The 243,612-nt window shown below is 47.7% G+C and overlaps 2 protein-coding genes across 2 annotated transcripts; both read right to left on the bottom strand.

Moving 5' to 3' along the window:
* Nucleotides 1–9,680: 9,680 nt before the first annotated feature.
* LOC144484387 (erythroferrone-like) lies at nt 9,681–133,924 on the bottom strand. Its single transcript, XM_078202911.1, has 8 exons — nt 133,105–133,924; nt 89,758–89,868; nt 85,276–85,378; nt 79,092–79,294; nt 75,081–75,189; nt 69,342–69,432; nt 62,550–62,628; nt 9,681–10,176 (listed from the first exon to the last, which is right to left on the bottom strand). Exons 1-8 carry the CDS (start codon nt 133,267–133,269, stop codon nt 10,078–10,080), a joined length of 960 nt encoding a protein of 319 aa, XP_078059037.1. The 5' UTR covers nt 133,270–133,924; the 3' UTR covers nt 9,681–10,077.
* Nucleotides 133,925–199,027: 65,103 nt separating this feature from the next.
* On the bottom strand, nt 199,028–223,152 carry LOC144491398 (serotransferrin-B-like). The gene is made up of 10 exons (XM_078209175.1): nt 222,999–223,152; nt 220,691–220,827; nt 215,649–215,745; nt 214,882–214,926; nt 210,343–210,501; nt 207,316–207,469; nt 204,601–204,665; nt 202,246–202,430; nt 201,467–201,662; nt 199,028–199,286 (listed from the first exon to the last, which is right to left on the bottom strand). The coding sequence occupies exons 1-10, from the start codon at nt 223,048–223,050 to the stop codon at nt 199,246–199,248; spliced, it is 1,131 nt and encodes a 376-aa protein (XP_078065301.1). The 5' UTR covers nt 223,051–223,152; the 3' UTR covers nt 199,028–199,245.
* Nucleotides 223,153–243,612: the final 20,460 nt, after the last annotated feature.

Below are 243,612 nucleotides of genomic sequence, written 5' to 3'. Positions count from 1 at the left end.
GCCTGTAAATCCTCACTTTCTGATATCAGATTTTGGAGACAGAAGGAGGTTTTGGCCTTACTACATTTGTCCTCTTAAATGTCAGCCCATCTCCTGGGAAAAACAGCCCTTTAATTGTTAACATTCGGAAAGCGACCTTCCTTTTAGCCAGACCAATAAATGTGTCAAGCTTCTTGATCACCTTATGTTCCTGTCCTACCACTTTCACAGATCTATGGGCATACTCTCCAATATCCCTCAGTTCCTCTAAACATTATTGGGTGGCACGGTGGCACAGTGGTTAGCACTGTTGCCTCACAGTAGGGACCTGGGTTTGATTCCGACCTTGGGTGTCTGTGTGGAGTTTGCACGTTCTCCTCGTGTCAATGTGGGTTTCTTCCGGGTGCTCCAGTTTCCTCCCACAGTCCAAAGATGTGCAGGTTAGATGGATTAGTCATGGGGTAGGGCAGGGTGATGGTCCTGGGTAAGATACTCTGTCAAAGAGTCGGTGCAGACTTGATAGGCCGAATGGCCTCCTTCTGCACTGTAGGAATTGTGTGATCAATATCTTATTCATTGTGTATTACCTCACACTGCTCCAGATTAAATTCCGTTTGCCACTTTTCTACCCATCTGACCTGTCCATTGACATCTTCCTGCAGTCTATAGCTTTCTTGCTCATTATCAACCAGACAGCCATTTTTTACATTATTTTCAAGCTTCTTAAATCATATCCCCTACATTTAGATATATACAATGCACAGCAAGGGGTCCCATACTAAGGCACACTAGAAACAATCATCCAGTCACAAGAATACACATCGATCATTACTCTATGTTTCCTGTCTCTGAGCTAATTTTGGACCCAATGAGCCCCTTGCATCCCATGGACTCCTTTTCTGACCAATCTGCCGAGTGGAATATTGTTAAAAGTCTTGCTGGAGTCGATGTAAATGACATCATATGCCCCACCCTCATCAACCTTTCTTGTAACTGTTTAAAAACTTAAATCACATTCGTCTGACATGAGCTTCCCTTAGAATATCTGTGTTGCCCTTGACCTGTGCCTCTCAAAATTACAATTTGTATTGTCCCTCAGAATATTTTCCAATAATTTGCACATTATTGAGGTTAGGCTGGCTGTCTTATAATAAGAAGTCTCACAACACCAGGTTAAAGTCCAACAGGTTTATTTGGTAGCAAATACCATTAGCTTTCGGAGCGCTGCTCCTTCGTCAGATGGAGTGGAAATGTGCGCTCAAACAGTGCACAGACACAGAAATCAAGTTACAGAATACTGATTAGAATGTGAATCCCTACAGCCAGCCAGGTCTTAAAGGAACAGACAATGTGGATGGAGGGAGCATTTTAAACACAGGTTAAAGAGATGTGTATTGTCTCCAGACAGAACAGCTAGTGAGATTCTGCAAGTCCCGAGGCATGGTACATTGGGGAAACCATGCCGACGCTACGACAACGGATGAATGAACACCGCTCGACAATCACCAGCCAAGACTGTTCTCTCCCTGTGGGGGAGCACTTCAGCAATCACGGGCATTCAGCCGTGGATCTTCAGGTAAGCGTTCTCCAAGGCGGCCTTCACGACACACGACAGCACAGAATCGCTGAGCAGAAACTGATAGCCAAGTTCCGCACACATGAGGACGGCCTAAACCGGGATGTTGGATTTATGTCACATTATCAGTAACCCCCACAGCTTGCCCCCTGGACTTGCAGAATCTCACAAGCTGTTCTGTCTGGAGACAATACACATCTCTTTAACCTGTGTTTAAAATGCTCCCTCCACCCACATTGTCTGTACCTTTAAGACCTGGCTGGCTGTAGGGATTCGCATTCTAATTAGTATTCTGTAACTTGATTTCTGTGTCTGTGCCCTGTTTGAGAGCACATTTCCACTCCATCTGACGAAGGAGCAGCGTTCCGAAAGCCTATGGTATTTGCTACCAAATAAACCTGTTGGACTTTAACCTGGTGTTGTGAGACTTCTTACTGTGCTTACCCCCAGTCCAACGCTGGCATCTCCACATCATGTCTTATAATAACACAGGCTATCACTTCTCACCCATTTTTAATAACTGTACAACATTCTCAGTTCTCCAGTCCTCTGTTCTCTAGCCGTGATTGGAAAATTATGGTCGGATATGTGCCATTTCCTACCTTGCTCTTCTTGGCAGCTCTGGATGCATTTCATCTGGGCCTGAGGGTTTACCCACTTTCAAAGATGCTAAACCCCTTAATATTTCCTCTTTCATTATGTTTGTGCCATCCAATATTTCACACTCCTCCTCCTTAACTACAATGTCATTAAAAACAATATCTTCCATCTCCATACACTGGTTACCTTTTCAGTCTGTAACAGGTTCTATTCTTTAGATATCTCCTTGATCTCTATTTATTTATAAAATATCCTTGATTTTACTCATCAATATTTTTTTACGCCCTTTCTTTTCCTTTCCAATTTCCTTTTTTAAATTCATCCTGCCCTTTCTAAACTCCTCTGGACTTCCTGTGGTATTTAGTTCTCAATAGCTGACACATAGCTTTGTTTCATTGCTTCCTTCAATGCTGTCTGCTCTCTGATATTGGGGAGGGGGGTTCTAGATTTTGTCATGCCGTCTTTCTGAAAACATGCTTGTTTTGACTGATCTGTACCTGCTTGTTGAAAGCCTCCCACTGCTCTGACATGGATCCACTTTCATTCAAGTAGCTGCTTCTGGTCCATTTTTATCAAGTCACGTTGCAGCTTACAGAAATTGGTCTTGCTCCAAATTGAGACTTTTGCTTTTGGTCCATCTTTGTTCTCTTCCATAACTATAAACCGAACTGAATTATGACCAGTAATCCATAACTGCCCCTCTACCGCTGTGCTTGTTACATACTGCTAAACGCATTTTGTGAATTCTCCACCCTGTCTACCTTTTACACAAAATTTATCTCAGTTAATGTTCGGGCAGCTGAGATCCCCTACTATTGGTTTCTGCTTTTCTCAGCAATTGACCTGCATATTTGCTCTTTTATCTCTCCCTGGATGCTGGGGGGCTGGAGCATTCCTCTATCAATATGATTGAACCTTCTTGTTGCTCAGTTCAATTCACATGGGCTTATTTGATGATCATTCTAGTGTATGATCCCTCCTCACGGCTGCAATTGTTTCTTTAATCATTACTGCGACTCCCCCCATTCCTTTTATATTTAGAACATAGAACATAGAACATTACAGCGCAGAACAGGCCCTTCGGCCCACGATGTTGCACCGACCAGTTAAAAAAAAACTGTGACCCTCCAACCTAAACCAATTTCTTTTCGTCCATGAACCTATCTACGGATCTCTTAAACGCCCCCAAACTAGGCGCATTTACTACTGATGCTGGCAGGGCATTCCAATCCCTCACCACCCTCTGGGTAGAGAACCTACCCCTGACATCGGTTCTATAACTACCCCCCCTCAATTTAAAGCCATGCCCCCTCGTGCTGGATTTCTCCATCAGAGGAAAAAGGCTATCACTATCCACCCTATCCAAACCTCTAATCATCTTATATGTTTCAATAAGATCCCCTCTTAGCCGCCGCCTTTCCAGCGAAAACAATCCCAAATCCCTCAGCCTCTCCTCATAGGATCTCCCCTCCATACCAGGCAACATCCTGGTAAACCTCCTCTGCACCCTCTCCAAAGCCTCCACATCCTTCCTGTAATGTGGGGACCAGAACTGCACACAGTACTCCAAGTGCGGCCGCACCAGAGTTGTGTACAGTTGCAACATAACGCTACGACTCCTAAATTCAATCCCCCTACCAATAAACGCCAAGACACCATATGCCTTCTTAACAACCTTATCTACTTGATTCCCAACTTTCAGGGATCTATGCACACATACACCTAGATCCCTCTGCTCCTCCACACTATTCAAAGTCCTCCCGTTAGCCCTATACTCAACACATCTGTTATTCCTACCAAAGTGAATTACCTCACACTTCTCCGCATTAAACTCCATCCGCCACCTCTCGGCCCAACTTTGCAACCTGTCTAAGTCTTCCTGCAAACTACGACACCCTTCCTCACTGTCTACCACACCACCGACTTTGGTGTCATCAGCAAATTTGCTAATCCACCCAACTATACCCTCATCCAGATCATTAATAAATATTACAAACAGCAGTGGCCCCAAAACAGATCCCTGAGGTACACCACTTGTAACCGCACTCCATGATGAATATTTACTATCAACCACCACCCTCTGTTTCCTATCCGCTAGCCAATTCCTGATCCAATTTCCTAGATCACCCCCAATCCCATACATCTGCATTTTCTGCAGAAGCCTACCATGGTGAACCTTATCAAACGCCTTACTAAAATCCATATATACCACGTCCACTGCCTTGCCCCCATCCACCTCCTTGGTCACTTTCTCAAAAAACTCAATAAGGTTAGTAAGGCACGACCTACCTGCCACAAAACCATGCTGACTATCACCTATCAATTCATTACTCTCCAAATAACTATAAATCCTATCCCTTATAATTTTTTCCAACATCTTGCCGACAACAGAAGTGAGACTCACCGGTCTATAATTCCCGGGGAAGTCTCTGTTCCCCTTCTTAAACAATGGGACAACATTCGCTAACCTCCAATCTTCTGGTACTATACCAGAGGCCAACGACGACCTGAAGATCAGAGCCAGAGGCTCTGCAATCACTTCTCTTGCCTCCCAGAGAATCCTTGGATAAATCCCATCCGGACCAGGGGATTTATCTATTTTCAGACCCTCCAGAATATCCTGCACATCCTCCTTATCAACTGTAATACTGTCTATTCTACTCCCTTGCAACCCAGTGTCCTCCTCAGCTATATTCATGTCCCCTTGCGTGAACACCGAAGAGAAATATTGGTTCAATGCTTCACCAATCTCCTCCGGTTCCACACATAACTTCCCTCTGCCATCTATAACTGGCCCTAAACTTGCCCTAACCAACCTTCTGTTCTTGACATACCTATAGAACGCCTTAGGATTCTCTTTAACCCTATCCGCCAAAGTCTTCTCATGTCCCCTTTTAGCCCTTCTAAGCTCGCTCTTCAACTCCCTCTTAGCCAATCTAAAGCTTTCTAGTGCACTACCCGAGTGCTCACGTCTCATCCGAACATAAGCCTCCTTTTTCTTTTTAACCAACAAAGAAACTTTTTTGGTGCACCACGGTTCCCTAGCCCTACCAATTCCTCCTTGCCTGACAGGGACATACCTATCACAGACTCGCAGTAGCTGCTCCTTGAAAAAACTCCACATGTCGGACGTTCCCAGTCCCTGTAATCTCCTAGTCCAACCTATGTTTCCTAATTCTCTCCTAATAGCCTCATAATTACCCTTCCCCCAGCTAAAACCACTGGCCCGAGGTTCATGCCTATCCCTTTCCATCACTAAGGTGAACGTAACCGAATTGTGGTCACTATCACCAAAATGCACACCAACTTCCAAGTCTAGCACCTGGTCTGGCTCATTTCCCAGCACCAGATCCAATATAGCCTCACCTCTAGTTGGCCTGTCTACATACTGAGTCAAAAAACCTTCCTGCACGCTTTGAACAAAAACTGACCCCTCTAACGAGCTAGAGCTATAACAATTCCAGTCAATATTAGTCAAGTTAAAATCCCCCATAACAATTGCCCTATTACTTTCACTCCTAAGCAGGATTGACTCTGCAATCCTTTCCTCAACCTCTCTAGAACTTTTAGGAGGTCTATAAAAGACTCCCAACAGGGTGACCTCTCCTCTCCTATTTCTAATCTCCGCCCATACTACCTCAACAGATAAGTCCTCATCAAACCTCCTCTCTGACACTGTGATACAATCTCTGACCAATAATGCTACCCCTCCCCCTCTTCTACCTCCTTCCCTACTTCGACTAAAACATTTGAACCCCGGGACCTGCAGCATCCATTCCTGCCCCTGCTCTATCCATGTCTCTGAAATAGCCACAACATCAAAGTCCCAGGTACTGATCCACGCTGCAAGTTCACCTTTCTCTCTCTATCCCATCTGAAAACCTTGTCCTGGGAGAGTGGTTTGGATTGTTTAAGTAAAAATACTCGCTACCTTGTTGTGAGTTGCAAGTCGTGATCCAATTTAGGGATTGTGATGGTTTATATATCGAACAACGGGGGAATAAGTTACAGACTGGAATCCACTGGAAGGGTTAAATAATCCACACAACAATTAATTGTATTTATATAGCACATTCAATGCACAGTGGTACAAATGTCACAAAGCACTTTGCAGGAGAGTTAACAGACAATATTACACATGAAGTAACTTACTGGGAGGAAGTTTCAAACTAGAAACTAATCAAGGAATTTTCAATGGATTTTAAAGTAAGTAATTAATATCTTGAAAGAGTTACAGCCTGGAATCTAATTGAGGGTTTGCATAGTTTATTTATAGAATCAGATACATAGAATTGAGTTACAGGACTGAATCTACTCATAGGCTGTGATTTTACCGGCTTGCCCTGCCCATCGATTGGTGTGATCCTGATTTCCCGGCTCTCGCGATCTTACCGGGACTGGATTGCTGGTGCAACCAACCTCTTGTCCATTTCGGTGAGAGGCTGAATATATTACTTAAATATATTTAAATCATCATTTACATCTGTTCAGCGAGCCTGGCGCTCAAAGGTCCGGACTCACTTGCCTTTGAGGTCTCGCTGGGAGAGGTTCTCTCCAGCGAGGAAAGTACCTGCTCTCCATGAACGAGGAACAGTTGTGTTGCCCTTGTCGATTGAACTGGAGGCCATTGAGCAGCATCTTGGCACTGCCAGCCTGGCACCTTGGCACTGCCCACCAGGCAGGGGCTGATGGAGATGGGGCCCATGGGGGGGGGGTGAGTCCTACAGTCGGCCAGTCTGGGGCGGCCCGATTGAGGAGAGGGGGCGGGGTGCCATTACACACTCTGCAGCTGCGATCAGGAGGGAGGGGGGCGTCTGCTGCCACTCTGCAGCTATGAGTGGTGGGGGGTGAGAGGGGACCTGCTGCGCACTCTACTGGAGATCGTGGGTGGGAGGAGGGGGAGCGGGCCCACGCTACATATTGTGATTGGTATGAGGCAGTGGCATAGTGGTATTGTCACTGGACTGGTAATCCAGAGACCCAGGTAATACTCTGGGGGACCTGGGTTCGAAACCCACTGTGGCAGATGGTGAAATTTGAATTTAATAAAAATCTGGAATTAAAAGTCTAATGATGACCATTGTTAATTGTTAGGGGCGGCATGGTAGCACAGTGGTTAGCACTGCTGCTTCACAGCTCCAGGGTCCCAGGTTCGATTCCCGGCTCGGGTCACTGTCTGTGTGGAGTTTGCACATTCTCCTCGTGTCTGCGCGGGTTTCCTCCGGGTGCTCCGGTTTCCTCCCACAGTCCAAAGATGTGCGGGTTAGGTTGATTGGCCAGGTTAAAAAAAAAAATGCCCCTTACGAGTCCTGGGATGCGTAGATTAGAGGGATTAGCGGGTAAATATGTGGGGGTGGGGCCTGGGTGGGATTGTGGTCGGTGCAGACTCGATGGGCCGAATGGCCTCCTTCTGCACTGTAGGGTTTCTATGATTCTATGAGAGGGAGGGAGGGTCCCGCTGCTGTTCTTCCTACAATTGGTGGTGGGGGAGGGGTGGGGAGGTGCGGGGGGGAGAGGACGGAGGGATGGGGGGGTGGTGGAGTGATCGGTCTGGGTGGTGGGGGCTATATTTTCGGGCGGTGTGGGGCTTGCGATTGGCCACGGGCCCCTGTGAGTGTGAGGGTAGGGGAGGCGCTGACCTGAGGCTGGGTGAAGCAGCTCTCTCTCTTTCTCTCTCTCTCTCTCTCTCTCTGTCAGGTCTCTGCTGTTGCTATTGTGCATGTGCAGCCACAGAGGTAATTTTTATCTATCCTATCAATTCTGCTTAACAGATGGAAAACTTAGATAAAATCAGCCCTCAGCTTCTAAATTCCAGGTAACACAACTCTGGTTTGCGTAATCTCTGCTCATAATTTAATATTTAAATCCAGGTATCATTCTAGTAGATTTGTGGGTGTGCCTCCCCCAAGGCTCAATATGGTGTGATGCCCCCAGCTGAACACAGACCTACAGATGTGGTCTATCCAGAGTTTTGTAGAGCTGTAGCATAAATTTTATTCCTTGCATTCTAATCCTATGAAGGCCAGCATTCCAAAAGCCATCCTGATTTTTTTGTACCTCTCCGTGACATTTTAATAATCCATGTACATGAATTCCTAAGTCTCGTTGGACCTTCACTGTTTCCAGCTTCTTTTAGAAATTATTCTGATCTATCATTGTTAGGTCCAGTTGGTGGACTTGCTAGTAATGGAATCCATTAGCCACAACTTTGCCCATTTGCTGAATCTATCGATATCTCTTTGTAATTTTTTGATTCCATATACACTATTTATGATGACACCTATCTATGTTTCATCGGCAAACTTGGTTATGTGGCCCTCTGTCCCATCATCCTCGATATTAGTAAATCAGTTGAGGTCCCAACACAGATGCCTGTGCAATCCCACCAGTTACCTCCTTCCAATTCGAGTATCTGAGAATAATGGACAGCCAGGAATGAGTTACTGGCTGGAATCTGATCGAGGAATTCATATGGTTTACATGTATGTTGATTATTGCTTATCTGGAAGTGGGTTACAGACTATTTGAGAGGTTCAGATGTAATTAGCCCCAGCTGGCTTTCAGGTCCCAGGGCTAAAAGCATTGTTTATTTTTCAGTTTGAAATGTCAGTTGATTAATTATTCTGTGGATCTCCCAGGCCTTTCTTTTCAGAATGATATTTATTAACACTTTATCAACTCTACAGAATAATGCAGCTTAAACGAGGATATGAGAGTCAGCCAATCAGATTACAGCACCACTAGTGCATGCAAGCACCTTGCAATCAGATCAGACAACAGATGATCGCAAAAGCAACATATCACCATGCCAACCAGATCAAAGCTGTTGTCGACCAGCCGACAAGTAGATGTTGACTTTTCCTTCCTCAGTTTGGTTTGGTTCCAGACCTAATACTTTATCTACAGTCCCATTCCTTTGCCCACTGACAACCAACTCCCCCTCTTCCCCCAATAGCTATCTCCAAGATCCATTTAGGATTCCCACTTGCTTATATTTGTCAAACCAAACCCATTTAGAAGCCAAACTTCCGAGGGTCTAAGCTCAGTCAATGAGAATTTGATGCAAAGCCCAATGGGTTCATTTTTTTATAGGATGTGGGTGTTCATTGGCTAGGCCAGCATTTGTTGCCCATCCCTAATTGCCCTTGAGAAGATGGTGGTGAGCCATCTTCTTGAACCACTGCTGTTTACCTGCGACTTAGAATGATTAGTCTGTAGGATATGTGCCTATGATCTATTTCCAATCATCAGAATCCAAATCCTGAGGCCTACTTGGGGAGGAAGCCAACTATAGATCCATTGCTGCCTTGCAGGTTTCTTGCTTTTTTTCCCCCATTCAAGGGTATGAAGGAAAAGACAACAAAAAAGAAACAAAATATTTGTAAATGTGAGGTAAATCACTGTTCAGTTGGCGTGGGATCATTTTAAAAGAAAGCAATGGATGGGGTTGGGGAACTACAGCTTTGCAGTGACAATGGGAGAATGCCTCATCATTCACCTCCCCCCGCTCCCCCACAATTCTTGTGAAATATGCATTGTATACCCAGCTTTGCAAAAATGCAGCTCCTTATTTTAAAGACACAAGCAAATTTTGAGTCCACATCCTGATGTCACTAAGAGATTCGAAAGCCCATTGCTGTTCTGCTCCCGACAGGTCGACACTCACTCAGGGAAAATAATGTCATTAAAATGCATGAAAAGGAAGATTTCTCCAGGACAATCCCAGAGATCCATAACTTCTGGTAAATGTCTTTGTTGTCCTGGAGTGCTCTTTACTATTGGCCCTCGCGACCGCAGGAATAAATTCATGGTTGATGCGGTGTGTGGAGGGGATGGTGTGGCAAGAGGAGTCTGGGAGAGGAGGAGGAGGAGGAGGAGAGGTAAGGGAATCGAGCAGGTCGGATCCGATCCACTGGTCGCTTCTACGTGCCCAGGAAGATTCCTGTGAAATCCGAGCCGCTTTGAATGGTGACAGAGAAACCAGATCTGTTGTCGACAAAGACGGAGATGTACTGCACGGCCTGTGGAGAGAATAGTATTATTAAGACCAGGAACTCCATTCAGTCAGTTTACATTCCCAGCTGAAGAGGACGCGTGTTGCAGATGTATCACCATTCCATATATTACATTTCCAGCAGGCTGAAACTGTAGGAGGTACATCTCAACGCAAGTTGAATGTAATTTAACAACCGCATGCAGACATTTATTAAGCCCTGAATTTTTTTTTTGTTCGTTCATGGGATGTGGGTGTCAGTGGCTTGCCCATCCCTGAGGGTATTATAAGAGGTAATCACATTGCTGTGTGTCTGTGGGATCTGCTATGATCAGCTCTGCTACAGTGTCCAGTGCTGTGCAAGTACAACAGTACCGCACAATGGATATTCACGTATTAAAGGAGGAACCAGTGCATGTCAAAGTTGTAGCCGCAGGTTAAATTCCGGCCTGGGGTGACTGTCTGTGTGGAGTTTGCACTTTCTCCCCACGTCTGTGTGGGTTTCCTCCGGGTGCTCCGGTTTCCTCCCACAGTCCAAAGATGTGCGGGTTGCGTTGATTGGCCGTGCTAAATTGACACTAGTGTCGGGGGATTAGCAGGGTAAATGTGTGGGATTACAGGAGTGGGCCTGGTTGGGATGTGGCCGGTACAGACTCGATAGGCCGAATGACCTCCTTCTGTACTGAATGGATTCTATGATTCTGTGAATTTTAACCGAACCCAGCAGGAATGGGCCGTGTTCATGTTAGAATTGAGCCTTCTGATTTTATCATTCCATCTGATTCTATTCTGGAATTCCAATGAAGAGTAAAACTGGATGTAAAATGGATGCTCGAGCAGTCCCAGTCAGGCGGGACTGCTCGGGCAAACTGTTCCATTAACAATGGCCGATGGAGTTCACTGTCATTCTCCGGGTCTCCATAACTTTGGCAGATGGGCTTCCCCTCAGAGACATAGTCGAGATCCAACATAATCGGTGTTAAGCCAGAGTTCGAGCAACAAAACACTCCTAAATTCAAGTGCAGAAAGTTTAACATTGCATACTAGTTGCAATCCCTTCTTCGTGATTTTGTACAATGCTGTTCAGTCACAGGGCAAGTTATCTTGTGATATCGGAAGACCGTCCTATCTAATAATGATGGAATGTGGGGAGGCACTAGATCACAATCTGATCAAATCACAGGACTAAATACTGTGGTGATTGAAATCTTACTTAAATACATTCTACCCTTTCTGTCATACATCATTACAGATTACTAGCAACAAACAGCGTCAGCACTGACACAAAAGCCCAACCTGGTACAGCATAACTGCAGCCATTGAAGGACAGTGCATCACATAGCATTTCCTGTGACTGCTTGCAGGACTTCTGTTAAGCAAATTGCTGTTGAATAATTACTCCACGACAATGAATCTATCCTCTGGTATTCTTTGTAGGAATATAGATTTCTTTGAAAAAGATACTTATTAGGTAAACAGGAAAGGAGCGGTCACGTTGCTAGGAGTTTACTACAGGCCCCCAAATAGTAATAGAGATGTGGAGGAAGAAATTGCAAAGCAGATTATGGATACGTGTGGGGGTCACAGGGTAGTTGTCATGGGGGACTTTAACTTTCCAAATATTGATTGGAACCTTTGTAGGTCAAATAGTTTGGATGGGGCACTTTTTGTGCAGTGTGTGCAGGAGGGTTTCCTGACACAATATGTGGATAGGCCGACAAGGGGTGAGGCCACATTGGATTTGGTACTGGGAAATGAACCGGGCCAAGTGTTAGATTTGGTTGTGGGAGAGAACTTTGGAGATAGTGACCACAATTCGGTGTCTTTTGTTATTGCAATGGAGAGGGATAGGGCCGGACGGCAGGGCAAGGCTTACAATTGGGGGAGAGGTAATTATGATGCGATTAGGCAAGAATTAGGGGGCATAAGATGGGAACAGAAACTGTCAGGGAAAGGCACTGATGAAAAGTGGAACTTTTTCAAGGAACAAATACTGGGTGTCCTTGATAGCTATGTCCCTGTCAGGCAGGGAGGAAATGGCCGAGTGAGGGAACCGTGGTTCACAAAAGAGGTGGAATGTCTTGTGAAAAGGAAGAGGGAAGCTTATGTCGGGATGAGGGAACAAGGTTCAGATGGCTCGATTGAGGGTTACAAGTTAGCAAGGAATGAGCTGAAAAAGGGGCTGAGGAGAGCTAGGAGGGGACATGAGAAGTCCTTGGCGGGTCGGATCAAGGAAAACCCCAAGGCTTTTTACTCTTATGTGAGGAATAAAAGAATGACCAGGGTGAGGTTAGGGCCGGTCAAGGACAGTAGTGGGAACTTGTGTATGGAATCAGTAGAGATAGGCGAGGTGATGAATGAATACTTTTCTTCAGTGTTCACCAAGGAGAGGGGCCATGTTTTTCAGGAAGAGAAGGTGTTACAGGCTAATAGGCTGGAGGAAATAGATGTTCGGAGGGAGGATGTCTTGGCAGTTTTGAATAAACTGAAGGTCGATAAGTCCCCTGGGCCTGATGAAATGTATCCTAGGATTCTTTGGGAGGCGAGGGATGAGATTGCAGAGCCTTTGGCTTTGATCTTTGGGTCCTCGCTGTCCACGGGGATGGTGCCGGAGGACTGGAGAGTGGCAAATGTTGTTCCTCTGTTTAAGAAAGGGAATAGAAATGACCCTGGTAATTATAGACCGGTTAGTCTGACTTCGGTGGTTGGTAAATTGATGGAAAAGGTCCTTAGGGATGGGATTTACGACCATTTAGAAAGATGCGGATTAATCCGGGATAGTCAGCACGGATTTGTGAAGGGCAAATCGTGCCTCACAAATTTGATAGAATTTTTTGAGGAGGTAACTAGGTGTGTTGATGAAGGTAGGGCGGTTGATGTCATATACATGGATTTTAGTAAGGCGTTTGATAAGGTCCCCCATGGTCGGCTTATGATGAAAGTAAGGAGGTGTGGGATAGAGGGAAAGTTGGCCGATTGGATAGGTAACTGGCTGTCTGATCGAAGACAGAGGGTGGTGGTGGATGGAAAATTTTCGGACTGGAGGCAGGTTGCTAGCGGAGTGCCGCAGGGATCGGTGCTTGGTCCTCTGCTCTTTGTGATTTTTATTAATGACTTAGAGGAGGGGGCTGAAGGGTGGATCAGTAAATTTGCTGATGACACCAAGATTGGTGGAGTAGTGGATGAGGTGGAGGGCTGTTGTAGGCTGCAAAGAGACATAGATAGGATGCAAAGCTGGGCTGAAAAATGGCAAATGGAGTTTAACCCTGATAAATGTGAGGTGATTCATTTTGGTAGGACTAATTTAAATGTGGATTACAGGGTCAAAGGTAGGGTTCTGAAGACTGTGGAGGAACAGAGAGATCTTGGGGTCCATATCCACAGATCTCTAAAGGTTGCCACTCAAGTGGATAGAGCTGTGAAGAAGGCATATAGTGTGTTAGCTTTTATTAACAGGGGGTTGGAGTTTAAGAGCCGTGGGGTTATGCTGCAACTGTACAGGACCTTGGTGAGACCGCATTTGGAATATTGCGTGCAGTTCTGGTCACCTCACTATAAGAAGGATGTGGAAGCGCTGGAAAGAGTGCAGAGGAGATTTACCAGGATGCTGCCTGGTTTGGAGTGTCGGTCTTATGAGGAAAGGTTGAGGGAGCTGGGGCTGTTCTCTCTGGAGCGGAGGAGATTGAGGGGAGACTTAATAGAGGTTTATAAAATGATGAAGGGGATAGATCGAGTGAACGTTCAAAGACTATTTCCTCGGGTGGATGGAGCTATTACAAGGGGGCATAACTATAGGGTTCATGGTGGGAGATATAGGAAGGATATCAGAGGTAGGTTCTTCACGCAGAGAGTGGTTGGGGTGTGGAATGGACTGCCTGCAGTGATAGTGGAGTCAGACACTTTAGGAACATTTAAGCGGTTATTGGATAGGCACATGGAGCACACCAGGATGGTAGGGAGTGGGATAGCTTGATCTTGGTTTCAGATGAAGGTCGGCACAACATCGTGGGCCGAAGGGCCTGTTCTGTGCTGTAATGTTCTATGTTCTAGGTGTCATCTCGCCTCTGAATTAAAAGGTTACGGCTCGAAAGACATGAGCACAAGTTCCAGGCTGACACTCCTGTGCAGTGCCGAGGGAATGCTGCACTGTTGGAGGTGCAGCGCTGTCTTTCAGGTTTGATGTAAAACAGAGACGTTGGGTGTAATTTTACCTTTTTTTGCAGAGTGCAGCAAAAGAAAAGGGCAGCGTTCTCCATCATTTTATTAGTGCAAAAATCGTCACGTGGCGAGTCCCACAATGTTACCGTGGCAAGGTGGACTTTTTGTAAACATCAGTGCGTCATTTTTAAACACTGTCCCAATGCACAAAAATTAAAATGGAACCCCCCCTCCCCATTAAACCTCCTGGCACCGCCCCCAACATTGCCCCTGTCACTGTCATGGAGCACTGCTTGGGCAGTGCCTGGGGGAAATGCCAGAGTACTGCCCGGGTAAGGCCCTCTTCCCTTTGAATGATGCATTCATCTGAGCTCCTCTGGGGATCTGCAGGTATATTCCGCAGGTGAGCAGTCATAATTCATGCTGGCGTGCTATCACCCAACGTGAATGGATTATCTAATGGGGGGGAGGGGATGATCTGGCATGGAGGCCTGAGAGTGAGATTCAAATTTATTATAATGGTGTTCAACATCAGGATTCCCATTGCGTCACTGGCAGGGAACGGGGTAAACACATCGAGACTTCCTGCCGACAAAAAACACAATGTGGCCCTCTCACAATATTTTCCACTCCCGTCACCAACCTGCCCAAAAAGAACGGGAGCAGAAAATTCAGCCCCTTATCTGCAGTCTCAGAAGAATGTAAATACAAAGGTCTGATTCCAAGTGTTTTGGTCAATATTTATCCCTGAAACAACATGACTAAATGGTCATGATCACATTGCTTACAGCGGAAACTTGCTGTGCGCAGATTGGCTGCTACGTTCCCCACATTACGATAGTGGGCGGAACTCCCCCGCTACCACAGCGATCCGCACCCGTCTCTTAGGCACACTCCACACCGCAATCCTCCCACACTCAGTCACTTTGAGTTGGGAGTTTTGCACTGGTAGTGGGGGGGATGGGAGGGGCCTAAACACGCTGGTGAGCCGGGCTTCAGAGCACTCAGGCGCTGTTTCACAAGGGTATCCTGATCATACAGTGCACTGGGGACCTCTTCCCTCCCCCCATGGACATCACTCCCCCCATGAGCGGCATGCTTCCCCACCCCTCCCCGACATGGGTCACCGACATTGGGACATCAGGGCCCTCCTGATGGTTTATAAAGTTTATTTATTTATTAGTCACAAGTAAGGCTTACATTAACACTGCAATGAAGTTACTGTGAAATTCCCCTAGTCGCCACAGTCCAATGCCTATTCGGGCCAATGCACCTAACCAGCATGTCTTTCAAAATGTGAGAGGAAAGCGGAGCACCCGGAGGAAACCCACGCAGACACGGGGAGAACGTGCAAACTCCACACAGACAGTGACCCAAGCTGGGAATCGAACCTGGGTCCCTGGCGCTGTGAAGCAGCAGTGCTAACCACTGTGCTACCATGCCGCCCCAGGTCCCCCTGCCTCACCCCCGACATGCCCTTCCCATCATGACCCCCTGCATGATCCATCCCTGCATGAACTCCCCCTGCATAGTCCCTCCCATCATAGTCCCCCCCAACTTAGCCTCCACTCAGGCCCCACCCCCTTGGCACTGCCCCGGCACACTGGCAGTGCCCAATTGGCACTGCCAGGGTATCTGGTGGCCACTGCCGTGGTGTCCGGTGGGCTACTCCAATATGTAAAAAATCCAACAAGTGACGGTTCACCATTAGATCGAATAATGAGGATGGACTGGAGCAGATAGAAGTAAACATTGGGGAGCATCCAGGCAATAGTGACCATGATGTAATGTGCTTTAACATGATGAGAAAGAAGGACATAAATATGATCAAGACCAAGTTAATATGTTGGAGAAAAGCCCCCTTTCAGAGGCTGAGATTAGACCTTGGAAAAATAAAATGGGCAAAAGTATTGGAAACAATGATGTATTCAAAACAGTGTTCAACCTGCTGTAGAAAATATATATATTTCACTAAAAGGAAAGAACAAATGAAACATTAGTGGGATGCCATGGATGAGCTGAGAAATAAAGGAAGAATTAAGAGCCAGGAAAGAGACATACACTAAGAACGTAGACAGCAGGGGAATGTATGATAAGAGAGAATATCAAGAGATTAGGAAGGAAGTCAAAGAACAATTAGGAAGGCAAAGAGGAACTATGCATTAAATTGTCAAGGAAGACAAAACAAAATAATAAAATATTTCATAGGCACATCAATAAAAAAGGAATACTTTGATGGGAATAGGACCATTAAGGAATAAGCAGGTAACAATAGAGAGATGGCAGAAATGTCAAGTAATTATTTTGCTGTGGTATTTGCAAGGGGTATAGAAGAGGTTGACATGATAAAGAATGAAGAGATAAGTAATGAGATAAATGCATTTAAACTAAAAAGGAGATGTTCTGAATAAACTAACTAAACTCACAGATTAAAGTTATATCATCCAGACCTGGGCAGACCTCCCTCTGTCATTAGATTTAACCTGTTCCTGTTATTTATTTGTGCTATTTCTTTCAATATACGCTTTAAAAACACCCCCCATGATTTACAATGAGGGGAAAATGATAAAAGGATAGTTCAAATCCACACTTGAATAGAATTTAATTGGAATAAGTTGAAGGCTATGTAATGTTGTCGTTGAGGTGGTAACAGCGGATTCATGACCTCAGTTTATTCTCCCATTGAAAGGTCAGGAAAGTCAATGCATCAGTTACTACCATGAAACAAAGCATTGTCCCTCCCTCTAACATTCATATATGGTGTTACATGTGGGCAGATTTTACTTTAATGTCTGCATATGAAAATTTTCTGGGATTCAGTTCAGTTAGGTGGTGGAAAAGTAGGAACAGGGTTAGACCATTCAATCCCTCGAAGGGGGTCCCTTCATATAACTACATCATATTTGATTGGTATTTTAACTCCATCCACTTCTGAGCGTGACCCCTGGATGATAAGGGATAGCAGGATTATTTTGGCTGTATTTTTCTTAGCTTCCCCCAGAAAGCATGGCTGCATAGGTTAGGCACTGGAGGTCTGCTGGGGTTTGCGAATCTGTACCTTTTTTAACTTTGGGTTTGATAGAGAGAAAGTACAGAAAATTCACTTGTGAGTGGTTTTCTTTCTGTTTTTTGGCAATATTTACACTACTAACATGAGGCTTGGGTTTGGCAGCTGACAGAGACATCTAAGGTCCTAGTAGCTGTGTGGCCAATTGATACTTTGCTGAGTGAAAAGATTCTAATTATGTCCATGAGAGCCACCAGGAGAGACTCTTCCTCAATTAGTTTTGGCAGAGTGATCCTTTGGCTTAACAGACTTGTGAGTCAGAAAGTTCAGGGTTTAAACCCTACTTCAGACTGTCCCCTTGAGTCAAAATAAGAATTTGGTGCTGAAGAAACACTTGCGTCTGGTATGGTATGGATGGTAAGAGTTTTAACAACACCAGGTTAAAGTCCAACAGGTTTATTTGGTAGCAAATGCCATTAGCTTTCGGAGAGCTGCTCCTTCATCAGATGGAGTGGATATCTGCTCATAAACAAGGCACACAGAGACACAAAATCAAGTTACAGAATACTGATTAGAATGCGAATCTTTACAGCTAATCAACGCTGAGCAGAAACTGATAGCCAAGTTCCGCACACATGAGGACGGCCTCAACCGGGATCTTGGGTTCATGTCACACTATCGGTAACCCCCACAGCTTGCCTGGACCTGCAGAATCTCACTGGTTGTCCTGTCTGGAGACAATACACATTTCTTTAACCTGTGCCTAATGCTCTCTCCACTCACATTGTCTGTATCTTTAAGACTTGATTAGCTGTAAAGATTCGCATTCTAATCAGTATTCTGTAACTTGAGCTTGTGTCTCTGTGTGCCTTGTTTATGAGCAGATATCCATTCCATCTGATGAAGGAGCAGCGCTCCGAAAGCTAATGGCATTTGCTACCAAATAAACCTGTTGGACTTTAACCTGGTGTTGTTAAAACTCTTACTGTGTTTACCCCAGTCCGATGCCGGCATCTCCACATCAGGGTATGGATGCCCAGCCCATACCTGCTGTAAAGGACTAAACATACTATTAGCTGGTATAATATTGTTATGGGCATAGAAGGACTTTCAAGTTGTGAGTGTAAAAGGACAGTGTCAGGCCTACTATCTCACTCAGTCCCAGAGTGTGAAAGGACAGTATCTGACCCACTGTCCCACCCAGTCCCAGCGTGTTAAAGGACAGTGTCTGACCCACTGTCCCACCCAGTCCCAGAGTGTGAAAGGACAGTGTCTGGCCCACTGTCCCACCCAGTCCCAGAGTGTGAAAGGACAGTATCTGACCCACTGTCCCACCCAGTCCCAGCGTGTTAAAGGACAGTGTCTGACCCAGTCCCAGAGTGTGAAAGGACAATGTCTGACCCACTGCATTTTCCATCCCATGTTATAAGTTATTTCATTCACTTTAACTTGACGAATATAGATTTATATCCGAGTTAGCAACGTATTCACCTTGATTCTTTGTGTATTGTAATGAGTACCTGACCTCTGCTTTAAATTCCCACATTCCAAGTAACTAGTTGAAAATATTTTAAATTAATTAAGAGCTTCTTTCTCGAGTGTCCCGGTCTGGAGATATATGTTCAGTGTAAGGTGATGTACCAGAGTTCCACAATGATACTGCAGCCAATCTCTGCACCAATGTAGATGAATCCATATTCTTTATGTGTCAAGGTACAGGGCCATCAGGAGGTCTGGGTACATCAGGAATACAGTCAAACAGCAGTGGAAATGTTTGAGAGAATCAAAGGCCTTGTGTCTTGGGTAGAAATAGCCAGAGTGTGAGGCCAGCTAGCAACACAGGTGGTAACCACAGCAAAACACAAATAATGCAAACAGTGTTTTCTTTGCTTTTTAAAAATTGCCTCAGAAAGAGGATTAAGTCTTCAGCATGACATCGAGCACAGCTGTCAGACGCTGGCTGCAAAGATAAGAAATGAAACAAAGGATCTTCACAGTTCCACTGATGGGATAATTACACCATCTTAAACTATGAGCTGACCATTTTACTATTTAGACAGGTGCACGTGCCTGTAAATGTGTGTCTATATGGGTGTTTACTTGTGTCTGCACAGGTATGCGTATGTGTACATGCTGCATATCAATGTATCACATACAGCACCAAAAAAATCTCTATGGCAAAACTGGTCGATGCTGGCATTTATTCTTCACACTAACCCTCTTCCACCTTACTTCATTTCACCCTTACTTCATTTTTTTCTCCGTTTTGCATTCATCCAGCTTCTCCTGAAATGCATCGATGCTATTCTCCTCCATTAATAAATACCACATCCTAACCACTTCTGAGTAAAGATATTTCTCAGGAAGTCCCCCACAAGTGGAAATATGTCTACATCTGTGCGATTAAACCCTTTCTTAATTTTAAAGACTTCTATTAAGTCACCTCCAGCCTTCTCTTTTCTAGAGAAAAATGTCCCAGCCTGTTCAACTTTTCCAAATCATTTTAACCTCTGATATCATCCTTGTAAATCATACTGGCGCCTCTCTAGTGCCACAATATCTTTTCCATGTTATGGAGCCTGAAATTGAGCAGAGTACTGAGTGTGGTCGAATCAATGTTGTATGCAAATTTAACCAAACTTCTCTGCCTTTTACTTCTATAGAAATGAACCCTGTTTGCATTTTTATGGCCTTGATAATCTGTGCTGCTCATTTTCATGATTTGTGAATCTATACCATCGATTTCTGTCCTCCGCTAAACGACTTAGACATTTATTTTCCAAATAATATGTGGCCTCCTTGTGCCTCCAACCAAAATGTACCACTTCACACATACTTATATTCATCTTTCATTTACACACATCTTTCTATCATATTAGAACAAAGAACAATGAACAGCACAGCACAGGAACAGACCCTTCAGCCCGCCAAGCCTGTGCTGATCATGATGTCTGCCTAAACTAAAACTGCCTGCACTTACGGAGTCCGTATCCTTTCATTCCCATCCTATTCATGCATTCATCTCGTTGCCCCTTAAATGCCGCTATCGTACCTGCTCCCACCACCTCCCTGGGCAGTGTGTTCCGGACATTCACCACCCTCTGTGTAAAAAACTTGCCTTGCACATCTGCTCTAAACTTTCCCCCATGCACTTTTAATCTATGTTCCCTAGCACTTAACTTTTCTACCCTAGGAAAGAGCATCTGACTCTCCACTCTGTCCATGCCACTCATAATCTTGTAAATCTCTATCAGGTCACCCCTCAACCTCTATCGTTCCAGTGAGAACAAACTGAGATTATCCAACCTCTCCTCATAGTTAATACCCTCCAAACAAGGCAACATCATGGTAAACCTCTTCTGTACCCTCTCCAAAGCATTCACATCCTTCTGATAGTGTGGTGACCAGAATTGTACACAATATTCTAAATGAGACTGAACTATTATCGCAGTCCTCTCCATATTAACCATGCTCACCAATTTGTGTGAAATATTGATGTTGCACGTCCTATTCCCAGGGTCATTTATGTAAGTGGTTTATGTAACCCCAACCCTTTGTTCTCGCTTTGCGTGTACACTTGTACATGTATGATGTTGTGAATGTCTCCGTTTTTGCACATGTGTATGAATGTGGTGCATGCATGTGGGCACATCGATCTGGACATACATTTTTGTATATGTATATGCAGCTTTGGATTTTTCTGTGAATGAATACATAGACAGGTGTCCAGGGCACAGGTACAGGAGTACAGGAGGAGAGTTGAGGTAAATCAGGATGCAGTGTATTCTAATGCTTGTACAGTGGAAGACGAAGGAAAAAAATGAGATGCAGATTTCTGTCGTTCAAAGAGGATTGAGTTAGAGTCAGAGGTCGCATTGAGGCATGGGTTCAGCAGTAAGGATACAGGTTGGAGGAAGACGATGGGAATGTGGAATTTTGATAGAACACGAGGAAAAGTCAGGGGAGCACTAAAATAGCAGCACTAAAATAGGGAAGATAAGAGAGGTTCAGATTGAAAGAGAGAAGGTTGGAGGTGAGTGTGTGATGACAAGTAGATGATTTAAGGAATGGAGATTGGTGTGAGGTAGCAATCATAATGAGGAGGGGATCAGAGTGAGGAGGGGATCAGAGTGAGGAGGGGATCAGAGTGAGGAGGGGATCAGAGTGAGGAGGGGATCAGAGTGAGGAGGGGATCAGAGTGAGGAGGGGATCAGAGTGAGGGGGAGATCACAGTGAGGAGGGGATCAAAGTGAGGAGGGGATCAGAGTGAGGAGGGGATCAGAGTGATGAGGGGTTCAGATTGAGGAGGGGATCAGAGTGTGGAGGGGATCAGAGTGAGGAGGGGATCAGAAGTGAGGGGATCAGAGTGAGGAGGGGATCAGAGTGAGGAGGGGATCAGAGTGAGGAGGGGATCAGAGTGAGGAGGGGATCAGAGTGAGGAGGGGATCAGAAGTGAGGGGATCAGAGTGAGGAGGGGATCAGAGTGAGGAGGGGATCAGAAGTGAGGGGATCAGAGTGAGGAGGGGATCAGAGTGAGGAGGGGATCAGAAGTGAGGGGATCAGAGTGAGGAGGGGATCAGAGTGAGGAGGAGATCACAGTGAGGAGGGGATCAGAGTGAGGAGGGGATCAGAGTGAGGAGGGGATCAGATTGAGGAGGGGATCAGATTGAGGAGGGGATCAGAGTGAGGGGGGGATCAGAGTGAGGAGGGGATCAGAGTGAGGAGGGGATCAGAGTGAGGAGGGGATCAGATTGAGGAGGGGAACAGAGTGAGGGGGGGATCAGAGTGAGGAGGGGATCAGATTGAGGAGGAGATCACAGTGAGGAGGGGATCAGAGTGAGGAGGGGATCAGAGTGAGGAGGGGATCAGAGTGAGGAGGGGATCAGATGAGGAGGGGATCAGATTGAGGAGGGGATCAGATTGAGGAGGGGATCAGAGTGAGGGGGGGATCAGAGTGAGGAGGGGATCAGAGTGAGGAGGGGATCAGAGTGAGGAGGGGATCAGAGTGAGGGGATCAGAGTGAGGAGGGGATCAGATTGAGGAGGGGAACAGAGTGAGGGGGGGATCAGAGTGAGGAGGGGATCAGATTGAGGAGGGGATCAGAGTGAGGAGGGGATCAGAGTGAGGAGGGGATCAGAGTGAGGTGGGGATCAGAGTGAGGACGGGATCAGAGTGAGGGGGGGATCAGATTGAGGAGCGGATTAGAGAGAGGTGGGGATCAGAGTGAGGAGGGGATCAGAGTGAGGGGGGGATCAGATTGAGGAACGGATTAGAGAGAGGTGGGGATCAGAGTGAGGAGGGGATCAGAGTGAGGAGGGGATCAGAGTGAGGAGGGGATCAGAGTGAGGTGGGGATCAGAGTGAGGAGGGGATCAGAGTGAGGAGGAGATCACAGTGAGGAGGGGATCAGAGTGAGGAGGGGATCAGAGTGAGGAGGAGATCACAGTGAGGAGGGGATCAGAGTGAGGAGGGGATCAGAGTGAGGAGGGGATCAGAGTGAGGAGGGGATCAGAGTGAGGAGGGGATCAGAGTGAGGAGGGGATCAGAGTGAGGAGGGGATCAGAGTGAGGAGGGGATCAGAGTGAGGAGGAGATCACAGTGAGGAGGGGATCAGAGTGAGGAGGGGATCAGAGTGAGGAGGGGTTCAGAGTGAGGAGGGGATCAGAGTGAGGAGGGGTTCAGATTGAGGAGGGGATCAGATTGAGGAGGGGATCGGAGTGAGGGAGGATCAGAGTGAGGAGCGGATCTGAGTGAGGAGGGGATCAGAAGTGAGGAGGGGATCAGAGTGAGGAGGAGATCAGAGTGAGGAGGGGATCAGAGTGAGGAGGGGATCAGAGTGAGGAGGGGATCAGAGTGAGGAGGGGATCAGAGTGAGGAGGGGATCAGAGTGAGGAGGGGATCAGAGTGAGGAGGAGATCAGAGTGAGGAGGGGATCAGAGTGAGGAGGGGATCAGAGTGAGGAGGGGATCAGAGTGAGGAGGGGATCAGAGTGAGGAGGGGATCAGAGTGAGGAGGAGATCAGAGTGAGGAGGAGATCACAGTGAGGAGGGGATCAGAGTGAGGAGGGGATCAGAGTGAGGAGTGGATCAGAGTGAGGAGGGGATCAGAGTGAGGAGGGGATCAGAGTGAGGAGGAGATCACAGTGAGGAGGGGATCAGAGTGAGGAGATCGGAGTGAGGAGGGGATCAGAGTGAGGAGGGGATCAGAGTGAGGAGGGGATCAGAGTGAGGAGGGGATCAGAGTGAGGAGGAGATCAGAGTGAGGAGGGGATCAGAGTGAGGAGGGGATCAGAGTGAGGAGGGGATCAGAGTGAGGGGGGATCAGAGTGAGTCGGGGATCAGAGTGAGGAGGGGATCAGAGTGAGGAGGGGATCAGAGTGAGGAGGGGATCAGAGTGAGGAGGAGATCAGAGTGAGGAGGAGATCAGAGTGAGGAGGGGATCAGAGTGAGGAGGGGATCAGAGTGAGGAGGGGATCAGAGTGAGGAGTAGATCAGAGTGAGGAGGGGATCAGAGTGAGGAGGGGATCAGATTGAGGAGAGGATCAGAGTGAGGAGGGGATCAGAGTGAGGAGGGGATCAGAGTGACGAGGGGATCAGAGTGAGGAGGGGATCAGAGTGAGGAGGGGATCACAGTGAGGAGGAGATCAGAGTGAGGAGGGGATCAGAGTGAGGAGGGGATCAGAGTGAGGAGGGGATCAGAGTGAGGAGGGGATCAGAGTGACGAGGGGATCAGAGTGAGGAGGGGATCAGAGTGAGGAGGGGATCAGAGTGAGGAGGGGATCAGATTGAGGAGGAGATCAGAGTGAGGAGGGAATCAGAGTGAGGTGGGGATCAGAGTGAGGAGGGGATCAGAGTGAGGAGGGGATCAGATTGAGGAGGGGATCAGAGTGAGGAGGGGATCAGAGTGAGGAGGGGATCAGATTGAGGAGGGGATCAGAGTGAGGAGGGGATTAGAGTGAGGAGGGGATCAGAGTGAGGAGGGATTCAGAGTGAGGAGGGGATCAGAGTGAGGAGGGGATCAGTGTGAGGAGGGGATCAGAGTGAGGAGGGGATTAGAGTGAGGAGGGGATCAGAGTGAGGAGGGGATCGGAGTGAGGAGGGGATCAGAGTGAGGAGGGGATCAGAGTGACGAGGGGATCAGAGTGAGGAGGGGATCAGAGTGAGGAGGGGATCAGAATGAGGAGGGGATCAGAGTGAGGAGGGGATTAAAGTGAGGAGGGGATCAGAGTGAGGAGGGGATCAGAGTGAGGAGGGGATCAGAGTGAGGAGGGGATTAGAGTGAGGAGGGGATCAGAGTGAGGAGGGGATTAGAGTGAGGAGGGGATCAGAGTGACGAGGGGATCAGAGTGAGGAGGGGATCAGAGTGAGGAGGGTATCAGAGTGAGGAGGGGATCAGAGTGAGGAGGGGATCAGAGTGAGGAGGGGATTAGAGTGAGGAGGGGATCAGAGTGAGGAGGGGATCAGAGTGAGGAGGGGATCAGAGTGAGGGGGGTATCAGAGTGAGGAGGGGATCAGATTGAGGAGGGGATCAGAGTGAGGAGGGGATCAGAGTGAGGAGGGGATCAGAGTGAGGAGGGGATCTGAGTGAGGAGGAGATCAGAGTGAGGGGGGGATTAGAGTGAGGAGGGGATCAGAGTGAGGAGGGGATCAGATTGAGGAGGCGATCAGAGTGAGGAGGGGATCAGAGTGAGGAGATCAGAGTGAGGAGGGGATCAGAGTGAGGAGGGGATCATAGTGAGGAGGGGATCAGAGTGAGGAGGGGATCAGAGTGAGGAGGGGATCAGAGTGAGGAGGGGATCAGAGTGATGAGGAGATCAGCGTGAGGAGGAGATCACAGTGAGGAGGGGATCAGAGTGAGGAGAAGATCAGAGTGAGGAGGGGATCAGAGTGAGGAGGGGATCAGAGTGAGGGGGGATCAGAGTGAGGAGGGGATCAGAGTGTGGAGGGGATCAGAGTGAGGAGGGGATCAGAGTGATGAGGGGATCAGAGTGAGGAGGGGATCAGAGTGAGGAGGAGATCAGATTGAGGAGGGGATCAGAGTGAGGAGGGGATCAGAGTGAGGAGCGGATCAGTGTGAGGAGGGGATCAGAGTGAGGAGGGGATCAGAGTGAGGAGGAGATCAGATTGAGGAGGGTATCAGAATGAGGAGGGGATCAGAGTGAGGAGGGGATCAGAGTGAGGAGGGGATCAGAGTGAGGAGGACATCAGAGTGATGAGGAGATCAGCGTGAGGAGGGGATCAGAGTGAGGAGGGGATCAGAGTGAGGGGGGATCAGAGTGAGGAGGGGATCAGAGTGAGGAGGGGATCAGAGTGATGAGATCAGATTGAGGAGGGGATCAGCGTGAGGAGGGGATCAGAGTGAGGAGGGGATCAGAGTGAGGAGGGGATCAGAGTGAGGAGGAGATCAGATTGAGGAGGGGATCAGGGTGAGGAGGGGATCTGAGTGAGGAGGGGATCAGAGTGAGGAGGGGATCAGCGTGAGGAGGGGATCAGAGTGAGGAGGGAATCAGAGTGAGTAGGGGATCAGAGTGAGGGGGGGATCAGGGTGAGGAGGAGATCAGATTGAGGAGGGGATCAGAGTGAGGAGGAGATCAGATTGAGGAGGGGATCAGGGTGAGGAGGAGATCAGATTGAGGAGGGGATCAGGGTGAGGAGGGGATCAGAGTGAGGAGGGGATCAGAGTGAGGAGGGGATCAGCGTGAGGAGGGGATCAGAGTGAGGAGGGAATCAGAGTGAGGAGGGGATCAGAGTGAGGAGGAGATCAGATTGAGGAGGGGATCAGGGTGAGGAGGGGATCAGAGTGAGGAGGGGATCAGAGTGAGGAGGGGATCAGCGTGAGGAGGTGATCAGAGTGAGGAGGGAATCAGAGTGAGGAGGGGATCAGAGTGAGGAGGACATCAGAGTGATGAGGAGATCAGCGTGAGGAGGGGATCAGAGTGAGGAGGGGATCAGAGTGAGGGGGGATCAGAGTGAGGAGGGGATCAGAGTGAGGAGGGGATCAGAGTGATGAGGAGATCAGATTGAGGGGGGGATCAGAGTGAGGAGGAGATCATATTGAGGAGGGGATCAGAATGAGGAGGGGATCAGAGTGATGAGGAGATCAGCGTGAGGAGGGGATCAGAGTGAGGAGGAGATCAGAGTGAGGGGGGGATCAGAGTGAGGGGGGATCAGAGTGAGGAGGGGATCAGAGTGAGGAGGAGATCAGAGTGAGGGGGGGATCAGAGTGAGGAGGAGATCAGAGTGAGGGGGGATCAGAGTGAGGGGGGATCAGAGTGAGGAGGGGATCAGAGTGAGGAGGAGATCAGAGTGAGGGGGGGATCAGAGTGAGGGGGGATCAGAGTGAGGAGGGGATCAGAGTGAGGAGGGGATCAGAGTGAGGAGGGGATCAGAGTGAGGAGGAGATCAGAGTGAGGGGGGGATCAGAGTGAGGAGGGGATCAGAGTTAGGAGTGGTACAGAGTGAGGAGGGGATCAGAGTGAGGAGGGGATCAGAGTGGGGAGGGAATCAGAGTGAAGAGGGGATCAGAGTGAGGAGATCAGAGTGAGGAGGGGTTCAGAGTGAGGAGGGGATCAGAGTGAGGAGGAGATCAGAGTGAGGAGGGGATCAGAGTGAGGAGGAGATCAGAGTGAGGAGGGGATCAGAGTGAGGAGGGGATCAGAGTGAGGAGGAGATCAGAGTGAAGAGGGGATCAGAGTGAGGAGATCAGAGTGAGGAGGAGATCAGAGTGAGGGGGGGATCAGAGTGAGGGGGGATCAGAGTGAGGAGGGGATCAGAGTGAGGAGGAGATCAGAGTGAGGGGGGGATCAGAGTGAGGAGGAGATCAGAGTGAGGGGGGATCAGAGTGAGGGGGGATCAGAGTGAGGAGGGGATCAGAGTGAGGAGGGGATCAGAGTGAGGAGGGGATTAGAGTGAGAATCCGATCAGAGTGGGGAGGGGATCAGAGTGAGGAGGGGATCAGAGTGAGGAGGGGATCAGAGTGAGGAGGGGATCAAAGTGAGGAGGGGATCAGAGTGAGGAGGGGATCAGAGTGAGGAGAGGATCAGAGTGAGGAGGGGATTAGAGTGAGAATCCGATCAGAGTGGGGAGGGGATTAGAGTGAGGAGGGGATCAGAGTGAGGAGGGGATCAGAGTGAGGAGAGGATCAGAGTGAGGAGGGGATTAGAGTGAGAATCCGATCAGAGTGGGGAGGGGATCAGAGTGAGGAGGGGATCAGAGTGAGGAGGGGATCAGAGTGAGGAGGGGATCAAAGTGAGGAGGGGATCAGAGTGAGGAGGGGATCAGAGTGAGGAGGGGATCAGAGTGAGGAGGGGATCAGGGTGAGGAGGGGATCAGGGTGAGGAGGGGATCAGAGTGAGGAGGGGATCAGAGTGAGGAGGGGATCAGAGTGAGGAGGGGATCAGAGTGAGGAGGGGATCAGAGTGAGGAGAGGATCAGAGTGAGGAGGGGATTAGAGTGAGAATCCGATCAGAGTGGGGAGGGGATCAGAGTGAGGAGGGGATCAGAGTGAGGAGGGGATCAGAGTGAGGAGAGGATCAGAGTGAGGAGGGGATTAGAGTGAGAATCCGATCAGAGTGGGGAGGGGATCAGAGTGAGGAGGGGATCAGAGTGAGGAGGGGATCAGAGTGAGGAGGGGATCAGAGTGAGGAGGGGATCAAAGTGAGGAGGGGATCAGAGTGAGGAGGGGATCAGAGTGAGGAGGGGATCAGAGTGAGGAGGGGATCAGAGTGAGGAGGGGATCAGAGTGAGGAGGGGATCAGAGAGAGGAGGGAATCAGAGTGAGGAGGGGATCAGAGTGAGGAGGGGATTAGAGTGAGGAGGGGATCAAAGTGAGGAGAGGATCAGAGTGAGGAGGGGATCAGAGTGAGGAGGGGATCAGAGTGAGGAGGGGATCAGAGTGAGGAGGGGATCAGAGTGAGGAGGGGATTAGAGTGAGGAGGGGATCAGAGTGAGGAGGGGATTAGAGTGAGGAGGGGATCAGAGTGACGAGGGGATCAGAGTGAGGAGGGGATCAGAGTGAGGAGGGTATCAGAGTGAGGAGGGGATCAGAGTGAGGAGGGGATTAGAGTGAGGAGGGGATCAGAGTGAGGAGGGGATCAGAGTGAGGAGGGGATCAGAGTGAGGGGGGGATCAGAGTGAGGAGGGGATCAGATTGAGGAGGGGATCAGAGTGAGGAGGGGATCAGAGTGAGGAGGGGATCAGAGTGAGGAGGGGATCAGAGTGAGGAGGGGATCAGAGTGAGGAGGGGATCAGAGTGAGGAGGGGATCAGAGTGAGGAGGGGATCAGAGTGAGGAGGGGATCAGAGTGAGGAGGGGATTAGAGTGAGGAGGGGATCAGAGTGAGGAGGGGATCAGATTGAGGAGGCGATCAGAGTGAGGAGGGGATCAGAGTGAGGAGGAGATCAGAGTGAGGATGGGATCAGAGTGAGGAGGGGATCAGAGTGCGGAGGGGATCAGAGTGAGGAGGGGATCAGAGTGAGGAGGGGATCAGAGTGATGAGGAGATCAGCGTGAGGAGGGGATCAGAGTGAGGAGGGGATCAGAGTGAGGAGGGGATCAGAGTGAGGAGGGGATCAGAGTGATGAGGAGATCAGCGTGAGGAGGGGATCAGAGTGAGGAGGGGATCAGAGTGAGGAGGGGATCAGAGTGAGGAGGAGATCACAGTGAGGACGGGATCAGAGTGAGGAGGAGATCAGAGTGAGGAGGGGATCAGAGTGAGGAGGGGATCAGAGTGAGGGGGGATCAGAGTGAGGAGGGGATCAGAGTGAGGAGTGGGATCAGAGTGAGGGGGGGATCAGAGTGATGAGGGGATCAGAGTGAGGAGGGGATCAGAGTGAGGAGGAGATCAGATTGAGGAGGGGATCAGAGTGAGGAGGGGATCAGAGTGAGGAGGGGATCAGTGTGAGGAGGGGATCAGAGTGAGGAGGGGATCAGAGTGAGGAGGAGATCAGATTGAGGAGGGGATCAGAATGAGGAGGGGATCAGAGTGAGGAGGGGATCAGAGTGAGGAGGGGATCAGAGTGAGGAGGACATCAGAGTGATGAGGAGATCAGCGTGAGGAGGGGATCAGAGTGAGGAGGGGATCAGAGTGAGGGGGGATCAGAGTGAGGAGGGGATTAGAGTGAGGAGGGGATCAGAGTGATGAGGAGATCAGATTGAGGAGGGGATCAGAATGAGGAGGGGATCAGAGTGAGGAGGGGATCAGAGTGAGGAGGGGATCAGAGTGAGGAGGGGATCAGCGTGAGGAGGGGATCAGAGTGAGGAGGGGATCAGAGTGAGGAGGGGATCAGAGTGAGGAGGAGATCAGATTGAGGAGGGGATCAGAGTGAGGAGGGGACCAGAGTGAGGAGGGGATCAGAGTGAGGAGGGGATCAGCGTGAGGAGGGGATCAGAGTGAGGAGGGGATCAGAGTGAGGAGGACATCAGAGTGATGAGGAGATCAGCGTGAGGAGGGGATCAGAGTGAGGAGGGGATCAGAGTGAGGGGGGATCAGAGTGAGGAGGGGATCAGAGTGAGGAGGGGATCAGAGTGATGAGGAGATCAGATTGAGGGGGGGATCAGAGTGAGGAGGAGATCAGATTGAGGAGGGGATCAGAATGAGGAGGGGATCAGAGTGATGAGGAGATCAGCGTGAGGAGGGGATCAGAGTGAGGAGGAGATCAGAGTGAGGGGGGGATCAGAGTGAGGGGGGTCAGAGTGAGGAGGGGATCAGAGTGAGGAGGAGCTCAGAGTGAGGGGGGGATCAGAGTGAGGAGGAGATCAGAGTGAGGGGGGATCAGAGTGAGGGGGGATCAGAGTGAGGAGGGGATCAGAGTGAGGAGGAGATCAGAGTGAGGGGGAATCAGAGTGAGGAGGGGATCAGAGTGAGGATGGGATCAGAGTGAGGAGGGGATCAGAGTGAGGAGGGGATCAGAGTGAGGAGGGGATCAGAGTGAGGAGGAGATCAGAGTGAGGGGGGGATCAGAGTGAGGAGGGGATCAGAGTTAGGAGTGGATCAGAGTGAGGAGGGGATCAGAGTGAGGAGGGGATCAGAGTGGGGAGGGAATCAGAGTGAAGAGGGGATCAGAGTGAGGAGATCAGAGTGAGGAGGGGTTCAGAGTGAGGAGGGGATCAGAGTGAGGAGGAGATCAGAGTGAGGAGGGGATCAGAGTGAGGAGGAGATCAGAGTGAGGAGGGGATCAGAGTGAGGAGGGGATCAGAGTGAGGAGGAGATCAGAGTGAAGAGGGGATCAGAGTGAGGAGATCAGAGTGAGGAGGAGATCAGAGTGAGGGGGGGATCAGAGTGAGGGGGGATCAGAGTGAGGAGGGGATCAGAGTGAGGAGGAGATCAGAGTGAGGGGGGGATCAGAGTGAGGAGGAGATCAGAGTGAGGGGGGATCAGAGTGAGGGGGGATCAGAGTGAGGAGGGGATCAGAGTGAGGAGGGGATCAGAGTGAGGAGGGGATTAGAGTGAGAATCCGATCAGAGTGGGGAGGGGATCAGAGTGAGGAGGGGATCAGAGTGAGGAGGGGATCAGAGTGAGGTGGGGATCAAAGTGAGGAGGGGATCAGAGTGAGGAGGGGATCAGAGTGAGGAGAGGATCAGAGTGAGGAGGGGATTAGAGTGAGAATCCGATCAGAGTGGGGAGGGGATCAGAGTGAGTAGGGGATCAGAGTGAGGAGGGGATCAGAGTGAGGAGAGGATCAGAGTGAGGAGGGGATTAGAGTGAGAATCCGATCAGAGTGGGGAGGGGATCAGAGTGAGGAGGGGATCAGAGTGAGGAGGGGATCAGATTGAGGAGGGGATCAAAGTGAGGAGGGGATCAGAGTGAGGAGGGGATCAGAATGAGGAGGGGATCAGAGTGAGGAGGGGATCAGAGTGAGGAGGGGATCAGAGTGAGGAGGGGATCAGAGTGAGGAGGGGATCAGAGTGAGGAGGGGATCAGAGTGAGGAGGGGATCAGAGTGAGGAGGGGATCAGAGTGAGGAGGGGATTAGAGTGAGGAGGGGATTAGAGTGAGGAGGGGATCAGAGTGAGGAGGGGATCAGAGTGAGGAGGGGATCAGAGTGAGGAGGGGATCAGAGTGAGGAGGGGATTAGAGTGAGAATCCGATCAGAGTGGGGAGGGGATCAGAGTGAGGAGGGGATCAGAGTGAGGAGGGGATCAGAGTGAGGTGGGGATCAAAGTGAGGAGGGGATCAGAGTGAGGAGGGGATCAGAGTGAGGAGAGGATCAGAGTGAGGAGGGGATTAGAGTGAGAATCCGATCAGAGTGGGGAGGGGATCAGAGTGAGTAGGGGATCAGAGTGAGGAGGGGATCAGAGTGAGGAGAGGATCAGAGTGAGGAGGGGATTAGAGTGAGAATCCGATCAGAGTGGGGAGGGGATCAGAGTGAGGAGGGGATCAGAGTGAGGAGGGGATCAGATTGAGGAGGGGATCAAAGTGAGGAGGGGATCAGAGTGAGGAGGGGATCAGAATGAGGAGGGGATCAGAGTGAGGAGGGGATCAGAGTGAGGAGGGGATCAGAGTGAGGAGGGGATCAGAGTGAGGAGGGGATCAGAGTGAGGAGGGGATCAGAGTGAGGAGGGGATCAGAGTGAGGAGGGGATCAGAGTGAGGAGGGGATTAGAGTGAGGAGGGGATTAGAGTGAGGAGGGGATCAGAGTGAGGAGGGGATCAGAGTGAGGAGGGGATCAGAGTGAGGAGGGGATCAGAGTGAGGAGGGGATTAGAGTGAGGAGGGGATCAGAGTGAGGAGGGGATTAGAGTGAGGAGGGGATCAGAGTGACGAGGGGATCAGAGTGAGGAGGGGATCAGAGTGAGGAGGGTATCAGAGTGAGGAGGGGATCAGAGTGAGGAGGGGATCAGAGTGAGGAGGGGATTAGAGTGAGGAGGGGATCAGAGTGAGGAGGGGATCAGAGTGAGGAGGGGATCAGAGTGAGGGGGGGATCAGAGTGAGGAGGGGATCAGATTGAGGAGGGGATCAGAGTGAGGAGGGGATCAGAGTGAGGAGGGGATCAGAGTGAGGAGGGGATCAGAGTGAGGAGGGGATCAGAGTGAGGAGGGGATCAGAGTGAGGAGGGGATCAGAGTGAGGAGGGGATCAGAGTGATGAGGGGATCAGAGTGAGGAGGGGATCAGAGTGAGGAGGGGATTAGAGTGAGGAGGGGATCAGAGTGAGGAGGGGATCAAATTGAGGAGGCGATCAGAGTGAGGAGGGGATCAGAGTGAGGGGGAGATCAGAGTGAGGAGGGGATCAGAGTGAGTAGGGGATCAGAGTGAGGAGGGGATCAGAGTGAGGAGGGGATCAGAGTGAGGAGGGGATCAGAGTGAGGAGGGGATCAGAGTGATGAGGAGATCAGCGTGAGGAGGGGATCAGAGTGAGGAGGGGATCAGAGTGAGGAGGGGATCAGAGTGAGGAGGAGATCACAGTGAGGAGGGGATCAGAGTGAGGAGGAGATCAGAGTGAGGAGGGGATCAGAGTGAGGAGGGGATCAGAGTGAGGGGGGATCAGAGTGAGGAGGGGATCAGAGTGAGGAGGGGATCAGAGTGAGGGGGGGATCAAAGTGATGAGGGGATCAGAGTGAGGAGGGGATCAGAGTGAGGAGGAGATCAGATTGAGGAGGGGATCAGAGTGAGGAGGGGATCAGAGTGAGGAGGGGATCAGAGTGAGGAGGGGATCAGAGTGAGGAGGGGATCAGAGTGAGGAGGAGATCAGATTGAGGAGGGGATCAGAATGAGGAGGGGATCAGAGTGAGGAGGGGATCAGAGTGAGGAGGAGATCAGCGTGAGGAGGGGATCAGAGTGATGAGGAGATCAGCGTGAGGAGGGGATCAGAGTGAGGAGGGGATCAGAGTGAGGAGGACATCAGAGTGATGAGGAGATCAGCGTGAGGAGGGGATCAGAGTGAGGAGGGGATCAGAGTGAGGAGGGGATCAGAGTGAGGAGGGGATCAGAGTGATGCGGAGATCAGCGTGAGGAGGGGATCAGAGTGAGGAGGAGATCAGATTGAGGAGGGGATCAGAGTGATGAGGAGATCAGCGTGAGGAGGGGATCAGAGTGAGGAGGAGATCAGAGTGAGGGGGGGATCAGAGTGAGGGGGGATCAGAGTGAGGAGGGGATCAGAGTGAGGAGGGGATCAGAGTGAGGAGGAGATCAGAGTGAGGGGGGGATCAGAGTGAGGGGGGATCAGAGTGAGGAGGGGATCAGAGTGAGGAGGAGATCAGAGTGAGGGGGGGATCAGAGTGAGGAGGAGATCAGAGTGAGGGGGCATCAGAGTGAGGAGGGATCAGAGTGAGGAGGGGATCAGAGTGAGGAGGAGATCAGAGTGAGGGGGGGATCAGAGTGAGGGGGAATCAGAGTGAGGAGGGGATCAGAGTGAGGAGGGGATCAGAGTGAGGAGGGGATCAGAGTGAGGAGGGGATCAGAGTGAGGAGGGGATCAGAGTGAGGAGGAGATCAGAGTGAGGGGGGGATCAGAGTGAGGAGGGGATCAGAGTTAGGAGTGGATCAGAGTGAGGAGGGGATCAGAGTGAGGAGGGGATCAGAGTGGGGAGGGAATCAGAGTGAAGAGGGGATCAGAGTGAGGAGATCAGAGTGAGGAGGGGTTCAGAGTGAGGAGGGGATCAGAGTGAGGAGGAGATCAGCGTGAGGAGGGGATCAGAGTGAGGAGGAGATCAGAGTGAGGAGGGGATCAGAGTGAGGAGGGGATCAGAGTGAGGAGGAGATCAGATTGAGGAGGGGATCAGAGTGAGGAGGGGATCTGAGTGAGGAGGGGATCAGAGTGAAGAGGGGATCAGAGTGAGGAGTTCAGAGTGAGGAGGAGATCAGAGTGAGGGGGGGATCAGAGTGAGGGGGGGATCTGAGTGAGGAGGGGATCAGAGTGAGGAGGAGATCAGAGTGAGGGGGGGATCAGAGTGAGGAGGAGATCAGAGTGAGGGGGGATCAGAGTGAGGGGGGATCAGAGTGAGGAGGGGATCAGAGTGAGGAGGAGATCAGAGTGAGGGGGGGATCAGAGTGAGGGGGGATCAGAGTGAGGAGGGGATCAGAGTGAGGAGGGGATCAGTGTGAGGAGGGGATCAGAGTGAGGAGGGGATCAGAGTGAGGAGGGGATCAGAGTGAGGAGGAGATCAGAGTGAGGGGGGGATCAGAGTGAGGAGGGGATCAGAGTTAGGAGTGGATCAGAGTGAGGAGGGGATCAGAGTGAGGAGGGATTCAGAGTGAAGAGGGGATCAGAGTGAGGAGGGGATCAGAGTGAGGAGGGGATCAGAGTGAGGAGGGGATGAGAGTGAGGAGGGGATCGGAGTGAGGAGGGGATCAGAGTGAGGAGGGGATCAGAGTGAGGAGGGGATCAGAGTGAGGAGGGAATCAGAGTGATGAGGAGATCAGCGTGAGGAGGGAATCAGAGTGACGAGGGGATCAGAGTGAGGAGATCGGAGTGAGGAGGAGATCAGAGTGAGGAGGGGATCAGAGTGAGGAGGAGATCAGGGTGAGGAGGGGATCAGAGTGAGGAGGGGATCAGAGTGAGGAGTGGATCAGAGTGAGGAGGGGATCAGAGTGAGGAGGGGATCAGAGTGAGGAGGGAATCGGAGTGAGGAGGGGATCAGAGTGAGGAGGGGATCAGAGTGAGGAGGGAGTCAGAGTGAGGAGGGGATCAGAGTGAGGAGGGGATCAGAGTGAGGAGGAGATCAGAGTGAGGAGGGGATCAGAGTGAGGAGGAGATCAGAGTGAGGAGGGGATCAGAGTGAGGAGGAGATCAGGGTGGGGAGGGCATCAGAGTGAGGAGGGGATCAGAGTGAGGAGGGGATCAGAGTGAGGAGGGGATCAGAGTGAGGAGGGGATCAGAGTGAGGAGGGGATCAGAGTGAGGGGGGATCAGAGTGAGGAGGGAATCAGAGTGAGGAGGGGATCAGAGTGAGGAGGGGATCAGAGTGAGGAGGGGATCAGAGTGAGGAGGGGATCAGAGTGAGGAGGGGATCAGAGTGAGGAGGGGATCAGAGTGACGAGGCGATCAGGGTGAGGATGGGATCAGAGTGAGGAGGGGATCATAGTGAGGAGGGGATCAGAATGAGGAGGGGATCTGGGTGAGGAGGGGATCAGAGTGAGAATGGGATCAGAGTGAAGAGGGTATCAGAGTGAGGAGGGGATCAGAGTGAGGAGGGGATCAGAGTGAGGAGGGGATCAGAGTGAGGAGGGGATCAGAGTGAGAATGGGATCAGAGTGAGAGGGGATCAGAGTGAGCAGGGGATCAGAGTGAGGAGGGGATCAAGGTGAGGAGGGGATCAGAGTGAGGAGGGGATCAAGGTGAGGAGGGGATCAGAGTGAGGAGGGGATCAGAGTGAGGAGGGGATCAGAGTGAAGAGGGGATTAGAGTGAGGAGGAGATCACAGTGAGGAGGGGATCAGAGTGAGGAGGGGATTAGAGTGAGGAGGGGATCAGAGTGAGGAGGGGATCAGAGTGAGGAGGAGATCAGAGTGAGGAGGAGATCAGAGTGAGGAGGGGATCAGAGTGAAGAGGGGATTAGAGTGAGGAGGGGCTCAGAGTGAGGAGGGGATCAGAGTGAAGAGGGGATCAGAGTGAGGAGGGGATCAGAGTGAGGAGGAGATCAGAGTGAGGAGGGGATCAGAGTGAGGAGGGGATCAGAGTGAGGGAGGATCAGAGTGAGGAGGGGATCAGAGTGAGGAGGGGATCAGAGTGAGGAGGGGATCAGAGTGAAGAGGGGATCAGAGTGAGGAGGGGATCAGAGTGAGGAGGGGATCAGAGTGAGGAGGGGATCAGAGTGAGGAGGGGATCAGAGTGAGGAGGGGATCAGAGTGAGGAGGGGATCAGAGTGAGGAGGGGATCAGAGTGAGGGGGGGATCAGAGTGAGGGGGGGATCAGAGTGAGGAGGGGATCAGAGTGAGGGGGGATCAGAGTGAGGAGGAAATCACAGTGATGAGGGGATCAGAGTGAGGAGGGGATCAGAGTGAGGGGGGGATCAGAGTGAGGGGGGGATCAGAGTGAGGAGGGGATCAGAGTGAGGAGGGGATCAGAGTGAGGAGGGGATCAGAGTGAGGAGGGGATCAGAGTGAGGAGGGGATCAGAGTGAGGAGGGGATCAGAGTGAGGAGGGGATCAGAGTGACGAGCCGATCAGGGTGAGGATGGGATCAGAATGAGGAGGGGATCATAGTGAGGAGGGGATCAGAATGAGGAGGGGATCTGGGTGAGGAGGGGATCAGAGTGAGAATGGGATCAGAGTGAAGAGGGTATCAGAGTGAGGAGGGGATCAGAGTGAGGAGGGGATCAGAGTGAGGAGGGGATCAGAGTGAGGAGGGGATCAGAGTGAGAATGGGATCAGAGTGAGAGGGGAACAGAGTGAGCAGGGGATCAGAGTGTGGAGGGGATCAGAGTGAGGAGGGGATCAGAGTGAGGAGGGGATCAAGGTGAGGAGGGGATCAGAGTGAGGAGGGGATGAGAGTGAGGAGGGGATCAGAGTGAAGAGGGGATTAGAGTGAGGAGGAGATCACAGTGAGGAGGGGATCAGAGTGAGGAGGGGATTAGAGTGAGGAGGGGATCAGAGTGAGGAGGGGATCAGAGTGAGGAGGAGATCAGAGTGAGGAGGAGATCAGAGTGAGGAGGGGATCAGAGTGAAGAGGGGATTAGAGTGAGGAGGGGATCAGAGTGAGGAGGGGATCAGAGTGAAGAGGGGATCAGAGTGAGGAGGGGATCAGAGTGAGGAGGAGATCAGAGTGAGGAGGGGATCAGAGTGAGGAGGGGATCAGAGTGAGGGGGGATCAGAGTGAGGAGGGGATCAGAGTAAGGAGGGGATCAGAGTGAGGAGGGGATCAGAGTGAAGAGGGGATCAGAGTGAGGAGGGGATCAGAGTGAGGAGGGGATCAGAGTGAGGAGGGGATCAGAGTGAGGAGGGGATCAGAGTGAGGAGTAGATCAGAGTGAGGAGGGGATCAGAGTGAGGGGGGGATCAGAGTGAGGGGGGGATCAGAGTGAGGAGGGGATCAGAGTGAGGGGGGATCAGAGTGAGGAGGAAATCACAGTGATGAGGGGATCAGAGTGAGGAGGGGATCAGAGTGAGGGGGGATCAGAGTGAGGGGGGGATCAGAGTGAGGAGGGGATCAGAGTGAGGAGGGGATCAGAGTGAGGAGGGGATCAGAGTGAGGAGGGGATCAGAGTGAGGAGGGGATCAGAGTGAGGAGGAGATCACAGTGAGGAGGGGATCAGAGTGAGGAGGGGATCAGAGTGAGGAGGGGATCAGAGTGAGGGGGGGATCAGAGTGAGGGGGGGATCAGAGTGAGGAGGGGATCAGAGTGAGGAGGGGATCAGAGTGAGCAGGGGATCAGAGTGAGGAGGGGATCAGAGTGAGGAGGGGATCAGAGTGAGGGGGGGATCAGAGTGAGGAGGGGATCAGAGTGAGGAGGGGATCAGAGTGAGCAGGGGATCAGAGTGAGGAGAGGATCAGAGTGAGGAGGGGATCAGTGTGAGGAGGGGATCAGATTGAGGAGGGGATCAGAGTGAGGAGAGGATCAGAGTGAGGAGGGGATCAGAGTGAGGAGGGGATCAGAGTGAGGAGGGGATCAGAGTGAGGAGGAGGTCACAGTGAGGAGGGGATCAGAGTGAGGAGGGGATCTGAGTGAGGAGGAGGTCACAGTGAGGAGGGGATCAGAGTGAGGAGGGGATCAGAGTGAGGAGGGGATCAGAGTGAGGAGGAGGTCACAGTGAGGAGGGGATCAGAGTGAGGAGGGGATCTGAGTGAGGGGGGGATCAGAGTGAGGGGGGATCAGAGTGAGGAGGGGATCAGAGTGAGGAGGGGATCAGAGTGAGGAGGGGATCAGAGTGAGGAGGGGATCAGAGTGAGGAGGGGATCAGAGTGAGGAGGGGATCAGAGTGACGAGGCGATCAGGGTGAGGATGGGATCAGAGTGAGGAGGGGATCATAGTGAGGAGGGGATCAGAATGAGGAGGGGATCTGGGTGAGGAGGGGATCAGAGTGAGAATGGGATCAGAGTGAAGAGGGTATCAGAGTGAGGAGGGGATCAGAGTGAGGAGGGGATCAGAGTGAGGAGGGGATCAGAGTGAGGAGGGGATCAGAGTGAGAATGGGATCAGAGTGAGAGGGGATCAGAGTGAGCAGGGGATCAGAGTGTGGAGGGGATCAGAGTGAGGAGGGGATCAGAGTGAGGAGGGGATCAAGGTGAGGAGGGGATCAGAGTGAGGAGGGGATCAGAGTGAGGAGGGGATCAGAGTGAAGAGGGGATTAGAGTGAGGAGGAGATCACAGTGAGGAGGGGATCAGAGTGAGGAGGGGATTAGAGTGAGGAGGGGATCAGAGTGAGGAGGGGATCAGAGTGAGGAGGAGATCAGAGTGAGGAGGAGATCAGAGTGAGGAGGGGATCAGAGTGAAGAGGGGATTAGAGTGAGGAGGGGCTCAGAGTGAGGAGGGGATCAGAGTGAAGAGGGGATCAGAGTGAGGAGGGGATCAGAGTGAGGAGGAGATCAGAGTGAGGAGGGGATCAGAGTGAGGAGGGGATCAGAGTGAGGGAGGATCAGAGTGAGGAGGGGATCAGAGTGAGGAGGGGATCAGAGTGAGGAGGGGATCAGAGTGAAGAGGGGATCAGAGTGAGGAGGGGATCAGAGTGAGGAGGGGATCAGAGTGAGCAGGGGATCAGAGTGAGGAGGGGATCAGAGTGAGGAGGGGATCAGAGTGAGGAGGGGATCAGAGTGAGGGGGGGATCAGAGTGAGGGGGGGATCAGAGTGAGGAGGGGATCAGAGTGAGGGGGGATCAGAGTGAGGAGGAAATCACAGTGATGAGGGGATCAGAGTGAGGAGGGGATCAGAGTGAGGGGGGGATCAGAGTGAGGGGGGGATCAGAGTGAGGAGGGGATCAGAGTGAGGAGGGGATCAGAGTGAGGAGGGGATCAGAGTGAGGAGGGGATCAGAGTGAGGAGGGGATCAGAGTGAGGAGGGGATCAGAGTGAGGAGGGGATCAGAGTGACGAGGCGATCAGGGTGAGGATGGGATCAGAATGAGGAGGGGATCATAGTGAGGAGGGGATCAGAATGAGGAGGGGATCTGGGTGAGGAGGGGATCAGAGTGAGAATGGGATCAGAGTGAAGAGGGTATCAGAGTGAGGAGGGGATCAGAGTGAGGAGGGGATCAGAGTGAGGAGGGGATCAGAGTGAGGAGGGGATCAGAGTGAGAATGGGATCAGAGTGAGAGGGGAACAGAGTGAGCAGGGGATCAGAGTGTGGAGGGGATCAGAGTGAGGAGGGGATCAGAGTGAGGAGGGGATCAAGGTGAGGAGGGGATCAGAGTGAGGAGGGGATGAGAGTGAGGAGGGGATCAGAGTGAAGAGGGGATTAGAGTGAGGAGGAGATCACAGTGAGGAGGGGATCAGAGTGAGGAGGGGATTAGAGTGAGGAGGGGATCAGAGTGAGGAGGGGATCAGAGTGAGGAGGAGATCAGAGTGAGGAGGAGATCAGAGTGAGGAGGGGATCAGAGTGAAGAGGGGATTAGAGTGAGGAGGGGATCAGAGTGAGGAGGGGATCAGAGTGAAGAGGGGATCAGAGTGAGGAGGGGATCAGAGTGAGGAGGAGATCAGAGTGAGGAGGGGATCAGAGTGAGGAGGGGATCAGAGTGAGGGGGGATCAGAGTGAGGAGGGGATCAGAGTAAGGAGGGGATCAGAGTGAGGAGGGGATCAGAGTGAAGAGGGGATCAGAGTGAGGAGGGGATCAGAGTGAGGAGGGGATCAGAGTGAGGAGGGGATCAGAGTGACGAGGGGATCAGAGTGAGGAGTAGATCAGAGTGAGGAGGGGATCAGAGTGAGGGGGGGATCAGAGTGAGGGGGGGATCAGAGTGAAGAGGGGATCAGAGTGAGGGGGGATCAGAGTGAGGAGGAAATCACAGTGATGAGGGGATCAGAGTGAGGAGGGGATCAGAGTGAGGGGGGATCAGAGTGAGGGGGGGATCAGAGTGAGGAGGGGATCAGAGTGAGGAGGGGATCAGAGTGAGGAGGGGATCAGAGTGAGGAGGGGATCAGAGTGAGGAGGGGATCAGAGTGAGGAGGAGATCACAGTGAGGAGGGGATCAGAGTGAGGAGGGGATCAGAGTGAGGAGGGGATCAGAGTGAGGGGGGGATCAGAGTGAGGGGGGGATCAGAGTGAGGAGGGGATCAGAGTGAGGAGGGGATCAGAGTGAGCAGGGGATCAGAGTGAGGAGGGGATCAGAGTGAGGAGGGGATCAGAGTGAGGGGGGGATCAGAGTGAGGAGGGGATCAGAGTGAGGAGGGGATCAGAGTGAGCAGGGGATCAGAGTGAGGAGAGGATCAGAGTGAGGAGGGGATCAGTGTGAGGAGGGGATCAGATTGAGGAGGAGATCAGAGTGAGGAGAGGATCAGAGTGAGGAGGGGATCAGAGTGAGGAGGGGATCAGAGTGAGGAGGGGATCAGAGTGAGGAGGAGGTCACAGTGAGGAGGGGATCAGAGTGAGGAGGGGATCTGAGTGAGGAGGAGGTCACAGTGAGGAGGGGATCAGAGTGAGGAGGGGATCAGAGTGAGGAGGGGATCAGAGTGAGGAGGAGCTCACAGTGAGGAGGGGATCAGAGTGAGGAGGGGATCTGAGTGAGGAGGAGGTCACAGTGAGGAGGGGATCAAAGTGAGGAGGGGATCAGAGTGAGGAGGGGATCAGAGTGATGAGGGGTTCAGATTGAGGAGGGGATCAGAGTGTGGAGGGGATCAGAGTGAGGAGGGGATCAGAAGTGAGGGGATCAGAGTGAGGAGGGGATCAGAGTGAGGAGGGGATCAGAGTGAGGAGGGGATCAGAGTGAGGAGGGGATCAGAGTGAGGAGGGGATCAGAAGTGAGGGGATCAGAGTGAGGAGGGGATCAGAGTGAGGAGGGGATCAGAAGTGAGGGGATCAGAGTGAGGAGGGGATCAGAGTGAGGAGGGGATCAGAAGTGAGGGGATCAGAGTGAGGAGGGGATCAGAGTGAGGAGGAGATCACAGTGAGGAGGGGATCAGAGTGAGGAGGGGATCAGAGTGAGGAGGGGATCAGAGTGAGGAGGGGATCAGATGAGGAGGGGATCAGATTGAGGAGGGGATCAGATTGAGGAGGGGATCAGAGTGAGGGGGGGATCAGAGTGAGGAGGGGATCAGAGTGAGGAGGGGATCAGAGTGAGGAGGGGATCAGATTGAGGAGGGGAACAGAGTGAGGGGGGGATCAGAGTGAGGAGGGGATCAGATTGAGGAGGAGATCACAGTGAGGAGGGGATCAGAGTGAGGAGGGGATCAGAGTGAGGAGGGGATCAGAGTGAGGAGGGGATCAGATGAGGAGGGGATCAGATTGAGGAGGGGATCAGATTGAGGAGGGGATCAGAGTGAGGGGGGGATCAGAGTGAGGAGGGGATCAGAGTGAGGAGGGGATCAGAGTGAGGAGGGGATCAGAGTGAGGGGATCAGAGTGAGGAGGGGATCAGATTGAGGAGGGGAACAGAGTGAGGGGGGGATCAGAGTGAGGAGGGGATCAGATTGAGGAGGGGATCAGAGTGAGGAGGGGATCAGAGTGAGGAGGGGATCAGAGTGAGGTGGGGATCAGAGTGAGGACGGGATCAGAGTGAGGGGGGGATCAGATTGAGGAGCGGATTAGAGAGAGGTGGGGATCAGAGTGAGGAGGGGATCAGAGTGAGGGGGGGATCAGATTGAGGAACGGATTAGAGAGAGGTGGGGATCAGAGTGAGGAGGGGATCAGAGTGAGGAGGGGATCAGAGTGAGGAGGGGATCAGAGTGAGGTGGGGATCAGAGTGAGGAGGGGATCAGAGTGAGGAGGAGATCACAGTGAGGAGGGGATCAGAGTGAGGAGGGGATCAGAGTGAGGAGGAGATCACAGTGAGGAGGGGATCAGAGTGAGGAGGGGATCAGAGTGAGGAGGGGATCAGAGTGAGGAGGGGATCAGAGTGAGGAGGGGATCAGAGTGAGGAGGGGATCAGAGTGAGGAGGGGATCAGAGTGAGGAGGGGATCAGAGTGAGGAGGAGATCACAGTGAGGAGGGGATCAGAGTGAGGAGGGGATCAGAGTGAGGAGGGGTTCAGAGTGAGGAGGGGATCAGAGTGAGGAGGGGTTCAGATTGAGGAGGGGATCAGATTGAGGAGGGGATCGGAGTGAGGGAGGATCAGAGTGAGGAGCGGATCTGAGTGAGGAGGGGATCAGAAGTGAGGAGGGGATCAGAGTGAGGAGGAGATCAGAGTGAGGAGGGGATCAGAGTGAGGAGGGATCAGAGTGAGGAGGGGATCAGAGTGAGGAGGGGATCAGAGTGAGGAGGGGATCAGAGTGAGGAGGGGATCAGAGTGAGGAGGAGATCAGAGTGAGGAGGGGATCAGAGTGAGGAGGGGATCAGAGTGAGGAGGGGATCAGAGTGAGGAGGGGATCAGAGTGAGGAGGGGATCAGAGTGAGGAGGAGATCACAGTGAGGAGGGGATCAGAGTGAGGAGGGGATCAGAGTGAGGAGTGGATCAGAGTGAGGAGGGGATCAGAGTGAGGAGGGGATCAGAGTGAGGAGGAGATCACAGTGAGGAGGGGATCAGAGTGAGGAGATCGGAGTGAGGAGGGGATCAGAGTGAGGAGGGGATCAGAGTGAGGAGGGGATCAGAGTGAGGAGGGGATCAGAGTGAGGAGGAGATCAGAGTGAGGAGGGGATCAGAGTGAGGAGGGGATCAGAGTGAGGAGGGGATCAGAGTGAGGGGGGATCAGAGTGAGTCGGGGATCAGAGTGAGGAGGGGATCAGAGTGAGGAGGGGATCAGAGTGAGGAGGGGATCAGAGTGAGGAGGAGATCAGAGTGAGGAGGAGATCAGAGTGAGGAGGGGATCAGAGTGAGGAGGGGATCAGAGTGAGGAGGGGATCAGAGTGAGGAGTAGATCAGAGTGAGGAGGGGATCAGAGTGAGGAGGGGATCAGATTGAGGAGAGGATCAGAGTGAGGAGGGGATCAGAGTGAGGAGGGGATCAGAGTGACGAGGGGATCAGAGTGAGGAGGGGATCAGAGTGAGGAGGGGATCACAGTGAGGAGGAGATCAGAGTGAGGAGGGGATCAGAGTGAGGAGGGGATCAGAGTGAGGAGGGGATCAGAGTGAGGAGGGGATCAGAGTGACGAGGGGATCAGAGTGAGGAGGGGATCAGAGTGAGGAGGGGATCAGAGTGAGGAGGGGATCAGATTGAGGAGGAGATCAGAGTGAGGAGGGAATCAGAGTGAGGTGGGGATCAGAGTGAGGAGGGGATCAGAGTGAGGAGGGGATCAGATTGAGGAGGGGATCAGAGTGAGGAGGGGATCAGAGTGAGGAGGGGATCAGATTGAGGAGGGGATCAGAGTGAGGAGGGGATTAGAGTGAGGAGGGGATCAGAGTGAGGAGGGATTCAGAGTGAGGAGGGGATCAGAGTGAGGAGGGGATCAGTGTGAGGAGGGGATCAGAGTGAGGAGGGGATTAGAGTGAGGAGGGGATCAGAGTGAGGAGGGGATCGGAGTGAGGAGGGGATCAGAGTGAGGAGGGGATCAGAGTGAGGAGGGGATCAGAGTGAGGAGGGGATCAGAGTGAGGAGGGGATCAGAGTGAGGAGGGGATCAGAGTGAGGAGGGGATTAAAGTGAGGAGGGGATCAGAGTGAGGAGGGGATCAGAGTGAGGAGGGGATCAGAGTGAGGAGGGGATTAGAGTGAGGAGGGGATCAGAGTGAGGAGGGGATTAGAGTGAGGAGGGGATCAGAGTGACGAGGGGATCAGAGTGAGGAGGGGATCAGAGTGAGGAGGGTATCAGAGTGAGGAGGGGATCAGAGTGAGGAGGGGATCAGAGTGAGGAGGGGATTAGAGTGAGGAGGGGATCAGAGTGAGGAGGGGATCAGAGTGAGGAGGGGATCAGAGTGAGGGGGGTATCAGAGTGAGGAGGGGATCAGATTGAGGAGGGGATCAGAGTGAGGAGGGGATCAGAGTGAGGAGGGGATCAGAGTGAGGAGGGGATCAGAGTGAGGAGGGGATTAGAGTGAGGAGGGGATCAGAGTGAGGAGGGGATCAGATTGAGGAGGCGATCAGAGTGAGGAGGGGATCAGAGTGAGGAGATCAGAGTGAGGAGGGGATCAGAGTGAGGAGGGGATCATAGTGAGGAGGGGATCAGAGTGAGGAGGGGATCAGAGTGAGGAGGGGATCAGAGTGAGGAGGGGATCAGAGTGATGAGGAGATCAGCGTGAGGAGGAGATCAGAGTGAGGAGGGGATCAGAGTGAGGAGGGGATCAGAGTGAGGAGGGGATCAGAGTGAGGAGGGGATCAGAGTGAGGGGGGATCAGAGTGAGGAGGGGATCAGAGTGTGGAGGGGATCAGAGTGAGGAGGGGATCAGAGTGATGAGGGGATCAGAGTGAGGAGGGGATCAGAGTGAGGAGGAGATCAGATTGAGGAGGGGATCAGAGTGAGGAGGGGATCAGAGTGAGGAGCGGATCAGTGTGAGGAGGGGATCAGAGTGAGGAGGGGATCAGAGTGAGGAGGAGATCAGATTGAGGAGGGTATCAGAATGAGGAGGGGATCAGAGTGAGGAGGGGATCAGAGTGAGGAGGGGATCAGAGTGAGGAGGACATCAGAGTGATGAGGAGATCAGCGTGAGGAGGGGATCAGAGTGAGGAGGGGATCAGAGTGAGGGGGGATCAGAGTGAGGAGGGGATCAGAGTGAGGAGGGGATCAGAGTGATGAGATCAGATTGAGGAGGGGATCAGCGTGAGGAGGGGATCAGAGTGAGGAGGGGATCAGAGTGAGGAGGGGATCAGAGTGAGGAGGAGATCAGATTGAGGAGGGGATCAGGGTGAGGAGGGGATCTGAGTGAGGAGGGGATCAGAGTGAGGAGGGGATCAGCGTGAGGAGGGGATCAGAGTGAGGAGGGAATCAGAGTGAGTAGGGGATCAGAGTGAGGGGGGGATCAGGGTGAGGAGGAGATCAGATTGAGGAGGGGATCAGAGTGAGGAGGAGATCAGATTGAGGAGGGGATCAGGGTGAGGAGGAGATCAGATTGAGGAGGGGATCAGGGTGAGGAGGGGATCAGAGTGAGGAGGGGATCAGAGTGAGGAGGGGATCAGCGTGAGGAGGGGATCAGAGTGAGGAGGGAATCAGAGTGAGGAGGGGATCAGAGTGAGGAGGAGATCAGATTGAGGAGGGGATCAGGGTGAGGAGGGGATCAGAGTGAGGAGGGGATCAGAGTGAGGAGGGGATCAGCGTGAGGAGGTGATCAGAGTGAGGAGGGAATCAGAGTGAGGAGGGGATCAGAGTGAGGAGGACATCAGAGTGATGAGGAGATCAGCGTGAGGAGGGGATCAGAGTGAGGAGGGGATCAGAGTGAGGGGGGATCAGAGTGAGGAGGGGATCAGAGTGAGGAGGGGATCAGAGTGATGAGGAGATCAGATTGAGGGGGGGATCAGAGTGAGGAGGAGATCATATTGAGGAGGGGATCAGAATGAGGAGGGGATCAGAGTGATGAGGAGATCAGCGTGAGGAGGGGATCAGAGTGAGGAGGAGATCAGAGTGAGGGGGGGATCAGAGTGAGGGGGGATCAGAGTGAGGAGGGGATCAGAGTGAGGAGGAGATCAGAGTGAGGGGGGGATCAGAGTGAGGAGGAGATCAGAGTGAGGGGGGATCAGAGTGAGGGGGGATCAGAGTGAGGAGGGGATCAGAGTGAGGAGGAGATCAGAGTGAGGGGGGGATCAGAGTGAGGGGGGATCAGAGTGAGGAGGGGATCAGAGTGAGGAGGGGATCAGAGTGAGGAGGGGATCAGAGTGAGGAGGAGATCAGAGTGAGGGGGGGATCAGAGTGAGGAGGGGATCAGAGTTAGGAGTGGTACAGAGTGAGGAGGGGATCAGAGTGAGGAGGGGATCAGAGTGGGGAGGGAATCAGAGTGAAGAGGGGATCAGAGTGAGGAGATCAGAGTGAGGAGGGGTTCAGAGTGAGGAGGGGATCAGAGTGAGGAGGAGATCAGAGTGAGGAGGGGATCAGAGTGAGGAGGAGATCAGAGTGAGGAGGGGATCAGAGTGAGGAGGGGATCAGAGTGAGGAGGAGATCAGAGTGAAGAGGGGATCAGAGTGAGGAGATCAGAGTGAGGAGGAGATCAGAGTGAGGGGGGGATCAGAGTGAGGGGGGATCAGAGTGAGGAGGGGATCAGAGTGAGGAGGAGATCAGAGTGAGGGGGGGATCAGAGTGAGGAGGAGATCAGAGTGAGGGGGGATCAGAGTGAGGGGGGATCAGAGTGAGGAGGGGATCAGAGTGAGGAGGGGATCAGAGTGAGGAGGGGATTAGAGTGAGAATCCGATCAGAGTGGGGAGGGGATCAGAGTGAGGAGGGGATCAGAGTGAGGAGGGGATCAGAGTGAGGAGGGGATCAAAGTGAGGAGGGGATCAGAGTGAGGAGGGGATCAGAGTGAGGAGAGGATCAGAGTGAGGAGGGGATTAGAGTGAGAATCCGATCAGAGTGGGGAGGGGATTAGAGTGAGGAGGGGATCAGAGTGAGGAGGGGATCAGAGTGAGGAGAGGATCAGAGTGAGGAGGGGATTAGAGTGAGAATCCGATCAGAGTGGGGAGGGGATCAGAGTGAGGAGGGGATCAGAGTGAGGAGGGGATCAGAGTGAGGAGGGGATCAAAGTGAGGAGGGGATCAGAGTGAAGAGGGGATCAGAGTGAGGAGGGGATCAGAGTGAGGAGGGGATCAGGGTGAGGAGGGGATCAGGGTGAGGAGGGGATCAGAGTGAGGAGGGGATCAGAGTGAGGAGGGGATCAGAGTGAGGAGGGGATCAGAGTGAGGAGGGGATCAGAGTGAGGAGAGGATCAGAGTGAGGAGGGGATTAGAGTGAGAATCCGATCAGAGTGGGGAGGGGATCAGAGTGAGGAGGGGATCAGAGTGAGGAGGGGATCAGAGTGAGGAGAGGATCAGAGTGAGGAGGGGATTAGAGTGAGAATCCGATCAGAGTGGGGAGGGGATCAGAGTGAGGAGGGGATCAGAGTGAGGAGGGGATCAGAGTGAGGAGGGGATCAGAGTGAGGAGGGGATCAAAGTGAGGAGGGGATCAGAGTGAGGAGGGGATCAGAGTGAGGAGGGGATCAGAGTGAGGAGGGGATCAGAGTGAGGAGGGGATCAGAGTGAGGAGGGGATCAGAGAGAGGAGGGAATCAGAGTGAGGAGGGGATCAGAGTGAGGAGGGGATTAGAGTGAGGAGGGGATCAAAGTGAGGAGAGGATCAGAGTGAGGAGGGGATCAGAGTGAGGAGGGGATCAGAGTGAGGAGGGGATCAGAGTGAGGAGGGGATCAGAGTGAGGAGGGGATTAGAGTGAGGAGGGGATCAGAGTGAGGAGGGGATTAGAGTGAGGAGGGGATCAGAGTGACGAGGGGATCAGAGTGAGGAGGGGATCAGAGTGAGGAGGGTATCAGAGTGAGGAGGGGATCAGAGTGAGGAGGGGATTAGAGTGAGGAGGGGATCAGAGTGAGGAGGGGATCAGAGTGAGGAGGGGATCAGAGTGAGGGGGGGATCAGAGTGAGGAGGGGATCAGATTGAGGAGGGGATCAGAGTGAGGAGGGGATCAGAGTGAGGAGGGGATCAGAGTGAGGAGGGGATCAGAGTGAGGAGGGGATCAGAGTGAGGAGGGGATCAGAGTGAGGAGGGGATCAGAGTGAGGAGGGGATCAGAGTGAGGAGGGGATCAGAGTGAGGAGGGGATTAGAGTGAGGAGGGGATCAGAGTGAGGAGGGGATCAGATTGAGGAGGCGATCAGAGTGAGGAGGGGATCAGAGTGAGGAGGAGATCAGAGTGAGGATGGGATCAGAGTGAGGAGGGGATCAGAGTGCGGAGGGGATCAGAGTGAGGAGGGGATCAGAGTGAGGAGGGGATCAGAGTGATGAGGAGATCAGCGTGAGGAGGGGATCAGAGTGAGGAGGGGATCAGAGTGAGGAGGGGATCAGAGTGAGGAGGGGATCAGAGTGATGAGGAGATCAGCGTGAGGAGGGGATCAGAGTGAGGAGGGGATCAGAGTGAGGAGGGGATCAGAGTGAGGAGGAGATCACAGTGAGGACGGGATCAGAGTGAGGAGGAGATCAGAGTGAGGAGGGGATCAGAGTGAGGAGGGGATCAGAGTGAGGGGGGATCAGAGTGAGGAGGGGATCAGAGTGAGGAGTGGGATCAGAGTGAGGGGGGGATCAGAGTGATGAGGGGATCAGAGTGAGGAGGGGATCAGAGTGAGGAGGAGATCAGATTGAGGAGGGGATCAGAGTGAGGAGGGGATCAGAGTGAGGAGGGGATCAGTGTGAGGAGGGGATCAGAGTGAGGAGGGGATCAGAGTGAGGAGGAGATCAGATTGAGGAGGGGATCAGAATGAGGAGGGGATCAGAGTGAGGAGGGGATCAGAGTGAGGAGGGGATCAGAGTGAGGAGGACATCAGAGTGATGAGGAGATCAGCGTGAGGAGGGGATCAGAGTGAGGAGGGGATCAGAGTGAGGGGGGATCAGAGTGAGGAGGGGATTAGAGTGAGGAGGGGATCAGAGTGATGAGGAGATCAGATTGAGGAGGGGATCAGAATGAGGAGGGGATCAGAGTGAGGAGGGGATCAGAGTGAGGAGGGGATCAGAGTGAGGAGGGGATCAGCGTGAGGAGGGGATCAGAGTGAGGAGGGGATCAGAGTGAGGAGGGGATCAGAGTGAGGAGGAGATCAGATTGAGGAGGGGATCAGAGTGAGGAGGGGACCAGAGTGAGGAGGGGATCAGAGTGAGGAGGGGATCAGCGTGAGGAGGGGATCAGAGTGAGGAGGGGATCAGAGTGAGGAGGACATCAGAGTGATGAGGAGATCAGCGTGAGGAGGGGATCAGAGTGAGGAGGGGATCAGAGTGAGGGGGGATCAGAGTGAGGAGGGGATCAGAGTGAGGAGGGGATCAGAGTGATGAGGAGATCAGATTGAGGGGGGGATCAGAGTGAGGAGGAGATCAGATTGAGGAGGGGATCAGAATGAGGAGGGGATCAGAGTGATGAGGAGATCAGCGTGAGGAGGGGATCAGAGTGAGGAGGAGATCAGAGTGAGGGGGGGATCAGAGTGAGGGGGGTCAGAGTGAGGAGGGGATCAGAGTGAGGAGGAGCTCAGAGTGAGGGGGGGATCAGAGTGAGGAGGAGATCAGAGTGAGGGGGGATCAGAGTGAGGGGGGATCAGAGTGAGGAGGGGATCAGAGTGAGGAGGAGATCAGAGTGAGGGGGAATCAGAGTGAGGAGGGGATCAGAGTGAGGATGGGATCAGAGTGAGGAGGGGATCAGAGTGAGGAGGGGATCAGAGTGAGGAGGGGATCAGAGTGAGGAGGAGATCAGAGTGAGGGGGGGATCAGAGTGAGGAGGGGATCAGAGTTAGGAGTGGATCAGAGTGAGGAGGGGATCAGAGTGAGGAGGGGATCAGAGTGGGGAGGGAATCAGAGTGAAGAGGGGATCAGAGTGAGGAGATCAGAGTGAGGAGGGGTTCAGAGTGAGGAGGGGATCAGAGTGAGGAGGAGATCAGAGTGAGGAGGGGATCAGAGTGAGGAGGAGATCAGAGTGAGGAGGGGATCAGAGTGAGGAGGGGATCAGAGTGAGGAGGAGATCAGAGTGAAGAGGGGATCAGAGTGAGGAGATCAGAGTGAGGAGGAGATCAGAGTGAGGGGGGGATCAGAGTGAGGGGGGATCAGAGTGAGGAGGGGATCAGAGTGAGGAGGAGATCAGAGTGAGGGGGGGATCAGAGTGAGGAGGAGATCAGAGTGAGGGGGGATCAGAGTGAGGGGGGATCAGAGTGAGGAGGGGATCAGAGTGAGGAGGGGATCAGAGTGAGGAGGGGATTAGAGTGAGAATCCGATCAGAGTGGGGAGGGGATCAGAGTGAGGAGGGGATCAGAGTGAGGAGGGGATCAGAGTGAGGTGGGGATCAAAGTGAGGAGGGGATCAGAGTGAGGAGGGGATCAGAGTGAGGAGAGGATCAGAGTGAGGAGGGGATTAGAGTGAGAATCCGATCAGAGTGGGGAGGGGATCAGAGTGAGTAGGGGATCAGAGTGAGGAGGGGATCAGAGTGAGGAGAGGATCAGAGTGAGGAGGGGATTAGAGTGAGAATCCGATCAGAGTGGGGAGGGGATCAGAGTGAGGAGGGGATCAGAGTGAGGAGGGGATCAGATTGAGGAGGGGATCAAAGTGAGGAGGGGATCAGAGTGAGGAGGGGATCAGAATGAGGAGGGGATCAGAGTGAGGAGGGGATCAGAGTGAGGAGGGGATCAGAGTGAGGAGGGGATCAGAGTGAGGAGGGGATCAGAGTGAGGAGGGGATCAGAGTGAGGAGGGGATCAGAGTGAGGAGGGGATCAGAGTGAGGAGGGGATTAGAGTGAGGAGGGGATTAGAGTGAGGAGGGGATCAGAGTGAGGAGGGGATCAGAGTGAGGAGGGGATCAGAGTGAGGAGGGGATCAGAGTGAGGAGGGGATTAGAGTGAGAATCCGATCAGAGTGGGGAGGGGATCAGAGTGAGGAGGGGATCAGAGTGAGGAGGGGATCAGAGTGAGGTGGGGATCAAAGTGAGGAGGGGATCAGAGTGAGGAGGGGATCAGAGTGAGGAGAGGATCAGAGTGAGGAGGGGATTAGAGTGAGAATCCGATCAGAGTGGGGAGGGGATCAGAGTGAGTAGGGGATCAGAGTGAGGAGGGGATCAGAGTGAGGAGAGGATCAGAGTGAGGAGGGGATTAGAGTGAGAATCCGATCAGAGTGGGGAGGGGATCAGAGTGAGGAGGGGATCAGAGTGAGGAGGGGATCAGATTGAGGAGGGGATCAAAGTGAGGAGGGGATCAGAGTGAGGAGGGGATCAGAATGAGGAGGGGATCAGAGTGAGGAGGGGATCAGAGTGAGGAGGGGATCAGAGTGAGGAGGGGATCAGAGTGAGGAGGGGATCAGAGTGAGGAGGGGATCAGAGTGAGGAGGGGATCAGAGTGAGGAGGGGATCAGAGTGAGGAGGGGATTAGAGTGAGGAGGGGATTAGAGTGAGGAGGGGATCAGAGTGAGGAGGGGATCAGAGTGAGGAGGGGATCAGAGTGAGGAGGGGATCAGAGTGAGGAGGGGATTAGAGTGAGGAGGGGATCAGAGTGAGGAGGGGATTAGAGTGAGGAGGGGATCAGAGTGACGAGGGGATCAGAGTGAGGAGGGGATCAGAGTGAGGAGGGTATCAGAGTGAGGAGGGGATCAGAGTGAGGAGGGGATTAGAGTGAGGAGGGGATCAGAGTGAGGAGGGGATCAGAGTGAGGAGGGGATCAGAGTGAGGGGGGGATCAGAGTGAGGAGGGGATCAGATTGAGGAGGGGATCAGAGTGAGGAGGGGATCAGAGTGAGGAGGGGATCAGAGTGAGGAGGGGATCAGAGTGAGGAGGGGATCAGAGTGAGGAGGGGATCAGAGTGAGGAGGGGATCAGAGTGAGGAGGGGATCAGAGTGATGAGGGGATCAGAGTGAGGAGGGGATCAGAGTGAGGAGGGGATTAGAGTGAGGAGGGGATCAGAGTGAGGAGGGGATCAAATTGAGGAGGCGATCAGAGTGAGGAGGGGATCAGAGTGAGGGGGAGATCAGAGTGAGGAGGGGATCAGAGTGAGTAGGGGATCAGAGTGAGGAGGGGATCAGAGTGAGGAGGGGATCAGAGTGAGGAGGGGATCAGAGTGAGGAGGGGATCAGAGTGATGAGGAGATCAGCGTGAGGAGGGGATCAGAGTGAGGAGGGGATCAGAGTGAGGAGGGGATCAGAGTGAGGAGGAGATCACAGTGAGGAGGGGATCAGAGTGAGGAGGAGATCAGAGTGAGGAGGGGATCAGAGTGAGGAGGGGATCAGAGTGAGGGGGGATCAGAGTGAGGAGGGGATCAGAGTGAGGAGGGGATCAGAGTGAGGGGGGGATCAAAGTGATGAGGGGATCAGAGTGAGGAGGGGATCAGAGTGAGGAGGAGATCAGATTGAGGAGGGGATCAGAGTGAGGAGGGGATCAGAGTGAGGAGGGGATCAGAGTGAGGAGGGGATCAGAGTGAGGAGGGGATCAGAGTGAGGAGGAGATCAGATTGAGGAGGGGATCAGAATGAGGAGGGGATCAGAGTGAGGAGGGGATCAGAGTGAGGAGGAGATCAGCGTGAGGAGGGGATCAGAGTGATGAGGAGATCAGCGTGAGGAGGGGATCAGAGTGAGGAGGGGATCAGAGTGAGGAGGACATCAGAGTGATGAGGAGATCAGCGTGAGGAGGGGATCAGAGTGAGGAGGGGATCAGAGTGAGGAGGGGATCAGAGTGAGGAGGGGATCAGAGTGATGCGGAGATCAGCGTGAGGAGGGGATCAGAGTGAGGAGGAGATCAGATTGAGGAGGGGATCAGAGTGATGAGGAGATCAGCGTGAGGAGGGGATCAGAGTGAGGAGGAGATCAGAGTGAGGGGGGGATCAGAGTGAGGGGGGATCAGAGTGAGGAGGGGATCAGAGTGAGGAGGGGATCAGAGTGAGGAGGAGATCAGAGTGAGGGGGGGATCAGAGTGAGGGGGGATCAGAGTGAGGAGGGGATCAGAGTGAGGAGGAGATCAGAGTGAGGGGGGGATCAGAGTGAGGAGGAGATCAGAGTGAGGGGGCATCAGAGTGAGGAGGGATCAGAGTGAGGAGGGGATCAGAGTGAGGAGGAGATCAGAGTGAGGGGGGGATCAGAGTGAGGGGGAATCAGAGTGAGGAGGGGATCAGAGTGAGGAGGGGATCAGAGTGAGGAGGGGATCAGAGTGAGGAGGGGATCAGAGTGAGGAGGGGATCAGAGTGAGGAGGAGATCAGAGTGAGGGGGGGATCAGAGTGAGGAGGGGATCAGAGTTAGGAGTGGATCAGAGTGAGGAGGGGATCAGAGTGAGGAGGGGATCAGAGTGGGGAGGGAATCAGAGTGAAGAGGGGATCAGAGTGAGGAGATCAGAGTGAGGAGGGGTTCAGAGTGAGGAGGGGATCAGAGTGAGGAGGAGATCAGCGTGAGGAGGGGATCAGAGTGAGGAGGAGATCAGAGTGAGGAGGGGATCAGAGTGAGGAGGGGATCAGAGTGAGGAGGAGATCAGATTGAGGAGGGGATCAGAGTGAGGAGGGGATCTGAGTGAGGAGGGGATCAGAGTGAAGAGGGGATCAGAGTGAGGAGTTCAGAGTGAGGAGGAGATCAGAGTGAGGGGGGGATCAGAGTGAGGGGGGGATCTGAGTGAGGAGGGGATCAGAGTGAGGAGGAGATCAGAGTGAGGGGGGGATCAGAGTGAGGAGGAGATCAGAGTGAGGGGGGATCAGAGTGAGGGGGGATCAGAGTGAGGAGGGGATCAGAGTGAGGAGGAGATCAGAGTGAGGGGGGGATCAGAGTGAGGGGGGATCAGAGTGAGGAGGGGATCAGAGTGAGGAGGGGATCAGTGTGAGGAGGGGATCAGAGTGAGGAGGGGATCAGAGTGAGGAGGGGATCAGAGTGAGGAGGAGATCAGAGTGAGGGGGGGATCAGAGTGAGGAGGGGATCAGAGTTAGGAGTGGATCAGAGTGAGGAGGGGATCAGAGTGAGGAGGGATTCAGAGTGAAGAGGGGATCAGAGTGAGGAGGGGATCAGAGTGAGGAGGGGATCAGAGTGAGGAGGGGATGAGAGTGAGGAGGGGATCGGAGTGAGGAGGGGATCAGAGTGAGGAGGGGATCAGAGTGAGGAGGGGATCAGAGTGAGGAGGGAATCAGAGTGATGAGGAGATCAGCGTGAGGAGGGAATCAGAGTGACGAGGGGATCAGAGTGAGGAGATCGGAGTGAGGAGGAGATCAGAGTGAGGAGGGGATCAGAGTGAGGAGGAGATCAGGGTGAGGAGGGGATCAGAGTGAGGAGGGGATCAGAGTGAGGAGTGGATCAGAGTGAGGAGGGGATCAGAGTGAGGAGGGGATCAGAGTGAGGAGGGAATCGGAGTGAGGAGGGGATCAGAGTGAGGAGGGGATCAGAGTGAGGAGGGAGTCAGAGTGAGGAGGGGATCAGAGTGAGGAGGGGATCAGAGTGAGGAGGAGATCAGAGTGAGGAGGGGATCAGAGTGAGGAGGAGATCAGAGTGAGGAGGGGATCAGAGTGAGGAGGAGATCAGGGTGGGGAGGGCATCAGAGTGAGGAGGGGATCAGAGTGAGGAGGGGATCAGAGTGAGGAGGGGATCAGAGTGAGGAGGGGATCAGAGTGAGGAGGGGATCAGAGTGAGGGGGGGATCAGAGTGAGGGGGGATCAGAGTGAGGAGGGAATCAGAGTGAGGAGGGGATCAGAGTGAGGAGGGGATCAGAGTGAGGAGGGGATCAGAGTGAGGAGGGGATCAGAGTGAGGAGGGGATCAGAGTGAGGAGGGGATCAGAGTGACGAGGCGATCAGGGTGAGGATGGGATCAGAGTGAGGAGGGGATCATAGTGAGGAGGGGATCAGAATGAGGAGGGGATCTGGGTGAGGAGGGGATCAGAGTGAGAATGGGATCAGAGTGAAGAGGGTATCAGAGTGAGGAGGGGATCAGAGTGAGGAGGGGATCAGAGTGAGGAGGGGATCAGAGTGAGGAGGGGATCAGAGTGAGAATGGGATCAGAGTGAGAGGGGATCAGAGTGAGCAGGGGATCAGAGTGTGGAGGGGATCAGAGTGAGGAGGGGATCAGAGTGAGGAGGGGATCAAGGTGAGGAGGGGATCAGAGTGAGGAGGGGATCAGAGTGAGGAGGGGATCAGAGTGAAGAGGGGATTAGAGTGAGGAGGAGATCACAGTGAGGAGGGGATCAGAGTGAGGAGGGGATTAGAGTGAGGAGGGGATCAGAGTGAGGAGGGGATCAGAGTGAGGAGGAGATCAGAGTGAGGAGGAGATCAGAGTGAGGAGGGGATCAGAGTGAAGAGGGGATTAGAGTGAGGAGGGGCTCAGAGTGAGGAGGGGATCAGAGTGAAGAGGGGATCAGAGTGAGGAGGGGATCAGAGTGAGGAGGAGATCAGAGTGAGGAGGGGATCAGAGTGAGGAGGGGATCAGAGTGAGGGAGGATCAGAGTGAGGAGGGGATCAGAGTGAGGAGGGGATCAGAGTGAGGAGGGGATCAGAGTGAAGAGGGGATCAGAGTGAGGAGGGGATCAGAGTGAGGAGGGGATCAGAGTGAGGAGGGGATCAGAGTGAGGAGGGGATCAGAGTGAGGAGGGGATCAGAGTGAGGAGGGGATCAGAGTGAGGAGGGGATCAGAGTGAGGGGGGGATCAGAGTGAGGGGGGGATCAGAGTGAGGAGGGGATCAGAGTGAGGGGGGATCAGAGTGAGGAGGAAATCACAGTGATGAGGGGATCAGAGTGAGGAGGGGATCAGAGTGAGGGGGGGATCAGAGTGAGGGGGGGATCAGAGTGAGGAGGGGATCAGAGTGAGGAGGGGATCAGAGTGAGGAGGGGATCAGAGTGAGGAGGGGATCAGAGTGAGGAGGGGATCAGAGTGAGGAGGGGATCAGAGTGAGGAGGGGATCAGAGTGACGAGCCGATCAGGGTGAGGATGGGATCAGAATGAGGAGGGGATCATAGTGAGGAGGGGATCAGAATGAGGAGGGGATCTGGGTGAGGAGGGGATCAGAGTGAGAATGGGATCAGAGTGAAGAGGGTATCAGAGTGAGGAGGGGATCAGAGTGAGGAGGGGATCAGAGTGAGGAGGGGATCAGAGTGAGGAGGGGATCAGAGTGAGAATGGGATCAGAGTGAGAGGGGAACAGAGTGAGGAGGGGATCAAGGTGAGGAGGGGATCAGAGTGAGGAGGGGATGAGAGTGAGGAGGGGATCAGAGTGAAGAGGGGATTAGAGTGAGGAGGAGATCACAGTGAGGAGGGGATCAGAGTGAGGAGGGGATTAGAGTGAGGAGGGGATCAGAGTGAGGAGGGGATCAGAGTGAGGAGGAGATCAGAGTGAGGAGGAGATCAGAGTGAGGAGGGGATCAGAGTGAAGAGGGGATTAGAGTGAGGAGGGGATCAGAGTGAGGAGGGGATCAGAGTGAAGAGGGGATCAGAGTGAGGAGGGGATCAGAGTGAGGAGGAGATCAGAGTGAGGAGGGGATCAGAGTGAGGAGGGGATCAGAGTGAGGGGGGATCAGAGTGAGGAGGGGATCAGAGTAAGGAGGGGATCAGAGTGAGGAGGGGATCAGAGTGAAGAGGGGATCAGAGTGAGGAGGGGATCAGAGTGAGGAGGGGATCAGAGTGAGGAGGGGATCAGAGTGAGGAGGGGATCAGAGTGAGGAGTAGATCAGAGTGAGGAGGGGATCAGAGTGAGGGGGGGATCAGAGTGAGGGGGGGATCAGAGTGAGGAGGGGATCAGAGTGAGGGGGGATCAGAGTGAGGAGGAAATCACAGTGATGAGGGGATCAGAGTGAGGAGGGGATCAGAGTGAGGGGGGATCAGAGTGAGGAGGGGATCAGAGTGAGGAGGGGATCAGAGTGAGGAGGGGATCAGAGTGAGGAGGAGATCACAGTGAGGAGGGGATCAGAGTGAGGAGGGGATCAGAGTGAGGAGGGGATCAGAGTGAGGGGGGGATCAGAGTGAGGGGGGGATCAGAGTGAGGAGGGGATCAGAGTGAGGAGGGGATCAGAGTGAGCAGGGGATCAGAGTGAGGAGGGGATCAGAGTGAGGAGGGGATCAGAGTGAGGGGGGGATCAGAGTGAGGAGGGGATCAGAGTGAGGAGGGGATCAGAGTGAGCAGGGGATCAGAGTGAGGAGAGGATCAGAGTGAGGAGGGGATCAGTGTGAGGAGGGGATCAGATTGAGGAGGGGATCAGAGTGAGGAGAGGATCAGAGTGAGGAGGGGATCAGAGTGAGGAGGGGATCAGAGTGAGGAGGGGATCAGAGTGAGGAGGAGGTCACAGTGAGGAGGGGATCAGAGTGAGGAGGGGATCTGAGTGAGGAGGAGGTCACAGTGAGGAGGGGATCAGAGTGAGGAGGGGATCAGAGTGAGGAGGGGATCAGAGTGAGGAGGAGGTCACAGTGAGGAGGGGATCAGAGTGAGGAGGGGATCTGAGTGAGGGGGGGATCAGAGTGAGGGGGGATCAGAGTGAGGAGGGGATCAGAGTGAGGAGGGGATCAGAGTGAGGAGGGGATCAGAGTGAGGAGGGGATCAGAGTGAGGAGGGGATCAGAGTGAGGAGGGGATCAGAGTGACGAGGCGATCAGGGTGAGGATGGGATCAGAGTGAGGAGGGGATCATAGTGAGGAGGGGATCAGAATGAGGAGGGGATCTGGGTGAGGAGGGGATCAGAGTGAGAATGGGATCAGAGTGAAGAGGGTATCAGAGTGAGGAGGGGATCAGAGTGAGGAGGGGATCAGAGTGAGGAGGGGATCAGAGTGAGGAGGGGATCAGAGTGAGAATGGGATCAGAGTGAGAGGGGATCAGAGTGAGCAGGGGATCAGAGTGTGGAGGGGATCAGAGTGAGGAGGGGATCAGAGTGAGGAGGGGATCAAGGTGAGGAGGGGATCAGAGTGAGGAGGGGATCAGAGTGAGGAGGGGATCAGAGTGAAGAGGGGATTAGAGTGAGGAGGAGATCACAGTGAGGAGGGGATCAGAGTGAGGAGGGGATTAGAGTGAGGAGGGGATCAGAGTGAGGAGGGGATCAGAGTGAGGAGGAGATCAGAGTGAGGAGGAGATCAGAGTGAGGAGGGGATCAGAGTGAAGAGGGGATTAGAGTGAGGAGGGGCTCAGAGTGAGGAGGGGATCAGAGTGAAGAGGGGATCAGAGTGAGGAGGGGATCAGAGTGAGGAGGAGATCAGAGTGAGGAGGGGATCAGAGTGAGGAGGGGATCAGAGTGAGGGAGGATCAGAGTGAGGAGGGGATCAGAGTGAGGAGGGGATCAGAGTGAGGAGGGGATCAGAGTGAAGAGGGGATCAGAGTGAGGAGGGGATCAGAGTGAGGAGGGGATCAGAGTGAGCAGGGGATCAGAGTGAGGAGGGGATCAGAGTGAGGAGGGGATCAGAGTGAGGAGGGGATCAGAGTGAGGGGGGGATCAGAGTGAGGGGGGGATCAGAGTGAGGAGGGGATCAGAGTGAGGGGGGATCAGAGTGAGGAGGAAATCACAGTGATGAGGGGATCAGAGTGAGGAGGGGATCAGAGTGAGGGGGGGATCAGAGTGAGGGGGGGATCAGAGTGAGGAGGGGATCAGAGTGAGGAGGGGATCAGAGTGAGGAGGGGATCAGAGTGAGGAGGGGATCAGAGTGAGGAGGGGATCAGAGTGAGGAGGGGATCAGAGTGAGGAGGGGATCAGAGTGACGAGGCGATCAGGGTGAGGATGGGATCAGAATGAGGAGGGGATCATAGTGAGGAGGGGATCAGAATGAGGAGGGGATCTGGGTGAGGAGGGGATCAGAGTGAGAATGGGATCAGAGTGAAGAGGGTATCAGAGTGAGGAGGGGATCAGAGTGAGGAGGGGATCAGAGTGAGGAGGGGATCAGAGTGAGGAGGGGATCAGAGTGAGAATGGGATCAGAGTGAGAGGGGAACAGAGTGAGCAGGGGATCAGAGTGTGGAGGGGATCAGAGTGAGGAGGGGATCAGAGTGAGGAGGGGATCAAGGTGAGGAGGGGATCAGAGTGAGGAGGGGATGAGAGTGAGGAGGGGATCAGAGTGAAGAGGGGATTAGAGTGAGGAGGAGATCACAGTGAGGAGGGGATCAGAGTGAGGAGGGGATTAGAGTGAGGAGGGGATCAGAGTGAGGAGGGGATCAGAGTGAGGAGGAGATCAGAGTGAGGAGGAGATCAGAGTGAGGAGGGGATCAGAGTGAAGAGGGGATTAGAGTGAGGAGGGGATCAGAGTGAGGAGGGGATCAGAGTGAAGAGGGGATCAGAGTGAGGAGGGGATCAGAGTGAGGAGGAGATCAGAGTGAGGAGGGGATCAGAGTGAGGAGGGGATCAGAGTGAGGGGGGATCAGAGTGAGGAGGGGATCAGAGTAAGGAGGGGATCAGAGTGAGGAGGGGATCAGAGTGAAGAGGGGATCAGAGTGAGGAGGGGATCAGAGTGAGGAGGGGATCAGAGTGAGGAGGGGATCAGAGTGACGAGGGGATCAGAGTGAGGAGTAGATCAGAGTGAGGAGGGGATCAGAGTGAGGGGGGGATCAGAGTGAGGGGGGGATCAGAGTGAAGAGGGGATCAGAGTGAGGGGGGATCAGAGTGAGGAGGAAATCACAGTGATGAGGGGATCAGAGTGAGGAGGGGATCAGAGTGAGGGGGGATCAGAGTGAGGGGGGGATCAGAGTGAGGAGGGGATCAGAGTGAGGAGGGGATCAGAGTGAGGAGGGGATCAGAGTGAGGAGGGGATCAGAGTGAGGAGGGGATCAGAGTGAGGAGGAGATCACAGTGAGGAGGGGATCAGAGTGAGGAGGGGATCAGAGTGAGGAGGGGATCAGAGTGAGGGGGGGATCAGAGTGAGGGGGGGATCAGAGTGAGGAGGGGATCAGAGTGAGGAGGGGATCAGAGTGAGCAGGGGATCAGAGTGAGGAGGGGATCAGAGTGAGGAGGGGATCAGAGTGAGGGGGGGATCAGAGTGAGGAGGGGATCAGAGTGAGGAGGGGATCAGAGTGAGCAGGGGATCAGAGTGAGGAGAGGATCAGAGTGAGGAGGGGATCAGTGTGAGGAGGGGATCAGATTGAGGAGGAGATCAGAGTGAGGAGAGGATCAGAGTGAGGAGGGGATCAGAGTGAGGAGGGGATCAGAGTGAGGAGGGGATCAGAGTGAGGAGGAGATCAGAGTGAGGAGGGGATCTGAGTGAGGAGGAGGTCACAGTGAGGAGGGGATCAGAGTGAGGAGGGGATCAGAGTGAGGAGGGGATCAGAGTGAGGAGGAGCTCACAGTGAGGAGGGGATCAGAGTGAGGAGGGGATCTGAGTGAGGAGGAGGTCACAGTGAGGAGGGGATCAGAGTGAGGAGGGGATCAGAGTGAGGAGGGGATCAGAGTGAGGAGCGGATCAAGGTGAGGATTGGATCAGAATGAGGATGGGATCAGGATGAGGAGGTGATCAGATTGAGAAGGGGATCGGAGTGAGGAGGGGATCAGAGTGAGGCGGGGATCAGAGTGAGGAGGGGATCAGAGTGAGGAGGGGATCAGAGTCAGGCGCGGATCAAATTGAGGAGGGGATCAGAGTGCGGTGGGGGACAGATCAGAGTGCGGAGGGGATCAGGGTGAGGAGCAGATCAGAATGAGGAGAGATCAGAGTGAGGAGATCTTCTGAGGTAGTATGGGCTGAGGCTAGAAACAGGAATGGAGAGGTCACCCTTTTGGGAGTTTTCTATAGGCCTCCGATAAGTTCCAGAGATGTAGAGGAAAGGATCGCAAAGATGATCCTGGATAGGAGCGAAAGTAAGGAGCCTAACAACACCCCGTTAAAGTCCACCAGGTTTATTTGGTTGCCAATGCCACTTGCTTTTGGAGCGCTGCTCCTTCGTCCGGTGAGTGAAACCTTCGTCAGGGTGAAGGAGCGAAAGTAACAGGGCAGTTTTTATGGGGGACTTTAACTTTACAAAAATTGACTGGGAAAGCTATAGTTCGAGTTCTTTAGATGGGTCAGTTTTTGTCCAATGTGTGTGGGAGGGTTTCCTGACACAGTATGTAGATGGGCCAACAAGAGGCAAGGCCACATTTGGATTTGGTACTGGGTAATGAACCAGGCCAGGCGTTAGATTTGGAGGTCGGTGAACACTTTGGTGATAGTGACCACAATTCGGTGGAGTTTTGGACAGTGTGGAAGGATATTGCAGGTTACAGAGAGACATAGATAAGCTGCAGAGCTGGGCTGTGAGGTGGCAAATGGAGTTTAATGCGGAAAAGTGTGAGGTGATTCACTTTGCAAGGAGTAACAGGAATACAGAGTACTGGGCTAATGGTAAGATACTTGGTAGTGTGGGTGAGCAGAGAGATCTTGGTGTCCATGTGCATAGATCCCTGAAAGTGGGCACCCAGGTTGATAGGGTTGTTAAGAAGGCGTACGGTATGTTAGCTTTTATTGGTAGAGGGATTGAGTTTCGGAGCCATGAGATCATGTTGCAGCTGTACAAAACTCTGGTGCGGCCGCACTTGGAGTATTGCGTACAGTTCTGGTCGCCGCATTATAGGAAGGATGTGGAAGCATTGGAAAGGGTGCAGAGGAGATTTACCAGGATGTTGCCTGGTATGGTGGGAAGGTCTTATGAGAAAAGGCTGAGGGACTTGAAGCTGTTTTCGTTAGAGAGAAGAAGGTTAAGAAGTGACTTAATAGAGTATATAAGATGATCAGAGGATTAGATAGGGTGGACAGTGAGAGCCTTTTTCCTCAGATGGTGATGGCTAGCACGAGGGGACATAGCTTTAAATTGAGGGGTGAGAGATATAGGACCGATGTCAGAGGTAGGTTCTTTACTCAGAGAGTAGTAAGGGTGTGGAATGCCCTGCCTGCAGCAGTAGTGGACTCGCCAACATTAAGGGCATTTAAATGGTTATTGGATAAACATATGGATGATATTGGAATAGTGTCGGTTAGATCGGCTTTAGATTGGTTTAACAGGTCGGCGCAACATCGAGGGCCAAAGGGCCTGTACTGCGCTGTAATGTTCTGTGTTCTACGTTCTATGTAGATTAGAGGGAGAAGGAGATCAGAGTGAGGAGGAGATCAGGATGGGTACAAAGTGGGATGGCTGGAATTTGGGATGAGATTGGGATGGGTTGAGATTATGATGGGTGGTAAATGGGGAGATGGTGATATGGAGATTACGTGATTGGAACACTCCTGCTTCTTCTGGCTGCATGTTCCGATAAGATCACTTTGTTTTACTCACCTTTTTGTTGGCAGCCACTTGCAGTTCCTTTAAGGATGTTTGTTTTGTCTGATTCGTGCCTGAGGGAACCATCTGCAGCAGGCAGCATGTTGTACCTCGACACCACCCAATTTTAGGAAAGGGTCTGAAATAAGTGCTTGGTCCCTAACATGCTCACACCTGTTTCATATGGATGTCATGGGGCGGCTACAGGATACCCCATCCCAGAGCAGAAAAAGCACGCACATGTCACACACCAAATTGGACCTTTCAATATTTCTTTGGCACGGATTCAGTTTCCAGGCCATCAACTATCTTAAATATGCTGTTGAAGCACAATCACCATATTGTACCAAAGAGAAGTCCCTCTTATCCTCAGTGAATTATACAGGGACAGGAGCTGCCACTACAAAATACAATCTGTATGTAGCCAATAGGGGTGAATTATACTCTGACTACATGTGACACAAGCAGGGATTATAGTTCGTCTGACATTAAACACGAAGCACTACATTCTTACCTGCAGATAGAGGGCACCACTGACAAACATGGTGAATATATGACTGTTGCTATCCAAGCCAGAAACTGTTTCCAGGGAGCTGTAGGAAAGGCAGAAAGATTGTTCTATGTTATTTGTAATGATTTTGAAAGACTATATGTCACCAATTAGTTCAGCCTGTTGTCCCTTATCCTGTTCGGACTCTCTCAAGTTTTCCCCATGAAAATGCTTGCTTTCCCATGGTGAGTGAAATTGCACAATGAGCAGGGTTGCGTGAGTGGCACAGTACCCACTTCCCTATGGCACTCCAAGCTGGGGCTTGCCTTCTAAACTATAATTTAAAACTGCAATGTAACATACCTCATGGTGACTGGGTGTATTTAACACCAATCCTTGCTGCAAAACACAAATTCCCGAAGGAAGGTTTATCCATTGCAGATCGGCCAATGCTAACTCTTCATTCAGGAGTTACATACCCGAGCCTTTCCCTACAACTTTCATATTCTTCCTTTTCAAATATTTCTGTCAAATTCCATTTTCCCTGCTCCATCTTGGAGTAAAATCTTTCAAACATTCTGTTTCTTTCAGTTTAGAACTCTTAAACCTCTTTGCTTTCTATGTGTAATGGGAGAACATTGTGCACACTGGGATAGACACACAGTATGTACTGTACCTGCATCAGAGCCAACACTAAAATGCACTCAAGCTGCACAATAAGAGACAGGAGTGAAGCACCCCTATTTACCCTCTTTGTACAGTACGCACAATGTTTTATAGTTGCAATTATATGAGCATTATGTAGTAATACTATGTCGCATTTTTGATGGTTTGCAATAAAGTGCCATTATAATATAGTGTAGTGTTTGGTAGTAAAAGAGTGAAGTGTAGCTACAAAGTAATAATGTTTTATGGGTGTAATATATAGTTATTATATAGCAATATGCTTAGAATATAGCACCATTGCATTTTTGTATTCATTATTATTGAGTGGTTTTTACACAGTATCATGGTATGGTTGTAATATTGATTTGCAATGTAGTAATACTGGAAGGTTGTAATGCAGTATTGTATGTCTGTAATACAGGCATATGGTATGAAATTCCCCACTTTATGGGGGCGAATCTCCCAGCCCGCTGCACTGCTCCAGCAATGGGGTGGACTGGGAGATATCAGCGGAGGCCATTTAGTGGACTTCATGCTGGGCGCCATGGCCTTCTCGCATCTCCGGGGCCAGGATATCTGGCGTTATCAGCTCAAATTGGTGCTATGTTTACATTCTGATTTTAATATCATTAGTGGGCCCAGGACTGAAGTCTTCAGGTCAACCCACTGTCCAAGGATGTGCGGGTTAGGTCGATTGGCCATGCTAAAATTGCCCCTTAGTGTCCTGAGATGCGTAGGTTAGAGGGATTAGTGGGTAAATGTGTAGGGATATGGGGGTAGGGCCTGGGTGGGATTGTGGTCGGTGCAGACTCGATGGGCCCAATGGTCTCTTTCTGCACTGTAGGATTTCTATGATTCTATGAATCAGCGTCTCCCCCACCACCAGGAGTAGTTCACACCAGTGGGGTTTACAACAGCTCCCCACTGACAGAGAACAGGTGGCTAGACCCTGCTGGAGTGAAGAGAGGCCATTAAGGCCCCCCTGGGAATTATTGGAGTTAAGTGGAGGGGGTGCCCCTGGGCATTGACAGCCTGGCAGTGCCAACCCGGCCCCCTGGCACTGCCCAAAGGGCAAACTGGCAATGCCCAAGGGGCACCTTGGCATTGCCCACTGGACAGTGGCAAGGGGGTGGGGCCAGAGGGAGCAAGGCCAGATGGGCAGGGCCTCTTGGGGGAAGGACCTATGGGGGAGATCGGTGGGGGTGGGGGGGGGGATTCCGCTGCCACTCTGCAGTCGGGATCAGTGGCAGAGGGAGGGAAGGGGCTGTCGGGGGGTATTCAGGACTGTAGGGGGAGCGGATTGGGGAGATCGGAGCAGCTGGGGGAGTGGGGGTCAGGACTGCTGGGGGAGAGTGGTGGGTCATGGAGATCGGGGCTGGCAGGGGTGGGGGAACATCGGGAGTCATCCGGGAGGCCAGCGATTGGGGGTGTGGGGTTTGCACAGCCAGCAATGCGGGATCGTGGAGCTGGCTAGCGATCGGGGTTGGGGTGGTCAAAGGCGCAGTGATGTGAGGTTGTTGTGTTGGTCAGTGATCGAGTTGGCCAGTGGTCGGGAGGCTGGCAGTGCGGGACTACTGCTCATGCACCAATCTCCATTCTGACAGATCGGTGCATGCGCAATGGCCCGCTCAGCGCTGTGCCATTGGCTTCTCCGGCAGGAATAGGCCCCGTCCACAGATTTCCAGTGTGAATCTCACTGAGGCACTCTGCAGTGCTCAGAGTGTGGAAGATTCATTTTGAAAATCCTGCGGAATAAACCAACAGGACTTACTCCAGTTTTTATGCAAATTCAGCACTTGGAATTTTTTTGGGAAAATCCTGGCCAACATCTTTACCTTGCTCGCCTCATTTAAGACGCACTAAAAATCTCTTTGACGAAACTTTTGTTTTCTCATCCAAACAACTCCTTATGTTGCTTGGTGTCAAGTGTTAAACAATTCCTGCAAACTACTGGACTATGGACAATGAAGAAAGATTGAACAAACTTGGATTGTTTTCATTGGAGTGTCAGAGGATGAGGGGGGACCCGATAGAGGTTTACAGGATTATGACAGGCTTGGATAGAGTGGATAGTCAGAGTCTTTTCCCAGGGTCGAAGGGTCAATTACTCGGGGGCATAGGTTGAAAGTGAGAGGGGGAAAAGTTTAAAAGAGATGTAAGGGGCAGGTTTTTCACACAGTGGGTGGTGAATGCCTGGAACGCACTGCAGGAGGAGGTGGTGAAGGCCGATTCAATAACAATGTTCAAGAGGCATCTGGATAGATACATGAATAGGCAAGGAATAGAGGGATATGGAGCACGTAGAGGCAAGACTATATTAGAGAGGCATCTGTGTCGGCACAGATTTGGTAGGCTAAAGGGCCTGTTCCTGTGCTGTATTATTCTTTGTTCTTTGCACTTAGGATGGGATTTTCTGGCCTATCCCACTGGCGGGATCTTCCGGTCCTGCTGAAGACGACCACTCCCCATTACCCCACCCCCCCCACCAGAGGCAGGTTCCTTGGAGGTGGGACAGTGAGTTACACAAAAGACCATAGAAATAGGCAGGACCGGAAGATGCCATCGGTGGCCAATGGCAAGCCACCTCTATCGCTGGATAACACACAACTGGAGGGCTGGAAAATCGGGCCTGTGAGGGTAATTTTACCAGATTAAATGGGCTATATAAACTCCAGTTATTGTTGCCGCATTCCCACGAATGATCCCTGGAATGAAGAACTTGTCGTATGAGGAGCGGTTGAGAATTCTGGGTCTGTACTCGTTGGAGTTTAGAAGGTTGAGGGGGGATCTTATTGAAACTTACAGGATTCTGCGAGGCCTGGATAGAGTGGACATGGAGAGGATGTTTCCACTAGTGGGAGAGACTAGAACCAGGGGACATAACATCAGGCTAAAGGGATGATCCTTTGAAACAGAGATGAGGAGGAATTTCTTCAGCCAGAGAGTGGTGAATCTGTGGAACTCTTTGCTGCAGAAGGCTGTGGAGGCCAGGTCACTGAGTGTCTTTAGGACAGAGATAGATAGGTTCTTGATTAAATAGGGGATCAGGGGTTATGGGGAAAAGGCAGGAGAATGAGGATGAGAAAAATATCAGCCATGATTGAATAGTGGAGCAGACTTGATGGGCCGAGCGGCCTAATTCTGCTCCTATGTCTTATGGTCTTATTTGGGCGATGGCCCCGAACTCAAAACTCAGATGGTGTGAGTTCAAGTGTCAGCATAGAAAGTTGCAACAGTGCCCGACAGTGAAACATAGAAATATATAGAAACTAGAAGCAGGAGTAGGCCATTCGGCCCTTTGAGCCTGCTCTGCCATTCATTTTGATCATGGCTGATCATCAAATTCAATATCCGGATCCCCCTTTCCCCCCATATCTCTTGATCCCCGTAGCCCTAAGAACTATAGAAACATAGTGAGACGCAAGCAGTCCAAGATGGGATTGACTTGTCACCCACAACCTGGGTGTCAGGGGTGTGCTGTATATATAAAGAAATATGCTTTGCTTAACACAAGACAAGAGTCTGTTTCACGACTCATTCTTTCCCTTCTAGTTGCTGCTTGTCTGGACAGAACAACATCAGTGATGTGCATCAGGGATAAGAGCAGCAAAAGACTGGAAGGCCAATCACTGCCAGTGAAAGAGAGTCTGTTTTTACACTCAGACAGGAATGAGCTTTGTTTGAATTTTTGTTGCAGACAGTGAAAGGGTTGAGAGGAAGATACAGAGATTATAATCTGTCCACAGTAACTGCAGATCCTGTAAATAGATCTCATTCAGATCATTTATGCACAAACACAGGGAATGTGGGCTGCTCTTCCTGCCCAGGTTCAGGGAAGCTGTCATACAGAACAGAATAGAACTATTTCTGTAAATATTGTCAGGGTAAGGAGAGTCAGGATAATGAAACTCTTTCTATTTCAGGTTGCCCACTGTAAGCATTAATGACTCCCAAATCAGGTACAAAACAGATTAAAAACAGGGCAAGTATACACCTTACTGCCCCTACAAACACTGCCATTTCAATTGCAGTATCAATTGGATTCAAAATAATGTGCAAGACAGGTTGAATATGGAGTTAAGCTATAGTATTATAGCAAACAATCTCAGCTACATCTCGGATACTGAATATGGGGAAAGGGCGGTGTAGTTGTGATGCTACTGGACGAGTAATCCAGAGGCCCAGGCTGGTCTAGCCCATTATGATTCTAAACTCACAGCAATATCTCTGAAACGTTGTCGTGAACCACTGAGTTCAAGGGCATGGGCAACAAATGCTGGCCCTGTTGCAACACCCATACTCCATGAAAAGCATAAAAACCAAAGTCCCATCAAATGTTCCCAGGGTAGGTACTCTGTGAGTAAGATACAAACTATAATTCTCACCACAGTGCCAACCTAGTTGAATTTTTCAGGGACATCACGAATACGGTAGATAAAGAAGTGTCTGCAGATAATATTTATATGAATTTTCAGAAGGCACTCAGTAAGATTCCACACAAGAGACTGTGAGCATAAATGAAAGCACATGGAATTGAAAACAACGACTAAGCTCAAATTTAAGTCTGCGCAAGTGAATTTTGAACGGGTTAAAATTGGGTCCAACATTTCGATACAGGTAGGAAATCGGTTTGAAGGTAAGAGGCAGAGTAGAGTCCAACTGGCAGTGGTGTCTGCTAGGAACATGTACCAGATCTTTAGCTTTTCACTACATGTATCACTAAGTTAGGTGAAGAAATAGAAAGCCATATATCTCAATTTGCTCATGACTCTGTTTAGTGGCACATTCTGATGGAGCAGAACGTTGCAAAGAGACACCGACAGATTAAGAGAGTGGATAAACTGTGACAAATAGGGGGCGGCAGGCTGGCACAGTGGTTAGCACTGCTGTCTCACAGCGCCAGGTGCCCAAGTCATCCTGGCTTGGGTGACCGTCTGTGTGGAGTTTGCACATTCTCCCTATGTCTGCATGGGTTTCCTCTGGGTGCTCCAGTTTTCTCCCACAGTGCAAAGATGTGTAGGTTAGGTTGATTTGGCCATGCTAAATTGCCCCTTAGTGTCAGGAGGTAAGTAGGGTAAATAAGTGGGGTCATGGGCAAAGGGCCTGAGTGGGATTGTGATCGGTGCAGCCTTGATGGGCCGAAGGCCTCCTTCTGCACTGTAGGGATTCTATGACTCTATGGGGAAGTGTGAGATAATCCACTTTGGACCCAAGAAAGTTGAATATTTTCTTAATAGATAGATATTAATGGCTAAAAGTTATGAATTGTTGGGAGGTGCATAGACAAGAACCATTAAAATTAGAGAATAGGTACAAACAATAAAGAAAACTAATGGAATGTGGATCTTCATCTCAGGAAGCTAGAATTAAAAGGAAGAGAAGTTATGCTACAGTGTTTGGAGCAATGGTTAGACTGCATCAGGAGTATTGCATTGAATTCTGGGCACCATATTGCAGAGAGGGTGGAGCACAGATTTACCAGAATGATACTGGGTTAAAAAGATTAAATTGTGAGCTCAGGTTGTATTGACTAGGCTTATAGACGGTTGATTATCGAAGATTAAGGGTGATTTAATTGAGTGATTAAAATGATTAAAGGATTTGATTGGGTAGGTAGTAAAAACAATTTTGTTTGATGGGACAATCCAGAACAAGGGGTAATAAGGGGCAGCGTTAAACTGTTCAAGGATGGCCAGAAAGCACTTCTTCACATAAAAGAATAGTGAACAGCTGGACTTCTTGCACAATATGCTACTGAGTCTAGATCGATTCAATACCTCAAAACTTGAGATTGATAGATTCCAGATCAACTTTACCCCCAACTATTAAGTCCAAAACTGAAAAGTGGACAGCATCAGAACGGAACACAAGCTAAGATTTTATAGGAACAGAAAAGAAGAATAAGGCTAACAGGACCATCCATTTTTCCTGGGATCTACCCATTTACCCCTCTCCCCATATCCCTCAATTCCTGTCCCTGCCCCTGACAATGCGAACCTTTCCTAATCAGACTTGTTAATTCACCTCACAGTTTTGCTGGTAAATTCAAAATTCAGAATCTGAGATCTAGATCTGGTTGGACTTGCTTATTGTTCTGCTACAGGATTGTGTTTAATGGTTCCATGGCAACAGTGGATTATCATCACTTACGCATTGTGCTGACAGAGAGATTCAATGCAGATGAGGATTCGGATGTTATCGTGAGGTCTGCTGTGCCTTCTTCTCTGGTGCTCTCTGTGTTCTGAAGAAAAGAGGAAACACATTGCTATCAAGGAAAGCATGAAGATTTTCAACTCTGATCAAGGATTTCCAGTACAGTGCCACCCACAGCAGCAATGTCGGATCTGTACGGGAATGAAGTGACCCTTGTAACCTCTTGCACTGCTGATGGAGCAGTACCATGGTGATACTCCAAACACCCAGGGTAACTCCCTCCTGACTATATACCACTGTGCTACCACCTCTGGTGGGACAGGACAAACCCAAGGATGTTGGTGATGGTGTTTTGGACATTGTAAGGTACAATTCCATCAGTATGACTATGCTTGACTAGTCTGTGCGACAGCTCTCGCAGTTTTGGCACAAACCTCCAGATGTTGGTAAGGAGGACTTTGTGGGGATGGGTTTGCCAGTGTAATTTCGGGGTTACTAGGCCGATGCGGGTAGTTAGTGTTGTTTCATTCCTTTTAGACTTTGTAGCAGTTTGATACAACTGAGTGTCTCGCACAGTCATTTCAGAGGACAGTTTAAGAGCCAACCACATTGTTGTGGAGCTGGAGTCACATTTGACCTGACCAGGTAAGGATGGCAAATTTTCTTCCCTAAAGGACACCAGATAGGGTTTTATGATAATGATTTTGCGGTCATCATTAGACTGGGGACTAGGTTTCTTTTTAATCCCAAATTTATTAATTGAATTTAAATTCCACCAGCCCCTATGGGATGTCAGAATTAGCCTGAGCCTCTGTAGTCCAGTGACATTAACACTAACAACCACATTCCCTCTCTTAGCTGAGTTGCAAACAACAAATATGAAAATGTTGGTGATAGACTATTTCATTTGAACTGTAGTCTTGTGAAGACTTGGCAGTGTCTAACTGGAAACCCAGCCGCTGTTCTCAGTCAGGTTTTCCCCTTTCCTTTGCCGTTATGTGTAGGGGGAAGTGACGAATATGGATGATGACGGGATATCGAGGCTGCTTCTCCGCTAAAGGCAGTTGTTAAGACCTGCAGGTGATTTCAGGGCTGCTCTAGTTTGCACCATAATCAGGTCAAGATCCCAATTCACTACCTGAAGGAAGCACTCTTACTCACAACTCAAGTTATGATTTGAAAGGATAGTTCTGCTCCCTGGATACACATGGGAGTTTGGAGGAACTGCTACAGCTTGCTTTCCATGAAACCCTCGAAACTCTGCACTGTAATGACAGGCACCATTCACAATGGAGGATTATCCCCTACCATTTCCACACCTCCCGTGTGGTGCAAACACCAAGCATATCTGTCCCTGCCCTCCCCTCTCAGCAATCCAAAGGGACCATTTTCTCTGTGACTCCCTGGTCTATTCCTCAATCACCCCCAACACTCCCTCCCTTTCTTACAGCTCCTTTCTATGCGCACAGGACGTGCGAAACCTGCCCTCTTCCCTCTTCCTTTCTCACCATCTAAGGCCCAAAATGCTCCTTTCAAATGAAGCAGTGATTTAGTTGTACTTCTTACAATTTAGTTTACTGTACTCACTGCTCACAATATTGTCTTCTTTACACTGGGCAGATTAAACATCGGCTGGGTGACTGCTTTTGCTACGTTTCTTCAGTCTGTAAGCATTCCTGTCACTTGTCATTTCAATTCTCCACATTTCTCACACTCTGACCACTCTGTCCTCTGCCTGCTACATTATTCCAAATAAGCTCAAGGCAAGCTTAAGGATCAGCACCTTATCTTTCAACTCGGCACGCTACAGTCTTCTGGACTCAACAACCGGGATTCTCCCAAAAAAAGAACCAAGTGCCCAATGGATGGGAAACTGTGAGATTTTCCTGCCTGTTTTTTGGGCATACTTAGCTGAACGAATCTCTGGCACTCTGTGCCCGAGAGGCCGGCAGCCGAGTGCTGAGTGGGCCACTGCGCATGCGCCAATCTGTCAGTGGAGAGATCAGCGAATGTGCATTGGCCCCTCCATCGCCAGCCTCCTGATTGCTGGCCTCCCGATTTCTTTGGCAGGTCCCCCCTCCCACCCATGATCGCTGGCCTACCTGACCCCCCTCGATCGTCAGTCTATGCAAGCACCCCCCCATGCCCCCCCCGGGCCAGCCCCAATTGCCCGTTGCCAGTGTCCCCCATGGGCAGTGCCGATCTCTGCCCCATGGCCAGCCCCGATCTCCCTCCCCCCCATGGCCTGCCCCGAACTCACCCCCCCCCCCCCCATGGCCAGCCCCAAGCTCCCACCCCCCCCCCCACCCCATGGCCCGCCCCGATCTTGCGCCCCCCCCCCCTAATGGCCCGCCCCGATCTTCCTCCCCCCACCATGGCCAGTCCCAATCTCCCTCCCCTCCCCCCCACCCCATGGCCAGCCCAGATCTCCCCCGCCCCCCCCACCCCGTTCCACCATGGCTAGTCCGAACCCCACTGCAGGGGGACTCCAGCAGCACTCGCGACTGGTATTTGGCCAATCGCAAGTCTCCCAGGCCCTTTTTTTCTGTGCAATCAGCCCAATCGTCTCCCGGCTACTCGAGCAGTGCAGTGGGCTGGGAGAACCCCGGCCAACATCGCATTCAACAATTTTAGATCATCTGCTTCCATCTTCTATGTGTTTTTTTATTGCTGGTTCGATCTTGTCTCAGAACTTTCTTTATCCCTTCATGCTGCTTTCAGACAGGTGCTACACAGCCGTTCACACCTCACCTCAGCACATCTTTTGTTTCGTTCCTATACACATGCTGCTCTCTTCGACCTTTTTACTATTAAACCTTTTTTCATTTAATCTCTCCTGCCCACCACCCTATCACAGATCTCCCCTTTTGTTCTTCCTGCCCCCCCCCCCCCCCCCCCCCCCTTCCTACTGGCTCTATTACATTTCTAACTTTCCTCAGCTCTGTTGAAGGGTCACTGACCTGAAGCTTTAACTCTGTTAATCTCCAAAGATGCTGCCTGACCTGCCGAGTGTTTCCAGCAGTTTCTGATTTGATATCATTTTCCCTTGGTTTTGTCTGACTTTGGCTAGCTGTAGATGATAATCTCGTGGTAAAAATGACTTTGTTAAAACCTTTAATTGCAATTTTTAATGCCTTTTTTTTAATGTCCTCATATTCTAAGGTAAGAAACCTGGAATCTTAACTCTGTTGTGTTCCACAAATGCTGCCTGATCGGGATATCAAGCCTTTTCTGTTTATATATTTTTTTATTTGTTCAAGAGACATGGGCGTCACTGGCTGGCCAGCATTTATTGTCCATCCCTAATTGCCCTTGAGCTGAGTGGCTTGCTAGGCCATTTCAGATGGCATTTTATGAGTCAACCACATTACTATGGGACTGAAGTCGCATGTAGACCAGACCAGGTAAGGATGACAGATTTCCTTCCTTAAAGGGACATTAGTGAACCAGATGGGTTTTTACCATCGATAATTGACAATGGTTTCTCGGTCATCATTAGACTTTTAATTCCAGAGTTCTATTGAATTTAAATTGCACCATCTGCCATGGTGGTAACTCTGGAGAATTTGGGATTGGTCTCCTTAGAACAGAGGAGGTTGGGAGGGATTTAACAGAGGTGTCCAAAATTCAGATGGATTTTCAGAGAGTACGTATGGAGAAACTGGCAGGACTTCTATCCACTCCATCTGACGAAGGAGCAGCGCTCCGAAAGCTAATGGCATTTGCTACCAAATAAACCTGTTGGACTTTAACCTGGTGTTGTTAAAACTCTTACGGACTTCTACTAACCAGAGGAAACAGATTTAGGATAACTGATAAAAGATACAGATTAAAGATGAGGAAAATATTTTTATGCAGTGAGTTGTGATCTGGATTGCCTGAAAGGGCAATGAAATCAGTAATCAAATGCAGAAGGGAATTTGATATATATTTGAAAAGGAAACTTTGTAGGATTGCTATGAGGAAAGTGCAGGGGATTAAAGCTTTTCCTGGGAATGATGGGCCAATGACCTCCTTTGCTTTATGATTCTATGAGAAAAGAAACTGGTTGGTGAATTTTCCATCAATAGTCACATATCTTCCAATAACATATACCTGGACGGTTCAAGATTTTACTAACCATTTTCTAGTGTGACTGAAAATGAGTGGAGAAACTTCCTTTCTTGGGCAACAAAGGTAAAATCTTGCCAGGATGAAGGAATAACTCAAATTTGACACGTACATTAAACAACTGAGAACATATTCTCCAATCAGTTAAAGGTACTCTCTCTGTAAAGCAATGTAGAAATCATAGAATCGCTACAGTGCAGAAAGAGGCCATTCAGCCCATCGAGTCTGCACCGACCACAATCCCACCCAGGCCCTATCCCCATATCCCCACATATTTACCCGCTAATCCCTCTAACCTACGCATCCCAGGACACTAAGGGGCAATTTAGCATGGCCAACTAACCTAACCTGCACATCTTTGGAGTGTGGGAGGAAACCGGAGCACCCAGAGGAAACCCACGCAGACACGAGGAGAATGTGCAATCTCCACACAGACAGTGACCCAAGCCGGGAATCTAACCCAGGTCTCTGGAGCTGTGAAGCAGCAGTGCTAACCACTGTGCTACCGTGCCGCCCCTGTAATGTATATTGTAAAATATACAGTGAGTCACTTTCCTATTAGAATGAGAAGAGATGGCCCCTGTTGGAAGAAGTAAAACATCAAATACATCAAGCATCAAAAAAAGGTTCTGAACTGAGAACTAAAAAAAAATGTTTTCACTCCATTTTGAAAGTTACAAAGCCAATATTCAGAGTGGACCGGGTGGACGCAAATCCATTCCTTTCTTGCTCCAAAAACCAAATTCAAAGTCCAATTGAATCGAATTCATGGTCCCCACAAGAGAGACAAACAAGATCCAAGTTGACAAGATAAGCATTTCACCCCATCTTGGGCTTGATCCGATGCTTGATCTTAGCCAAAAGACCAAAGTTCTGAACTGAGAAATTGTCACAGCATCAGTCAGCAAGTCAAGTCAGACAAAAAACTGAACTGAAAGAATTAGAGAATCAAACACATCATGTCAAGTGTTTATTGCAGCAAACCCACTGCAAACCAAGGAGTGTTGGAGTGTTTAATACCTCAAGCTGTGAGAACAAGTTAGAGACATCAAACATTCACCATTCCAAGAGATGGAGAAAGATACATCATTAAAAACATCAAACCTAGAGAGACAGAGCGAAAGATATCACCACAAACATACCAAGCTCAGGGTGAGTTTCAGCATCAAACATCAAAATGAGGAATTACCACCAGGAAAGCAGTTTCTATTTTTCTGTTTTTCCCTAGCGCACACAGGTTCCTATTGTTTACCCCTATATCATTTTATTGATGCTGTGCCATTGCTTTGTAGGGCGATTTGCCTTTCCATTGGCAATCTCAAACACAAATGTCAATTCTGCACTATGATAAAACACGGGTAAAAAGAAACACCCATTTTATTATGGCAACAAACCAGCTCTATATTTGTTTGAGCAGATGAGAAATTTCAAAGGGAAAATAAACTCTTATCTATCACAGTCTGATAAAAATGGAGACATTTTTGACTGTTCTTATCAGAGCTGTGTAAGGTTTCAATAAATGGCAGCACTAAAGCAGCATTTCTTGAATAAATTCACTCAGTCCTTCCAGACAGACACCCAGCTGTTTCTTTATTCCCACGCAACCAATTGCTTTTCTGATCTTACCGATATGGAGGTTGGCAGAGAACTGGTAGAATCCTGCCACTGGGGCGACATATTGGCCACTGGTCAGATTCAGACCGACTCCTCGCAGGAACACACCATCTTTCTCAGGCTGAAAAGAAACAAACTTATTCAATAACTCAGACTGGGACTCATTTTCAATGCTTCTTCATCAATAATTCCAACCTTGAGGATTAATATCCCAGGTACATTGTCCACATTCCCCTCTAATTACATGCAACTTCAACAAAGGCATTAAACCACTTTGCATCAATGGGTTCACACCACTGTTCATCTGTGGAGTGTTACGCTGATACGTTAAGCTTTTGTTAATATCACTAACAGAAATTGTAGATCTAATATAACTAGGATGCCTTCACTTTGCATTCTTACAGCAATTAGAACAGGACCTTTGTTCCGTCAACCTGGGTTGAATTGAGATGAAGGTCTTGTCCCAGAAGTGGAGGTCAAACAGCGGAAACAGAATGGAGGATCAGGGAGCGAGGTCTACTGCCGTGCTCACCTTCAACTTTATCGTACCAGGACTACAGTTGGCCATCTGCCACGTGTCAATGAGGAAATGGGGACCCTTCACTCTCTTACATACCCCTGATACCATCTGCTGCTAATTCGAGGGTTATGGGCAGGAAATCCTCAAACTTGATGGTGAGAAGAAGAGGACTGAATTATTGCATAGAATTTACAGCTGTCATGCCTAACATGACAACATGTCATATTCTGAACTTCAACTTATTTTTTTATTTACAAAACTGGATATATAGCCTGGAAGAGGGTCACTTGACTTTTTTTGTGGATTAGAACCACTCCCCTGTCACAAGAGTGAACAAAGAGAATAGTCCAGGCTGATGTGAGTCGATGACCTTCCCTGAACCCAATCAAATGAGTGTGAATCTATCTTGAATGGGTCATTCTAAAACAAAGACACTGACTGTCTCAAACCACAAAGCTGTTCACCAACAACACAGGAGGTGAAATCAACATGAACACCACATCTTATATGGAAAAGACTTTGAATTGTGAAAAGTCACATGGGTAGACAGCTATGTTCTCTTGGTCTGTTAAAAGATCAGATAAGAACAACCAGAGAACTACTGAAGCCATCAGATGCACCATAGAAAGCATTCTTTCTGGTTGTATCACAGCTTGGTATGGCTCCTGCTCTGCCCAAGACCGCAAGAAACTACAAAGGATTGTGAATGAAGCCCAGTACATCACTCAAACCAGCCTCCCACCCATTGACACTGTTTACAACTCTCGCTGCCTCAGAAAAGCAGTCGGCATAATTAAGGACTCCACGCACTCCAGTCATTCTCTCTTCCACCTTCTTCCATCGGAAAAAAGATCAAAAGTCTGAGGGCACGTATCAACCGGCTCAAGAACAGCTTCTTCCCTGCTGCTGTCAGACTTTTGAATGGACCTACTTCACATTAAGTTGATCTTTCTCTACACCCTAGCTATGACTATAACACTACATTCTTCACTATCTCCTTTCCTTCTCTATGAATGGTATGCTTTGGCTGTACGGTGCACAAGAAACAATGCTTTTCACTGTATCCTAATACATGTGACAATCATAAATCAAATCAGAGCCATCAGTCCAGCTGGTCTGTGAACCAGACTCAGAAACCAACTGCAAGACATCAAGCAGCCAAAGTATTTAATCTGTTCCAGCTTCAAAGTCCACCTGAGAACCTACCTCTTAGCTATTCGACTACAAGAAACTTCACAACCTGCTGTGACTCCCTTCACTTTTTAAAACCCTCACTTCAATTTCAAGGCATCAAATCCTTTCAAAAGACCCGAGGCCTGCCACATGGGAGACAGGAAATTGCAAATCAGAGACTATAATAACTGTAACCTTTATCTGTATCCAACCAATCTTTATGTGTGTGAGTGTGTGTTTGAGATTGAGTGTTTGTGACAGTGCATTTAATTAGGGTTAAGTGGATGAGAATAAATTACCTTTTTCTTTAAACTCACAAAAGCCAACTGCTGAATTACCTAATTAGGATACCAACTCCAAGGGTAAGAAAGGACACACCTCTTTCCATATAAAACATGCTGATCATGGGCAGTAAGAGATCATGTCCATTCTGTCCGTGACACAGCACAGAAACTAGCCATTCAGCCATGCCTCTATTTATGCTCCAGAGAGCCTCCTTCTGCCCTTCACCTAACTTCATCAATGTCACTTTCTATTCCTTTCTCCTTCATTTACCTAGTTTCCCCTTAAATACATCTACATTAATTCCTTTAACTATTTCATAAGATAGCAAGCTGTCATAGAATCCCTACAGTACAGAAGAAGGCCATTTGGCCCATCAAGTCTGTACCAACCACAATCCCACCCAGACCCTATTCCCATAACCCCACACATTTACCCTGCTAATCCCCCTGACACTAGGGTCAGTTTAGCATAGCCAATCGACCTAACTCACACATCATTGGACTGTGGGAGAAAAGCAGAGCACCCACAGGGAGAATATGCAAACTCGACACAGACAGTGACCCGAGGCCGGAATTGAACCTGGGTCCCTAGCACTGTGAGGCAGCAATGCTAACCACTGTGCCGCTCCACATTCTAAATACTCTCTGAGCAAATACATTTCTCCTTAATTCCCGATTGGATTTATGAGTAACAACTTTATACTTATTGTCCTGAGTTTAATTTTCCCCCACAAGCAGAAATATATTGTTATGTCTAAGCTGTTGCACCCTTCATAATTTTAAAAATGTCTATCAGGTCACCTCTCAGCCTTCTCTTTTCAAGAGAAAGAAGTCTTAGCCTGTTCAGCACTTTCTGACAGTTACGTCCTCTTAGTCTGGTATCAAAATTGAAAAACTTGTTTGCACTTTCTCCAATGTTTCTGTATCCTTTTTATATCGAATCTTATAACGCTTTTCACAACACTTCACAGAACTTGATTACACTCCAACCTACTTTCCTGTTTTTGAATTCTATTCGTTGAGAAATGGACCCAAGGGCATTGTTTGCTTTTTGTGGTTTTGTTCACCTATGTGGCTATTTTAAATAATTAATGAATCTGTAATTTTAGATACTTTTGCATCGTTACCTTATTTAAGCTCTTATTGTCCATGAGGTATGATGTCTCCTTATTCTTCCTATCACAATACTACATTACACTTATCCATGTTGATATTCATTCTACAGGTTGGCTAACATCTTGCGTTTTGTCAATCTTCCCCAGTATTGACTGCAATCCCCAGTTTTGTGCCCTTCTCAAATATTTGGAAATTGCACCCGTAATTCCAGAGTTTGAGTCCTCTTGGGAATAACGAAGGGGTTGATCTCTTTTTCCTCTACCTCAATACCATTGCAGGCCTCAGTCTCAGTAACCTTGGCTATATTTTTCTCTGGAAGTCTTCATCCAATTTAAGCGGCCTCCCAGCTCTTTCGATGTTTGTAGGAGGATCTGCTGCAACTCAGCAAAGGTAACAGGGACCCACGGAACCAGGTTCCAATTGTGAAATGGGTGCCAGACCTCTATGTTTGCTGACCCTGATCCAGAATAATGGGTCTGGATGCTGCTGGGGTGAGGTAAGTGGATGTAACTCCTGCCCCAACACCATAATGTTGGATTAAAGGAATATGGAACCATCCAGTTTTCCCTTCATCAATTCACAGAATGCCTACAGTGCTGATGAGGCTATTTAGCCCATCGAGTCTGCACCGATTCTCTGACAGAGTATCTTACCCAGAGTCTCTCCCCGCCCTATCCCTGTAACCCCACATTTATACCATGGCTAATCCATCTAACCTACTCATCTTGGGACACTAAGGGACAATTTAGCTTGGCCAATCCACTTAACCTACACATCTTTGGACTATTCTATTAATCTTTGAATTATTCTATTAATGCAAGACATTATTTATATTTATGCATATATATATTCTTATTGCTCACTAACATTAGTGTTGGAAAGTACAGTCATGCTAGTCATGTAGGTCATGTACGTTCAAAAGCCACTCACAATATGAAAGTTCTGCAGCTCCCTTATACTCCTTCTGTTCATCACAAGGTCGTCCTTCAGCTTGCAATGGAAGGCTGCCTCCAGCCTATGATATGGACCCATCTCCCTGGGTAATAGTGGGGGAAAGGCAAGACTGCCCTGAATTCCTGTGCATTCCTGGCATTTTTCTTGCAACGTGATCCTATTTCTTTCTTCAACCACTTCTGCAGAAAGAAAGTCAACCAAAAGTTGAATATAGGAGAATCATTTATCTAGTCTGTTCATTCATGTTGGGGGTTTTCCTGTGACATTTAAGTTGAGCTATTATGCACCCTGGTTTGTGGTTTGATTTCCACATTAAACAGTATTTGACTCTCTCTTTGGGTAACTTGTGGTCTGACCTGTATTGGGGAGGTTTCCCTTACTTATGAGTGACTCAGAGCTAACTCTGACAGCTTTCTTCAAGAACACTTTTATTTACACTATAATATAAGACAGGTTTCTAGGTAAGTACTTTTGTCTCTTCTACAGACTGTTTCAACATGCTACTTAATCTCTTGCACATGATTTCTGATCTCACTGTTACTTCATGATACACACCACTATTTCATTATCATAACTATTAACCATCCAGAGGTTCTCCAAGTCACTCACCATCCTGACTTGGAAATAAATTGCCTTTTCTTCACTGTCTCTGGGTCAAAATCCTGGAACTCCCTCCTAACAGCACTGTGGATTTACCTACACCACATGGTCTGCAGCAATTAGGGATGGGTAATAAATGCTGGCCTAGCCAGCGACATCAATATCTCATGAGTGAATTGTTAAAAATTAATGGAACTGCTCCATATATGCACATAGGCCATGGGCATTGAGAGACTAATATTAAAATGTGCTGATGATGCCAAACTGGAGGATGTCAAGTCTTGAGTAAGAGATGACAGAAGTTGACTTGCTTGTGGTGTCGCCAGATACAGTTTAACACAGATAAATGTGAAACAAAGGCAGAAAATGCTGCAAACTCTCAGAAAGTCAGACAGGCAAACTGAAAGGAGAATAGCTGTAGACTGCTGGGAGATATCTATGGACTGGTCAAGTGGGCAGGAAAGTGACAAATGGAATTCAATCTGGAGGTGATGCATTTGGGGAGGTTAATGAAGGCAAAGGAATACATAATAAATGGGAGGATACTGAGGGGTGTAGAGAAAGTGGAGGACCTTGAAGTGACCAAAGTGATTCCTGAAGGAAGCAGGGAAGGTCGATAAGGTGGCTAAGAGAGCACATGAGCCGAGGCCTAGAATGTAAGAGCAGGGAGGTTATGCTGGAATTGTATAAATCATTAGTTAGGCCATAACTTGAGTGATGTGTGGTAGTTCAGGTCACCTCATTACAGAAAGGATGTAATTTCACTCAAGAGGGTATAGAGGAGATTTACGAGGATCTTGCCAGATTGGAAAAATGCAGCTGTGAGAAAAGATTAGAAAGGCTGGGGTTGTTCTCTTTGGAACAGAGGAGGCGAGGTGAGACTTGATGATGTATTGAATTGTGGGGGCCTGGATAGAATGGACGCGAAGGGTCCAGTTACCTTAACCGGGACATCAGTGATGTGGGAGGGGTGGGGGGAGGGATGCATAGAATTAGAGTGATTGGTAGAAGAAAAAATGTTTTCACCCAGAGGGGGTAGGGGTGTAGAACTCACTGCCTGAAAGGGTAGTAAAATCAGGAATCCTCATTTAAAAGGTGCCTGGTTGTGCATTGCAAGTGCCATTACCTACAGGACTACAGAACAAATGCTGTTTTAAAAAAAAAAAATTCATTTATTAGTGTCGCAAATCGGCTCACATTCACACCGCAGTGAAGTTACTCTGAAAATCTCCTAGTCGCCGCACTCCGGCACTTGTTCGGGTTAACTGAGGGAGAATTTAGCATGGCCAATGCAACCAACTAGCACGTCTTTCGGACTGTGGGAGGAAACTAGTGCACCCGGAGGAAACCCCCACAGACACTGGGAGAACATGCAGACTCCGCACAGTGAACCAAGCTGGGAATTGAACCCGAGTCCCTGGTGCTGTGAGACAGCAGTGCTGCCCAGTGGGGTTAGCCTGAATAGTGTGTTTTTTGGCCGTGCAGACACGATGGGCTTAGTCGTCTCTTTTTGTGCTCTAAACTTTCTGCAATTCAATGACTTAGGAGATGCAAATACATTGATCATAGAGTCATAGAGTCATAGAGGTTTACATCATGGAAACAGGCCCTTCAGCCCAACTTGTCCATGCCAGCCCTTTCTTTTTAAAACCCCTAAACTAATCCCAATTGCCCGCATTTGGCCCATATCCCTCTATACGCATCGTACCCATGTAACTATCTAAAGTCTTTTTAAAAGATAAAATTGTACCCGCCTCTACTACTCCTCTGGCAGCTTGTTCCAGACACTCACCAACCTCTGTGTGAAAAAATTGCCCCTCTGGACACTTTTGTATCTCTCCCCTCTCACCTTAAACCTATGCCCTATAGTTTTAGATTCCCCTACCTTTGGGAAAAGATATTAACTATCTACCTTGTCTATGCCCCTCATTATTTTACAGACCTCTATAAGGTCACCCCTCAGCCTCCTACGCTCCAGAGAAAAAAGTCCCAGTCTATTCAGCCTCTCCTTATAACTCAAACCATCAAGTCCCGGTAGCATCCTAGTAAATCTTTTCTGCACTCTTTCTAGTTTAATAATATCCTTTCTATAATAGGGTGACCAGAACTGCACACTGTATTCCAAGTGTGGCCTTACCAATGTCTTGTACAACTTTAACAAGACATCCCAACTCCTGTATTCAATGTTCTGACCAATGAAACCAAGCATGCCGAATGCCTTCTTCGCCACTCTGTCCACCTGTGACTCCACTTTCAAGGAGCTATGAACATGTACCCCTAGATCTCTTTGTTCTGTAACTCTCCCCAATGCCCTACCATTAACTGAGTAAGTCCTGCCCTGGTTCAATCTACCAAAATGCATCACCTCACATTTGTCTAAATTAAACTCCATCTGCCATTCATCAGCCCACTGGCCCAATTGATCAAGATCCCGCTGCAATTGGAGATAACCTTCCTCACTGTCCACTATGCCACCAATCTTGGTATCATCTGCAAACTTACTAACCATGCCCCCTGTATTCCCATCCAAATTATTAATATAAATGACAAATAACAGTGGGCCCAGCACTGATCCCTGAGGCACACCGCTGGTCACAGGCCTCCAGTTTGAAAAACAACTCTCCACAACCACCCTCTGGCTTCTGTCAAGAAGCCAATTTTGTATCCATTTAGATACCTCGCCCTGGATCCCATGAGATTTAACTTTGTGCAACAGCCTACCATGCGGTACCTTGTCAAAGGCCTTGCTAAAGTCCATGTAGACAACATCAACTGCACTGCCCTCATCTACCTTCTTGGTTACCCCTTCAAAAAACTCAATTAAATTTGTGAGACATGATTTTCCATTCACAAAGCCATGCTGACTGTCCCTAATCAGTCCTTGCATCTCCAAATGCCTGTAGATCCTGTCTCTCAAAATACCTTCCAGCAATTTACCCACCACAGATGTGAGGCTCACTGGCCTGTAGTTCCCAGGCTTTTCACTCCAACCCTTTTTAAACAAAGGCACAACATTTGCCACTCTCCAATCTTCAGGCACCTCACCCGTGACTATCGATGATACAAATATCTCGGCTAGGGGACCCACAATTTCCTCCCTAGCCTCCCACAACGTCTTGGGATATACCTCTTCAGGTCCCGCCGATTTAGCTAAGAGTATAAATATGTATTTTTAATTATACAGTGAAAATGCAAATAGGCTTTGGGTTTTATATGCATTGATATTGTTTTAAAACATTAAGAAGGTGCTAATTAATCTTTATAAGACATAGGCCACAGTTGGGGATAATCCTATTTTCATTATCATCAATCTTTAATATAGCTTCATTTATGTTTGATATAATTTCATTCAGTCTCTATTGCAGTCCTATTAATTTTAATCTGTGCTTCAATTTCCCCTGCAGTCCTGCTAACTTTAGCTATCTCTTTCAACCTGCGTGTCACCCTCATATCCTTTAAACATTCTGTCACTCAGGGTCTATTACAGTTTCATTTGCAGTTTCTGTTACAGTCCCATTAATATTAATGCCTCTCCTCAGGGTCTATTGCAGTTTCTTTATTTTAAATATTGTCTCCCTCAGGGTCCATTGAAGTACCATTTATTTTAGATATTGGCCAGAATTCTCCGACTTTGTCCGTGGCTGGGATTCTCCAGTCCCGCTGCTGTGAGTGGAGATTTGGCTGCGTGCCAAATTCTCCGTTCTCGCTGGCAGTGGTGGCGGGTCAAACATTGGAGTATTCTGGCCATTATCATCTCCCTGTGTTTGTTATATTTATATTCATTTATTAACTCTCCCACTGTCTAGTACAAGAGCGACTTCCATTTATATAGCACCTTTGGTGCAGTAAAACATTCCAAGCTGCTTCACAGGAGAGAAATCAAACAAAATTTGTCACTGAGACACCTAAGGAGATGACCAGAAACATGGTCAAAAAGTAGATTCTAAGGAAGGAGAGCTGGAGTCATGGAGAATTCTGGAGTTTAGGGCCTTAGGCAGCAGAAGGCACAGCTACCAATACTGGAGCGATGAAACTTGGGCACCAGAGGCACCAAATGGAGAACCACAGTCATTTTAGAGAGTTGTAGTACAGGAGGAGGTTACAGATGTGTGGAGGATATCAGATTGAGGAAAACAATGAAGAATTTCAAAACATGGATAAGAATTTTTAAAGTGAGGCTTTGCTGGATGGGGAGTCAAAGTAGCTCCATAGTCTAGTGAGTGAATGGGACGGTTAGGATATGGGCAGCAGAGTTTCGGATGAGCCTAAGTTGATAGAATGTTAGAGAGCATTGGAGTTGTTGGGCCCGATTCTCCCATCCCAATGTGCATGTTTTTTGGCAGTCGGGTTGGGAGATGCGCGTTTCGGCCATTTTGCGTTCCCAACGCATGCGCGTCTCCCACAGCTGGAGAGCAGGCGCAGTTGGGACCACGCTGGAAACTGGCAGGAAGACAAGGTAAATGATTTAAATCTATTTTTAATCTATTTTAAATATCATTATCAGGCCTGAATTGAATTCTCCAGGCCCGATAGCATCTCCCACCCCGCTAGGAATATTTCACTCTGGCGGGGTTTAGAATAGCTCCCCACATTCAGGGAACTAGTAGGAGTGAAGGGGGGAAATCAGAGCCCCTCAGGGGGTTGGGCGGCGGGGGGTTGGTCCCCCTGGGCATGGGCACCCTGGCAGTGCCAGCCTGTACCCCGGCACTGCACGAGGGCCAAAGTGCCCATGCCCATGGGGCCTAGGGGGTGATCGGTGGGGGTGGGGGTCCCACTGCCACTTTGCAGATAGGATCAGTTCGGGCTGGAGGGAGGCCAGTGATCGGGGCAAGCTGAGAGGGGAGGGTGGTCTTCCTCCTGGGGGTGCGGTTGCCTCCCATGGGGGGGGGGGGGGGGGTCTGCTTCCTGGAGGTGGTTGGGGGGGGGGTGGTTCTGCGAGTGGGGGGGGATCGTCATGGCTGGGAGGGGGGTGGGGCTGCTGGAGATTGCGGTGATCTGAGGGGGCGGGGCTGGCCCGGGAATGCATGCGTGGGCCACGAAAGGGCTGTGATCAGGCCGTGGGGGATGGGGGCTAGAGGGGCCACACTGCGAGGGTCCCAGGTTGGCCAGCGATCGAGCTGTCCAGCAAACTGCAGTCTGACAGTTCGGGGCCACTGCAGAGGTCCGGAACTGTCAGCCTCTGGCATGGATGGGCCCCGCCCCCCCGAGCTTTTAATGATTTCCCGATTGTGACCCCTGCATTGCACAGAGTGTGGGAGATTCGAGTCTGAACTCCCACTGAAAAAACAATCGTAATTTATACCATTTTCCCGCCAATTCAACACTTAGAATTTTTGGGGGAGAATCGGGCCCGTTGAGTCTGGATGTGACAAAGGCATGGATGAGGGTATTAGGAGGAGGTGGGCTGAGGCAGGGGAAGAGATGGGCAATGTTATGGAGGTGATGATTCTCACTCTTTGCGATGGCGAGGAATTAGAATCAGGAAACAATCCCATTTGTGTTAAATATGAGTATTTATTTCAATTACAATTTGAATTATTAAAGCATCACATGGCTTTACCTTTAAGCATTTCTTTGAACTCTTTCAGTAGCACTTCCTGTGTGACAATAGCCCCGGGGGGTCCTGGGGGTCCCGGGGGGCCTGGAAGCCCTGGAAGACCATGCTGAAAAGTACAAAGGGAAAGGGCACTTACTCAGTTTGAAGCAACACTACAGATTTATATTGAATCACTGACCTTTTAATGCACCATCCTCTGGATTATATCAGCTTTCAGGAACAATGCAATTCTCAAACTAATGGCACAGATGCGCGAACATAGAAACATAAGAAATAAGAGCAGAGGTAGGCCATACAGCCCTGAGAGTCTGCTCTGCCTTTCAATAAGATCATGTCTGAACGTCTGCCTTAACCTCATTTTTAGCCCACTCCACGTATCCCTTGATTTCCTGAGAGACTAAAACTCTGTCTATCTCAGCCTTGAATATGCTCAATCAGGAGCTTTCAGAGACCTCCGCGGCAAAGAATGAAGAAAATCTTCCTCATTTCAGTCCTAAATGATCAGCCCCTTATCCTGAGGCTGCACTCCTGTGTTTTAGATTCTCCAGCCAGGGGAAACAATCTCTGTGTCCACCCTGCCAAACCCCTTCAAAATCTTGTGTATTTCAATGTGATCACCTCTCATTCTTCTTAACTCCAGAGAGAATAGAGAATTTACTCAGCCTCACAGCACAGAACAACACTCTTATCTCAGGAACCATTCTTTGGGAGCCTTCACTGTACTGCCTTCAAGGCGAGTATATCATTTCTTAAATATGGAGACCAAAACTGCACACAGTGCTCCAGGTGCGGCCTCACCAAAACTCTATACAACTGAAGTAAGCCTTTCTTATTTTTGCACTGCAATCCCTTGCAATAAAGCCTAACATGCTATTTGCTCTCCAAATTTCTAGCATTCTGAGTTGCTTGTCACCCAAGTCTCTCCAGACATGATCATTTAGAAGTTTCACGCCTCTTGAAACATATTCTGCTTGTCTATTTTTGGTACAAAAGTGGATAACCTCATACTATCCCACATTATATGCAATATGCCACCTTGTTTCTCACTCACTTAATCTGCCGAAATCTCTTTGCAGCTCTTTGTTTCCTCCTCACAGCTTAAATTCATCAGCAAACCTGGATGTATTTCTCTCTTTCTCTGGCCATTAGTATAGATTGTAAATAATTGAATCTTAGTACTAATCCTTGTGCATTCCCCTAGTTACAACATAACAGCTTGAAAAAGCCCTGTTTATTCCTAACTCTCTTTCTGCCCACTAACCAATCTTTTATCCATATTATCACCAGAACCATGAGCATTATTTATTTGTGTGCTGCCTTTTCGAATACCTTTGGATATCCGAATGTAGTACATCTACTGGTTCCCCTTTATCTACCATCATGATGTCAGGGAGGACCTATTTTGACCCAGAGTTTCTTCAGGGCTGCAGTTAATGCTCTTCTGAGACTTTGATGCGAGACTACCAGAAACCTCAGATGGCTGAAATTAGTCATGTTTCTCTTGGGTTGTCACTGACTTTGCACAAAACTTAGAGTGTGAAACAACTGAAGCCCCAAAGAACCTCAGGGCCTCGGTTAGGATGAAGCCCAGTTCTACGGGTTTCTGTAAATTATTGGAAAATAATATGCTGAAGGATTATTTTGAATAATATTGAAGAACTGACTGGGAGCATTGTAATTACTAGTTACGTTCATGAATGGGTACAGAGTATTTTCATTCGCCCTCTGCTATGTTTCTTTCAATACTTCCTTCCAGGAATATATCACCAGCTCTCAATCATCTTCATAGCTGATCTGGTTGTTGCAATTGATGCAAATTACTGGATTAATTCACATTAACCGGCATCACTGAAACAGATTACCTGGCCATTATCACATGCCATCATTAAGTGCAGAGTCCTTAGCTGCTCTGGCTCCACTGACGCTCAACCCCTAAACTGTCTTTCCACTTCATGCACCATTTTTAAAAGTCATCTTAAGCTCCATCTTCCTTATCAGAATTTCAGGAACCTTCCTTAATTTTTATCCCATGGTTTGATGCTGACTTTCCATTTGTGAAGCACCTTGAGGCATTACTTTCATGTTAAAAACACTTTTTCAGTGCAGGTTATCAGATATATAGATAAATATATAAAATAATTCTATATTTTCAGAAGACATTTGTTAAGCTGAGGGCTCTGTCTTTACTGATAGCATGAAGGGAAATACACCAAAGGTCAAAGCTGGAGAAACCAAGTTTAGAGAGGGTTAGGGCACTTGTTTCGACATTTGTTTGAAAGTCCAATCACTTGATCCCACTTGGTACCCTGAGGGACTATTGAATTCCTTACCCAGGAAACTGCATCCTAAGCTGTAGGATGAGCCATGCCAAAATTCTGCTGCCTTTATCTTAACATGCACAAAGTCTCCTTCTCCATCACCTCTGTACTCATTAACCCTCTAAGGCTCCCACTCGAGCGCTGTCCTAATTATAAAATTCTCATCTCTGTTTTCAAATCCCTCCATGGCTTCATCTTTCCCTATCCCTGTAAACTCCTCCACCCTCAGCTCTCTGAGAAATATGTGCTCTTCAAAGGTCCCTGGGGAAAATGAAAGCTCATGGTATAGGGCTAACATATTGGCATGGCTAGAAAATTGGCTGGCTAAGAGGAAAAATAGAGTTGGTACAAATGGGTCATTTTCTGGTTTATAAGATGTAATGAGTGATGTGCCACAGCAATCAGTGCTGAGGCCTCAATGTTTTACAATTTATATAAATCACTTGGGTAAATGGACTGAAAGTATGGTTGTTAATTTTATGATGATACAAGGGTAGAGTCATAGAGGTTTACAGCATGGAAACAGGCCCTTCGGCCCAACTTGTCCATGCCACCTTTTTTTTAAACCCCTAAGCTAATCCCAATTGCCCGCATTTGGCCCATATCCCTCTATACCCATCTTATCCATGTAACTATCTAAATGCTTTTTAAAAGACTAAATTGTAGGTAGGAAAGTAAGTTGTCAAGAGGGCATAAGGAGGCGATAAAGGAGTATTGATAGTTCAAGGGAGTGGGCAAAAGTCTGCCAAATGGCACAAAATGTGGGAAAATGTGAAATGTTCCATTTAGGTAGGAAGAATAATAAATTCGGAGAGATTGCAGATCTCTGAGGTGCAGAGGGATCAGGGTGTCCGAGTGCATGAATCATAAAAGGTTAGTATGTAGGTACAGCAATTAGGAAAACTAATATTATGTTATTGTTCATTGCGAGGTGAATTGAATACAAAAGTAGAGAGGTTATGCTTCAGTTGTACACAGCAATGCTGAGATCACATCTGGGTTGGAATTTTCCAGCCGTTCTTGCCAGTGGATTCTCTGGTCCCGCTGCAGTGAACGGAGATTTGGTTGAGCGCCAAATTCTACATCCTCGCTTGCAGCAGCGGCGGGGCGTGAACGATGGAACATTCCTGCCCTGGAGCTTTTTTACAGTATTGATCTCCATATTTAAGGAGGGATGTAAATGTGTTGGAAGTAGTTCAGAGAAGGTTTGCTAGACTAATACCTGGAATATGGGAGTTGTCTTATGAGGAAAGGTTGGACAGGCTAGGCTTGCATCCACTGGAGTTTAGAATAGTAAGAAGCAACTTGATTGAAACATATAAGATCCTGAGGGGTCTTGACAGGGTGGATATGGAGAGGATATTTCCTCTTGTGGGAGAACCTAGAACTAGTCGTCACTGTTTAAAAATAAGTGGTCGCCCATCTAAGAGATGAGGAGAATTGTTTTTCTCTCAGAGGGTCGCGAGTCTTTGGAAATCCCTTCCTCAAAAGGTCGCGGAATAGAATCTTTGAATATCTTAAATGCAGAGCTAAATATATTATCAATAAGCAAGGAAGTGAAAGGTTATGGGGATAGGCATGAATGTGAGTTGAGGTTAAAATCAGATCAGGTATGATCTAATTGAATGGCGGAGCATGCCCGAGGGGCTGAGTGGCCTACACCAGCATCTAATTCACCAATTCGTATGCTTGTAAATACACAAATCCAGGAATGAAGATATGCACATTCAGGGTTTGGATACATAGGGCCAGGAGTGCTGATACCCAAACTCCGTGGATGTAGATACACAGATCTTGGGGTGCAAGTTATTCTGGTTGGTTGAATCTGGTGCTGCCTAATATGTTGGATTTCCCCGTTGAACATGTTAGGCATGTTTGAATCAATAGCATCCACTCACATGTTCTGCTGTGACATTATCCTCCTGAAGGAATAAGACTACTTTGACAAACAGGGAGGCCTCCTTCTCTCACACATCAGCCAACCCACCCACTTTGATGATGACGCCCAATCCTTCTTTTATTCATGTTCCATGTTCATGCTAAACTGTCAACAGAACCGCACGTTTTATGAATTTCAAGCAAGCTATTCACACACTAACTTCGATATGCTAACTGTACCTGGCACGATGTTAAATCAGCACCTCATTCATCGCCACATTATAATTACCTGTGATTTCCGTCCTCTTCCTTTGTTCCTCCTCCTGTCATTGACCCCCTTCTCGGAGTGTTCTACAAACAGAAGCCAGCTATCGTGTGGGTCCACAGGCGTATCTGGTAGCTGCCAGAGAAAAGGTGATAAATAAGGCTTGGAATCCAAATCCTGAAAAAGGGACTGAGTTATGGAACACAGTCATCATTTGGCATGGACTGCAAAAGCATTAAATGAGCTGCGAATGAACTAATTCAGGTAACATTGGGCAATGTTCCCAGTAGAAGTTCAGTTTTATTTCTTTAATATATTAATTCTGCAAACTGGAACTGGAACTATGTTAACCACACACATTGCAGTGTGATTAGGCTCAGTGGGTTTCATAAGAACATAAGAAATAGGAGCAGGAGTAGGCCATCTAGCTCCTCGAGCCTGCCTCGCCATTCAATAAGATCAAGGCTAATTTGAAGTGGATCAGTTCCACTTATCCGCCTGATCCCTATAATCCCTAATTCCCTTACCGATCAGGAATCCATCTATCCGTGATTTAAACATATTCAACGAGGTAGCCTCCACCACTTCAGTGGGCAGAGAATTCCAGAGATTCACCACCCTCTGAGAGAAGAAGTTCCTCCTCAACTCTGTCCTAAACTGACCCCCCTTTATTTTGAGGCTGTGCCCTCTAGTTCTAGTTTCCTTTCTAAGTGGAAAGAATCTCTCCATCTCTACCCTATCCAGCCCCTTCATTATCTTATAGGTCTCTATAAGATCCCCCCTCAGCCTTCTAAATTCCAACGAATACAAATCCAATCTGCTCAGTCTCTCCTCATAGTCAACACCCCTCATCTCTGGTATCAACCTGGTGAACCTTCTCTGCACTCCCTCCAAGGCCAATATATCCTTCCGCAAATAAGGGGACCAATACTGCACACAGTATTCCAGCTGCAGCCTCACCAATGCCCTGTACAGATGCAGCAAGACATCTCTGCTTTTATATTCTATCCCCCTTGCGATATAGGCCAACATCCCATTTGCCTTCTTGATCACCTGTTGCACCTGCAGACTGGGTTTTTGTGTCTCATGCACAAGGACCCCCAGGTCCCTCTGCACAGCAGCATGTTGTAATTTCTTTCCATTTAGATAATAATCCAATTTGCTATTATTTCTTCCAAAGTGAATAACCTCGCATTTGTTAACGTTATACTCCATCTGCCAGATCCTTGCCCACTCACTCAGCCTGTCCAAATCTCTCTGCAGACCTTCTACGCCCTCCACACGATTCACTTTTCCACTTATCTTTGTGTCATCTGCAAACTTTGTTACCCTACACTCAGTCCCCTCCTCCACGTCGTCTATATAAATGGTAAATAGTTGAGGCCCCAGTACCGATCCCTGCGGCACGCCACTAGTTACCACCTGCCAACCAGAAAAGCACCCATTTATTCCGACTCTCTGCTTCCTGTCGGATACCCAATCCCCAATCCATGATAACACCCTAGCCCCAACTCTGTGTGACCCAATCTTCTTCAGCAACCTTTTGTGAGGCACCTTATCAAACGCCTTTTGGAAATCCAAAAACACCGCATCCACCGGTTCCCCTCCGTCAACTGCACTAGTCACATCTTCATAAAAATCCAACAAGTTCGTCAAGCACGACTTTCCCCTCATGAATCCATGCTGCGTCTGCTTAATCGAACCATTCTTATCCAGATGGCCTGCTATTTCTTCTTTAATGATGAATTCCAGCATTTTCCCAACTACAGACGTTAAGCTAACCGGCCTATAGTTACCCGCTTTTTGTCTATTTCCTTTTTTAAACAGCGGCGTAACATTAGCCGTTTTCCAATCCGCCGGCACTACCCCAGAATCCAACGAACTTTGATAAATACTAATGCATCCGCTATTACCTCTGACATTTCCTCCGGGTGCTCTGGTTTCCTCCCACAGTCCAAAGATGTGCGGGTTAGGTTGATTGGCCATGCTAAAAATTGCCCCTTAGAGTCCTGCGATACGTAGGTTAGAGGGATTAATGGGTAAATATGTAGGGATATAGGGGTGGGGTCTGGGTGGGATTGCGGTCAGTGCAGACTCGATGGGCCAAATGGCCTCTTTCTACACTGTAGGGTTTCTATGATTCTATGATATGTTGAATGCAGAGTAAAGCTCCCTCCATACTGGACCATACAGCACTCTGGTAGGTCAGGTGACAAGTAAATTCCACCAGGAATTCTCCTGCCTGATAAACTAAGGGCTACATAAAGATAATGCTGTCTCTGATTCAAACAATAATGTATCTATACAATCAATCCAGGGCACTTGAAAAGACTGAAAATTTGGTGCTGGATAATTGGACTAACAATGATTCAGATGGACCTGTAGAACTAGCCAAGACTTTCATTCTATAAATCTAGGACAATGTTTACTTTAGACTCAGGTGTGAAATATGACATCTGAGCCACTGTGTTATGCAATCCCAGATAGAAGGGTAGCATGTTACCCACTGTACCACCCAGTCCCAGAGTGTGAAAGGACAGTGTCTGACCCACTGTCCCACCCAGTCCCTCTCTGCTTAGATTTTAAAGATTGAGGATGTAAATAAAAGATTGTCATTGAGACAAGCCCCACTTTAAAAACTAAATGACTATAATTACGAGAGCAGCAAACAATCTACACTTCCTGAAACTCTTGTTATATTTGCTGATGAATATTAATAAGCACAGGTGGATAAATTCAATGAAGAAAGAGGTGAATGGAACAATGGAAGATCCCAGCTTTGACACAGCAATCGATGTCTTAGCCAATCTCAGCAATGACCGTGTTTACACAATGAATGCATCATCTTTTTTGTGGCCTTTCTTCTTCATTGCTGCTCATATTTCAGTTATTCCTAAAAAAATAATAAATTGTTGTGCAATGAGCAATAGAAAAGCACAGGGAGATTTAGTAAGAAAAATTGCTGACAATCTGTGGAAAATGGAGAGTGTTGGAACTGGTGAGATTTTGCCACTCATTCTGGAGCAGCTGGACTGTGTCTGCCTGGTCAAAGCCAACAGCTTCACTATTGCAAATACAGTAACGGGCATGATGCTTCGAGGGTGGGTTTGTAAATTGGCACGCACTTTTGGAACAGTTTGGATGTTTGCTTACACTAACTCTTTCACATATCACTTTCAGCATTTCTTTCATACAATACTCTTTTTCAGTCCTTAACTTGAGAATCACCGTTATGTATGAAATGAAATCATCTGCACTCAAAAGGTCTGAATACGTTATTCTTCTCTCCTGAACAGGCGCCCTTCTAAGTAGGCGTCTACTGTGGAATTTCTCTCCCCTCCCCCCTCCTCCCCCCCACCCGACCCCCCCAAGCCTAAATATCTTTAGATAGAAATAGCATGTTTCTCTAACCTCCAGCTCAGTGTCTGTCAATCCCTTGGTCCCTGTTCAGACACCATGTCGAAGACACAGTATAAATGGAGGTTATTGTCGTCGAAAGCACTACATTTATTTAGAATTTTGATTTTGACAAGATAATTAGCAAGATCACCCAGTCCAAATTCTTTGTGGCTACATTAAGTGAATAATAATACTTTGGCTCTGGTGCCTAACAATAATAATGTCAGCCCGTGTCGTCCATCAGGTGGAAGCAAAGATCCCCTGAGTAGTCCTGGTGTCCTGCCTCATTTCTCAGTCAGCCGCAGCACAAACAGGTTGGACCTTGCGTTTCACAATTTGGCCGACTGTTATGGTCCCCATAGAGACTGATAGCATTTCCAAAGAGATGAATTTTCCAAAGACTGCGGGAAATGACTGAAGAACAAGATTTCCCATTTTAAGACTTTTACTATAACAAACTGAAATCAACATGCGCAAACATTACTGAACAGGCAACTAATGTACTAAACTAAAGAAAAGCTACTTCTGACTTAGCTCACTAACAAAATCGAGATACATCCTACAGCCTCTTTTGCTGAGCACTGTGCTTTTGGCAGATGTTTAGCATTACAATAAAAAGTCGAAAGTTACCCCCAGCTCTCCAATAGGCTCATGTCTCCCTGCCGCACTATGTCAAAACTTCCAGTGTCCTTCAGAGTTTTTCCACTCAGTTTGAGTGATCATCAGCAGCAAGGTCCACCTTGGCAAATTTTTCTTCCTCAAGTCTCCAAAATTCCCCTCTGTTCTGTCTCCTTCTATTCAAATGGAGAAGGAGCTCTCACTCTCATCCTGCTTGGTTGTTAACACAGAGCAATCGCTCCACGCCCTCACACCAGCAGCTGTATTGCTTTTCCCCACAGCAGAGATTGCTTTATCTGTCCCTCTGCAAGTCAAAAAGCAATTGTCCCTTTTTTTGTGAGGTAGTGCTCCAAGATGCCAAAACTGCCACTTGATTTCAATAGATTTCCATTTGAGTTTCTTTCCCATGGTCACCAGATCACATAGTCCTTTAAAAAGTACACCCTGATCTCAGAATCCTGGCGTTGCTGATGAGTTTAGACCCTGCCTCCGAGCTGCTTGTGTGACCCTCACCAGCACTCTGAAATTGCATACTGAGTGCTGTTAAATCAGGAGAGCAAAGGCGTCTGGAGGCTGATGAGTTTCACACAGCTTTTCTCACCTGATCCAGCACTCTGTGCAATTTTGGGGAAATTGCACCTGTTGTCTTGTTACAGTGATCTCTGTGTCAGCTGCGGTAACTCTCTTGCCCTCTGAGTCACAAGGTTGTAGGTTCAAGGCTTGATCCAGAGAACTAAGTGCAAAATCCTGGCTGACACTTAGCGTTGTGCTGAAGGGATTTTGCACTATTACAAGTGCTGACTTTCCAATGTGATGTTAAACTGCCTGTTAACCATGGCAGCATTTTGGAGAATTATATTAACATTCTCCTGGTGTCCAGGCCAGCATTTATCTCTCAACCATTATCACCAAAATAAATTGTCCAGTTATTGTCTTATTGCTGTGTGAAAATTGACTGCTATACTTACAGATCTTACAACAGTGATTATTCTTCAATAACATACTTCATTGGCTATAAGATACCTTCGGATGTCCAGAGGTTGTGAAAGGTGCTATCTAAATGCAAACCTTTTTTTTCCTGACCCACATCAATACATGTCATTGAGAATTCACTGAGGTGCACAATTCCATGCCACTGAGGTCAAGATCTAAATACCTTATACCTCTATTGTGCAAATGATTCTGGTGGCTCAAGGAATAGCCAGAGTATTTCATGTGTTTATAGCAATGTGGTATCACAGCATCTTCATTTTTCACTCACCACAACATACCAGTATGAGATCTCTTGTCCATCAGACTGCTCTCTATTACATGAGTCATCTCTGGGCCATCTTTAGTAACCACAACTGAATTTACAGTTACATTTCAGGATTTTTTCTACTTTGTTCCTTGTCCATCACATTAGCTGAATTGCTGAAACTATTTTTGCCTTTTTTCCCCCCCACACAAGCTGTCCTATGCATTCAAGTCATCTTCCTTATGTTTTTGGATGGGATGGTTCAAGATTTCAGGCTTCCCCAATACCCTATCTTTGCTGTTCCATGATCAGCCACCAAGAGGGTACTTGTAACCCTCCCTAATTGGGTGGATTTGGGGCGAGTGGGAGAGTTAGAATTTCAACCCCGATTCCAAATTGTCTTGGAACTTGCCTAATTCCAGTTTTAATGGAGGTAGGATGAAGGAAGGGTGATTAAATCTCTCGAGGAATCAGGTCTGTTGTTGAACTTTTTAAGTGCCTCCATTTTAACAAGGCGCGAGGTTGTTCACACCGATGGGATTTTCCGGTCCATGGGTTTTCTGGCAGCATGGGGTGGATTCAATGGGAAATCACTTGCCTCCTCAGTCATTGAGAATTCACTGTTCCCCTCGTCATGAGAAACCCAACAGGAAAAAAGGTGAGAAATGCTGGACCCATAACATAAATGCATTTACAGCACGGTTTGTGGGCCAGGACCAGCAAGAGTGTTTCAATAACAAACTACCCTGGAAAACCAGCAACCCCGTCCAAAAATCTCAGTCCCCCATGATCACTTGCCCTGTCATGATCTCTCCGATCCCCACCTCCATAATCTCTGATCCCCAAAATTCACTTAAGCTCCTGATACTCCTTGTAATTATCACTATTCACTGCCTCCATCTATACTAAATCCACTTGTGCCTCAGTCATGCTCAACAGTTAGCCAAGTCAATTAATTAAACTAGCTGACAGGCGGAAAACCTGGGAACAAAAAGCAAACACACCGTACAGATTTAACTACCAGACGAGTGAGGAAGTGATACTCTTGGCCTTCCTGTCTATATTGTCTCCCCCGGAACCAGAATGCTCATCTCAGTAAATATTAGGGTCCATGACCCATGGTAAATTTCATCTACCCCACTCCAAATTCCTTCCTCAGCAGGTCAGCACTGCCAAGTTCTTAACCCTATCTTATTCAGGTTGTTTCTTCCCCTTTCTCTTTCTTGGTCTCTTGGTGTAAAATGCGAAGATGATTGGACTGGTGACTATTTCTCAATTCCCTGGTGGGAATGCCAATGCTTCAGAATTGGTTGAGAGTCTCTAGGAATTACAGATTAATCCCAAAGATACTATTGTGTGCAACCCAGGAGAATAATCATAGGCATGTCTAAAAAATGATCTTTTCTATTTGCTTTACACACTTTTGCTTTTAGTCATAAAATAATTGACAAAGTGAAGAAAAGGTAATTTGACTGAGAATCAAATATCATCCAATTGGCCAATGAATCATCTTTCTAAAACATTATTTCATGGGATGGGAGCGTCGCTAGCGAGGCCAACATACCATTAGTCTTTTTTACTGCCCACTGTACCTGCGCATTTACCTTCAGTGATTGATGCATGAGGGCACCAGGGTCTTGCTGAGTATCCACTTCTCTCAATTTTCACCGATTCAAATAACCTGCCTTCCTCTTTTTGCTACCGAGTGGATAACCTCACATTTGTTCACATTATACTGCACCTGCCATGCAGACGCCCACTTACTCAGCTTGCCCAAATCACACTGAAGCATCTCGGCATTCTTCTCACAGCTCACCCTCCCACCCAACTTTGTATCATCTGCAAATTTGGAGATAATACATTTAGTTCCCTTGTCCAACTCATTAATATATAATGTGAACAGTTGGGGTCCTAGCACAGATCTCTGTGGAACCCCACTAGTTACTGGCTGCCAATTGGAAAAAAAGACCCATTTATTCCAACTCTTTGCTTCCTATCTACTAACCAGCTTTCTATCCATCTCAAGACACTACCTGCAATCTCATGTGCTTTAACTTTACATAGTAATCTTCAATGTGAAACCTTGTCGAAAGCCTTCTGAAAGTCTAAATAAACCACGTCCCTCGGTTCTCCCTGGTGAACTCTACTAGTTGCATCCTCAGAGAATACCAGTAGATTTGTCAAGCATGATTTCCCTTTCATAAATCCATGCTGACTTTGTCTGCTAATACCACAGCTTTCCAAATATTGTGCTATGAAATCCTTGATAATGGACTCTAGCAACTTCCTTACTACTGATGTTAGGCTCACTGGTCTATAGTTCCCTGTTTTCTCTCTACCTCCCTTTTTGAATTGTGGGCTTACAGTAGCTACCCTCCAATCTGTAGGAACTATCCCAGAGTCCAAAGAATTTTGCAAAATGACTACCAATCGATCTACTATTCTAAGTACCCTGAGATGAAGATTATCAGGGCCCATAGATTTATCTGCCTTCAATCCCATTAATTTCCCCCAAACTATTTCTTTACTAATACTGATTTCCTTCAGCTTCTCACTAAAACTTGTGTTTCTCAGAACTTCCGGTACATTATTCATGTCTTTTTTTGTAAATACAGAAGCAAAGTACAAATTTAGTTCCTCAGCCATTTCTTTGTTCCCTGTTATGGATTCCCCCATTTCTGACTGTAAGGGACCTATATTAGCTTTTGTCAATCTTCTTCTCTGTACATACCTAGAGAAACTTTTACAGTCAGTTTTTTACCCTTGCTAGCTTTATCATACTCTATTTCCCCCTTCTTAAACAATCCCTTGGTCCGCCTTTGCTGAATTTTAAACTGCTCCGAATCCTCAAGCCTATTGCTTTCTCTTGCCAATTTGTACACTTCTTCTTTGAATCTAATACTATCTCTAATTTCCCTTGTAAGCCATGATTTTGCCACAGTTCCCTTTCCACTCTTGCGCCAAATAGGAATAAACAACTTTTGGAGTTCACCTATTCGTTCCTTGAATGCCTGCCATTGCCTGCCCACTGTCCTTCCTTTCAGTAATGTTTCCCAGTCCATCATAGCCGACTCATGCCTCATACAATCATAATGACCTTTATTGAGATTTAGGACCCTGATCTTAGAATCAACTATCTCACTATCCACCTTGATCAAGATTTCTATCATATTATGATCATTCACCCTCAAAGGTTCTCTCACAATTAGATTGCCAACTAATCCTTTCTCATTGCGCACTACCCAGTTCAAGATGGCCTGTTCCCTTGTTGGTTCCTCAATGTATTGTTCCAGAAAACCATCCTGTATACACTCTAGAAATTCCTCCTCTATTGTACTGTGACTAATTTGACTCACCCAATCTATATGCAGATGAAAGTCACCCATAATCACAGACGTTCCTGTCTAATGCTATTCCCAACATTACCAGTACAGTTTGGTGGTCTATATACCAACCCCATAAATGTTTTTTCCCCATTGGTATTCCTTAACTCGAACCATACGGATTCCACATCACCTGTGCTAATATATTTCCTCAATATTGTATCAATATCTTCTTTAATCAACAATGCAAGTCCATCATCTTTTCCTTTCTGTCTGTCCTTCATAAACACTGGCCCTCAATGTTTGGTTCCCATCCTTGGTCACCTTTGAGCCATGTGTCCATAATCCCAACTATATCATACCCCTTTACATTTACCTTTGCAACTAATTCATCCATTTTATTTTGAATGCTCCAATTGTTCAGGTACAAAACTTAAAGGCTAGTCCTTTTAACGTTTCTTGTCCTGTTACTACTGTTTTTTATTGTGTCCTTCTCAGATTCTGGTGCTTGATTTCCCTGCCTATCACTTTTCTCCTTGTTGTCTTTCTCTCTTCTTCTTGATGACCCTGCTCTGAATCCTTACATAGGTTCCCAATCTGCCTGCCATATCAGTTTATACCCTCCCCAACCACTCAAGCAAGTACCCCCCCAAAAGGTCCTGGTCCTGCCCAAGTGTAACCCATCCAGTGTGTACAGGTCCCACCTCCCCAGAACCAGTTCCATTGCCCCCAGGAATCTGAAACCTTCCCCCTCACAGCATATTTTCAGCCATGTATTCATCCTATTTATCCTTCTGTTCCTACTCTGATTAGCACATGGTACAAGTAGTAATCCTGAGATAACTACCTTTGAGGTCCTACTTTTCAACTTGCTTCCTAGCTCCTGTATTCTGCTTTTAGGACCTCATCCCTTTTTTTAACCTATGCCGTTTGTACCAATATGTAGCACGAAAATTGGCTGTTCACCCCTCCGCACTTCAGAATGTCCTGCAACCACTCTGCGGCATCCTTGACACTAGCACCAGGGAGGCAACATACTATCTTGGAGTCTCTTTCGCGGCTACAGAAACGTGTATCTATTCCCCACAGAATTGAATCTCCTATAACAATTGCATTTCTCCTCCTCTTGCTCCTCCCCTGTGCAGCAGAGCCAGCTGTGGTGCTATGAGTTTAGCTGCTGCTGTTATCCCCTGAGAGGCCATTCCCCTCAACAGTATCCAAAGCGGTATTTCTGTTTTGCAGGGAAATAGTCACAGGAGATTCCTGCACTGCCTGCCTAGCCCTCTTGCTCTGCTTGGTAGTCACCCATTCCCCTCCTGCCTATGGAATCTGAGCCTGTGGAGTGACCACCTCTCCATATGTGCTCTCCATGATACTCTCTGCCTTACAAATGCTCCACAGCGTCCCCAAACATCACTCCAACTCCGAAACTTGGGCTTCCAGGAGCTGTAGCTGGAGACATTTCCTGCAGTGATGCTGGTCCTGGGAACTGGAAACGTTCCTGGTCTCCCACATGGAGCAAGAAGAGCAAACCACGGCTGAGAGCTCTCTTGCCATGTCTAACCCCTTTTTTTTGTTCATTTGTGGGACTTGGGAAATCGCTGGCTGGCCAGTATTTATTGCCATTCCTAGATGTCCTTGAGAAAGTGGTGAGCTGCCTTCTTTAAATCAATCCTTTGAATACCAAATAATATAAACTAGAGCCCTTCTTCGCCACACTTTGTGACTATGGAATATGTTTCTTACAAACAATGAATTACAGAATGATATCTTAACAGTTATAACCAATTGTTATAGTAATTCCAACCCAACTGTACTCACCCAAACAGATGTTTAGATTCCCTCAGGAGATGTAAACTCGCACTCTGCTATTTCTTATAGTCTTCTAACCACCTGCTCTTAGATTCACTTTTTCTTTACTCCTTTATCATCCTGGTTTTGTTCCCTAACCGTTATCTTGTTTAGTTATTTCAATTTTAGCTATTTAAAGATTATCCCTAATATCAGTTACATAACAACCAATCTGCTTACCGCTTTCCTGTGAGGTCATTCTTGCATTGTTCAAATTGAGCACGCTCTAAACCTCATACTCCCTGAACCTCACACTCCCCAAACCTCACACTCCCCAAACCTCACACTTCCCAAACCTCACACTCCCCAAACCTCACACTTCCCAAACCTCACACTCCCCGAACATCACACTCCCCGAACATCACACGCCCCGAACATCACACTCCCCGAACCTCACACTTCCCAAACCTCACACTCCCCAAACCTCACACTCCCCGAACATCACACTCCCCAAACCTCACACTTCCCAAACCTCACACTTCCCAAACCTCACACTTCCCAAACCTCACACTTCCCAAACCTCACACTCCCCGAACATCACACTCCCCAAACTTCACATCCCCTGAACCTCACACTCCCCAAACCACACACTCCCCAACCCTCACATCCCCCGAACCTCACACCCCCCAAACCTCACACTCCCCGAACCTCACACTCCCCGAACCTCACACTCCCCGAACCTCACCCTCCCCAAACCTCACACTCCCCGGACCTCACACTCCCCGAACCTCACACTCCCCGAACCTCACACTCCCCAAGCCTCACACTCCCCAAACCTCACACTCCCCGAACCTTACACTCCCCGAACCTCACACTCCCCGAACCTCACACTCCCCAAACCTCACATTCCCCAAACCTCACACTCCCCAAACCTCACACTCCCCAAACCTCACACTCCCCTAACCTCACACTCCTCGAACCTCACACTCCCCAAATCTCACACTCCCCAAACCTCACACTCCCCGAACCTCACACCCTGCAAACATCGCACTTCCTGAACCTCACACTCCCCGAACCTCACACTACCCGAACCTCACACCCCCCAAAGCTCACACTTCCCGAACCTCACACTCCCCGAACCTCACACTCCCCAAACCACACACTCCCCAAACCTCACACTCCCCAAACCTCACACTCCCCAAACCTCACACTCCCCAAACCTCACACCCCACCGAACCTCACACTTCGCAAACCTCATACCCCCGAACCTCACACTCCCCAAACCTCACACTCCGCAAACCCCATACTCCCCAAACCTCACACCCTCAGAACCTCACACTCCACCACACCTCACACGCCCCCAGCCTCACACACCCTGAACCTCACACTCCCCAAACCTCACCCTCCCCCAGCCTCACACTCCCCAAAGCCACACTCCCCAAACCCCACATTCCCCAAACCTCACACTCCCCAAACCCAACACTCCCCAAACCTCACACTCCCCAAACCTCACACTCCCCAAACATCATAGCCTCCAAACCTCGCACTCCCCAAACCTCACACTCCCCAAACCTCACACTCCCCAAACCTCACACTCCCCAAACCTCACAGTCCCCGAACCTCGCACTCCCCAAACCACACACCCTCTGAACCTCACACTCCCTGAAACCTCATACCCCCCAAACCTCTCACTCCCCAAACCTCACGCCCCCCAAACATCACATTCCTCCAGCCTCACACTCCCCAAACCTCACACTCCCCGAACATCACACTCCCCAAACCTCACACTCCCCAAACCTTACACCCTATGAACCTGACACTCCCCCAGCCTCACACTCCCTGAAACCTCACACTCCCCAAACATCACATTCCCCCCAGCCTCACACTCCCCAAACCTCACACTCCCCCAGCCTCACACTCCCTGAACCTCACACTCCCCAAACCTCATACTCCCCGAACCTCACACTGCCCAAACCTCACACTCTCCGAACCTCACACTCCCCGAACCTCACACTGCCCTAACCTCACACACCCCGAACATTACACACCCTCAGCTTCACACTCCTCAAACCTCACACTCCCCAAACCTCACACTCCTTGACCCTCACACTCCCACAGCCTCACACTCCCCAAACCTCACACTCACGCAGCCTCACACTCCCTGAACCTGACACTCGCCCAGTCTCACACTCCCCAACCCTACACTCCGCAAACCTCACACTCTCCAAATTTCACACTCCCTCAACCTCACACTCCCCCAACCTCACACTCCCCCAGCCTCACACTCCCCAAAGCCACACTCCCCAAACCCCACATTCCCCAAACCTCACATTCCCCAAACCTCACACCCTCTGAACCTCACACTCCCCCAGCCTCACACTCCCCGAACCTCACATACCCCTAACCTCGCATCCCCCCAACCTCACACTCCCTGAATCTCACACTCCCCGAACCTCAAACTCCCCGAACCTCACATTTCTTGTCGGTCCCTGAGCCTCACGCTCCCTTTATCCTCCACTCCCAGAAGAGTTTCCCTCGCAGGTCTGGTGCTATCTGCTCCCCGAAGGTAAGTGAGGGCCCCAAGCCTCGCCCTCTCTTTAACCGTCTGCTCCCAGAAGAGTGTCCCTTGCTTGGGAGGGCGGTGGGGGGTTTGCAGGTCATGCTATTCCCATGCATCTACTGCCCTTGTCCTTACAGATGGTAGAGGTCTCAAATTTGGAAGGTGTTGTTAAAGGAGCCTTAATAAGTTTTTGCACTGCATCTTGTAGATGGTACCGTGAGAGTGGACAACAAATGGTTGGATATGGAATTGGAGCAGTTATCGGCAGGAGGTCTGGGGCGGCACGGTGGCACAGTAATACAGTAGTTAGCACTGCTGCCTCACAGCACCAGGGTCCTGTGTTCGATTCCTGGCTTGGGTCACTGTCTGTGTGGAGTTTGCACATTCTCCCCGTGTCTGCGTGGGTTTCGCCCGGGTGCTCCGGTTTCCTCCCACAGTCCAAAGATGTGCAGGTTAGGTGGATTGACCATGCTAAATTGCCCCTTAATGTCAGGGGGATTAGCAGGGTTAATGCATGGGGTCAAGCGGATGGAGCCTGGGTGGGATTGTAGTCGGTACAGACTCGATGAGCTGAATGGCCTCCTTCTGCACTGTAGGAATTCTATGATTCTATTCTGTGAAGTCATGTGCTGAAGCCTCCAGGGTTATGTCCATCCAGAGTAGCAGCTGACAGTGCTGATGTGTAAGCCGCTAAGGAAGAACTAGGTCCAACATCACATGTTATTGACACAGCTTGGAATGTGAACTCATTAATGTCGGCAATGGGGCCTGCAAACCCTCATTAAATTGCAACTTGGTAAAGCACATTGGTACATGGCCGCTGCATGCCACCATGATAACAAGTGTGTTTCATTCAAGGCTTCATGTATGTAAGACTAAATTATTTCAAATGCACAACAACAATGCTTTTAACATTGTATTGTATCCCAAGATGCTGCAGAGGAACACTATTCAACAGATTTGGTGCTGTGCCACAGATGGAGATATTGGGAGAGGTGACCAAAAGCTTGGTCAAAAAGATAGTTTTTGAAGAGTGAATTAAAGGAGGAGGGAGAGTGAGAGGGATAGAGAGATTTAGGGAGGGAATTCCAGAGTTAGGGATTAAGCAAATTAAACCATGGCTATCAATGGTGCAGCAAAGGAAAATGGAATGCACAAGGGTTCAGAGCTGAAGGACTGCAGAGCTCTCAGTTGGTAGGTGCATTACCTAGTATGTTACTGAGGCAAACAGGCAAGAGTGATCCCAAATTCTGCGACCGGTCAACGTTGAGTTAGTTCAGCTCACCAGTACTGATGATAGAGATACTATAATTGATCTTCACACTCCTTGGGCACGTTTACCGGCCCTTCAAGCCACGCTCCGGCTGCAGCGAGGTCAGAGAATTTGGCGCCCAGCCAAATCTCCGTCCACTGCAGCAGGATGGGAAAATTCCGCCGACGTGAAGAGCCATAACATTCTGGCCTTAGTGTAGAGAGGGGTAATATTCCTTTGGGGGTAATAGTCCTTTCTTAAGCTTCATCCTGACGATGCTGGACAGTCTTTAAGCAGGCATGTTGGATGAGGAAAGGATGAGACTTGACTCTGATAATTCCTTCCCGCCAGGGAGGGAGTCTTCAGGCCAATAATACAATGAAGAAAGTCCTTTCTGCCTATTGGAAAGCTCAGATTGTAATGAAAATGTAATAACAAAAAAGTGGTTATTTACATAATGGTTCATTGTATAAATGCACTGAGCCACAGACATCAGGAAAGGTACCCAATTGAATCAATATATTAACAATGAAATGAAGTTTCCTTTTATGTTAAACCCTATTCTCTCACAGACACATGAAACCAGAAACACAGAACCTAGACCCGTATGTGAACATATAAACATAGGAATTAGAGTAAGCCACTCGGCCCCTCGAGCCTGCTCTGTCATTTAATAAGATCATGATAGATCTAACTAACCTCAACTCTACATTCCCACCTACCCTCATAACCTTTCACCCTCTTGCGTATCCATAATCTATCTCGCTCGACCTTAAAAAATATCCAAAGACTCTGCTTCCACTGCCTTTTGAGGAAAAGAGTTCCAAAGACTCACAATCCTCTGAGAGAAAATAAATTCCCCTCCTTTCTGTCTTAAATTGGATGACCCCTTATTTTTAAACAGTAACCCCATGTTCTAGATTCTTCCACAAGAGGAAACGTCCTCTCCACAACCGTCAACAACACACTTCAGGATCTTATATGTTTCAATCAAGTCTAAACTCCAGTGGATAAAAGCATATTCTGTGTAAGACAGCCCGCCCATTTCAGGTACTGGTCTAAAATACCTTCTCTGAACTGCTTCCAATGCATTTACATCATTCCTCAAATTAGGAGACCAGATGTTGTCTCACCAATACATCATATAACTGAAGCATAACCTCCTTATTTTTGTATTTGATTCCCCTCACAATAAATGATAACATTCTATCAGCTTTCCTAATTATTTACTGTACCTGCGACTAACCTTTTGCGCTTCATGAAGTGGAACATTTAGATCCCTCTGCACTCCAGAGTTCTGCAATCCCCCTCCATTTAGATAATATGCTTCTTTTTTATTCTTCCTGCCAAAATGGACAATTTCAATTTTCCCACATTATACTCAATTTGCCAGATCTTTGCCCACTCATTTAACCTGTCCATGTCCCTTTGTAGCCTTCTTATGTCCCCTTCACATCTTATTTTCCTACCTATCAGCCTTTAGCAACCGTACCTTTGGTCCCTTCATTCAAGTGATTTATATAAGTTGTAAATACTTGAGGCCCCGGCATTGATCCCTGTGGCACACACTCATTACATTTTTGCCAACCAACCAGAAAAAGATCCTTTTTTTGCCAACTCAGTTTCTGTTAGCGAGCCAATCTTCTATCCATGCCAATATGTTACCCCCTACTCCATGAGCTTTTATTTTTTACAATAACTTTTAATGTGGCATCTTTATCTTAACATGGAACAGCAGAAACATGTACTCTAGAACAACAGAAGGGCAGAACCACATAACTGTGCATCATAGAACCACAGAAATATAGAACCTCAGACAATAGCCAAAAGAGAACATGCTGGAAAATCTCAGCAGGTCTGGCAGCATCTGTAAGGAGAGAAAAGAGCTGACGTTTCGAGTCCAGATGGACTCAAAAAATTGGCTCCTTTCTCTCCTTACAGATGCTGTCAGACCTGCTGAGATTTTCCAGCATTTTCTCTTTTAGTTTCAGATTCCAGTATCTGCAGTAATTTGCTTTTACCTCAGACATTAGGATATTCAGAAATGTAGAACCTAGAACCAGAAAACAACAGAGGTTTAAACACAGAAGGAGGCCATGATTATTTTGGCCCTTTATCAGAATAACCCAAATTTAATCCCACTGCCCTGTTTTTCCCCTAACACTGTCCTCTCTTGCAAATGATCTGCGATTGCGGCTTTAACTACTCCCACATCAAAGCTTTTCATATTCCAATACATTCTAAAATAATAATACCCATTTTCAATTGTTCTTGAAAAAGTATAACATTTTTGCAGCCCATAAGCCACCAGTCATAAAAAACATAAGAATATAAAAAATAGGCATGAGACTAGGCCATTTGACCACATGAACTTGCTCCACCATGCAATAAGATCACGACTGCCCTGATTGGGGTCTTATCTCCACTTTGCTGTCTACTCTCCATAATCCTTGATATCCCCTGCAGCTTGAAAATCTGTCTAACTCAGCCTTGAATGAATTCATTGACTCAGCCTCCATCAGCCTCTACAGAGGAGAATTCCAAAGGTTAATGACCCTCTAGAGTGGAAAGTCCTCCTCGTCTCCATTTGAAATGAGAGACCCTCTTATACTGAAGCTCTGCCCCATGAGAAGCGACATTCTCTCAACATCTACCCTATCAAACCCACCCTAGAAACTTGTATGTTTCAATAAGATCACCTCTTATTCTTCCAAATTCTAATGAGTATAGGCCCTACCTGCCCACACTTTCCTCATAAGACGAACTCTTCATCCCGAGAATCAATCTAGTGGATCTTCTATGAACTGCATTCAATGCAAGTATATCCTCCCTTATATAAGGACATCAGAATTGTATACATTACTTGAGGTGCGGTCTCACCAATGCCTAGTTCAGTTATAGCAAGGTTTTCTTACTTTTTTGCTCCATCTTCCTTGCAGCAAGCCTCAGTATCCCTTAGATGGCTAGGATTATCTACTTGCACATTATTGGGCTTTATAAAACATAAATGTGATATTTATTGTGTTAAATATTTTGCCAAAAATCCAAATATTAATGGGTAGTTAATGGTGAAGGCCTCATTGTCTAATTCAGCTCCCACTCCTCTGGTTCTGGGATCCACCTGGCAAAAGGAATTGGGTTGATGTGACCAGCAGCTCATCCTTTAGCCTCCCTTAAAGGAGAAAGGGACAAAATACTCCCCTTCACCTGGCCTGTGTGGGACATTGTATCTGACTTTCCAATCTCTCAAAAGGAGAGTGGGACCATATCTCTGCCTGGCATTGCCAATTTATGTCAATACCAGCCTGGGTATATATTGTTGGAACCCAGGGTTGCCAACTTTTGAGGGGGTTAATGGAAACTGCTGATTTTCTGATGTGTGAATAATTTATTTTGCTTCAGACGAGTGTAATCTTATTTTCCCCTGCAGTGCTATCCGAGCTATGCGGTTAGGTAAACAGACTGGCGCCAGTGCCGAGGGGCACCGATTCATTGAATACAATAACAGCAATGTAATCCTCCAATGGAAATGTCTAAAGTAAAATATTCCATTTCATTTTATAAATGTAATAAATTAGGCCATTGGCAAAATTATTATAGGCATAGCAGAAAGAGCTAAGATATATTTAGGATGCAATTTTCCAAAGTCTCGCAAACTTAAGAAAGACAAATGTACATATTTCTTAGGCTCTAGTGAGTGAAATGTATCAGAAAGCCATTAATATAATCAACAGGGTTTATTCAAAAGGGTGCATTTTAATTTAATGACTTTGTGTTCGCCTCTTCTGCAGCCGACTGAGAAATGTCAAATTCTGCATGATTAACAGGAACAGAAGACACTGGATAAAAAGGGAATGATTCACTCCTGTATAGTGCTGCATGGTTTGTGTGTCCAGTGTCAGCTTCTGTACATGAAACGTACACTGTGGGTAAAAAGGAATGATTCATTCCTGTTTAGCACTGTATGGTTTATGTGTGTCTCATTACAAGCTCCTGTACATGTACAGCACCCGTTAGATAGAAGGGAACAAAATCACTTCTGTGTGGTGCTGAGGCCAATTTTCTATTTCATAACACAAGGTACTGAAGTGTTCCTCTCACCATTATCCTGCCTGAGGTCAATATTGTTTGAAGCTGAAGCTTTTAGGTCAGACTGGGGTACCAGCTGAAACATCCATAATGTTCTGTGGCCATTATGGCAGTGAGCACCACCATTGTGGGACCACCACGTCACATCTCTCATCCTCCATTGGAATAGAGAGTCATTCGTCCAGGTTTGCTGCTGACACTGGCCGGGATTCTGTGATGTTGTTCGCCCCTCCGCCGCTCCCAATGAGAATGGAAAATCTGGCACTCAGCCAAAGCTTCATTCACAGTAGCGGGACTGGAGAATCCCAGCTGTGGACGAGATTGGAGAATCCCAGTCACTAAGTTAGGTGGTATATAAATGAGGCAGATGGGGCAAAGTATTGTGAAGGGACATTGATAGATTAAGTGAATGGACAGTATTGCTCTAGATGGTGTTCAGTGTGGGAAAGTGTGATCCACTGAAGAAACACTTTAGAAAGGTAGGTCAGGATATTTTCGAAATGACGAGTAGCTGGAACTCCAGAAGACCAGACTTGTCCAAATGCAGAAATGATTAAAAACTAGTGAACAGATACAAAAACATTTTGAAAAGGCTAATTGGAATAAAAAGAATTGGAAATGACACAACAGTTCCTACAGTTATATTGAGTTCTGTTGGAACTGTGTCTGGAAACTGCATCTCAGGAGGAATCTGGGAAGAGATGCAATGATGATTTTTTCATTCATTCTTGGGATGTGGGTATCGCTGGCTAGGCCAGAATTCATTGCCCATCCGTAATTATCCTTGAGGAGGTAGTGGTGACCTGTCTTCTTGAACCACTGCAGTCCATGTGATGTAAGGATTCACCAGAATTGGATCAGTGCTAAAGGGTTAAATTATAAGGACAAGTTTCAAAGGAGGAGCTTATCTTCTCGAATGTATGGAAGATTAAGGGGTGATTTAATTGAAGTGTTTAAAACAATTGAATAATTTTATGGTTATAGATAAACTATTTCCTCTGGCGGGAATAGTGCAGAACTATGGGGAGGTGGTGGCATAGTGATATTGTCACTGGACCAGTATTCCACAACCCAGGATAATCCTCTGGGGACCTGGGTTTGAATCCCACCATGGCAAATGGTGAAATTTGAATTGAATAAATATCTGGAATTAAAAATCTAATGACCATGAAACAATTGTTGATTGCCCTAAAAACCCAAGAGGTTCATTGATGCCGTATGGGAAGGAACTTTGCCGTCCTTACCTGGTCTGGTCTACATGTGACTCCAGATCCACAGTGATGTAGTTGACTCTTAAATGCCTCCTGGAGGACAATTAGGGATGGGCAATAAATGCTGGCTCAGCCAGCGGCACCCACATGAAAGAATAAAAAGAAAACAACGGAACATTACCTTATAATCAGAGTTGGGCCTTTTAGAGTAATGTCTCACAAAAGGTAGTGAAATCCTGGAACTCTCTCTCCCAAAATGCTGTTGAGGTCAACTGAAAAAGTCAAAACTGAGATTGATTGACTTAATATAGAATTCGGCTATGATCTAATTCTAATTGAATCTAACAGAACAGATTTGAGGGGCTGAATGGCCTACCTTTTTTGTTCCTATGTTCCTACGTTATTCTATTCCCAGGGTAGAAATGCCAATTACTAAGGGACATAGGTTTAAGGTAAAAGGGGAAATGTTTAAAGGAGATGTGAGAGGCAAGCTTTTTATACAGAGGATGGTGGTAAGTACCTGGAAAGCACTGCCAGAGGAGGTGGTAGAAGCAGATAGAATAGCAACATTTAAGAGGCACCTTGACAAATACACGAATGGGCAGGGAATAGAGGGATACAGACCCATGTAGAGTCAAAAGGTTTTTAGTTTAGAAAGGCGTCATGTGTCGGTGTAGGCTTGGTAGACCGAAGGGCCTGTTCCTGTGCTGCACTGTTCTTTGTTCTTTATAGTATTTCATAGTGAAATCTATTTTGAGATTTTATCCACTTAATTTACTCAAATCCCTCTGAAATTATCGGTCTTGCCAACATTTAGCAGCCAAATTTACTTTTGGTTCCCAAGCTGGATAAATAATACTCCCTTATTATAAGTCTTAAGCGTGGATTTTCTTCTGCCATCCTACTTAAAATTTGATGTGATGGATAGGTGAGGATTCTATGAATGGGTTAACCTGAATGGTCTGCAATCTGTTTGCCCAAAATCATGTTGTACAGTAATGTACACAAACCCTCAGAACTCAAGAACAAAGATCTCCATACATATCAAGAGATCAAATCTTACATATGATAGTGAGTCTTCAAGGCAGATTTGGATAGGAAGAATAACTCCTTTGATCTCAATCTGCCACAGCATGTTTTGATTATAGTTTACCTGGGACACAGGGAGGAGGCTAAGGAAGATACAAGGGGAACGATCACTTCAACCTAGTTCTCAAATCCAGGTAAATATTGAGCACAATTCAATGCCAAAACTACTGACTGTGAAAACTAAGAGAAATGCAACATCAAACACTCCCAGCTTACATAAAGTATTTGTGAGATTCATAATAAAGTTCCTTCTACACTTTCTCATCAAACTTTCTCTTGCATTTACAGCATTGGTTACACAGGGAGTAAAGCTTCCTCTAGACGAACCCATTGGTCACACCTACAGGATAAATCTTCTTGCACTGCACCATGAAATATTCCAAGATCAGGCTAATAGAGACAAACTCCCCCACATTGTCCCAACAAAACCCTCTTAGTGCAGTGACAGATTGGGTTAGATAAGGAGTAAAACTCTTGCTGCACTGCCCCATCAAAAGCTTTTGGCTCAGATTTGGCACAGGCTCAATACAGAGTAAAGTTCCCTCCAAGCTGTCCCAATAATATTCCAGACGCCAACTCCAATGTATTCTCCAGCATTGATGTGCCATTATCTTTCCCCATGCTTTGGTACATCTGAATGACAGCCTCCACCAATTGGGAAATGTTTTCAGAATTCAGTCCATTAATCCTGCACCCGCTCGCCAATGAGAATGAGCACCGAGTGCCATTCTCCTGCTTCTCCCCGTAACCCTGCACATCCTTGCTGTTCCGATAATAGTCTAATTCCCCTTGGAATGCTTCTATTGAAGCTGCCGTCACCACACTCGCAGGCAGTGCATTCCGGACCCTAACCACTCATCACATAAAAATGTTTGCCTTATGTCTCATTTGCTTCTTTTACCACTTACTTTAACTCTGTGCCCTCTCCATTCTCAATCCTTTCACAAGTGGTAATAGTTCCTCCCTCTTTATTCTGTCCAGCTCCCTCATGATTTTGAATACCTCTAATAAATCTCTTCTTAGCCTTGTTTTCTCCAGTCCTAACATTTCTCAGGAACCATTCTCATGAATCTTTCCTCCAATCTTCCCAATGCCTTCACATCCTTCCTGAAGCGTGGCTCCAAGAACTGGATGCCATACTCCAGCTGAGGCTGTCTTACATAAGTTCAACTTAATTCCTTGGTCTTACTCTGTACCCTATTTATTAGGGTACACTAGACACTGGGACACTGTATACTTTATTAACTACACTCTCAACCCGTCCTGCCACCTTCAATAACTTAGGCACATATACGTTCAGGTACCTCTGCTCCTGCAACCTGTAACATCTTTATTTGATGTTATCTCTCTATGTTCTTCTTACCAAAATGTAATTCATTAGTACTTCACTGCCTTAAATAAACTTAGAGCTTCTTTGAATTGATACTAATATTGTACTGACTGGTAATATTTCCAGTTGGGTACAATTGAGTGGCAGAGAACGCCAAGATTCAGGAATCTTTAAACCACAATTAAATCGGAACATTTACTGGAACTATTGCTGGTACATGGGATGGAATTCTGGTAACCAATATTATAATGAGCAAATTCCTGTGTCAGTGCAATAACATTTATGTTACTATGAATAGCAAGTGTCATGACAGAACTCCAGTTTGTACTGAAAACTAACCTTTGGCCCAACAAGTCTGTACCTCTCGCTATTTCATGTACATTTTGATCATCTTAAGACACTCTCTAATTCCAGGGCAGTACGTCCGAATGTGCCACTGGCTCCATTAAGAACTGCCCAAATTCGCAGATTTTGACCCAACATCACAAACTGACTGACTCAACTCAAACGTGTTATGTTCCTCACATATGATATTCCAGTGTTCCCAATGGGAGAGAGGAACGATAATGTCCATCAAAATATTCAACCTCTGACCGTTATGAGCCCAGAACCTCTGGTCCTGTTCTTAATTAAATATTTGTCCAGTTGTTTTTTAAATGACCTAATCGATCCACTCTGGCAGCAATAGTCAGGAGGTTCATAGATTCATAGAACCCTACAGTGCAGAAAGAGGCCATTCGGCCCATCAAGTCTGCACCGACCACAATCCCACCCAGGCCCTACCCCCATATCTCTACATATTTTACCCGCTAATCTCTCTAACCTACTCATCTCAGGACACTAAGGAGCAATTTATCATGACCAATCAATCTAACCCGCACATCTTTGATGTATCATTACTTGACATATTCCAATGCGATTCCACTGTCTGCTATTTTAATGAAGAAGTAAGTGTAATACAAGCTTCTTAAGTAGGATGAGGGTGATGTTGGCAAAGCTGCAACCATTGTCCATCTCTGGTTGGCCAAAGAGGTGACAGTGGTCCATCTCCTTGAAATAGGGTTGCCAATCCACCGGGATTGGCCTGGAGTCTCCAGGAATTGAAGGTCAATCTCCAGAACTTTTGTGTGCAATCCTGGGGAAAAATCATTAGGATATTAAAGAAGTTTGTTTGCTCCATCATCTTCTTTGAACATTACTCTTTAGCAGATATAAAAATGTTGAAACTGGGAGAAGAGACTGTTTGGCTGTCAGTCAAGGGTCATCTAATTGGGCAATGAGTCTTTTTGTTTGGCCTAGGAAGGCAGTACGTCACAGGGATGGATGTGTTGGCCACTTAATGACTGGAGCATGGGAGGAAGTCATGTGAAAAAACCTCCAGAAATACATTTAATCACAGTTGGTAACCTTGAACTGTTGCAGGTCTGGTGGTGATTGTTTTTCCACTATGGTGTTAGGCAGTAAATTCCAGGACTTTGATCCAGCAATGATGAGGGAACATTAAGAAATGTCTAAATTTGGAAGGCATGACTTGGAGGGGAATTTATATTTGATAGTGTTGCCATGGCATTTGCTGCTTTTGTCCATTCTCAGGGGTAAAGTTCCAGGGAAGGGAGGTCTTTTCAGTGTAACTTTGCTGCAGTATATCCTGTAGATTGTATATAGTAAGAAGTCTCACAACACCAGGTTAAAGTCCAACAGGTTTATTTGGTAGCAAATACCATAAGCTTTCGGAGCAATGCTCCTTCGTCAGGTGGAGTGGTCTCTGTTCTCAAACAGGGCACAGACACAGAAATCAAATTACAGAATACTGATTAGAATGCAAATCTCTACAGCCAGCCAGGTCTTAAATGCACAGACAATGTGGGTGGAGGGAGCATTCAACACAGGTTAAAGAGATGTGTATTGTCTCCAGACAGTACAGCTTGTGAAATTGTGCAAGTCCAGGAGTCAAGCTGTGGGGGTTACTGATAATGTGACATAAATCCAACATCCCGGTTTAGACCGTCCTCATGTGTGCGGAACTTGGCTATCAGTTTCTGCTCAGTGACTCTGCGCTGTCGTGTGTTGTGAAGGCCGCCTTGGAGAACGCTTACCTGAAGATCCAAGGCTGAATGCCCGTGACTGCTGAAGTGCTCCCCCACAGGAAGAGAACAGTCTTGCATGGTGATTGTCGAGCGGTGTTCATTCATCCGTTGTCGTAGCGTCTGCATGGTTTCCCCAATGTACCATGCCTCGGGACATCCTTTCTTGCAGCGTATCAGGTAGACAACGTTGGCCGAGTTGCAAGAGTAGGTACAATGTACCTGGTAGATGGTGTTCTCACGTGAGATGACGGCATCCGTGTTGATGATCCGGCACGTCTTGCAGAGGTTGCTGTGGCAGGGTTGTGTGGTGTCATGGTCACTGTTCTCCTGAAGGCTGGGTAGTTTGCTGCGGACAATGGTCTGTTTGAGGTTGCGTGGTTGTTTGAAGGCAAGAAGTGGGGGTGTGGGGATGGCCTTGGCGAGATGTTCATCTTCATCAATGACAAGTTGAAGGCTCCAGAGGAGATGCCGTAGCTTCTCCGCTCCGGGGAGGTACTGGACGACAAAGGGTACTCTGTCCACCGTGTCCCGTGTTTGTCTTCTGAGGAGGTCGGTGCGGTTTTTCGCTGTGGCACGTCGGAACTGTTGATCGATGAGTCAAGCGCCATATCCTGTTCTTATGAGGGCATCTTTCAGCGTCTGGAGGTGTCTGTTGCGATCCTCCTCATCAACACGGATGCCATCATCTCACGTGAGAACACCATCTACCAGGTACATGGTACCTACTCTTGCAACTCGGCCAACGTTGTCTACCTGATACGCTGCAAGAAAGGATGTCCCGAGGCATGGTACATTGGGGAAACCATGCAGACGCTACGACAACGGATGAATGAACACCGCTCGACAATCACCAGGCAAGACTGTTCTCTTCCTGTGGGGGAGCACTTCAGCAGTCACGGGCATTCAGCCTTGGATCTTCAGGTAAGCGTTCTCCAAGGCGGCCTTCACGACACACGACAGCGCAGAGTCACTGAGCAGAAACTGATAGCCAAGTTCCGCACACATGAGGACGGTCTAAACCGGGATGTTGGATTTATGTCACATTATCAGTAACCCCCACAGCTTGACTCCTGGACTTGCACAATTTCACAAGCTGTACTGTCTGGAGACAATACACATCTCTTTAACCTGTGTTGAATGCTCCCTCCACCCACATTGTCTGTGCATTTAAGACCTGGCTGGCTGTAGAGATTTGCATTCTAATCAGTATTCTGTAATTTGATTTCTGTGTCTGTGCCCTGTTTGAGAACAGAGACCACTCCACCTGACGAAGGAGCATTGCTCCGAAAGCTTATGGTATTTGCTACCAAATAAACCTGTTGGACTTTAACCTGGTGTTGTGAGACTTCTTACTGTGCTTACCCCAGTCCAACGCCGGCATCTCCACATCATGATTGTATATAGCACCGCTGCGTGTACCAATGATGGAGGAGATGGATAGGAATTAAATAACCATGGGACCAATCTTGCAAACAATGATGTTGTGTGCCTTGTGTGTTATTGTAGCTACAATCATCAAAGCAAATTTAATTGAATGTTGTGGATGCTGGAAGGGCAGCTGGTGGGATCAAGAGGTGAGCCAGTAATTCCAGGTTCGAGTTCCACCCCAGGAATTGGTGACCAAGGAAGGTGTATTCATAACACGGTCAAACAGGTTGATTGTGTCAAGCTGCAAATGGCTGGTGGTCAGAGTGGGAGAGAAACCTGGTCGGCCATGCTTGATGTGGAGTGGTGTCCCCTCAATCTATAAGCCCCTGGCGACAGACTTGCAAACTGATCATTCCAGTCTCTGTCAAGGTCTTGGATTTGATATGGTTGGCCCAGTAAATCATCTAGTCAACAAGGATCTCCCCAGTGATGTTAGTAGTGTTGAACTTGGTGATGATGATGCTGGCGGAGGACGCTTGACAGTTCATGCGTGAATGTTATCCAGGTGGTACAGTAGACTGGGCAGTTTTGTTATAGGGTGAGTTATGCTGAATACTATGAAATCATCAGTCACAATCCTGACCTTATTGTGGAAGGAAGATCATTGATGAAGAGGCTGAAGATGGAAGAGGTGTGGGTATCTCATTGTGGAATACCTCCAGTGATATGCTGGAGCTGAGATGGGAACCTGGAGCTTCTGGCTCAACTGAAGTCAGTACCTCTAAACTTATTCCCACTTAATGTGCACACATAAGAAGTGGACGACGGGCTATGAATTTTCCTCTATTAAAATCAATAGAGGGAAATATCCAGCCAGCAGACGCATTTATTCTTGCTGCATTCCTGTAGTGTGTAAGCTATTTTGCTCTGAGAAAAGGATCAGGAAATCTGTTCCTACATGCGGGTGAATTGCTACGTGCAGTTTTAGGTACCCGCCCTTCAAATAGACACTGAAAGATTAGAGAGGGTTCAGTAAAGAAAAATAAAGAGAATGCTAGGGCCAGAATTGTAGATTAAGAGGGTTGCTTGACAGATTGAATTGGAAAAGTGAGTGCTGACAGGGAACAGGATCCAGGACTTTACAATACCGAGGGATATTAAAGGTATAAGCAGATCAATTAAGCAAAACTATTAGCACAAAATATTACAAATGCTTACTGAAGATCTGTGCATTAAATCTAGTCACTTCCAAAGCCACATTGGTCTAGTACAGCAATTCATTAATCAGACCATTCATTAACCAGGGGTAGGAGACCAGACCATTCATTAATCAGGGGTAATGGACCAGACCATTCATTAATAAGGGGTAATGGACCAGACCATTCATTAATCAGGGACCAGACCATTCATTAATCAGGGGTAGGAGACCAGATAATTTATTAATCAGGGGACCAGACTATTCATTAACCTGGGAACCAGACCATTCATTAATTAGGGGACCAGACCATTCATTAATCTGGGGACCAGACCATTCATTAATCAGGGAACCAGACCATTCATTAATCAGGGGTAGGAGACCAGATAATTCATTAATCTGGGGATCAGACCATTCATTAATCAGAGGACCAGACTATTCATTAATCTGGGGACCAGACTATTCATTAATTAAGGGACCAGACCATTCATTAATCTGGCGACCAGACTATTTATTAATCTGGGGACCAGTCCATTCATTAAATAGGGGACCAGATAATTCATTAATCAGGGGACCAGACCATTCATTAATCAGGGGACCAGACTATTCATTAATCTGGGGACCAGACCATTCATGAATTAGGGGACCAGACCATTCATTAATCTGGGGACCAGACCATTCATGAATCAGAGGTAAGTGGCCAGACCATTCATTCATCTGTGGACCAGACCATTCATTAATTAGGGGACCAGATAATTCATTAATCAGGGGACCAGACCATTCATTAATCAGGGGTAGGAGACCAGATAATTCATTAATCAGGGGACCAGACTATTTATTAATCTGGGGTCCGGACCATTCATTAATCAGAGAACCAGACCATTCATTAATCAGGGAACCAGACTATTTATTAATCTGGGGTCCGGACCATTCATTAATCAGGGAACCAGACCATTCATTAATCTGGGGACCAGACCATTCATTAATTAGGGGACCAGATAATTCATTAATCAGGGGACCAGACCATTCATTAATCGGGGCAGAGCACCAGTCTACTCATTGGGCAGGGGACTGTGTCTTACACTTATGTAGTGGAGGAGATCAAAAGCCATTGACTGGGCCTCAGTCACGACAGGAATCTGAATTGGTTTATGTCTGTGGGACTGATCAGTCATTGCAGCAATTGGATACAAGAGTTTGGTAATTACTGCAATTCAATCTATCAGTCAGTGAAGCAATTACAGGGCATCACTCGGCACAGTGATGTGGATAGCGCCAGGCAGCAGAGATTGGTTATTGCTAGAATCAGATGCAAGAGACAGGCCATTAGACTAATCAGGGGCTGAATATCTGTCATTACAGTAGCCAGTTATAGAACATCAATCATTACTGAAGTCATGATTGATGACTTCATATCATGACTTCAGCCACAACATTAGTCAGCAAACGTCTCTATCTAGCAGTCACATCTTCACAACCTTTCTTTTCTGCCTCTTTTTTCTCCACTCTCCTTGTTTGGATGGTGCTAAGTTATGCTGGGGCTCAGCTCCCTGGGGGCTGGAGTCTAAATGCCATTTTGTTCATTTTTTCATGGTATGTGGGCATTACTGGCAAGGTCAGTATTTGCTGCCCATCCCAAAAGACCCTTGAGAAGATGGTAGTGAGCCACCTTCTTGAACCCCCATGTGATGTAGATACATCCACAGTGCTGTTAGGAATTGAGTCCCAGAGTGTGAGCCTCAATACTGAGTGAGGGAGAAATTGGAGTGGAATTGCCACCAAACTGGACTCTCGCAACTCCATTTGTCTTTTCCAGTTGGAGGTCACTCACTCACAACTGGAACTCGGGAATTTGACCAATTTCTGCCCTCCCTCACCGCCACTGAGCCAATTGTAGTGCCCCTCCTAGTTAGATTGGATAACGAGGCAACAAATGGTATAAATTAAATTCACATTTTGCACTTGATTTCTAGGTAGTGAACATCACCCATTTACACGTTTACACCCATTGATCAGTAGCACCACCACAGACCAAGCTGGCCAGGTTCTAAAGGACATATCTGTATGACTGGGACTTCAGTAGGTGGTGAGGGAACCAACAAGAGGGAAAAACGTACTTGACCTCATCCTCACCAACCTACCTGCTGCAGATACATTTGTCCATGACAGAGTATTGGTAAGAGTGACCACCACATGGTTTATGTGGAGACAAAGTCCCAGCTTCACATTGAGATACCTTCCATCCTGTTGTGTGGCTCTACTACCATGCTAAATGGGGTAGACTTTGAACACATCTAGCAACTCAAGACGGCATCCATGAGGTGCCTCAGCAGCAGTGGAACTGTACTTCAGCATGATCTGTAACCTCATGGTCTGATATATCCCCCCTCTACCATTACCACCAAACCAGGGAATCAACCCTGGTTCAATAAAGAGTGCAGGAGGGCATGCCAGAAGTAGCACCAGGCATACCTAAAAATGAGTTATCAACCCGGTGAAGCTACCAAACAGGACTACTTTCTTGCCAAACAGCATAGGCAGCAAGTGATAGACAGAGCTAAGCGATCCCACAACAAACAGATCAGATCTAAGCTCTGCAGTCCTGCCACATCCAGCCGTGAATGGTGGTGGACAATTAAACAACTCACTCACTCCTCAATAATGGAGGAGCCCAGCACATCAATGCAAAGGATAAGGCTGAAGCATTTGCAACAATCTTCAGCCAGAAGTGCTGAGTGGATGATCCATCTCAGCCTCCTCCAGAGGTTCCCAGGATCACAGATGCCTGTCTCCAGCCAATTCAATACACTCCATGTGATATCAAGAAATGGCTGAAGGCACTGGATATTGAAAAGACTATGGGCTTTGCCAATATTCCAGCAATAGCCATGAAGACTTGTGCTCCAGAACTTGGTGCTCCCCTTGACAAGCTGTTCGAGTGCAGCTACAACACTGGCATCTACCTAGCACTGTAGAAAATGTCCCAGCTGTATGCTGTATACAAGAAACAGGACAGATCCAACCCAGCCAATTACCGCCCCATCGGTACACTCTCAATCTTCATTAAGTGATGGAAGGGATCATCAACAGTACTGTCAAATGGCAATTACTCAGCAAAAACTCGTGGACACTCACTTTGGGTTTCGCCAGGGCCACTCAGCTCCTGACCTCATTACAGCCTTGGTTCAAACATGGACAAAGAACTGAATTTCAGAGGTGAGGTAAGAGTGACTACCCTTGACATCAAGGCAGCATTTGACCAAGTATGGCATCAAGGAGTCCTACGAAACTGGAGTCAATGGGAATCAGGGGAAACATTCTCCGTTGGTTGGAGTCCTATCTGGCACAAAGGAAGATGGTTGTGGTGGTTGAAGATCAATCATCTCAGTCCCAGGACATCTCTGCAGGAGTTCCTCTGGGTAGTGTCCTGGGACCAGCAATCTTCATCTGCTTCATCAATGACCTTCCCTCCATCATAAGGTCAGAGATGATGATGTTCGCTGATGACTGCACAATGCACAATAGAATTCATGACTCCTTAGATTTTGAAAGAGTCCATGCCCAAATGCAGCATGACGTGGACAATATCCAGGCTTTTTTGACAAGTGGCAAGTAACATTCACACCACACGAGTACCAGGCAATAACCACCTCCAGCAAAAGGGGATCTAACCATTGCTCCTTGATATTCAATTACATTGCCATTGCTGAATCCCCCACTATCAACATCCTGGGGGTTACCATTGACCATAAACTGAACTGAACTAACCATATAAATACTGTGGCTACAAGAGCAGGTCAAAGGCTAGGAATCCTGCAGTGAATAACTCATTTCCTGACTCCGCAAAACTTGTCCATTATCTACAAAGCACAAGTCAGGAATGTAATAGAATACTCTGCACTTGCCTGGATGAGTGGAACTCCGACAAGACTGAAGAAACTGATATCATCCAGGACAAAGCAGCCTCCCTGATTGACACCTCTTCCTCAAACATTCAATCCCTCCATCACCGACGAACAGTAGCAACCTTGTGTACCATCTACAAGATGCACTGCAGGAACTCACCAAGATTGCTTAGGCAGCATCTTCCAAACCAGAACTACAACCGCCTGGAAGGACAAGAGCAGCAGATGTATGGGAACGCCACCACCCGGAGGTTCCCCTCTAAGTCACTCACCATCCTGACTTGGAAATATAGTCACGTTCTTTCACTGCCGCTGAGTCAAAATCCTGGAATTCTCTAACAGCACATTGGGTGTACCTACACTCAGGGGCTGCAGCGGTTCAAGAAGGCAGCTCATCACCACCTTCGCAAGGTAACCACGGATGGGCAATAAATACTGGCCTAGCCAGCAATGCCTTCATCCCGTAAATGAATTTAAAAAAACACATTGGCAAGCTCAACACTTGGGCATTCATGAGGCACTGTGAGCCATCTACATCAACAGAACTGTATTCAATCACAATCTGTAACCTTACCGCCCAACATGTCCCTCAGTCTACCAATATTATTAAGGCATGGAATCAGCCCTTGTTCAATAAGGAGTGCAGGTGAGCAAAACAGGAGGGACACCAGGCATACCTAAAAATGAGGCACCAACTTGGTAAAGCAAGAACACCCAAGACTATATCTGTGTCAAACACTGGAAACAGCATCCGATAGACAGAACAAAGCAATCCCAAAAGAAGCAAATAGATCAAAGCTCTGCAGTCCTGCCATGTCCAGTCATAAACTGTAGTGGACAATAAAACAATTGACCAGAGGAGGTGTCTCCACAAACATGTCCATCCTCAATGATTGGGGAGCCCAGCACATCAATGCAGAAGACAAGGCTGAAGTGTTTGCAACCATTTTCAGCCCAATGTGGCAAGTGGATGATTCATTGTGGCAGCCTCCTGAAGTCCCCAGCACAGTCTGCAGGAAATTCAATTCGCTCCACGTGATATCAGGAAACAGTTGAAGGCACAGGATATAACAAAGGTTATGGACCCTGACAACTTTCCAGCAATAGTATTGAAGACAGCTAACTGTGCCCCTAAGCTGTTCCAGTACAGCTACGACATTGGCACCTACCCGACAATGTGGAAAACTGCTCAGGTACATCCTGTACACAAGAAACAAGACAAATGAAACCCGGCCAATTACCATCCCATCACTTTACTTTTAAGCATCAGCAAAGTGTTGGAAGGTGTTGTCGACATTGTCATCAAACGGCATTTAGCAATAATCTGCTCATCAATGCTCAGTTTTGGTTCTGGGGTAGCCAGGGTCACTTGACTCCAGATGTTATTACAGCCTTGGACAAAGCATGGACTAAAGAGATGAATTTAAGAACAACATAGAACATAGAAAGCCACAGCACAAACAGGCCCTTCGGCCCACAAGTTGTGCCGATCACATCCCCACCTCTAGGCCTATCTATAGCCCTCAATCCCATTAAATCCCATGTACTCATCCAGAAGTCTCTTAAAAGACCCCAACGAGTTTGCCTCCACCACCACCGACGTCAGCCGATTCCACTCACCCACCACCCTCTGAGTGAAAAAACTTACCCCTGACATCTCCTCTGTACCTACCCCCCAGCACCTTAAACCTGTGTCCTCTCGTAGCAACCATTTCAGCCCTTGGAAATAGCCTCTGAGAGTCTACCCTATCCAGACCTCTCAACATCTTGTAAACCTCTACCAGGTCACCTCTCATCCTTCGTCTCTCCAGGGAGAAGAGACCAAGCTCCCTCAACCTATCCTCATAAGGCATGCCCCCCAATCCAGGCAACATCCTTGTAAATCTCCTCTGCACCCTTTCAATGGCTTCAACATCTTTCCTGTAATGAGGTGACCAGAACTGCGCACAGTACTCCAAGTGGGGTCTAACATTGTCTAAAATTAAAGAGTGATGGCTCAACCATTTTCAGCTGCATCATCAATGGCCTTCCCTCCATCATATGGACAGAAGTGGGGATGTTTGCTGATGATTCCACAGTGTTCAGCACCATTCATGATTCCTCAGGTACTGAAGCAGTCTGTGTCCAAATGTGGCAAAACCTGTACAATATTCAGGTCTGGGCTGACAATTTGTAAGTAACAGTTGTGCCACACCAGTACCAGACAATGACCATCTCTAACAAGTGAGAATCTAACCATCTCTGTTTAATGTTCAATCGCATTACCATCACTGAATCTCACACTATCAACATCTTAGGACTTACCACTGATGAGAAACCTAACTAGACCTGTCGCTTAAATATAATGGCTACAAGAGCTGGGAATCCTGTGGAGATGGCAAATCTGATAACTTCATAAAGCATTTCCATCATTGACAAGGCACAAGTAAGAAGTGTGATGGAATACACCATCCTGGATGACCTTTCCTGCACTAGCATTGGGTCAAAGTCATGGAACCCCCTCCCTAACAGTGCTCTGGGTGTATCTACATTATATGGACGGTGGCAGTTCAAAATTGGCAAATGACCATCTCCTTAAGGGCAATTTCAGGATAGGTAACAAATGCTGACCTTGCCGATGATGGCTGCATTGAATAAAAAACAAATACACCAATAGATCAGTTCCTTCCTAAATTTCTGCCAATTCTCAGACTCTATAAAGAACATGCCCTGAAGATATTTTAGGCTCTTTTGGGTTGATTCTATTTTTATTGTCTATTGTGCCAATAACTTGTTTTGTCTGCCTTTGTGTAATTAAACAAATAAATGTGATCACTAACGCCCAGAAGGATAAATGTACCACTATCAGGTACTCATCTAAGTCACTTACTATCTCGAACTGGACAATGCCACCCATCTTTCACCGTCGCTGGGTCAAAATCTGGAATGCCCTTCCTAACAGCATCGTAACCACAGGGATGCCAACGGATAAAGAAGGCACTCCTTCCCACCTTCTCAAAGGGAATTATAGATGGACAATATCTACTGTAGTATAAGAGTCTGGGACATGCAGGGTTAATGTGGGACTGGGGACGGTGCTGCCCATCCAATGATGCAAAAAGACACATGACCCAGACCGATGGTCAGGGTGCATTGAGCAGAAATGTGTGAAAACCTGAACATGGGGATCCTTGCCTCTACCTTTACTGTCTGTATGTAGATAGCTACAAGTAGTTATTAAAGATGTGCTGTTAACATACAGAAGATCATAAAGGTTTCTTTAAGAGACACCATTCTGTAACTGACACCCACCCAGCATAGTGGCAGCTTAGGATCGAAACTCTTAACCTCACTGAAATACTGAAAGACTAAGAAAAATAAAAAACTTTCACAGAAATTCTGACCTGAGAGAAGGTTCCAACAGAAGCTAAAGATGCTGAGAAAAGTTCACCTGAAAACATTCCAAAGAAAAGAGCCTGAGAGCAGAGGGCAGAGATGTTTGTTGCAGCAGGAGTTCGATTGAATCTCCCATGTAAGTCCAGCTTCAGGACAAGGAGTCCATAGATTCTACAGGGGTGAGCTAAATCTTTTAAAGTTCTAGACTGCAGCAAATCCTGAGAATTCCTTCATTAGCCCAGTGTCAGAAGCACCATTTGAACTAAACCTGTTGCTAAATCCCAATCCCTGACTTCGAGCCAGACTTGGACTTCAGCTTTGAAATCTTCTCATTTTGCAGAACTGATTGTTCTATTCTCATTGCGGGTCCCAGAAACCCATAGTTATCAAACCAGCCTACTATCCATGAGATAACAACGCCTCAAGTGGAAATGGTATAACAGAGTGATCAGCAGTCTGAGAAGCCTCTACCTCTAATCATGATGATTGTACAGCTAGTCAATGCAGCAACCACCGTACACACAGAGCAGCTACCAGCTCGAATGCCACAACTGCAAGGGATGCTGGAACCTGGTAGCAGTCTCCCACATTGACAACAACTAACAGAAATAAGTGTACCACTAAACCTTCTTCTCGCCAATGGAATACTCTTCTTCAGCCACAGAGGGCATCGAGATGATCTACATGTTGAACGACAAAGAGAAAGAAGCACCAAGGAGACAAATTCAATGTTCATTCACGTTGCAAGAAATGATTTACAATGGCAGCAACCACTGATCAACACAACCACCAAACAGGCCAACTGCAGTTCAACATGAAGCAGCGGAAGAAGAGAATTAAAGCATATCCAAATACCAGTCCAACCTCCAAGCCGACAGAAAGAACCAGAACTAAAAAACCCACCTCTCTGGCAAGATGGCGAATGAGATATGGAAGGGTTATAAAGCCTGTAGACCGCCTGAACCCATAAATTCAAGGACTGGAAGCGGGGAGATGGGTGCAATGCAAATGTTGTAATAGCGTGAATACAGTAATCACAATAATGTGATAACAACAATATAACAGCACGAAACTGCTGACAATGTAAGGCAGAAAAGAACAAAGAAAATTACAGCACAGGAACTGGTCCTTCGGCCCTCCAAGCCTGCACTGACCATGCTGCCCAATTGAATTAATCCCTTCCAGGGACTATATTCCTCTATTCCCATCTCATTCGTGTACTTGTCAAGACGCCCCTTAAAAGTCATTACTGTATCTACTTCCACTACCTCCCCAGCAGCGAGTTCCAGGCACCCACCATCCTCTGTGTAAAAAACGTGCCTCGTATATCTCCTTTAAACCTTGCCCCTCGCACCTTAGACCTATGCCCCCTAGTAATTGGCTCATCCATCCTGGGAAAAAGCTCCTGTCTATCCACTCTGCCCATGCCCCTCATAATCTTGTAGACTTCTATCAGGTCGCCCCTCAACTTCCATCATTCCAGTGAGAACAAACCAAGTTTCTCCAACCTCTCCTCACAGCTAATGCCCTCCATACCAGGCAACATCCTGGTGAATCTTTTCTGTATCCTCTCCAAAGCCTCCACATCTTTCTGATAGTGTGGCGACCAGAATTGAACACTATATTCCAAGTGCGGCCTAACTAAGGTTCTGTAAAGCTGCAACATGACTTGCCAATTTTTAAACTCAATACCCCGGCTGATGAAGGCAAGCATGCCGTATGCCTTCTTGATGACCTTCTCCACTTGCGTTGCCACTTTCAGTGACCTGTGTACCTGTACACCCAGATCCCTCTGCATATCAATACTCTTAAGGGTTCTGCAATTTACTGTATATTTCCCATCTGTATTAGACCTTCCAAAATGTATTTCCTCACATTTGTCCGGATTAAACTCCATCTGCCATCTCTCCGCCTAAGTCTCCAACCGATCTATATCCTGCTGTATCCTCTGATGGTCCTCATCGCTATCCGCAAATCCACCAACCTTTGTGTGGTCCGCTAACTTACTAATCAAACCAGTTATATTTTCCTCCAAATCATTTATATATATTACAAACAGCAAAGGTCCCAGCACTGATCCCTGAGGAACGCCACTTGTCACAGCCCTCCATTCAGAAACGCACCCTTCCACTGCTACCCTCTGTCTTTTATGACCGAGCCAGTTCTGTGTCCACCTTGCCAGCTCACCTCTGATCCCATGCGACTTCACCTTCCACACCAGTCTGCCATGAGGGACCTTGTCAAAGGCCTTACTGAAGTCCATGTAGACAATATCCACTACCTTACCCTCATCAATCATCTTCATCACTTCCTCGAAAAACTCGATCAAGTTAGTGAGGCACGAACTCCCCTTCACAAAACCATGTTGCCTCTCACTAATATATCCAGTTATTTCCAAGTGGGAGTAAATCCTGTTTCGAAGAATCCTCCCCAATAATTTCCTTGCCACTGATGTCAGGCTCACCGGCCTGTAAGTACCTGGATTATCTTTGCTACCCTTCTTAAACAAAGGAACAACATTGGCTATTCTCCAATCCTCTGGGACCTCCCCTACAGCCAGTCAGGATACAAAGATTTCTCTCAAGGCCCCAGCAATTTCCTCCCTTGCTTCTTTCAATATTCTGGGTATATCCCATCAGGCCTTGGGGACTTGTCTACCTTAATGTTTCTCAAGAACATCAATACCTCCTCCTTTTTGATCTCAACATGACTCGAAACACCCTTTCCCAGACTCATCATCTACCAGTCCTTCTCTTTGGTGAATACTGACGCAAAGTACTCATTTAATACCTCACCCGGTCTGACGAAGGAGCAGCGCTCCGAAAGCTTATGGTATTTGCTATCAAATAAACCTGTTGGACTTTAACCTGGTGTTGTGAGACTTCTTACTAGAGGAAATGAACCAGTGAACTTCATATACATTGGATAAAGACTTGGGGTGAGGTGTAGCATAAAGGTCTAGCACATATAAGGTTAATGTAGGACTGTCCACACAGTGATGTAAGAAGGCACATGATCCAGACCAGGGTCAATGTGTGTTGAGCAGAGATGTGTGAAGACCTAGACATGGAAATTGTTCCTTGCTTGTACCTTTACTCTATGTAGATAGTCACAAGTAGTTAATAAGGATCTACTGAAGACTGCAAAGACTTCTTTAAGAGACACCATTCTGTAATCAACATCCTCTCAACATATGCTGACTTTGCCAGAAATGTCCACGTCATTGAAAAGCGTTTTGTGAAATAATGACTATAGAAGGTGTGAATCTTGACATTAAGGAGGTTACTAAAGTGAAAGCCTAATGCCCAGAGCAAAGGACACAACCAACATTAAAAGGTTTCTGGATGAATTAGAATGTAATATTAGGTAGAAGCTTGCTCAAGCCCATTCAGTACACATGTACATTTGACTTTTAACAGGAGTCCTCGCTCAGGATGTTAGGGAAGGTTGGTGAGGATTCAACTTCTGCCCCACAGTCTATAGTAGAAAGAAGTGTGCCCTCTACTGGCAGGTGACAGAGTGACACATGTTCTCCAGCCTTCAGTTTCTTTATGATTTAGGAGTTCATCAGGGCAGGGTTCAAATGTCAGAAACGGAGACATGTCAACAACATTCTAGCTAGTGTGGGTATTCAAAACACACACTTCTGACAGTGAAAGGTTACAAATTTCAAATTGCTGAACTAACTGCTTGTTAGTTTGTATTTTTTTCCCAGCTGTGTTACTTCCCAAGACATGTGATGGAAGCAAAATTTGAACCAACTAAAATACTTTGTTGGTTCCAAATCATATTGTACCTGCCCTGGGAATGTTTGATGGCAGTAAGAGTTTTAACAACACCAGGTTAAAGTCCAACAGGTTTATTTGGTAGCAAATACCATTAGCTTTCGGAGCGCTGCTCCTTCGTCAGATGGAGTGGAAATCTGCTCTCAAACAGGGCACAGAGACACAAAATCAAGTTACAGAATACTGATTAGAATGCGAATCCCTACAACCAACCAGATCTTAAAGATATTCTAATCAGTATTCTATAACTTGATTTTGTGTCTCTGTGCCCTGTTTGAGAGCAGATTTCCATTCCATCTGACGAAGGAGCAGCGCTCCGAAAGCTAATGGTATTTGCTACCAAATAAACCTGTTGGACTTTAACCTGGTGTTGTTAAAACTCTTACTGTGTTCACCCCAGTCCAACGCCGGCATCTCCACATCAATGTTTGATGGGACAGTGTCGAGGGAGCTTTACTCTGCATCTAACCTATGCTGTACCTTACCTGGGAGTGTTTGACGGGACAGTGTAGAGGGTGCTTTACTCTGTATCGAACCCTATGCTATACCGTTCCTGGGAGTGTCTGATTGGGACAGTGTAGAAGTAGCTTTACTCTGTATTTAACCCGTGTTGTACCTGACATGCAAGTATTTGATGGGATATTGTAGAGGGAACTTCTGTCTGTAGCTAACCCCATGTTGTATATGCCATGGGAGTGGTTGATGGGACATTTTAGAGGAAACTTTTCTCTAAATCTAATCCCATATTGTGCCTGATCTGCAAAAGCATCTCACTCTGTGTCTGAGGAACCTTTCTCTTAAGCAGATTTTCAAATTTTATACTTGATCTGACAGTGAATTCATTTAGGAAAGCAAATTTTACATAACCTTCCCTCAAGGACTCAAAAGTATTGAATTGAGTCCATGAGGTAGCAGGTTTCACCTGATCTGTGGAATTGACTGGCTTGAAGAGCTGAATAATCTTCACCAATCCAATGCTTTATGGTTGTAAATGTTTTTTACATAGACATTATTGCTGTGCTTCTTCAATTGTTCTTAACATGAACTTCACCTATCAAAGGCAAAGCGGTCTTCATCCATCTGAAGAACATTCTGCCCATCAAATCTTATTAATGGAGACTTAATTGAGGGGAATCATTAAGTACAAACACATTGTAATAATCTTCACAAAGTAATGTAAACTGCTTCACTGCCAGCCATCTATAAAATTACTTTCTTCAATTCTGCCTTTGTTTTCGGTATATACTTATCTCTTTTCATACAAAGCCAAAGGGACAGAATGTATAGTAGTGTTGGGTTCATCACTAAACTGGGAATGTTCCAAATGTTGTTTGAAGCTTGGGTGGAATAAAGAAGTCATTAATGACTGACTGGTTGGACAGATTGGTCTTTGTTAATCCTTTACATTTCTATGTTCCACCCAGATACTTTCTTCATATCAGAGACAACTGAAGTGATGAGTGTTCCATTATGCTCCTCATCTACATCTTGGTGGTGGGATGATTTAATGGAGCCACTTTCTATGGAGCATTCTTACCTCTTATAGTGAGATCAGTGTGTCTGGTCCACTTATGTTTCAGGTCAATGGCGGGATGATCTTGATGGTGGAGGACTCAGTTATCATTATTAAATTAAACAGATAAGAGAAGATAATGGAGCTTGATCTCCTTCTGCCATCTCCCTATCTACATAACCACATTCACTTCAATACCAGGTTTTGTAACAAGTCCTTTGTATCACATGACTGACAAATATCCATACTTACAACATCCACCACATTCCTTTCGATCCATGGTCTCGGGCTTTCTTACAAGGTGAAATTAAATAAGTCAATCAGGGCCTATCTTTTAGAGATCGCTTCTTATCAATGTGTGGTTAAAGTGTTCTCTGATGAACTCATACTTTATCCACAATCTCTTTTTTTTTGGCTGTCTTTTAAATCTCTAATTTTCTTCTATATTATCCCTGTAGATTTATCACATGCCTCATTTTTAGACCTCATTTTTGCTCCAACGTTTATGTTCTCTAAGAATGAATTTAGTTTGCATCTTACTCATTTTATGTATCTCCCTATAACTCGCCCACTATTTATCAGCGGGTAGCCCTCTTAACTCTGAGTCACAAGGTTCTGGGTTGACGTCCTACTCCAGGCCTTAAAGACAAAAATCTAGGCTGACACTCAAGTGAGGTATTGTGTAGGTGAAGCATTGCTGCAGTTGCTGTCTTTCAGATTAAACATTAAAATTAAGTCCCATCTACCTGCTTGGGTGGATGTAAAGATTCCATGGCATTGTTTCAAAGAAAACCAGGGGGAATTATCCCCGCTGTCCTGGCCAATATTTACCTCTCAATCAACATCACAAAAAGCAGAAAATCTGGGTCGAAGTTTTCCGGCTGTTCCTGTTAGTGGGATCTTCCTGTCCTGCTGATGTCGACCCCCCACGCACCCCCCCTCCCCCCCCCACCCCAGTTTCCCAGCAGTGGAAGGTGAGAACAAAGGGAAAACCCTTTGACACCCATGACGGACCACCTCCTCTACCACAAAACATGTCTTTGGGGTGGGGGGAATCCCGTCCCTGGTCTTTTTCATTTTGCTGTAAGTGGGAGTTGTCTGCCTGTAAATTGGCTGCTGTATTCCCTACATTACAATAGTGACTACATTTTGAAAGTACTTAATTGGCTATGGAACATTCAGTGGTTGTGAAAAGTGCTATCTAAATGCAAGTTTTTCTACTTTTTTTCTCACCAATTAACCTGGGTGAAGTTCACTGAAGTTACCCCATTCGATACCTTTACCTTGGGTTCCATTTTGGTAATTTTTCAATATGAACTTTATCAGGTTCCTCAGTCACCTACTTAGCCTGCGTTTTTATCTAGAACATATTCAATATTGCATCCCTCCTTGTAGGCATCCTAATGGGAAACAGTCCAAAGGAACTTATTCGAAGAATCCCTTCCCATTTGTCCAACTTCTGTCTTATCGTAGACTATCTTAGGATAATTAAAGTCCCCCATAGTTATATTTCTGCCATGGATGCCATCCTTATATTTCCTTGAATGCACCCTCATTTCCTTTCCAACTATTGAGTGTTATGAAGAATTGCCAATGTGGAAAATGCTCTCTTTTTATTCCTCAACTTAAGTCAGAAGCTGTTTGACTGCCATCACCGATGAGGAGTTCCCCTTCTACGGTTGCATTTCTTTCCTATTAATAAGGCCACTCATTTATTTTCTTCCCCTTCTACCTTCTACACATTTCATTTCACCCAGATGAAGCAAAGTCTTCATTAAGTTTACAAACTCATGTCCCTTTATGTTTAGTATTGCTCCTGGCTCCCAGACTATTACTTCTCATGTTTCCATAGAAACACCTTTCCCAGTCCATACAACTCTTGAGAATGCCGTCTTCCCTTCTATATTTTTCTTCTTTGTTCCTCAACTTCTATCTCCTTAACTTCTGTCCCAAAGTATTTCCATTTCTGCAGGCGATGATGTGCTCTGAATATTCTGGAATGTATCGCGTGCTGTGGCAATCAAGTGATATCAGACCAAAGCTTGGTATCACGTTCATCATCACTAAGCTTTCTTGGCACACAAAGCTATCACAAACGCCCAGGGCTGGACAATCCCATCTCTAACAGGCGTGGGCTAAGATTTCTAGCAGGTTTCCGTGAGGTTACTAGACAAAACAGCTCATCAGTTTACAAACATCAGTGATTTTGTGCCTCAGTCTCCACATCTTCATTGTCTCTTTCTTGTTTTTCACTGATTAGATCCCTGTCTGAACCTCACTGCCAAGTATTCACAACCTAAACCACTCAGATCCCTTCATCTAGAGCCTATGAGTCAATGCTGTGTATTCATTGTTATACACGTAGGCTTCCAAAGAGCCTCATTTTCTTCTACCTCCAGTCAGTAGGAGCCTCAGTATGGGGCCTCATACTCCCCATGACCTCAGCCACAGGTCTCCCATTGGTCACTACATTTATAACTATGGTCCCTCACAAATTGAGTTTCCACTCATTCTTCCCATTCTCCCTTTAAAAAGATCCCTTACATTCAATCAGAAGATACTTCCCATCTTTTTGTTTCCTCCTGCTGGACTGTAACTTTCATTTTGCCAACTTACTTTGGTTCAGCCCCTTCAGTTCTGGCCATTGAAATTCCTCTCTTTCCCCAGCTCCCATTTCAGCACCATCCCTCCCACCCCAACACCATCCCTCTCCCCACATCCCACAGTATCACCTCAACATCACACCCGCCCCCCCCCCCCCCAATGCCATTTTCCTACATTTGCGGATCTTTTCCAAAGATGACAAATGGTACTGAGCAAAGTCAAAGAGCACCTGATAGGAAACTATGGGGGATCATGAGGATTATCGGGGGAGCGTAAGTATAAAATGAGGAGCGCAAGATCTGCAGATGAGAGGGGAGACAGAGAGCAAGACAGACTTGTAGAAAGAGAAGGTAGAATGAAGAAATGAGGAAAACAGAAGTGTGGGACCAATAGCAAAAGTGGAAGAGTGCAAGAGAAATAGAAAGGCAGGGCTCAATGAACAGCTTAGGAAGATTTTGACGAGCATCCAGTTTGTAACTCACTCTGGGATATCCAGTATTCTATATATAAACAACCCAAATCCCTTGATTAGATTCCAGTTTGTAACTCACTCCCAGCTTTTCATTATTCTATGCATGAACTGTCTCGAGTCCCCAATTAGATTCCATTCAATACCCTGGGTATCCAGTATTCTATATATAAACCACCCAAACCCTTCAATTAGATTTCACTCTGTAACTCACTCCTGGGTATCCATTATTCTAAATATAAACCATCCCAGATCCCGTGATTAGATTCCAGCCTATAACTCACTCCTGAACAAGCTCCAGAGAGCTTCAGGGCTGCGCAGAAAGCTGGAAGCTCCCGCACATCCTAGGCAAAAGTCATCCCCTTTAAATCACACAAATGTGCAACCACACAAAACAATCTGGGGGCCAGTGCACTTAAATGTATCAACCGCACACTGCAGAAATGAATTTTTTGATGTGTTGCTCTCGAATAATCATTATTCTATATATAAACCAAGTCCCTTGATTTAATTCCGATACATAACCTACTCCTGAATATCCATTATTCCATAAGTGAAGCATATAAACCTTTTGGTTTAAGTTCAACCTGTCACTCATTCAAAGGGTGTCGATTATTTTATATACAAACCATATGAAGCATTTGATTACGTTCCTTGAAGTCGACTCCCTGGGTATCTGTTATTTTATATATAAACCATACGAGTCCCTTGATTAAATCCCAGCCTGTAACTCATTTCCAAGCTGCCTGTTATTTTATATATAAACCATCTGAAGTCCTCAATTTGATTCCATCCTGTACCTCACTCTTTCTAACCATTAATCTATATAGAAATCACAAAAACTCTGTTTATTTCCAACCTGTAACTTAACTCCCAGGGTGTCTATTATTGCAGCTATAAACAATCTGAATACCTCAATTGCACCGCTGTCAGTAACTCAATCCTTGGGAACGCAATTCTCTGATGATATTAAGATTCAAATAGAAATCCAAATCCTTTAAGAAAGCAGCAAGGTAGAATAGAGCCTCTTTCAGAACATCGGGACTTGCACACTCTCCCTGCTGTGGCTCGCCCACTTACACACTCACTCCCTGTACATTCACTCACATGCACACTTGCCCACCTGTCTGTAGGCTCACTTGCTGGCTAGCTTACCTGAGGGTTCACTTACCTGTTGACTGTCCGGCACATTTATTATTTGTTCCAATCCCTTTTCCACCGGCAGAGCTTTCCTTCCCGTGGTTTTCACAAGACTGCGATCAGACTGCACCAACTTAAACAAGACAAAGTTGACACACAAGGTAACGGTCAGGAGCACTGCGAGTGAGGCCGCCATTTGACTCCGTGTATGCTATTGTCCACAGCAAGACAACAATAGACATAAATAAAATATTATGAGTTTATGCTTTTTCCTTTCCCCAGGGAATGGGTTTGATTTGCTTCGCTGCTTCTGAATCGGAGGTTTTAGATTGGTTTTACACTGGGATTTACAGGTTCACAGAGCAGCCCAAGACTCACTTTCAGTTGAACCTCACTTTCGAAGATTTCCCTCTACATGTTGTTATTTTTGATCCATAAGCTACGTCCTTGAATAAGCTCATAAAAAACTTCCAAGGAAAAGGATATTTCTTTGGTGTTCCTGTTTTCCTAGAAGCAACATTCACATGTGTCTCGAATCACAAATCGTGAGCTTGGGTTTGATTGTGTCTTTAGATAAAAAGTCAAAGAGAACTGATCTCCCACTGCCTTAAAGAAGAGCTTTGGAAAGGCACTCTTGTTGCAAACTCAGTTCAGGCAAATGTACACTTTCCACATCATTCTTAATAATGAAACCTGGAGAGAGCCTTGCTTTGAGAATCAGCCTTCTCTCTGAGGCGATGACGAGTCCTGTTGATGATTGCCTGCTCTCTTAGCCTCAGGTGACAGTGCTGTCCTGGCATATTCTGCCTCCCATCTCCTTGGATTGAACATGTAAAGGGTTTCTCTCTGCCTCTCTCTCTCTCTCTCTGCCTCTTGTGGCGTTGCCCTGTGTAAATATCTGACCTTCTGTCAAGCTGATGCTCCGGTTCCCGCCTCAGCCCTGCCAGACAACAACAGGGCTGCTTCTCATTCCACACCTACTTCAAGTTACAGGACTTAACTCTGTAAGAGCCGCACTGCTCAGAAATACCATTCCTTGTCATCTTTCACACACTTCATTCCCATCCAATAGCCTGAATGCAACTCGATTTCAGCTCCTGAATGTGCACAATGCACCTAAGTTAAAAATAATGATTCAGCTCTGTCTAGCACTATTGGTTTAATCTATGTCTCAATATTAGCTCCTGTGCATTGCACAGTCAGTTTTATCGTGTATCTGACCCTGGACAATATGGGAGGAGGCTGTAATCTTTGTTAATTCCTCTATTATTGTTCACCGGGATTGACACCGAAATATAAATCTTCCGACTGCACTCTCTTAACGTAGACCCTTAGCTACTGAAAACATGTATCAAAATCGTGACTGCAGACAATTACAGTGAATTCATATATAGGGAGATCATGGACTGTGTGATTTCTCCATGTCAGACAGAGGAGATACAAACCTTTAATCGATTAGCTACTGTCACCAATGTTTGGGAAGGATAGTTCAAGCACCAAGGTGGAATAGTTCCCGAGCACTGACAATGCTTTCATGAGGGCACTGCATTAGCAGAGTGACTGACAAAATGCACAGGAGGAGATTGGGCAGATCTTTGGTATGAGTGTTTGGACATGAAGTGAGCTGCAGGCAGAGCAGGAACAGTGAAGGGAGAGGGAGGGCTTGAATCCCAATGCGAATGACAGCAATTGTTCAATGTATAAAAAAGCAGCCAGGATGGGAAACAAAGGGAGGAATAGAAACTGCTGTCCAGGAACACTCCACAGAGTCACTTTGTGAAACACAGTGAGCTATTATGCATCAGTGGTTCTCAAATGTTTCCATCAGTGGACTGCTTATGTGGGATAAACGACCCCAAGGACCACCTACTGATCCTACCCTTCCAACTTTACCTCAGCACAGAGACAGAGAAACAGTGAACATTTTGAGTTGAATGTGACTCATCTTCAGGTCTGGAGGAAGATGGAAGTATGATGGGTTTTAATGGTGTTGAAAGGGGGCAGATGGGGAAGAATGAAAAGGAAGATCTGGGATAGGATTGAGAGATTAAATGGCAGAAATGTAATGAAACAAAAGTAAAGCAGAAGTGTGGGAAACGGGCTTAACATGTCTCAGACAGCTGATGGCCTAAATGTTTCGTCATATTGTTCATCACCCAGTTCACAACGAAGCTTTTGGCTAATTTGGCAAAATGATCGGTATGAAATGGGATGCACATTCTCAACATTGGCTGGGTTGACTTTGGCACAGTGGTGATGATAGCATATTTCCACTGGCCGGGAACCTTGCCAACTTGATATGGTTTGTTGAGAACTGAATGTGACAGGTGGATGCAGGCCTGTGAACATTTGCCCCTTACTTCCCCATACCAGTCAAAAGAGACGTGACTGAACCTAATTCAACACCTTTTCATCCAAGGGCTGTGGTCATCACTGACAAAGACATTGCCCATCCATAATTGTCCTGAAACTGAATGGTTTCCAGGCTACTTCTGAGGGCATTAAGATGAACTATGTTGGAATGGGACTGCAATCAAATAGAGGTCAGACCTGGTAAGGAGGGCAAGTTAAAGAACATTAGCGAACCAGTTAGGTTTTGTAATTGTCCCAATAGTGACCGTGGTGAGCTCCACTGGTTAATTCCCAATTAAAGCCGGACCCTCACAAGTTCCAGCAAGGTAAACTGACCTTGATTCCCTATGGCTCCTGTGGTCTTCCATGGGGGCAGATGGATGTTCCCATCAGAAACACATCATGAATTCACTTCTAGATAGAGACCTGGTCATAGAGTCATAGAGTCGTAGAGTGGAGAAAAGGCCCTTTGGCCCATCAAGTCTACACCAACAATAATTATCACTGACATCTGGAGGTATCCGGTATCTGTAGGTTGTACCCAATGTTGATCCCATGCTAAGTCTTTCTCACTTGCCTTTACCATCCTCGACCCACTAAAGAAACTCACATGTCCTCACCATCCTGTACCCACAACAAACTAAATAAACTAACCTGCCCTCACCATCCCGTACCCACCAAACACAAAATAAACTAACCTGCCCTCACCATCCCGTACCCACCAAACACAAAATAAACTCACCTGCCCTCACCATCCCGTACCCACCAAACACAAAATAAACTCACCTGCCCTCACCATCCCGTACCCACCAAACACAAAATAAACTCACCTGCCCTCACCATCCCGTACCAATTGCATACGACGTCCCAGCTTTGAAGTTTATTTATTCGTCACAAATAAGGCTTACATTAACACTGCAATGAAGTTACTGTGAAATTCCCCTAGTCACCACTCTCCAGCGTCTGTTTGGGTCAATGCACCTAACCAGCACGTCTTTCAGACTATGAGAGGAAACCAGAGCACCTGGAGGAAATCCATGCAGACACAGGGGGAATTGCAAACTCCACAAAGATAGTGACCCAAACAGGGAATTGAACCTGGGTCCCTGGCGCTGTGAGGCAGCAGTGCTAACCACTATGTCATCGTGCCACTCAGGCTGCAAGTAAATAAAGAGGGCTGCTTCCATCATTTGAGTGAATTGGGTCGGTTGCTGGCTCCATGGATGGAGCCTGGACAACAGCTCCCATACTGACACTGGAGGTACAAATAACAAGCATGAGGATATAAAAGCCAGTGCAAGACAAAAAGAATGTACATTCCGTATAATTGAAGACAGCAATAAAATGTAAAACATCACATAACTTAATGAAATCAATTTCTTGGGACTGTAGCGGCCATTTCTCATTCAGTAATAAACTCACTCAGGGCAAATAGGTAGGACGTGATGTTGTCCCTGGGTACTAAGTGCACTGTTCGAGAAACGTCATGGTGGGTGGCGTCCCAATGGCTGTGTTGATGACAATGTTGTTGGCAGTGTTGCCGTCAGTATTGATGGCAGTGTTGATGGCAGTGTCGATGGCAGCAATGTTAGCAGTGTTGATGGCAGTGTTGATGGCAGTGTTGCCGGAAGTATTGATGGCAGTGTCAAAAGCAGCGTTGTTAGCAGTGTTGATGACAGTGTTCATGGCAGTTTTGCTGGCAGTGTTGCTGGCAGTGTTGTTGACAGTGTTGATGGCAGTGTTACTGGCAGTGTTGTGTAAGTGTTGACGGCAGTGTTGATGGCAGTGTTGCTGGCAGTGTTGGTGGCAGTGTTGCTGGCAGTGTTGATGGCAGTGTTGATGACAGTGTTGATGACAGTGTTGCTGGCAGTGTTGATGCCAGTGTTGATGACAGTGTTGATGGCAGTGTTGATGGCAGTGTTGATGACAGTGTTGATGGCCGTGTTGTTGGCAGTGTTGTTGGCAGTGTTGATGACAGTGTGGCTGGCAGTGTTGATGCCAGTGTTGATGACAGTGTTGATGGCAGTGTTGATGACAGTGTTGATGGCCGTGTTGTTGGCAGTGTTGTTGGCAGTGTTGATGACAGTGTTGCTGGCAGTGTTGATGGCAGTGTTGATGGCAGTGTTGATGGCCGTGTTGATGGCCGTGTTGTTGGCAGTGTTGTTGGCAGTGCTGTTGGCAGTGTTATTGGCAGTGTTGATGGTAGTGTTGATGACAGTATTGATGGTAGTGTTGATGGCAGTGTTGTTGGACGTGTTGTTGGCAGTGTTGTTGGCAGTGTTGATGCCAGTGTTAATGGCAGTGTTGATGGCAGTGTTGATGGCAGTGTTGTTGGACGTGTTGATGACAGTGTTGCTGGCTGTGTTGATGGCAGTGTTGTTGGCAGTGTTGTTGGCAGTGTTGATGATAGTGTTGATAGGAGTGTTGCTGGCAGTGTTGATGGCAGTGTTGTTGGCAGTGTTGATGATAGTGTTGATGGGAGTGTTGCTGGCAGTGTTGATGGCAGTGTTGCTGGCAGTGTTGACGACAGTGTTGATGGCAGTGTCAATGGAAGCGTTGACGGCACTGTTGCTGGCAATGTGGACGGCAGTGTTGATGAGAATGTTCATGGCAGTGTTGGTGGTAGTGTTGATGGCAGTGTTGATGGCAGAGTTGATGGCAGTGTTGATGGCAGTGTTGATGGCACTGTTGATGGCAGTGTTGTTGGCAGTGTTGATGGCAGTGTTGTTGGCCGCGTTGTTGGCAGTGTTGATGGCAGTGTTGACGGAAGTGTTGTTGGCCGTGTACATGGCACTGTTGATGGCAGTTTTGTTGGCACTGTTGATGGCACTGTTGATTGCAGTGTTGCTGGCAGTGCAGATGGTGGTGTTGATGGCGGTTTTGGTGGCAGTGTGGTTGGCAGTGTTGATGGCAGTCTTGATGGCAGTGTGGTTGGCAGTGTTGATGGCAGTATTGATGATAGTGTTGATGGCAGTGATGATGGCAGTGTTGATGGCATTGTTGTTAGCAGTGTTGATGGCAGTGTTGATCGCAGTGTTGATGGCAGTGTGGATGGCAGTGTTGATGGAAGTGCTGTTGGCAGTGTTGATGGCAGTGTTGTTGGCAGTGTTGATGGCAGTGTTGATCGCAGTGTTGATGACAGTGTTGATGGCAGTGTTGATGGCAGTGTTGATGGCAGTGTTGTTGGCAGTGTTGGTGGCAGTGTTGTTGGCAGTGTTGTTAGCAGTGTTGATTGCAATGTTGATGACAGTGTTGATGGCAGTGTCGATGGCAGTGTTGATCGCAGTGTTGCTGGCAGCGTTGATGGCAGTGTTGATGGAAGTGTTGATGGGAGTGTTGCTGGCAGTGTTCATGGCAGTGTTGATGGCAGTGTTGATCAGAGTGTCGATGGAAGTGTTGATGGCAGGGTGTTGGCAGTGTTGATGGGAATGTTGATGGCAGTGTTGATGGCAGTGTTGATGACAGTGTTGATGGCAGTGTTGTTGGCAGTGTTGATGGCAGTGTTGATGGCAGTGTTGATGGCAGTGTTGTTGGCAGTGTTGATGACAGTGTTGCTGGCAGTGTTGATGGCAGTGTTGATGGCAGTGTTGATGGCACTGTTGATGGCCGAGTTGTTGGCAGTGCTGTTGGCAGTGCTGTTGGCACTGTTGATGACAATGTTGTTGGCAGTGCTGTTGGCAGTGTTATTGGCAGTGTTGATGGTAGTGTTGATGACAGCATTGATGGTAGTGTTGATGGCAGTGTTGATGACAGTGTTGATGGCAGTGTTGTTGGCAGTGTTGTTGGACGTGTTGTTGGACGTGTTGTTGGCAGTGTTGTTGGCAGTGTTGATGCCAGTGTTGATGGCAGTGTTGATGGCAGTGTTGATGGCAGTGGTGTTGGACGTGTTGATGACCGTGTTGCTGGCTGTGTTGATGGCAGTGTTGTTGGCAGTGTTGTTGGCAGTGTTGATGATAGTGTTGATAGGAGTGTTGCTGGCAGTGTTGATGGCAGTGTTGCTGGCAGTGTTGACGACAGTGTTGATGGCAGTGTCGTTGGAAGCGTTTACGGCACTGTTGCTGGCAATGTTGACGGCAGTGTTGATGAGAATGTTCATGGCAGTGTTGGTGGTAGTGTTGATGGCAGTGTTGATGGCAGAGTTGATGGCAGTGTTGAATGCAGTGTTGATGGCACTGTTGATGGCAGTGTTGTTGGCAGTGTTGATGGCAGTGTTGTTGGCCGCGTTGTTGGCAGTGTTGATGGCAGTGTTGACAGAAGTGTTGTTGGCCGTGAACATGGCACTGTTGATGGCAGTGTTGTTGGCACTGTTGATGGCACTGTTGATTGCAGTGTTGCTGGCAGTGCAGATGGCGGTGTTGATGGCAGTCTTGATGGCAGTGTGGTTGGCACTGTTGATGGCAGTGTTGATGATAGTGTTGATGGCAGTGATGATGGCAGTGTTGATGGCATTGTTGTTAGCAGTGTTGATGGCAGTGTTGATCGCAGTGTTGATGACAGTGTTGATGGCAGTGTTGATGGCAGTGTTGATGGAAATGCTGTTGGCAGTGTTGATGGCAGTGTTGTTGGCAGTGTTGCTGGCAGTGTTGATGGCAGTGTTGTTGGCAGTGTTGGTGGCAGTGTTGTTGGCAGTGTTGTTAGCAGTGTTGATTGCAATGTTGATGAGAGTGTTGATGGCAGTGTCGATGGCAGTGTTGATCGCAGTGTTGATGGCCGTGTTGATCGCAGTGTTGCTGGCAGTGTTCATGGCAGTGTTGATGGCAGTGTTGATCAGAGTGTCGATGGAAGTGTTGATGGCAGGGTGTTGGCAGTGTTGATGGGAATGTTGATGGCAGTATTGATGGCAGTGTTGATGACAGCGCTGATGGCAGTGTTGTTGGCAGTGTTGATGGCAGTGTTGATGGCAGTGTTGATGACAGTGCTGATGGCAGTGTTGATGGCAGTGTTGATGACAGTGTTGATGGCAGTGTTGAGAACAGTGTTGATGGCAGTGATGTTGGCAGTGTTGATGGAAGTGTTGTTGGCCGTGTTGATGGCACTGTTGATGGCAGTGTTGTTGGCAGTGTTGATGGAAGTGTTGTTGGCCGTGTTGATGGCACTGTTGATGGCAGTGTTGTTGGCAGTGTGCTGGCAGTGTAGATGGCAGTGTTGATGGCAGTGTAGATGGCAGTGTTGATGACACTGTTGATGGCAGTGTTGATGGCAGTGTTGATGGCAGTCTTGTTGGCAGTGTTGCCGACGGTGTTGATGACACCGTTGGTGGCAGTGTGTTGCCAGTGTTGATGGCAGTGTTGATGGAAGTGTTGTTGGCCGTTTTCATGGCACTGTTGATGGCAGTGTTGTTGGCAGTGTTGATGGCACTGTTGATTGCAGTGTTGCTGGCAGTGTAGATGGCAGTGTTGATGGCAGTGTTGATGACAGTATTGATGGCAGTGTTGAAGGCGCTGTTGATGGCGGTGTTGGTGGCAGTGTTGATGGCAGTCTTGATGATAGTGTTAATGGCAGTGATGATGGCAGTGTAGATGGCAGTGTTGATGACACTGTTGATGGCAGTGTTGATGGCAGTGTTGATGGCAGTCTTGTTGGCAGTGTTGCCGACGGTGTTGATGACACCGTTGGTGGCAGTGTGTTGCCAGTGTTGATGGCAGTGTTGATGGAAGTGTTGTTGGCCGTTTTCATGGCACTGTTGATGGCAGTGTTGTTGGCAGTGTTGATGGCACTGTTGATTGCAGTGTTGCTGGCAGTGTAGATGGCAGTGTTGATGGCAGTGTTGATGACAGTATTGATGGCAGTGTTGAAGGCGCTGTTGATGGCGGTGTTGGTGGCAGTGTTGATGGCAGTCTTGATGATAGTGTTAATGGCAGTGATGATGGCAGTGTTGATGGCAGTGTTGTTAGCAGTGTTGATGGAAGTGTTGTTGGCAATGTTGGTGGCAGTGTTGGTGGCAGTGTTGATGGCGGTTTTGATGGCAGTGTTGATGGCAGTGTTGTTGGCAGTGTTGCTGGCAATGTTGATGGAAGTGTTGATGAGAGTGTTCCTGGCAGTGTTGATGGCAGAGTTGATGACAGTGTTGATGGCAATGTTGATGGCAGTGTTGATGGCAGTGTTGATGGCAGTGTTCATGGAAGTGTTGTTGGCAGTGTTGCTGGCAATGTTGATGGCAGTGTTGATGGGAATGTTGATGGCAGTGTTGATGGCAGTGTTGATGGGAATGTTGATGGTAGTGTTGATGGCAGTGTTGATGACATTGTTGATGGCAGTGTTGTTGGCAATGTTGATGGCAGTGTTGATGGCGGTGTTGATGGCAGTGTTGATGGTAGTGTTGATGGCGGTGTTGATGGCGGTGTTGGTGGCAGTGTTGATGGCAGTGTTGATGGCAGTGTGATTGGCAGTGTTGATGGCAGTATTGATAATGGTGTTGATGGCAGAGTTGATGGCAGTGTTGGTAGCATTGTTGATGGAAGTGTTGTTGGCAGTGCTGTTGGCAGTGTTGATGGCAGTGTTGTTGGCAGTGTTGGTGGCAGTGTTGATGGCAGTGTTGTTGGCAGTGTTGTTAGCAGTGTTGCTAGCAATGTTGATGGCAGTGTTGATGGGAATGTTGAAGGCAGTCTTGATGGCAGTGTTGATGGCAGTGTTGATGGCAGTGTTGTTGGCAGTGTTGCTGGCAATGTTGATGGCAGTGTTGATGGGAATGTTGAAGGCAGTGTTGAGAACAGTGTTGATGGCAGTGATGTTGGCAGTGTTGATGGAAGTGTTGTTGGCCGTGTTGATGGCACTGTTGATGGCAGTGTTGTTGGCAGTGTGCTGGCAGTGGAGATGGCAGTGTTGATGGCAGTGTAGATGGCAGTGTTGATGACACTGTTGATGACAGTGTTGATGGCAGTGTTGATGGCAGTCTTGTTGGCAGTGTTGCCGACGGTGGTGATGACACCGTTGGTGGCAGTGTGTTGCCAGTGTTGATGGCAGTGTTGATGGAAGTGTTGTTGGCCGTTTTCATGGCACTGTTGATGGCAGTGTTGTTGGCAGTGTTGATGGCACTGTTGATTGCAGTGTTGCAGGCAGTGTAGATGGCAGTGTTGATGGCAGTGTTGATGACAGTGTTGATGGCAGTGTTGAAGGCGCTGTTGATGGCGGTGTTGGTGGCAGTGTTGATGGCAGTCTTGATGATAGTGTTAATGGCAGTGATGATGGCAGTGTTGATGGCAGTGTTGTTAGCAGTGTTGATGGAAGTGTTGTTGGCAATGTTGGTGGCAGTGTTGGTGGCAGTGTTGATGGCGGTTTTGATGGCAGTGTTGATGGCAGTGTTGTTGGCAGCGTTGATGGAAGTGTTGATGAGAGTGTTCCTGGCAGTGCTGATGGCAGAGTTGATGACAGTGTTGATGGCAATGTTGATGGCAGTGTTGATGGCAGTGTTGTTGGCAGTGTTGCCGGCAATGTTGATGGCAGTGTTGATGGGAATGTTGATGGCAGTGTTGATGGCAGTGTTGATGGGAATGTTGATGGCAGTGTTGATGGCAGTGTTGATGACATTGTTGATGGCAGTGTTGATGGGAATGTTGATGGCAGTGTTGATGGCAGTGTTGATGACATTGTTGATGGCAGTGTTGATGGCAGTGTTGATGGCGGTGTTGATGGCAGTGTTGATGGTAGTGTTGATGGCGGTGTTGATGGCGGTGTTGGTGGCAGTGTTGATGGCAGTGTTGATGGCAGTGTGATTGGCAGTGTTGATGGCAGTATTGATAATGGTGTTGATGGCAGAGTTGATGGCAGTGTTGGTAGCATTGTTGATGGAAGTGTTGTTGGCAGTGCTGTTGGCAGTGTTGATGGCAGTGTTGTTGGCAGTGTTGGTGGCAGTGTTGGTGGCAGTGTTGTTGGCAGTGTTGCTGGCAATGTTGATGGCAGTGTTGATGGGAATGTTGAAGGCAGTCTTGATGGCAGTGTTGATGGCAGTGTTGATGGCAGTGTTGTTGGCAGTGTTGCTGGCAATGTTGATGGCAGTGTTGATGGGAATGTTGAAGGCAGTGTTGATGGCAGTGTTGATGACAGTGTTGATGGCAGTGTTGATGGCAGTGTTGATGACAGTGTTGCTGGCAGTGTTGACGACAGTGTTGATGGCAGTGTCGATGGAAGCGTTGACGGCACTGTTGCTGGCAATGTGGACGGCAGTGTTGATGAGAATGTTCATGGCAGTGTTGGTGGTAGTGTTGATGGCAGTGTTGATGGCAGAGTTGATGGCAGTGTTGATGGCAGTGTTGATGGCACTGTTGATGCCAGTGTTGTTGGCAGTGTTGATGGCAGTGTTGTTGGCCGCGTTGTTGGCAGTGTTGATGGCAGTGTTGACGGAAGTGTTGTTGGCCGTGTACATGGCACTGTTGATGACAGTGTTGTTGGCACTGTTGATGGCACTGTTGATTGCAGTGTTGCTGGCAGTGCAGATGGCGGTGTTGATGGCGGTTTTGGTGGCAGTGTGGTTGGCAGTGTTGATGGCAGTCTTGATGGCAGTGTGGTTGGCAGTGTTGATGGCAGCATTGATGATAGCATTGATGGCAGTGATGATGGCAGTGTTGATGGCATTGTTGTTAGCAGTGTTGATGGCAGTGTTGATCGCAGTGTTGATGACAGTGTTGATGGCAGTGTTGATGGCAGTGTTGATGGAAGTGCTGTTGGCAGTGTTGATGGCAGTGTTGTTGGCAGTGTTGATGGCAGTGTTGATCGCAGTGTTGATGACAGTGTTGATGGCAGTGTTGATGGCAGTGTTGATGGCAGTGTTGTTGGCAGTGTTGGTGGCAGTGTTGTTGGCAGTGTTGTTAGCAGTGTTGATTGCAATGTTGATGACAGTGTTGATGGCAGTGTCGATGGCAGTGTTGATCGCAGTGTTGATGGCCGTGTTGATCGCAGTGTTGCTGGCAGCGTTGATGGCATTGTTGATGGAAGTGTTGATGGGAGTGTTGCTGGCAGTGTTCATGGCAGTGTTGATGGCAGTGTTGATCAGAGTGTCGATGGAAGTGTTGATGGCAGGGTGTTGGCAGTGTTGATGGGAATGTTGATGGCAGTGTTGATGGCAGTGTTGATGACAGTGTTGATGGCAGTGTTGTTGGCAGCGTTGATGGCAGTGTTGATGGCAGTGTTGTTGGCAGTGTTGATGACACTGTTGCTGGCAGTGTTGATGGCAGTGTTGATGGCAGTGTTGATGGCCGTGTTGATGGCCGTGTTGTTGGCAGTGTTGTTGGCAGTGCTGTTGGCACTGTTGATGACAATGTTGTTGGCAGTGCTGTTGGCAGTGTTATTGGCAGTGTTGATGGTAGTGTTGATGACAGTATTGATGGTAGTGTTGATGGCAGTGTTGATGACAGTGTTGATGGCAGTGTTGTTGGCAGTGTTGTTGGACGTGTTGTTGGACGTGTTGTTGGCAGTGTTGTTGGACGTGTTGATGACCGTGTTGCTGGCTGTGTTGATGGCAGTGTTGTTGGCAGTGTTGTTGGCAGTGTTGATGATAGTGTTGATAGGAGTGTTGCTGGCAGTGTTGATGGCAGTGTTGCTGGCAGTGTTGACGACAGTGTTGATGGCAGTGTCGATGGAAGCGTTGACGGCACTGTTGCTGGCAATGTTGACGGCAGTGTTGATGAGAATGTTCATGGCAGTGTTGGTGGTAGTGTTGATGGCAGTGTTGATGGCAGAGTTGATGGCAGTGTTGAATGCAGTGTTGATGGCACTGTTGATGCCAGTGTTGTTGGCAGTGTTGATGGCAGTGTTGTTGGCCGCGTTGTTGGCAGTGTTGTCGGAAGTGTTGTTGGCCGTGAACATGGCACTGTTGATGGCAGTGTTGTTGGCACTGTTGATGGCACTGTTGATTGCAGTGTTGCTGGCAGTGCAGATGGCGGTGTTGATGGCGGTGTTGGTGGCAGTGTGGTTGGCAGTGTTGATGGCAGTCTTGATGGCAGTGTGGTTGGCACTGTTGATGGCAGTATTGATGATAGTGTTGATGGCAGTGATGATGGCAGTGTTGATGGCATTGTTGTTCGCAGTGTTGATGGCAGTGTTGATCGCAGTGTTGATGACAGTGTTGATGGCAGTGTTGATGGCAGTGTTGATGGAAATGCTGTTGGCAGTGTTGATGGCAGTGTTGTTGGCAGTGTTGTTGGCAGTGTTGATGGCAGTGTGGTTGGCAGTGTTGATGGCAGTCTTGATGGCAGTGTGGTTGGCACTGTTGATGGCAGTATTGATGATAGTGTTGATGGCAGTGATGATGGCAGTGTTGATGGCATTGTTGTTAGCAGTGTTGATGGCAGTGTTGATGGCAGTGTTGATGGAAATGCTGTTGGCAGTGTTGATGGCAGTGTTGTTGGCAGTGTTGTTGGCAGTGTTGATGGCAGTGTTGTTGGCAGTGTTGGTGGCAGTGTTGTTGGCAGTGTTGTTAGCAGTGTTGATTGCAATGTTGATGACAGTGTTGATGGCAGTGTCGATGGCAGTGTTGATCGCAGTGTTGATGGCCGTGTTGATCGCAGTGTTGCTGGCAGTGTTCATGGCAGTGTTGATGGCAGTGTTGATGGAAGTGTTGATGGGAGTGTTGCTGGCAGTGTTCATGGCAGTGTTGATGGCAGTGTTGATCAGAGTGTCGATGGAAGTGTTGATGGCAGGGTGTTGGCAGTGTTGATGGGAATGTTGATGGCAGTGTTGATGGCAGTGTTGGTGACAGTGTTGATGGCAGTGTTGATGGCACTGTTGATGGCAGTGTTGTTGGCAGTGTGCTGGCAGTGTAGATGGAAGTGTTGATGGCAGTGTTGATGACAATGCTGATGGCAGTGTTGATGGCAGTGTTCATGACAGTGTTGATGGCAGTGTTGAGAACAGTGTTGATGGCAGTGTTGATGCCAGTGTTGATGGCAGTGATGTTGGCAGTGTTGATGGAAGTGTTGTTGGCCGTGTTGATGGCACTGTTGATGGCAGTGTTGTTGGCAGTGTGCTGGCAGTGTAGATGGCAGTGTTGATGGCAGTGTAGATGGCAGTGTTGATGGCAGTGTTGCCGGCGGTGTTGATGACACTGTTGATGGCAGTGTGCTGGCAGTGGAGATGGCAGTGTTGATGGCAGTGTTGCCGGCAGTGTTGATGGCAGTGTTGATGGCAGTGTTGATGGCAGTGTTGATGGCAGTGCTGATGGCAGTGTTGATGGCAGTGTTCATGACAGTGTTGATGGCAGTGTTGAGAACAGTGTTGATGGCGGTGTTGATGGCAGTGATGTTGGCAGTGTTGATGGAAGTGTTGTTGGCCGTGTTGATGGCACTGTTGATGGCAGTGTTGTTGGCCGTGTGCTGGCAGTGTAGATGGCAGTGTTGATGGCAGTGTAGATGGCAGTGTTGATGGCAGTGTTGCCGGCGGTGTTGATGACACTGTTGATGGCAGTGTGCTGGCAGTGGAGATGGCAGTGTTGATGGCAGTGTTGCCGGCAGTGTTGATGGCAGTGTTGATGGCAGTGTTGATGGCAGTGTTGATGGCAGTGTTGATGGAAGTGTTGTTGGCCGTTTTCATGGCACTGTTGATGGCAGTGTTTTTGGCAGTGTTGATGGCACTGTTGATTGCAGTGTTGCTGGCAGTGTAGATGGCAGTGTTGATGGCAGTGTTGATGACAGTGTTGATGGCAGTGTTGAAGGCGCTGTTGATGGCGGTGTTGGTGGCAGTGTTGATGGCAGTCTTGATGATAGTGTTAATGGCAGTGATGATGGCAGTGTTGATGGCAGTGTTATTAGCAGTGTTGATGGAAGTGTTGTTGGCAATGTTGGTGGCAGTGTTGATGGCAGTGTTGATGGCGGTTTTGATGGCAGTGTTGATAGCAGTGTTGTTGGCAGTGTTGCTGGCAATGTTGATGGAAGTGTTGATGAGAGTGTTCCTGGCAGTGTTGATGGCAGAGTTGATGGCAGTGTTGTTGGCAGTGTTGCTGGCAATGTTGATGGCAGTGTTGATGGGAATGTTGATGGCAGTGTTGATGGCAGTGTTGATGGGAATGTTGATGGCAGTGTTGATGGCAGTGTTGATGACATTGTTGATGGCAGTGTTGTTGGCAATGTTGATGGCAGTGTTGATGGCGGTGTTGATGGCAGTGTTGATGGTAGTGTTGATGGCGGTGTTGATGGCGGTGTTGCTGGCAGTGTTGATGGCAGTGTTGATGGCAGTGTTGATCGCAGTGTTGATGACAGTGTTGATGGCAGTGTTGATGGCAGTGTTGATGGCAGTGTTGGTGGCAGTATTGATAATGGTGTTGATGGCAGAGTTGATGGCAGTGTTGGTAGCATTGTTGATGGAAGTGTTGTTGGCTGTGCTGTTGGCAGTGTTGATGGCAGTGTTGTTGGCAGTGTTGATGGCAGTGTTGATCGCAGTGTTGATGACAGTGTTGATGGCAGTGTTGATGGCAGTGTTGATGACAGTGTTGGTGGCAGTGTTGGTGGCAGTGTTGTTGGCAGTGTTGTTAGCAGTGTTGCTAGCAATGTTGATGGCAGTGTTGATGGGAATGTTGAAGGCAGTCTTGATGGCAGTGTTGATGGCAGTGTTGATGGCAGTGTTGTTGGCAGTGTTGGTGGCAATGTTGATGGCAGTGTTGATGGGAATGTTGATGGCAGTGTTGATGGGAATGTTGAAGGCAGTGTTGATGGCAGTGTTGATGACAGTGTTGATGGCAGTGTTGATGGCAGTGTTGTTGACAGTGTTGCTGGCAGTGTTGACGACAGTGTTGATGGCAGTGTCAATGGAAGCGTTGACGGCACTGTTGCTGGCAATGTGGATGGCAGTGTTGATGAGAATGTTCATGGCAGTGTTGGTGGCAATGTTGATGGAAGTGTTGATGAGAGTGTTCCTGGCAGTGTTGATGGCAGAGTTGATGGCAGTGTTGTTGGCAGTGTTGCTGGCAATGTTGATGGCAGTGTTGATGGGAATGTTGATGGCAGTGTTGATGGCAGTGTTGATGGGAATGTTGATGGCAGTGTTGATGGCAGTGTTGATGACATTGTTGATGGCAGTGTTGTTGGCAATGTTGATGGCAGTGTTGATGGCGGTGTTGATGGCAGTGTTGATGGTAGTGTTGATGGCGGTGTTGATGGCGGTGTTGGTGGCAGTGTTGATGGCAGTGTTGATGGCAGTGTTGATCGCAGTGTTGATGACAGTGTTGATGGCAGTGTTGATGGCAGTGTTGATGGCAGTGTTGGTGGCAGTATTGATAATGGTGTTGATGGCAGAGTTGATGGCAGTGTTGGTAGCATTGTTGATGGAAGTGTTGTTGGCTGTGCTGTTGGCAGTGTTGATGGCAGTGTTGTTGGCAGTGTTGATGGCAGTGTTGATCGCAGTGTTGATGACAGTGTTGATGGCAGTGTTGATGGCAGTGTTGATGACAGTGTTGGTGGCAGTGTTGGTGGCAGTGTTGTTGGCAGTGTTGTTAGCAGTGTTGCTAGCAATGTTGATGGCAGTGTTGATGGGAATGTTGAAGGCAGTCTTGATGGCAGTGTTGATGGCAGTGTTGATGGCAGTGTTGTTGGCAGTGTTGGTGGCAATGTTGATGGCAGTGTTGATGGGAATGTTGATGGCAGTGTTGATGGGAATGTTGAAGGCAGTGTTGATGGCAGTGTTGATGACAGTGTTGATGGCAGTGTTGATGGCAGTGTTGTTGACAGTGTTGCTGGCAGTGTTGACGACAGTGTTGATGGCAGTGTCAATGGAAGCGTTGACGGCACTGTTGCTGGCAATGTGGATGGCAGTGTTGATGAGAATGTTCATGGCAGTGTTGGTGGTAGCGTTGATGGCAGTGTTGATGGCAGAGTTGATGGCAGTGTTGATGGCAGTGTTGATGGCACTGTTGATGGCAGTGTTGTTGGCAGTGTTGATGGCAGTGTTGTTGGCTGTGTTGTTGGCAGTGTCGATGGCAGTGTTGACGGAAGTGTTGTTGGCCGTGTACATGGCACTGTTGATGACAGTGTTGTTGGCACTGTTGATGGCACTGTTGATTGTAGTGTTGCTGGCAGTGCAGATGGCGGTGTTGATGGCGGTTTTGGTGGCAGTGTGCTTGGCAGTGTTGATGGCAGTGTTGATGGCAGTGTGGTTGGCAGTGTTGATGGCAGTATTGATGATAGTGTTGATGGCAGTGATGATGGCTGTGTTGATGGCATTGTTGTTAGCAGTGTTGATGGCAGTGTTGATCGCAGTGTTGATGACAGTGTTGATGGCAGTGTTGATGGCAGTGTTGATGGAAGTGCTGTTGGCAGTGTTGATGGCAGTGTTGTTGGCAGTGTTGATGGCAGTGTTGATCGCAGTATTGATGACAGTGTTGATGGCAGTGTTGATGGCAGTGTTGATGGCCGTGTTGGTGGCAGTGTTGTTGGCAGTGTTGTTAGCAGTGTTGATTGCAATGTTGATGACAGTGTTGATGGCAGTGTCGATGGCAGTGTTGATCGCAGTGTTGCTGGCAGCGTTGATGGCAGTGTTGATGGAAGTGTTGATGGGAGTGTTGCTGGCAGTGTTCATGGCAGTGTTGATGGCAGTGTTGATCAGAGTGTCGATGGAAGTGTTGATGGCAGGGTGTTGGCAGTGTTGATGGGAATGTTGATGGCAGTGTTGATGGCAGTGTTGATGACAGTGTTGATGGCAGTGTTGTTGGCAGTGTTGATGGCAGTGCTGATGGCAGTGTTGATGGCAGTGTTGTTGGCAGTGTTGATGACAGTGTTGCTGGCAGTGTTGATGGCAGTGTTGATGGCAGTGTTGATGGCCGTGTTGATGGCCGTGTTGTTGGCAGTGTTGTTGGCAGTGTTGTTGGCAGTGTTGGTGGCAGTGTTGTTGGCAGTGTTGTTAGCAGTGTTGATTGCAATGTTGATGACAGTGTTGATGGCAGTGTCGATGGCCGTGTTGATCGCAGTGTTGCTGGCAGCGTTGATGGCAGTGTTGATGGAAGTGTTGATGGGAGTGTTGCTGGCAGTGTTCATGGCAGTGTTGATGGCAGTGTTGATCAGAGTGTCGATGGAAGTGTTGATGGCAGGGTGTTGGCAGTGTTGATGGGAATGTTGATGGCAGTGTTGATGGCAGTGTTGATGACAGTGTTGATGGCAGTGTTGATGGCAGTGTTGATGGCAGTGTTGATGGCAGTGTTGTTGGCAGTGTTGATGACAGTGTTGCTGGCAGTGTTGATGGCAGTGTTGATGGCAGTGTTGATGGCCGTGTTGATGACAGTGCTGATGGCAGTGTTGATGGCAGTGCTGTTGGCACTGTTGTTGACAATGTTGTTGGCAGTGCTGTTGGCACTGTTGTTGACAATGTTGTTGGCAGTGCTGTTGGCAGTGTTATTGGCAGTGTTGATGACAGTATTGATGGTAGTGTTGATGGCAGTGTTGATGACAGTGTTGATGGCAGTGTTGTTGGACGTGTTGTTGGACGTGTTGTTGGCAGTGTTGTTGGCAGTGTTGATGCCAGTGTTGATGGCAGTGTTGATGACAGTGTTGATGGCAGTGTTGTTGGCAGTGTTGATGGCAGTGTTGATGGCAGTGTTGATGGCAGTGTTGATGGCAGTGTTGTTGGCAGTGTTGATGGGAATGTTAAAGGCAGTGTTGATGGCAGTGTTGATGACAGTGCTGATGGCAGTGTTGATGGCAGTGTTCATGACAGTGTTGATGGCAGTGTTGAGAACAGTGTTGATGGCAGTGTTGATGACAGTGTTGATGGCAGTGATGTTGGCAGTGTTGATGGAAGTGTTGTTGGCCGTGTTGATGGCACTGTTGATGGCAGTGTTGTTGGCAGTGTGCTGGCAGTGTAGATGGCAGTGTTGATGGCAGTGTTGCCGGCGGTGTTGATGACACTGTTGATGGCAGTGTGCTGGCAGTGGAGATGGCAGTGTTGATGGCAGTGTTGCCGGCAGTGTTGATGACACTGTTGATGGCAGTGTTGATGGCAGTGTTGATGGCAGTCTTGTTGGCAGTGTTGCCGACGGTGTTGATGACACCGTTGGTGGCAGTGTGTTGCCAGTGTTGATGGCAGTGTTGATGGAAGTGTTGTTGGCCGTTTTCATGGCACTGTTGATGGCAGTGTTGTTGGCAGTGTTGATTGTACTGTTGATTGCAGTGTTGCTGGCAGTGTAGATGGCAGTGTTGATGGCAGTGTTGATGACAGTGTTGATGGCAGTGTTGAAGGCGCTGTTGATGGCGGTGTTGGTGGCAGTGTTGATGGCAGTCTTGATGATAGTGTTAATGGCAGTGATGATGGCAGTGTTGATGGCAGTGTTGTTAGCAGTGTTGATGGAAGTGTTGTTGGCAATGTTGGTGGCAGTGTTGATGGCAGTGTTGATGGCGGTTTTGATGGCAGTGTTGATGGCAGTGTTGTTGGCAGTGTTGCTGGCAATGTTGATGGAAGTGTTGATGAGAGTGTTCCTGGCAGTGTTGATGGCAGAGTTGATGACAGTGTTGATGGCAATGTTGATGGCAGTGTTGATGGCAGTGTTGTTGGCAGTGTTGCTGGCAATGTTGATGGCAGTGTTGATGGGAATGTTGATGGCAGTGTTGATGGCAGTGTTGATGGGAATGTTGATGGCAGTGTTGATGGCAGTGTTGATGACATTGTTGATGGCAGTGTTGTTGGCAATGTTGATGGCAGTGTTGATGGCGGTGTTGATGGCAGTGTTGATGGCAGTGTTGTTGGCAGTGTTGCTGGCAATGTTGATGGAAGTGTTGATGAGAGTGTTCCTGGCAGTGCTGATGGCAGAGTTGATGACAGTGTTGATGGCAATGTTGATGGGAATGTTGATGGCAGTGTTGATGGCAGTGTTGATGGCAGTGTTGTTGGCAGTGTTGCTGGCAATGTTGATGGCAGTGTTGATGGGAATGTTGATGGCAGTGTTGATGGGAATGTTGATGGCAGTGTTGATGGCAGTGTTGATGACATTGTTGATGGCAGTGTTGTTGGCAATGTTGATGGCAGTGTTGATGCCGGTGTTGATGGCAGTGTTGATGGCGGTGTTGATGGCGGTGTTGGTGGCAGTGTTGATGGCAGTGTTGATGGCAGTGTTGATGGCAGTGTGATTGGCAGTGTTGATGGCAGTATTGATAATGGTGTTGATGGCAGAGTTGATTGCAGTGTTGGTAGCATTGTTGATGGAAGTGTTGTTGGCAGTGCTGTTGGCAGTGTTGATGGCAGTGTTGTTGGCAGTGTTGATGGCAGTGTTGATCGCAGTGTTGATGACAGTGTTGATGGCAGTGTTGATGGCAGTGTTGATGGCAGTGTTGATGGCAGTGTTGTTGGCAGTGTTGGTGGCAGTGTTGGTGGCAGTGTTGTTGGCAGTGTTGTTAGCAGTGTTGCTAGCAATGTTGATAGCAGTGTTGATGGGAATCTTGAAAGCAGTCGTGATGGCAGTGTTGATGGCAGTGTTGCTGGCAATGTTGATGGCAGTGTTGATGGGAATGTTGAAGGCAGTGTTGATGGCAGTGTTGATGACAGTGTTGATGGCAGTGTAGATGGCAGTGGTGATGACAGTGTTGATGGCAGTGTTGTTGGCAGTGTTGATGGAAGTGTTGTTGGCAGTGTGCTGGCAGTGTAGATGGCAGTGTTGATGACAGTGTTGCCGGCAGTGTTGATGACAGTGTTGATGGCAGTGTTGATGGCATAGTTGATGGGAGTGTTGTTGGCTGTGTTGCCGGCGGTGCGGATGACAGTGTCGATGGCAGTGTTGTTGGCAGTGTTGATGGCAGTGTTGTTGGCCGCGTTGTTGGCAGTGTTGATGGAAGTGTTGACGGAAGTGTTGATGACAGTGTTGATGGCAGTGTTGATGGCGCTATTGATGGCGGTGTTGGTGCCAGTGTTGATGGCAGTCTTGATGATAGTGTTGATGGCAGTGATGATGGCAGTGTTGATGGCAGTGTTGTTAGCTTTGTTGATGGAAGTGTTGTTGGCAATGTTGGTGGCAGTGTTGGTGGCAGTGTTGATGGCGGTTTTGATGGCAGTGTTGATGGCAGTGTTGCTGGCAGCGTTGCTGGCAATGTTGATGGAAATGTTGATGGGAGTCTTCCTGGCAGTGTGGATGGCAGTGTTGATGACAGTGTTGATGGCAATGTTGATGGCAGTGTCGACACGGTAGCACAGTGGTTAGCACTGCCGCTTCACAGCTCCAGGGTCCCGGGTTCGATTCCCGGCTCGGGTCACTGTCTGTGTGGAGTTTGCACATTCTCCTCGTGTCTGCGTGGGTTTCCTCCGGGTGCTCCGGTTTCCTCCCACAGTCCAAAGATGTGCGGGTTAGGTTGATTGGCCAGGTTAAAAATTGCCCCTTAGAGTCCTGGGATGCGTAGGTTAGAGGGATTAGTGGGTAAAATATGTGGGGGTAGGGCCTGGGTGGGATTGTGGTCGGTGCAGACTCGATGGGCCGAATGGCCTCCTTCTGCACTGTCGGGTTTCTATGTTTCTATGAAAGCAGTGTTGATGAAAGTGTTGATGGGAGTGTTGCTGGCAATGTTGATGGCAGTGTTGATGGCAGTGTCGATGGAAGTGTTGATGGCAGTGTTGTTGGCAGTGTTGCTGGCAGTGTTGATGGCAGTGTCGATGGAAGTGTTGATGGCAGTGTTGTTGGCAGTGTTGCTGGCAATGTTGATGGCAGTGTTGATGGGAATGTTGAAGGCAGTGTTGATGACAGTGTTGATGGCAGTGTTGATGGCAGTGTTGTTGGGAATGTTGAAGGCATTGTTGATGGCAGTGTTGATGACGGAGTTGATGGCGGTGTTGATGACACTGTTGATGGCAGTGTGCTGGCAGTGGAGATGGCAGAGTTGACGGCAGTGTGCTGGCAGTGTAGATGGCAGAGTTGATGGCAGTGTTGCTGACAGTGTTGCTGACACTGTTGATGGCAGTGCTGATGGCAGTGTTGATGGCAGTGTTGTTGGCAATGTTGCCGGCGGTGTTGATGACACTGTTGACGGCAGTGTTGTTGGCAGTGTTGATGGCAGTGTTGATGGCAGTGTTGACGGAAGTGTTGTTGGCAGTGTTGATGGCACTGTTGATGGCAGTGTTGATGGCAGTGTTGTTGGCCGCGTTGTTGGCAGTGTTGATGGCAGTGTTGACAGAAGTGTTGTTGGCCGTGTTCATGGCACTGTTGATGGCAGTGTCGCTGGCAGTGTAGATGGCAGTGTTGATGGCAGTGTTGATGGCACTGTTGATGGCGGTGTTGGTGGCAGTGTTGATGGCAGTGATGATGGCAGTGTTGATGGCAGTGTTGTTGGTAGTGTTGATGGAAGTGTTGTTGGCAATGTTGTTGGCAGTATTGATGGAAGTGTTGATGACAGTGTTGATGGCAGATTAGATGGCAGTGTTGCTGGCAATGTTGATGGAAGTGTTGTTGGCAGTATTGATGGAAGTGTTGATGACAGTGTTGATGGCAGATTAGATGGCAGTGTTGCTGGCAATGTAGATGGCAGTGTTGATGGCAGTGTTGCTGGCAGTGTTGAGAGCAGTGTTGATGGCAGTGTTGATGGGAATGTTGAAGGCAGTATTGATGGCAGTGTTGATGACAGTGTTGATGACAGTGTTGATGGCAGTGTTGATGACAGTGTTGATGGGAATGTTGCTGGCAGTGTTGATGGCAGTGTTGATGGCAGTGTTGATGACAGTGTTGCTGGCAGTGTTGAGAGCAGTGTTGATGCTGGGTTGATGGCAGTGTTGTTGGCACTGTTGATGGAAGTGTTGTTGGCCGTGTTGATGGCAGTGTTGATGACAGTGTTGTTGGCAGTGTGCTGGCAGATTAGATGGCAGTGTTGACGGCAGTGTTGCCGGCGGTGTTGATGACACAGTTGATGGCAGTGTGCTGGCAGTGTAGATGGCAGTGTTGATGGCAGTGTTGCCGGCAGTGTTGATGGCAGTGTTAATGACAGTGTTGATGGCAGTGTTGATGGCAGTGTTGTTGGCAGTGGTGCCGGCGGTGTTGATGACACTGTTGCTGGCAGTCTTGATGTCAGTGTTGATGACAGTGTTGATGGCAGTGTTGATGTCAGTGTTGATGACAGTGTTGATTTCCGTGTTGATGGCAGTGTTGTTGGCAGTGGTGTTGGCAGTGTTGATGGTAGTGTTGATGACAGCATTGATGACAGTATTGATGGTAGTGTTGATTGCAGTGTTGTTGACAGTGTTGATGGCAATGTCGATGGAATCGTTGATGGCACTGTTGCTGGCAATGTTGACGGCAGTGTTGATGGGAATGTTCATGGCAGTGTTGATGGCAGTGTTGATGGCAGTGCTGATGGCACTGTTGATGGCAGTGTTGTTGGCAGTGTTGATGGCACTGTTGATTGCAGTGTTGCTGGCAGTGTAGATGGCAGTGTTGATGGCAGTGTTGCTGGCAGTATTGATGGCAGTGTTGATGACACTGTTGTTGGCCGCGTTGTTGGCAGTGTTGATGGCAGTGTTGATGGCGGTGTTGATGGTGGTGTTGGTGGCAGTGTTGATGGCAGTGTTGATGGCAGTGTGGTTGGCAGTGTTGATGGCAGTATTGGTGATAGTGTTGATGAAAGTGATTATGGCAGTGTTGATGGCAGTGTTGTTGGCAGTGTTGATGGCAGTGTTGATCGCAGTGTTGATGACAGTGTTGATGGCAGTGTTGTTGGCAGTGTTGGTGGCAGTGTTGTTGGCAGTGTCGATGGCAGTGTTGATCGCAGTTTTGCCGGCAGGGTTGATGGCAGTGTTGATGGCAGTGTTGATGGAAGTGTTGATGGGAGTGTTGCTGGCAGTGTTGATGGCAGTGTTGATGGCAGTGTCGATGGAAGCGTTGATGGCAGTGTTGTTGGCAGTGTTGCTGGCAATGTTGATGGCAGTGTTGATGGGAATGTTGATGGCAGTGTTGATGGCAGTGTTGTTGGCAGTGAAGCTAGCAATGTTGATGGCAGTGTTGATGGGAATGTTGAAGGCAGTGTTGATGGCAGTGTTGATGGCAGTGTTGTTGGCAGTGTTGCTGGCAATGTTGATGGCAGTGTTGATGGGAATGTTGAAGGCAGTGTTGATGGCAGTGTTGATGACAGTGTTGTTGGCAGTGTTGATGGCAGTGTTAATGACAGTGTTGATGGCAGTGTTGAGAACAGTGTTGATGGCGGTGTTGTTGGCGGTGTTGGTGGCAGTGTTGATGGCAGTGTTCATGGCAGTGTGTTTAGCAGTGTTGATGGCAGTATTGGTGATAGTGTTGATGGCAGTGATGATGGCAGTGTTGATGGAAGTGTTGTTGGCAGTGTTGATGGCAGTATTGTTCGCAGTGTTGATGGAAGTGTTGTTGGCAATGTTGATGGCAGTGTTGATCGCAGTGTTGATGACAGTGTTGATGGCAGTGTTGATGGCAGTGTTGATGGCAGTGTTGTTGGCAGTGCTGATGGCAGTGTTGATGATAGTGTTGATGGGAGTGTTGCTGGCAGTGTTGATGACAGTGTTGATGGCAGTGTTGATGGGAATGTTGATGGCAGTGTTGATGACAGTGTTGCTGGCAGTGTTGATGACAGTGTTGATGGCAGTGTCGATGGAAGCGTTGATGGCACTGTTGCTGGCAATGTTGACGGCAGTGTTGATGGGAATGTTCATGGCAGTGTTGATGGCAGTGCTGATGGCAGTGTTGCTGGCAGTGTTGATGGCAGTGTTGATGGCAGTGTTGATGGCAGTGTTGATGGCACTGTTGATGGCAGTGTTGTTGGCAGTGTCGATGGCACTGTTGATTGCAGTATTGATGGCAGTGTTGATGACACTGTTGTTGGCCGCGTTGCTGGCAGTGTTTTTGGCAGTGTTGACGGCAATGTTGTTGACAGTGTTGATGGCAGTGTTGATGACAGTGTTGATGGCAGTGTTGATGGCAGTGTTGTTGGCAGTGTTGATGGCAGTGTTGTTGGCAGTGTTGATGGCAGTGTTGTTGGCAGTGTTGTTAGCAGTGTTGATCGCAGTGTTGATGACAGTGTTGATGACAGTGTTGATGACAGTGTCGATGGCAGTGTTGATCGCAGTTTTGCCGGCAGGGTTGATCGCAGTGTTGATGGCAGTGTTGATGGAAGTGTTGATGGGAGTGTTGCTGGCAGTGTTGATGGCGGTGTTGGTGGCAGTGTTGATGGCAGTCTTGATGATAGTGTTGATGGCAGTGATGTTGGCAGTGTTGACGGCAGTGTTGTTAGCAGTGTTGATGGAAGTGTTGTTGGCAATGTTGTTGGCACTGTTGATGGAAGTGTTGTTGGCAGTGTTGCTGGCAATGTTGATGGCAGTGTTGATGGGAATGTTGAAGGCAGTGTTGATGGCAATGTTGATGGCAGTGTTGATGGCAGTGTTGATGACAGTGTTGATGGCAGTGTTGATGGCAGTGTTGATGGCAGTGTTGTTGGCAGTGCTGATGGCAGTGTTGATGATAGTGTTGATGGGAGTGTTGCTGGCAGTGTTGATGACAGTGTTGATGGCAGTGTTGATGGGAATGTTGATGGCAGTGTTGATGACAGTGTTGCTGGCAGTGTTGATGACAGTGTTGATGGCAGTGTCGATGGAAGCGTTGATGGCACTGTTGCTGGCAATGTTGACGGCAGTGTTGATGGGAATGTTCATGGCAGTGTTGATGGCAGTGCTGATGGCAGTGTTGCTGGCAGTGTTGATGGCAGTGTTGATGGCAGTGTTGATGGCAGTGTTGATGGCACTGTTGATGGCAGTGTTGTTGGCAGTGTCGATGGCACTGTTGATTGCAGTATTGATGGCAGTGTTGATGACACTGTTGTTGGCCGCGTTGCTGGCAGTGTTTTTGGCAGTGTTGACGGCAATGTTGTTGACAGTGTTGATGGCAGTGTTGATGACAGTGTTGATGGCAGTGTTGATGGCAGTGTTGTTGGCAGTGTTGATGGCAGTGTTGTTGGCAGTGTTGATGGCAGTGTTGTTGGCAGTGTTGTTAGCAGTGTTGATCGCAGTGTTGATGACAGTGTTGATGACAGTGTTGATGACAGTGTCGATGGCAGTGTTGATCGCAGTTTTGCCGGCAGGGTTGATCGCAGTGTTGATGGCAGTGTTGATGGAAGTGTTGATGGGAGTGTTGCTGGCAGTGTTGATGGCGGTGTTGGTGGCAGTGTTGATGGCAGTCTTGATGATAGTGTTGATGGCAGTGATGTTGGCAGTGTTGACGGCAGTGTTGTTAGCAGTGTTGATGGAAGTGTTGTTGGCAATGTTGTTGGCACTGTTGATGGAAGTGTTGTTGGCAGTGTTGCTGGCAATGTTGATGGCAGTGTTGATGGGAATGTTGAAGGCAGTGTTGATGGCAATGTTGATGGCAGTGTTGATGGCAGTGTTGTTGGCAGTGTTGCTGGCAATGTTGATGGCAGTGTTGATGGGAATGTTGAAGGCCGTGTTGATGGCAGTGTTGATGACAGTGTTGTTGGCAGTGTTAATGACAGTGTTGATGGCAGTGTTGAGAACAGTGTTGATGGCGGTGTTGTTGGCGGTGTTGTTGGCGGTGTTGGTAGCAGTGTTTATGGCAGTGTTCATGGCAGTGTGGTTAGCAGTGTTGATGGCAGTATTGGTGATAGTGTTGATGGCAGTGAAGATGGCAGTGTTGATGGAAGTGTTGTTGGCAGTGTTGATGGCAGTATTGTTCGCAGTGTTGATGGAAGTGTTGTTGGCAATGTTGATGGCAGTGTTGATCGCAGTGTTGATGACAGTGTTGATGGCAGTGTTGATGGCAGTGTTGATGGCAGTGTTGTTGGCAGTGTTGATGGCAGTGTTGATGGCAGTGTTGATGGCCGTGTTGATGGCCGTGTTGTTGGCAGTGCTGTTGGCAGTGTTGATGATAGTGTTGACGGGAGTGTTGCTGGCAGTGTTGATGACAGTGTTGATGGCAGTGTTGATGGGAATGCTGATGGCAGTGTTGCTGGCAGTGTTGATGACAGTGTTGCTGGCAGTGTTGATGACAGTGTTGATGGCAGTGTCGATCGAAGCGTTGATGGCACTGTTGCTGGCAATGTTGACGGCAGTGTTGATGGGAATGTTCATGGCAGTGTTGATGGCAGTGATGATGGCAGTGTTGCTGGCATTGTTGATGGCAGTGTTGATGACACGGTTGTTGGCCGCGTTGCTGGCAGTGTTGTTGGCAGCGTTGACGGCAATGTTGTTGACAGTGTTGATGGCAGTGTTGATGACAGTGTTGATGGGAATGTTGCTGGCAGTGTTGATGGCAGTGTTGATGGCAGTGTTGATGACAGTGTTGCTGGCAGTGTTGATGACAGTGTTGATGGCAGTGTCGATGGAAGCGTTGATGGCACTGTTGCTGGCAATGTTGACGGCAGTGTTGATGGGAATGTTCATGGCAGTGTTGATGGCAGTGCTGATGGCAGTGTTGCTGGCAGTGTTGATGGCAGTGTTGATGGCAGTGTTGATGGCAGTGTTGATGGCACTGTTGATGGCAGTGTTGTTGGCAGTGTCGATGGCACTGTTGATTGCAGTATTGATGGCAGTGTTGATGACACTGTTGTTGGCCGCGTTGCTGGCAGTGTTTTTGGCAGTGTTGACGGCAATGTTGTTGACAGTGTTGATGGCAGTGTTGATGACAGTGTTGATGGCAGTGTTGATGGCAGTGTTGTTGGCAGTGTTGATGGCAGTGTTGTTGGCAGTGTTGATGGCAGTGTTGTTGGCAGTGTTGTTAGCAGTGTTGATCGCAGTGTTGATGACAGTGTTGATGACAGTGTTGATGACAGTGTCGATGGCAGTGTTGATCGCAGTTTTGCCGGCAGGGTTGATCGCAGTGTTGATGGCAGTGTTGATGGAAGTGTTGATGGGAGTGTTGCTGGCAGTGTTGATGGCGGTGTTGGTGGCAGTGTTGATGGCAGTCTTGATGATAGTGTTGATGGCAGTGATGTTGGCAGTGTTGACGGCAGTGTTGTTAGCAGTGTTGATGGAAGTGTTGTTGGCAATGTTGTTGGCACTGTTGATGGAAGTGTTGTTGGCAGTGTTGCTGGCAATGTTGATGGCAGTGTTGATGGGAATGTTGAAGGCAGTGTTGATGGCAATGTTGATGGCAGTGTTGATGGCAGTGTTGTTGGCAGTGTTGCTGGCAATGTTGATGGCAGTGTTGATGGGAATGTTGAAGGCCGTGTTGATGGCAGTGTTGATGACAGTGTTGTTGGCAGTGTTAATGACAGTGTTGATGGCAGTGTTGAGAACAGTGTTGATGGCGGTGTTGTTGGCGGTGTTGTTGGCGGTGTTGGTAGCAGTGTTTATGGCAGTGTTCATGGCAGTGTGGTTAGCAGTGTTGATGGCAGTATTGGTGATAGTGTTGATGGCAGTGAAGATGGCAGTGTTGATGGAAGTGTTGTTGGCAGTGTTGATGGCAGTATTGTTCGCAGTGTTGATGGAAGTGTTGTTGGCAATGTTGATGGCAGTGTTGATCGCAGTGTTGATGACAGTGTTGATGGCAGTGTTGATGGCAGTGTTGATGGCAGTGTTGTTGGCAGTGTTGATGGCAGTGTTGATGCCAGTGTTGATGGCCGTGTTGATGGCCGTGTTGTTGGCAGTGCTGTTGGCAGTGTTGATGATAGTGTTGACGGGAGTGTTGCTGGCAGTGTTGATGACAGTGTTGATGGCAGTGTTGATGGGAATGCTGATGGCAGTGTTGCTGGCAGTGTTGATGACAGTGTTGCTGGCAGTGTTGATGACAGTGTTGATGGCAGTGTCAATCGAAGCGTTGATGGCACTGTTGCTGGCAATGTTGACGGCAGTGTTGATGGGAATGTTCATGGCAGTGTTGATGGCAGTGATGATGGCAGTGTTGCTGGCATTGTTGATGGCAGTGTTGATGACACGGTTGTTGGCCGCGTTGCTGGCAGTGTTGTTGGCAGCGTTGACGGCAATGTTGTTGACAGTGTTGATGGCAGTGTTGATGACAGTGTTGATGGCAGTGTTGATGGCAGTGTTGTTGGCAGTGTTGGTGGCAGTGTTGTTGGCAGTGTTGTTAGCAGTGTTGATCGCAGTGTTGATGACAGTGTTGATGACAGTGTTGATGGCAGTGTCGATGGCAGTGTTGATCGCAGTTTTGCCGGCAGGGTTGATCGCAGTGTTGATGGCAGTGCAGATGGAAGTGTTGATGGGAGTGTTGCTGGCAGTGTTGATGGCAGTGTTGATGGCAATGTTGATGGCAGTGTTGATGGGAATGTTGATGGCAGTGTTGATGGCAGTGTTGATGGCAGTGTTGACGGCAGTATTGATGGGAATGTTGAAGGCAGTGTTGATGGCAATGTTGATGGCAGTGTTGATGGCAGTGTTGTTGGCAGTGTTGCTGGCAATGTTGATGGCAGTGTTGATGGGAATGTTGAAGGCTGTGTTGATGGCAGTGTTGATGACAGTGTTGTTGGCAGTGTTGATGGCAGTGTTAATGACAGTGTTGATGGCAGTGTTGAGAGCAGTGTTGATGGTAGTTTTGTTGGCGGTGTTGGTGGCAGTGTTGATGGCAGTGTTCATGGCAGTGTTGTTAGCAGTGTTGATGAAAGTGTTGTTGGCAGTGTTGATGGCAGTATTGATAGCAGTGTTGATGGAAGTGCTGTTGGCAGTGTTGATGGCAGTGTTGTTGGCAGTGTTGATGGCAGTGTTGATCGCAGTGGTGATGACAGCCTTGATGGCAGTGTTGATGGCAGTGTTGATGGCAGTGTTGTTCGCAGTGTTGTTAGCAGTGTTTATTGCAGTGTTGATGACAGTGTTGATGTCAGTGTCGATGGCAGTGTTGATCGCAGTTTTGCTGGCCGTGTTGATCGCAGTGTTGCTGGCCGCGTTGATGGCAGTGTTGATGGAAGTGTTGATGGGAGTGTTGCTGGCAGTGTTGATGGCAGTGTTGATGGCAGTGTTGATGGCAGTGTTGATGGCAGTGTTGATGGAAGTGTTGATGGCAGTGTTGTTGGCAGTGTTGATGGCAGTGTGGATGGCAGTGTTGATGGAAGTGTTGATGGCAGTGTTGATGGCAGTGTTGTTGGCAGTGTTGTTGGCAATGTTGATGGCAGTGTTGAAGGGAATGTTGAAGGCAGTGTTGATGGCAGTGTTGATGACAGTGTTGATGGCAGTGTTGATGGCAGTGTTAATGACAGTGTTGATGGCAGTGTTGAGAACAGTGTTGATGGCAGTGTTGATGACAGTGCTGATGGCAGTGATGTTGGCAGTGTTGATGGCAGTGTTGACGGCAATGTTGTTGACAGTGTTGATGGCAGTGTTGATGGCGGTGTTGATGGTGGTGTTGGTGGCAGTGTTGATGGAAATGTTGTTGGCAATGTTGATGGCAGTGTTGATCGCAGTGTTGATGACAGTGTTGATGGCAGTGTTGTTGGCAGTGTTGATGGCAGTGTTGATCGCAGTATTGATGATAGTGTTGATGGCAGTGTTGTTGGCAGTGTTGGTGGCAGTGTTGTTGGCAGTGTTGTTAGCAGTGTTGATCACAGTGTTGATGACAGTGTTGAAGACAGTGTTGATGGCAGTGTTGTCGGCAGTGTTGTTGGCAGTGTTGATGGAAGTGTTGATGACAGTGTTGATGGCAGTGTCGATGGCAGTGTTGATCGCAGTGTTGCCGGCAGTGTTGATCGCAGTGTTGATGGCCATGTTGATCGCAGTGTTGCCGGCAGTGTTGATGGGATTGTTGAAGGCAGTGTTGATGGCAATGTTGTTGACAGTGTTGATGGCAGTGTTGTTGGCAGTGTTGCTGGCAATGTTGATGGCAGTGTTGATGGGAATGTTGAAGGCAGTGTTGCTGGCAGTGATGATGGCAGTGTTGTTGGCCGCGTTGTTGGCAGTGTTGATGGCAGTGTTGACGGAAGTGTTGTTGGCCGTGTTCATGGCACTGTTGATGGCAGTGTTGTTGGCAGTGTTGATGGCACGGTTCATTGCAGTGTTGCTGGCAGTGTTGATGACAGTGTTGATGACAGTGTTGATGACAGTGTCGATGGCAGTGTTGATCGCAGTTTTGCCGGCAGGGTTGATCGCAGTGTTGATGGCAGTGTTGATGGAAGTGTTGATGGGAGTGTTGCTGGCAGTGTTGATGGCGGTGTTGGTGGCAGTGTTGATGGCAGTCTTGATGATAGTGTTGATGGCAGTGTTGTTAGCAGTGTTGATGGAAGTGTTGTTGGCAATGTTGTTGGCACTGTTGATGGCAGTGTTGTTGGCAGTGTTGCTGGCAATGTTGATGGCAGTGTTGATGGGAATGTTGAAGGCAGTGTTGATGGCAATGTTGATGACAGTGTTGTTGGCAGTGTTAATGACAGTGTTGATGGCAGTGTTGAGAACAGTGTTGATGGCGGTGTTGTTGGCGGTGTTGTTGGCGGTGTTGGTAGCAGTGTTTATGGCAGTGTTCATGGCAGTGTGGTTAGCAGTGTTGATGGCAGTATTGGTGATAGTGTTGATGGCAGTGAAGATGGCAGTGTTGATGGAAGTGTTGTTGGCAGTGTTGATGGCAGTATTGTTCGCAGTGTTGATGGAAGTGTTGTTGGCAATGTTGATGGCAGTGTTGATCGCAGTGTTGATGACAGTGTTGATGGCAGTGTTGATGGCAGTGTTGTTGGCAGTGTTGATGGCAGTGTTGATGGCAGTGTTGATGGCCGTGTTGATGGCCGTGTTGTTGGCAGTGCTGTTGGCAGTGTTGATGATAGTGTTGACGGGAGTGTTGCTGGCAGTGTTGATGACAGTGTTGATGGCAGTGTTGATGGGAATGCTGATGGCAGTGTTGCTGGCAGTGTTGATGACAGTGTTGCTGGCAGTGTTGATGACAGTGTTGATGGCAGTTTCGATCGAAGCGTTGATGGCACTGTTGCTGGCAATGTTGACGGCAGTATTGATGGGAATGTTCATGGCAGTGTTGATGGCAGTGCTGATGGCAGTGTTGCTGGCAGTGTTGATGGAAGTGTTGATGGCACTGTTGATGGCAGTGTTGTTGGCAGTGTTGATGGCACTGTTGATTGCAGTATTGATGGCAGTGTTGATGACACGGTTGTTGGCCGCGTTGCTGGCAGTGTTTTTGGCAGCGTTGACGGCAATGTTGTTGACAGTGTTGATGGCAGTGTTGATGACAGTGTTGATGGCAGTGTTGATGGCCGTGTTGTTGGCAGTGTTGATGGCAGTGTTGTTGGCAGTGTTGGTGGCAGTGTTGTTGGCAGTGTTGTTAGCAGTGTTGATCGCAGTGTTGATGACAGTGTTGATGACAGTGTTGATGGCAGTGTCGATGGCAGTGTTGATCGCAGTTTTGCCGGCAGGGTTGATCGCAGTGTTGATGGGAGTGTTGCTGGCAGTGTTGATGGCAATGTTGATGGCAGTGTTGATGGGAATGTTGATGACAGTGTTGATGGCAGTGTCGATGGCAGTGTTGATCGCAGTTTTGCCGGCAGGGTTGATCGCAGTGTTGATGGGAGTGTTGCTGGCAGTGTTGATGGCAGTGTTGATGGCAGTGTTGATGGCAGTGTTGACGGCAGTATTGATGGGAATGTTGAAGGCAGTGTTGATGGCAATGTTGATGGCAGTGTTGATGGCAGTGTTGTTGGCAGTGTTGCTGGCAATGTTGATGGCAGTGTTGATGGGAATGTTGAAGGCTGTGTTGATGGCAGTGTTGATGACAGTGTTGTTGGCAGTGTTGATGGCAGTGTTAATGACAGTGTTGATGGCAGTGTTGAGAGCAGTGTTGATGGCAGTTTTGTTGGCGGTGTTGGTGGCAGTGTTGATGGCAGTGTTCATGGCAGTGTTGTTAGCAGTGTTGATGAAAGTGTTGTTGGCAGTGTTGATGGCAGTATTGATAGCAGTGTTGATGGAAGTGCTGTTGGCAGTATTGATGGCAGTGTTGTTGGCAGTGTTGATGGCAGTGTTGATCGCAGTGGTGATGACAGCCTTGATGGCAGTGTTGATGGCAGTGTTGATGGCAGTGTTGTTCGCAGTGTTGTTAGCAGTGTTTATTGCAGTGTTGATGACAGTGTTGATGTCAGTGTCGATGGCAGTGTTGATCGCAGTTTTGCTGGCCGTGTTGATCGCAGTGTTGCTGGCCGCGTTGATGGCAGCGTTGATGGAAGTGTTGATGGGAGTGTTGCTGGCAGTGTTGATGGCAGTGTTGATGGCAGTGTTGATGGCAGTGTTGATGGCAGTGTTGATGGAAGTGTTGATGGCAGTGTTGTTGGCAGTGTTGATGGCAGTGTGGATGGCAGTGTTGATGGAAGTGTTGATGGCAGTGTTGATGGCAGTGTTGTTGGCAGTGTTGTTGGCAATGTTGATGGCAGTGTTGAAGGGAATGTTGAAGGCAGTGTTGATGGCAGTGTTGATGACAGTGTTGATGGCAGTGTTGATGGCAGTGTTAATGACAGTGTTGATGGCAGTGTTGAGAACAGTGTTGATGGCAGTGTTGATGACAGTGCTGATGGCAGTGATGTTGGCAGTGTTTTTGGCAGCGTTGACGGCAATGTTGTTGACAGTGTTGATGGCAGTATTGTTCGCAGTGTTGATGGAAGTGTTGTTGGCAATGTTGATGGCAGTGTTGATCGCAGTGTTGATGACAGTGTTGACGGCAGTGTTGATGGCAGTGTTGTTGGCAGTGTTGATGGCAGTGTTGATGGCAGTGTTGATGGCCGTGTTGATGGCCGTGTTGTTGGCAGTGCTGTTGGCAGTGTTGATGATAGTGTTGACGGGAGTGTTGCTGGCAGTGTTGATGACAGTGTTCATGGCAGTGTTGATGGGAATGCTGATGGCAGTGTTGCTGGCAGTGTTGATGACAGTGTTGCTGGCAGTGTTGATGACAGTGTTGATGGCAGTGTTGATGGCACTGTTGATTGCAGTATTGATGGCAGTGTTGATGACACGGTTGTTGGCCGCGTTGCTGGCAGTGTTTTTGGCAGCGTTGACGGCAATGTTGTTGACAGTGTTGATGGCAGTGTTGATGACAGTGTTGATGGCAGTGTTGATGGCCGTGTTGTTGGCAGTGTTGATGGCAGTGTTGTTGGCAGTGTTGGTGGCAGTGTTGTTGGCAGTGTTGTTAGCAGTGTTGATCGCAGTGTTGATGGCAGTGTTGATGGAAGTGTTGATGGGAGTGTTGCTGGCAGTGTTGATGGCGGTGTTGGTGGCAGTGTTGATGGCAGTCTTGATGATAGTGTTGATGGCAGTGTTGTTAGCAGTGTTGATGGAAGTGTTGTTGGCAATGTTGTTGGCACTGTTGATGGCAGTGTTGTTGGCAGTGTTGCTGGCAATGTTGATGGCAGTGTTGATGGGAATGTTGAAGGCAGTGTTGATGGCAATGTTGATGACAGTGTTGTTGGCAGTGTTAATGACAGTGTTGATGGCAGTGTTGAGAACAGTGTTGATGGCGGTGTTGTTGGCGGTGTTGTTGGCGGTGTTGGTAGCAGTGTTTATGGCAGTGTTCATGGCAGTGTGGTTAGCAGTGTTGATGGCAGTATTGGTGATAGTGTTGATGGCAGTGAAGATGGCAGTGTTGATGGAAGTGTTGTTGGCAGTGTTGATGGCAGTATTGTTCGCAGTGTTGATGGAAGTGTTGTTGGCAATGTTGATGGCAGTGTTGATCGCAGTGTTGATGACAGTGTTGATGGCAGTGTTGATGGCAGTGTTGTTGGCAGTGTTGATGGCAGTGTTGATGGCAGTGTTGATGGCCGTGTTGATGGCCGTGTTGTTGGCAGTGCTGTTGGCAGTGTTGATGATAGTGTTGACGGGAGTGTTGCTGGCAGTGTTGATGACAGTGTTGATGGAAGTGTTGATGGCACTGTTGATGGCAGTGTTGTTGGCAGTGTTGATGGCACTGTTGATTGCAGTATTGATGGCAGTGTTGATGACACGGTTGTTGGCCGCGTTGCTGGCAGTGTTTTTGGCAGCGTTGACGGCAATGTTGTTGACAGTGTTGATGGCAGTATTGTTCGCAGTGTTGATGGAAGTGTTGTTGGCAATGTTGATGGCAGTGTTGATCGCAGTGTTGATGACAGTGTTGATGGCAGTGTTGATGGCAGTGTTGTTGGCAGTGTTGATGGCAGTGTTGATGGCAGTGTTGATGGCCGTGTTGATGGCCGTGTTGTTGGCAGTGCTGTTGGCAGTGTTGATGATAGTGTTGACGGGAGTGTTGCTGGCAGTGTTGATGACAGTGTTCATGGCAGTGTTGATGGGAATGCTGATGGCAGTGTTGCTGGCAGTGTTGATGACAGTGTTGCTGGCAGTGTTGATGACAGTGTTGATGGCAGTGTCGATCGAAGCGTTGATGGCACTGTTGCTGGCAATGTTGACGGCAGTATTGATGGGAATGTTCATGGCAGTGTTGATGGCAGTGCTGATGGCAGTGTTGCTGGCAGTGTTGATGGAAGTGTTGATGGCACTGTTGATGGCAGTGTTGTTGGCAGTGTTGATGGCACTGTTGATTGCAGTATTGATGGCAGTGTTGATGACACGGTTGTTGGCCGCGTTGCTGGCAGTGTTTTTGGCAGCGTTGACGGCAATGTTGTTGACAGTGTTGATGGCAGTGTTGATGACAGTGTTGATGGCAGTGTTGATGGCCGTGTTGTTGGCAGTGTTGATGGCAGTGTTGTTGGCAGTGTTGGTGGCAGTGTTGTTGGCAGTGTTGTTAGCAGTGTTGATCGCAGTGTTGATGACAGTGTTGATGACAGTGTTGATGGCAGTGTCGATGGCAGTGTTGATCGCAGTTTTGCCGGCAGGGTTGATCGCAGTGTTGATGGGAGTGTTGCTGGCAGTGTTGATGGCAATGTTGATGGCAGTGTTGATGGGAATGTTGATGACAGTGTTGATGGCAGTGTCGATGGCAGTGTTGATCGCAGTTTTGCCGGCAGGGTTGATCGCAGTGTTGATGGGAGTGTTGCTGGCAGTGTTGATGGCAGTGTTGATGGCAGTGTTGATGGCAGTGTTGACGGCAGTATTGATGGGAATGTTGAAGGCAGTGTTGATGGCAATGTTGATGGCAGTGTTGATGGCAGTGTTGTTGGCAGTGTTGCTGGCAATGTTGATGGCAGTGTTGATGGGAATGTTGAAGGCTGTGTTGATGGCAGTGTTGATGACAGTGTTGTTGGCAGTGTTGATGGCAGTGTTAATGACAGTGTTGATGGCAGTGTTGAGAGCAGTGTTGATGGCAGTTTTGTTGGCGGTGTTGGTGGCAGTGTTGATGGCAGTGTTCATGGCAGTGTTGTTAGCAGTGTTGATGAAAGTGTTGTTGGCAGTGTTGATGGCAGTATTGATAGCAGTGTTGATGGAAGTGCTGTTGGCAGTATTGATGGCAGTGTTGTTGGCAGTGTTGATGGCAGTGTTGATCGCAGTGGTGATGACAGCCTTGATGGCAGTGTTGATGGCAGTGTTGATGGCAGTGTTGTTCGCAGTGTTGTTAGCAGTGTTTATTGCAGTGTTGATGACAGTGTTGATGTCAGTGTCGATGGCAGTGTTGATCGCAGTTTTGCTGGCCGTGTTGATCGCAGTGTTGCTGGCCGCGTTGATGGCAGCGTTGATGGAAGTGTTGATGGGAGTGTTGCTGGCAGTGTTGATGGCAGTGTTGATGGCAGTGTTGATGGCAGTGTTGATGGCAGTGTTGATGGAAGTGTTGATGGCAGTGTTGTTGGCAGTGTTGATGGCAGTGTGGATGGCAGTGTTGATGGAAGTGTTGATGGCAGTGTTGATGGCAGTGTTGTTGGCAGTGTTGTTGGCAATGTTGATGGCAGTGTTGAAGGGAATGTTGAAGGCAGTGTTGATGGCAGTGTTGATGACAGTGTTGATGGCAGTGTTGATGGCAGTGTTAATGACAGTGTTGATGGCAGTGTTGAGAACAGTGTTGATGGCAGTGTTGATGACAGTGCTGATGGCAGTGATGTTGGCAGTGTTTTTGGCAGCGTTGACGGCAATGTTGTTGACAGTGTTGATGGCAGTATTGTTCGCAGTGTTGATGGAAGTGTTGTTGGCAATGTTGATGGCAGTGTTGATCGCAGTGTTGATGACAGTGTTGACGGCAGTGTTGATGGCAGTGTTGTTGGCAGTGTTGATGGCAGTGTTGATGGCAGTGTTGATGGCCGTGTTGATGGCCGTGTTGTTGGCAGTGCTGTTGGCAGTGTTGATGATAGTGTTGACGGGAGTGTTGCTGGCAGTGTTGATGACAGTGTTCATGGCAGTGTTGATGGGAATGCTGATGGCAGTGTTGCTGGCAGTGTTGATGACAGTGTTGCTGGCAGTGTTGATGACAGTGTTGATGGCAGTGTTGATGGCACTGTTGATTGCAGTATTGATGGCAGTGTTGATGACACGGTTGTTGGCCGCGTTGCTGGCAGTGTTTTTGGCAGCGTTGACGGCAATGTTGTTGACAGTGTTGATGGCAGTGTTGATGACAGTGTTGATGGCAGTGTTGATGGCCGTGTTGTTGGCAGTGTTGATGGCAGTGTTGTTGGCAGTGTTGGTGGCAGTGTTGTTGGCAGTGTTGTTAGCAGTGTTGATCGCAGTGTTGATGGCAGTGTTGATGGAAGTGTTGATGGGAGTGTTGCTGGCAGTGTTGATGGCGGTGTTGGTGGCAGTGTTGATGGCAGTCTTGATGATAGTGTTGATGGCAGTGTTGTTAGCAGTGTTGATGGAAGTGTTGTTGGCAATGTTGTTGGCACTGTTGATGGCAGTGTTGTTGGCAGTGTTGCTGGCAATGTTGATGGCAGTGTTGATGGGAATGTTGAAGGCAGTGTTGATGGCAATGTTGATGACAGTGTTGTTGGCAGTGTTAATGACAGTGTTGATGGCAGTGTTGAGAACAGTGTTGATGGCGGTGTTGTTGGCGGTGTTGTTGGCGGTGTTGGTAGCAGTGTTTATGGCAGTGTTCATGGCAGTGTGGTTAGCAGTGTTGATGGCAGTATTGGTGATAGTGTTGATGGCAGTGAAGATGGCAGTGTTGATGGAAGTGTTGTTGGCAGTGTTGATGGCAGTATTGTTCGCAGTGTTGATGGAAGTGTTGTTGGCAATGTTGATGGCAGTGTTGATCGCAGTGTTGATGACAGTGTTGATGGCAGTGTTGATGGCAGTGTTGTTGGCAGTGTTGATGGCAGTGTTGATGGCAGTGTTGATGGCCGTGTTGATGGCCGTGTTGTTGGCAGTGCTGTTGGCAGTGTTGATGATAGTGTTGACGGGAGTGTTGCTGGCAGTGTTGATGACAGTGTTGATGGAAGTGTTGATGGCACTGTTGATGGCAGTGTTGTTGGCAGTGTTGATGGCACTGTTGATTGCAGTATTGATGGCAGTGTTGATGACACGGTTGTTGGCCGCGTTGCTGGCAGTGTTTTTGGCAGCGTTGACGGCAATGTTGTTGACAGTGTTGATGGCAGTATTGTTCGCAGTGTTGATGGAAGTGTTGTTGGCAATGTTGATGGCAGTGTTGATCGCAGTGTTGATGACAGTGTTGATGGCAGTGTTGATGGCAGTGTTGTTGGCAGTGTTGATGGCAGTGTTGATGGCAGTGTTGATGGCCGTGTTGATGGCCGTGTTGTTGGCAGTGCTGTTGGCAGTGTTGATGATAGTGTTGACGGGAGTGTTGCTGGCAGTGTTGATGACAGTGTTGATGGCAGTGTTGATGACAGTGTTGATGGCAGTGTTGATGGGAATGCTGATGGCAGTGTTGCTGGCAGTGTTGATGACAGTGTTGCTGGCAGTGTTGATGACAGTGTTGATGGCAGTGTCGATCGAAGCGTTGATGGCACTGTTGCTGGCAATGTTGACGGCAGTATTGATGGGAATGTTCATGGCAGTGTTGATGGCAGTGCTGATGGCAGTGTTGCTGGCAGTGTTGATGGAAGTGTTGATGGCACTGTTGATGGCAGTGTTGTTGGCAGTGTTGATGGCACTGTTGATTGCAGTATTGATGGCAGTGTTGATGACACGGTTGTTGGCCGCGTTGCTGGCAGTGTTTTTGGCAGCGTTGACGGCAATGTTGTTGACAGTGTTGATGGCAGTGTTGATGACAGTGTTGATGGCAGTGTTGATGGCCGTGTTGTTGGCAGTGTTGATGGCAGTGTTGTTGGCAGTGTTGGTGGCAGTGTTGTTGGCAGTGTTGTTAGCAGTGTTGATCGCAGTGTTGATGACAGTGTTGATGACAGTGTTGATGGCAGTGTCGATGGCAGTGTTGATCGCAGTTTTGCCGGCAGGGTTGATCGCAGTGTTGATGGGAGTGTTGCTGGCAGTGTTGATGGCAATGTTGATGGCAGTGTTGATGGGAATGTTGATGACAGTGTTGATGGCAGTGTCGATGGCAGTGTTGATCGCAGTTTTGCCGGCAGGGTTGATCGCAGTGTTGATGGGAGTGTTGCTGGCAGTGTTGATGGCAGTGTTGATGGCAGTGTTGATGGCAGTGTTGACGGCAGTATTGATGGGAATGTTGAAGGCAGTGTTGATGGCAATGTTGATGGCAGTGTTGATGGCAGTGTTGTTGGCAGTGTTGCTAGCAATGTTGATGGCAGTGTTGATGGGAATGTTGAAGGCTGTGTTGATGGCAGTGTTGATGACAGTGTTGTTGGCAGTGTTGATGGCAGTGTTAATGACAGTGTTGATGGCAGTGTTGAGAGCAGTGTTGATGGCAGTTTTGTTGGCGGTGTTGGTGGCAGTGTTGATGGCAGTGTTCATGGCAGTGTTGTTAGCAGTGTTGATGAAAGTGTTGTTGGCAGTGTTGATGGCAGTATTGATAGCAGTGTTGATGGAAGTGCTGTTGGCAGTATTGATGGCAGTGTTGTTGGCAGTGTTGATGGCAGTGTTGATCGCAGTGGTGATGACAGCCTTGATGGCAGTGTTGATGGCAGTGTTGATGGCAGTGTTGTTCGCAGTGTTGTTAGCAGTGTTTATTGCAGTGTTGATGACAGTGTTGATGTCAGTGTCGATGGCAGTGTTGATCGCAGTTTTGCTGGCCGTGTTGATCGCAGTGTTGCTGGCCGCGTTGATGGCAGCGTTGATGGAAGTGTTGATGGGAGTGTTGCTGGCAGTGTTGATGGCAGTGTTGATGGCAGTGTTGATGGCAGTGTTGATGGAAGTGTTGATGGCAGTGTTGTTGGCAGTGTTGATGGCAGTGTGGATGGCAGTGTTGATGGAAGTGTTGATGGCAGTGTTGATGGCAGTGTTGTTGGCAGTGTTGTTGGCAATGTTGATGGCAGTGTTGAAGGGAATGTTGAAGGCAGTGTTGATGGCAGTGTTGATGACAGTGTTGATGGCAGTGTTGATGGCAGTGTTAATGACAGTGTTGATGGCAGTGTTGAGAACAGTGTTGATGGCAGTGTTGATGACAGTGCTGATGGCAGTGATGTTGGCAGTGTTTTTGGCAGTGTTGTTAGCAGTGTTGATCACAGTGTTGATGACAGTGTTGAAGACAGTGTTGATGGCAGTGTTGATGACAGTGCTGATGGCAGTGATGTTGGCAGTGTTGTTGGCAGTGTTGTTAGCAGTGTTGATCACAGTGTTGATGACAGTGTTGAAGACAGTGTTGATGGCAGTGTTGTCGGCAGTGTTGTTCGCAGTGTTGATGGAAGTGTTGATGACAGTGTTGATGGCAGTGTCGATGGCAGTGTTGATCGCAGTGTTGCCGGCAGTGTTGATCGCAGTGTTGATGGCCATGTTGATCGCAGTGTTGCCGGCAGTGTTGATGGGATTGTTGAAGGCAGTGTTGATGGCAATGTTGTTGACAGTGTTGATGGCAGTGTTGTTGGCAGTGTTGCTGGCAATGTTGATGGCAGTGTTGATGGGAATGTTGAAGGCAGTGTTGCTGGCAGTGATGATGGCAGTGTTGTTGGCTGCGTTGTTGGCAGTGTTGATGGCAGTGTTGACGGAAGTGTTGTTGGCCGTGTTCATGGCACTGTTGATGGCAGTGTTGTTGGCAGTGTTGATGGCACGGTTCATTGCAGTGTTGCTGGCAGTGTTGATGACAGTGTTGATGACAGTGTTGATGACAGTGTCGATGGCAGTGTTGATCGCAGTTTTGCCGGCAGGGTTGATCGCAGTGTTGATGGCAGTGTTGATGGAAGTGTTGATGGGAGTGTTGCTGGCAGTGTTGATGGCGGTGTTGGTGGCAGTGTTGATGGCAGTCTTGATGATAGTGTTGATGGCAGTGTTGTTAGCAGTGTTGATGGAAGTGTTGTTGGCAATGTTGTTGGCACTGTTGATGGCAGTGTTGTTGGCAGTGTTGCTGGCAATGTTGATGGCAGTGTTGATGGGAATGTTGAAGGCAGTGTTGATGGCAATGTTGATGACAGTGTTGTTGGCAGTGTTAATGACAGTGTTGATGGCAGTGTTGAGAACAGTGTTGATGGCGGTGTTGTTGGCGGTGTTGTTGGCGGTGTTGGTAGCAGTGTTTATGGCAGTGTTCATGGCAGTGTGGTTAGCAGTGTTGATGGCAGTATTGGTGATAGTGTTGATGGCAGTGAAGATGGCAGTGTTGATGGAAGTGTTGTTGGCAGTGTTGATGGCAGTATTGTTCGCAGTGTTGATGGAAGTGTTGTTGGCAATGTTGATGGCAGTGTTGATCGCAGTGTTGATGACAGTGTTGATGGCAGTGTTGATGGCAGTGTTGTTGGCAGTGTTGATGGCAGTGTTGATGGCAGTGTTGATGGCCGTGTTGATGGCCGTGTTGTTGGCAGTGCTGTTGGCAGTGTTGATGATAGTGTTGACGGGAGTGTTGCTGGCAGTGTTGATGACAGTGTTGATGGCAGTGTTGATGGGAATGCTGATGGCAGTGTTGCTGGCAGTGTTGATGACAGTGTTGCTGGCAGTGTTGATGACAGTGTTGATGGCAGTGTCGATCGAAGCGTTGATGGCACTGTTGCTGGCAATGTTGACGGCAGTATTGATGGGAATGTTCATGGCAGTGTTGATGGCAGTGCTGATGGCAGTGTTGCTGGCAGTGTTGATGGAAGTGTTGATGGCACTGTTGATGGCAGTGTTGTTGGCAGTGTTGATGGCACTGTTGATTGCAGTATTGATGGCAGTGTTGATGACACGGTTGTTGGCCGCGTTGCTGGCAGTGTTTTTGGCAGCGTTGACGGCAATGTTGTTGACAGTGTTGATGGCAGTATTGTTCGCAGTGTTGATGGAAGTGTTGTTGGCAATGTTGATGGCAGTGTTGATCGCAGTGTTGATGACAGTGTTGATGGCAGTGTTGATGGCAGTGTTGTTGGCAGTGTTGATGGCAGTGTTGATGGCAGTGTTGATGGCCGTGTTGATGGCCGTGTTGTTGGCAGTGCTGTTGGCAGTGTTGATGATAGTGTTGACGGGAGTGTTGCTGGCAGTGTTGATGACAGTGTTCATGGCAGTGTTGATGGGAATGCTGATGGCAGTGTTGCTGGCAGTGTTGATGACAGTGTTGCTGGCAGTGTTGATGACAGTGTTGATGGCAGTGTTGATGGCACTGTTGATTGCAGTATTGATGGCAGTGTTGATGACACGTTTGTTGGCCGCGTTGCTGGCAGTGTTTTTGGCAGCGTTGACGGCAATGTTGTTGACAGTGTTGATGGCAGTGTTGATGACAGTGTTGATGGCAGTGTTGACGGCAGTGTTGATGGCCGTGTTGTTGGCAGTGTTGATGGCAGTGTTGTTGGCAGTGTTGGTGGCAGTGTTGTTGGCAGTGTTGTTAGCAGTGTTGATCGCAGTGTTGATGACAGTGTTGATGACAGTGTTGATGGCAGTGTCGATGGCAGTGTTGATCGCAGTTTTGCCGGCAGGGTTGATCGCAGTGTTGATGGGAGTGTTGCTGGCAGTGTTGATGGCAATGTTGATGGCAGTGTTGATGGGAATGTTGATGACAGTGTTGATGGCAGTGTCGATGGCAGTGTTGATCGCAGTTTTGCCGGCAGGGTTGATCGCAGTGTTGATGGGAGTGTTGCTGGCAGTGTTGATGGCAGTGTTGATGGCAGTGTTGATGGCAGTGTTGACGGCAGTATTGATGGGAATGTTGAAGGCAGTGTTGATGGCAATGTTGATGGGAGTGTTGATGGCAGTGTTGTTGGCAGTGTTGCTGGCAATGTTGATGGCAGTGTTGATGGGAATGTTGAAGGCTGTGTTGATGGCAGTGTTGATGACAGTGTTGTTGGCAGTGTTGATGGCAGTGTTAATGACAGTGTTGATGGCAGTGTTGAGAGCAGTGTTGATGGCAGTTTTGTTGGCGGTGTTGGTGGCAGTGTTGATGGCAGTGTTCATGGCAGTGTTGTTAGCAGTGTTGATGAAAGTGTTGTTGGCAGTGTTGATGGCAGTATTGATAGCAGTGTTGATGGAAGTGCTGTTGGCAGTGTTGATGGCAGTGTTGTTGGCAGTGTTGATGGCAGTGTTGATCGCAGTGGTGATGACAGCCTTGATGGCAGTGTTGATGGCAGTGTTGATGGCAGTGTTGTTCGCAGTGTTGTTAGCAGTGTTTATTGCAGTGTTGATGACAGTGTTGATGTCAGTGTCGATGGCAGTGTTGATCGCAGTTTTGCTGGCCGTGTTGATCGCAGTGTTGCTGGCCGCGTTGATGGCAGCGTTGATGGAAGTGTTGATGGGAGTGTTGCTGGCAGTGTTGATGGCAGTGTTGATGGCAGTGTTGATGGCAGTGTTGATGGCAGTGTTGATGGAAGTGTTGATGGCAGTGTTGTTGGCAGTGTTGATGGCAGTGTGGATGGCAGTGTTGATGGAAGTGTTGATGGCAGTGTTGATGGCAGTGTTGTTGGCAGTGTTGTTGGCAATGTTGATGGCAGTGTTGAAGGGAATGTTGAAGGCAGTGTTGATGGCAGTGTTGATGACAGTGTTGATGGCAGTCTTGATGGCAGTGTTAATGACAGTGTTGATGGCAGTGTTGAGAACAGTGTTGATGGCAGTGTTGATGACAGTGCTGATGGCAGTGATGTTGGCAGTGTTGATGGCAGTGTTGACGGCAATGTTGTTGACAGTGTTGATGGCAGTGTTGATGGCGGTGTTGATGGTGGTGTTGGTGGCAGTGTTGATGGAAATGTTGTTGGCAATGTTGATGGCAGTGTTGATCGCAGTGTTGATGACAGTGTTGATGGCAGTGTTGTTGGCAGTGTTGATGGCAGTGTTGATCGCAGTATTGATGATAGTGTTGATGGCAGTGTTGTTGGCAGTGTTGGTGGCAGTGTTGTTGGCAGTGTTGTTAGCAGTGTTGATCGCAGTGTTGATGACAGTGTTGAAGACAGTGTTGATGGCAGTGTTGTTGGCAGTGTTGTTCGCAGTGTTGATGGAAGTGTTGATGACAGTGTTGATGGCAGTGTCGATGGCAGTGTTGATCGCAGTGTTGCCGGCAGTGTTGATCGCAGTGTTGATGGCCATGTTGATCGCAGTGTTGCTGGCAGTGTTGATGGGATTGTTGAAGGCAGTGTTGATGGCAATGTTGTTGACAGTGTTGATGGCAGTGTTGTTGGCAGTGTTGCTGGCAATGTTGATGGCAGTGTTGATGGGAATGTTGAAGGCAGTGTTGCTGGCAGTGTTGATGGCAGTGTTGTTGGCCGCGTTGTTGGCAGTGTTGATGGCAGTGTTGACGGAAGTGTTGTTGGCCGTGTTCATGGCACTGTTGATGGCAGTGTTGTTGGCAGTGTTGATGGCACGGTTCATTGCAGTGTTGCTGGCAGTGTAGATGGCAGTGTTGATGGCAGTGTTGATGACAGTGTTGATGGCAGTGTTGATGGCACGGTTCATTGCAGTGTTGCTGGCAGTGTTGATGACAGTGTTGATGACAGTGTTGATGACAGTGTCGATGGCAGTGTTGATCGCAGTTTAGCCGGCAGGGTTGATCGCAGTGTTGATGGCAGTGTTGATGGAAGTGTTGATGGGAGTGTTGCTGGCAGTGTTGATGGCGGTGTTGGTGGCAGTGTTGATGGCAGTCTTGATGATAGTGTTGATGGCAGTGATGTTGGCAGTGTTGACGGCAGTGTTGTTAGCAGTGTTGATGGAAGTGTTGTTGGCAATGTTGTTGGCACTGTTGATGGCAGTGTTGTTGGCAGTGTTGCTGGCAATGTTGATGGCAGTGTTGATGGGAATGTTGAAGGCAGTGTTGATGGCAATGTTGATGACAGTGTTGTTGGCAGTGTTAATGACAGTGTTGATGGCAGTGTTGAGAACAGTGTTGATGGCGGTGTTGTTGGCGGTGTTGTTGGCGGTGTTGGTAGCAGTGTTTATGGCAGTGTTCATGGCAGTGTGGTTAGCAGTGTTGATGGCAGTATTGGTGATAGTGTTGATGGCAGTGAAGATGGCAGTGTTGATGGAAGTGTTGTTGGCAGTGTTGATGGCAGTATTGTTCGCAGTGTTGATGGAAGTGTTGTTGGCAATGTTGATGGCAGTGTTGATCGCAGTGTTGATGACAGTGTTGATGGCAGTGTTGATGGCAGTGTTGTTGGCAGTGTTGATGGCAGTGTTGATGGCAGTGTTGATGGCCGTGTTGATGGCCGTGTTGTTGGCAGTGCTGTTGGCAGTGTTGATGATAGTGTTGACGGGAGTGTTGCTGGCAGTGTTGATGACAGTGTTCATGGCAGTGTTGATGGGAATGCTGATGGCAGTGTTGCTGGCAGTGTTGATGACAGTGTTGCTGGCAGTGTTGATGACAGTGTTGATGGCAGTGTCGATCGAAGCATTGATGGCACTGTTGCTGGCAATGTTGACGGCAGTATTGATGGGAATGTTCATGGCAGTGTTGATGGCAGTGCTGATGGCAGTGTTGCTGGCAGTGTTGATGGCAGTGTTGATGGCAGTGTTGATGGCAGTATTGATGGCACTGTTGATGGCAGTGTTGTTGGCAGTGTTGATGGCACTGTTGATTGCAGTATTGATGGCAGTGTTGATGACACGGTTGTTGGCCGCGTTGCTGGCAGTGTTTTTGGCAGTGTTGACGGCAATGTTGTTGACAGTGTTGATGGCAGTGTTGATGACAGTGTTGATGGCAGTGTTGTTGGCAGTGTTGATGGCAGTGTTGGTGGCAGTGTTGGTGGCAGTGTTGTTGGCAGTGTTGTTAGCAGTGTTGATCGCAGTGTTGATGACAGTGTTGTTGACAGTGTTGATGGCAGTGTCGATGGCAGTGTTGATCGCAGTTTTGCCGGCAGGGTTGATCGCAGTGTTGATGGCAGTGCAGATGGAAGTGTTGATGGGAGTGTTGCTGGCAGTGTTGATGGCAGTGTTGATGGGAATGTTGATGGCAGTGTTGATGGCAGTGTTGATGGCAGTGTTGACGGCAGTGTTGTTGGCAGTGTTGCTAGCAATGTTGATGGCAGTATTGATGGGAATGTTGAAGGCAGTGTTGATGGCAATGTTGATGGCAGTGTTGATGGCAGTGTTGTTGGCAGTGTTGCTGGCAATGTTGATGGCAGTGTTGATGGGAATGTTGAAGGCTGTGTTGATGGCAGTGTTGATGACAGTGTTGTTGGCAGTGTTGATGGCAGTGTTAATGACAGTGTTGATGGCAGTGTTGAGAACAGTGTTGATGGCGGTTTTGTTGGCGGTGTTGGTGGCAGTGTTGATGGCAGTGTGGTTGGCAGTGTTGATGGCAGTATTGGTGATAGTGTTGATGGCAGTGATGATGGCAGTGTTGATGGAAGTGTTGTTGGCAGTGTTGATGGCAGTATTGTTCGCAGTGTTGATGGAAATGTTGTTGGCAATGTTGATGGCAGTGTTGATCGCAGTGTTGATGACAGTGTTGATGGCAGTGTTGATGGCAGTGTTGATGGCAGTGTTGTTGGCCGTGTTGGTGGCAGCGTTGTTGGCAGTGTTGTTAGCAGTGTTGATCGCAGTTTTGATGACAGTGTTGATGACAGTGTTGATGGCAGTGTCGATGGCAGTGTTGATCGCAGTGTTGTTGGCTGTGTTGCTGGCAATGTTGATGGCAGTGTTGATGGGAATGTTGATGGCAGTGTTGATGGCAGTGTTGTTGGCAGTGTTGCTAGCAATATTGATGGCAGTGTTGATGGGAATTTTGAAGGCAGTGTTGATGGTAGTGTTGATGGCAGTGTTTTCGACGTGTTGTTGGCAGTGTTGTTGGCAGTGTTGATGCCAGTGTTGATGACAGTATTGATGGTAGTGTTGATGGCAGTGTTGTTGGACGTGTTGTTGGCAGTGTTGTTGGCAGTGTTGATGCCAGTGTTGATGGCAGTGTTGATGGCAGTGTTGATGGCAGTGTTGCTGGACATGTTGATGACAGTGTTGCTGGCAGTGTTGTTGGCAGTGTTGCTGGCAATGTTGATGGCAGTGTTGATGGGAATGTTGAAGGCTGTGTTGATGGTAGTGTTGATGGCAGTGTTTTCGACGTGTTGTTGGCAGTGTTGTTGGCAGTGTTGATGCCAGTGTTGATGACAGTATTGATGGTAGTGTTGATGGCAGTGTTGTTGGACGTGTTGTTGGCAGTGTTGTTGGCAGTGTTGATGCCAGTGTTGATGGCAGTGTTGATGGCAGTGTTGATGGCAGTGTTGCTGGACATGTTGATGACAGTGTTGCTGGCAGTGTTGAGGGCAGTGTTGTTGGCAGTGTTGTTGGCAGTGTTGATGATAGTGTTGATAGGAGTGTTGCTGGCAGTGTTGATGGCAGTGTTGCTGGCAGTGTTGACGACAGTGTTGATCGCAGTGTTGCCGGCAGTGTTGATGACAGTGTTGATGGCAGTGTCGATGGAAGCGTTGACGGCACTGTTGCTGGCAATGTTGACGGCAGTGTTGATGGGAATGTTCATGGCAGTGTTGATGGCAGTGTTGATGGCAGTGCTGATGGCAGTGTTGATGGCACTGTTGATGGCAGTGTTGTTGGCAGTGTTGATGGCAGTGTTGTTGGCCGCATTGTTGGCAGTGTTGATGGCAGTGTTGACGGAAGTGTTGTTGGCCGTGTACATGGCACTGTTGATGGCAGTGTTTTTGGCAGTGTTGATGGCACTGTTGATTGCAGTGTTGCTGGCAGTGTAGATGGCGGTGTTGCTGGCGGTGTTGGTGGCAGTGTGTTTGGCAGTGTTGATGGCAGTCTTGATGGCAGTGTGGCTGGCAGTGTTGATGGCAGTATTGATGATAGTGTTGATGGCAGTGATGATGGCAGTGTTGATGGCAGTGTTGATCGCAGTGGTGATGACAGTGTTGATGGCAGTGTTGATGGCAGTGTTGATGGCAGTGTTGTTAGCAGTGTTGATGAAAGTGTTGTTGGCAGTGTTGATTGCAGTATTGATAGCAGTGTTGATGGAAGTGCTGTTGGCAGTGTTGATGGCAGTGTTGTTGGCAGTGTTGATGGCAGTGTTGATCGCAGTGGTGATGACAGCCTTGATGGCAGTGTTGATGGCAGTGTTGATGGCAGTGTTGTTGGCAGTGTTGGTGGCAGTGTTGTTCGCAGTGTTGTTAGCAGTGTTTATTGCAGTGTTGATGACAGTGTTGATGTCAGTGTCGATGGCAGTGTTGATCGCAGTGTTGCTGACCGTGTTGATCGCAGTGTTGCTGGCCGCGTTGATGGCAGTGTTGATGGAAGTGTTGATGGGAGTGTTGCTGGCAGTGTTCATGGCAGTGTTGATGGCAGTGTTGATGTCAGTGTTGATGGAAGTGTTGATGGCAGTGTTGTTGGCAGTGTTGATGGCAGTGTGGATGGCAGTGTTGATGGAAGTGTTGATGGCAGTGTTGATGGCAGTGTTGTTGGCAGTGTTGTTGGCAATGTTGATGGCAGTGTTGAAGGGAATGTTGAAGGCAGTGTTGATGACAGTGTTGATGCTGGTGTTGATGGCAGTGTTAATGACAGTGTTGATGGCAGTGTTGAGAACAGTGTTAATGGCAGTGTTGATGACAGTGCTGATGGCAGTGATGTTGGCAGTGTTGATGGCAGTGTTGACGGCAATGTTGTTGACAGTGTTGATGGCAGTGTTGATGGCGGTGTTGATGGTGGTGTTGGTGGCAGTGTTGATGGCAGTGTGGTTGGCAATGTTGATGGCAGTATTGGTGATAGTGTTGATGACAGTGATGATGGCAGTGTTGATCGCAGTGTTGTTGGCAGTGTTGATGGCAGTGTTGATCGCAGTATTGATGATAGTGTTGATGGCAGTGTTGTTGGCAGTGTTGGTGGCAGTGTTGTTGGCAGTGTTGTTAGCAGTGTTGATCGCAGTGTTGATGACAGTGTTGAAGGCAGTGTTGATGGCAGTGTTGTTGGCAGTGTTGTTGGCAGTGTTGATGGAAGTGTTGATGACAGTGTTGATGGCAGTGTCGATGGCAGTGTTGATCGCAGTGTTGCCGGCAGTGTTGATGGCCATGTTGATCGCAGTGTTGCTGGCAGTGTTGATGGGATTGTTGAAGGCAGTGTTGATGGCAATGTTGATGGCAGTGTTGATGGCCGTGTTGTTGGCAGTGTTGCTGGCAATGTTGATGGCAGTGTTGATGGGAATGTTGAAGGCATGTTGCTGGCAGTGTTGGTGGCAGTGTTGTTGGCCGCGTTGTTGGCAGTGTTGATGGCAGTGTTGATGGCAGTGTTGTTGGCAGTGTTGGTGGCAGTGTTGTTGGCAGTGTTGGTGGCAGTGTTGTTGGCAGTGTTGTTAGCAGTGTTGATCGCAGTGTTGATGACAGTGTTGAAGACAGTGTTGATGGCAGTGTTGTTGGCAGTGTTGTTCGCAGTGTTGATGGAAGTGTTGATGACAGTGTTGATGGCAGTGTCGATGGCAGTGTTGATCGCAGTGTTGCCGGCAGTGTTGATCGCAGTGTTGATGGCCATGTTGATCGCAGTGTTGCTGGCAGTGTTGATGGGATTGTTGAAGGCAGTGTGGATGGCAATGTTGTTGACAGTGTTGATGGCCGTGTTGTTGGCAGTGTTGCTGGCAATGTTGATGGCAGTGTTGATGGGAATGTTGAAGGCAGTGTTGCTGGCAGTGTTGATGGCAGTGTTGTTGGCCGCGTTGTTGGCAGTGTTGATGGCAGTGTTGACGGAAGTGTTGTTGGCCGTGTTCATGGCACTGTTGATGGCAGTGTTGTTGGCAGTGTTGATGGCACTGTTGATTGCAGTGTTGCTGGCAGTGTCGATGGCAGAGTTGATGGCAGTGTTGATGACAGTGTTGATGGCAGTGTTGATGGCGCTGTTGATGGCGGTGTTGGTGGCAGTGTTGATGGCAGTATCGATGATAGTGTTGATGGCAGTTTTGATGGCAGTGTTGATGGCAGTGTCGATGGAAGTGTTGATGGCAGTGTTGATGGCAGTGTTGTTGGCAGTGTTGATGACAGTGTTGATGGCAGTGTTTTTGGCAGTTTTATTGGTGTTGTTGTTGGCAGTGTTGCTGGTAGTGTTGTTGGCTGTGCTGTTGGCAGTGCTCATGGCAGTGTTGTTGGCAGTGCTGTTGGCAGTGTTGATGGCAGTGTTGATAGCAGTGTTGATGGCAGTGTTGATCGCAGTGTTGATGACAGTGTTGATGGCAGTGTTGATGACAGTGTTGATGGCAGTGAGGTTGGCAGTGTTATTGGTGGTGTTGTTGGCAGTGTTGCCGGTAGTGTTGTTGGCAGTGCTGTTGGCAGTGCTCATGGCAGTGTTGTTGGCAGTGCTCATGGCAGTGTTGCTGTCAGTGTTGATGACAGTGTTGATGGCAGTGCTAATGGCAGTGTTGATGGCAGTGTTGATGGCAGTGTTGTCGGCAGTGTTGCCGGTAGTGTTGTTGGCAGTGATGTTGTCAGTTTTGATGGCAGTGTTGATGGCAGTGTTGAAGGCAGTGTTGGTGGCAGTGTTGATGGCAGTGTTGATTCCAGTATTGCCGGCTGTGTTGATTCCAGTATTGCCGGCTGTGTTGTTGGCAGTGTTGATGGAAGTGTTGATGGCAGTGTTGTTGGCAGTGTTGCTGGCAGTGTCGATGGCAGTGTTGATGGCAGTGTTGCAGGCAGTGTCGATGGCAGTGTTGATGGCAGTGTTGCCGGGAGTGTTGATGGCAGTGTTGTTGGCTGAGTAGATGGCAGTGTTGTTGGCAGTGTTGATGGCAGTTTTGCTGGCAGTGTTGCAGGCAGTGTCGATGGCAGTGTTGATGGCAGTGTTGCCGGGAGTGTTGATGGCAGTGTTGTTGGCAGTGTTGATGGCAGTGTTGATGGCAGTGCTGATGGCAGTGTTGATGGCAGTGTTGATGGCAGTGCTAATGGCAGTGTTGATGGCAGTGTTGATGGCAGTGTTGTCGGCAGTGTTGCCGGTAGTGTTGTTGGCAGTGATGTTGTCAGTTTTGATGGCAGCGTTGATGGCAGTGTCGATGGCAGTGTTGATGACAGTGTTGATGGCAGTTTTGATGACAGTGTTGCCGGCACTGTTGTTGGCAGTGTTGATGGCAGTGTTGATGGCAGTTTTGATGACAGTGTTGCCGGCACTGTTGTTGGCAGTGTTGATGACAGTGTTGATGACAGTGTTGATCGCAGTGTTGATCGCAGTGATGTTGGCGGTGTTGATGACAGTGTTGTTGGCTTTGCTGATGGCAGTGTTGTTGGCTTTGCTGATGGCATTGTTGTTGGCTTTGCTGATGGCTGTGTTGTTGGCTTTGCTGATGGCAGTGTTGTTGGCAGTGTTGTTGGCAGTGTTGTTGGCAGTGTTGTTGTCAGTGTTGATTCTTGTTCAGAAGTGTTTTGGGATTTTTTACATTCAGCTGAGAAGACAAACTGGACTGTCATTTTACATCTCAGCTGAGCAGCAGTGCTCTCAACAGTGGCCTAGTAGGGGACATATGATAACATAGTAATGTCACCGAACTAGTAATTCAGAAGCCCAGGCTAATGCTCTGGGGATATGAGTTCAAATCCCATCATAGCAGCTGGTGAAATTTGAAATCAATTAATAGATGTGGAATTGAAAGCTAGTCTCAGTAATGGTGACCATGAAACGATCATCGATTTTTGGCAAGACCAATCTGGTTGACTAATATTCTTTAGGAAGGAAATCTGCCATCTGGGTCTGGCCTACATGTGACTCCAGACCCACAGCAATATGGTTGGCTCTTAAATGCCCTCTAAAATGGCCGAGCAAGCCACTCAATTCAAGGATAATTAGGGATGGGTAACAAATACTGGCCTTACCAGTGACATTCCCTGAAAAATTAATAACAATTGACCATAATACTGAGGTATCTACTTCTCTTGTGTAAATGGCTCCTTAATTATGCTTCTGTGATTGTCCCGTGTACTAATTACATTCAAAACCTGGTTCACCATGGATTAACATTGTTCTCTGATGTGGTGGGGGTTGGGGGGGGGGGGGGGTAGGGGGGGGCGATTTTTGTTTAATCCATTCATGTGGAGGTGGCTGGGCCAGCATTTATTGCCCAATTCTAATTGCTCCTGAGAAGGTGGTGGTGTGCTGCCTTCTTGAACTGCACAAATCCATGTGGTGTAGGTACTGTGCTGTTAGGGAGGGAATTTCAGGGTTTTGACTCAGTGACAGCGAAAGAACAGCGATATATTTCCAAGTCAGGACATTGTGTGACTGGGAGGGTAACTTGCAGTGGTGTTCCCATGCATCTGCTGCCCCCATCCTTCTAGGTGGTATGGATCATGAGTTGGGAAGGCACTGTCAAAGAGTCTTGGTGAGTTCCTGCAGTGCATCGGAAGATGGTACACACGGCTGCCACTGTATGTTGGTGGTGGGGGAGTGAATGTTTGTGGATGTGGTGCCAATCAAGTGGACTGCGTTGACTTGAATGGTGTCAAACTTCTTCAGTGTTGTTGGAGCTGCACTCATCCAGGCAAGTGGAGAGTTATTTCACCACCCTCCTGACTTGTTCCTTGTAGATGGTGGACAGACTTTGAGGAGTTAGGAATTGAGTTACTTGCTGCATGATTTCCAGCCTCTGACCTGCTCTTATAGCCACAGTATTTATATGGCTGGCCCAGTCAGTTTCTGGTCAATGGTAACCCCTAGAATGTTGATAGTGAGGGATTCAGCAATGGTAATGCTATTGAATGTCAAGGGGTGATGGTTAGATTCTCTCTTGTTGAAGATGGTTACTGCCTGGCACTTGTGTGGTGTGAATATTGCTTGTTACTTATCAGCCCAAGCCTGGATATTGTCCAGATCTTGCTGCATTTGGACATGGACTGCTTCAGTGTCTGAGGAGTTGTGAATGGTGTTGAACATTATGCAGTCATCAATGAACATCCCCACTTCTGATTTTCTGATGGAGGGAAGGTCATTGATAAAGCAGCTGAAGACGGTTGGGCCTAAGACACTACCCTGAGGGACTCCAGCAGAAATATCCAGAACTGAGATGATTGACCTCCAATAACCATAACCATCTTCTTTGTGCCAGGTATGACTCCAAACAGCAGAGAGTTTTTCCCCTGATTCCCATTGGTTTCAGTTTTCCTCAGACTCCTTGATGCTATACTCTGTCAAATGCTGTCTAGACGTCAAGGGCAATCATTCTCTCCTGACCTCTACTTCACAGCTTCATTCTTGGTCAGGATTATGAATGTTGGATCCAATGAGAAGAACTTGCCATTTAGCAGTTATGCTACCATTAGGAGGCACTTTCTTAGTTAGTTTCATTCTGCAAGCGGCATTTTTTAACAGTCTCTTGTGCTTTTTGATTTCCAACTGACACTCAGATATGGTGACAATGGTCAAGAGAGATTGGGACGACAGTATTGAATTATTTGTTCCTTTTTGTTCTTTTTGGTCCACTATTTACCAAAACCAGATTTTACAACCAATGCAATAATTCCACCAAGGCCAATCTTCCATCACCAAAAACCCTTTAATGATAACACAAGCAAGAGCCTCACCTGTGGCCTATAGCATGCAAGTTAATACTCAGGGACCTACAAAATACCAGCCTCGGTTGAAGCAATGGGCTTTAGCCCCCTGCTGCTTACTTTCCATTGGGTGAGCCTTGGCTCGCTCAATAGGGGAGTTCATACCCCACGAAGCCCACGGGGAAATCCATTGACGATCCCCTGTGTTCTTCATGGTTGTCATAACAACCGACACATCAAATCCTTTCTGTTCCTGTTCTCGCAGTTCGTTGGGGTGAGAAACAGCCCATCTGGAGCTGGATGAAGTCATTACCTACATGAGATCTCAGCTCCTAAACACAGATTATAGCAGCTAAACACATGATTCAGCAGCATGTTTCTGGCTCAAAGGGGAAGGAGGAAATCCACAATCTGCTCCTGGGGAATGAGCTTGGTCAAGTGGATCACATGTCAGCCAGGGAACATTTAGGGAACAGTGATCATAGTGTAATGTTAGAATCCTTTGAGGAGGTAAAGAGCTGGTTCGACAAAGGAGAACCAGTGGATGTTATCTACTTGGATTTCCAGAAGGCCTTTGACAAGGCGCTGCACAGGAGGTTACTGAGTAAGATAAGAGCCCATGGTGTTTGGGGTAAGGCACTAACATGGATAGAAGTTTGGCTGACTGGCAGAAGGCAGATGCGGAGATAAAAGGGTCCTTTTCAGGATGGTAGCCGATGACTAGTGGAGTTCCGCAGGGATCAGTGTTGGGACCACAGCTTTTCACTTTATACATCAATGATCTAGATGAAGGAGCTGAGGACATTGTGGTTAATTTTGCAGATGATACAAAGACAGGCAGAAGGACAGATAGTATTGAGGAGGTGGGGAGGCTGCAGAAAGACTTGGATGGGTTAGGAGAGTGGGCAAAGAAGTGGCAGATGGAATACAATGTGGGAAAGTATGAGGTTACGCACATTGGTAGGAAGAGTAGAGGTATAGACTATTTTCAAAATGGGAAGAGAATTCATAAATCGGAAGCCCAAAGGGAGTTGGGAGTCCTAGTTCAGGATTCTCTTAGGGTTAACTCACAGGTTATGTAGGTAGTTAGGAAAGCAAATGCAATGTTAGCATTCATTTCAAGAGGACTAGAATACAAAAGCAGGGATGTACTTCTGATGCTTTATAACGCTCTGGTTAGACCACACTTGGAGTATTGTGAGCAATTTTGGGCCCCGTATCTAAGAAAGAATGTGCTGGCCCTGGAGACGGTCCAGAGGATGTTCATGAGAATAATCCCAGGAATGAAAATCTTGACGTATGAGGAGCATTTGAGGACTCTGTGTCTGTACTTGATGGAGTTCAGAAGGATGAGGGAGGATCTCATTGAAACTTACAGAATACTGAAAGGCCAGGATAAAGTGGATGGATGGAAGATGCTTCCATTAGTAGGAAAGACTAGGATCCAAGAGCACAGCATCAGAGTAAAGGGACAACCCTTTAGAACCGAGATGAGGAAGAATTTCTTCAGCCAGAGGGTGGTGAATCTATGGAATTCATTGCCACAGAGGACTGTGGAGGCCAGGTCATTGAGTGTATTTAAGATAGAGATAGGTAGGTTCTTGATTGGTAAGGGGATTAAAAGTTATGGAGAAAAGGGTTGAGAAACTCTATTAACCATGATTGAATGGCAGAGCAGACTTGATGGACCAAATGGCCTATTTCTGCTCCTATATCTTATGGTAATAAGGGTTAGATTAACTATGGCCAAGAACAAGGAGAAAGCCAGAATAAAAATACTTTATTGGAAGGCAAAATTCTGTGGGTTAGGAACACATGTGTCCCAGTATCTCAACTACTTCCTCTTTCACCGACTTTGGCAGCATTTTCTTCCTTGGTAAAGACAGATGTGGAGTATTCATTCAATACCTCAGCTATGCTCCCTGTCTCCACACATAAATCTCTTTGTTTGTCCTTTATCAATCTCTTCCTACTACCCTTTTACTAATTGTCTGCCTATAGAAGACATTTGGATAATTTGGAATCAAAGATTGGCAGGCAAAAAGTTTACTCAAATTATGTGCCATTTTTAAAGATAAAATGGTTGGGGTACAGTCGAGGTACATTTTCAAGAGGGAAAAAGTGAGGGTAAACAAAGCCAGAGTTTACTGGATGATGAGAGAGATAGACAATAAGATCAAGTAAAAATAGAATGAGTTACAATAGATGTCTAGTGTGAATGACATTGAATATAAAAAGTTCAGAGGGAAAGTGAGAAAGGAAATAAGAATGCAAAAAATGGAGTATGAGAAGAGACTGGCAGCTAAATATAAAACAGAATCCAAATGTCTTCTCTTGCCATATAAATAATAAAATGTAAAAATCAGCCCACTGAATGGGCACAAGTTTGAAAAGCTAGTGGTGTTAGAAAGGGCGGTACTTATGGTTGATAAATTACCAGAACAAGATCAGATAAATCTAAGAAAGCGGAGGAAAGTAGGGGTGGAAATTGTGAAGGTATTGGTCATAATCTTCCAATCCTTCCAAGACATAGAGATAGTGTCAGAGGACTGGAGGATTGCAAAAGTTACACCATTGCACAAAGGAATGGGTGTAAGGATATACACAGCAACTATGGGCCAGCCAATTTACTTTGGTAATGGGAGCACTTTTAGAAATGATAATTCAGGACAAAATTATAATGTGGGAGAATAAAGCATTGTCCAATCTGGCAGGAAGATGAAAAGAGAAACATTTTATCGAATTGGTGAGAGATTGCAGAACTCTGAGATGCAGAAGGATCTGGGTGTCTTAATGCATAAATCGCAAAAGGCTAGTTTGCAGGTACAGCAAGTAATTAAGAAAGCGAATAGAATGTTATCATTTATGGTGAAGAGAACTGAATACAAAAGTAGGGAGTTTATGCTTCAGTTGTACGGTACACCAGTGAGACCACACTTGGTGTACTGTCTACAGTATTGGTCATCTTATTTAATAGCACATGAAATAGAAGCAGGAAGTGGCCACCAGGCCCTTCAAGCTGTCCCACTATTCAATACGACCATGGCTGATCTGTGCTGGCCTCAGCTCCTTTTCTGTGCCATTTCCCCACAACCCTCTATTCCTCAATCTATATAGAACAGGAGGAAGGATGTAAATGCAATGGAAGCAGTTCAGAGAAGGTTTACCAGATTAATACCTGGAATGGGTAGGTTGTCTTCTGAGGAAAGGCTGGACAGGCGGGGCTTGTATCCTCTGGAGTTTAGAAGAATAAGAGGCAGCTTGATTGAAACATATAAGATCCAGTGGGGTCTTGACAAGGTGGATGTGGAGAGGCTGTTTCTTCCTGAAAAGACGGTGGAAGCAGAGTCTTTGAATATTTTTAAGGCAGAGGTGGCTAGTTGATTGCTGTGCAAAAGGGTGACAGGTCACTGGGGGTATGTGGGATGCAGATTTGAGGTTACTATCAGATCAGTCATGGTCTTATTAAATGGCAGAGCAGACTCGAGGGGCTGAACAGCCTGCTCCTTGTTTGTTGTTAAAAGTTAATCATGACTTGCACACGTGCGAATTAGTTAAAGAAAGCTAAAGGGGGCAATTTGCTAAGAAAATTCTAAGTGCCGAACGAACATGAAAACGGGAAAGAATCGCGCCCATTTTTTTGGCGGGAGAAAAAGTCAAATCTTATGCCACTTAGAGAAAAAGATGAGACAAAGGGCAGGATTTTCTGGCCACTCTCACCCCAAAACCAGAAAATCCCGCCCAAGATCAACAGATCTTTCCATGGTCTGCCCCTTGCCCGCTACGTTTCCCATGGCAGACGGAATGGGGAAATTCGTCCCAAAGTATGATTCGCACCAGTAGGGGGAATGGATGGAATCTATTCACACTGGGAAGCTGGCTGCTGACTGCTAGAGGGTGCCATTGTGCATGTGCATGATCTCTTAGTGCACCGTGTAAATTTACACAGTTAGTGCACTGGGAATCTGACACACCCCCCTAACCGCCGATCGCACCCCCAACCCCGGATTGCACCCCCACCCCTCCGATCACAGGGTCCCCCCCACCGTGGCCCCCGTTCACCTCCCCACAGGTTGATTGCCACCCCCTTTCACACACCCCCCAGCCGATCGCTGTCCTGGCAATCCCCGATTGCTGAGAGCACACCTCCCCTTCAGGTCCTGGTCCCTCCCCTTAGGCCCCACCCCTGCCTCCCACAACTAGGGGGCTTCAATGGCCTCTGGTCCCACAGGCGAGGCCATCACATCAGGTCCCTGTTGCTGGGGACTATAAGTGATCCTTACTGATGGGGAACTACACTGGTGTAGCCGTTAAGGTAAGTGAGCCCGGATGATTCTGTGCCGGGCTTATTAATAATATTTAAATTGATATTTAAATTAGCCTTATGCCCTTCCCGGGCGTGAGACTGATCACACCGGCAATCCAGTGCCGTTATCGCGAGAGGCGAGAAACTGGGCACAAACACAGTTTTCCGCCTCTCTTGCGATCTCCCTGGCTCGCCCCACCAATCGACCTGCATGACGAGCCAGTAAGATCGCCCCCAAAATGTATTTGATGAAGGCAAATTGCGATCAAGTAATGGGGAAGGTTGATGAGGGTACTGTAGTTGATGTGGTATTTGTGGACTTCCAAACGACATTTGATAAAGTGTGGAATAATAGACTTGCCAGCAAAATTAAAGTCCAAGGAATAAAAGGGAGAGTGGCAGCAGTAGATACAAAAATAGCAGAGTGAAAGGAAGCAGAGGGCATGGTGAATATTTGCTTTCCGAAGTAGGATTTCCCAGGAAAGCAGTACTGGGGCCACTACTTTTCTTGATGTAAATTAATGACCTAGACTTGGGTGTAAATGGCTCAGTATCAACATTTCGAGATGAGAGTGAGGAGGATAGAGGTAGACTTCAAGAGGACGTAGAGAAGCCAGTGGAGTGGACGGACACATGGCAGGTGGAATTTATTACAGAGAAGTGTGAAGTGATTAATTTTGGCAAGGAGAATGAGATGAGGTAATAAAAAATAAAGGATACAATTCTAAAGTGGGTTCAGGAGCAGATGGAGCTGGAGGTAGACGAGCACTAGTCAGTGAAAGTGGCAGGGCTGGTTGAGAAACCGATTAATAAGGCTGATCAGATCTTGAGCTTTGTAAATAGAGGCAGAGATTATAAAAGGAAGGACGTTGTGGTGAGTCTTTGTGAAACACACGTTTGGCCTCAACAGGGGCATTGTGTTCTGTTCTGGAGACTACACCTTTGGAAGGATGTGAAGGCTTTACAGAGGGTTCAGAAAAGATTGATGAGATTGGTTCTAAGGGTGAGGGTCTCCAGTCACGTGGACAGATTGGAGAAGCTGGGGTTGTTCTTCTTGGAGGAGAGAAGGTTGTGAGGAGACTTGATGGAGACATTCAAAATCATGAGGAGTTCAGAAAAAGCAGGTAGAGAGAAACTTCCCAAGGCAGAATGGTCAAGAACTAGAGATCACAGAATTAAGGCATTGACACAGTAACAGCATGAGGTATCAGTGAGGAGGCTGCTGTAATCATAGAATTATTTATTTAAACTACAACAGGATAAAACTTCATACAGGCACAGTGACTCCCAGGCTCACACCGAGGGTCCCCTTGCTCCCCAGACTCACGCGCTTTCCTCCCATTGGCCAAGGTTTGCGTGCTTCCACCCAATAGGCCCTGGGCCGGTCAGGTGATTGTGGGCAATCACCCCTTAAAGGGACCATGCTCCCACAGCCACAATATAAAAATGCATTTTACACAGCAGGTACTTAAGGTAGAATCATAGAATCCTACAGAGCAGAAGGAGGCCATTCAGCCCTTCGGGTCTGCACCGACCACAATCCCACCCAGGCTCTTTCCCCATAACCCCATGCATTTTACCTTGCTAATTCCCTCACACTAAGAGTCAATTTAGCATGGCCAATCAACCTAACCTGCACAGCTCTGGACAGTGAGAGGAAACCGGAGCACCCGGAGGAAATCCACACAGACACGGGGAGAATGTGCAAACTCCACACGGACAGTGACCCAAGCCGGGAATTGAACCCGGGTCCCTGGCGCTGTGAGGCCACGGTGCCATCCACTGTGCCACCATGTTGCCTATCTAGATTTGGAATGTACAATCAGAAAAGGAGGTAGAGAAAGATTCAACCATGCCTGTTGAAAGGGGATTGATAAACTCCTAAAGGCAAAGATTTGCAAGTCTGCATGGAAAATGTGGGTGAGTTGTAGCTGTGTTGCTGTTGCAGACCTGCACACCAAGGATAGGCTGAATGGCCTTATTCTGTGCTGTAACCAATCCATTATTTTATAATGCTGTGAGATTGCAACTTCAGTACAACTTCAGCAACTTCTGAAAGCAAACATTTGAATCAATCATTTGCATTAGTCAGATCACCGGAAGTTTGTTTTCAATTTGAGTGTTAATGGTCTCAAGGAGATGCAAGCTGACAGAGCCAAGAAGATGAGTAAAGATATTTGTGGACAGAATGATGCAATTAAAACTTCTGTTACTGTGACCATGAAGATGCATCTGAGGGAATATTGTAAGCATCACTGCCTTTCTGTATCTACAGTTAGCCCTCACTCCCTCCCTGTTTGTGAATCTTTCGTTTTCTATCTCTATCACTCGTGTTTTTTAAATGTTTTTATTTAATCATGAAACGTGGGTGTTGTTGGCAAAGCCAGTGCATCCGAGTTGTCCTTTAGGAAATAGTGGTGAGCATTAGTCAATCCCCTTGGTGGGATTAAGCATTAGAGCACTGAAATCCACTGTTACCGAGTGACTTTGCTGTCAGTAACTCAGCAATCCTCTCTCCACTGAAAATAAAATCGATGCCACTGTCATACTGAGATGTGTGGGTGTTTAGCACCATCCAATGGCCAACTTTGAACTTGCAGCATCCTCAATGCTTCTGCTCTCATTCCTCTTGTGATGGAGAGGCTGTCCGTGGTCAGAGATTGGTCAACACTGACATCCAAACTAACCAACAGCATCACTCCAACTGAATGACAGCTACACAAAGACCAGACTGCCTCCAGAAAACCTCTGGTGATCCCTTAACATTGCCAATTTTCCGCAGTTTGCAGTGAAGGTGTGGGATAAGCCTGGGGATGTAATGGCACCACAGCAAGGTCATGACCTAAACCCCACGTTCAATCACATTTATTCCTGGTGAAAAAAATGCCCTTTAATTAAAATGCATTTGTGCCAATAGTGAGTTTAGAAATTTATGCAAGGGCACAAGAGGGCTAAATCTATGGAATTTATTTTCAAAGCAGAGTCTGAGTCTTGATCTCTCTGTAGCTTTTCATTTTTTGCCTGTTTATTTTGTGTATTTCTGCTGTATTTCTGCTGTTGGAACAAAAGAAATGTCTCTTTAGAGGCTTAGAAAATGAAAAGGTGGGTAGCTTTGCAGATTTTAGTGCAATTTGTATAGAATTGTAGAGAATTTTAAAACACAAAAACAGATTGTTCAGCCTAACAGGCCTCTCCTGGTATTCATGATCCATGCAGGCCTCCTCCCTCTGCTCTTCAACTAACCTTATCCGCATGGATAGTGTCCTAGGCCCAACCATCTACAGCTGCTTCATCAATGATCTTTCTTCCATCACAAGGTCATAAATGGGGTTGTTCGCTGATGACTGCACAATGTTCAGTATCATTTACGATCTCAGAGAGTGAAGCAGTCCATGTTCAAATGCAACGAGATCTGGACAATATCCAGGCTTAGGCTGACAAGCAGCAAGTTACATTCACGCCATACAAGGGACGAGATTTTCTATGCCCCCCTGCGGAGTGTTTTGTGGTAGCGGAGGAGCCTGCCATTGGTCGGGGGCGGGATCGTCTGGTCCCACTGTTGTCAATGGAATTTCCCATTGTATGGCCACCCCCCGCCACCCACCCCTCAGACCAGAAGATCCCACCGGTGGGAACAGCAGGAAAATTCCACAGAAGTGCCAGGCAATGACCATCTCCAACAGCAGAGAATCTCATCATTGCCCCTTGACATTCAGTGGCATTACCATCACTGAATGCCCCATGATCAGCATCCTGCGGGTTACCATTGATCAGAAACTGAACTGGACTAGCCACATAAACACAGCGGCTATAAGAGCAGGTCAGAGGCTAGGAATCCTGCGATGAGTAACTCACCTCCTGACTCCCCAAAGCCTGTTCACCATCTACAAGGCACAAGTCAGGGATGTGATGGAATATTCTCCACTTGCCTGGAGGAGTGCTGCTTCAACAAGAAGCTTGACACCATCCAGGACAAAGCAAGCCGTTTGATTGGCACCGCATCTACAAACATTCACTCCCTCCACTACCGATGCACAGCAGCAGCAGTGTGTATTATCTACAAAATGCACTAAGGCTCCTTAGACAGCACCTTACCAACCCACGACAAATACCACCGAGAAGGACAAGTGCAGCCGACACATGGGGACACCACCACCTACAAGTTTCCCTTTAAACCACACACACTATCCTGATTCGGAAATATATCACTGTCACTGGGTCAAAATCCTGAAACTCATTCCCTAACACCACAGTGGGTGTACCTACACCACATGGACTGCAGCGGTTCAAGAAGGCAGCTCACCACCACCTTCTCACGGACAATTAAGGGTGTGCAATAAATGCTGGCCTAGCTGGGGATGGCCACATCCCATCAATGAATTTTAAAATTCCACTTATTCCTTTCCCTCATGAATATTTATCTAGCTTCCTCTTAAATGCATCGATACTTGTTGCCCCCAACTACTAGCAAGTTTATATTCTAACAACTCTCAGGGTAAAGGAATTTCTCCAGAACTCTTTACTGGATGTATTTCTGCTGATCTTCTATTCACTATCCCTAGGGTTTGGAATTCCCTCAAGTGGAAACATTTTCTCTGTTACGGCCGTATTAAAACCTCACTCAGGTTCTTTCCTCGGTGATCTTTATTCTCGAGCAAAGAGCTCCAGTCCATTCGGTCTTTCATGATAATTAGAACCTTTCAGTTCTGCCATCATCCTTGTCAATCTTTTTTGCCCCTTCTTCACGACCTCTATATCCTTTCATAATATGGAGACCAGAGTAAAGTTAAAACAAGCAGGATAGCAACCTCCCATTAATAAAAAGAATTGAACATTTCAACCATTCACTAACAATTACCATCAACAGTCATTTCCGGTCGATTGGTGCTTTACAAATTGCTGAAAGGATTTATTCTATTAAGAATAAAGCTCCTTCAATCATTAAAAGATAGTAAACTTCACAAGAACACAAGTTTCCAATCATGTGACGGAATTGTGGTCTTAATGGATTGCCTCCATTCTGGGGATTGACTATCTAATATCCTTTTTGTTTTACTGTCACTCTTTGTACTCCCCTATGGCTGGTGATGGTTACTGTAAACCTAAACTGAAAACAGCTAAGCTACAGGACACAGCCCACATCATACATCAAAGTGATACACTTTGGAGTCAATTCAGAAATATCAGCTTGTCACTGAAACTTGTTCTTCCTGTTCAGAAAGCCAGCTACACAGGACAGCACGGTGGCACAGTGGTTAGCACTGCTGCCTTACAGTGCCAGGGACCCGGATTCAATTCCCAGCTTGGGTCACTGGAGTTTCCACATTCTCCCCGTGTCTGCGTAGGTTTCCTCTGGGTGCTCTGGTTTCCTCCCACAGTCCGAAAGACGTTCTGGTTAGATGCACTAGCCATTCTAAATTCTCCCTCAGTGTACCTGAGCAGGCGCCGGAGTGTGGCGACTCAGGGATTTTCACAGTAACATCATTGTAGTGTTAATGTAAGCCTACTTGTGACAATAAATTAATACATACATGCATTAGGTGGGTGTCTCTGTTAGAAACAGGGTGTTGGGTCTGTCCGGGTGGGGAGGGTTTGGGCCTGTCTGGGTGGGGAGGGTGTTGGGTCTGTCTAGATGGGGAGGGTTTGGGTCTGTCTGGGTGGGGAGGGTTTGGGTCTGTCCGGTTGGGGAGGGTTTGGGTCTGTCTGGATGGAGAGGGTGTTGGGTCTGTCTGGGTGGGGTGTGTGTTGGGTCTGTCTGGGTGGGGAGGGTGTTGGGTCTGTCCAGGTGGGGGGGTGTTGGGTCTGTCCAGGTGGGGTGGGTGTTGGGTCTGTCTGGGTGGGGAGGGTGTTGGGTCTGTCTGGGTGGGGAGCGTGTTGGGTCTGTCTGGGTGGGGAGGGTGTTGGGTCTGTCTGGGTGGAGAGGGTGTTGGGTCTGTCTGGGTGGAGAGGGTGTTGGGTCTGTCTGGGTGGGGAGCGTGTTGGGTCTGTCCAGGTGGGGTGGGTGTTGGGTCTGTCCGGGTGGGGAGGGTGTTGGGTCTGTCTGGGTGGGGAAATTGTTGGGTCTGGCCAGGTGGGGAGGGTGTTGGGTCTGTCCGGTGGGGAGGGTGTTGGGTCTGTCTGGGTGGGGGGGGTTTGGGTTTGTCTGGGTGGGGAGGGTGGTGCGTTTGTCCGGGTGGGGAGGATGTTGGGTCTGCCTGGGTGGGGTGGGGTGGGTGTTGGGTCTGTCCGGGTGGGGAGGGTGTTGGGTCTGTCTGGGTGGGGAGGGTGTTGGGTCTGTCTGGATGGGGAGGTTGTTGTGTCTGTCTGGATGGGGAGGGTTTGGGTCTGTCCGGATGGGGAGGGTGTTGGGTCTGTCTGGGTGGGGAGGGTGTTGGGTCTGTCTGGATGGGGAGGTTGTTGTGTCTGTCTGGATGGGGAGGGTTTGGGTCTGTCCGGATGGGGAGGGTGTTGTGTCTGTCTGGGTGGGGAGAGTTTTGTGTCTGTCTGAGTGGGGAGGGTGTTGTGTCTGTCTGGGTGGGGAGGGTTTGGGTCAGTCCGGATGGGGAGGGTGTTGGGTCTGTCCGGGTGGGGGGGCGGCTGTTGGGTCTGTCTGGGTGGGGAGGGTTTGGGTCTGTCTGGGTGGAGGGTTTGGGTCTGTCTGGGTGCAGGGTTTGGGTCTGTCCAGTGGGGTGAGTTTGGGTCTTGTTTGGGGCTTCGCTCTGTTTGGCGGAGCTGGTCTATTTTAGGGGTTGTGAGTGATTTAATCTACTATGGTGGTTGTATCTTTGGGGCAGTTGGCTCTGTTCAGGGGTACAAGGACTCTTTGGGGTGTTTGTCTGGGAGTCAACTGTTGGTTGAGAGACTGTAGGGTTAGCAGAGTGTGCCTGGGATGCTTTGCAGTTGATGGAATTGGGGGCATGCGAGGAGGGATCACGCATATGGAGAGAAGCATTCAGATTAGCTTGAGAGACTGGTGGAGAGGGATGGGGATTTTGATTTGATTTGATTTATTATTGTCACATGTATTAACATACAGTGAAAAGTATTGTTTCTTGCGCGCTATACAGACAAAACATACCGTTCATAGAGAAGGAAACGAGAGAGTGCAGAATGTAGTGTTACAGTCATAGCTAGGGTGTAGAGAAAGATCAACTTAATGCAAGCTAAGTCCATTCAAAAACCTGACAGCAGCAGGGAAGAAGCTGTTCTTGAGTCGGTTGGTACATGACCTCAGACTTTTGTATCTTTTTCCAGATGGAAGAAGGTGGAAGAGAGAATGTCCGGGGTGTATGGGGTCCTTAATTATGCTGGCTGCTTTGCTGAGGCAGCGGGAAGTGTAGACAGAGTCAATGGATGGGAGGCTGGTTTGCGTGATGGATTGGGCTACATTCACGACCTTTTGTAGTTTCTTGCGGTCTTGGGCAGAGCAGGAGCCATACCAAGCTGTGATACAACCAGAAAGAATGCTTTCTATGGTGCATCTGTAAAAGTTGGTGAGAGGCATTGCTGACACGCCAAATTTCCTTCGTCTTCTGAGAAAGTAGAAGCACTGATGGGCTTTCTTAACTCTAGTGTTGGAATGGGAGGACCAGGATAGGTTGTTGGTGATCTGGACACTTAACTCGACCCTTTCTACTTCGTCCCCGTTGATGTAGATAGGGGCATGGGGAGAAGAACTCCTGCCCCTCTAGCCCCACAAACAGTGTTGGAAAAGCACTTCCCTGCCGTATCAAGCCCTTTTCTCTTCCCTTCTTGAGCTTGCAGCCAGAGATTTCAAACACTGCCAAAATTTGAAGCTTGCAACTTCATTAAAATATTAAAATTAGAAACTTGCCACTGGAGAGCAAGAAAATTATTCACTCCACAACATGCCTACATTAAATTCACAAGTCAGGTTGTCATTTTTAAAACATGTTTGCACCCAAAACACACCTTTCCTGGAGATTCCAATGTGAGGAGTTTCCCCGTGAGAGGGATTTCCCTGTGAGAGGGATTTCCCCCGTAAGAGGGATTTCCCCCGTAAGAGGGATTTCCCCATGTGAGGGATTTCCCCGTGTGAGGGATTTCCCCCGTAAGAGGGATTTCCCCCGTAAGAGGGATTTCCCCCGGTGTGCTTTATGCTGGTTCTTTACTGAAGCAGGTTAAACATACTGTTTAAACATAGACTGTAGGAGGCCTACAAAACTATGAGAGACATACACAGGGTGGTTAATAAGAAACTTTTTCCAAGTGTGGAAGTGTCAATTACAAGGTGATACAGACTCAAGGTGAGAAGGGAAAGTTTAAGGGAGATGCGTGGGGGAGGTTTTTCATGCAGAAAGTCGTGGGTGCCTGGATCGCGCTGCCAGAGGAGGTAGTGGAAACAGGCACATTAGCAAACTTTAAGATGCATCTGGATGGGTACATGAATAGAATGGGAATAGAGGGATATGGTTCGAGTGAGGGCAAAAGGTTTTGTTTTTAGTTTAGTTAGGGCATCATGATCGGCACGGATTTGGAGTGCCGAATGGCCTGTTCTTGTTCTTTGTACAGGAATGTGACTGACTCTAAACACAACAGCTTTCATACAGAGGAGATTTTATGCTATCTATCGGGACTGGATATGAAGGCAGAGTTTAATACTGAATAGGAATCTACTGTGTCTACTCCTATCTGGTGTTACTGACATTGCACCATCACATTCCCACAATGACAAAATAAAAGGACTGAAATTCCTGATGGGGGAAGAGTTTATTTAACAATCGAGGAATTCAGAATGAGATCCATGTCTGTTGATAATAAGTTCAGTAGATACAAACAATTCAGGTGGAAATAGAGGGGATATCATTGAATGGAAGCTGATATCACCCAGAGAGAATGGAGAATAATTGTCCCGAGCTGCAGTGCGAGTTGTTGAGTGATCAATGGAGAAATTGTGGTCAAATCATTGTTAGGCCTGGCAGCGGCCGAGGAGATAGATTTCAGGGGAATCTGTAATAAAAGGAGATTTCAATGAGACAATAATAATTGGACATTCTGGTGTTTCTGCTTCTGTGACTCATCAGTCTGTGATTTCCACCCCTTCCTTATGATGGAGGGAAATTCAGAGACTAAAAGAAAATATGGAATCATAGTCATCACCACATTGGCTCTCTGCAAGTCCAACCCTACTCCACCCTTTCCCACATTAGCCCTACACTTTCTACTCTTCAGCTGTTTGTCCCCTTAGAAATCCTGGATTGATTCTGTCTCTGCCATATTCTCAGGTAGCGCACAAAATTTTAACCACTCTGTGCCACCCTTTTTCTTATATCACTTTCGGTTCTTCTGTAATTGGTTTTAAATCCTCTCACTCTCAATCCTTCCACCATTGGGAACAATTTCTCCCTGTGCCTCCAGGCTCCATAAGATTTTGAACACTTTTATCAAATCTCCTTCCAACCTTCTCTACTCCAAGGAGAAGAACCCCAATTTCTTCCATCCACTCTAAAGCCTTCACTCCCTCTCTATAATGTGAATGGACACAGTAAGAAGTCTCACCACACCAGGTTAAAGTCCAACAGGTTTATTTTGGAATCACGAGCTTTCGGAGCGCTGCTCCTTCATCAGGTGAGTGGACACAATTCGCCAGTTGAGGCCAAGTCAGTATTTATATAGATTCAAAGTAATTTCCTTGCTTTTGCACTGCAGGCCTTGATTTAAACTAAAGGGTGCTGAGGAAAACCCAGCCAGTGTATAATTCACAATTTCCATGGTTTTCTCCCATCTGTGACTCACCATATATAGGAAGACGGAAACTGGCTCCCAGGTTCCATGGCCCACACTGAACAGGAAGTGGAGATCTGGAATGCTCTACCTGTTCTGTCTAGGGGCCAACTGAAAATGTCATAACTGAGTTTGATAGGTCAGTATTCAAATCAACTTATTCAGGGTTGGGAACCAAGATGGGAAAATGGAGCTGAGATTTTGAACTACAAGTTTAAGTTTATTTATTAGTGTCACAAATATGCTTACATTAAGACTGCTCCACTGATCTAACTGAATGGCAGCAGAGGCTCAAGGGGTGAAATGGTTTCCTCCTGTTCCCATGTTGCTGAGGTGGAAATAGTCTGTGATACACTAACCATTGGACCACTCACTCACTATGTTTCTGCAACACTTTTTAAAAATAGTGCTTGATGGTTAATGGGGGTCAGACGCTGTACTGTCGCACTCTGGGACTGGGTGGGACAGTGGGTCAGACACTCCTTTCACACTCTGGGACTGGGTGGGACAGTGGGTCAGACGCTGTACTGTCACACTCTGGGACTGGGTGGGACAGTGGGTCAGACACTGTCCTTTCACACTCTGGGACTGGGTGGGACAGTGGGTCAGACGCTGTACTGTCACACTCTGGGACTGGGTGGGACAGTGGGTCAGACTGTCCTTTCACACTCTGGGACTGGGTGGGACAGTGGGTCAGACGCTGTACTGTCACACTCTGGGACTGGGTGGGACAGTGGGTCAGACGCTGTACTGTCACACTCTGGGACTGGGTGGGACAGTGGGTCAGACGCTGTACTGTCACACTCTGGGACTGGGTGGGACAGTGGGTCAGACGCTGTACTGTCACACTCTGGGACTGGGTGGGACAGTGGGTCAGACGCTGTACTGTCACACTCTGGGACTGGGTGGGACAGTGGGTCAGACGCTGTACTGTCACACTCTGGGACTGGGTGGGACAGTGGGTCAGACGCTGTACTGTCACACTCTGGGACTGGGTGGGACAGTGGGTCAGACGCTGTACTGTCACATTCTGGGACTGGGTGGGACAGTGGGTCAGACGCTGTACTGTCACACTCTGGGACTGGGTGGGACAGTGGGTCAGACGCTGTACTGTCACACTCTGGGACTGGGTGGGACAGTGGGTCAGACGCTGTACTGTCACACTCTGGGACTGGGTGGGACAGTGGTCAGACAGTGAATACATCCAAACTTGTTATTCCCCTCTTTGACACAATGTCCCTCTAACTGACTTCCTTCCATGGTTAAACATACTAAGTTATTCAAAGAGGTGGAACAGTCTGAGAAGGAGGGGAGAATCTGTCTCTTTATCCGTATATTCAGGGTTCCAGGCTCCCAGATCATTCTGTGCTGCTCTGAATTGCAATATTTGTTTGAGTTTTATTTACCAGGAGGTTCACAGGTGTAGAGGGCTTCCATTGCTGTGACATATGCTTCATCCAGTAATTGTGTGAAAGTCCTGGTGGTGGGCACTTCAACCAGACACTGAGTCCAGTCTAAGAACAAGAGATACTTGCTATGAAACTTGGTCGAATCGAACATTGCGAATTTATCCTCCTCAGATCCACCACGGCCATGTTTGAGCTGCATTAGGAAGCAATGGATTACTGATGATAACAGAAAACATACTCCTAAGGCCTGCACATGAATCATCTTCTATCATCAAGATGTGTAGAGACTGATGGACGTCAAACATGCATTGAATTAACCTAAGGGATCCCACACAGCATGCATCCCACAATGATGGCTGGGATTTGATCTTTCCTCAGTAACTCTCTCCAATTTGCAGACATGTCTCATTTTTGAGGTTGGAGAATGGATATCACTGGGCAGTGTTATATTTAAATAAGCCACAATACATTGTTCAGAGTTGGGACATGTTTGCTCCGTAAGGTGAGAGTTAAATGCGGCCAGGTACAGCACGGATTAGAGAATAAGAAATCTCCCTCTAACCAACCCATGAAATGTTCCCAGGGCGGGTACCACAGCAATCAGATACAGAGTAAAGCTTCCTCCGTACTGTCACATTAAACACCACACAATTAAAACACTTATAATGAGTTGATATCAATCCCAAAGACTGACACTGATTGCAGTCAATCACATAGAATGGATACAAGCAAGCTCCCAAAAATTCACCGACTGCGGATTAACCCCAAATACTCACTTGTTGCTCTTTTAAAAACTGCAGGATTTGATCCCTCATCTCTGGGCGGGATGCAACAGTCCGAGCTGGTACTTGCGTCAAGTGACACGTCTTGTAATCTGTCACTGGGGCCTGGGTGCCATTTAAGCAGAGAAGCCTGAAATCACTGGAGCGGAGGCCTGCAGCCCATTCCTCATGTGAATTACCTGGAAGATGAAACATTGATTGATTTAATATCCAGAGCAGTGGCACACAGATTAAATACCTGGCCTGCGTGGCTCACCCTCATTGCCATCCAGCCCTCCTATCACATCACAGTTTGATTCCCTTCTTCATGTTATATAAAACAGAACCACTCACGGAAATCAACCTGCAGTGTTTGATTGTCCTGTGTTTGATTATATGAGCTGTTTGCTATTGACATTTGCTGTGATTGATTGATTGGTTATGTCTGGGTGCGAACTCCATGTAAAGTAAACAAGCTGTAGAAGGAGCTGAAAGCTCAAACTGAAGCACGAAGCAGACATTTTAAAGTAGTGTGAATAGAACCTTTAACACACATAGACCTGACTGTTCCAGTCCTGCCTACCAAGGGAATCATTGCGAGTGATAGAAAATTTGACGGACCAGCAAAAGTTCCGTTGACCCCAGGTCTGGTCCCGCAATGGGTGGGAATGGAAAATCCCGCCGAGACCAACTGATGTCTGCATAGTCCTGAGGTACAAAGTAGGCCCCAAGTGTTTTTGCTAAACCCTAAAAGGAGGACCTCAAAATGGTATGTAATAAAATGACAAACATTTTGAAGTTCCTGTTCACTTTTCAGAATAACTTGAAAGAGAGTTTGAGGCTTTATAACATGTATTACCTCACACTTCCCCAAACTCAGTTGGATTGAACTCCATTTGCCAGAGTTCTGCCCACCTGACTAGGCCATTGATATCTTACTGCAGTCAGCAGTTTTCTTGCTCATTATCACCCACACAGCTAATTTTTGTGTTGTCTGAAAATTTCTTAAATACACCCTCACATTTAAGTCTAAATTAAACATATTTACATCGCAAAAAAATTCATCAGCTTATCTTCTGACATCTGTCCTATCCCTAATCCCTCTTCCTCAGTACTGCACATGAGAGTTAGCCTAGATTTTTTGGCTCGAATCTCTAGAGTGGGATTTGAACTCATAACCTCCTTATTCAGAAGCAAGGGTAATAAATAAATTGTTTATTGTCATTAAAAATTCCATGAGGGAAGGAAATATGCCATCCAGCATGTGTCCCCAGATCCACAGCAATGTGGTTGAATCTTAAATGCCCATTGAAATGGCCTAGTAAGCCACTCAGTTGTATCAAACCACTCAGCACACTGGGTATGGCTACACCATGTGGACTGTAGTGGTTCAAGTAGGCAGCTCACCGCTACCTTCTCAATAAATGCTGGCCTAGCCAGCGGCACCCACATCCCACGTGTGACATATCTCCAGGAACACTGTTCCACTGGAGTTAGTCCATTCCTAGATTCAGAGGGATAAATTAGGAGGACAGATGGCTTGCATTTTATCTGTAGCAGATTGGAGGGTCATCCAATTGAGGAGCTTAAAATATGAAAAGGATTCAGTGGGAGAGAGAGAAACAATCACCTTAGGTGGGAAATCAAGGAGAGGCATATGAAGTTAAAATTAAAAGGTTACTTAGGAGAGAAATCAAGAAGCACGTCATGGGAAGTAGAAATCTAGAACTTTCTCCACCTAAAGGTTGTGAAGCTGGAGTTTTCAAGATAGATAGGATAGGATATTATTTTAATTTCTTTATTAGTGTCACAAGTAGGCTTCCATTAACACTGCAATGAAGCTGCAACACTACTGTGAAAATCTCCTAGTCGCCACACTCCGGCGCCTATTCGGGTACACTGAGGGAGAATTTAGCATGGCCAATGCACCTAATTGGCACAGCTTTCAGACTGTGGGAGGAAACTGGAGCACCCGGAGGAAATCTACGCAAACACGGGGAGAACTTGCAAACTCCACATAGATAGTGACCCAAGCCGGGATTCGAATCCCTGGCGCTGTGAGGCAGCAGTGCTAACCACTGTGCCACCGTGATATTATTGGACAAGTGGAGGAAAACAGTTTAAATGGAGTTCAGAGGCATGTCAACTTTGATATGACAGAAGGATGGAACAGGTTTGATGCGCTGATTGTTCCAATTCTGTAAAACATTCTACATGAATAAAACTGGACAATAAAGCACTAGATTCATGAACTAAATTACCAGATGCCATTAGTCAGTTTCTTTATCAGCAACACCCAGTCTGAGCTGGGTCATTACTAAGTGCTCTATGAGTACAGGCAGCATTGTAGGGCCAGGAACTCACACGTACCATCAGTGTTCTCAAAGACAGTCGTATGTTTGAGGAAAGTAACATCACCCTTCTCTTCCAGGCACCTGAAAGAAATCCAGGTAAGTAATCTTTCTAAAATAAATGACAGGATTTGTACAATTTTGACTCGAGAGTGTTATGGTTATGTTAATGGACACATATAACAAATATAGTCAGATAAATATGTCCCAATTGAAGAAATTATCAAATTATTATGAAAACCCAGCTGGTTCACCTTCAGAGGAAGCCTGCCATTACTCGGTGCAGGATATATGTGACTCCAGTCTCGCACAAATGTGATTGTTTAGTAGCTGTCCATTGAAGTGACTCAGAAAATCACCCAATCAAATTAAACTCAGAGCAATCCGGAATAAATTATAAATAAATGGCTTGTACTTCTTGATAACCTGGAAGCTCACACATCGGGATTGGAGTTTTCCGGCCACGCTCGACCCAAGGCCAGAAATTCCTGCCCGAGGTCAACGGACCTTTGCATGGTCTGCCGAATTTTCTGTTCCACTCACTACAATTCCCATGGCAGGGAGAACGTGCTAACTCCACATAGATAGTGACCCAAGCCGGGATTCGAATGCTGGTCCCTGGTGCTGTGAGGCAGCAATGCTAACCATTGTGCCACCGTGATATTATTGGACAAGTGGAGAAAAACAGTTTAAATGGAGTTCAGGGCATGTCAACTTTGATATGACAGAAGGATGGAACAGGTTTGATGCGCTGATTATTCCAATTCTGTAAAACATTCTACATGAATAAAACTGGACAATAAAGCACTAGATTCATGAACTAATTTACCATGAAAATTTATGTTTTGGCTCTTAAACGGACAGAGAAATTGTCAGATTTAGATGGATAATTGCAATATATTGACATTTTATTCTTCTTTTCTCAATATCTCATCTTATACAGATGATGAGAGGAAAACCCCGTCCAGATCACATTGTGGCTCAGGGAGGTATTGAGTCATGCAGGAAAGTTCCATGTTCAGTCCGAGCGAAGTGATATTGGTCACAGACACAACAACATTCTCCAACTAAAAACAATAACTGTTGTGTAGATAGCGCCTTTAACGGAACAGAACATGCCAAAACACTTCACAAGAACAATATAAAACAAAGTTTAACACCATGTCGCATAAGGTGATATTGTGTCAGGTGACCCAAACTTTGGTCAAAAAAGTAAATATCAAAAAATGCCTTAAAGGAAGAAAGTGAGGCAGATAGGCCTAAAGAGGGGATTCCATAGCTTGGGGCCTGGGCAAATGAAAGAGCGAATGAAAGAATGGAATATGGACTGTACAATTTGGGACTTGGCTGGTCAGTGGGGTTTGTGGGGGGGGGGGTGCTGCTGTGTAGTAGCGGTATCAGGTCTGGTCGGGTTGGGTGGTGGGTCGGGTCGGGTCAAGTTGGGGGTCGGGTTGGGTTGGGTCCAGGGGTATGGGTCAGGTTGGTTCCAGTCGGACCAGTTTCAGTCAGATTGGGTCAGGTTTGGGGGTCAGGGGTATTGGTGGTCAGGTAGGACTCAGAGTCAGGCCTATGGGTGGAGGGGGAGATGGTGGGGAGAGGGGTAGAGTTCTGTGTGGCCAGGGGGCTGGGAGGTGGGGGAATTCCAAGGGGAGGGGACAAGTGTTCAGGAATACCCGGGAGGGTTGGGCAGAGGGGGCGATTAGTCAGGGGGTGGGGGGCTTAGGGAGTGGGTGGGTCCGCATTATGGGGGCTTTCCCATGCGGGACTAGGTCTGAGTGTTTAAAATAGTTACGCTGAAGCCAGAACAGGTTTTATTTCTTCAAATTCTTTCAGAGTAACTATCAGGGTAAAACTGGCAGAACTATCCGAAGTTAACAATTTAAATCGCTTTCTCGAATGGTTCCCAACCCAATGCAATTGTCCGAGGGTAGTTAGAGATTCTGGACAATTGCTGTGCAAACCCTTACCTGAGAACCTCCCTGAGGGATTACTCAGTACACCTTTGGGGTACACCCCAAATCTGATGCTTGTGAGCCAGGAAGTTACGGGCCCCAAGATGTTTGCCATCCAAGGAAATCAAACTCATTCAAATTCCAATCAGTAATCAGCAGAACAAACACAACAAGATGAGAAGAATGCCTGCAGTAGCCTCAAGAAATGACAGGAAACTCCAATCCCCACATTTCTTTTGTGGCTACAAACATTTTAAACAAATACAGTTGAAGGATGCTCGTAACGGTGACTGGAAGTATCTACGTCAGGTGTCCAGTGCCTGCATCATTATTTCAAAATGCATGGATTAGACACAGAGTAAAGCTCCCTCTAAAAAGACACATAAAATTCTCAAAGGCTTGACACAATGCAGGTTAAATATAGAGCAAAGCTCCTTCTACATTGTCTTGTTAAAGACTTGTAGTCCAGTTATAGAATGGGTTAGTTACAGAATGACATTCCTATACTGTACTAACTCTTGAACTTCAGCCACAAGGATTATGTCCTTTTGTAACAGTGTGACATTTTTCTTTTACAACTTTCCTACAACCTCTCTGAGTAACATTATCAATTACATTCCGAATTAGGGGCAATGTTGTACAGTAAAAACAAAGGCGTTACGAATTGAGTTGGATTTGTGACAAACAAAATCAGCAATTAAGCTTTCAGCGCCCAAAGCTGCTTTCAATTTAAATAGACAAGAACCCAGTTTCATTCCAAAATTCAGATACAAACTGTGTACCTGAGGGCACCGCTGTAGGCAAAGTATCGCTCATTGGGGCCAAAAGCACACTTGTCGTTTCCAGGTGGGGTTGAATGTTCCTGGCCGGCACACAGAGAGCAAAGTTTGGAGTTAGGATCAGCCCCCGGAGCACAGGTTTCACTGAAATATGTCGCTACGTTGAAAATGAAAATAGAAATTGTTCTTAATTTTAATTTTCAGCACTAGAAATGGGGTGGGGGTGGGGGGGGGGGGGGGGGGCACGATTCTCCCAAAAATGCTGAATTGGTGTGAAAACTGTTCTAGATCACGACTGTTTTCTCAGTTAAACTTCACACTCGAATCTCAGCACTCTGTGGACTGCAAAGGCCCCAATCGTGAATCTAATTAAAAACCCAGGGGGGCAGGACCTATTCGCACCGGAGTCTGACAGTTCTGGAACTCTGCGCATGCGCAGTGGCCCCGATCTGTCAGACTCCCCGTTTGCTGGCCAGCTCGATCGCCCGCAGTGCTGTCCGTCCAGCCCCTCTCCCAACCCCCCCACAGCCCGATCGCGGCCCCCACAACAATTCCCAGGCCAGCCCTGACCCCCTCCCCATCCTGGAGCCCCAATGTCAAGCCCAACCCCCCCAGCAGTGACCATCCGCCCACCCCCCTCACCCCGGCAGACCCCCCCCCCCCCGCTGACCACTCCCCTGGGGTCAGACCCCCCTGGTAGGCAGGACCCCCCCCCCGGCAGACCACCACCCCACCCCGCCCCGCCCCGCCCCATTTGCTGCTGTCCTCCTTCCATCCCAGACCGGTTGCCATGCAGAGTGGCAGCGGGATCCCCCCCAACCCCACCGATCATCTCTAGGCCCTACCCACAATAGGCCCTGCCCACTTGGCACTGCCTGATGCCCGGTGGACAGTGCGAAGGTGCCACCTAGGCATGGGCACTTTGCCTCTTGGGCACTGCCAGGGTGCCCAGGGGGCACCTCCCCGCCGCCTGATCCCCTGGGCGGCCCCGATTGCCCCTTCTTTATTCCGGCGGGGTCTCCTGCTAGTTCCCTGAACATAGGGAGCTACTCTAAACCCCGCCAGAATGAAGTACTCCCGGCGGGGGTGGGAGATTCATTCGGGACCAGCAAGTTCCCGATAATGACATTTAAAATACTTTCAAAATACATTTTTAAAATATTCAAGTGAATCACCTGTCTTCCCACCGGTTTTCAGCGTGGTCTGGTCTCTGACTGTTCTCCGGCTCTGGGAGATGCGCATGCCTTCTTGGCGCATGTGCAAATCCCGGAATAAGGCCAGCGACGTGCAACTCCCACCCCAACCCCCCCAGAAAAGTTGCGGGTCGGGATGGGAGAATCGCCCCCAGGAATTCAGAAAGTTTGTAATTCACAACAAAACTGAAAAAGGAAGGGTCTAACAATTGGAAAATGAATAGGTGTGTGCACTGATTGGAATAGGAACAGGTGAGTGTACAGATTGGAACAGGAACAAGTGTGTTTTCAGATTGGAATAAGAACAGGTGTGTGCACAAATCAGAATAGGAACAAATATGTGTACAGATTGAACAGATGTGTGTACAGATTGGAATAGGAACAGGTGTGTGTGTACAGATTGGAATAGGAACAGTTGTGTGACTGATTCCTCTTTTAGGGCAAACCAAATAAACAAACACAAATTAACTCAGGGATAAAGTAAAAGGGGCAGCTCCCCAAAAGGAGGGGGAACAGCCAGAACAGAACGGAAGTGCAAAGGAAACTTAAAACATCAAATCATAATATGATTATCGGGGTCTATAATGCACCCCAGCCCCTGCGGTGCCCAACAGGCGCAGAAGGCATCAACTGCGCCCATGGACACTGCATGCTCCCTCTCCAGGGACACCTGGCCGCGAACATAGCCGCGGTAAAGGGGCAGACAGTCAGGACGGATGACCCCGTCGATTGCCCTCTGCCTGGACCTTTTAATGGCGCGTTTCGCCAGGCCCAAGAGCAAGTTCACAAGGAGGTCGCCATCCCGACCCGCCCCTCTCCGCATCGGGTGCCCGTAGATTAGGAGCGTGGGACTGAAGTGCAAACAAAACATCAATAAAAGGTTCTTCAGGAAAACAAAAAGGGAGTGCAACCTAAAACATAGAACATAGACATGGTCCACGGACTCCACAAGGCCACAGAAGGGGCAATCTTCGGAGCCCGTGAGCCCGCGTAAACTACGGTTGTACGGAACTGCTGCATGCATCACCCTCCACCCCAGGTCCCCAAGATAATTGGGGGAGATCTCTCCGTAGAGGGACCTCCACTGGGGACCTCCGCCGCCTGGCGGCAACAAGGCCCGCCAAGGTGTATCCGGGCGACAGGCGAGGATGCGGTAGTGGAAGGTGTGCAGCAGCAGCCCGTACAGGAAACGCCTCCATGCAGTGGAAAAAGACACGGAGGACATTTCCGTGAGGCGGCAGATGCTGTGGGGCACCTGTCCCGGGAAGGAGGGCACAGGCTTTGGGCCAATGTGGAATTCCGTACGAACAGGAGAATGTTCGGGCGGGATCCCACCACACGCCTGTGCCGCCTCGAGACCACGTGCACATTCGGGGCCGAGCACGACCGTCCTAAGGTCTTGGATGGCTTTGGCTGCGCGCCAGACGGGCACCCCCACGCGCCCAGCCAGCACGGGGCTCATCCAGCCCGATCCTGGTCACCCCGGCGTCCACGGCCCTCCTCTCCACCAGCCACCTGTAGTTATACGGCTGGAGGAGCGGAAATTGTGTGACTGATTGGAATAGGAACAGGTGTGTGTACAGATTGGAATAGGAACAGGTGTGTATACTAATGCTAATAGCAACAGGTATGCGTACTAGTTGGAATAGGAACAGGTGTGTGTGTACAGATTGGAATAGGAACAGTTGTGTGGCTGATTGGAATAGGAACAGTTGTGTGTACTGATTGGAAGTTCTGATGAACACTGCCCTGACTGACCAAAGGGATTTAAACCTCATGCAGAGTAATTGTCATACACTTACTGACACCTCCAACAACCAGAGAGACATCCACTTACAATCATACAGGCTGCAGTTTTTGATTTTCCCCTGTGCAATTAGCAGCCCCATTGGAATATTCCAACCTGTTCGATTAAGTGCAGTGTAGCAAACCTTCTTGCCTTTCAGGGTGTCCCAGGTCAAAGTCTGATTTTTCACCACAGCCACTATATATACAACTGAAAAAAACACAACAGCAATCGGCAATGTTTGTGCAATATCCAAGGTAAGATGTGAAACAGAACACATCAGGACTGAAAGGGTTAAATTTTGACAGGTTCCATGGACAAGGCCTTTTTACAAAGAACAAAGAACAAAGAACAGTACAGCACAGGAAACAGGCCCTTCGGCCCTCCAAGCCTGTGCCGCTCCTTGGTCCAACTAGACCATTCGTTTGTATCCCTCCATTCCCAGGCTGCTCATGTGACTATCCAGGTAAGTCTTAAACGATGTCAGCGTGCCTGCCTCCACCACCCTACTTGGCAGCGCATTCCAGGCCCCCACCACCCTCTGTGTAAAAAACGTCCCTCTGATATCTGAGTTATACTTCGCCCCTCTCACCTTGAGCCCGTGACCTCTCGTGATCGTCACCTCCGACCTGGGAAAAAGCTTCCCACTGTTCACCCTATCTATACCCTTCATAATCTTGTACACCTCTATTAGATCTCCCCTCATTCTCCGTCTTTCCAAGGAGAACAACCCCAGTCTACCCAATCTCTCCTCATAGCTAAGACCCTCCATACCAGGCAACATCCTGGTAAACCTTCTCTGCACTCTCTCCAATGCCTCCACGTCCTTCTGGTAGTGCGGCGACCAGAACTGGACGCAGTACTCCAAATGTGGCCTAACCAGCGTTCTATACAGCTGCATCATCAGACTCCAGCTTTTATACTCTATACCCCGTCCTATAAAGGCAAGCATACCATATGCCTTCTTCACCACCTTCTCCACCTGTGTTGCCACCTTCAAGGATTTGTGGACTTGCACACCTAGGTCCCTCTGTGTTTCTATACTCCTGATGACTCTGCCATTTATTGTATAACTCCTCCCTACATTATTTCTTCCAAAATGCATCACTTCGCATTTATCCGGATTAAACTTCATCTGCCACCTCTCCGCCCAATTTTCCAGCCTATCTATATCCTGCTGTATTGCCCGACAATGCTCTTCGCTATCCGCAAGTCCAGCCATTTTTGTGCCATCCGCAAACTTGCTGATTACACCAGTTACACCTTCTTCCAAATCATTTATATATATCACAAATAGCAGAGGTCCCAGTACAGAGCCCTGCGGAACACCACTGGTCACAGACCTCCAGCCGGAAAAAGACCCTTCGACCACTACCCTCTGTCTCCTATGGCCAAGCCAGTTCTCCACCCATCTAGCCACTTCTCCTTGTATCCCATGAGCCTTAACCTTCTTAACCAACCTGCCATGTGGGACTTTGTCAAATGCCTTACTGAAATCCATATAGACGACATCCACGGCCCTCCCTTCATCAACCGTTTTTGTCACTTCCTCAAAAAACTCCACCAAATTTGTAAGGCACGACCTCCCTCTTACAAAACCATGCTGTCTGTCACTAATGAGATTGTTCCGTTCTAAATGCACATACATCCTGTCTCTAAGAATCCTCTCCAACAACTTCCCTACCACGGACGTCAAGCTCACCGGCCTATAATTTCCTGGGTTATCCCTGCTACCCTTCTTAAACAACGGGACCACATTCGCTATCCTCCAATCCTCAGGGACCTCACCCGTGTCCAAAGAAGCGACAAAGATTTCCGTCAGAGGCCCAGCAATTTCATCTCTCATCTCCCTGAGCAGTCGAGGATAGATGCCATCAGGCCCTGGGGCTTTGTCAGTTTTAATGTTCCCTAAAAAACCTAACACTTCCTCTCTTGTAATGGAGATTTTCTCTAACGGGTCAACACCTCCCTCCGAGACACTCCCGGTTAACACGCCCCTCTCCTTCGTGAATACCGATGCAAAGTATTCATTTAGGATCTCCACTATTCCCTTGGGTTCTAAGCATAATTCCCCTCCTTTGTCCCTGAGAGGTCCGATTTTCTCCCTGACAACTCTTTTGTTCCTAACGTATGAATAGAATGCCTTAGGATTCTCCTTAATCCTGCCTGCCAAGAACATCTCGTGACCTCTTTTTGCCCTTCTAACTCCCCGTTTGAGTTCTTTCCTACTCTCTCTGTATTCCTCCAGAGCTCCATCTGTTTTCAGTTGCCTGGACTTAACGTACACCTCCCTTTTCATTTTAATCAGATCCTCAATTTCCCTGGTTATCCACGGCTCTCGAATCCTACCTTTCCTATCTTTCCTTTTTACAGGCACATGCCTATCCTGCAGCCTTATCAATAGTTCCTTAAAAGACTCCCACATGCCAGACGCGGACTTACCCTCGAACATCCTCTCCCAATCAACATCCACCAATTCCTGCCTAATCCGGCTACAGTTAGCCTTCCCCCAATTTAGCACCCTGCCCGTAGGACAGCACTCATCCTTGTCCATTACTATCCTAAAGTTAACAGAGTTGTGGTCACTATTTGCCACATGTTCCCCTACCGAAACTTTGACGACCTGACCGGGCTCATTTCCCAGAACTAGGTCCAGTATAGCCCCCTCTCTAGTCGGGCTATCTACATACTGTTCCAAAGAACCTTCCAGTACGCATTTTACAAATTCCTCCCCGTCCGGACCCCCAGCTCTAAGCACTTTCCAGTCTGTGCCAGGGAAATTAAAGTCCCCCACTACAACAACCCTATTTTTTCTGCACCTATCCAGAATCTCCTGACGTATCCTTTCCTCCACTTCCCGTGGGCTGTTGGGTGGTCTGTAGTACACCCCCAGCATAGTGACTGCACCCTTCCTGTTTCCGAGTTCCACCCACAGCGACTCAGTACATGACCCCTCTAAGTTGTCTACCCTCTGCACCGCGGTAATATGCTCCTTAACTAATATCGCTACTCCCCCACCTTTTTTAGCCCCTCCTCTGTCTCGCCTAAAACACTTATACCCCGGAATATTCAGCTGCCAGTCCTGTCCTTCTTTTAACCAAGTTTCCATCACCGCAACCACATCCAAATTCCGCATAAGCATTAAGGCCCTAAGTTCATCTGTTTTACCCGTTACGCTTTTGATTGAAGGTTGAGGGTTAATCTAGTTCAGGTGTTTAAGATGATTAAGATGATTTAATTGGGTAGAGAAGAACAATTGCTGATGATGTGGGAGTCCAGAATGAAGGAGTACAACTTTACATTTATAGCTAGATCTTTGGTTGTGAGGTTAGGAGGCACTTTGACACAAAGAGTGCTGGAATCTGGAACTCTCTCTCCCAGACAGCTGACTATGGAAAATTTCAAAACTGAGCCCACAGAATTCTGTCAGGAAAAAGGTCTTCAGTGTTACAGAAGAGAATGATCTCTCCTGTTCCAAGAACATTTTGTCTATTTTTGGTACACCCGTGTCAGGTACAACATGGATCATTTTGTTTTAAAGTTGTTTCTCAGTAACTGCGTAAAACAAATTAATTGTCTATCCCTCTTTGTACTGAGAAGGTCAGACCATCATTCAATCTTTCCCGAGTGATTAATTTATAACACTCAGTACTTACTCACACCAGAGGATGTGGCTGAATGGCACAGTCAAGTTAGTGTGGCCAATCAACCTAACCCACACATCTTTGGACTGTGGGAGGAAACGGGAGCATCCGGAGGAAACCCACGCAGACACGGGGAGAACATGCAAACTGCACACAGACAGTGACCTGAGGGCGGAATTGAACCTGGATCCCTGGCGCTGAGAGGCAGCAGTGCTAACCATTGTGCCACCATGCTGCCCAGTGAGGAGAGAGTGTTGGTTTAATAGAATTTAATACACATCAAAGCAATCACAGGCACGGGGTATCTTTTGACTGTGAAATAGAGCTAAAATAAGGGTGATAGCTAAAATAAGGGTGATAGCAAGTTAGCAGGAAGTTTTACATCTCTTTATTTTTTTTACTTATATTGACTTCAATTGAGAAAATGTAAAGCTGGCTGCTGATTTATTTTTCACTGATTTTACACCATCACATAGAGCCAGGAACAACCCCAACATGTCTAGGATTTAATTGGTATTATTCTGTTGTGCTTTCATCTTTCAAAGCCTCATTGTTGTCTTATCTTCTACAGATGTGAAATAACACACATTCCAGTGAGAATATAGTACAGACAATCTCCTTTCCACCTATTGGAGTAGGAGTATCTAATACACACAGATCACATGACAATCACCTCAACATTGGGAGATTCAGACCGAGCTATTGGATGCTGTCCATTCAGGTCTATAAATAATCTCAGCCCAGACACAGTGAGGGGATACAGCCCAGTCACAGAGCGGGAATACAGCCCAGTCACAGTGAGGGAATACAGTGCAGTCACAGTGAGGGAATACAGTGCAGTCACAGTGAGGGAATAGAGTTTAGCTGAAGCGCTGGCATGAAGTATAAGCACTTTATTGCAATTCCTATTAATATTTATTGCAAAAGTATAATATCTAGGACTTACATGGCTCTGTGAGTGTTGCTGGGTCTCTGCAGGGTTCAAGATTATCTGTGGACATTAAAAAGGAATAGAATATGAAGAGGATTAACAATTCCTCAAACATTTGGTTTATTTGCACGTAGCTGGTCAACAGTGGTTACAGATGTTTCAGCCTGAAGTGATACCACTGGTGTAAAACGTAAGGGCAGAGGTGACCATAGCAGCTACTGCCATAAAGGCGTCTATGGGAAGGATTCTCAGTCATATTGCAGTGTGATCATGTCCTTTTGAATAAAACCTCAGTCACAGTCACTGTCTGCTCTCCAATGTGGGGCTTCCTCCCATGGATACCATGTGCTCACAGTGCCACTGGGCATCCATCATGGCTGCTGCTTTAAAAGTGTGCTTTAAATTCACTGTGCTCTCTCACAAATAGGGGAGAGGTGTAACGGGCAGCCTTTGGACAGATGGCACAAAGCAGATGGTAAAGTAGGTGGCAATTCTGAACTGCGTAAACTTGTCCCTTTGAATGTACTTCTGCCTTTGGAGTAGCACCAGGCAAGGCTGGGTGCAATTTTATATAGCTGGTGGATACTCAATGTAGATGAGGCGTACAACCATGGGGTGATTATGGAGGAGACTGAGGAATGGCGGGAAACAGTCATCCAATCAATAAGCCCGGCCCAATATTGGTTAGAAAATGGGGGGAAATTGAGACTATTAATGTCCATGAACACAGGGAGTAGAAGATAAGTCTGAGAGTGGATGCAGGGATAGGCACACATACCCACCTTTGTCATAATACTCGGTCATGACTGGTACCAGACCACACTTTTCCGCAATAATCATTCTTGCGCTGTGAAGAACAACAGCATCAGCTTCAGCCAACTGTGAAAGGAAAGACTCTATTAGTAAACTGACCTGCTTAAAGTTTCCGCTGCTTCTTTCAGTCTGTTTTATGAATTGCTGAGATCACAGACGGTCCCTCAGCTGGGAATATGGTTTGAACTGTCCTCTGTGTCTCTCCAGTGTTTTTTTTCCCCTGATTCCAACTGAGGGTCCTCACACACAGGGTGATAACTGTGGAAGAACTTGTGTCACTAGTCTGCTGTAGAGTGTTGACTCCTCTCCCCTCTGGTAACATTGCAGCTGGGTCCTCACTGGTGAGCAAGAGGAGCAGGCCAGGAAGCTGCAGCCCTTGCCAGCCCCTTGGGGTCACAGACGGTAGGTCTGTCTGAGGTGATGGCCTAGTGGTGTTATCACTAGATAATTAATCCAGAAACTCAGCTAATGTTCTAGGAACTCAAGTTCGAATCCCACCACAGCAGATAGTGGAATTTGAATTCAATAAAAATATCTGGAATTAAGAATCTACTGATGCCCATGAAATCATTGTCGATTGTCGGAAAAACCCACGTGGTTAATGAATGTCCTTTAGGGAGGGAAATCCTTACCTGGTCTGGACTACATGTGACTCCAGAGCCACAGCAATGTGGTTGACTCTCAACTGCTCTCTGAAATGGCCGAGCAAGCCATTCAGTTTCAAGGGCAACTAGGGATGGGCAACAAATGCTGGTCAGCCAGCGACGCCCATGTCCCACAAATCAATAACAAAAAAGAAAATCACTGTAAAGCAGAATCTTGGAAGATCAAGTCACGTTGTTTCACTCTTTCATGGAACAGGCAAAAAATACTTCTCGTGTTGGCTCACTTCTTAATGTTGTTCATTCATGGGATGTGAGACTCGTTAGCAAGACCAGCATTTATTATCCATCCCTAATGTTCCTCAATAAGAGAATGTGCTCGGTCATTTCAGAGGGCATTGCTGTAGATCTGGAGTCACATACAGGCCTAACTAAGTGTGGATGGCAGGTTTAATAGTGAACTTGGGTGGGTTTTTATGAAAACTAATAGCTTCACCATTAGTGATAGTTTATTAATTCAAGATTTAATTGTTGATAAATTTGAACTCAGGTCTGAATTACTGGTCCAGTAGAATAATCATTGATGGGTATAGGGTACACAGGGATCTGCAGTGGTGGAGACTGATGAGATTTTCAACGAATGATACCATCCCACTAATTCTGCTTCTTCTCCTGATCTGAGACTACGACACAGGTCTGAGGCAGGTGTAAGACCCATTCTTGCCCCGACAGGAAACCCCAGTAAATCGTGACACAGGGTGGACACCCTGCGTGTCCCAGTCCTACCGGCACGATGCCACAGACAGTTTGCTCAGATCTCTGAGCACCTTTGAGGCAGTGCCGGATTTAGGCATAAGCTAAACAAGCTTAGGCTTAGGGCCTCACAATCCGCAGGGGCCTCACAAAATTTCAGAAGGTTTACAATGAAGAAAACATTTAAGAGCAGATACCAGAAAAGAAAAAGAAAGAACCAGCTTGAAGAGCAACTCAAAAAATTACCAAAATTACCAAAATCTATGAGAGAGATCAAGCCAGCCAAATGATAAATATGTAATCAGTAAATGCATTCATTTGAAAATAATTTGTATTTTTCACTTTGAATACCTTGCTCTTAAATAATTAAAAGGCATAATTATGTTTTCAATTTTTTTGTGGCGACCCAAGGTCCTGTTTTGGTACGCACCTTTGTGAGACCTTTTGGTGTAACTTTTTAACAAGGGGCCTCCAAGCTTTATATAGCTTAGGGCCTCACCAAGTCTAAATCCGGCACTGCTTTGAGCTCTCTATCATTTTGCTATTGCATAATCTTTCTCTGGTCCTCCTTCACCTCTTCATTTTCCTCACAGGCTGGCTCTCTGGCCCCCGAAACTATAAACATTTGTGTCTCAGGAATGACATTGGAAAAGAGGGAGGTGCCTCAGCCAGGCCGTCAAGATCTCTCATTCCCTCTTCCCTCTCCTTTCCCTTGTCTCTGTCCTGTCCTCCCACTTCCTCCCTTTCTCCATGTCTCCTTCCCTATCTCCCTTGCTAATTTGTCAATTCAGTGCGTGTCTCTCTGTGTCTCGCAAACATTCTCTTGGTTCTCACACTTTCTCTTGCCGACCTTGTTTTGTGTATCTCTCTCTCACTTTGTCTTTGTCTCTCTTTCTCTTCGTCTCCAGTTAGGCAAGAGGCCCAGATAATTCTCCAAATGGATCAAAATAACGAGTTGTGTCAACCAGTACAATTTGCCTAACCAGAGCTGCTTGTTACAGTAAAGTAATATAAAGAGATTAAGGAATTGGCATCTGAGGAGACTCTTGGCTTATGAATATGTTTGTGTTATGGATAAGGTCATGGGGAAGGAATTGAGGAAATTATTGAATAAAGTTTTGTAATTAAATAATATATTAAAAATCTGTCATATTAATGCAGTTCTTCTTTCCTCTACTAACTTCCATGTCCAGATTTTAAATGGAAACAGCATATGTTAAACATGTTAAACAAACATGCTAATGGAATTCTAGGATTTATCACAGGACGTTAAGAGTATAGAAATATTGATGAGTCTTTATAAAACCCTGAAACCTCAGTTAGAGTTCTGTGTGCGGTATGGGTTGAACCCTATTGAAAGGATATTGAGAGATTGGAAGGGATGCAACACAGATTCACTCGGACGCTTGCCTTCTCTGAGGAAGTAAAAATGAAATGAAAAAAATGAAGGTATTTTTCATGACAATAAGGATACAGTGGAAGTGCTTTACACGTTGAAAGGAAGGGACAGAGTCCATCGGAACAAACTGTTCCCAATAGGTGTAGAAAAGAAGCTGAAGATACAAAGGTATCAGAGGTTCAGGACAGAGGGGAGGGGAAACCTCTTCACAAAGGGAGTTGTGAGAATGTAGAATTCATTTCCAGAGATAGAGGTTGACACAAAAATCATGTGAACCTTGTTCCACTGTCATTGCTGAACATTAGTAAGGTTTTACTAAGACTATGCTTTCTAATCTTACCGAACCTGCCTTTCCTTCCCCATGACTCATAGAGTCATAAAATTCCTACAGTGCAGAAGGAGGCCATTCAGCCTATCGAGTCTGCACCAAGCACAATCCCACCCAGGCCCTATTCCTGTAACCCCACACATTTACCCAGCTAATTCTCCGACACTAGGGTCAATTTAGCATGGCCAATCAACCTAACCCACACATCTTTGGACTGTGGGAGGAAACCAAAGTACCCTGAGGAAACTCACGCAGACATGGGGAGAATGTACAAACCCACATAGGCAGTGACCCAAAGCCGGAATTGAACCCGGGCCCCTGGAGCTGTAAAGCAACAGTGCTAACCACTGTGCCACCGTGCGCCTCCAGACTTGAGATTGTCAGTATAGTTTAACTTCAATTTATTAAGAACTATTTACAAAGACCTCAGGATAAGCACATGGTATTGAGGACATGGACTATTCTGCGACTAGTTCTCCTGGAACCTCTCCATTACCTGACTCTTGACCCAGTTACATCATTAATATCATCATGGTCTCATTAACTTAACCACCAACCCATTAATCTATAAACGAGTAAAAATTATATTAGATTGGTGGGTGATAGAAAAGGAAAGGGATTGAAGAACAGTGGATATAAATGTAATTAAGACTATTTTCTCGTATGGGATGGAATTCCCAACTATGTTGCCTATGACCTGCATCCCTGTGTAATTTTAACATATCCTTATGGCAGTCTGCAATGACATGATCCCTCCAGTGAAGGCATTGTTGCTCCACCAATGCAATTATGGCATGTTAGGAACCCTATGGAAATCTATAACAGAACTACACAAATTAAAACAGAATATTCAACTTTAAATGGGGAATGAATTGTATCTATGAGTCCTGGTCTTGTTATCAAATGGAATCTAACTCACTTTCCCGAGCAGTCCACACCTAAAAACTACAAAACTACTTGTCTTTCCATGTGCCACACAAATGGAAATCAATTGGTATTTATCAAAATTGGAACCGGTAAGGGAAAACGTTTGTTTTAGTGAAATAAAGTATACAAAGGAATATCCAATCCTTTATGCTCCCTGCCCATTACTTTGACCTGAGTTTACTTCACTCCTGATACCGAAACTTCCAAACCTCATTTCTGCTTCACTGTATGTCAGGGTCAACAGAATCTGGATAATGGTTCTCCCTATGGTTACCCAATTAGCTCTACACCTTCACATTAAAATGTACCCCTCACTATCCAAATATGTCTCTCAAATTCAAAATATATGCACTCACATTCAAATATATCCCTTGCAGTACAAATTTACTTATCAGTTTACAAATACATCTCGAAATTCCAAATATATCCCCCACCTTCCAAATATAAGCCCCTCACTTTACAGATACACAGCTGGCATTCCAGATGTGTGGGTCTCGCATTTTAAATATACCCGCTCACATTTCAAATATTCTCACACTAAATCGGGGCGCGTTAAATCGGGGTTCCACTGTATTTGGAATCATTAGTCTTTTAATTCCAGATTTTTATTGAATTTAAATTTCATCATCTGCTGTTGTGGGATTCAAACCCGGGTCCCCAGAACATTACCCAGGGGCTATGGATTATTAGTCCAGTGACAATACGACTACTCGCCAAGTGCTGGCAAAATAAAACAATTCAATTCTTCATTTGTTGCTCCGCTGGTAAACGTGGCATTTCCACCCCAAAGTGGAGGCAAGAGTCTGACTCATATCCTCAGTCAAAACCTCTCATATCTGAATGGTTGGGTGCTACACAAGATCAGCTGAGGTTCTTTCACTTCCTGTGCAAGAGCCTCAAACTCATGTAACACTTGCCAAGCCCTCAGGGATTAGTGGGACGAGCCAATGCAGTTCCTATTTTATACAGTGATATGTTATTAAATGTGATGGTGACATTTACCGAAACCTTCTGGATGCAGCCTTCCATAGAATCAGCTTGGACACAGCTGACTGATGTCCAGTTGTTGCACTTATTCTGTTCTTCCTCACTGGTGGTGCACCAACGCACTTTATCCTCAGCAGATGCAGTGGCTTCACCTGCAGAATAGGAGCATGTTGACTTCTGTTTCATCACTTTATTGCACATTGTTTATAAGTGGGATTTTTAACCCATCCTATCCCATAATAAGAATCTTTGGCTAGAGAAGCAGGTATCCAGGGTAGAGGAGGATGTGGTGCAGTCTCAGTTTTGTTTCTCACTCTCCCCGTGCGAAGAAAAGTAGCAAACACCCTCTGAGATTTTTAGATTGTCCCACCCTTGTTCTTGATTTCCTCACCAGAGGAAATAGTTCCTCTGTTTCTACCAAAGATGTGCAGGTTTAGGCGGATTGACCATGCTGAAATTGCCTCTTCGTGTCCCAAGGTTTGGGGTAAATACGTGGGGTTATGGGGATAAGATCTGGGTGGGATGCTCTGTCAGAGAGTCAGTGCAGATTTGATGGGCTAAATAGCTTCCTTCTGCACTGTAGGGTTTCTTTAATTCTATGATTCTACCTAGTGTACCCAGGCACAACAGATATACACACAATGCCTGCAATGGGGTACACAAATATACGCACACAGTATATATACAGGGGTACACAGATAGAGGTGAAACTGAAAAAATGATTGGCCTAGATTTTCCATTGGTGGTGATTCTGATCACCTTGCTGCTGCGTGCCTATCGTTCAGCGTGATTCAAACCGGAACTTTCAATCCTGGTGGCAGCAGCGATGGATCAGCACACTCACCCAAGCGGAATAGCAGCAAGCTCAAGAGGAGGGGTGAAGCGCTGAAGTGTAGAGGACATGTCTCTTTCTACCACATCAGCTGTTGTATTCAGGTATGTTTTTAAATATCTCAAGTGTTTTTGTGTATGGGTGAGAGTGTGGATGGATGACTGAGTGAGTGAATGAGAGGGTGAGCAAGTGAATGTGTATGTGTATTTGGGGGGTGGGTATGTTAGTTGGGTTTCTGTTATTGGTAGAGGCAATATGTTGGGTGAGGGAAGGTTGGGGAGGATATGTCAGGGGGCCTTCGCTGATATTTACCTGAGACAGGAAGTGTCACAAAGGCCATGTTACAAAGCCATCCAATGAAATTTGATGGCCATTTTACTAGCTGTGAGGAGGGTTTCTCCTGTTACCATGTTATAAGTGGGCAGTCCTCTCTATCTCTTATGTTACCTCTCCACCCTCCTGAACCTGGTTCCACAACCCCTTCGATAGAGTCTTCCAGATTGGCCCCAGTGGAAGATCCCAACTTACCTTTTTACTAGGTTTCACTGATGATTATCTTTGGGGACTGGCTGCAGTCCCCTCATTGCCCCCGGCTCCCAATGGCACTGGTGAGGCTCAAGTGCTGCCGACCATCTGATTGGCTGACTGCTCCTGGAGGGACCTTCTTCCCAAATGAGGGCACAAATCTCTCTCTGAGCCAATTAGCAGCTGGTAAATCACAGCCGGGCACCCTGAGCAAGCAGAGGTGTGCTCACCTGCATTTTTCAGCTGAGGCACAAGCACAGACTTCACGTAAATTCCAGCAGAGTTTACATTGGAAAAATAAAGGATACTTTTTGTTAATTATCAAGTTCTTTATTTGCAAATAGGGAGTCAGATGATATGAGTTTTCCTCTTTGTTAGGGCACTGACAATTCAAAATTAAAGCACCTTCCCCATGAATGGGCATTTTCCTATTAGGTAAAAATTTACATGGGATCCTTTAAAGAGTGAGCAGATATCAAACTGTGAGCCGATACCAAACTGTGAGCAGATACCAAACTGTGAGCAGATACCCAACTGTGAGCAGAATACAAACTGTGAGCAGATATAACACTGTGAGCAGATACCAAACTATGAGAAGATACCCAACTGTGAGCAGATACCCAACTGTGAGCAGATACCCAACTGTGAGCAGATACAACACTGTGGGCAGATACAACACTGTGAGCAGATACCCAACTGTGAGCAGATACCCAACTGTGAGCAGATACCCAACTGTGAGCAGATACCCAACTGTGAGCTGATGCCCAACTGTGAGCAGATACCACACTGTGAGCAGATACCCAACTGTAAGCAGATATAAAATTATGAGCAGATATCAAACTGTGAGCAGATATCTCACTGTGAGCAGATACCAATCTGTGAGCAGATACCAAACTGTGAGCAGATACCAAACTGTGATCACTCAATAAAAGTGAACGTAATTCTAAAAGAACAAAAATAACTTACAAATGATTGCCAATGCCAAAGCTGTGAACAGCAGCCTCATCCTGCCCCACATATTCAGAGATGGATGAAAGTGAGAAACAGTCAGTTACTGGCAGCTCTGAGGAGGTCTCTATGCTTTACCTTCCCTTTTAAAGAGCTCTGAGTTGGCAAGGACAGATCTGATGACAACACCAACCTCTGTTGATTGAGTGTTTCACAAGAACTTACCAGAACAAACCAACCTTTGTAATTCAAACAAACCCTTCATTTTGGGAAACGAGAAGGATCGTTAATATTTCAAGCTTTTTTCCTCAACATGATATCACTTTAATATTGGTAAGTGCAGATAGGTTGTGGAACATGTACATTTGGGAACGGATTTCAAAACTTTTTTACCTTCCCAAATATTCCCTAAAACCATTAACCTTTTATTACGTTTCCAATAAATGTTATGAAAGTTTGTGCTGACACCAGTCCACCCAGAGGAAGGGAATCTGAATTTGTCCGCTTGGGCTCAGGTAGGGAAAAACGAGTCACGGTTTCCATTGCCCTGTGACTCCCATTGTTTGTCACTTACAGGCAGGAGTAAAGGCCACACAGCTCAGTCCCTTGCCTGAACCAGCTTCCCTCACAGACCACAGAGCTAATCAGCAACAAACATCAGCCATATAGATCCTATTCCTGACACCTGCTCAAGTGCGTGATCAAATGAGACAGGTTTGTGCTGAGATGTGATGTCCCCCGTGACTCAGTGGGTTGCTGGCATCCAGTGTTCTTGGCTGTCACATTTTGCTACGAGCCGGCATGGTGGCACAGTGGTTAGCACTGCTGCCTCACAGAGCCAGGGACCCGGGTTTGATTCTGGCCTTGGGAGACTGTCTGTGTGGAGTTTGCACGTTCTCCCTGTATCTGCGTGGGTTTCCTCTGGGTGCTCCGGTTTCCTCCCACAGTCCAAAGATGTGCAGGTTAGGTGGATTGGCCATGATAAGTTGCCCCTTAGTATCCCAAGATGGGTAGGTTAGGGGGATTAGCAGGGTAAATATGTGGGGTGATGCGCGTTATCACACACGAGGCTCGAGATGCTCAGGAAATAAAGGCTTTTATTTGCTGTTACAACGAAGCTACTAATTATATAGACGATCCCAGACTGAGGGGTCCCAGACAGAGCAGTGACCTTTATACCTCTCCCAGGAGGCGGAGCCCGACTGGGATGTACCACAATAACTATAATACAAGGTGTAACAGCCCAACCCTAACCCCAACAGCAACAAGTAGAACAACCCATCCCTAACCCCAACAGCAACATATATACATACTCGTAGTACTGGCCAGACCCTGGCTCAGTACTATCTAGTGGGAACCAACGATGGTTCACCACATGGGGTTACTGGGATAGGGCAGGGGAGTGAGCCTGGGTATGACTCTCTGTCGAAGAATCGATGAGCCAAATGGCCTCCTTGTGCACTGTAGGGATTCTGTGTCCGGCCTCGTATAAGTAAAATGGTCACCTGGACTAGGTAATGTAGCAAAAATTGGAATCCAGAGGAGAAGCCAACAAAACTGAAAGAGAATAAATTCTGCAATAACTTGATTCTATTTTTACTCATGAGAGCAGAAAAAGTTTTCAAGAATGAAAAGTCCTTTCAACAAATGATTCTCCTGCCCTCTTATTCCTGTTTGCCTCTACATTAGCTTGTCAGCTGTTGAAGCCCTCACTCATGTCTTGTCACCTCTAGACTTCATTGCTTAATGCTTTCCTGGCTGGCTTCCTGCCTGTTCTAATCAAGTAAGCCTTTTTAAATTTTTTATCTATTTATTTTATATTTATTTGCAGAGTTATATATTACAAGCCTATACCTCCTAACTTAATTAGAGTTTCAGGGCAGGATTTTCTGGTCATTCCCGCCAGCGGGATTTTCTGATCCCACTGACAGCAAACTCCTCTCCCTGCCATGGGTTCCCCGGTGACAGAGGGTGGGAGCAACGGGGAAACCCCGTTGACATTGGCTGGACCAGAAGATTCCACCAATCATAGAATCATAGAATCATAGAACCCTACAGTGCAGAAAGAGGCCATTCGGCCCATTGAGTCTGCACCGATCACAATCTCACCAGGCCCTACCCCCATATTACTACATATTTTACCCGCTAATCCCTCTAACCTATGCATCTCAGGACACTAAGGGGCAATTTTGACATGGCCAATCAACCTAATCGCACATCTTCAATGGCAGGCCGCATTCACCACTGCAAAACATACCACAGTGGGTGGGGAGGGGGCGGGCGGGGGGGCGGTGGTGGAATCCCACTGTCTGTGTCTATTTAAAGGAGCTTAATTAAATCCTCAGTTCATGTCCAGCACGTGGATGCCGTTAAACACAGCTAATATAAAGAATTACACAATCTGCCATGCTCCATAAACCTCATCTAAAACCCAGCTGCTCCTATCCTATCCTATTCTACACTAAGTCAACTCATCCATCACCTCTGTGCTCGCTGATTTACACTGACACCCTGACCAGCAAGATCTCAAGGTTAAAATTCTCATCGTTGTGTTTAAATCCCTCAGTGTCTTTGACCTCCCTCTCTCTGCAACCTCTCCCAGTGACGTGACCCTTCCATCTCTGACCTCCTTTTCTGTGATTCAGCTACCTTGTGCATCTTCTGCTCCTTCATCCACAGTATTAGCCTATAGACCTCATTCTCTAGAATTCGCTCTTAAATCCATCTGCCTTTCCACCTCCCTTTAAAGACTTCCTTTAAAGGATTGTCGGTGAAAAGATTTTTGATTACCCCTCTGAACATTCCCTTTTCTGGCATGATTTCTATTCCTTCTCCTTGAATGTTGTGATGCTAACTTTTTCTTCTGCATTGAACACTCTCACTGTATCTTTATATAATCTCCTAATTAACCTTCAAAACGAGCACTGCTCTTTAATCACTTGTTTCTAAGAAACGCAACACAACACCAATGTAGATTTCCAAGAGTTAGTCACCTTCGCTGGAAATTTCCTCAAGTGTTTGGCCTGTGCAACTTCTCTCGGAAGGTCAGTAGAAAGCTGGGATCCCAATGGGGAGATATTCCCAGCACTGCAACCGATTCGAGTAACTGGCAGGGATCTGCCTTGTGCAGCAGGAAGTTATAACTGGTAGAATTTAAATGCAAAGTTGCTCTTTGGAGTTTTCATGGGAAAAGATTTAAAATAATTGACCTGCAATCCCAAACTAGCAGTAAAAATCTGGAGTCTCATGTTTTATGGATTGTGTCAAATATGACTCAGTTGATTGCATTTTTCACCTCTGAATGAAAAGGTTTGTCATATCCCACCCATTCCATCTCTGTTACATCTTTCCTGACACTCCATTCCTGTGTCTCTGGCCACCCCACCATTCACTCTGAAAAGTACTTAGGATGTCTTCATTAAAAGCCCTATGTGTTCAAACCTCAGATACAGTAACTGGTTTCTATCCCCATAACCCCACTTATTTAGCCTGCTAATCCCCCTAACACTAAGGGACAATTTAGCATGGCCAATCAAATAAACCCGCACATCTTTGGACTGTGGGAGGAAACTGGAGCACCCGGAGGAAACCCACGCAGACACGGGGAGAACATGAAAACTCCACACAGACAGTGACCCGAGGCCGGAATTGAACCTGGGTCTCTGGTGCTGTGAGGCAGCAGTGCTAGCCACTGTGCCACCGTGCTGCCGTTATCTGATTGCATGCCTGTAAAGTGACTTCTGTGTGTTAGATGTGGTGGGTAGCACTCTGACCTCTGAACCAGAAGATTGTGGGTTTAATCCCACTCCTGACTCCTCAGCACAAAATCAAGGCTGGTTGTTCCATGCAGTGCTAAGAAGTGCTGCAGTGTTGCAGTGTTGCTTTGCAGATGAGACATCAAACCAAGGCTGGGATTTATCCCTGAATAAACATCACCAAAGCAGGCTATTTATTCATGACCATATTGCTGTTTGTTGGATCTTGCTGTGTGCAAAGTGACTGCTATCTTTTCCTACATAGTAACAGCATTTCAATTGCATTTCATTGGCGTTGGGGTGTCCTGAGGTCATTAAAGGCACTGTACAAATCCCTCTTAGGTCATTTCTCCATGTTAAATAAAGACAAACTGTTGTGATAATCAGCCTCCAACTCATTCACCGAACCGGAGAGAAGTTTTGTTGTCAAGATTGAAACCAGTTACTGTATCTGAGGTTTGAACACAGATCAAAAGTGTAACTTGCATTTACATAGGGCTTTTAATGAAGACATCTAAGTACTTTTCAGAGTGAATGGTGGGTGGCCAGAGACACAGGAATGGAGTGTCACGAAAGATGTAACAGAGATGGAATGGGGCAGGTTCATGGAGGAACTTAAACACAAGGATAAGAATTTTAAATTGACTCACTGAAGCATCAGGAACCAATATAGTTAAGTGAGAATGGGGCGATGGGTGAATGGGCTCAAAACAATTGCTTCAGTTGAATGTTCAGAGGAAGTTGTAAAACTCAATTCAAGGCTATAAAGTAGGTTCCTAACCTGACATCAATTAAACCATTGCCGTAAAATTTCCTTTGTCACAACACACAATGAACTCATTCATCTCCTTGACAAAGTTGGATGTCTCGAGTGTTGAGATTGAGTACTTTTCCGAAATATTGGTCGGTAACACAAGACATTCAGGTGTATTTGTGTATTACCTACCATGACTCATATTGTGGTTTGGTTGAAGAGTAGAAGTGGACCGTGGTTTTAACACATTTCTCTGACTTTACCTCTTTGATGACATACGGCTTTATTTTTCCAGGTTTCTGCCTTCCTTTCTTGAGAAATAGGGTCAGTAGGAGGCTGAACTAGGTCTGCTCTGCCATCAAATGAGACCATGGCTGATCTTTTATCTCAGTTCCATTTTTCTGTCAGATCCCCAGATCCCTTCATCCCCACAGAGTCCAAAAATCTACTGACCCATGTTTGTTTCATCATCAGCAGCTGTCCCTTGAAGTGAGGAGAATGCTCGCAATGGAGTACAATCTGTGACATTACTTCCTTTAATATGGGGAGATTAAGCGCTGCAACTACCACAGGCTAACCAGGAGACTTTCCCGCTCGTACTGCCAGCCATAAGCATACAGGAAAGATTCGCAGGTTTGTTAAATCAACCTGTTTGAAACATAAAAACATAGAAATTAGAAACAGGAATAGGCCATTCAGCCCTTTAAGCCTGCTCCACCATTTATTCTGATCATGGCTGATCATCAAATTCAATATCCTGCCCCCGTATCCCCAATCCCTTTAGCCTCAAGAGCTATATCTAATTTCTTCTTGAAATCACACAATGTTTTGACCTCAATTACTTTCTGTGGTCGTGAATTCCACACATTCACCAACCTCTCGGTGAAGAAATTTCTTCTCACCTCAGTTCTAAAAGATTTACCCCTTATGTGGTGGAGAGATGACATTATCCTCAAACTGTGACCTCTAGTTCTGGACTCCCCCACCATTAGGAACATTCTTTCTGAATCTACCCTGTCCAACCCCATTAAAATTTTATAAGTTTTTATGAATCTCCTCTCATTCTTCTAAACTCCAATGAATATAATCCTAACCGATTTAGTCTCTCCTCATATGACAGACCTGCCATCCCAGGAATCAGCCTAATAAACCTTCACTGTACTCTGTCTATAGCAATAGAAACATAGAAACTAAAAGCAGGAGTAGGCCATTTGGTTTGGCCACATTATGAACATTTCTGTGGCCACTGGGTGGGATGGGATGGGGTTGGGGTTGCAACCATGGATCTCAGGGCAGAAGTGGCACAGATTAATTTCAAGATCCATGCTTCTTAGGCCCCACAGAAATAATCCAACACTTATCCTCACTGAGCAGCTTGGATCCATGGAGCTAATTAAAGGCTGCACTGTGTGCAGGTAAACTAATTCATGCTCAAAGTGGCAATTGGGATCCTGGTAACAGCATAGGAGACTGATTTTCAAGGGATCTGGTGAAAGAGGTGACTGTTTTGGACTTCTGTCTTTAGGCCATTTTCAAATGGAACACATGCTGCAGGGGTTAACGTGGTGGAGAGATGACAGACTCCATTTTGAGACTGTTACCAGCCCATTAATAGCAAATGAAGGTCGTGCAGCATCGACACCTTTGGTGCTTGTAAGGCTACGGAAAAGGAAAAAAAAGTAACAAAATGTGGGAATGCATTTTTCAATAGCTTTTTTGTTGACTTTTTGCTCACAGGACACTGTGTCCCCAGACATCTTTGTTTGTGACCCTAAAACCCAAGGTCTGATATAGTGAGGGAGCGAAGGGAGGACAGTATAGGCTGTATTGGAGTTCACCTTTTGTTGAACTGATTTACTGTATGCCAAGATGTAGAAATTTCAATTGGTGAAGGATTAACTCAGAGCACTAAAGTAAACAGGCCGTGAATCTTTCGCAACTGAGTTGAAACACAATGAAAGACTTGTCGGACTTTATGCTGACACAAACAGACTTCTCTCTGTCTTTACAGTTAATTGCAAGGTGTCAACTCTTCTTTCTACATGTCACATGTCTCTCCAAAGTTCCTAATGATGCATTATTTCCCCTGCTTGTACATTTCCATACTAAATTAAGCCACCAAAGTTCCCACTTCTACAATGTAATAGTTCATGTGAATGTAGCTGTTCTGGGGTCGATGATCACATTCTCATTCCCTACCCAGTGTTCTGACTTTATTATCAACAACTGTTTACTATCCCTAATAACTTGCGTCCTGGGCTTTTAGTTGAGTTACAGTGTGAAATAAAGTAGAAAAGCTCAAATTACTGGAGGAAATAAATTTGCTGTGCTGTTAACTCAGTGGGTAGGGTAAATGCATTGTGTGATGTAGTGGGCCATTCACAAACTGGTTATCTGAACTGGCATTCCAGCTCAATGTTGCCTTTACACCCCTAATCTAGGAGAAAGGGACAAAGAAGTCAGAGTTTCACACTCATTCATTGCTTCTCTATGCCCCACGCTGAAAGAGCACATTAGTGGAGGTATGAGGAAATGTTGTATTCCTTGGAATGACCCACAGTTGAACGACAACACCCCCCGACCAGTCTCATTCAAAAGGAAATCCCTATCGAACGGTACCCGTCCCATTGCATGAGTCCCCATAGTGGATAAAGGTAATTGGTGCAGGATGAATGTGTCATGGCAAGCTCCTGGAAACTTTAAGCATAGATCAGTCAACATTCATATTGAATGGTGGGGCAGCCTCGATGGGCTGTATAGTCTATTTCTGCTCCTATTTCTTGTGTTCTTGTAAACTTATGGTGGCCCCATGACAGGAGGGGAATCCCTTCTGGTTGATGACATGGCAGGATAATCTAATGGTGCCTTGTTTGCCCCCATGTGCAGTCTGTGATCCTCCGAATACATGGAAATCCAGCCAGTGCAGAGAATGCAAGAGCTGTGTGTGTCTGATTGGCTCCATCAGTGTTAAAGTGCACATATTAAACAGCCTTGGCAAATGTGAAGTCTGTGAATTGGGTCTTAGTGAGGTGCTGTAGGTATCACCAGCTGATACCTAAAATGAGCCAAAATTGAAGAAATTCATGGTAGTGGTGACCTTGATAACTACTGACAATGCGTGGTCACATGACCCTCTTCAAAGGAGGTTTCATTCCAGGACACTGCAAATGACAGCAACAAGTTACTGTAAGAGATTGAACCTCACATCCTGGCAAGGAAGTGAACCCTGTTTTGTGGCTATTGCCTCCTTCTAGCACGAGATTTGTGACCTTCCCCTCGGAGCAGCATGTGGCTGTGGAGAAAGCAGCATCTGTTGTTTCTACTCTTGCTTCTGCTGGTATTGGTGTTTCTGCTGCTGGTCCTCCTATACCCCTCCAGGAGCTGATATAATGACTACGTAAGCTGTCCCCGCAACCACCCCCCCCCTCCCTCCCCCCGCCCAGCCCCAATGGTAAAGGGTTTCCTAAAGGTTGTCCTTGTAAATCGGGGAAATTGCTTTCTCAAGACAAGTGTTGAGTGTAGAAGTCTTTCCCAGAGGTATGACTGCTACTGTTCAGTTTCACTATTTAAACACTTCCCCACTTGGCAGTTTCAATATCAATTACTTCTTGCTCTTTACCCTTGCCTTTTGGACTCTGGCAAGATTCACATCACTCAGCAAACCATGCGCAGGCTGTTAAAGCCAGAGTGGTAGGTTACATTATCAGTTAATTGCTACTTAACATACTTAAATGTCTGACCTGACAGCTTCCCACTCACATCTGACTGTGTCCCTGAGGAAATGAGAGGAAACAAGCTGACATACCATCTTTTTGAGGGGCTTTAAACCCCTGTTTGTCCCTGAGGCACATTCAACCCAAAGGCTCAGAATCGAGAGATTATATAATTTTGCTATTGAAAGACAAAGTCCAGGGGAGCAATTCTCCCAGCCTGCTGAGCTGCTCTTGCAGTGCAATCGGCTCCAGCTCCAAGATTTTTGGAGTAATCAGCTCTGCGCCAGAAATCAGCATGGAGCTGATTTAAATATTTAAATTAACATTTGCCTAACATTAACAGGCCCAGGACTGAAGTCTCCGGAGCCGCGAGCATCTCCACCTCCGCCAGGAGTGGTTCACTCCAGTGGGGGTTACAACAGCCCGCCAGGGAACAGGCGGCCCGACCCTGCTGCAGGGAACAGAGGCCCTGGAGGCCCTCAGGAGGTCCGAGGTAAGGGGGGCTGCCTCCAGGCAGTGCCCGCCTGGCCCCCGGCACTGCCCGCTGGGTATTGGGCAGTGCCAGAGGGGGCAGGGCCTATTGGGTGAGAGTGTTATCATTCTCTTGAGTATCAGCAATCTAAAGGCACACTCAGTCGACTCTGAACACAAACCATACTGGATACCAGGCATCCAATGCAAGGTCTTTAATTACTTGTGCGCAAGGAGAACTCTCAACAGTCAACACCAGATGACCGAAGCAGTTCTGAGGTTACAGAAAAACAGCTCAGCAGTTATAGCTAATTACAGCAAATCAGGAACAAGAGAATTTTCACATCTTTCATTGACGTACATATTTGCCAATTAAATCCTGGCCTTGCACCCTTTCTCATTCAATAAAAAATTGACTTCTGCTAATCCTTCATTTGCATAGCATATCCCCATATCTCACCTTTGGTATTTGTTATGGAAAAAAATCTGGTCTTGTTCACCCTCTGGTGAAAGCCGAAAAAGGAAAATGTTATGGGGGCTTGTTAAGAAATATCAGAGACTGACTCCTTTCAAAGGTCAGTAAGCTGATAAACACTTTCCATGACTGTACAGAGAAAGCATGATTTTTCAATTTGAGCACTTTAACTTCCACACAATTTAACTTCCAAAATTATAAAGTTCAGATTGAGGTTTCATAGTTTGGAGTCATTCTGCAACATCTAAACAAGGCATGGATCAGATTGGGTGTAAGTGAGGTATTAAATTACCAAATATTGGCAGCATATTGGGAACCTGACTCGAACACACTGACCTCCATTTTATTTCAGTCAGGACAAGGGGCAGTACTGTTGGGTCCTTGAGCCAACCTGCTCCCAGACAGTGGATTGGCATTATAAATAAGCTCATGAGAATAAACTGCGCCCAATGAGGGAGGACAGCTTCATTGAGTGCTTTTTGTGAGCTAGGAGGAGTATGGATGCCCTTGTGGTCGGACCTCCAAGCCTCCATCTGTCAAACCCTGTGTCATGGATTGGACTTTGCTAGCTCCGGCTTCCTTCATGGGAGGTCAGTGGTCTGGCAAGGCCAGCACTTGTTGTCCATCCCTATATGCCCTTGAACTGAGTGGCTTGATGGCCTATTGTAGAGATTAGTTAAGAATCAACCACATTGCTGTGGGTCTGGAGTCACATGTCAGTCAGACGTGACAAATTTCCTTCGCTAAAGGGCATTAGTGAATTGCAGGCTGGGAACCTGCCGTTGTCTTTAGATGCTCATTATCGGTATAAAACTCCACAGCATTTCGAGAAACATGGACTTCTGAGTTTCCTGCGCATTACTGGGATCCATTCCCCTTCCCCCACCCCACTCCTAACCCTCCAATCCTCTAACACGTCAAAATTTGAAATTCCCCGCTGAGTCTAAATAGGGTGGAGCAGCAGTGAATGCAGATCTCGGAATGCAGATTCCCAAATCATGAGGAATAATAACACAGGTTAACAAAGACACACAAAATACAAACAAAGCACTGAGGTTCATTTCTAGAATAGGAACCCTATTTTACCATTTTGATTCGAAGTGCTGGGCGGACTTGAAACTGGGAGTGTTTCACATCCGACTTTTAGACCCGTTCTCAGGTGCCCTCATTCGCACTCTGCCTGAAAAAATATTAGCAATTCTGAATCGCGCTGCACAAACCTGTGGGCAGGGCTTAACGCGCCCGAAACTCTCCAGCTCTGGTCAGCGCCTACAACTCCGCATGCCCAGAATAAAAAATGATAAAATGCTGCTCCCCTGCCACATCCCTCCCAGGCCGGATAATGCCTCCCCCTGCCCCCCACAACATTACTGACCCCCTTTTCGCCCCACCCCCTCCGCCACCCAGACCGATCGTGGGCCCCTCCCCCCACCTTCTCACCCACCGATCTCAGGCAGAGTGGCAGTGGACCCCCCCCTTCCCCTCCACTGATCACAGGACAGAGTGCAGCGGACCCCCCTTTCAACCCCCACCGATCTCAAGCAGAGTGTCAGCAGACCCCCCCCTTCTTCCTCACTGATTTCAGGCAGAGTGGCAGCAGACCCCCCCTTCCCCCTCACTGATCACACGCAGAGTGGCAGCAGACCCCCCCTTACCCCTCACTGATCACAGGAAGAGTGGCAGCGGACGCTCCCTCCATCACCACTCCCCCCCCCACACCGATCTCAAGCAGAGAGTCGTCAGACACTCGGCACTTACCTCCTCACTAACTGGAGCGCCCGAATCGGACTTTTGTAGAGCATGTCTGTTTCGTGCCGATTCTGGATGGGCGAACACAGTGGTAAAGGGGGAAGTGCCGGTAAGGTTGGGCATGCAGCCCATTAAGTCCATTTAAAAGCATGCAAATGAATTTAAATGGCTGTCATGCCCGTTTTGGGTACGGTCATTTTCAGGCCTTGGTTAAGGGGGAACCAGCGCGGAGGTGGGCGCGGATCACGCTTCTCGCCTCACGCCCGACTTTACCAAGTATTTGCGCCCGAAAACGGGTGCAACTTGATGGTAAAATTAGGCTCTAGAATTCAAGAGCAGGGAGGCTGTGTTAAGTAAAACCAGAAAACGCTGGAAATACTCAACATGTCCAGCAGGATCTATAGCGTGAAAAACAGAGTTAACAGGTAGATGACCCTTCAACAGAACTGAGAGAATTTAGAAATTGAAGCAGATGAAACGGGGGAGGGTGGGAAAAAGGACAAAAGGGAAGGTGCGTGTGGGGGGGGGGGGGGGGGGGGGGGGGGAGGAGAGGTGGGGAGAGACAGGGCAGATTAAATGATGAAAGCATTGGTGGTTCTGGGCAAAGGGAGTGGGAATGGAACATGTCAAGAAACAAATTATGCATCTTGAGGAGGTGTGAATGGTACGGTAATGAACAGCTGCCACCTGAAAGCAAAAACAAGAAATGAAAGTGAAAAAGAAACCTACAAAAAACAAAAAGGGGGCAGAGGATTCTGTCCAAAATTGTTGAACAAATTGTAGGAGTATATGGAAGGTTGTAAAGTCCCTAATAGTACTGTTCCTTGATTTTATGTTGAGTGTTACAGACAATTGCCTTGTCTGATGGTCCACAATCAGTGTGGTTGGGGTTGTTTTGGAAAGGTAGTTACGTACGTTTCTCAGCCTACTTTCACCTGTGGTCAAGAAACAGTTGCAGATCTTTATGAGTTTAAAAATAAAGAAGGTTACTTATTCGCACACTACCCTGATAAAGTCTAAATGCTATGTCATTACAAACGGAATTGGAGTTTTGGTATCAGGAGGATTTTAAAGACTATACAGCCTCCTGGTTGTTAGAAAGCAAAGATGGCATTGCCTTTGACCTTCTCTTGCAGACTGTCCAGGTCTTCTCTGGGCCTTTAGATCAAAAACTCTTTATCTCCAGCCATCATTGTACAATGGGAGTTGGATGGTGGTCTTTCATATTTATTCTGTAGATCACTTGTCTCTTTAGCTCTCTACTGTGAAGCATTGATCTTGGAGATGAGAAGTCTAGAGTCTATTGATTCTCTGTTTGAGGTGGACTTTGAACAATTGTTGATGTGAATTCCACAGATAACATTTGTCTTGGTCTGTCCACAAGAACATGATCTGTGTTTGAAGTTATGAATTGGGCATGCTTTCACTGGGCATCACATGAAATTCATTGGACCAGTGCAGGAGGCTGCAGACAGAGAGGTCAGCGAGAGAGCAAGATAGAGATTTAAAATGATAGGTGTCCAGAAGCTCATTGTCATGCTTGGAGACTGAACAAAAGTGTTCTGCAAAGCAAACCCAATCTGCGTTCGGTATCTCCAATGTAGAGCAGACCTCATTGTGAGCAGCTAATACAGAATAAAAATCAGTGTTTCCCCTGGAAGGAGTGTTTAAGTAAAAAGTAAAGTTTATTTGTTAGACACAAGTAAGGCTTATGTTCACACTGCAATGAAGTTACTGTGAAATTCCCCTAGTCGCCACACTCCGGCAACTGTTTGGGTCAATGCACCTAACCAGCACATCTTTCAGACTGTGAGAGGAAACCAGAGTGTCTGGAGGAAACTCACACAGACACAGGGAGAATGTACAAACTCCACACAAACAGTAACCTGAGCCAGGAATCAAACCTGGGTCCTTGGTGCTGTGCCACCGTGCCAAGTGTTTGGAGCTTGGAGAGTGAGGGAAGTGATGGCAAGTGGGTAAATGTTGCTTCTCCTGCATTTGCATAGAAAGGTGCCTTGGGAAGGGCTGTCAGATCATCCTTATTTACTTCAGTGTGCACTATCAAATAATTTACTTTGTTATGAATGCTACATGCATTCAGATACAGAGCCTTTAGTTTTGTCTTTTTGTTATCTTTATAACATCTAGTCTTGACTATTGGTGTATTCTTAGATTTTATCTCCCTGTCCCTTCCTGCTATTCTATGACCCTCATTTCCCATTTCACTACTATCATCTCCTGTGTTGAATCTTGCTTGGCCACATCCCAAGCTTGATTCCTCACCCCCTTGTTTAGTTTAAACCAATGATTTTGGTCCAAATATTGTGCAAGGAGAAAGTTAAATAATAATTTCATGGGAAAGGGTTCTCGAGAAAGGGGCGACGATGATAACGATAGAGTTTGAGAGTGATTTCATTAAGTCCAAAATTAAGATCTTAAATCCAAACAAAGCAAACTATGTATGTATGAGGGGCGAGTTGGCTAAGGTAGATGTGGAAACTAGATTAAAAGTTATGATGGTACGCAAGCAATGACTAGCATTTAAAGAATTAATATATAAGATGCAACAAATATGCATCCCTTTACAGCAAAAAAACCCCAGAGGAAATGGTCCAAACAGACTGAAAAGAGGAGTTGAATACAGTTTTAGATGAAAGGAGGTGGCTTATAATTTGGCCAAAAAGAGTCGTAAAGCTGAGGAATGGGAGGATTTTAGAAGTCAGCAAAGGAGGAAATCGATAAGGAAAAAAAAGACAAATATTACAGTAGACGAGAAAGAGACATTAAAAACAGATTGCAAATGTTTCTATTGGTATGTAAAGAGGAAGAAAGTAACCATGAACCCATTCAAGAGCAGAGACAGGAAAATGGCAATGAGGAGTCAGGAATTGACAGTGACATGACCTAAATATTTAGTATCTATTTTCACGATAGAAGGCAAAGAAATTCCAGAAATAATGGAAAACTAAGAGTCTAGGGGGAAGAAGGAACTAAAAATAAATCAGTATAAATAAAGAATTGTTGCTGGAGACATGAATGGACTAAGCAGCAACAAGACCCACTGGACCTGAAGGTGGCTGCAGAGGTAATGGGTGGGATTTAACAGCCTCGTTCGTCCTGAAACCGTAAAATCCCGCCCAAGATCAACCGACCTTTCCATGGTCCACCCCTCGTCCTCTCCGATTCCCGTGGCAGGCAGGCCGGTAAGATTCCGGCCAATAAGTGCATTGGTTTTTATCTTCCAGAACTCTTAGATTTTAGGACACTTCGCAATGATCGGAAGATCGCAACACAATTCTTAATTAAGAAAGAAGAGAGAAAGCAGGAAACGAGAGGCCAGTTAGCCTAATATCAGTAGTCGACAAAATGCTAGAATCTGTTCTAAGGGACATGACAACAGGCTATTAGAAAAAGAAAGCATGATAAAGTAGTGTCAGGGATATATGAAAGTGACAGATAGGATTCCTTGATTTGGGAGAAATATATTAGGTTGGATTGAGGATTGGTTAACGGACCAAAAAGATAAGTGGGACCTTTTTGGGTTGGTAGACTTAAGGAGCCACAAGGATCATTACATGGCCCTCAGATATTACAATTTATAATAATTATTTAGCTGACAAGACTGAGTGTAATATACTTGCTAATGATACAAAGTTAGGTGGGAAGGTAAGCTGTGAGGAGGACATATAGAAACCCTACAGTGTAGGAAGAGGCCATTCGGCCCATCGAGTCTGCACCGACCACAATCCCACCCAGGCCTTACCCCCATATCCCTACATATTTTACCCGCTAATCCCTCGAACCTACACATCTCAGGACACTAAGGGGCAATTTTAGCACGGCCAATAAACCTCACCCGCACATCTTTGGACTGTGGGAGGAAACCGGAGCACCCGGAGGAAACCCACGCAGACACAAGGAGAATGTGCAAGGCTGCAGAGGGATAGAGAAAGGTTGGGTGAGTGGGCAAGGATGTCACATAGATAGAGAATCTGATGAACTGGTGCGATGACAATAATCTCTCCCTCAATGTCAACAAAACCTCCTTACCATCTTCTCTCTTCCACCTACGTCCGTCGGGAAAAAGATACAGAAGTCTGAGGTCACGTACCAACCGACTCAAGAACAGCTTCTTCCCTGCTGCTGTCAGACTTCAGAATGGACTTACCTCACATTAAGTTAATATTTCTCTACACCCTAGCTATGACTGTAACACTACATTCTGCACTCTCTCCTTTTCTTCTCTATGAATAGTATACTTTGTCTATATAGTGAGCAAGAAACAATACTTTTCACTGTGTTCCAATTTATGTGACAATAATAAATCAAAATCAAAAATATGGAATACAATCCAGTGAAGTATGAAGGTATTCATTTTGGTTAAAGAAAATTTTTAAAAATAAGTTTTTGAATGGCGAGAGACTGGGGAATGTTTGTATTCAAATGGACTTGGGTGACCTCGTACATGAATCACCGAAAGTTAACATGTAGATTCTGCAAGCAGTTAGGAAAACAAATGGTATGTCAGCTTTTGTTACAAAAGTGTTGGCATGTATGAGTAAAGGAGTCTTGTAAGTGGAAATAACCTCGCTGCTTCTACCCTGTCTAGCCCCTTCATTATCTTATATGTCTCTATAAGATCTCCCCTCAACCTTCTAAACTCCAACAAGTACAGGCCCAGTCTACTCAATCTCTCCTCAGAAGCTAACCCCCTCATCTCCGGAATCAACCTGGTGAACCTTCTCTGTACCCCCTCCAAAACTAATATATCCTTTCTTAAATAAGGGGACCAAAATTGTATACAGTACTCTAGGTGCGGCCTCACCAGTGCCCTCTATGGTTGCCGCATGACCTCTCTGCTTTTATACTCCATCCCTCTCGCGATAAAGGCCAACATTCCATTTGCCTTCTTGATCACCTGCTGCACCTGCAGACTGAGTTTTTGTGATTCATGCACAAGGACCCCCAGGTCCCTCTGCACAGTAGCATTTTGTAATTTTTCACTGTTTAAATAATAGTCCGTTTTACTATTATTCCTTCCAAAGTGGATAACCTCACACTTACCAACGTTATACTCCATCTGCCAGATCCTTGCCCACTCACTTAGCCTATCCAAATCTCTCTGCAGACTCTCTGTGTTCTCCATGCAATTTGCTTTCCCACTCATCTTTGTGTCATCCACAAACTTTGTTACCCTACACTTGGTCCCCTCCTCCAGATCGTCTATGTATATGGTAGATAGTTGAGGCCCCAGCACCGATCCCTGCGGCACGCCACTAGTCACTGATTGCCAACCGGAAAAGCACCCATTTATTCCGACTCTCTGCTTTCTGTTAGATAGCCAATCCTTAATCCACACTAACACTTTACCCTCAACTCCGTGCACCTTTATCTTATGCAGGAGTCTTATTGCAATTACACAGGACCTTGGTGAGGCTGCGCCTGAGTTATTGTATGTACTTTTGGTCTTCTTCCACCAAAGAAATGCAACAAACTGATGCCTGGCAGAGGGAATTGTTTTATGGGGAGCGATTGAATCGGCCAAGCTTATATTCCCTGGAGTTTAGAAGAATGTGCGATGATCTAAAAGGGTGGATTTTATATAAAGCGGCCTAAACAAGCTGAAGGGCAGACTTAGGCCCCTCAGTGGGAGGAAGTCCTGCCCACAAAGCCTCCAAGATAATCTGACTGACCTGCAGGTCTAGCCACCCCAGCAGCACCAGAACTCAGTAGTGAGCACTACCAGCACAGCAAGGAGGCCCAGGGAAGAAATGCTGACCTGATCCAGACAGGGAGGGATTAGCTACTTTAACTGGCAGGTGGAGGTGGGGGAGCAGGTTTGAGAGATGGTGGTAGGTTGCGAAGAAACTGTTTTGGAGTCCAGGCAGGGAACCAGAAAGTGGGTGTAACATCTTGGGGGGGGGTGTAACTGATGTGCACAGGGTGCCCCCTGAATGATGTGCCCTCCAATTCTTTCCTTCCTTTTCAACAGAGTTGATCAAAAAGCTGCCTTCTCATTCCTGCCTGCCTGCCTGCCACTGCCCAGTTTTTGATTTGATTTATTATTGTCACATGTATTAACATACAGTGAAAAGTATTGTTTCTTGCGCGCTATACTGACAAAGCATACCGTTCATAGAGAAGGAAACGAGAGAGTGCAGAATGTAGCGTTACAGTCATAGCTAGGGTGCAGAGAAAGATCAACTTAATGCAAGGTAAGTCCATTCAAAACTCTGACAGCAGCAGGGAAGAAGCTGTTCTTGAGTCGGTTGGTACGTGACCTCAGACTTTTGTATCTTTTTTCCGATGGAAGAAGGTGGAAGAGAGAATCTCTGGTGTGCGTAGGGCCCTTAATTATGCTGGCTGCTTTGCCGAGGCAGCGGGAGGCAGGTTTGCGTGACGGATTGGGCTACATTCACAACCCTTTGTGGTTTCTTGCAGTCTTGGGCAGAGCAGGTGTCATACGAAGCTGTGATACAACCAGAAAGAATGCTTTCTATGGTGTATCTGTAAAAGTTGGTGAGAGTTGTAGCTGACATGCCAAATTTCCTGAGCCTTCTGAGAAAGTAGAGGCATTGGTGGGTTTTCTTAACTATAGTGTCACCATGTTATTAAGGCAGTGCAGGTAGATTGAGGAACTTCAGTAGGTACTAATTGGCCACTTAAGAGACTCAATAGGTTGAAGCACAGGCGGGCTACTGGGCCTATTACCCACCTCCCTCCTGTATTATGGAAATCAGGTTGGGGGGTGGGTCGGAAGTTGGTGAGCTAGATTTTTATGTTCCCCCAACAAAGCCCAGCCCAGGCCATAAAATCATAGAATCCCTACAGTACAGAAGGAGGCCATTTGGCCCATCAAGTTTGCACAATCCCACCCAGGCCCTATTCTCATAACCCCACATATTTACCCTGTTAATCCCTTGATACTCAGGGTCAATTTAGCATGGCTAATCAACCTAACCTGCACATCTCTGGACTGTGAGAGGAAGCCGGAGCACCCGGAGGAAACCCACGCAGACATAGGGAGAATGTGCAAACTCCGTACAGACAGTGACTCAAGGCCGGAATTGAACCCGGGTCCCTGGTGCTGTGAGGCAGCAGTGCTAATCACTGTGCTACCGTGCCACCCCAAATCAAGCCTCAAGCCCATAAAATAATTAAGGGTCTCAACAGGGTAGATGTTGAGAAAATGTTACCCCCTCCTCCACTATGAATACCCTAGTTTAGCATTGACAAGAAACTCAATTGGACTAGTATTATAAATAAGTGGCTACAAGAGCAGGTCAGACGTTGGGAATTCTACAACAAGTAACTCACCTCCTGACTCTCCAATGCCTGTCCACCATCAATAAGGTACAAGTGTGATGGAATGCTCTCCACTTTCCTGGACGTGTGCAACTCCAAGAAGCACAATACCATCCCAAATAAAACAGCCTACTTGATCTCCATCAACTTAATCATTCACTGCCTCTACAAACCAACACAAAATGGTGGCAGTGTGTACCTTCTACGCAAAGGCTACCAACTGGTAGAAGAGGGCAGCAAACTCATAGGAACACCACCACTGACAAATTTCCATCCACGCCACAAACCATGGGGGTGATTCTCCAAGCCCGCTGCGCTGCTTTAGTAGTGCAGCAGGCAAGGAGACTCAAGCGGAGGCCATGTAGCGAGCTCCCCGCTGGGCGCCACGGCCTCCGCGTGTCTCCAGCCGGTGAATTTCCGGCGCCGTCAGCTTCACGCCAGAAATTGGCACAGAGCTGCATATATTATTTAAATGGTGATTTAAATATAATTAGCGGGCCCGGGACTGAAGTCTCCAGGCCTGCTAGCCTCCCCCCCACCTCCCCCCTACCAGGAGTGTTTCATTCCAGCAGGGTTTACAATTGCTCCCCACTAGTGAGAAGCTGGCGGCCCCCGGCACTGCCCAAGGAGCAAAGTAGAATGTCCAGGTGGCACCTTGGCACTGCCCACCAGGCATTGGGCAGTGCCAAGGGGGTGGGGCCTACAGGAGCGAGGCCTCTAGGGGGAAGATCAGAGAGGGTGAGGTGCCCACTGCCACTCTGCACTTGGCGGTGACAGAGGGAGGGAGGCCATCGATCAGGCCGGCCAACAGAAGTGGGGACAGGATCTGCCTGCCAGGGGAATCGGGACTGCCAGAGGGGGGATGGAGGGGAGGTGTTCTGGGCTGGCCTGGACACGTCCAGGGGGCCAACGATCGGGGTGTGGGGGGCTCACACAGCCAGCGATGGGGGGGGTTGCGTGGCTGGCCAACGATCGAACTGGCCAGCGACCGGGAGGCCGGCAGTGCGGGGCCACTGCACAGGCGCTGATCTCAGCGCTGACAGATCGGCGCATGCGCAGTGGCCCACTCAGCATTATGCAGCCGGCCTCTCCGGCGGGAGTAGGCTCTGCCCACTGATTTTTAATGATATTCACGCTAGTGCACTCTGTGATGCACAGAGTATGGGAGATTCATTTTGAAAATTCCGCTGAAAAAACCAGCAGGATTAACTTCAGTTTTTACGCAAATTCAATACTTAGAATCTTTTTGGGAGAATCCGACCTCATACTAACTTCAAATTAACTCCATCACTTCCTCTGGATCAAAATCCTGGAAGTTCATTCCTAACCTGCTCGAGATGGACTCCAGTGAATCAAAAATGGTGGCTCATCACTGCCTTCTGAAGGGCAATTTGGGATGTGCAACGAGTGCTGGGCCTTGCCAGGAATGCCCACATCCTATCAAATAATAAAAAAGATATTTGAGAAATATTATCACTTCAGAGCCTTCTGTTCAGGGAATGGGTCTGTTGAGAGTTGGGTTAATTCTAATTAGGGTTGTTGGGAATATTCAGGGTGAGGGGTGGTGTTGTTCAACAGCGATGGATCCATTTGGGAGTGGAGTGAGAGCAGAAGGATTTCCGATCATGGGAAATAATTCAACTTGAGAGACTGGGAAGAAACACATTTGCTCTTCTTGGCCCACAAGCTGGGCTAGGGAATTGCTTACCTGACGGATCCTCACCTTCTTTAACTGCCAGGTTTCGCAAGCTTACACCATAGATTTGAACCACAGCCAAAATCTGATGTCCACAGTTTCATTGAAATATTTAAATTAGGGACCCTCCTCTGGAGAGGAGGAAGTCACTTATTCCATAGCACACCTCCATTATTCCAAAAATAGCTACGTCAGGAACAATTTTCCCATTTTGGAATTTATAACTTTCTCTGCCCCATTGTGATCGATCAAAGTTTCCCCAGTCTCTCTAGCCACATGTCCAGTATTTCTTTCTCCATCACTATTAATATGTTCAAAAACCACAAATTCACTAACTCTAGCACAAAGCAAAATATTGAAGCCTAACTAATATAACAAACAAATATTAACGTTCTGTTAATTCAATAATTTTTGCAGTGGAGGCTAAATATAGAATATGTATGTGTCACAAGAGCACAAGATGCGAGGGGTTTCCCCATGCGAAGGGTTTTCCCATAGAATCACTACAGTGCAGAAGGAGGCCATTCAGGCCATCAAGCCTGCACCGACAACAATGCCACCCAGGCCCCATCACATAACCTCAAGTATTTACCCTGCTGATCCCCCTGACACGAAGGGGCAATTTAACATTGCCAATCAACTTAACCCGCACAAATTTGGACTGTGGGAGGAAACCGGAGCACCCAGAGGAAACCCACGCAGACATGGGGAGAA

The sequence above is a fragment of the Mustelus asterias genome, chromosome 3 (genome assembly GCF_964213995.1).
Source record: "Mustelus asterias chromosome 3, sMusAst1.hap1.1, whole genome shotgun sequence".
In the NCBI taxonomy this organism is placed as follows: Eukaryota; Metazoa; Chordata; class Chondrichthyes; order Carcharhiniformes; family Triakidae; genus Mustelus; species Mustelus asterias.
Note: the sequence above shows the minus strand (reverse complement) of the source record. Positions and strands in the feature narration are given on the sequence as shown.

What these genes read in the sequence shown, in the direction of transcription:
- LOC144491398 (XM_078209175.1), bottom strand. Translation starts at nt 223,050, where the DNA reads ATGTGGGGCAGGATGAGGCTGCTGTTCACAGCTTTGGCATTGGCAATC. An exon ending in AAACTGCAGCCTGTATGATT is followed by an intron (nt 207,470 to 210,342) that starts GTAAGTGGATGT and finishes TTTTCAACGTAG; the next exon opens with CGACATATTTCAGTGAAACC. An exon ending in GCCTACAGCGGTGCCCTCAG is followed by an intron (nt 204,666 to 207,315) that starts GTACACAGTTTG and finishes GATTTCTTTCAG; the next exon opens with GTGCCTGGAAGAGAAGGGTG.
- LOC144484387 (XM_078202911.1), bottom strand. Translation starts at nt 133,269, where the DNA reads ATGGCGGCCTCACTCGCAGTGCTCCTGACCGTTACCTTGTGTGTCAAC. An exon ending in GTTCAAAGAAATGCTTAAAG is followed by an intron (nt 79,295 to 85,275) that starts GTAAAGCCATGT and finishes TTCTTTCTGCAG; the next exon opens with AAGTGGTTGAAGAAAGAAAT. An exon ending in TCTCTCTGTCAGCACAATGC is followed by an intron (nt 62,629 to 69,341) that starts GTAAGTGATGAT and finishes CCTTTCCTACAG; the next exon opens with CTCCCTGGAAACAGTTTCTG.